Raw genomic sequence first — 264,374 nt, forward strand, 5'->3', positions numbered from 1 at the left:
CAACCAACGCAATGAGGTCCTCACACTGATGAAGAGATGTCTTCCCTGGGAGTCACTGTCCATCACCCTGGCTGTTCAGTTCAATTCTCCTTTCTTCTGACAGTCTGACTTCCCTCCTGGGAAGATCCTCTAACTCATGCGCCTACAATTTCTATTGCTCTCTCCAACTTCCATTTGTAAACTTTGAGATTTAAGTTTTGATCCATGTTTACATGCCTCAAAATTGTTTTCATGCTGATTTGTTTCCCTTCTTCTCCCCAAATCCTTCTTTTTCTGTTAAATCCAGAACCCGAAGAACAATGTGGTTGGTATACAAATCCCTTGGGGCTCCCGAAGAACACCTGTGGTTTCTCTAGCAAATTGCACCCCTCCCTCTGCTCCCCATATACACTGCCTGAGACCTTTAATCTCCCGGGTAAATCAAGCCTTTCTGGGCTGTTAATTGAATATACCTGTTCACACTCCTCATCTTGACTTTTAAAAGCTGCTATTCTTAGAGTTAGCAATTAGCACTAATTAGTGCCTATAGGATAGTGGCAGAGCAATAGCTCAGAGTTTAGGAGGTTAAGATTTTGAGCCCCACCACTCCTATTAAACGGGATTACATTGAGAAAACCATTCCAGTATGTCTGTGCCTTAGTCTATGTATCTGTGAAATGGGGGGAGGGAGTTTGGACTAGCCTAGGTTTTCCAGTTTTTGTGTGTTGTTTTTTTTTTTTAAATCTGCAGGACTCTTTGCATAAAGTCTTATTGAAGATCTTGAAGTATAAAAGAGAAAATCAGAGGAACTGAGGTTGCAGTAGAGGTGAGCCTCAAGGTTGCTGGTGCTGACCTCCCCATCCCACTCCATCTTTCTGCTGCTCAGTGCCATCAAAGAACTCCAACTGCACACAGAACAGTTTAAAATAAAGCAGAGGTTCTCAAAATAGTGTGTGCAGGAATCTCCTGGGAACTTGCTAAAATAGCAAATTATTGTGCAGGCCCCTTACAAAAATAAAAAGCCGAGGAATTTGCCATTTACCTTTTTTATTGAAGATTAGAGATTCAGAGCAGTACAATGATCACATCCTGAGAAATACCAAACTGAGTGCACTCTGAAGTCTCTTCAGCTACCTTCTGTTACAGGTCAAGTAAAGACAGCCCATACCCTGGTCCTCCCCTGAGTACCTGTCCCGGGGGGGGGGGGGGGGGGGGGCTGGGCCAGTTATCTAGCTTTTTCTCTTATTTTCTGCAAAGGAGGGCATCCATCATAATGCCCACCTCAAAGAATCATCACCAAGACTGAGGGATCTAATTTATGTTGATACTTAGAACAATGCCTAGAACAAGTGCAGAACTCAACAAATACCAGTGCTTATTGTTTTTTAAGCAAAGCATGACACAACTGCCTACACACAGTGACATCCAGTCTGACAAATATTCCATGGGTCCTCTAACTACTTCCTCTCCTGCTACATGTTCTCTGGCCTGCTCTTGCCTTGTTTTATTTGTGAGCCTTAGTTTCCCCATCTGTAAGATAGGACTGGTTCTATTTGATTCAATACCAAACAGGACAATCAAGGCAGGAAAAATAAATTTGAATAGGGCCTGAAGACCTTTAGAAGGAAGATCCTTTGTGACAACCCTACAACATTATTTCGATATTTAGTATGTTAATATAATTTCCATCAGCATCTTGGAAGGCCAGTTTATTTATGTACACAACTAGTGGAACAGAATGTGGAAAATGGTGGGCAGTGGTAACACACAGGCCATTGCCCCGAATGAAAAGAAGCCCAGAAGTCACAAGAGACAGACTGAGATGTGAAGGTCACTCACTCATTCACAGGAATAGATTGTATTATGCCATCAAGTAAGTTTCTTCAGCCAGTCATAAAGAAGAATACGGCTAAGTAATTTATTCACAAATGATGGCTATAAACCACTCACACTCTAACAAATCAAATCACACCACACACCCCACCTCATCGTGCTCACAGGGTTACCGAAGTAGGTGGTGGGAGCAGAGACTCCACCACCTGATTGGCTTCTCAGCTCATGGAAATGACCACGCCCATTCATGGCTGAAGATCACCACGGAGCAGTTAAATTGCTCTTCAGGCCGAAACCACTCCACTCGGATTCCCTCTTTGAATATCAAGAATCACACCTCTGAAGCTGAACGCATGGAGGGAGCTGCAAGTCCTGTGCCCAGGCTCTGTGGAATTGCCCCAACATCTGATGCTCTGCTCAATGCAGTCCACTTTGCCACACTAGCCAGCATGGAGAAACAGATGTGGGCAGATGTAAGCATCTTCATTTTGGGGAGCTGGGGGGAGGGGCAGGTCTTCACAGGCACACAACAATAAGAAATAAAGAATCATAAGTAAATTAGGATACATTTTTTTCACCATTCGTTCTCAGATTGAAATTATATAATCCTGGACGTGTAAAAATCTTAGAGGAAATTATAGCTATGATTGACTGCATGCTGACTATGGTCCAGATCAGGGGTAGGTCTATTGTCCCAATTTTATAGATGAAAGAACTAAATTCAGAGAGAATCATTCATTTGCTCAATATTACGCATTGCAGTTAGTAGCAGTGCAGGATTTTAAGTCAAGTTTGACTCTGTCGAAGGCCCACGGCTGCAAGGAGGCTCCCAGGCCCTCTAACAGTCCATGATGCCTCTGCAGGTAATTCATGATGACAAATCCCTTTTCTCCTGGGTGCCAGCTCTGGTTGGCAGTAGATCGGTTATAGGATTCCAGGGCAGGAGGAATAGGGAAACTGAGACAGGAAACTGTCAGTGAGCGGTGCTTCTAAGAGATCTGGTCTCAGCAGAAAGCAGCCGTGATGGGTTAAAAAATGCCTACCAAGCCGAAACCGGTTTGGCTCCGTGGATAGAGTGTCAGCCTGCGGACTGAAAGGTCCCAGGTTCGATTCCGGTCAAGGGCATGTACCTGGGTTGCGGGCACATCCCCAGTAGGGGGTGTGCAGGAGGCAGCTGATCCATGTTTCTCTCTCATCGATGTTTCTAACTCTCTATCTCTCTCCCTTCCTCTCTGTAAAAAATCAACAAAATATATTTTTTTAAAAAAATGCCTACCAAGAGTGAGGGATAGGAGAATAAGGGCCAAATGCCAATTGCCTGGCATTCCTGATTTAACCTAACCCCGTAATGTTATAGATAAAGAACTACGGACCTGAAGGATAAGTCGACTGGCCCAAATCCTGTGCTATCAAACGATAAGAGGAAAAGTTAGAATCGATGTCACCTGCTTGAGCGTAGTCCTTTTCCCACTACCCTGGGTTGCTGATAATAAGGAATGATTCAATCACTTGAATACCTCCTCTGACCTTACTAATGTACAAACATTCAAACAATACAGAGAAATAAAGGATATAAATTAATCCCCTGTTACTAACTCCCATTCTTCTCTCCTCCCCAATATGATCACTCTGAACACTTTGGAGTCCCCCTTAATTTATTTTCTATGCAGTTATAGACATTATAGATATTTGCATACAAATACAGAACTTTAGGTCTTCATATAAATGTGTCCATATTACAGAAACTTCATGGTAACTTTCACTTTTTAACTTTATAACCTCATCACCTTCTTCTTCATCAGGTAGTGAGTGCCTTTTAGAGGTGCTACATTGTAAAACCACCTTTTGAGAGGATGTGATATAATTTGCAAAACTTTAGATGCTTGTCCCCTAAAGTTATCTTTAGTCAGAAAGAATACACCTAACAATCTAACCATTCTTTGGGAAAATATTTTTAAAAATCATTCTTGACTGCTTCAGAGATTCTCAAGCCCAAATCCTAAGATTAACTTCTGGTTTGCCCCCCTCCCCATAGACCTCTCCCTAGTCATCATCAATTTCCTTCCATTTTCTCTCCCAAAAGCTCCCGAAGCTTTCCACGCATCTCATTCTCCACCACCACCATCCTAGACCAGCCTGTGGTCTCCCTTTGCTGGACTGCTCAGTGACTCCCAGAGGCCCTCTTCTTTCTCCCGGGACCTCTTCTCCTTCATTCTCCATCCTGAGCTAGTACCAGTGTAATCTTTTGTAGCATTATCAGTTTATTGTATTCTTTCAATAATAAGAGCTCTTTTCTTTTGAAATATTTCACAATTTTCAACTTTCGATCTGCTCTTGCCCCCATATTTCCAAACAAATTCCTGGATGTTTTCATTTGTAACCAAATCAAGACTTAGGAAAAGTACCTCATTTTGTTTCAAGCTCTTTGTTCATGTGAAATTTGGGGGTGTTCATTTTATGAGGAATATTAACTCAGGCAACTGACTCTCTACCATTTGTAGACCTTTTCTCTAGACCTTTAAAATGTTACTGATCTTCAAGAATTATCCATTTACCTCATAACATTTTTACATAACACCGTGAATTTTATTCTCTTTCTGAAGCATTAAAATTAAATCCATTGTTCAAGATGGCTAAGAAGAAAGTATATGTATGTATCTGTATAAGCATTTGTACCAATTATTGTTGAGATGTCATTTATTGTTGATTTTCTTCTCAGCAAGTATCCATGATGTTTCATTTGTTTTACAGATTGACTTGACAGGATGTTGAGTAGCAGGTTGATATTGCTTTTTGTTTTCAGTGGAAATATCTGGAAAGTTACATTTTCTAGTTCACAGTGCCTGCCTATTTGACCCTCAAAAGTGGTATTATTGTGATTGATAAATAGAGCAAGGCTGTCACTCTAACACTAAAAGTGGCAACAGAAAACCAGCAACTAACAACCCATAACAAGAAAGAACCAACTGGATAAACCTGTATTTAGAAAGCAAGCAATTTACTACCTCCTGCTAAAATGACCAAAAGTTGAACACTAATCCATGTCCTCCAAACTCATTGATGAATTATTCCCTCAAATTCTTTGATATAGGCTCAGATCAGCTATGGACCCCCTCAAACATTTCATGATAGGAACTTTCTTTTGTTGTTGTTTTTTTGTTTGGTTGATTGGTTTTTTAATCAATTTCAGGGAGGAAGGGATAGGGAGAGAAAGATAGAACCGTCAATGATGAGGGACAATCATTGATTCGCTGCTTCCTGCACACCCACAACTGGGGATCAAGCCTGCAACCCAAGCATGTGCCCTGACCAGGAATCAAACCGTGACCTCCTGGTTCATAGGTTGACACTCAACCACTGAGCCACCCAGGTGGGTTCCATTTCTTTGCATGACTACTATGTACATTTCCAAGGTCCTTGTACTGCTCTTTATTGCATGTTGATAGAACTGATGGAAGGATTTGAATGCTTTAATTTCTCACACCTTCTAAATAAGGTTCTATGTGTACTGAGAAAATGAATTTTCATGATCTTAAGACTCACTGTGAAAAATACCGTGTGAAGAAAAATTACTGCTCTTAAGGATGTGTTGTATACAAAATCAAATAAGTGGAAGATAAAATGATCAATAAACAATGAACAAAAAGCAGCTCTTCTGTCTTAAGTCTGCATATTCTGTGTAATTATTTGCTTTAAAACACTTTATAGCTTAATAGTGCTGTATGTTTTAATTATAGCACTAGTTAATTTTAATAGTGTTCAGGTAAATTTCTATTATCTCACTTTAAATGTGTTTATTTTTTATATATATTCTTTATTCCCATTCTATCCACCTCATAAGCCTCCACTGTCTTTTTATTTTATTTTATAAAAGTCCTTAGAAATGTATCCAGCCTTGCATAATATGTAGGTCCTGGTTCATGGGCTGATGCTCAACCACTGAGCCATACTGGCCTGGCAGAACTTTCTTTTGTTTTATCATGTTACTGCAATATATTAGTAGAGCCAATAAATGAGTTCAATACCAAGCAGAAACTATCTTTTAGAACAGAGGTTTTCAAACATTTTGTTCTACTATTGCCAAATAAATTTTGTTTAATTCTGCACACCCTGGAACATTTTTATATATAATATTTTTTCATATGATTAATTAATTGCAAAAGATGTCATTCCGGGCATATTATAAATATTGATATTTTAAAAATAAAATGTTCCATCACTCCTTTAGATGTTTTTAATGAAACACAAATACTATAATAATTTCAGACCCATAATTTTCATTAAAAAAAATAAACAGTTGGAAATTTTATGTTATACTTTTCTCCCTCCTGAAATAGTAGTTTTATTCCACTTCCCCTATAGAATGTCACCTAAAATAATATATTTTATGCTTGAAAGTCTCTTTTTGGTTGCCCTATTATAATTCTCTGCAAATATATAGTACACTTGTAAGAATATATAATTTACTTTTTAAAAAATATGTTTTTACTGATTTTTAGAGAGGGAGAGAAACATTAATGAAAGAGAAAAATCCATTGGCTGCCTCCTACACACCTCTTACTGGGGATCAAGCCTGCAACCCTGCCTGGACATGTGCCCTGATTGGGAATCAAACTGGCTACTTTTTGTGAATGGGATGATACCACACTGAGCCACACTGGCCAAAACTATCTATCATTAATTTTAAAACATTTTCTGTGACCATATGCTCTTGTTAAAGCAACAATCCTATATAATAAAGAGGTAATATGCAAATTGACTGTCACACCCCCCCACATAAGATGGTCGCCCCCATGTGGGCACAAGATGGCCACCACAAGATGGCTGGCAGTGGAGGGCAGTTGTGGGTAATCAGGCCAGCAAGGGAGGGAAGTTGGGGGCAACCGGGCCTGCAGGGGAAGGAGGGCAGTTGGGGGGAATGAGGCCTGCAGGGGAGGGCAGTTAGGGGTGACCGGGCCAGCAGGGGAGGGCAGTTGGGGGCAACTGGACCAGCAGGGGAAGGCAGGTGGGGGTGATTGGGCTGGCAGGGGAGCAGTTAGGCCTCGATCAGGCTGGCAGGGGAGTGGTTGGGGGGAAATCAGGCTGGCAGGCAGAAGTGGTTAGGGGGCAATCAGGCAGGCAGACAGGCCAGTGGTTGGGAGCCAGCAGAGCCGGATTGTGAGAGGCATGTCTGACTGCCTGCAGGATTGGGCCTAAATAGGCAGTCAGACATCTCCCAAGGGGTCCCAGATTGGAAAGGGTGCAGGCTGGGCTGAGGGACAACCCCCCCCCCCCCCCGCAGTGCATAAATTTCGTGAACCGGGCCTCTAGTGTTATTATAATGCACATAATGAATAAAGTTAAAATATTTCTTCCGGATTTAGTTGCCACTTCATTTATTGTTTTTGTTTTGTTTTGTTTGTTTTGTTTTTAAATTAAATCTTTATTGTTCAGATTATTACAGTTGTTCCTCTTTTTCCCCCCATAGCTCCCCTCCACCCAGTTCCCACCCACCCTCCACCCCCCCGCCCCACTGTCCTCATCCATAGGTGCACAATTTTTGTCCAGTCTCTTCCTGCATCCCCCACCCCTTTCCCACCCAAGAATAGTCAGTCCACTCCCTTTCTATGCCCCTGATCTTATTATAATCACCAGTTTATTCTATTCATCAGATTATTTATTAACTTGATTTTTAGATTCACTTGTTGATAGATGTGTATTTGTTGTTCATGATTTGTATACTTACCTTTTTCTTCTTCTTCCTCTTCTTAAAGGATACCTTTCAGCATTTCATAAAATACTGGTTTGATGGTGATGAACTCCTTTAGCTTTTCCTTATCTGTGAAGCTCTTTATCTGACCTTCAATTCTGAATGATAGCTTTGCTGGATAAAGTAATCTTGGTTGTAGGTTCTTGGCATTCATCACTTTGAATATTTCTTGCCACTCCCTTCTGGCCTGCATGGTTTCTGTTGAGAAATCAGCTGACAGTCATATGGGTACTCCCTTGTAGGTAACTGAGTTTCTTTCTCTTGCTGCTTTTAAGATTCTCTCTTTGTCTTTTGCTCTTGGCATTTTAATTATGATGTGTTTTGGTGTGGTCCTCTTTGGATTTCTTTTGTTTGGGGTTCTCTGCACTTCCTGGACTTGTAAGTCTATTTCTTTCACCAGGTAGGGGAAGTTTTCTGTCATTATTTCTTCAAATAGGTTTTCAATATCTTGCTCTCTCTCTTCTTCTGGCACCCCTATAATTCTGATGTTGGTATGCTTGAAGTTGTCCCAGAGGCTCCTTACACTATCTTCGTATTTTCGGATTCTTTTTTCCTTTTGCTTTTCCAGCTGGGTGTTTTTTGCTTCTTTGTATTTCAAATCTTTGACTTGATTCTTGCGATCCTCTAGTCTGCTGTTGGAACTCTGCATAATATCCTTTATTTCAGTCAGTGTATGCTTAATTTCTAGTTGGTCCTTTTTCATAACCTCGAGGGTCTCACTCGATTTCTTGAGGGTCTCACTACATTTATCAGCGGTCTCACCAGACTTTTTGAGGGTCTTACTAAATTTATCGGTGGTTTCTAGAAAGTTCTTGAAAAACCTTAAAAGTGTGATTTTGAACTCTATATCCAGTATTTTGCTTTCCTCCATTTCTGTCATTTGTGACCTGTTTCTTTGTCTCCGCATTTTTTATGCTTCCCTGTGTTGATAGAGTGGCTTTGTGTGCTAGTTGTCCTATAGAGCCCAGTGGGTCAGCCTCCCCAATTACCTGAGGTAGACACTCTTGGTGCACCCCTTTGTGGGCTTTGTTCACAGTCTTGTTGTAGTTAAGCCTTGATTGTTGTAGGTATCACTGGGAGGAATTGACCTCCAGGCCAACGTGCTGTGAGAATCAGCTGTGTTTACGGTGGGAGAACTTCTGTGCTGAAGACACCCTTCTGGGGCAAGACTTGCTTCAGTGGGGCTTTGGTGCTCACTGAGTCTGCCCCCTGAGTGTGTCCCTTATGGATCTGAGGAGTTGTAATCTGGATGGTCCCACTCTGACCACTGGGCACACTGGCTCTTGGATCTAAGGAAGTGCTAATTTAGCCTGTTCCTGAGGCTACCCAGCAGGAGCTACGAAGAGATCTTCAGATTCCCCTTCCTTGTTTGGGGTTTGGAGGTGCCCAAATGAGGCCCAGCTGTGAAGCAATGCAAGCTGCTGTGGGGCCTTGGGCCTTCTCTTGGAAGTTCTGGATCTGTCTGGCCCAGCTGCAAGCTTGTTGGGTAATTTTCAGATTGCAAAGGGCCAGGGCATTCATATGCAAAAGCCTCTGCCGCAGCTTGGGTGGGGCGGGGTCTCAGGGAATCAACAGGGCAGAGCAAGCAGCTATGGCTGATCCTCAGTGTCCTGGTAATCGCTGCAAGCACCTCAGAGAAAGCCGCCCTCGAGTTCCGAGTTCTGCCCGCTGCCAGACAGTCCAGTTTTTCCCAGTATGAGTCTGGGTCCCCAGAGACTCACCCGGAACTGGAGTTCAGAGCAGTCGGGGGCTTGTGACTCCCTGCCAATTCGAAAAGACAGCCGTGTCCTCAGTTGCCAGCCCTTGCCGTGTGCGCCTCCGTACCTCTGCACTTTACTTCTGCACCTCCTCTGAGTCTCAGTGTGCTTTTCTCTTTCCTTCTAGTTGTAGAATTTCCACTCAGACAGTCTTCCTGTGGTTCTGGATGATGTCCGTTTTGTCTTTTAGTTGTATTTTTTAATTTGTTGTGGGAGGCAGCAATTTCTGGTGTTTACCTATGCCACCATCTTGGTTTCTCTCTCATTTATTGTTGATAAAGAATTTATCAAAAACTCATAAATATATTATAAATTTTACAAATAGTAATCCTAAGAAGTAAAATTTTATTATTAACCCACTTCTGAATAAATTAATGTGAGTTGTTTATGAGACCTTGGCTAAAGGAACTGTCCAGTCAACCTTTGTTTGGTACCAGGGGGTTTGCACTGTGGCAGTCCACCAATGTAAAAGTCCAAAAAGGTTTTAGGATTTTCTCTTGGGAAATATGAGAAGGAAAAGAGGGAAGTGGGTAAGGACAAACCAGACCATTGGTAATTTCTCAGGCAGTTTGAGAAAAGAGAGCATAGAATAGATTCCCTTAAACTTATTTATAAGCATGTACCCCTTTGTGCATGCTGGTTTGAAAACCACTGCTTTATTTTATATATATATATATATTTCATTGATTTCAGGGAGGAATGGAGAGGGAGAGATAGAAACATCAATGATGAGAGAGAATCATTGATTGCCTGCCTCCTGAATATCCCCACTGGGGATCAAGCCCATAACCCAGGCATGTGCCTGGCCCAGAATCGAACTGTACCTCCTGGTTTATAGGTCGATGCTCAACCATGCCAGCAGGCTGAAGATACTGCTTTAAAATATTGATAGTTCTTCTCCTCTAATAAGCCTCCGAAATCAGGCAAAGATGACCAGAATGTGATGTGAGCAGAGTTTACCTTTCTGACTGTGTGTATCTATTTGGATAAGATTGAACATGCTCTCCAAGAAACGTATCTCCTCTTCATTGTTATGATTCTTCCATACTATTAATACAAGACCATGTACCTTGTGAATATGGAATAACAATTCATTAATAATTATTTCTGTGATAATCTCATTATTTAAAACTTTAGCTTCATGAAAATCTATACAGATAAATAGAATAAGGAAGAATCCTTGGATTATGACAATGTACAAGCAAAAATAGATTGATATTTAATACATTTAAAATTACTTGTCTGCTCCATGTTATGTACGTCACACACACACACACACACACACACACACACACACACACACATACACATTCTTGTTATATTCTGAGTACAGCTCAGTGCTAAGCAAAGTGAAGGAGTCAGAAAATAACAGGGCAGAGATTACAACAAGGTTACAGTGGGGGCAGGGGGAAAAGCTGTTCCTACAGAATAATAGGTTTTAAATTGGAGATCTTTACTTAAAACCCTCAGGAAATAAAAAGGGTCAAAAAAAGAGAGAAAATTGCACAGAGGTTATATTATTTTAAAAGACAATCTCGTTTCTCTTTCAAAAATTGCTGTATTTTTGGAAGATACCTTTGACAATGGATGTCATCACTTAAGGACCATTCCTCAATAAAAGGGTGGTCAAGAATTCTGAATTTCATAGCACTTAAATGTTTCTACCAGTTTATAGAAAATGGTGCAGTTTCTACCAATTGGATTTAAAGAACTGAAAACTCAGAAATGTAGGTGAATAAATTAAACTAATTCTTAGTTTTTTTATTATTTTTAATCAGGAATATATATCTGTAGAACATTGTTTTGAAGATATAATCCATTTAAAACTTTATTGAGTCTAACACCCTAAGTGAAATCATGTGATGACTTTAAAAGGTAAGGAGTCTACTGTCTTCAATGGCAGGAAAAACAAACAACGTTGTAATCAAGGATAACCTCTCAATATCGTTTTATTTTTACACATTTACTAATGAGAATGTTCTTAAAATTGGTAGCATTAAATTGATACTAAAGTTTTCTAATGTCAATCAGAAAAGAGGAATGTGTTTTTATTTCTTATGTATGTCTGAATTAAAAAGTATTGCATTAATAAACAGGAACTCAAGCTCAGTCAATATATTCCATTCATGATAATTGTAATAAAGACATGGGATTAATAGGAGCTCTTGCATTGTTTACTAAACAGCTATATAAATGGAACCTTATTTCATAAATCTGTTACTTAGGATTCACAGGCCTAATGCATGGTATTCTCTCAATTTCAAAAAAATTAATCATTTTTGTGACAGTCGTTAGCCTATTTAGTCTATAGCTGTCATGTGCGCATCAAAACGGAGGGGCAAAATTCAATAGACACTAAAGGCACAGTTTCAAGTGAACTCATGCTATAGGATTTTATGAAACAAAAACAAAAGTTGGAGTAAAGGAAGAGAAGTCAGAATGGCAACCATAATCTTATGATGGATGTCACCCATGCTTCAACCAGTTTCGTGGTGCTTCATACTGCTGCAAAAGTGAAAATTATGTAAATTTAACAATTAAGTCAAAAGTAAAACTACTTAGGCAAAATTGGATTGGGTGAAAGATAATATGAGACCAGAGGAAGACAAGAGGCTGAGTCCAAGAAAAATAATACAGGGGATGCTGGAAGAATTAGGCAAAGGTCACAGATGAAGCACAAAGAGAATGGCAGAGAATGTGAGTTATTTCTAGTGAATATTCAAAGTAAGAGAGAAGTTAAACAATTCAAACTGCTTTTCTTCTGTTTGTATTTCACCAAACTTATTATTTAGGGGAAAGCCTATGATCTACATTGAAATTTTGGTGGTTGGTTCTTCTAGACTGGACTAATAGCTGACATTTAAGGGAAGTTTACTATGAACCAGGCAGCATCATAATTTTACACACATCATGTCATTTAATCCTCACAACAACTCTAAGAGATGGGCAATAGTATTATCTCTATTTTATGGGGCTTAGAGCTGTTACTTAACTTGGTACATGGTAAGGTCATGTAGCTAGTTTAAGTGTCTGAGGTATGACTTTAAACTCATTTTTCTTTAAATCCAAAGCTCTTAAACCTCTAGGCTACTGAGACTGCAAGATTAGTGAAATTCAAATATGCCTTTAAAATCCAAGTGCAAATTTTATTTACTAATAATCACCAACTGATTCCATTAGAGCACAGAGTCTTAATTAAACCAATAGTTAAATGTGTATGGTGTGAGCAAAAAGATATTTTGTAGTCTTTATCCCACATTCATTTTCCCTGATGAAGATATTTAGCTGGGATTTTAGCCTTGACAAATGTCATATGATCATATAAATATCTCAACACGTGTGTACATATGTTTTAAAATGTAAATAAAGTACATAAATATATGCACACACGTTTAGATAAATACATGTAGATCAATGTATGTAAAGATACACTTACAGATAAATACATACATTTATATGTGAAAAGGGTTTTACATCTTTATATCTGTCAATCCCCTAATCAAAAAATAGATTTACTTCAAACCAAGATTTAAAATTCCAACATGATTTTGAGAGAAATCATCAAAATAATTTAACAGTTTAAATAAATAAACAAAAAGAAAGATAATTTGCTTTATTAGACATAAAAATACTATAAAGTTTAGATAATTAGAACACTGTGATGAGATAGATCAATGGAAGAACATAGTAAGGCAGCAGACACTGCTGTGCATAGACTATAGGATAAAAAATACCATAAAAACCTATCCTCCTCAGACTATTCCAAAAAATTCAAGAGGAAGGAACACTTCCCAGCTCATTCTATAAAGCCAGTATCACCCCAATACCAAAACCAGATAAAGACAACACAATGAAAGAGAATTACAGGCCAATATTCCTCATGAACATAGATGCCAAAATCCTCAACAAAATTCTAGCAAATCGGATCCAGCAGTGCATCAGAAAGATCATACACCATGACCAAGTAGATTTATTCCGGGGATGCAAGAATGGTACAATATCTGCAAATCAATCAACGTGATACATCACATAAACAAATTGAGGAGAACCAAGATGGCGGCATAGGTTAACGCCGGAGTTTGCTGCTTTGAACAACTACTTCAAAAGTAAAACTAAAAGACGGAAGGGACATTACCCAGAACCACAGGAACGTTGGCTGAGTGGAAGTCCTACAACTAGGAGGAAAGAGAAACGCATACGGACACTCAGAGGAGGCGCAGTGCTGAAGTCAAATTCTGAGGTGCGGAGTGCACGGAGCGGGCTGGCGGCGGAGGGCACGGTTGTTGTTTTCAATCGGGAGGGAGTCGCAGACTCTGAGCTCCAGATACAGGCGAGTCTTTAGGGACCCAGACTCAAACTGGAGAAGCTGGACTGTCTGGCTTCGGTCAGAGCGAGTGCAGCTTTCTCTCCGAGCTTTGCAGCGGGTGCTGGGACTCAGAGAGGCAGAGCCCCTGGGGACAGGACTGAGAGCCGCCATAACTGCTCTCTCCGGCCCACCCTGTTGATCCTGTGCGACCCGCCCTGCCCACGCCCTGCACAGAGGCATTTGCCGGTTAGCCTCAGGCAAAGGCTAGATTAGCACCTCCCTAGAGGACAGAAGTTCTCTCACTGCTGACACAGCTGATTCTCATAGCCACTTGGCCTGGAGGTCAAACCCTCCCTGGGATTAGCTACAACAATCAAGGTTTAACTATAAGACTGCGAACAAAGACCACTAGGGGGTGCACCAAGGAAGCATAACAAAATGCGGAGACAAAGAAACAAATTGAGAGATAAAAATCACATAGTCATATCAATTTGCGCAGAAAAAGCATTTGACAAAATCCAACACCCTTTCTTGATAAAAACTCTCAGCAAGGTGGGAATAGAAGGATCATACCTCAACATAATAAAAGCCATATTTGACAAACCCACAGCCAACATCATACTCAATGGGCAAAAACTAAAACCATATCCCCTAAGAACAGGAACAAGACAGGGATGCCAACTCTCACCACTCCTGTTCAATATAGTACTGGAGGTACTAGCCGTTGCGATCAGACAAGAAGAAGAAATAAAAGGCATCCAGACTGGAAAAGAAGAAGTAAAACTGTCCTTATTCACAGATGACATGATACTGTACATAGAAAACCCTAAAGACCCCATCAAAAAATTATTAGACTTAATAAATGAATTTGGCAATGAGCAGGATACAAAATTAACTCCAAGAAATCTATGGCATTTCTATACACCAGTGATGGTGAACCTTTTGAGCTTGGCGTGTCAGCATTTTGAAAAACCCTAACTTAACCCTGGTGCCGTGTCACATATAGAAATTTTTTGATATTTGCAACCATAGTAAAACAAAGACTTATATTTTTTATATTTATTTTACATATTTAAATGCCATTTAACAAAGAAAAATCAACCAAAAAAATGAGTTCGTGTGTCACCTCTGACACACGTGTCATAGGTTCGCCATCAATGCTATACACCAATAATGAACTTATAGAAAGAAAGACTAAAAAACCAATCCCATTTACCATCGCACCAAAAAAATTAAGATACCTAGGAATAAACTTAACTGAGGAGGTAAAAGACCTATATGCGGAAAACTACAGGACATTGAAAAAAGAGATAGAGGGAGACATAAACAGATGGAAGAAGATACCATGTTCACGGATTGGTAGAATCAAGATGCCCATACTACCCAAAACAATCTATAGATTCAATGCGCTCCCCATTATAATACCAACAGCATATTTCACAGACCTAGAACAAACTTTCCAAAAATTCATCTGGAATAAAAAAAAAGACCCTGAATAGCTGCAGCGATCCTGAGAAAGAAGAACAAAGTAGGTGGGATCTCAATACCAGATATCAAGATGTATTACAAAGCCACTGTTCTCAAAACAGCCTGGTACTGGCACAAGAACAGACATATAGATCAATGGAATAGAATAGAGGACCCAGAAATTGACCCAAACCACTATGCTCAATTAATATTTGACAAAGGAGGCATGAACACACAATGGAGTCAAGACAGTCTCTTCAATAAATGATGTTGGGAAAATTGGACAGATACATGTAAAAAAAATGAAACTAGACCACCAACTTACACCATACACAAAAATAAACTCAAAATGGATAAAGGACTTAAGCATAAGATGGGGAAACTACAAAAATACTAGAGGAATCCACAGGCAGCAAAATCTCAGACGTATGCCGAAACAATTTCTTCACTGATACTGCTCCTAGAGCAATGGAAACTAAAGAGAAAATAAACAAATGGGTCTACATTAAAATAAAAAGCTTCTGCACAGACAAGGAAACCATCAACAAAACAAGAAAGCCCACTGCATGGGAGAACATATTTGCCAATGTTATCACTGATAATGGTTTAATCTCCAACATTTACAGGGAACTCATACAACTTAACAAAAAGTTGATAAACAACCCAATCAAAAAATAGGCAAGGGACCTAATGTATGTAATTTAATCCTCACAACAACTCTAAGAGATGGGCAATAGTATTATCTCTATTTTATGGGGTTTTTGAAAGAAGACAGAAGGAAGGCCAAGAGACATATGAAAACATGCTCAGTCACTAATCATCCAAGAGATGCAAATCCAAACGACAATGCGGTACCATCTCACACCTGTCAGATTGGCTATCATCAACAAATGACAAGTGCTGGCGAGGATATGGAGAAAAAGGAACCTTCGTACACTGCTGGTGGGAATGCAGACTGGTGCATCCACTGTGGAGAACAGTATTGAGTTTCCTCAAAAAACTAAAAATGGAACTCCCATTTTGCCCCGACCCGCGGGACAACAACGGGGGAATGAAGAGACACCCTAGGAGAATGAGACAAACAAGGGACACAAAAGAATGGAGGCAAGACAAGTTCTGATCAAGCCTCAAATTTTATTCTTACAACGGCAGGATATATACTGTTTTGGGGACGGGGGATGGGTAAAGGGGTCTATGGGCAGTAACCTATTACTAGAGATTTATTAGGCTCCGGATGGCTGTGCTTATCAGCGGAGATGTGTGATTTAGCAGGCTCCGGATGGCTGTGTGCTTATCAGTGGAGATGTGTGATTTAGTGGCTGTGTGAGGGTAGTTTATCTTTTAACTGCTGGCCAAATTGCAAGACACAGGTGGTTTATGGTAATTAGGAGTTTCTGGAGGAACCAGAAACTTATAGTTCTTAAGATGGCTTTGTCTAAGCCAATATCTTTAATGGCTCCCAACACCATTTGACCCAGTGATCCCACTTCTAGGAATATATACCAAGAAACACCAATCAGAAGGGATATATGCAGCCCCATGTTCACAGCAGCACAATTCATCATAGCTAAGATTTGGAAACAGACTAAGTGCCCATCAGCAGATGAGTGGATTAAAAAACTGTGGTACATCTACACTATAGAATACTATGCTGCGGTAAAAAAAGGAATTCTTACCATTTGCAACAGCATGGATGGAACTGGAGAGCATTATACTAAGTGAAATAAACCAGTCAGAGAAAGATAAATATCACATGATCTCACTCATTTATGGAATATAATAAACAACATAAACTGATGAACAAAAACAGATCTAGAGACAGAGAATCATCGATCAGAACATCAAACCTCAGAGGGAAGGTAGGGGACGATGGGGGTCAGGGGGAGAAATCAACCAAAGGACTTGTATGCATATAAGCCTAACCAATGGACACAGACAAGAGGGTGTTGAGGGCATGAGTAGGGGGGTAATGGGGGGATAAGGACACATATGTAATACCTTAATCAATAAAGAAATGTTTTAAAAAATACCCTAGAGTCCAGCCAGTGTGGCTCAGTGGTTGAGCATAGACTTATGAACCTGTACGTCATGGTTTGATTCCCAGTCAGGGCACATGCTTGGGGTTGTGGGCATGATCCCCAGAGTGGGACATGCAGGAGGCAGCCAATCAATGATTATTTCCTATCATTGATATTTCTATCTCTCTTTTCCTCTCCCTTCCTCTCTGAAATTAATAAATATATTTTAAGAAAATACCATAGACCAATGGAAAAGACCTAAATTATTTATTAAGTAATACAAAGGAAATAGAATACTAGTACTTGTGAAAAAAATAAAGTTAGATTGTTGCATTTGTAAAGATATAAAGAGGTTAAAAAATTCAGAAAATACTAATAAAATAGCTCTGAAATATGGTCAAAACATTTTTAATAATTACAGTTGATTACATTTTTAATCAAAGACTACAACTTTGTATTTTCCTTTGTAAATAAATTCCCTTAGTGCACTTAATCTAGTATTCTGCATAAATCTTGGACCATTAAACAATGTTGTTTATATAAGAATTATGGAGCATTTTTAAAGAATGTGTTATAATCTTTTTCACTTGCCATAGTCTTTAAATTATACATATTGAAATATACATATAGTTATATGTAAGTATATATTAAAATATACATATTACCTGATGTCCTCATTCTTTATGATACTTTATTAGAGCAAGGGGCTACTTTTGCTATTTTCATAGAGAAAGGCTGTTCAAAATTTAGATGTTGGTAAAAAGTGTCAAATTTATGACAGCCCTTGGCCAAACACTTTGTAAGGTCCTAGACTTCTGGCTGTGTTTCTCATTCCTGCTGCAGATACACACAAAACAGGGGCAAAAGAAAGCAGTTCCTGGATTTGGTATCATCATCTTATAAGATGGGTATGTCTTTGAAATATCATGCCTGTATTTGTCGTTCCCTGCAGAAACTTTTTTACATGATTGCAATTGGAAATAGATATTTTCTTGATTTACTGGATTAGGAAGGAAATTGGTTTTGCACAAGCTTTTATTCCTCCTTCCTTCACTGAAGAAACTTTCCAGAATGCATGTGGTTTCTGAATATCAAGAGGACGTTTTATAAAAGTGTATCTCTTTAACCCAACTAGCGATCTTAACAGGTTTATTGTCCGCTTATTGGCATTTTTTTAAATTGTGAAAATCTTCTAACAGATAAAAATATGAGCAAATTATACAAAGAGCACCCATATATCCATAATCTAATGTATTCTAGATTTTAAAATTATTGATATTCTGCTTTTCTTGTTGCTGATATATTTCATACGATTCCTTTCAAATTTCTTAGCTGGTTCTGTTTTGTAAGGAAAAACATTCCCTCATTATCTATAGCTACTAGAAAAGGAAGATAAAATGCATTTCCTATTTCCCTTAAGTTACCACATTTTAGAGTAAGGAGTTGGTGTTAAAGTCATTTCTAATGGTAGTAATAAGGGGATTTTTGTTTGCTTTTTAAAGCACAATTATAGGCTCATGGATGTGTATATATTAAATTGTGTGAATCAATTACAGTTATTATTTTTAATGCTTGAATTGTTCAACGTTGGGCAGTAGTAGCCCACCAATTTTCTTTTAGCTTGATTAACTGTTTCTCATGGGGAGGCAGGCAGGATTTGCTGGGAAGGGCTGCATTCACAGGGAGTAGGAAATTGGGCCTGTAGTGAAGGCTTAGAGGTTGAGTGATATCAAACACAGTCACATTTACCAAACAGATGGCAAGGAGAGAAAGCTGAGATTAAACCAGAAGGGAAATATGCAGCTTTATTTTGACATGTTACTTTCTTTTCTAGATGCTAAGTATGATTTTTAATGGATACCTATAATTATTTTTTCTGTCACCCATTAAGTTAGGAAGAGCTTCCTGGAGCTCAACTCTTTCATTAACATTTCTATCTGGATTGAAGGGAGAAGTGAGTGTAAGCAATCTTAGAGGCTTTTCGGTTTCTCAAAGTAAGATGCTTTGCAATGGAAAAATATCTCAAGACAGTATTAATATTTTCTAATAAATTCCAAAGTGTTTTGTAAATTTATTGCCAAATAAGTGTTAATAAAAACATAACTACAATATTTTGCTTCTCACTAAAAATTTTATTTAGTTTGGTTTCAAACCCTCTACCATGAATGATTAATTTTCAATACTTAGGAGGAAATCAAACTATTTGTGTCATCTTATCAGTATTAAAGGGGTGAACATTTTCAGTGCAGAGAAATGTAACTCATCTGCACAATTCAGTTAAATAATAAGACAAACTAAAATATGCTCATTAAATTTTCTTTACTTACGTATCTCTTTTATCAAGCATAGGGGGTGCCACTACTATTGTAACTTGCCACAACAAAAAAAATAGCAATTTTCCAACTCACCAATATAAGAACGGGATGAAGGAAATCTAAGACGGAAAGCCCCCAGAGGTATAATTAAAGAGGGAAAGATTTGGTCCCTTACATTGACCATCAGTGGATTAATTCTCCCCAGTGAAGTTTCAGGAGATGTATGTTTGAGTCTTGGAAGAGGCGGCTTGCATTCATTATTAGCAGCAATAGTAATAAAATAAAAAAAGTGTCAACACATTATATCACCACATTCTGTTCCTAACATTTATAAATACAGTCTCTAAGCTGCAAATAATTTGCCCTACATCAAATGAAATTAAACCAAACAAATAAAAGCAGACAATTATTTATATTTTATTCCTTGCCTGTTAAAATATTTCCACTTTTAGAAAATCTGTGAGTATCGAAGGATTGATTGAATAAGATATCTTAAAGACTCATGTAATTAATATGCTTCTTTTGCCAGAAACGGGAAGAGAAAAATAAAGAGGAAACAACAACCTGTCCAAGGTCAAGGGGTTGTACTGTATTACTTAATTCAGTAATACCACAATTAAGTTAGCCATTACCTCTTTATTATAGCATGTCGGTACTTCTAAGAGCACTAACAGTGAGAAATAAATGAACATGGCTTCAGATGCTGCAGAGGACAGTGGGAGGCCAGGTTTAATTCACCCTTATGAAGTCTTTTTGAATTGTGTCACTGGTAGAATTTGTACTTGACTTCTGGGAACATAAAATGATCTTGCCACTGAGAACTAATTAAGAAATTTGGCCCTCTGTGACTGAGCTCATTTTGTTCAGGTTGACTGCATGTTCAGGTTTGGCTCAAGATGCTCATTTAATGTATACTGTGACCAACTATTTTAGTTGAATTAAGATAATTGCCTAGCTCGATACTGTCCTGATACACTCCAGAAGAATGACATTCAAAACCCTTAGCTGAGATTGTTATCAAATCACCACTCCAGGTGTTGAAGAAGCTTGACGTGCAAAGTTAAAGTTGTGTTTTGGAATGAACCCAAAGTAATCCCTGGCTCCCATTAGCAGGCATAGAGGAGAGTGTGTCTTGAGTAAGTAACAAATGGATGGATCTCAGACATGAGGTTAAGTGAAAGACAGGCACAAACAGTAGGTACTTATGATTCTACTTATATAAAGTTAAAGGACAGACAAATTTAATTTATGCTGATGGAATCCAGACTGGGAAATGGTTATTGATAGAGGAGGGGCATGAGAGAAACTTGTAGGGTGATGAAATTTTTCTATATCTTGATCTAGAATGGTGACTTGGGATATACTAGTATATTTATAAAAATTCATTGAACCATACACTTTGTACAATTTACTGCATGAAAGTTAAACCTCAATGAAAGGCAAAAGAATTCTTCACACATATCTAATTAAATAATAAAGTGATTAAAAATTTAAAAGTCCAGATTTTTTGTCAAGGACCCCAAATATTTTCATCTTCACAATGCTACCATTCAGCTATTATATGAGCTACGAGCTCTAGATTCTGGATCTAACTTGCCTTCTCCTCTGTACAAATTCAGCAAGGGCATCCAGGCCTAGATCACCTGAGCAAATGTGGCACATTCAAGCCCCTGTGTCTGATCGTGTCAAGTGCATTTTGAGCAGAGAAGTAGGGGAGTTTGCTTTTCTGTGAGGCCAGAGCCACTAGCCTGGCCTCAGGAATTCATTTATGAAATAAGTTATCTATTGATTAGGTGCTTTCTGTAAGCCCAACGCTATTCAGGCACAGGAGATACCTGGGTGAACAACTAAGATCCCTGTTACCATAGGCCTTACATTCAAGATCAGGGATGAGAAGGAGACAAGCAACTTGATCAGAAACACACAAAACACTCTCAGCTCGTGGTAAGTGCTACCTAGGAGGGCCCGTTGCAGATGGGGTGGTCAGAGAAGGCCTCTCAAGACATGACGTTTGATCAGTGACCTCGGGGATGAGGCAGAGCCAGCCTTTCAGAAACAGGAAAACTCTGAACCAGGTAGGGAGAGCAGCAAGTCAAAGCCCCGGAGGGGAGAAGAAGGTTAACATGTGTGATGAGTACAAAGAAGTCCAGGGAACTAGTGGGGAAATTGCATACGAAAAAACAATAGAGAGTTTGGGGAATCATTTTAAATAGTTTAAATTTAGTTCTAAATACAATGGCGAACTATTGCAGGGTGTTCAGGGAAGGGATAGTACAGATGGAAGAAGTTAAATAGTGGGAGGTGGAACTGATCCAGCATGCATGGGTTAAATGGTGAAGAAGAGAGAAAATGAGGAATGAAAAGTAACTGTTTGCTTTAGAGCAGAGCACCTGATGGCGGTGATGATGCTGCCTTTCACCAAGATGAAGGAAATTGAGCAAATTAACAAATTTGAGGGAAACATGAGTTCATTTTGGACAGATTGAATTAGAGTTACATTTTAGCCATCTCACAAATGAATGAACGTATTTGACTTCAACAGATGAAATAGTACAACTTGAAGTAGCTCAGAATCATCATTAACATGAAAAAAACAACTTCAAGTTTATGCCTGAAAAGGGTGGGCCAATTGTATTTTCTTTGAATAATGAGGATAGAATTTTAGGAATCTAGGATATTTCCAATCTCATCCTGCTGAATTTCTAAGATTATACATACTAGAAGAGATCAAAAAGGGAATGACAATACTCCTTGTTCTGTCATGTAGCAAAAGATTTCCAACTTTTTGGATGATTGTTGAATAAAAGGTTCTGGAATTTTTCAAAACATAGCACTAATAATGGTGCTATAAAACAGTACTCTAAACCACTATTGGTAGAGATGCCTGTCAAATGTACTACAAATTAATTAAATTAAAATTAAATGTGTCAGCACTTTGGCAAAACTTAATCAGTTCCATTAATTTATCTAAAATTTATTTGCACAATTGCATAAAGATATTTAATTTTTTTAAAATATATTTTATTGATTTTTTACAGAGAGGAAGGGAGAGAGATAGAGAGAGTTAGAAACATCGATGAGAGAGAAACATCGATCAGCTGCCTCCTGCACATCTCCTATTGGGGATGTGTCCGCAACCCAGGTACATGCCCTTGACCGGAATCGAACCTGGGACCTTTCAGTCCGCAGGCCGACGCTCTATCCACTGAGCCAAACCGGTTTCGGCAAGATATTTAATATTGATTTAAAAACAATTCCAATCTACATAACTAGAAGATTGATGAAATAAACTATGGTTTCTGGCCTAGCTGGTTTGGCTCAGTGGATAGAGCATTGGACTACAGACCAAAGGGTCCTGGGATCAATTCCAGTCAAGGAATTGCAGGCTCCTCCCTGGCCTGGGCCCTTGTCAGGGCTCATGCAGGAGGCAACCCATCGATGTGTTCTCTCACATTGATGTTTCCCCCTGTCTTTCCCTCTCTCTTCCACTCTCTCTAAATATCAATGGAAAAATATCCTTGGGTGAGGATTAAAAAATAATAATAATAATTAATAAACTATGGCTTCTTACACACAATGGAGCAGTATTTAGCCATTAAAAAGATGAAAGATTTATATGCAATTGACATAAAAATATATAATGTATAGGTAAGTGAAAATGCAAGTTATAACAAATACAGTCTAATCTCATCTACTTATATAAAAACCCTGGGTGTAACATCACGGCCAGAACCACAACCAACTGGAAAGAAGTCAGTCTTGCAGGGGTTGTTTTGGAAATGGCTGTGCCCTCCCACAGCTGTTTCCTGGAGGGAGAGGTTTCAGGCAGGAACCCGCCCCCGGAGCGGAGTGTGGAAGTGAAAAGTGAAATGATTTGTAATGGATCTATTATTGAAGCTACCTTTGGAAATACTATATCTATAGATCAGGGGTTCTCAACCTTGGCTGCACATTAGAATCACCTGGGAATCTTTTTAAAATCCTGGTTTCTGGGCCTCATCCTCCGGAAATTCTGTTTCTTTGTTACTAATGTTGTGGCCCCACCCCATAACAAAGAAACAATTTCTGGAGGATGAGGCCCAGGAATCAGGATTTTGAAAATATTCCCAGGTGATTCTAATGTGCAGCCAAGGTTGAAAACCACTGCTATAGATAATATTAAAAATATATCTAAACATGCAATTCCTTGTCCAAAAAAATGAGCATGTTCAAAAATTAAATGAAGAAAATTTGGATATACTCGATGGAGATTTTCACACATATTTGAGTGATGATTCTATTGATTACACAGATGATGCTGAAAAGGAAAATTTTCCCATCGAATTTCTTAATAGTATTACTCCTTCGGGAATGCCGTGTCATAAATTAAAATCAAAAGTGGTTGCAATCATCATGCTATTGAGAAATCTCAATAGTAAATGGGGTCTTTGTAGTGGTACCAGATTTATTATCAAAAGATTACGACCTAATATTATCAAAGCTGAAGTATTAACAGGATCTGCAGAGGGAGAGGTTGTTCTGATTCCAAGAATTAATTTGTCCCCATCTGACACTGGCCTCCCATTTAAATTGATTCGACGACAGTTTCCAGTGATGCCAGCATTTGTGATGACTATTAATAAATCACAAGGACAAACTCTAGACAAAGTAGGCATATTCCTACCTGAACCCATTTTCGCACATGGTCAGTTATATGTTGCTTTCTCTCGAGTTTGAAGAGCATGTGATGTTACAGTTAAATTTCTAAATACTTCATCACAAGGAAAATTAGTCAAGCACTCTGAAAGTGTTTTCACTCTTAATGTGGTGTACAGGGAGATATTAGAATAAGTTTAATCACTTTATCAGTCATTGTTTGCATCACTATTGTTTTTATATCATGCTTTTGTTGTTTTCATATCATGTTTTTGCTGTTTTCATATCATGTTTTTGTCGTTTTTATACTATGCCTCTGTTGTTGTTATATCCTTTTGTTACTGTTTATTTACTAATAAATTTATATATTATTTTCATATACATTTTACTAATTTCCTTTCATCTCTCACACTTTTATTATAAAGGGCTAATAGCAATATTAAAATATCTCCACTAATTAATTCACCTTTTTAAAAAATATATTTTATTAATTTTTTACAGAGAGGAAGGGAGAGCAATAGAGAGTTAGAAACATCGATGAGAGAGAAACATTGATCAGCTGCCTCCTGCACACTCCCCGCTGGGGATGTGCCCGCAACCAAGGCACATGCCCTTGACTGGAATTGAATCTGGGACCCTTGAGTCTGTAGGCCAATGCTCTATCCACTGAGCCAAACTGGTTAGGGCAATTAATTCCCTTTTAATGTGCATGAATTTCGTGCACCGGGCTACTAGTTTTGAATAAAAGACATTAGAGAAAAGATGAACTTTGGTTAATTTTTTTTCTATGACTAGGATATTTCCCTGTTGAGATTTTTAAATTAAACATATATTACTTTTGTAATAGAAAAGAACCATACAAATATTTTTCAAAGTCATCCAATGTAGAATTCATATGAAGCAGAGTGTATGAAACTTAGCCTTTCAGTGTTAGGAATGCTGAAATAAATGTCACAAGACCCAATATAGTTTTGAGGGACTGTGGCTTTTGCTAAAAATATTAAGATTTTTAGTATAAGCTTGAAGCTAGACTTACAAGAGATGTAGACAAGATCTGCGCTTAACATCTGAGTAACCCCTCTTTCTCCTCATTCTGGTATAATTTCCCCTGACCAGACTGTTGTCCTAGCTGAGATGTCACAGAGGTCAGAGATGTTCTCAAGTATTCAATGACTGTGGGAAGGCGACCACTTGGTTTTCTGGTTTTAATTATTTTATGAAAGATTATAAATATAGGCCATAAAAAATATTATATAACTTCACAAGAAGGACTTATATTATCAAAATTATTTTGAAGGGAAAAAAAAGTACCACAGAAATGTCAACTCTCCCAAAGTTAATTTATACATTTCATGCAATTTCAGTTAGAATATCAAAAGAGCTTCTCTTAACTAAATTCCTTTCAGAAGAGCAGTTGTCTGAGAATATTAGAGTTCATTATGAAAAAGTAGAATAGGGAAAGGAGGGCCTGCTTTTCCAGAAATAAAACATACTGTAAAGCCATTGTATTCAAGAGTATTTTCTTGACTTGAGAAGAAAGAAAAAAGAATAGACCACTTGGATTGAGTAAGAGAAAAGAAATAAATACAATATACTTGACATGTATTTCATTTCAATGTGAAAAATGTATTACAAGTAGTACTGCCAAAAGTGGCTGCTCATCAGAAAAGTATTAAGGTAGATCTCTACCTCACCACATGTACAAAAATAACTCCAAATATATTCAAGACTTGAATGTAAATCATAAAACAATAACAAGCTTGCAGAGCCCTAGCCAGTTTTGCTCAGTAGATAGAGCATTGGCACAAGGACTGAAGGGTCCTGGGTTTGATTCCAGGTCAAGGGCATGTACCTTGGTTGCAGGCTTGATCCCTGGCCCTGGTCGAGGTGCATGCAAGAAGCAACCAATCGATGTGTCTCTCTCACATTGATGTTTCTCTCTCTATCTCTCCCCCTCCCTAACCTGGCATTGAAGAGGATTAATGGAAAATCAATGGAAAAATATCCTCAGGTGAGGATCTATAATAATAAAAGTGTAATATGCTAATTAGACCGGACATCCTTCCAGATGACCTTCTGGACAAAGCTGGGGCTGCGAGGGAAACCTGGGTCCCAGGTGTCAGAGGGAAGCTGGTGCCAGCAGCCAGGGGAAGGAAGGCCTACTCTTGCATGAATTTCATGCATCGGGCCTCTATTTAAAAAATAAAACAAAAACAAAAAAGTTTGTAGAAATTTAGTATATTTATTAACTAAGGGTTGGAGAGCTATATAGCAAAAACAGGATATCTGTAAACTATAAAAAACATATTTGGCTTCATAAAATTAAAATATACTTCAATTGCCAAAAAATATAAAAAAATACTTAAATGCATATAAAAATAATCTGTCACAAGTCATTATTTTTAAAAATCAACCAATTCCAATTTAAAAATGGGAAGAATATAAATAGGCAACTTAAATAGGCGTTAATCCAAATGACCAATAAGCATATCAAAGATGCTTAGCATTCAACATAAAGAACCAATAAGCTATTAATTGGCCAATACTAAAGAGTGAGAACAAGTATTTCTTGAGAAATATCTTGTAATAAGTAGCCTCATACACTGTAGTTGACTTATAAGGCATAGAGTCAGTGAAAAATCCTAAAGCAAATTCCGAGTACCTGTGAAAAGATCAGCATGTGTAATATACCATAAATATAGATGCATATATGGAAAAGTGATATAGTGAAAGGATGGTCACCAAAATATTAATTGCAGTTATCTCCAAATGTTGAAATTTCAGGTGAATTTAGAGTTATTTTTATATCTGTTCAATTTTTTTTCCAATTTGTATAATGATAAATCATCAATAAAAATTTGTTACAAAATAAATTCTTATGAAACTCAAAAACCATTTAAATATACACATCTTTAAATGTTCCTTCCCTAATTTCCTGTCTAATTCAAGTTTGGTTGGATTGGTTTTATTTTAATGGGGTTGAGGGAGTGTGGAGGGGGATTAGAAATGAGTGGACGTGTTCACCAAGAAACAAGGGCCGATTGGGTATCCCTGAATGAGATTCGGACAGAATGACATAATACTCACTAAAAGTTTCCATTTCATCCCTTCTCATTCCTATTTTAGTAACCTTTGACATTTGGAGAAACAAAAGCTTACAGTCATTTTTGCTCTTCTCTCTCCCCAGGGCCTTATACAATTATCAGAGAATATTTGCACCATTGAAAGCAATAACTTCCTCTAACCTGCCTTCTCTTTTCACACCTGGAGTCCAAAAGAAGACCCCAGAATGCAGTGACAAGTGAGTCTTCTCTTTGAGATTTTATTTAAGATTCATCCTCCTTGTTGCAGTTTAAATTTATGGGTCCCCCCACCCCACCCCAGTATCATCCCAAGCTGAAATCTGGTCTGACACCATCTACCCGGCTTGCTTATAAAGACTAGTTGTAATGAGGCACAACGTGGGCTACAATATAAGCCTGTGTTACTAATAACAAGTGGGATGTACAGCACTGAAGGACAAGAAATGCCCTTTATTCCCATTTACGTTACCGGAAAAATAGACATACATAGAACCAGTGCCATGTTAGGTTTTGTAAGGCAATAAAAGTGTTTTGAATTCCTAGGCATCCTACGAATCTCAGTTTTATAAAATGTGGCATCTATCTTCTTTTCCCTCCCTCAAATCTTTGAGCCTCGCACATTTAGCCTTGTCCAGAGGCCAGGGAGGGTTCCCAGCATATGCTTACGCAGGAAGAGGGATGCTTGCCTTCTTTCCAACCTTGCCCCCGCACTCTCGTCACCCAAAGCTGAGAAGCAGAAACACTATACAGATCCTCCGGACCTCCTGTGTGCAAATTCCACAGGAGTTCAGAGTTGTGAGGAGGGTTCGAAGTACACAGAGAATCAGGAAGCATGCCCTTTCTCCAGCCGACTGTTCCCAAGATCCAATCCCTCTGGTCTCCATGGATACCTTTAACTATGCCCAGAATGCGACCCATCGGCCTCTGCCCCCATTGTTGGATGGAAAAGCGGTCCAGGCACACAACAGCCAGCACTCTGTTCAGTCATACTTACTGTTGAACAGACGGGTGATCGGAGGCTACCAGAATTTGTCTTAGTTTAGTACATGTTTATTGTGTGTCCACTGCTTGCAAGGTTCTTGACTGGTTATAAAGAGGTGAGTAAGCCAAAGTCCCTGACCAGGACCGGATGGTTTTCTATCAGCATAGTCAGATAAACAGTAAAATAATGAGACATGATAATTACTATAAGAGACGCGCAATCAAAGCTTGATGGAGATTAGGGAAGGGGCAATTTAGTTATTCTTTCTGAAACAGGAAGTTGGGAAACAGAAGTGGAGAAGAACTTTTGAGATAGGTAACTTTAGAACCATGATTAAAATACAGGAATTGCCCTGGCCTGTTTGGCTCAGTGGATAGAGTGTCGGCTGAGGAATGAAGGATCCTGGGTTCAGTTCCAGTCAAGGACAGGTACTTCGGTTGCAGGCTCGATCCCCAATCTTGATTGGGACACATGCGGGAGGCAACCAATATGTCTCTCTCACATTGATGTTTCTCTCTGTGTGTCTCTCCCCCTCCTTTCCACTTTCTCTAAAAGAAATCAATGGAAAAATATCCTCAGGTGAGGATTAACAAAAAATAAATAAAATAAAATACAGAAATATTTGAAGCATAGAAGTGGAGCCCAAAGGAGGGCTGTTTCAGCTGCAAGAACATCACATGCAGAGAGATACACAGCTTACAAGGGCATGGGCAGTGGTGAGAAGTTTTGTGTCAGGAATGTGTAGGGCAAACATGGGAAAAGCCTGGGATTGTAAACAGCTCCAGTTTGCGAGTGGCCCTTTCATCTTGTTAAAGAGCCACTATGGGCTTTTTAGGAAGGGACAGACATAAACAAATTTTTAGAAATAAAGGATTGTCACAATGGGGAGACCCAATCAGAGTAACAGTGGGGTGGGGGGTTGAGTGATTGGTGCTATTTTGAGTTAGAGAATGTGGTTGAGGAGCTAGAATTCCATCAGGTGGAGATGATGGCAGCCTGAATCAGCCCTGGGTGGAGATAATGGGACAGGTAGGGAAATATTTGTAAATAGAAGAGGTTTAACTTGCCAGCTAAGGGTGGAAAGGGAGTGGAGGAAGAAAGCAGCTTTATTGTTTTTGTTGGATTGCAATGTTTGAAAGATACTGTTAACGTCTTCAGCTCATGAGACAGCAAGATTTATGTTGTAGAAATCTTAGGAAACTGGGAGACTGTTTAACTGAGTTAGAGTAATTTTGATGATTCAGTCATGACCCCCAACACACTCTTTGGTTGATGTAGATGATATTTATAACTTTTGGCATTTTGCATTACAATGAATGAGACAGTTTTATGGAAAACTGTACCCTAGTATGAAATGGCATGTCCAATTGGCAAAACTATAGAATTCCCGAGTAAGGTATCTCCAAGCAGTAGCATACATCTTCAGGACTGCTTGAGATACCGTGACAAGATGCCAATACCTCATACAGAAATAAGTCAGACATGTCAGGATAAACACAATAGGTATAGAACCACAACAACAATACCAAAATACACATAGAGACATAGAGCGCTGGCATCTAAAATCCTTCATGTAACAGCAACATATTGAAAGGGGAGAGGACTAATGAACCCCCAAACCAAACATAAACCTTGTCTTCTTTCTTGATTCCTTTGTACCTTCAGAGTCAAAACAGGCATCTAAATGGGACTATATACAATTACAAATAATGACTAGAGATTCCTAACCGAAGAACGGCGATTGCTCATTAGTACTTACATTCCTGGGAAAGTCACATATGTCCTTTTGGAAGAGGCTTACATTCTTAAATGTCACAATAGTTCTACTTTCATTTTGATCTGATACCCTTTATACTAACTGTCATTTTTATTATTTGGAGGTTTTCTTGAGTACGTTTTTGTGAGTCTCTTCCTATGTAACCCTTTAGAATAAACCAGAATGTTTTTGCCTTGGATCAAGCAGGCTTTGGACCACTACCCCATGTCTTCATCTCTCTATGCCAGGAAGAACAAGAAACAATTCCAGCTCTCCACTACACACAATCCCAGCTCTTCCACTTACCACATTGGTAACCCTGAGCAAAGCCACCCACTCTCTTTGCACCTCAGTTTCTTCATCTATAAATAGGGATAGTCACGGTACCTAATTGTGGAGTTTTTTGTGAAGAGTTAAAAAGTTATTATATCAACAACGAATCAACAAACGACAAGTGCTGGCAAGGATGCGGAGAAAAAAGAACCTTCTTGCACTGCTGGTGGGAACGCAGACTAGTACAGCCACTGTGGAAAACAGTATGAATATTCCTCAAAAAATTAAAAATGGAACTTCCATTCAACCCAGTAATCCCACTTCTGGGACATTTCTTGGAAATATATCCCAAGAAATCAGAAACACCATTCAGAAAGGACATATGTACCCCTGTGTTCATAGCAACACAATTTACAATAGCTAAGATCTGGAAACAGCCTAAGTACCCATCAGCAGATGAGTGGATTAGAAAACTGTGATACATCTACACAATGGAATACTATGCTGCTATAAAAAAAAGAAGGAACGTTTACCATTTACAACAGCATGGATAGAATTGGAGAGCATTATGCTAAGAGAGATAAACCAGTCAGAGAAAGATAAATATCACATGATCTCACTCATATGTGGGATATAATGAACAACATAAACTGATGAACAAAAATAGGTCCAGAGACAGAGAAATACTGAACAGACTGTCCAACCTCAGAGAGAAGGCGGGGGGTTGGGGGAGGGAGAGGTAAGAGATCAACTAAAGGATTTGCATGCATGCATATAAGCATAACCAATGGACACAGAAACTGGGCAGTGGGGGCTTGTCCTGGGGTGTGGGGGTGGGGGGGGTCAATTGGGGAAAAAGGAGACATATGTAATACTTTAAACACTAAAAAAAGTAATTTACTTTTATGACTAAAAAAAAGTTAATATATATATATAAGTTATATATATATATATATATATAAAGTACTTCGGCCAGTATTTGACATATATTAAGCCACAAAATAATAGTTGTTGTTATTGTGACCTTTATTGGGGTTGCTTCTTTATTCTGTAATTTTCTCCCCCATGTGGGCAATAGAGCAGTTGCATTGAAATGCATAATTTAAGTGCATAATTTAAAATAATTGAAGAATAGATTATTAGCAATTTTTTAAAAAGATACCTCCTCCCAATTTTTACTTTATCCATTGCTGCCTGGTTTCTATCTGCATACACCTGGGCTCTGCCCTTGGAGGAGACAAAAACTCAAACTACAGGGAAGCACTTTAAAGCGGCCTAAATAAAGGAAACAGCCAAGTTCCGATGGGCATAAAGGCTGTGGGAATCCGCAGGGCTAGATGGTTCCTGGGAAGCTGAGTGCCTGGAAGAGTTTTCGGGTGGGAGTTTACAGTGAGAGAGGGCAGAGCAGAACTAGAGGAGGCTGAGATAGCGCTACACGGTAGCCCATAGGGTAAGAGTGTCTTTCAAACTATATTTCCTCAAACCTCTTCTTCCACTTCAGTTTCTCTCAATTTCCTATTAACTTCATTATTTAACATTGCATTTAAAATGTTTATAGAAAGGAAACATCCTTAACACACTAAAAAGGTATGTTAGACTTTGTAACTAAGGAAAAGTGTCCTTCCCTGCCTGTTTAAAAAGAACTATCTTTCTAAAATGAAAATTCAGAAACGAGAAAGAGTTATACCTGCTATGTTGGCATATCACGATGGCAGTGAGGAATCATTATTCGCTGGGTGTAAACTTCACGTTTTTGCTTTACAGTTCCAAAACTCTGCATATAAAAAGTACAATAATGGAAACTTTTTGTAAGTCAAGTCGAATTTGCATTGCCATTGGTCGACTGTGTGCAAGTTATATTTTTTTCACCCAGAGCTCCCTGGAGTTTTATGACAGGAAAATGAAGATGTCTTTGGCCCTCAGAAGAATTACAAATATTTGAGGCAGCAGGAGCCGGGCCTGAGCTCATGCCTGAGATGCAGGTGTCCGGAGTTCCAATTCCAGCCTTCGCCAGGCTTGCTGAGTGCCCTTGGGCAAGTCACTTAACCTCCCTTGGCCTCTCCTCCCTCACTGCTAAGGTGAGGCTATTAATGTTCAGTTCCCTTATGGGGTGGTAAGTGCATTAAGTAATTAGAAAATGAGAGTTTCTTCTTATGTAATCCTTTAGAAGATGAGAGTTTTTCCAAATAATTCTGAAGTGTGTTAGAAAACAAAACAAGAAAGAAAACAGAGTGAAAGCCACACAGAGCAGAAATGCAGTTATCAGCACAAAGGATTGGGGGAGACTACCTCTTCATTTTACCTAAGCAGAAAAAAAATTATTTCAGGACACATGATTTTCTCAATATATTTTTATTGATTTCAGAGAGGAAGGGAGAGGGAGAGAAAGATAAAAACATCAATGATGAGAGAGACTCATTGATCAGCTGCCTCCTGCAGGCCCCACACTGGGGATCAAGCCCGCAACCTGGGCATGTGCCCTTGACTGGAAACAAACCTGGGACCCTTCAGTCCGCAGACAGATGCTCTATTCACTGAACCAAACCCCAGCTAGGGCTCAGGACACATTATTTTCAAATAAAATTCCCACTCTCCTCCTCCTCTCTCTTCCACCCCCCCCTCCCCCTCTCTCTCTCTCTCTCACACACACACACACACACACACACACACACACACACACACGATACCCATTACTAGTTCCCTCATTCATTTCTATTTTAAACTACTTCACATGTGGTCTCAAAATAAGAACCTTCCAAATAAAATCATCAGCCTTAAAACAATGTTTGAAATAATTAGGTCACACATTCGGGAGCCCTTTAATGCGGCTGCAATTCCATCACTATCTGTGCATTCCACGTATGGCCCTATTAAATGTACCAGGCACCAATGTTGCCAGCTGTCAAGAAGCAAAATGAAAAATAGTTTTAATAGCTGCTCTTTGACCTGTTTTATATTTTATGTCAATTATAACAGCACACAACCATGCATAATTATGAAGCATAGATGCATTAAAATGTACACATAATTTGTGTTCTTATGGCAACCATTGCATTAGGCTCTAGAAAACAAACCTATTGTTATAAGTCATTTGCACATTAATATATTAGTATTAAATATCGAAGACAGATTTGCCTATCCATCTGTTTTGAATCGTTGTAAGTAAATATATCTTTTTGGAGGGGTGGACAAAATCTCTACATAAATGCACTGTAGGTGCCATCTGCAACATATATTATAATACAGAGTTTAACGCCATCGTACATAGCAACTCCAGCAAAGACAGTGCCATGTGATTGTCATTTGAATGTCATTTTTTTTTAAATGATCTGGTATATGGACAGAAGGAGGAAATTTTTTTCTGGCACTGCCATAAAAATTCCTTCATTTGACTATCCCGTGGTTTTTGGATTTCTTTCTTAAAAGCTTGCATTCTTCCAAGGATAAGAGGAAAATAACTATTTTAATGCTGGGTAAATGAAACCCCCCTCCCCCCCCCAAAAAAAGTATATTTTCTCTATAGCAAAATTATTAAAATACCAGGGGAAATTTGCTTTAAAACCTCTGATGAATCATTAACAGTGACTTTGAGAAGCAGGTGACCCAACTAGAAAATAACACTTCCATGCTATGGATAAAGAACCAGGGGCTTTTTCAAGAACAATGATGTATCGCCAATTCTAACTTTTCAGCAGTCTCATGACTTTATGGCTCTATGATGTGGCTGCTGGAGTGAAGGGCACAGGAAAATCAGATTTCCCAACTCCAAGTTGTCCATTTAATACCTTGATGCTCATAAATTTGGAGGAAGTGCGACCCCTTAATCCCATCAGTTTTAACCCTACGTCCCAACCTCTGAGCAATTGCTGTAGATATCCACCCTACCTTAGGTCCTCTCAAAGTTAGGTCTGGAGAAGGAAAAATCAAAGAATGGGGTGCAAGGATGGGTGGTGGAGATCGCAGGGGACTGTTCCCCCCAGGCCCTGATTAAAACCCGCAACAGCTTAAACTACTATTGAATTCATTTTAAGTGATCACATTGTTTCCATTTGGGTGGCCAGGGAGAAGTAGAAAGATTTGAACAGGCATCCTGGAGCTTCATCAGAGGTGTTTCACTCTTCTGTTCTTTGTGTTCTTGTTAGGTGTCTGTAAGTATAGATGTTAAGAATTTGTCTTCCATTTTCACATAACTGGGCTTTAAATTCAAAGGCATGTCGAAAATGACTTCCATCTGTAGTGACTACTTCACCCACATGTTGAGCAGTTCACAGGAGTTACATCCACTGCCAAGGTATCACCCAGATTTTTTTTTTTTTAAATCTTTGTTTCAATTAAAAGGTATACTATGTTTCTTTAGGATCTTAAAGATATTTGTCTTAAATATATCACTTTACATAATTATGTAAAGTTTAAAATGTTTGGAAGAGAGGACTGGAAATATCTGCCTTTTGTGCACTTTTTTAACTTGTGACACTATGGAAAGAAAAATTGCTCTGTACCAATATAGCTGGTTCCTATTAAGATTAGCCAGATAAACAGAATAACTTTCTGGGGAGATGGTGGTACTGATAAAAGAAAAAGAAAACAAAAGGAGGAGGAGACAGCTGAAGACAAAAAAAAAAAAAAAAAAAAGATGGAACCTAGCGATTGAAGAGAAGGAAAGGGTGAAAATTCCAATAGTGAATTCCAATCCTAGATTTCCAGAAATAGCTGGCAAAAGTCAGACAGTGGGTATACACACAGTTGGAGTTCATGCCTCTCTAACTCAACACAGAAAAACTCTGAACAGGTCTAGAGTATATCATAGGGTTGCCCTTGAGGGTATAAGTGTTTTATGGGACAAGATTTTGAGTCCTATGAATGAACTGGAAGAAATAAAGATCACAGAACTACCCCAGAGAGAAAGATATGCTCACATTTTTGAGTTTTAAGGTACACTTAGTTTAGAATTATATGCTTTTCTAATTCTAAATGTTAACAGGACACCAATTTATGAGAAATGACAAAATGGTTAGTTATTCACAGAGCAAATTTCTCACTATTGCATTCAGGGTGAAAATAACATAGTCAATCCTAGATTACTTGTTTTTAGCACTATTTCCTCAAATCCATGTCTATAGCACATTGTAATTCATATTTGTTTAACCCACAAACATTTGACAACATCTGTAATTTGCTCAGTCCCATCTCCTAAGATTGAATTTTTAAAGTTTTAAAGTTTTTAAAAATTACTATTAGTTATTCATTTTAACCATTTAAAATCTTACAAGAATGCATTTCTTGACTTCTATTATATCTTGCTGGTTTGACAACACAATTTAACTGACTTCCAAGACTGCTTCATTTTTCTACACTTAATTATCCAATCCAACTAAAATTAACTTTTCAAAATAGCATTCTTTCACCATACCAGTCACAAAACTAACTACAAAAAAGTCCTATACGTTTTGGTGGATAATATTTCAGACCAAACCTCTTGAATTGATGGAACATCTTTAACATTATGTTTAAGAATCTGAGTGTGTGTTTTTTCCCAATTTGTCATTTTATCTTGACTTCTTTATCCTCAGTGAAATCTGTTTGTGTTTTTCCTATTATAATCTCTACCCTTGTTTGGTTCAAAGCAATTTAAATTGAAGAAGAAACCCCTTGTTTGTCACAAGTGCCTATCTGAATCTTGCTTTGTTAATCTCTGCTTGATTCCCTTTGCATTCCAAGAAATTTCTTTAGTGAAGAAACTTTATTTAGAAGGTTATTGCCATATCTATAGAGAAATCACCAATTTGACTTATTCATTTAACATTATCAGACCAGGGCTAACAAGCAATATTTATACATTTGGCAGAGGTTACCAACTCTGGAGCGTGGCTTTTCTTTGCTGTGATAAAGAGGCCAGCATTAATGGCAATGGCCCTGGTTCCATGCTTAGGAAGCACAGCTCAGCAGCTGCCTATTTAGGTTGAGACCATCAGAAGGTCAGGGCCAATCTTTAAGCATAGAGCACAAGGTAGCATTTCTCAGTACTGAACGCTTGGGGTGGGAGACTGGTGCAACATTATATAATGCATACCCTAATTTAAGTAAAGAATAATTGTCATACAGCTTCAGACCAGAACAAAAGTGATAACAAATGAGATTCGGGCAAAATATCACCCTATCTTTAAATATTATTTAAAATTTACATAAAGTTCCCACATAATTTTTCATTTGGCAAAGAAAAAAATGTTTGTAGAAAAATATGCAATTTGACCTTTGAATTATTTTAATCTTTAGAATAGAAACAATATATGCATTACCATATAGATTGCAAATTGTATAACTGATTTTTCTACGCATATAAAAATTTACTTAATGGCAGCCTGGGTGCCCATATACTAGTGAACTCTGCAGGTAGATCTGATGGTATTTTCAATGGTACTACTTCCTTGTCCTAAAGATCTAAAGATTGAAATTATTATTTGGGGGAAATCTATTTAGTCTTCAAGTAGAAACATCTTGGAGTTTGTAGGAGTTTCAGTTTTTAAAGATATCACAACCAAAAAGATTTATTGAGTGCCACTATGCTCGAAACTGTTTAGAATCAAAATATTAACCCACAAAAAAAGCTTTATATTGGCAAAGTGATCCATTTAGTTGCCTATCTTGAAGAAGAAAAAAAGAAGATCAAATTGACTTAAGAAACAGCTCTCTGGTTATGAGCTTTGGTGAACTTATAAAGGTTGAACTTCCCAGGATGGATGTAAGACTAATATGACTCTGATTAAACTGTGATATGCAGAAAAGGCAAAGAAAACTACAGCAAACCTCTGTATCTCTGAACCACCAAATGATAAGGAAAACAGGGCCAGCCTCATCTAATACATGTGCAAAATATCAGGTTACTCAAACCACACGTGGTGATAACATCCAATGGGTATAGTATAAGTAAATATTTGTTTAGGGGCCCATTGTAGAAGAATGAAAAGTATTTCAACAGAAAATTGGACTAATAAAAGCTCAACATTTGGTCCTAGACCAGCAGACTGCTCACAGAGAAAGGCACTAGCTATTGTAAAGCCAGACCCTGAGAGCCAAGAGATGGCAGAGGAGGGTGATCTTCCAAGCATTGCTGGCCTGTGGGGGTGTCCATGACAGGCTACAGGAAGAGATTCCATCCTTCTTTAACTTGGTGGACGGCCTGCAAGGTACTAGGGGAGTCCCTTCCCCCTCATCCATACTGTTCAATTGTCACTAAAGCTTGTAAACAGGAGCCTCCATCAGTTACCTCCGAGTGGTTTGAACAAACTAACATCATAACAAGAGTGTTTATGGAAAAATGCTTAAGCACTGGAGCAGAAAGGGCTTAGCACTGATCAGACCTCTCTTCCACCTTTATTCTTCACTGTTCACATTGAAATGCAAATATCAGCGCAGGGTTTCCACTGGCGTGCCACTCACAAATTGAAAAGCAGTTTTTATCTATGCAAATGTAAGCATGGTAATTGAAGTTAATCAATCAATGCTAGCTTTCACTAAAACCTTGAACATGATTGAATAAAGTAATTATCATTCAGCAGAAAATGATGAAGTTGTAGACAGCATGAACCTTATTAAAGGAGGATTTTGAGTCACAATGGCTTAATTTAGCTAACAGCCCAGCCTTAGCTTAAGCAACATACTACTCTAGAATTGTTTTATGATTAAAAAACAACAACAACAATAATGAGGGTGGGGAAAGTGGAGGTAAGGGTAAAAACAGGGATTTTTTATTATTATTTTCACAGTACTAGATTCATAAAAAAAAATACTGGTTACACTACAAAGGAGAAGTCATAATTGACATCTTAAAAAAAAAACCCTCTAGATCAGTGAACAAAGATTGTTTTGACATTTTTGTTAGAGCCAACAGCACCAACAGGCTCTTAATGCTATTGTTTTATTTTTAACATGAATGGATGAAATAGAGTGAGCATCTCAGAAGTCTTTGTAAAGTAAAACCAAAATTAGAAAAATGTTTTCATGTAAAAAGTAACATATTAAGATACAAATTGAATGCTAAACTCTTAAAAGTATGACTTCAAACATAATTTGTATTTTTTTTTTTTTTTTTTGCTGATTTACAGCAGTTTCAGTAACAGAGCATATGCTGCATTTAGCACAGCCTTTCAAATAGTTCATTTTTCTGGAGTGGCATCTATTCAATGACTCGCCTTGATTTATTAAAAAAAAAAGTCTATCAGAAAGTGTTTTAATATTCCTTCTAGGGTACTTTTTCCAGTTTTTTCTATACTCTTATCTATTTTCACTTATGATTTAAATGTTTTTGAGGCATTAAAAACAAAATTATTTTATTTAAGCCAGAATTGAATACTATTGCTGAAAAAACATCACTTCAGGTAGCATAAGGGAAATAATTCATCTCTGGGAAATGTAATCAGCAGTTAGTGTGTAACATAATGTAAACTGATTATGGAAAGAGGCTCCATTTAGCTTTTTCCAATGTATTTTTGAAAAACAAGGTTAACTAGCAATATTTAGATTAGAGTAGCCCAGCAGGATATGGTGACTCTTAAGAACCTACAGTAATTCTATTGGATTCAATTAGATTGAAAAAATTAAAGGTCTGTAATCCTGCTAATATTATTGTACACCCTTAGGGAAATCATTCCCGCCCCCAACTCCAGTTTGGTTGGTGCATTTTGCATTTAGCTTATTTTAAATAACAATTTGTTGGGTTAAACCTACATTCCCAATTGGAGAGCAAAAAAATACCGTTTAAAAACATTTGTTATCTTGGAATATATAGTGCTAGGTATTTTCCTCTAAACATACATCTCCATGTAACCAAATTTCTTCAAGCTTCAGTATCACCAGCACCTCTATCCTTAATAAGTAAGGAGGTGGCATAAAAATAAATTCCTAAGCTTAAACAAGTATTGAATGGATTGTAGTAAAAACAGTTACCGGATTTTGCCTACGTGTGTTTCCTCTGAATGTAACTATCCTATCTCCTACTGCTTAGGTAAAAGCCATCCCCTTATCTGTCTATTCCATCAGCAAAGCATTTAAGTATCAGAGCTACTATAGCAAAGTAACTTTGGAGTGCTACATACAAATAGTTCCATTGAATTAGGATGTCATTTTTATTCCGATAATAATGTGCATTAAAAGTATGATATTGATTGTTTACCTTAAATGCCCTAACAGCAGCAAAGGAGTCATTCCTGACCTTTTATGGCTATTTCCCACTGCAGGACCAGCCCAAGACACAAATTAATACATCTCATTTTCTTATTTCTGTGAAACTAACAGTAGCAAGGAAAACCACAGCATAGGGGTAAGATTGTCTATTTCCGACCCTTCCTTCTAACAGCCAGTTTATATATTTGGGATTGGGGGGGAAACACACAAAGAAACTCCTAAGTGACCATGCAAATCAATTGCCAATATATTCACAAAAGGTCTAACATATTCAGAATATTTATTTTATGTTGTTTTAGGTGTTTTTTTTTTTAATCCCTAGCACTAACATAGAGTAATAAAAGCTTCTATGTGGCAACAGTAAATACTCTACCATCGTAGAATATATTTCAGCGAAGTCTGAACTCTGCTAAAATGATTTCTTCTGGGGAGAGAGGATGTTTTAAGTGGGGACATTCTAAACAGTTTTATTTGTATGTGTGCATATGTGTGGGTTTTTTGCCCTTTTTTGCTGACCAAGGCTGTGTTTGGGTCCTGGTTTGACTAACTGCACCTTTGCTGAACTGGAGAGAGCCAAGTACTTGGATGGCCTGAGCTACCAGTTGTAACTGCTACTGTTCTAGCTGCTGAAAGCACTGAGAGAATACAAAGTTCTCCTAAGAAACAGTTTACTCCTGGCTACCTTTCAAACTCAAAGGAAGCCCTGAAAGCCCAAATGCCTATCAAATGAAATCTATTAGAAGCAAGACAACTTTATATTTTTGTTCCAAGATCTGTTGCTCTCCAAGCTTGCCGAGCTGAAGGTTCTATTAATTGAGCTCTCAGTCCAATGGTGGGCCCTCTGCCTCCGGCCTTCCCCGTCTACCATAGCTGTGATGGTTAAAAGCTTCTCCGGTTTGTCACAGAGTTTAATATGCACCCTACATAATTATGCAGGATTCACTGTGCTATCAAACTGCAATTCAAATTAGTTCAGGATTAAAGGCACAGAACAGTACTGCTTCCTTAATTGCATTGTACTGTGCTGATCACATTCAAATACCCATTACTCATTCCCTCTGTGGAGCAATAAGTCAGGGGGATTAATATTCAGGCAGGTGACAGGGCCAAGCCATTAAAAGGCAGTTATGCAGAAAGCATGGCTGGTTTTATTCACGTTAATGAAATCAGTGAAATGAAACTGTAATAGATTTATCAAAGCTCAGATGGATTTGCTGTAAATCAGTTTGATTCAAGCAATCAAACTGGACAATAGAGATAGTTTTCAGCTCTAGCAATGGGTGTCAGAACGCAGCATGTGAAAAGTGCTGATATTCTTCATGTACGGCTTTCATATCCACCCCGTGCACAGGCCTATTCCCAAACCACTGCTGCTAATTTTCTTGTCTTTTGAACTAGGTGCCAGTGGCTGATAAAACATACAGCATATCATCTTCATACAGCACTTACACTGTTTTTATTCCTCATTTTTAAGTCCTCCAGAACATCAGTTCTTTCCAGTTGCTGGCTGAGAAAAGAGGAAAGTTCGATAGAGCACAGACTAGCCTCCTTGCCCCTGTACTGCCCAGGTGGGGAATGCGAGTTTGGTCAGGCGATCCCACACAATTAACATGTCTCCTAGGCCAACACGTGTACAGAGGGAAAAAGGATCAGGTCACAGTTTCAAAGAGTGATGGGCTGGGGCAGGAGGAGCTCTAAGAAGCTGAAAATTTACTTTTGTTCCTGGTCTAATGAAATAATTTGGTATCCATTAGAGGGCAGCATTAGAACAAAAACTAAGCACAGCCAGGGAGGTAACCCCTGCAGAGAGACAAGCACCTTGGCCGAGGTAAACTTTTTTGAGGCAGTAATATTTTCCAAGGGTAAAGTCGATGGATGGAGAAAGCTAAGTAATGGAGAAGATGGGAGTGAATCCTACTGTTAGAGCAAAAGGACACAGGAGCAGCTTCTTGCCACTTCAGCTTTCGGGAGGTCTCCATCCCTACGTTAACTTCCTCTACACATCACCTGTTTTAGGGCTGAAGTAGAAATAGTTCTGTTTGAACTTAATGACCTTGTGTTCTGCAGACGGCGCTTCTGATGGAATCGCAATGAATTGTGAGATAGTGATCAGGTTTCTGTTTTCTTAAAAAGTTCCTCGTCATGTATTGTGGGTTCTGCTAAAATTACTCTAATTGGTCTAATTTTTATTTATTAGAAACAAATTGTTCTAGAACTAAAGCCAGTTTTTAATGATCCAAAACAGAACTGTTCTAGTCTATTAGCATCTATATGGAATAAATCAATATTAAAGCTAATTAACCCTTTTCAAAAGCATTTTGTCCCAGGTTTTTATTTAATGGTTCAGTGCTGCTTAAAGCATGGATCAAGCTGGATAAGCTCCATTTAAAAAAATGGCCCATTTTTGAAAACAGTTTAGCAGCTCACTATGACGAAAGTATTTATCGGGATAAACTTGACTTTTTTCCAACTGTATAAATAACGAACCGGGTTTCTTAAAAGATCTGATAATAAAATAGAGATTAAGGGCAACAGACAAATTTGTCCACTTAGCAGTATTATAACATTATAGTAACTGACCTAATTGATTGCTTTTAAAAATATTTATCCATCCATAGGCATATTTTCAATTTTTACTTATGAGGATATTCCTAAGGGAGAGGGAATCTCCATATTAGATATTCATTCTAGGTCAGATGTGAAATGTGAACCTATGATTTGTCCTTTTTGGAAGAAGCCATGATTTTTTAATACTGTTCAAACACATAGTGCAAAGCATACACCTTTGAGATATAAATGACTAATTTGACATATGAAACCCATTGAAAATTATATATATTATTTAAGGAACTCGACACTCTTCCCCTTTTGTTATACTAGCAAATCACAGAATATACTTTAATATCAAGCTATTTTTGAGTTATAAAATAGATGATCTATTTGTACATGAATTAAATTCCTCATGGTTCCAGAGGAATTCATTTGTGATGTTATGAAATTTTGATTAGCCTGCTGTAAAATCAGAATTGTTTACCACAAGTGTCTGGATTCTGACTCTTGAAGTCTTTCCAAACAAATAATGCAATGAACTGGGGTGGGGGGTGGGACAGGGTAATTTATGAAAACATGGTACACCATAATTTTGCCATTTTTTCTACAATAAGGATGGCAAGTGATTCATGGGATAAAATGAAATATTTCTGTCATTTCAATGGATCTAAGATTTACAGCTTCTTAACTTAGATAGGAAAGACTCTGTATGCATAAGAATGAATTGCAAACCAATTAATGAGGGAGATGAAAAACAAAACAATTGATTTTAAGTAGAGAAAATCTAACAAGCAACAAATTAGAAAGGAGAAGAAGCAACTATTTACTCTAAGACCTTTGAAAGAAGGAGGTTGTGAGAGGGAACTGCTCACTTAGCAGAGGGCATTAAAGGTCAGGTTAAAGAAAAGTGATATGTTGATCCGATCTCATTACATTTAGATTGCTTAGGCCGACACAGGAAGGTAGCTTTTAAAGCAAAATCAGATATACCTACATTGGATTTTTTTAAATCACAAAAAAGTTAGAACCAGTTTTACAGTATAAGTTTAAAACAAATAAAATTTTAAAAAATCCTGTGACTATGAAAACACAGCCTCCAATTCAAGATTCTCCCTAACCCAAACTATTTTTTTGTTGTTGTTAAGTATCAGGACCAAAAAGAAAAGAAAAAAAAAATGTTGACACCTCCTAACTCCTTGAGACACCACACTGAAGCAAAGCTAGCAGCCGCCACTGAAGAAGTGAACTTGAACTCTATGGGAGTCACTATACCTGGAAAATGAGAGCAGATACTCTGCTTAAGACACAAAAGAGTGGGCTTGAATGGCTCAGAAGCTGGTGGAACCAGTTGTACCGTGTGCCATGCCCTAGCATCCCAGGTGGGTACTCTGAGACTCGATCCTCCCGTCTCTTCCACTGAAATGTGATATGCCATCTACGACTATAAGACACATACCTCAGCTTACAGTTTCCAGCAACTCCAATGTGAATGCAGATAACTAACAGGGGACTGGTGGTAGGGTGTGCTAAGCAATGCAATTTAATGCCAAATGTGACAAACAAAGATGGCCTTGGTCATGTTGCTAAAGCAGTTTTGCTTAGATCATGTAAATTTTATTATTCTGGGTCAAATATTTAACAAAATGCAAAGATAATTACTGCTTTTGGCAAAGGGCCCACAACCTTCTTTGTGCAGGATCTAAAGGACTATCCTGGTGTCAGCATGGCTCACATATATCATGTTATGTGCATGTATTTCACAAGTTTGGTAGCTAATTAAAGGCCTAAAATACAAAGTGCAGGCACAAAAGGCTCATCAACTCCATCTCCTATACAGAAATCCTCTCATTGGAAGGATGCCGTATCAATTTAAAACTTCTGTTGTGCCTCCTTCATAAGTCACATGTCATCAGGTGGAATCTAACACTAATGATAATGTGGTGTTGACAAAGATTTGTAAATATCGATGTTAGTATCCATTTTCCTTTGATTATCAGAAATTGTATATACATTCCAAAAACTGAAGCAATCCACTTTGACAAATTTTAAGTTGACAAATTTTAAAGTGCTATAAAATTTGATAAGCTAGATCAATGAACAATGTTTTCGAGCTGCTATATATTTTTTTCCAGGCACTGAACAAACAGTTCATTGTTACCAGTCTGGGGGGGGGGGGGGGAGGCGGGCGGGAAAGGGGGGCATGGCTTTGGGTATTCTAGGCAATGCCAAAGAAACTTCAGAAGCTCACACATGCTTTGAGCACCAAAAACCAGGAGGCAGTGCATCTAAACCACAAATGGAGTGTATGGTATGCTCCACACACGTGTGTAAATTAAAACCTATAAAATAACATGGGCATTGTAAAACTTGTGTTAAAACTGATAACAGCTTTACTGATTTACTGACAATGAAAATATATAGCATTTTTTCTGTCAGAGCATTTATCAACACTTGGCAACCCTGTACTAACTTGACATGTGAGATGATCAAAATGGATTATGTAATCTTTCCCATTCATTTCTATTGATTTTAGTTATGATAAAATTCATCAGTGTGCCTGGGAACCCTCAGGCTGAAAGGCTCTTGGAGACAAAAAAAAAAAAAAAAAAGGAAGGAAAAAAAAGAATTCAGCTGAGTTAGTTGTAATAGGATGAATGTAATTTTAGAATAGGATTGCACAAATCCAGAAGTCATGCCCTAAAGGCTGCAGCAACAAATTAATACAAATAATCCTGGCAGTCTCAAAAAATTACATCTGTCTATGCAGAGATTTACTTTTGAGATCAAATTATGAAATTTCAAGCTAAAAGAATTAATGTGTAAGTGCCATTAAAAACATAGTTTGAAACATATTTTCAAACTTTTTTTAAAAAACTTCAACAGTAATCAAAGTTATTTCTCTGACTGCAAGTAACATCAAAATGCCAGCAAATGGACCATTTTAATCAGTTTTATTGATTCATGCTTTCAGTTCTTATTCCGTTAAAAACAAGGCACATTAAATACATCCTCTTATTGCTCTATAAATGCATGCAGCTCATTCCGTATATCAAAAGTAATAAATAATGGCGATAAAACACCAAGACAGTTATAAAAATGACAACCCAGCCTCAAACATAGTATTTAACAGTCCAATCTAGAACAATAACCCACCACAATACATAAAAGAGCCATGAAAACATGCAGTGTGTTTCTCTACTTCACTACTGGGCTTATACTTGATCTTCTTTAAAAACACAGTAGGGCTTTTTTACTCCCTAAAAAAGGGCTGACATAATGCAAAACAGTGCAAGTTATAGCGTCACCGACATCAGTATTATTACATTCATAGGCCAAAATACAAATACATAAAAAAGGGAATAAGATCAATGATCATTCTGACAGTATGTTTAGTAAAAGTCAGAGTGAAATTTTCATTGTACAAAAGAGAAATCTACATAATTTGAAAAAGACAAAACAGGCTAGAAAATAAAGCAGAATAGGGAGCATGCATTTAATTGTAGAAACCCTAAAGTTACACTCAGTATAAATTGATTAAAAGCACGAATTTTGCAAACAGCATGATGGATATGAGGCAGGCAACCCTGGCTTAACAAATAATCCAGCACGATCACTCCCGTATGACTGTGGTCGAGCTGTTTAAAGGAACATCCAGGTCTCCACCACAGATGGGGTTTCCTTCACCTGAACCCCCTTAAAGGCTCTTGAAAGAAATCACTTGATTGATAAAAGACAATCCCTGCACACCCCATCCCCACCCCCACCCCCACCCCCACAGCATCATCTACATCACATTTATAGGAAAAGGGCAAAACATTCTTTTGCACTCGGAGTAGGTTTTGCAGGGGCTTATTCCCCTATTTCTTGCTTCGTTTCTGAAATCAGGTGAAGAAGTTGTGCAGGTTTAATTAAGAGCTTACACCCAAATGTGGGGGTGCTTTATTCACAGTAAAGACTTGGAGCCAGCTCGTTTCCAAGATGAGTCTCTGGGATCGATGAAGGAGCGTATGTTTTAGAATTAGCAGATTTTAAGCAAAAGCAAATATGCTCAAAAGAAGAAAAGTGTGCTTTTCTTTGTCCTTAAAGGAACTTCACTCATAGCAAAGTGTGCACTAACAAGGCCTGTGTTACAAACACAGCTTTGCCCAGGCTAGTCAGGTCTTAAGCTGGGTCCCTACTGTAATGGATTCAGGGAGGATACAAGTCATCCTTATCATCTCTAACTAGAAAAAGAGAAAGACAGAGAACACAAGTGTACAGTATTGTGGTACATCATCTGTAATGGTTGAAAGGACAGCTCTTCTGTCTGTTAAGTGTCACTGGATTCCAAACAGTGAAATGTATCGTCTTGATAGAAAAATACTAAATTACAAAGCCACAAGCTTCCATTATTTAAAAAAATAAAATAGCCAGTATAAAAAAAAATCACACCTTGAAAGAAAAACTTCACAGTGGTACCTCGGAGCATCCCTTGCTCTGTTTTAGGTTTTCCTTTCGAAGTGGCAAGTCTAAAACATCCTTTAAAAGCAAAAGGAGTGACGATGCTACCTTAACTGTTTCAGAAGTAAGGATGGGTGCTTACGTGAGTGAATTTCCAGTGTTTATACTATAACATCCAGGCTCATGCCCCACTCGAATGAGGCATAAAGATAGGCTACAATATTGACATAAACAGAAATAACAGCACAAAAATGTTTCATGTACCAGTTTAAAAAACGAAGACTTTAAGAGTGTGCAGTGAAAACCTGACATTAAATAAAGGGTTAGATTTCACATACACAACCTGATCTGGAGACACAAAAAATAGGTAGTTAACTTCACAAGAAGAAGCACAAAAAATAAATATTCAGGTGACTGGCTAAAATGCCAACAAAATATTGCAAAAGCATAGCAAAATAGACCTTTAAATTCAATTCATTATTTGTGAAATGAAATACAGATTGGATTTTTGTTTGTTTTGTGTCTCTCTGTGTGTGTATGTGTGCTGGGGGAATGTGTGTGAGTGTATGTTTGTGTGGTTTTATATTTTTCTGTTTCTTTTTGGTTGATTAAGAACTTTTCCACTGAGTACAGAATGAGAGAGGCTTTAGGTAACCTAAAGGACCTTGAGTGCTGTGCCTTCTTACAGATGATTATAAAGCTACTGAAGGGTTATTTCTATCCTCATTGCAGTCTGTTTACAAATACTCCCCCAAAAGGATGCAGTAAACCAAGCAAAACAGGTCAGCTCTGACAATATCACATGCTCTAACATTTAGGATTTGGGAATTAAAAATTGTGCTATCATATGTGGATCCTTAATAAACACAGGTTTTTAACCCTTAAATGTATTAATTACTCCTGTAAAGATTTGAGAAATTCAGTCTCATCCCATTACATCTAACTTACCACTGAAATGCCGGTTTTAAAGTTAAAACAGCAAGAATCTTCCTGGCAACTATAATAGTCAAAGAAAAACCAGCAGTGACTGAGGGAGGAGAAAAAAACCACAACGAATTGCTGAGATGAAACTATCACTGTAACTCCCAGAAATGTCAGTGCTATCCTTATCTTATACCTGTGATTCTGGAAGCTTTCGGAGTTTCTCTTTCAGACTTGCTCCTGTAACCAGATCTCAATGTTTCCTTCCCTCTCCAGCTTTGCCAGTCATGCTCTACATAGAAAACTGTGCGACGGTTTGGAGAGGGAAGGCAGACAAGGTGGAGGAAGGAGTGGCTGAGAGGTCTTCTCTGAATAGGCCACACTCAGCTCCATTTCTTTTAAGAACAAATACTATCTACAAGCTTAACGTCCAGAGCTTTGGGTATGTTACAAAACTCGTCCAGCTCCTTTTTTCGATTTCAGCCAAAGCATTCTGCCTCTAGAATTGAATTAGAATAAATGAACAAATACACAAAAAGAGAGCATGTCCAGTCTAATCGGTCACAAAATGGATACAAAACATTAAGGCAGGGTGCATCGAAAATGAGGAAAAGGGATAAAATACACTTTTTAGAAGCGAGAGTGAATGGCAAATACAAAGAGGGGGTATACATCAACATCCTAAAGTTTTGGAATGTTTCCCAGTGTTTAAATAAAAAAAGCAGCTATCCATATCCACTATTTTGGAGTGTTGTATTTCGTAACTGTTGTTACATGATGATTTGTTGTTCCTATGTGCGTTGGCCGAGGAGTCACTGCTCACACTCACAATCCTCCACAACTTCTGTCCACCGGAATGGGAACCCTTCCTTCCAGGTTCTCTTCCGCCGTTTTCAGTAGGATCGCCAGCCGGCTTCCAGACACCCTTCCTTTCTGAATAGCACTCATCAGCTTAAAGAGAAAACAGGCAACAGATTCAGAAGGCAGGCTGGCTCACTCCCTCCCTCACCGCGGCGTTTGAATGGTCACCTTTGCTGTAGGCAGAGGTCATTAAGTGCTCCATCAAAAGCCATGGCAGGTCCTCTAGTTCAAATCGGAAGAGGACAATTTGACTATTTCAGAAATGGGGGCACGGGCAGATATTTTTTCAGTTCTGTAAAAACTACACCCATCTAGCAAAATTGGCCTGCCTTCAAATGCAAATACAATACGTCACTTTTTTGTCCTTTAATGTGCTCAGGGCGCATTTTTTTTTTTTTTTGAGCAACTCAAATATTGGATCATGAGTTCCATTTTAAAATCTTAGAAACGAATCTCAGGGATTGAACAAAGACAAACCATGATCTATATTTAACTACTCTTTTTTAATGTTACTGTACTTGACAACTCCAATTCCCCTAAATCCAAATTCTTAAAGACTGGATAAAGTAATTTACATTTGAGTACTTGAAAATGGACCCAGAGATCTACCTTAAGAATTAAAAGCACTCAGCAGCCCAGATTTTAGCTAATTCATTTTTATCCAATGGATAAAATCAGAATTATTCTTGAAATTACATGCAGTCAGTGGGCAAAGGCCTTTAATCTTGAAGGCACTTTGCCAATATGAGCGTGGGGATATTTTTTCCCCCCTTTTCAAGTTTATGTGATTTTAACTCTTTGCTTTTCTTAGTATCACTTCCTCAATCTTTTATTTATTTGTTTGTTTGTTTATTTAAAAGAGCACTGAGCTAGCCATTCGCTGGAATACTCTGTAGGGTGATAGCTTTCAGCTTACAGAGACACATTTCTTTAAATGGCTCTGAAGAAGAGTCAGAGGCGTGTGCCAAGGCGGGGTCAGGATTGTCTGACCTTATTAAAAGCTGCTTCACAAACTACTGCCTATTAGAGACTGACTCCTACATGCACAAGTGGCATCAGAGCCCAAACCTAAAAATAAAGTCACGCAACCACGTGATGCCTGCAGGGATCCTTCCAGTGGGGATTATTGAGAAACCAAATCTATACTGACAAGGGTGTTTAATGAGGTAAACATGGACTCAATCCCGAGGGGGGAAAAAAATTGTATAAAAAAAACAACCCTGACAACATACTTTACATATGACAAATGACGTAACATAAAGAATGCTGACATCTAAATACAGAAAAATTTATTGTCTATTGTTTTGTCTCTGAGTGCATGAAGGCCTTCAAAGTTTATCAGAGCTAACATCTGATAGAACTGGAGCTTTTCATTTATCCATAAACATTATATGATGTACCAGCCTTTAAAAATTCAAAGTTTCTTTAAACATTATATGTATCTTGAAACCATATTACAAGGAGGGAAAAAAAACACATTTGGGTGTGAATATATTTTATGAGAAATATGATCAGCAATTTAAAGGAATCTAACCCTTTATTTTAAGTTGAAAATTAGACTCTGTATTTGTACTTAGTAGAGGCATGAATAGTCTCTTTCATTAAGAATTAGACAAAAAAAAATAAGGAATACTCAATTATTAAAAACTGTACAAGAAAACCCACAGATGGTTTAAATTACTTTGTATGTGTTTAACTCTATTGCATTCAAAAAATTACTGAACACTCAAATCAGAGAGCATATCCATAAAATTAGATTCTTATTGCTTCTAAAACCCTAGGTTAGTGGTTCTCAACCTTCCTAGTGCCAAGACCCTTTAATACAGTTCCTCATGTTGTGGAGACCCCCAATTTCATTGTTACAAATTGAGCATAATTAAAGCATAGTGATTAATCACAAAAACAATATGTAATTATATATGTGTTTTCCGATGGTCTTAGGCGACCCCTGTGAAAGGGTCGTTCGACCCCCAAAGGGGTCGCGACCCACAGGTTGAGAACTGCTGCCAACCTTAAGTACTATTGCTTACTTACAGCACATAAAATGAAACATAAACTACTTCTTTAAAGTTTTCTAAAATACTGAGACAAACCATAAAATATTCTAAAAACAAACGACAAAAATGTATTAAATGATTTCTAATTGCCAAGCACAGATTTTAACCTCAATTCAAAAGGTGAACTTAGTTAGCCGGTAAGCTAAAGAACTAAACATCCTTTTTTGTAATGCTGGACACAATCTGTGAAAATTTTCTGCATTTAGATTCAACAATGCTCTTATCTGCAGCTCATCTCCAGAGAGACAATTACCATTTCCTTTGCCTTGATCTTGTTTGTTTAACTTGACACAGTGAAGAAAAGGCTGACATTGACCAAAATCCCCAGCATTAATTTATTTCATGTTCAGCATTCATCATTGCCATGGTGCAAGCAAGACCTGGCATTCATTTGAAATACCTGCCCAAGAAGCACTACAGAAAAAAGCCTGGCTGCTTGGAAACCAATACATACTTCATATTATCAGAGTCCTATGGACAGCCACAGTAATGTATGGGTTTGTTGAATTTCTCTATTTTAAGGAATGATGTGCAGCATCCAACTGGAAGTTAAAGTAGCAAAATGTATTTCCTTCATGGTTATGATTAAAGAATTGAGCCGTGAGTAAAAATAGAAATGCTTGAATTATATGGTCTTGACCCCAGAATGCATGTTCCCTTTTCTTTTGTTTTTCATGTTCTTTATAATGTAAGAATATAATAATTACATTTCAGGATCTCAAGTGAATATGATTCTCAAATGAATGCGACAATGATTTTTAAAACTTTTCTTTAAAAAATGACTTTCCACATTAGAAACGTTGTGTTATAGCTCCTTGAAGCAGGTAAAGAATGGTCTGGCAGTGGTATTCCATGGCACACTTCTTTAAAAAGCATACTTCTTACTCACCCTCTTTAGGCCATAATTAACTTAAATTTTATCTAAATTGCCCAATATAACAGAATGTGTCTTATAAAAAGGAAAAATGTGTACCACAGAGAGCCTTATCCTTGAAGGCAGACATATCAACTTTTGCTGGCTTCAAGCTCTCTTCTTTTTCAGAATGAAGTGACAATTGTGTGGACATCAAACTCTATCCTGGAGCAACCATTGGCAACCAAAAGATAAAAATCAAATATATGTGTTTCCTTTCAGTACAACTCACCTGCAAAAATTCATCGAGTTCAACTTGTCCATTTTTGTTCAAATCTACTTCATTCAGAATTTCATGTAGTGTGTTTTCATCCATTTGGATATTGATACTCTATATTAAACCACAAAATAAAGATTAACTAAAAATTATGCAAAACCTTTTAATAATGTTATCAACTTTTCAAAAATTAAAAGAGAAATATTACCCATAGAAATACCTACTTAAGGAAAAAATATCTAATATAATCTACATTCTTTTGCTATCCAACATATTGAGTCAAAAAAAATTACCTCTAATACACGCTGAACATCAACAGTGGTAATAAAGCCCTTTTGGTCTGTATCAAACTTATGAAATCTCTTCTTGTACCTGGAATACAATGTTGAATAATGGAATAATATACTTATGTAGGGAGAGAGAGAGAGAGAGAGAGAGAGAGAGAGAGAGAGAGAGAGAGAAACTTATTAGAAGTACCTGTCAACGTCTGAAGGCAGCAGGGTAATTTCAGAGTGATCTGTTAACTGTTCTGATCGAGATTTATAACCCATTTCGAAATACAGAAACTTCTTAGCAGTTTCAAGTTCTTCCTAAAACACAGACACACACAAATTTCAAAGATTTATAGTAAAATGTATTGATTTTTTTTCTTTTGATGTTCTAAAAAGAAGCCAGCTTATCCTCACTTATCTGACCAGCACATTTTTATTTCTTCCAGACTTATTAAAGTATAATTTATATTCAACAAAATCCACCTATTTTAGGTACATAGTTTGATGTATAGTCTACCATGATCAGGACATAGAACACTTCTATCACCCTAAAAAGCTTCCTTCCGCCCATTTGCAGTTCATCTCTTCCCCAGGCAACCACTGATCTGTGTGTTTGTTGTTGTTGTTTGTCACAAGTTTTTCCTTTTCTAGAATTTCATATAAAAGGGCTCATATAGCAGGCAGTCTTTTGCATTTGCTTCCACAGCATAATGATTCCAAGATTCATTCATGTTGTTGCATATTTTATTATTTTGTTTGCTTTTAATGCAGAATACTCTTCCACTAGCAAAATCTACAGGACCAAAATCTGTGGTTTTGGTTAAAAAAAAAAAAGGCAATTAGAAGTGAAGAAGATATATAGGACTTGAACAACTACTTAGAATGTAGTATGCAGTATACCCAGACAAACAACATGAGATTAGCTATTCTGAAATTCTGTCACTAGGATTCTGATAGTTGGGTGGAAGTTACTGAGTAATGAGAAGAAACAAGCTATCCTGACTAGTTCTACCTGTTTTCTCAAATGTTCCAGACTCAATTGATACTATTGCTGAGAACATTGTCATTCTTTAAAAAAAAAAAAAAAATCACGCGTGCGCACACACACACACACACACACACACACAGAATTGATTTCAGAGAGGAAGGAAAAGGGAGAGATAGAAACATCAATGTTAAGAGAGAATCATTGATCAGCTGCTTCCTGCATGCCTCCTACTGGGGATCGAGCCTGCACCACAGGCCTGTGCCCTGACTGGGAACTGAACCATGATCTCTTGGTTCATAGGTTCATGCTCAACCGCTGAGCCATACCGGCCAGGCAGTCATTATTAGTGTTCATCAAGTCTGTCTCTCATCAAAGAACTTTCAAAATGACTCTATTGTGCTGTATACTGTTCACAAATATCTCTTTCCTTCCTTTTACCTATTTATATTATCTATACACACCAACCTCCCTCCTCTTGCCATGAGTATACTTCTCAACCCATTGATGTGAGCTTGGACAGATGATTAACTTTGGCCAACAGAACATGAATAGGTATGACATAGGCTACTTTTGAGTAAAACTTAAAAGCATCAGAACAACTTTGCCTCTCTGGTTTCTCTTGCCATGACAAGGGTATAAATCAGAGAAACCTGAAGATAATCTAGAATATAGAAAAGAGCCACAGCAGCTAACATGCAGCCTTCATGTAACATGAGTGAAAAGTAAATGCTTGCCATTGTAAGCTAATAAGATTTTGAAGTTGTTTAGTTGTTTGTTATAGAGCACACAATCTAGAGAAAGCTTACTAATGCAAGTCTTAAGTTCCCCAGACTTCCCATCAAAGGATCTTATGTATATGACAAGTGCCTCTGCTCCTTTTTCTTGGAGAGGGGAAGACAAACTACTTTTCTGAGATTATTCCCTTCCTACATTATTTTCTCTTAAGAGAAATATATTTTTTTTTCTCTTAGGAAATTATATATATGTACATATATAATATAAATAAGTAAAATAAATACATACTATATATTATAGAAAAAGCAAAATAACTATAGTATATATAAAATTAGAAATGCTAAAATATTCTCAGCTAATATATATATATACACATAAACTATACATATACTATATATTATCAAAATATGCTATATATCATCTATCTGATATCGCACACACACACGACATATAAGATATATATAGGACTTGTCTGTGAAGTTACAAAAGACATTCTTCACTGGCAGATTACTCTCTTCATACAAGAAAACCCACCAGTTATTTAAAAAACAAACAAACAAACAAACAAACAAAAAAACATATTTCCATTGCACTGATTTTACCAGGTCACATTCTATAAAACTCATTCAAGATTCATTTCCCTGGAAGTAGCTTCTCTGATGCTTCCCTCCAAGAACAAGCTCTTCTTTGATACATCTCCCTTCATCGCCCATGTGAGTTATTCATACACCATCAAGCAAGGAACCATGGAATTTCAAAGTTGGAAGTGATTTTTCCCTAGAATTCACCCAATGCATCTCCCTAACCTCACATTTTCTTTACAATATTCCAAAAATGGAAGCAGGAGTTCTTCATCTAAAAAATTCTCACAATAGGGTGATAACTCAATACCACTGAAAGTAGCCCATATAGGGATGGCTCCAATTGCTTAAAATTTTTATGTTGAGATTAAACCCATCTCTTTGTAATTCCTCCAATTTGTTTGGGATTAACTAGTACCTAGGAAGGAGTAACTACTAGCTTCATCAATCTAGAGATATGATTCCTATTAATGCGACTTCAGATTACAACTGCATTTGGGGGCAGCCATGATTTACTGTTAACTGCTAGGCATTCATAGATAACAGAAACCATATTTCATTTTTGCATGTGTTGCTGGTAAGCCTTATCAAATCTATCATGAACGAATGGAATCGTGTTTCTACGTATTGCAAGGTTTACCATGTATCGCTAATTATACCTAATGAAATTTCACCTCTTGCTTCCATTTGTCATTAAACATTCACTCTCCCTCCAATTCCTATTATTGGTGTGCCAAAGATGCATGCCATCACCATTGTAATCTCAGCACTTGAAGCAAGGTAGATTAGGTCAAACAAAGGACAAAATCCTCAGAGACCTCTTCTGAGACAAACAGTGATCATTTGATTACAAATCCACCAATTTAAAAAAAGATATCACATGGGGCTTTGAAGAATGCTTTAAGGAACTTAAATACACCATTTCTATAACATTTCCTTGATCTAACAATCTTGCTAATCTTTATGAAAAGAAAATGAGATATCTGAAATGATTTTTTCCTAAATAATTCCTTACTAGCTTCCAATGATCACTACACGTCTTGCTAAATCAATAAAATAAACTTAAAATGCCATAATCTAGAAAACTTTCCAAGAGCAATGCTAAGATCACCAGTTTATAAGCTACAAACTATGTTTTTCTCTCTTCTCCTTTTTTGGAATTTGGTGTTCCATTTGCCCATCTTTTGTCTTCTGGTTCTGGTTCTGTTTGCTACAATATTTTAAATCTCAACAGTGGTTAAATAAATTCCATCTGCAAATTCTCTGAGTAGCCTGAGGTATAATCTTTCTGGGTTGGCATACAAACTCATTTAGAGCAACCTTCTATTTAAATATCTATTTCCTCTTGCCAATATTTATTTTTCTCTTTGCACACTGAAAATCATTCTTCTTGACCAAAAAGAAAAAAAGAAAAACAATTTGGTATTAAACTATAAGTTGAAAAGTTCTCCCTTTTCTCCAGCATTGAAGGCTATGGTGCCAGTCTCATCAAACAGTAATCCAGGTTAGGCCTCACTGGCATTCCTTTCCATTTGTAAAAGTTGTTTCTTGTGTGTGTGTGTGTGTGTGTTTTGTCCTTAGCATTCTTTTTCCCAGCAGTCAGCCAATCCCTGACACTATTTATATGCATCCATATCATTCCTAGATACCCTTTCATTGTTGAGGACTTGTCTTCCATCTGTTTTAAATTTGCTGCTTAGCAGCTTGCTTTTTTTCAGTCACTTCATTTCTTCACTGGCTTCTTCCCCATTGAAATCAATTTTGAAAGAATTTCTTTTTGTGAGACTCCCTCAATCTACTTAAGTGGTCTTCTCTTTAAAGTCTCTCAGTGAAATGCATGCTTTGTCTGAAAGTTATAAAACCTCCTTACCAAGTCCTATGGGGGCATTTCCCAAAATACTTCCTCGTCTCCTTTTCGCCCAGCCCTTCCAAAATGTGAGAGTCGAGTCTGTCTCTGAATAAGTTCCTTTTTGGAGACTGACAGTGCACATAAGCATTTTAAAGGCACCAAATCACCTACATTGAAGAAAATGATTTCATTTGTTTAACTCATAATTTTCCACTCTTTTGGCCATGTAGTCATCTTTTGACTTATATTATTTGTACCCTGTGGGACACGATTTGACAGCGTTCTATTTCTTAAATATGCCCAGCAACTCCAGTCTCGAACCCCACTGCCCTTAGATACTGCCTTTCTCCCTAATTGGTTCTTCCAAGTTGGTTGAATTTGATCTTAAATGACAGTTCTCTAAATATTTCTCTACATTTTGGAAAACATACACACATTTCTGAGGTATACATGTGCTATAGCTACTCAATTGGGTTTCAAGGTCCTTGAAACTATGAGCTCTTTATTATTCTCCTAAAATATTTGGTATAATGCTCAGCATACAAGTCACTCATTAAGTATTGACTGGTAAAAAACAAGCACAATTCATCTACAGAGGGTTATTTATCACCTTGCTCCTCTTTCACTTTTGCAGGTTAAATAATCCCAATGCTTTTAACCTTTTCTCAGAAGTCCAGCTTTCTAACCTTTAAATCTTTTTTTCCCCTTCTCCTTTGTTCTCTCCAGACTGTCCACAGACCTCATTAACACTCCAATGTCTCGGATACTGAGTAATAACTTCAGGTCTTTTATTTCTGTTCCTTTGTTGAGGGGGATGGGAGAATATTCCTGAGTACATAAATCTGCTCATAAAATTTGAACTGAAGTTAAATCTAGTTTCCTCGGGAGGGCCGAACACACCAGTTTACAGAATTCTCTTCCTCCTTTCTACCTCCTACAGCCTGAAATCCTGGCACAAAATATCTTCCTGCATATTCAAATCATTCCAACCATAATTTTTACAGGAACACATTCTCCTCAGTCCTTCTATATGCTAAAAATGATTGGCAGTAGCACAGGAGTGAGTTTCATTCTGTGTAGCCTCCATATATAGCTTTAGTTGATCAAATCAAAACTCCAAACAGGAAGAGCTATAAACCAGTCCCACCAAAGCAGAGGCAAGAGGGCAGGTGGGAAAAGCTTATGTTCTAGGATCAGAATACTGCTTTCAATTCCAGTTGCACAACTTACTACTGTTGTATGAACTCTGACCGGGACTTACTCCCTCTAAGACTATTTCCTCAACTATAAAATGGGGGTAAAGGTTTATGCCTGATAGAGTTGTGGTCAGATTTAAGGAGCTCTTTCAACTGGTGAATTCCACCAGCAGCATACTACATACAATGCATTCAAACTACAAGAGAAGTTTTAAATGGAGGGCCCTGGTTTCACCCCAGAAGACTCTGACTCTGATGGTCTAAAGACAACCCTTGAATTCTGCCCTTTCTCCTACATTCCCAGGTGACTCTGATAGGTAACCATCTTTGGGAATCTACACCAGAATGAGAAAAATTTAAGGGCAGGATCTATACCCAATCCTTCCTTACACAGATGGCATGGATGCTCAATAATGTTTATTCACTGATTCAATAGATATTTATTTAGGGCCCCCTATATATGCTGGGCACTAAGTGTACAGAAACAAAACAGATTATGTCTTCTCCTTTGGAGCTTATTTCTTGGAGGAAAGGCAGACAACAAATAAACAACTAAATACATCCTGTGTCAAATGGGAACAGATGCTAAAGAAAAATAAAGTAGGAAATGGAGTAGAAAACATCATTCAAATGGGAGAAGGAGCTCTTTTATTCTGCCCAGTTAAGGAAGTTCTCTGGAGTAGAGACCAGTAGGAAGTGAGGGAGGGGGCTGTGAGGATATCCAGGGAAGAGCATTCCAAGCAGAGGCATCAGCAGGATGCGAATGAAGAAAAGCAACTTGACCTGTGGGTTGATGGGGAGTGAATAATTGAAAGACAGACCAGGGATCAGAAAGGTGGTGGCCAGATCACAAAGGCCTTGTAAACCACTGTCATGACTTTGGCTTTACTGTGAGGAAAAGAAAGATGTTTTAGTAAATGAATTGTTAACTGTCAGTCCTCATCTTACTAAACCTATCAACGGCACTTGATGCAGCAGATTCCTTCCCTCTTCTTTTTTTTTTTAAATTAAATCTTTATTGTTCAGATTATTACATTTGTTCCTCTTTTTCCCCCACCATAACTCCCCTCCTCCCAGTTCCCACCCCACCCTCCGCCCTCACTCCCCACCCACTGTCCTCATCCATAGGTGCACGATTTTTGTCCAGTCTCTTTCCGCATCTCCCACACCCCTTTCCCCCCCCAAGAATAATCAGTCCATTCCCTTTCTATGTCCCTGATTCTATTATAATCACCAGTTCATTCTGTTCATCAGATTATTTATTCACTTGATTCTTAGATTCACTTGTTGATAGATGCGTATTTGTTGTTCATAATTTGTATCTTTACCTTTTTCTTCTTCTTCCTCTTCTTAAAGGATATCTTTCAGCATTTCATATAATACTGGCTTGGTGGTGATGAACTCCTTTAGCTTTTCCTTATCTGTGAAGCTCTTTATCTGACCTTCAGTTCTGAATGATAGCTTTGCTGGATAAAGCAATCTTGGTTGTAGGTTCTTGTTATTCATCACTTTGAATATTTCTTGCCACTCCCTTCTGGCCTGCAAAGTTTCTGTTGAGAAATCAGCTGACAGTCGTATGGGTATTCCCTTGTAGGTAACTGAGTTTCTTTCTCTTGCTGCTTTTAAGATTCTTTGTCTTTTGCTCTTGGCATTTTAATTATGATGTGTCTTGGTGTGGTCCTCTCTGGATTCCTTTTGTTTGGGGTTCTCTGCGCTTCCTGGACCTGTAAGTCTATTTCTTTCACCAGGTGGGGGAAGTTTTCTGTCATTATTTTTTCAAATAGGTTTTCAATATCTTGCTTTCTCTCATCTTCTGGCACCCCTATAATTCTGATGTTGGTACGCTTGAAGCTGTCCCAGAGGCTCCTTACATTATCTTCGTATTTTCGGATTCTTTTTTCATTTTGCTTTTCTGGTTGGGTGTTTTTTGCTTCTTCGCATTTCAAATCTTTGCCTTGATTCTTGCGCTCCTCTGGTCTGCTGTTGGGAGTCTGTATAGTATTCGTTATTTCAGTCCATGTATGCTTAATTTCTAGTTGGTTCTTTATCATAACATCGAGGGTCTCATTAGATTTCTTGAGGATCTCACTACATTTATCGACGGCTTCTAGACAGTTCTTAAGAGACCTTAAAAGTGTGGTTCTGAATTGAATATCCTCCATTGACAGTTTTGTCCTGTTTCTTTGTCTCCGCATTTTTTATGCTTTCTTGGTGCACTCCCTAGTGGTCTTTGTGCCCAGTCTTGTTGTAGTTAAGCCTTGATTGTTGTCGGCAATACCGGGGGTGATTTGACCTCCAGGCTAACTAACTGGCTATGAGAGTCCCTTCCCTCTTCTTGAAATACTTCCTTCCCTTCTGGTCACAGCTCTCTCTTGAGGCTTCTCACACCTTCTCCAAACTCACTAGCTATAACTTACTTTTTTTTCTCCCAGATTCTTCCTTTTCTCTCCAACTTCTAAATTGTGGAGTGCCTTGGGCTGTCTTTGGACTACTTGCCATTATTTAACCACATGAACTCCCTGGATCTCGTTCAGTCTGATGACTAAAATACCAACTCAACTGTTCCCTCTCAACTTCAGACTGACATAGCCAATGATCTGGCTTATGTTTTAATAGAATCATTGAAGTTGTTAAAGCAGGGACCTTGGTTAAGGGGAGAGAAACTATTACAACAATCCACGTAAGAGGTGCTGAATCAGGGTGAACAGTTAAATGTGTTAAGAAAGGGTTGACAGGGATAGGCTAGATGTGGTCAATAGAGAAAAAAGGGGGATATAACATAATACTTTCAACAATAAAGATCAAAATAAATAGATAGATAGATGATAGATAGATAGATAGATAGATAGATAGGTGAGTTCAAGCCATGATTTTAAGATAAATATGATGAGATTTGCTAATGGATTTAGATCAGGTTATGATGTCAAGCTTTAGGCCTAATCAACCAAATTTGCTTGCTGAAGCCCTAACACTCAGTGTGATAGTATTCAGAGATGGAGCTTTTGGGGAGGTGATTAGGTTTAAATGCATCTTGAGAGAAGGGTCCCCTCTCCCTCTCTCTCTCCTCCATGTGAGGACACAGCAAGAAGGCAGCTGTTTGAAAGCCAGGAAGAGGGTTCTCACCAGAACCCAACCAGGCTAGCACCCTGATCTCAGAGTTCTAGCCTCCAGACTTGAGAGAAATAAATGCCTGTTGTTGAAGCCACCCAGTCTGTAGTATTCTAGTATCACAGCCTGAGTAGACTAAGATAGGTGGTGTTCCAAACAGTAGCTCAAGGAGGAATCAAGTGTGTCAATGCCACTATTTAGTTGAGTAAAAGGAGGATGGAACATTGACAAGTATATTGAGCAAGATAGAGGTTATTGGTGAGTGTGACTGGAGTTACTACAACAAAGTGGCAGCAAAATTGCCTAAATGAAATGGGTTCTAGAAAGACTAGGAGGGAAAGAAGTAAACCAGTGAGTACAGAAAGTATTTTTTGAATAAATACATGAAAGTGATTTTGCATATTATAATAGTTTGGTTAAAAAAAATGAAGATCTTCTGTTTATCACAACAAGCCCAGGGCTATATATGTGGGCATCTGAGTATTACTGGCTTTCTTTTTCTAATTTGGGTGTAAATATAAAATTTCAAATGACACAAATCAATATGCATTTGATGGTCAAGCAGGAAAACTGATGGTAATAGGTTTCCTACCAAAGGCAAATTCTCAGGAGTATGAATTTCACTGCAAATTACATTCTAAGAGTGTTTTCAGTGAAAACCAGAAAAAGGTCTACCCACAATCATTATGTTATGTTTTTTTCAGGAATTATGACCATGAATTTGATAGCATTTTTCTACAAGGGTTTTTCCAGAAACAACCAACACATTTTGGTACAAGAACATCTTTCCGGTTTCCTAAGACTTGGCAATATAAAACACACACACACACACACACACACACACACACACTCATAGGAACTGGCAGGAAATCTAAAGTCACCACAAAAACTATTCTAGCCTCTACTAACAGATCACAACATTACATTTTTATAATGGTTACTGTAATTTTAAAGACTTCTATATAATACCTGTTTTTTAGCATCGTTCCAATTCAGTTCTCTGCCCATCAGCTCAACAATCCTGGGTAGGGCTTCCTCCGCTGCCTGGACATTTAGAAAAGCCAGGCGAGTGCGACGTGAAATCATATCCACTGCGGTGCAGGCATACTCCTTAATCCCATATTTCACCTGATTTTGAATTAAAGTAAAATTAGTAGTTTAGGCTTTTTTTAAAAGAGAAAATAAAATTTTACTGAAAACAACTGTTCTTAGGAAAAGTGACAGTTTTTCTTTATAAACCCCAGTTCTGTGGCAGGCATGGGGCAATCAGTGACATCATACAAGTTGCCCATCAGCCTGCCAAAGGAGTTTTGGAAACTGGGACAAATTAGTTAAGAGTTAATGCCTTCTTTCTGAATAGAACCTGCCACAAACTTGCAAACTGCCTCACTTCTCATTTACCGTCCACAGTAATCGCGTACCTCTTTGCTTATACTTAATATGGATGTTAATTTACATAGATGAGTAGGCAAAGAACAAGTATCAAAAAGTTATGGTCTCATCTCTTTTTTTTTTTTTTATTAGTTAAGGTATTACAAATGTGTCCTCATCCCCCCCCCATTAACCCCCAACCTCCCCCCCACACACAAACTCATGCTCCCATCCCCCTGTTGTCCATGTCCATTGGTTTGGCTTATATACATGCATACAAGTCCTTCAGTTGATCTCTTCCCCCTCATCTCTTTAAGCTGTCCCAAAATTTCAGTCTGAGTAACCAAAAGACAGAAGCCCTGCCTTCCATCACTAAGCACATGCTTACTGGATACCCAGGTTTTAAGGGGCAGTGAATTATAAGTAAATATAAAGTATGGTCTCTGTTTCATAAAATGTGAAACCTTAATGAGAAACAAAGCATAAATCTTTGAAAAGTTGAGTGTCAAATCAAGATATGTCATCAGGTAGTACATGAGTGGTACAAGAGTTGCAAATTCACAAAAAGGCAAACAACTGTGAATTAACAAGACTTGGGATAGCTCTTGGACAGAAAGAAATCCTTTATTTTCTACTATCATGGTTACCATTATCAATACCAATTTAGAGTTAAGATAAAAATGTATAAATGAAAAATATCTAGGCTGAGCAGACATTTTACTTCAGGTTTTAGCTCACATATGTGCATTAAAACTTAGCCCACATTTTAATTATTTTAAAAGATGAAAAACAAACAGATGAATGGCACCCCGTGCAGACAAGAGATTCCCATTTGGCCATTCACATACCTCTGCTTCAATGTATGGAAATTCTGACACCAGACGCACTCCAACAATGGGCCACCTTTTTCCAGTCACACTTGCCATTTTGGCGACCTCAAAGGCCTTGTCCCCATAGGTGGAGGCAAGATGCTGTGCCACCTAGGGACACAAAACTGCATTAGGACTTTGAATATCAATACTTTTAGGTGCAAAGCAAAAAAACAAAACAACCCAAAAAACAAAACAAACCTACAAGCTTATCTTGTCAGCTTTCTACAGCCTGTAACTAATAGTTCTGGGAGAGTATTAGATTTTGATTTTGTGGGAGGAAACCACTTGGGCCCCAAGTGCTTAGGCCAGCATGAACTCTACTACACATGTATCACTGTATCAGTGACTGATGGAGCTTCAGCTTCATTCTGCTCCCAATATCACTTCTAAAGAACAGCTCCCCAGATGTTCACGACAGAGAGAATTTAGGATGTCCTGTCTGCTAAGAAAAAAGCAAACAAACCCTAGATTTTAAAAGAGAAACTAAAAATGTGCATTTTTTTTTTTAGGCCACTGAAGCAAATAAGCCATTCTTTTTTTTTCTTTTCTCCATTAGTTCTCGTACACAGTACACAGACGGAAATGAACCCCCCAAGAGGAAATTCTAATTAAGGGAGGCCACACGGTTGCTGCTTCTGCTACTGGCAATGGTGAGATTAGGCAGGTAAAGATAAGATAATAGGGCAATGCACACCCACCTCACTTTCAAGTCCATAATCCTGGACAAGCCTGATGTACAGTGTGGGGCTCCAATCTTTGCCCCCTTGAAGAAAAAGCCCAACTGTTCTACTTGGTCCTGCTTTCAAATTATGAGCCTTGATAGCAGCATTTATGGTATCTTCTGCCATAGAGCGATAGGTTGTCCACTTTCCCCCTACAAACAAGTTGGTAAATAATTCATTAGGATACTACCCCTTATTGTTTTACACTTAATCATTTATCAACATATGAGTAACAAACCCACCTGTTGTTTGTAAAAAAAAAAAAAAATATGGCAAAGTGATGTTACACTTTACTCAGAATCATAAAAAAAAAAAAAAAAAAGCCTGTTGATTAGAGTTCAAAGAGGTGCCAGTGTGACTACTGAACACAAGGTCCGCTCTAAAGCTTTCCCAAGTAACAAGGTAATGCCCGTACCTGCTATCGTGATGAGGCCGCTCTCGCTGATATCCACAACATGATTCCGGGAGATGGACTGAGTGTTTGCAGACTTAGGATCTGTCACAAGGGGACGAATACCACTCCACGCTGCCAGGACATCCCCTCTCCTCACTGGGAAGGATCAATGACAAGGAGTAAGAGGATTACTCAGAGATATCTCAACAAAACTATGAAATAGTTAATAAGCAGAAAAGAGTACAGCAAAAGGAACACATGATTATGCACTTCAAAAGGGAGAGAGAGCCCTTAACTGGTTTGGCTCGGTGCATAGAGCATCAGCCTGCGGACTGAAGAGTCCGGGGTTTGATTCCGGTCAAGGGCATATGCCTGGTCTTGGGCTCAATCCCCAGTAGGGGCTGCAGGAGGCAGCGGATCAATGAACCCATTATGTATGTTTCTATCTCTCACTCTCCCTTCTTCTCTGAAATCAATAAAAGGGTATTTAAAAATGGGGATGGGGCAGTTAGGGGGGAGTCCTTAAATATAAGAACTGAGTAGATAAGTACAAGAAAAAATCAATTTATTTTATTACAAAGATAATCTTCATGGGGAAAAAAATTGAAAAGAGAAAACAAAAGAAACAAATGCTAGCAAGCTTCAGCTGGAACAATTTGAAGTAGTTAAAAAGAACAACAAAAAAGGCAGAAACAAAATAAAAACAACCTAATAGACATGGCTTGTTGTATTTCTCCTAGAATACTATCTCTTCTCAGGGAAGACACAGATCCTTAATTGAGCATTTACAGCCGGCCTAGCCTTGTCAAAGCACTTGGCATACACATTTCATCTCACTTAACCTCACAAAGCCCCATAGCATTAGGTATTATTCTCACTGTACAGATGGGAAAAAAAAGATTGGAAAAGTTAAACCAACTTGCCCAAAGCAAACATCTTATAAATGATAGAGCAGCACATTCTTACCCATTGAATCACGGTCTCTCAACTGCTGACAATTTCCATGCTCTACTTTTTTTTTTTCTTTTTTCATTCCATTATCTTTATAACTGCCACAAAAATAGATAGGTCTCCTCCCAATATAAGTACACAGTACTTGTGTTATAGTGTTTGGAAACTCTTTGAAAAGTCAAGATACTATGAAATTTTTCTTACTATCTCTGCCAAAACATAATTACCCCTCAATACCAAACATTGATGATATAAAAACAAAATTGGACAGCATTTGCATAGCACTCATTACTGACGTAAAAATGCTAAAAAAGAGTAGCCTAATTGTGGTGCTGGAGCACCATCAGAGGAAGGGCAAAACCTAAAGGCAGAGCTTTCAGAATCTACTCTTCTTTATCCAGATCAGCTTCAGGGTTGGCTTAGCTTCTTTCCTCTCCATTCTCCACATCAAGGAACTAACCATGTGCACAAATGCAATAGCTGCCTAATGATGCAGACTCTGGGGAGGTGATTGCTTACCTGGTTCTGTTGCACCTACTTTGGTTAAACTAGTTAATCCATTCCTGGATAATAAAGAAATACAATTTTGCTTCAACCATGACTCAGGTCATTCTTTATCTTACTCCCAGCCATTACCCATAGTAATAAAAATTGTCTGTATATAGTCTTAAAAACATCAAGAAAATGGGAAAACTGAATATCCACATACAAAAAAAAAATAAAAAAAGTTGTGCCCTTACTTTCCACTGTATATAAAAATTAACTCAAAATGGGTCAAAGACCTATTTACGGAGCTAAAACTATAAAACATTTAGAAGAAAATACATGGGAAAGATTCATGACATTGGATTTGGCAACGATTTCTTGCATATGAAACCAAAGGCACTTGCTACACAAGAAAAAATAGATAAAATGGGCTTCATCAAAAGACATTATCTGGTGGGAGTCAATGGGGGAAAAATGGGGCATATGTAATACTTTCAACAATAAAGAATTATTTTAAAAATTAAAATAATACATTAAAAAAGATATCAACAGAATAAAAAACAAGCCATGGGAGAAAATTTTTTCAAATTATATATCTGAAAAAGGGTTAATATCTAGGATATATATACAAGAACTCCTAAAACTCAGTAACTAAAAAACAAATAACTCGTTTGAATGATGGGAAAAAGATTTGAATAAGTATTTATCCAAAGAAGGTGTACAAATGGCCAATAAGCACATAAAAAGGTGCTCAATATCACTAATCATTAGGAAAATATAAATGAAAACCATAATGATACACAACTTCATACCCATTAGGATGGCTATTATAAAAATTTTATTTAAAAAAATACACAAAATAACAAATGTTGGGAAGGATGTGGAGAAATTGGGCTATCTTGTGTATTTTAGATGGGAAGGCAAAATGATGCAGCTACTATGGGTAAAAGCATGGCAGTTCCTCAAAAAATTTAGAATTACCAGGTGACCTGGCAATTACGCTTCTGGGTTCATAACGAAAAGAATAGAAAGCAGAGAAAATTCAATTCACAGAAACATCATTTGTAATGGCCAAAATGTGGAAACAACCCAAGTGTCCACAAACAGATCAATGGATAAATAAAATATATTATATATATGCAATGGATTATTATTCAGCTTTGAAAAGGAAATTCTGAAACACTCTATAGCATGGATGAACATTGAAGACATAATGCTAAGTAAACCAGGCACAAAAGGATAAATATTATGATTCCATTTATATAATGTACCTAGAGTAGTCAAATTCATAGAAACAGAAAGTAAAATAGTGGTCACCAGAGGGAGGAGAAGGGAAGAATGGGGAGTTAGTGCACTCTCTAAAAATCAATAAAAACATGTTTTTATAAAAAGTTATATTGGAACTTAGTTAAATCTAGCATATTTTAAAATGGCTCTTTAAGGGCCACACTCTTAACATGATTGTATGCTGAAAGAAGAGGTACCCATATACCTCTACAGGGGTGGCTAATCAAACCCATATCCAAACACTGTATCTGAAACATAACCTGGTGAGGAAAGCCTCGGGCATCCAGGCTTCTCAACTGGAGCCCACAAGAGAGTCTCGATGCTGGGATCCCAGTCCTCGACCTGCCCCTCTGATGTGTGCATTCTCTTTCATAGGTTTAAGCCTAATGGCTCATATGGAATAGGGGTTAATTCTTACTTCACAGGATTCCACAAAAGTCTTTTAAAATATCAACATAAAGTATGTAATGTTTTAATCTTTACAAAAAGCCCAACTAGGAAATTACCACTATTTTCCATTAGAGTTCAAATCATCCTGAGTTAAAAATAAAACTTAGCCAACCACTTAGAACGTCACTGTGGTCACCACAAAGTCTGCAGAGTGTGTCTGTGAAATTCCTTAGGTAGCCACGCTGACCAGGAATTTGGTTTCAACTCTTAAAGCCCTCTGACTGATACTAAAATTATTTCATGGAAAATTAGACTTTCTAGAGTAAATCTGAAGCATATGCAAATAATCTTGGTAGCGAATGCTTTCCCTTTTCTGGTATAACAGGAAGAAAAATACTTCTATGAAATTGTGTTTATCTGAAAGAAAAAAACAGAACTAAAACACTTTTTTTCATTCACAGAGGAACATTAACTGAAGCATTAGGTATACTGATACCATTCTTAATCCTACTCTTGAAATTGACACTCAATAAAGGAAAACACTACCAGGAACAATTCACAATGTATTAGGAACTTTTCTTTATCTTGCTTGATATCTTAACATTCCACTCTTAGCCTAAGAATTATATCAGATAAATTTTGCCATTAAATTTATTTTAAAAGGATAATCAAATTTTAAGTCACATTTAAAATATGAATCAGTCTTCATAGCCTGTAGAATTTTAATATTATTCAACCAGAGGGTGCTTGGATCAGGCTATCTCCCTACCAGTTTTCTCTCAGCCTTGAGACTAAATGATTTTTATGGATTATTCTTCAGCTATTTACTGCTGAAGAATAAAGTGCTTGTATCTCTTCACCACCGAAATTTAAGTAATGAACAGTCAGGCCTCGGGTGTAACCTACATCCATGGGACAGAGCATTACTAAACACATGAAACATAAATTCTAACCACTTGTACAAAAGACAGCAACTAACTGAACTAACAGCTTTCTCTCGTTATCACCACAGTAATATTTTCCCACAGTATTCACCCACAGTGGAAACCGTGGACGCTGTTAAACAATCACTAACTAAAGTTCTCTGAAGAAAAGAAATTCCAATACAGTAGACAGACCGTGTAGAGAATCTTTTACTATTGCCTGGAACTGCTGCAGCTGTGTTGAACCATGAGGGAAACAACCCCAGGATGAACCCAACTTGGAGAATGGCAGCGTGACGAGAAATAAGAGACATGCACTTTAGATACTGCGGAGTCACTAAATTAACCACCTCTTGAGCATTCTTATATCGAGTTCTTCTTTTACAAGGTAATACACTATTTTATAGAATATATAGATTCCATGACTCTGTAAAAAACTGGCTATTTCCTTCTCTAAAGGTGTACATACATCCTTCCAGATTCTGCAGTGGCACTGTCCCACATGCTTTTCTGCAGTGATGATAGTGCTCCATGCCTGTACTGTCCAGTTCACCAGCCACCTATGCATGCGGCTATTAAGCACTTGAAATGTGGTTCATGTGAACTGAATTTCAAATTGTATTTAATTTTAACTAACTTTAATTTAACTAGCCACACGTGGCTATGATATTGCACAGCTCTAGAGTAAAAGCTGCCAAGTAGTAGATCTCAGATTTGTCCTCATCAAGCTGGTGACTGCCACCACGGCCCCCTCACCTACACATCTCCAATGGAGCATCTTTTCCGTGAGATTTGACTGTACCTCCTTCGCTCATGAGACTACAACTTGCTGTAATTGCTCTCTTTTCACCCAAATAATTTTACAATCATAACATGTCCCATATTTACCATTTCAGACTATCCTCCTCTCCTACTAATCTCACAAGTTCAAAAAAATAAAAAATAATTTTACTCAGTTTAGTACTCCTACCCTCAAGTTCTTACCTGGATATCAGTTCCATCACTCAGATTATAGCCAAGAGTAGGTAGTGAACATCACCTACTTTAACTCTCAACGATACAATGTGTGAAGCAAATAACTCAGCTCAAGGTGGTGATGCTTCAGAGCTCAAAGATTCATCTTGATTTTTCTGGTTCTCATACTTGCAGGATCACTGCCTCCTGCACACCACACTGGGGATTGAGTCCACAATCCAGACATGTGCCCTGACTGGGAATTGAACTGTAACCTCCCAGTTCATAGGCCGATGCTCAACCACTGAGCCAAGCCGGCTGGGCTATATTTAAATAATTGTATATTCCCTTTCAAAATAAATGAACACTTTAAACAAGATGACAGGAAATAACACTACTATTAACATTGAGAAAAAGCCTCATTAAACACCACTTTTTTAGAGTGGCTTACCCAGATGGCACCTAGTTGATTTTTAAGTGTCAACTGCCCAGATGTAAAAAACAAACAAACAAACAAAACAAAAAAACACAAGTACTTTCAGAGTGTATGTAAGTCCTTGGCAATATTTTCTAAAGGGCAGTTAGAAAATAAAATTGTCCTACCATCATGTCTAAGAAGTATTATACAATGCTGATAAACAACTATTTCAGGTTTTAGTATATATAACATATAAGGAATAAAATACCACAGAAATAGTAAAGTTTGCACAGACATTGTTCACAGCTGGTTGAAAAGACTAAATACTTATGTGATTTTTCAAATTATAATTAATATTTTTACTCTTAAAAACTTGGCAAGACAAGTGTTTGTTTTAACATTAATAGGAAATGAAGCCCCTGGGAAGTGACAATTAAGAGCTAAATGTGTGTTTTCGTTTCACATCAGTAATTTAGCCATACGTTTGGGGGTGTCCTTTCTCATGTGTGCCACTTTCGAAAAATCAATAAAAAGCATGTGAAATATCTAAATGAACACAGGGGAAATAGTGTCAGAAATCAATACTTCTCTACCAGCATGTTTAACCTGCTGAAATGAAGTGTTAAGCACAGAAATAAGATACCATATTACATTTATATACTAATGAAACGAGAAAAAGCAAAACATGTGACACTATAATTAAACAGCTGGAAGACATCCAAGCCTGTGTAAGTTGATAACCTTGGTACAATCTCTGGCAGTGAAAAGGCAGGTCTGCAGTGAGTTGATATGGCCAGTGCAGTTGTTAATTGAATAGCAGGCAATCTATAAACACTACTAATTGCATATGTGAAAACCTGTGCACAACTAGAAAAGCTGCCTAGAGAAGCACTCCAGAAAAACTACGTGGATAAAGCACTTGGCAAATCTTCTGTCTCTCTCAATCCCTGTGAGTCGGAGCTTAGTTTCGCCACTGCATCCTTCTGATTAACCTGCACACAGCAGACTTAATGGTACATTTTTCAAAGGATCATTTTTCTTCCTAACCAGATATGCACCGCACAACTATCAATTACCCACTCGTTTCAGAAAAGAACAAACAAGCAATCTAGAAAATTCAGCTTGTGAATGGAAAGCTTTCTACATCGTAAAAGAAGACATGGTCTTATTCCCAACAGGCAAAATGCTTTGCGGAATTGTTCCGGCGCATTTTGCAGAAGTGTGGCAGCTGCTGCGAACAGCATGGAGTGTTAAGATTTGACACTTTTTTTTTTTCTTCCTTAAGGATATAGCCATTTGGGGAGGCTCAGAAACTGTTGTCAGAATTTTACTATTCATCCATTTAATAAATCCTTTTAAAATGATTATTGCTCTAGGATCTAAATCAAACTTTTTAAAGTTTTGAATCTGTAAAGAAGATGGCTTAGCCCAAGGTTTTAGTTAGGAAACACGGGATCTCCTCCAGTTTAATATACAAATTCAAATAAGGCCAGTTAGGAGGAAAGGTTGTTATCATTCGGAGAGTGTCGAGCAGCTCCCATAAACTGAATTGAGACTTAATCCACTCCGTAGTAAATATAATACCACATCATGAAACCTGAAACTACCAATCAGAGTATTGTACCATTTTCAGAAGCACAAGTATTGAGGCCAGACTGACTTGTACTCAACTCACACCATGTCCCCAACACAAAAGAGTTATTGGCAAGAAACTTCAGACTGCTGGGGCTCAGTTTGTTCATCTATGAAGTGGGAATTAAAATATACCTCATAAGGCTGCTCTGAGGAATCAAAGAGATAATATAGGCAATATGGTTAGCAGAGTGTGTAGCATAAAAAGTGCTCAATAAGGTAGACTTTATAAAAAACAAAGCATGTGTTAACCATTATAAACAAATGGAAAGATTAAAATAGGTGTAGCAACAGCATGTCATCAAATAACTCAATGGTTCCTGATGCTGAGTTTTCTCCCGTATTTCCTCAGGATAGAAGAGAAATTCCTTGGAAAAAATACAAATTTGAATGTCTCACTTTAAGATATAGACATCCTTCAGCTAACACTCTCCCAAGACTAAGGGTAATTCCTCAAGGCTCTCGTTCACTTAGAAATAAAAATGAAAAGCAACTATAAAGAATCATTCATTGTAACAAAGGGTAAGTTTATAAGTAGGAAGCTATGACAGGTGGGGTGCAAAGGAAAATTAATGAAGTATGTGAAAGAGCGGGGATCTCTGCTTCTATCCCAGGTATTTGCTATCTGGAGAACTCCTCTCAAAAGTCCCCAGACCAACAGAGAAAGGCTGGATTTACTGTTGAGATGTTCATTTCCATCTACCACTTTGACCAGAAATCAGAATTGACAAAAACTATTTGTTAGTTTCACCAATTCCCTGATTACCAAAGGGCATGTGAACTGAAACAAGCTTTACAGATCAACCAGTTCCCAGCAGGTATTGCAAACGTCTTCCATTTGTTAATAGGCAGAATGAAAGAGCAGGGAGCAGGGTCCAGTCTCTGCTACAGCCCAGAGCTATGTCACTGTGGAAATCCCCACCTACGGGGATAGGCATGACGGCCTCTTGGAACCAGATCTGGTTTCCCGCACATCCAGCCTCCCAGCACATGTAAGCAGTTAGATTTCTCGTCATTACTGCATTTGAACTTTAAGAATTTGGAAACTGTCAACATAGAGCTCTCTGCTCCTGAATTAATTTTATTTCTTGCTCCAACAATCAAACTTCCTGCTTGTAAAGCCGAGATATAAACCTCCTTTTTACATAAATTTGAAATGAAGCGTAGTTCAGTAACAATAATCAATGTATTAAAATGTAATCATACTCAGAGGAAGCTCCTCCCTTGCAAAAGGTATCAAGGTAAAATTGCAAAGCACGTTGATTATTTAAATATGGATATTAAACAAATCATAATTATATCCCTAATAACTGTGTGTGGGCCTAAGTATTAGCGAGATAGATTTCGATTACATATATTCAATATATTTATACTATTACTATAGATATCCAAGGAGACTCTACTCAAAAAAACCCATTACTTGAAATTAGAAGAAACTAAAATTGTAAAATATGGATCAATCAATTAAACTAGGAGAGTGACCTGAACCATTTTTTAAAGTGGTTTGTTTATAAATATGTGATCACACAATGAACAAAATTCTCTAGGAAAAAAGGATCCACAGATGCCAATGAGTCACATCAAGACAAAAATTGTCTTTGCATGTCTTCCATGGAAGCCCTCATTATAGAAGATTCCTGATATAAATGAAGACTATTTTTCAAAAATCTTAAACCTTCTACCTTCATACAGAATGATGTCCAAGCTGCTAATGCATCAAAAACCTTGACAACACCTATTACTAATTTATTTTAATTCAAAACAATCATGAGTGGCATACCAGAGAGACAGGAAGCTTTGTACCTGAGTAAAAAACCCTTACCCTCAAGGAGCTCCAAGTGAAAATACATCTCCGAGTGCTGCCTATAATACAATGTGATATACTAGGCCAGCATTTTATGGGAATCGAGGTAAAAAGCCAAGATGAAAAGTCGGGAGGAAGGCATCCCGAGTGAGCCTTCAGTCTAAACCAGGAGGAGATATAAAGTGCATGACCTGATGATATATATGGTAATACAAGGATTAGACCACAGAATGCACAGAGGTAGTACAGTTGAATATAAACCTGCAAAGACTAATTGTGAAAAGCCTTGGGCCCCATGGGAGATAGTTTAGAACTTTTCCAATGGGGAAACAGCCAAGGGATATTTTAGTGCAGGGAAGTGACGATCGGAATTGTGTTTTGGAAAGACAGTTCTGGTGGAAAGATCAGACTGGGTGGGGCAGAGACCTGACAAATAGAAGCGAGCTAGGGGGCCAACGTAACTGTTCAAGTGAGAAATGATGGGGGCGAACCAGGGCAATAAAGTGAAAGGGGGTGTAAGGAGTGAGCACTGATAGAACCGGAATGGATATGGAAGAGAAGGATCACCAAAGACAAGCAGGCCATTTCCAGCTTGAGTGACTAGATGGATGGTGAGGCTGTTAACTGACAGAGGAAATTTCAGAGGATAACATTCTGAAATTAGCCAGAATTTTTAAAACATCACTATCCTATATATGTTCATTGGAGAAAATGTTATGACATCCAAGTTAAATAAAAGTATGCCTAGGTTAGCATTGGAATTAAGTAAACTTTGACATTTTCAATTCAAGCAAACATACCCTTCTTAGCTAAATCCACAGTCAAAACTCTACTTTCTACATGGTAACAGCTCACGAAGTTTCTTAAGATATACCTTTATGCTCTCTTTTCTCTAATTATTTCCTATGAATATCCTGTGTTTGTAAATCAGACCTTCCCAAGCCCTAGAATTTAAATAGCAGTACAAATATGTTATACTGTTCTCAAAGAACATGTATGTTTAGAGCTCATGTGCAGCACTCCAACTGTGCCACTAAAAATTACCAGAAAAGGACTGTGTAAATGCATGTGGATGCAGAAAATAGAAGGAAAAGAAATGCAACCTCTTCCCACAGTGTTATAATTTGGCCCTCATAAATTTCCTGGAAGAAGAAGGAATTGGAGCAGGCAGGTGTAAAGATGAGTCAGGCTGCAGACATGGCAGTTACCTGAGAGCTGGAGTGGTTTGGGAGACGTTTATAAAAGAGAGAAGACAAGCTTAAGGGAATGGATACATTACCTTCAACATCATGACTCAGGTAATTACGCACTTCGTTCAAAATGAAGTTGATGTCTTCTTCCGAAGGAATAGGATGGTGTGTAATATCGGTTGGAGTGTCGGTAGTGCCAGCTATAGTCATCTTTTGCCACGGTAAGAAGAAAATAACTCGCCCATCACTGGTCGCTGGGTCAAGAAGTCCCATGCTCTCTGGGCTGAGATAAAAGGAACATTTTTTTATTTTTGAAATTAGTAAAAATTTAATCTTAATCTACAACCTATTTTATTCATCACATCTCATATAAACAAACAAGAACAACATGAGCTATTATTTTTACTGCCACTAAATTAACCTAAAAATTCCTTTAAAAACAAAATTGGCCCAGGCTGTGTGTCAGTTCTGTGGAGCATCATCCTATACACTAAAAGGTTGCAGGTTAAATTCCCATCCAGGGCACACACCTAGGTTGCGGGTTCAATCCCCAGTCAGTACATATATGGAGAGCAACCAATCAATTTCTCTCTCTCTCTCTTTCTCTGGGTTCAATCCCTAGTCAGTACATATATGGAGAGCAACCAATCAATCTCTCTCTCTCTCTCTCTCTCTCTCTCTCTCTCTCTCTCTCTCTCTCTTTCCCTCTCCCCCCACCCCTCCCCCTTTCTCTGTAAAAATCAATTAAAAACATATTCTCTAGTGAGGATAAAAAATAAATTAAAAAAAAAAAACACTTTGGTAACAAAAAGTAATGGAGCAAGTGTGATAATGCTAACATTCCACAGTAGAACCAACCCTTCCCATCTCAGAAATGCAAGGTTAATTATGAAAATGGACTTCAAGTTACAATTGTTTGGGATTTTATATTCCTTGGACAATTCACATGAGATAATGTCAGCGAGATAAATGTCTATAATTTCTTTTATGATGGTCAATTAAAGATAGCTCTTCAACCTTTTTTAAAGTCTATGAAAAGTATTTTCCTGGGACATTTGACATTTGGCACATCTTTTAGTAGAAGGTCTCAGAAGCACATGAGAAAAGTGAAGGGTCCACTTTCTAGAAACTAAAATGTAATCAAAAAGTTCTTTACTTATTTTTACCTAGATCAGTGGTTCTCAACCTTTCTAATGCCGCGACCCTTTAATACAGTTCCTCATGTTGTGGTGACCCCCAATTTCATTGTTACAAATTGAACATAATTAAAGCATAGTGATTAATCACAAAAACAATGTGTAATTATATATGTGTTTTGCGATGGTCTTAGGCGACCCCTGTGAAAGGGTCGTTTGACCCCCCCCCCCAAGGGGTCGCGACCCACAGGTTGAGAACCGCTGACCTAGATGACCTTGTACCACTTGACCAAATATGAGATTTCTTACTTTATTTCAATTTTACAGAAATCTCAAGCAGTACAGCCATAAGAAAGGGGCTCAGTTTTCTACTACTAAAATAATAATGTACTAGGATAAGGCCAAAAAGGAGAACGTGATGAAAATCTTTACACGGAGAGAAGGCACTAGTGCATCATGCTATGAAATCGAAGTTCAAGGATGCCTCTTCTGACAGATTACATAAAATCTTCCAAAGTATTAATCAAGAATTTTCACTAACATGTGCTTATATTCTAAAACCAAATTAGAAAACACACTTGAAAGGAGAGGCAACTATAAAAAAATTTAACAAAACCCCATCCAATAGTGTTATTAAATCACTAGAAACTATTATTTGAATGTATTCATTAACCATTCAAAGACATTTGGAGAAGTTGTTAAAGGAGTGGAAGGAATCTGAAAGTATCTTATTCAAATAGGACACGACAAATCTTCAGAAGGCTGTTTCTATTTGACTGAATTCTCAAAGCAAGCCAGGGTTAACAGTATTTACCGGGAGCTATTTTCAGCTTCTATTAATGCAACTTCTGAAATAGGAAACACAATTCTATTTGGTTTAAATAAATTTTTAAGATATCTCTCTTATACCCACAAACTTAAAAGGGCATATAGTCAACCTTTTATGTTTATCATTCCCTTTAAAATTTTTTTAATCCCAATTGATTCACATACATAAAGATTAGACAATAACAACTCCTAAAATAAAAAATATTGTTTTGCCCTGGTCAGTGTTGTTCAGTTGGTTAGCACATCGTCCTGTACACTAAAAGGTGGTGGGTTCTATTCCCAGTCAGTGCATACACCCAGGTTTTGGGTTTGATCCCCAGTCAAGGCTCATGCGGGAAGCAACTGATCAATGTTTCTCACATGTCATATCTCTCTCTCTCTCTCTCTCTCTCTCTCTCTCTCTCTCTCTCTCTTCCTCTTCCTCTTTCTGTCTCTCTCCCTTTCTCTTGTTCTCTCTAAAATCATTTAAAAAAAAAAAGTCTTATGAAAAGGAAATCCACAGTAAGCTTAGCTAATGCACTTTCTTTAAACCACAAGGAATACTAATCTTTCTTTGCAAAACCCATCAGCCTCATGATATGCCTGCTATGTCTATACAGCCTTTGGAGAAAGAAATCACTGTCTACAACCTACTTGAAAGACACAGAGGAGAGAGGGCCACAGTCCCCACTTAGCACATGCAAAAAGCACCACAGAAGTATGTCAGTCATTTAAAACTTCAACTAAGATTTCATCTTTACTCAGGGTTACTTAAAGAAGATATTTTTACTTTCATTTTTATATATTGAAAACTATAAGTCTGGAGTATTTTCAGCCTCTGTATGACTATTTTTTTCTTTATATTTATTATAAGATTCTCTTAAAATCTTAAAAGAAATTAGTTAAGTCTGTGTTTTGTAAGCACCTAATTTGATCCTGGGTTAATATGCCCTTACATTAAATCAGTCACTTTGGGATTGGAAATTTAACTCATTCAGAGTTCAAGGTTTCAATTTTGTAAGTAGTACTATATTGAAACAAAAAAATAAATTCCATATTCCAACAAATTATATCTTGGCATATATTATACATTATCTTGGCATATCTTATACATGGTCATCTTTATAGACTAGATATCATGTAATACGCCTATATAACTCAATAAACCTCATCAACTTCAGCATAAAATTATAATATACAGCAACCTAGACATGAAATGCTGTTAGAAAAGCATAACTACTGAATCCTTTAAAACCTTCCAATGCAATAAAAGCAGTTTAAAGGGTGAAGGTGATGGTTACCAACACACGTAACTGGAACCTGTAGAGAATCAACTGCTTAAGTGAAGACATATGTGTCAAACATAAAATTAACAAGCACAGAGGGAAGACAAAGCTATTAATGTCTGGTATAAAAATTTAAGAATCCATTTGGAAATAGCTTTCATCAGTTCTAAATTACCTAATTCATGCTCTCCCTTAGGGAAAAGTTTGTTTTCTTATAAAGAATTAATTCTGCACCGTTACACTAAAGTTTGAAAATGGATATCAACTATGGATATCAACTATAACTGAGTGAGGCATAGGTCTTTTTCAATATGTATGATTCACTTGACATCAGGAGCAAAAAAGCTTCCTGCTAATTTGTGTGTGTGTGTGTGTGTGCATAGGATTAAATGTAACGAACAATTTTCTCATGCAGACTATTGCCTTCCTGAAGTACTAGTACCTATATTTAAACTGAAATCAATTTATTAATTACGTAGCAATCAGTGGTAGAGCTAACAGCATGCAGACACTTATAGGGAAAAAAAACTGACCTCTTGTCAGTGGTAAAAAAACCTTTAGGCTATAAGGAGGAGATGCTTTTCATGCATTTCAGCCATTTGGTGTATTGTTGCTGCTTTCATAAGAGCATAGCCACAACTCTGACGAAAATTCCAGATTTCTTAAGTGAACTAAAAAGTACCTTTAAAAAGAAATGATTTCTGTGTGTTGGGTTTTCTGGCATTAAAATAATTTTTAAAAAGCTGTTACCATGGCCCAAGAGAATTCCACACATGGAATGTTAGGGTCATGACAAGCTTAATAAATGCCATAAAGATACTCTGAAAACAACCCAACAAGATAGACTTATGCATAGTCCTTGCTCCTCATTTAGTAGCCTACACACAAGGAGTCAGTGGCTAATGAGCTCACTGCATTTGCAAACTGAGCAGGTTCTAGTTGAAATGTTAAGTCTTCAGTTATGATCAGGCTGTTTATAGGGCAGCCCCCATCCGTGGTCGGTAAACCACGGCTCACGAGTCACATGCGGCTCTTTGGCCCCTTGAGTGTGGCTCTTCCACAAAATACCATGTGCAGGTGCACACGTACAGTGTGATTGAAACTTCATGGCCCATGTGCAGAAGTCGGTATTTTGTGGAAGAGCCGGTATTTTGTGGAAGAGCCACACTCAAGGGGCCAAAGACCCGCGTGTGGCTCGCGAGCCGCAGTTTGCCAACCACTGGATCCCTAAGGACCTAGTTAAAGCCTTGAGTTATATAATTGCTGAATGTGATTGGTTGATGAACCCAGGGAGATGTTTCCATCTGATATCTCTTCACCCCACCCAAGAGAATGACTTGATATGGAGAGCAAAACTTTCTTCTGGATTGCCAGTATTACAGCTGCTCAAGGTCTGTGCCTTAAGAGGGAATAAACTCTTAATCCAACTTGCATTCCCAAGCAAGAGGCTCATCTGCAATGGAGCTGGAAGGGAACTGGGCTGTCGACCATGCCGCCAAGGTTTCCAGCAGGTTGTGTAGTAGTTGCAGGTCAAAGTGATAACTAAATATGGGGATATTTATTTCTCCCAAAGTAGAATGAAAATGATTTTTTTTATCCTCACCTGAGGATATTTTTTTCCATTGATTTTAGAAAGAATAGAAGAGAGGGAGGGGGTTGGAGGGAAAGAGAGAAAGAGAGATGCGAGGCATTATCAATTGGTTGTTTCCTGAACAACCAGAGTTGGGATCAAACCTACAACCCAGGTACGTGCCCTTAACTGGGAATTAAGCCTGAAACCTCTCAGTATGTGAATGGACACTCTAACCAGCCAGGGCAATAGATGTTTTTATTTCATCTCTATCCCTAACCATTTCTCTGTTTCTGACTATCTATGTTATTATGATGAATTAGAAATTATATCTGATTTTTACTTGCTATAATATTTTTCAAAATAATTTCAGAAGTTTTAAACATAAAAATACCTAAGTGGTTCTTATTTTCAAATTCTTCCTAAGTAAATTTGGGTGTTTTATAAAATTAACTTTTTAATTAAAAAGTCCTTTATGAGCCCTAGCTGGTTTGGGTCAATGCATAGAGCGTCGGCCTGTGAACTGAAAGGGCCCAGGTTCGATTCCAGTCAAGGGCACATGCCCGGGTTGTGGGCTCGATCCCCAGTGGGGGACTTGCAAGAGGCAGCCGATCAATGATTCTCTCTCATCATGGATGTTTCTATCTCTCTCTCCCTCTTCCTTCCTCTCTGAAATATATATATATATATATATATATATATATATATATATATATATATATTAAAGTCCTTTATGAAAATTTTTGCAAAATTAAATTTTAATGTTTTAATGAAAATTCTGAAACACTAAGGCTTAATCTCTGAAGATGACTACACTAAAGAAAGTACACAAATGGTTCCCAAATCATTAACTCGTAGAAAGGAGTATTGCCATTAAAGCTAAGAAATTGTATTTTGTCTTATGGATGAGTTCCTTTACTTATTTCTCCTCTTTTTTTTTTTTTTTTTTTTTTTTTTAGTTGACATACAATATTACATTAGTTTCTGGTGTACAACATAGAGATTAGACATATTTCTCCGCATCGGTTATTAAGAAAGGTGAGCTAAAAGACTAAACACAGGCAATGCCTGTGCCCTTCACTCTTTGGCGACAATCAGAGCTGGAATGCAGTACCTGTAGTAACCAGGCATCACGATGTGGACCCCAGCACTCGGCTGGCAGATAGTTGCGGCGTCCTTATCATCCATTTGGCGCACAGCGTCTGTGAAAGGTCCCGTGGCATTGATAACACATTTGGCTCTCACGTCAAATTCCTGTCCTGTGGAAGAAAGCAGCATCAATCACACACCCCATTTGTTTCTCTGCTCACGGGTGCTTTGGGTTATTAATTCATCTATTAACTCCATCTATGGCAAAGTATATCGTATACCGCACTAAGTGACATGAGCAGCCAGAGTTATTGAAAAGCCACACAAAAGGCTCGCACCTGAGTAAATGTTCCAAAACCAAGTCCAAACTGAGGGACTGGGGGGAGAGCATGCCGCTTTTTCATTTCAGCTCTCAGTTATTTTGCAAAATGCCTCGCATCCAAGTGCCAAATATGAAGAAAATGAGATGAGTAAATAAGCTGCTTTCTCTTTAAAACTCAAATGTGTAAGCAGTGTTGCCGCGAGACAATATGTTTCCCATTGCTGGTTTTGTGTAAAGAAAGAATGCAGTTTTGAAAGGGCGCCTACATGGCCTTAGACTCAGGACAAGAATGAAAGTCTAACCAAAGCGAAGTGATTGACTCTAACGTGCAAATGCACTGTTTATGTCATGGAAAATGATACTTTGAAACTTGCACGTTTATTTTGTTTTAACATGTTTCTGTAAAGAAAACCAAATGCATTCATAGCTGTGGGGGTTTTGTGGGCATTTATTATTTTCGCATTTTATTATCATCACCATCAGCATCATTATTTGGGTAAACTGCCAGGTCCCACAAGGGAAAATTTTCACGTGAAACCAGTCACTGTTGACAATAAGGATATAATTAAGATGACTCTGAAATCTGCTTAAGTCAAATCAAAGTGACAGAAAAATTATAATTCAGTCATTACACAGGCAAGGCAAGAGGCGAAGAAGAGCTCCCTGCCAGAGCCTTGGCATACCTGTGAGTATGTCCTTGCACCGCGCGCCGCTCACGCGCTCTTTCCCTGTTTGGGGGTCTGTCTTCTTCAGCAGGCTCAGGACCTCCATGTAATTGGCTGTGGCAGCCCCATACCTGGCAGCAGTGAGAGCAATGGCAAGGTTCATCCGTGCGTCGTTGTGCTGTCCTGCAGCAGGAAAAGAGGAGGGACAGGAGTCACCTCGAGCCACAGGCTGGTGGCTCAGAAGTGTGTCACAGCAGATATGTCACATCTGACCCTGTCACCCAGGATATAAATGATGGCTGGTCAGCTCTAGAGGGCAGGATTTAAAAATACACAGTCATTCTCGGTCAGGCATTTACCTGCCCCTTCAGCAAGCGCACTTTTGCGCGGCGGAAAGGGAGAAAAATACCCTTTCCTGCAGAGCTCAGACCGATTATCTGAAAGTTAAGCAATAAGTAATTATTCTCTCAGTTTGGGGAACATATGTATATGTCAGACTTTTCCTAATACAGACAACCCTTATGCACGAAAGAGAAGCAATTCAAAACTTCAGAATATTTGACACCCCAACTGGTGTTGATTAACAATTTTTATGAGTATGTGCGCTATCTAATATTCAAAATCAAGAGCTTATTCTTCCATACAGAATCTCTGAGTATTCTATAAAAGGATTTTTTTTCTGGGTCTGAATTTTGATCAGAGCTCCTTAACATGTAACTTTTTTTTTTTTAATCGCACACATAAAAGGTAAGAAATTAAGCAGGGCAAAATTTAATTACAGAACAATTCCTACCTGTATTGTTAAAGATTTATTGCTGAAAAAATCCTAGTTAAAGAAAACTAAGGGGGAGGAGAAGGGGGGGAAAGATGATTAATCACTTTAAAATACTGGCATCACTAGAGACTTTTTCTATTTATTATTGCCAGTGGAGTTAACGCTGACCAGGAAGAATTACTCTACATTGCAGGGGCCAGGTTCTCTGTGCCCTGAATAATTAATTACCCAGGGCTAGATGTATTGAAGCAGGGTTCAAATTCCCACACACTGGGATCAGTTCTATCAAGATAATACTGATAAAGGGATGAATTTGTAATGAATATTGTTGTTGATTTATGTTGCCAGCATACCAAACATTTAGTATAAATGGTTTATGTAAAGTTTCTTCCTTGTGATTCAGTCTGTGCAGAGCCAGAAGCACAACACAGGTAATCTGTTCCAGCTAAAAGGGCAAAGTTATAAAGAGAGAATCGATGACTGAGATGCCGCCGCCCCTCCCCACAAACATCTTATTCTAAGACCGCTGGACTAATACAACCCGCCAAGAACCTTTCCTTCAAAATGAAATCCTCTTATCAAGTGAAGAGCACATATTAAACCTCAACATGCAGAATGAAAAGTTATTTTATAAAAAAAATTAGTAGAAGGAAAGTAGGAGAAAGAAAACAACAGCGGCCTTGGGACCTGAGCTAGAAGTAGGAAGAAGGGTAGCATGTCTATCAATTTCAACTTAGCGTGACCCCGAAGCTGCTATTAGAACAGTCAGTAGGTGTATTTCATGTTTAAGAAACCAACTTTTATTAATGTAGGGCTCCTTACTTAAAATTGGAATATATTCCACAAAGTTAAATGCATACAGAATCCAAAGCAACAAAATAAAAAATCCACTAGAGCCCAGCAGGCATAGCTCAGTGGTTGAGGATCGGGCGACCTAGGAACCAGGAGGTCATGGTTGGTTTCCAGGTCAGGGCACAAGCACGGGTTGCGGACTCGATCCCCAGTGTGGGGCAGGCAAGAGGCAGCCGATCAATCTCTCTTCCTTTCTCTCTGAAATCAATAAAATAAAATAAAAAACTTTAAAAAAATTCTACTATAGATCTTCTCTTTAAAGAAATTATACATCTAAAGAGGGTGAGTACCCATCCCATCCAATCTTTCTAGTAGATGTATTCACATAACAGTGAAACACATCGCGGGCAATTCAAAAAGCCCAGGGCCTGTTAGTGCAGTGGGAAACCCTCACCCACCCAGATGCGCCTTGATGTACACACATGGCAGGTCTCCGGAAAGCCATGTGTGACTCGGCTATTTTGAATCCTGCATGAAGTCACTATTCAAAGGAACCAGACAGAAATCCCATTTATTAAATGACAGATGCCCTTGTAAAATGGTATCTCTATTACACAATCATCTGGTAATAAAACTCTCTAAGTTCTGAAAATACAAAATCTTTCTTTTAATGCCTTTTAAAATATAAAATCTCACTGGATCCGTACTCGTATAGTTCATCATGCTCTGCGGCTTCTATACTAAGAAAAGCCTCCCTAATTAGCTTTCGAATCCCAATACTTTTTTAAAAATCTTTATTATTGAAAGCATTACTTATGTCACCTTGTTTCCCCCAATGTGAGATTTTCTTTTCTAGTGGACCTATCTGATCAGACCGCATGAGGGTTAAGTTCACACTAAGTCCCAATACTTTTGAAGGTAAACAAGATCAAGCTCAGTTAAAGTGTGAGGGGGAAACCAGTTCCTTTCCTCCTTCTTTTCCACACCTGCCCTGATACCCAGCAGCACCTGCTTTGACTCGAATCAGGTACGTCACTTATTTATGAAGGGCTTCATCGTATAGCCCTCATCTGCCACATTTCCACTCCCATTATTCTCACTGCCTAGGACTATGAAATCATTTGCAAATTCCTAAACATCTGTGTTATTTCACAACTTCTTGCCTTCACCCACATTCATTCTTCTGGCTGCAGTACCATGGTGGAAGCTCTGGGCAATTCCTATTCATCTCTCATGATCTGGTTCAAGCATCTCCCCATGAAGTCTCCTTTTCTCTGCAGCCCTCCAAGGCAACGTTGCTTATTCCTTCTTCTGAGTCAACATTATAGCGTGTGCATACCTTTTTTATAATCTTTATGATACTACATTCATCCATATGTCCATCAGCTTAAAAAACAATAAGCTTTGGCAAATGCAGGGACAAATGCAGGGAACACCCAAGTGGTGAGAGAGATACAGGTGTCTCTAGTCTCACAGAACTTACATCACATTGCAATTACTGTATGATTTGCCATGTTCCCTCATTCCAGTTGTGGGAAGTCAGGAAGCTTTACTTGTTCATCTTTCTTTTTTCTTGTTAGTACCCAACACAGAACAGGTATCCAAGAGGTTTTAAGTGTAGACAAAATCCATAAATAAATAAGATTAATTTATAGCCTTAGATATATAGTCTTAATTTTTTCATAATTATATACAAATTTTATAAAATTGTCTCGTCTATATAGATTTACAGTTTTATCTCTAACTATGAATGCTTTGTCTGGTGTTAAAGAATTTCAGACCTCAATGAGTTGGTTGCAAGAAGTTTTAAGGGGAGCAGGGAAACCTAGAAATGTGTAAAATCTGAACTTAAACCCAAAGTGGGATGAAAGGAGAAATGGTTATGTATGATTCCCTCAAGACTTATCCCACAAGTTTCTCCTTACTCTGCAGGGGAAAAGCAAATCCAGTTATTATAAGCTTCTAGAAATTGATGAATACGTTGAGTTTCCTCTGGGCCCAGGAGCTCACACCTCCACCCAGAAGTTCCCTTCTTTGCAGACATTCAGCTTAATTCATTTCCCTCCTTGGATTCAGGGTAGATCTCCTCCCCTACCCACATTCAAGTCAGCCTGTACCCTGAGATACCCAGATGCTTGCAGTGTGTGCTTCCTGGGATAAGTGGGATGTCTTCACCCTTCTTAACTAAATTCCTCCTAGCCCCCCATTCCTGACATTTTGCAAGGTATCTGCATGCCTCCTGTAATTTCGTTTCTGGAGAAAAAAGTTTTTGACAAACAGTGCATGTCATTGGAATGCGCTACAACAATCTCACCTCCCCCACCCAATTGATCTGCTTATTAAGTTTGGATTTTCCAATCTGTTTCCTCAGAGCCAGGCAACATACTATTCACTAATCAGCGAATAGCTTTACGTTGGCACTTACACAAGGGCCCAGACGGGGACTGTGAAAATCTGTTTCCTACTCTTCTCCTTTTGCACTTGAAATCTTACATATGTGCACATTCTGAACTTGCAGTGCTTCTGAGAGGAAGCACAGAAGAGGTGGAACTATAACTGTTTTCCCTTGTTTAGAAAAACAAAATGTTCAATCAACCCACTGAACAGAATGTAGGTCAGCGGTGGTAGAGAAGGATTTTTGCCTTCATCCTCAATGGCCTCGCACACAGGTTAGTGGGAGATATTTGGGGTGGAAAATATTTTAGGATGCAATCATAGGATAGACCTCAAGTATAAATATTTTGGAGACATAGCAATATTGCTCTACTCAGAGGGTTTCAAAGTTTGGCAGCTAAGTTATCATGTAAAACAGTTGGAAAAAGAGAAGTAGTCATTGAAAGTGTAAACGGTATGAAGAATGAGTAAATATGAAAATCCCTAGGTAACAAATTACCTGGCATTTTCCTGGTCCTTTGGATCTAAAATTCTACAGTGCTGTGAAATTCTACATACAATCTTATTTTAATACAGCATACTTTAAAATGGGCATGCACAGTGCACAGACCTATCCATATGGACCCAGGAATTTGTACAGAAAGTCTAATTGTTAGAAAAAAACAGTCCTTGATTAAAATAACACCTGTCGAAAATTCATAGGCAGTTAAAATTGCCACAAGAAATGTTGAGAACATTCCCTTCCATCTCCCTGTGGCCTGACCCTGCTTCTGGAAGGGGGAAAAAAGGATGCATGAAAGAAAGAATACTTCCTCAAAGATTTCATCCCATTTCCAACAAAACCCACAGGGCACGCTTAATTGTCTCAGACTGACAGTGTCACAGTGACCTCTCGGGCAGCTTCTCTTAAGCAGTTAGACAAAGACGATTCAAAGGCTAACAACCCACCAAACTCAAGCTGATTTCATATAATCATTATATTTAAAATGTCCCTGTCTAATGGGAAGAGTGCCGATAGAGGCAGAGTAAAAAGGTGTGTGTGTGTAAGGAGATGACTAAATTCTGGTTTAAGTACATATGATGAATACACGTGAAGAGGAAAACAACATGAGAACCTATTTCAGAGTAAATTATGACAACAATGCATTTCCATAAGTAAATTACGGCTAGTGGCAGGGGTGAGGGAAACAGTTCAGCACCTCACAAGACATATTGGTGAGTGGCTCTGGACTTGGAATGACTGGGTCACACGTTTTGGTACTTCTCTGGGCTTCGGTGTCCTATAAAAGGAGAGGAGTTGGGTGGCCCCTCTGAAAATATACAAAAATAGCTGATCTTCAATAGCTAGCTACTCTTTTCAATACTTCAAATTTTTTCATTTCTGGTGTCTCTGACTTTGCCCCCAATATGTCTAAAAAGAGAATGGGCATTAATAAAGACCAAAAACAGGTGCTTTATAAAGTAAATCAGAAAAATAAAATCAGAAGTCATGTTCTTACATTAGATATGGAGTTACAATGCAATCGTGATTTGATTGGTCTTTATGGGCTATGTAGTACTAGTCTATTGCAAAAGTGCCCCAATTCTTCACCCCTCCTTGCAGCCATGCCCTTTGCCACGTGTCTTCACAGCGTCTTCTCCCACTCTGACTCTGGACTCAGCCATGTGAAATGGTTTGGGTCAATGGAATGTCAGTGGATGTGAGGAAAAAAAAGAAAAGGGAAGCTCTTCAAATGCTATGAAAAGGACATCCCCAGGCTGACCTGCTGGTACCAGGAGGACAATGAGAGGCATGTGGCAAGTTGCTGCAGTCATTCATTCCAGCCACGGCCATCCTATACCAGCTAGTAGACCTGAGTGCAAGTTGAGCCGAGAGCAGAAAAATCTCTGAACCAACCTAAGACAAGATCAGAAGAACCTGACTGCTCCAGTGCATTAGCAGTAACTCCTAATTGTTTTTGTGCTACTGAGGACTAAGGGTTGTTTGTTGTGTGGAATTGTGGCAACAGGTAACTTATACAAGCAATGTAACCATTTCTCTTATATACTCCCAACTGAACGATGGGTTATAGCCTCAAACTGCATTATAAGATGGCTATTTAGAACACAATTCAGCCCTAGCCAGTTTTGCTTGGTAGTTAGAGTGCTGGCCATCAAACCGAAGAGTTGTGGGTTCGATTCCCATACCTCAGTTGTAGGCTCAATCCCCAGCCCCAGTCTAGCAATGTTTCTCTCTCTGTGTCTCTCCCCTCCCCCCCCCTCTCTCTCTCTCAAAAAAAAAGGGGGGGAGGGGGCGGGGGACACACAAAAACGTACACTCAGGTGAGGATTAACAACAACCCAAAAAAAGGACACAATTCATTTTCCTGTAAAAATGCCATAAATAAAACATGGTGAGTTGATTAGTTTGTGCCACAAGAGCTATTTAGTGCATATGGTGTTTGAATAAGGGAATCGGTCATTATTCCAAAGCCTCAATGCCGACCACTCCCTCTCACTGACCCTCAATCTCCAGGCTGACCCCAGTGCCCATCCTCAAACACAACTCTGCTCTTTCACACCTCTGGCTTGTTGCTCATGTTGTCCCTACTCCACGGAACTTCTTGCCCTACCTTTACACTATCCAACTTTTCATCTTTCCTTCACCAAACCTTCCCAGACTCCAATCAGTCACAAGAGCCTTGTCTCCTCTGTGCTTCCATGGCACTTTATAAGCACATTTATTACAGCACAAACTATTTTCTCAACATTTGCATTGAACACTCATTAATTGGGCAAACATGTACTCAATGCTTTTAATGTACCACGGATTATCCTAGGAACCGGGTTTACAACAGGCACACAAATAGTCACTGCAGACTATTGGAGGTTCCTAAAAGAACAGAGAGCACCTTATTAATTTTGTTTTCACAGCACCTACCGTAGCATTTGCTACCTAGTAGATATTCAAATATTTGTTGAACAAATGAATGAATGAGTTAATGGACATGAATATGGAACATAATCACTGGTCAAATAAAGGAAATGTGCTCACGGCTGAGATATTCTAGGAACAGTCCCCAACCCCTCAGTACTACCCCCGCTAAAGACTGTGTTCTCCACGAAACCAAGGGGCTGTTGTCTGTCTACCTAGCTCCCAGACAATGGAAGCAGCATGTCTCCTATCACAAAATCTCTGGTGAAAACAGAAGCAAAAAGAGAAGGCCAGTGACAGAGTTAAGGCAAGCGTGTGGTGTATAATTAGGACAGCAAGTGGCAGATCCCTTTAACAAATATTGACCTAGTACATATTGTGAGCCAGGCACGATGCTAGGCACTAGGGCAGCCGTGGGCAAACTACGTCCCGCGGGCCGGATTTGGCCCGTTTTAAATGAATAAAACTAAAAAAAAAAATAAAAAAAAAGACCGTACCCTTTTATGTAATGATGTTTACTTTGAATTTATATTAGTTCACACAAACACTCCATCCATGCTTTTGTTCCGGCCCTCCGGTCCAGTTTAAGAACCCATTGTGGCCCTCGAGTCAAAAAGTTTGCCCACCTCTGCACTAGGGAATCCACCAAGGAGGGAGAATAGGACTACCCTGGTCTCTGAGCTATGAAACCACATGGAGAAGACATAAAAATCAACCAAAATAAAGCAGTAAGATTATTAAAAATGGCAATAATGGCAGTAAAGGAGGAATAGGTGGCAGGGGGAGCAACTCCCTGGGCCGGGGCTATATTTTAGGCAGGGCTGTTAGGGAAAGTGGTCAAGATGAGCAAGAAGTAGAGAAAATGCAAAGAAGAGAAGTCCTAACAGCAAGACCACTTTCTATCAACTGTAATCACTGCTAATTTTCAATTATATCCAAAGCTTACATGAAGCATAAACTACCAGAAATGTGACTATGGTATTAACACAACTCCAAAGTGCTGGGAAAGTGATTTTTTTTTTACTCATACTTTACTCGCCTATATTTTAAATATACTTATCAGGAATTAAATTTTTTAAATCTTCCTGGGTTAATGTACACTATTCCAGCAAATGTCTTCTAGTATAGACTGGTAAAACTCAAAACAAAAGCATAATACTCAAAGTTTATGAATTGGAGTAATTTGCTGTCACTTATCCACACTACAGTTCTCAGGAAGGGGCACGTGTTAGCACTAAGCATGTAATCATTTTTATTATTAAATACAAAGGTACAATTAAATACAGGTACAGGATGTGACCTGCATCATAATTCTGCCCCGCCTTTCTCTTTGCAATATCCTTTTCATTATCCTGGGCCTTTTGTTCCTTCATGCTTCTTTTGTTTCTCCCTAAGTTCTTGGATAAGCTATTTACAATCTAAATAATTAGCAATCAGCGTGGATCTGTGGTCTTTGACCCCATGCAAACGAAACATTGTGAAGTGCCTTCACGTGACATATTTAAGCACATAAAGCTTCTCTTCCCTCACGACTTCCCTTTCTTGAAAAGTTTTAAATGAATCTAATAAAGAGTAAGTTTTCTACTTTTCAGATACTTAGAAATCAGCTAGAGCTGAACAAATAAAAGCCACATGTAAACTGCAAACAACAGAATGTTTGGGTTTTCATCAGCTATATCTGTGCAAATGTGTTCTATGTCAGTTTACAATGGCTACCAGGACAATTCATTCTCTCTCTAGCGCAAACCAAAAGTAGGCTTTTATACTTTTAAGGACAAGGGGAAAGGAGCAATGTGACCAAAGCAATTAACTGAAATGAGGTGAAAAGTCAGAACGCATGACCCACTAGGGAGACTCTTGCAGACCATTCAGCCATGTGGCCTGAAGCCACAGGTCACCGGCCTTGGTTGTTGGTGAAATGCACAAAAGTCCCTGAGAAGCCACCTTAGCATGTCTGGCTTTGGGGGCAAAGGTCTCGCTTTACTGAAAGCTGCAGTCTGGAACATACGGCATCTGAACCCCAGGTGTTCTGCAAATGCTTGCGTTTTGTCTCTTTTACAAATATGTATTGAACGGGCTGGCTCAGTGCTCTAGGGCTCTGCGCTACAAGAGCAAGTGTATCGTCTGACTTGGAAAAGTCACGCGTTCCAAAAAGTCTCTCCACTGCCTAGCACGCGTCCTTTCTCTTGCCTCTGCAGTTTTCCTAAAACATCACCAAAGACAGTGCTCCGGCCATATCTCTGTCTCCTTCCCTCGTGTTATAGGAAGATTTGCAAGCTTCTTTCAAAGGACTGTGTACATAAGTTCAAGTCCCTTCCTCATCCCCTGGGAAACCTCACGCTAGTTGCTTTCTCTAAGGTTCTTTCCATTCATCTCTGCAGGGGGAGTAGTAATGGGATTGACATAGGTTAACATAAGGAATAAGTGAGACAGGCGATGTATGTTACAACATAACAGTTCTCAGCAAATATTAACTATCATTATTAAAATATTTAAAAATTTACTAGCAAGTCAAGACCACTTTACGCCGTAATGAAAAGATATAGTTGCCTAAAATATTTTTAAAATGTAACGAACTTTTCCTGAAAAATGTCACAATGATCTCTAATCTGTGCACTTCAGGAACACTGCTTGCTCTTTTCGTTTCTTTTTCTCTCTCTTCACTTTTCACCACTGACAAGCAAGGTATTCCTTTGCGTGCGTCACAAAGGTTAGGAAGACCGGAGAATGCTTTTCCATCCAGAGGAAAACAGCGTTGATGGGATAACAGTGTTTCAAAATATTATCATTACCAAATCTTAATCGAGGGGACTTCAGTTTTTACAAAGGAAATCAACACTTGCTATAAATTAGGAAAAGACTCACATCCTAACCCTTCAAACAGTCACTAACTGGATGTTTTTGTAATAGATAATTGTCTGGGTTTGGTTTGTTTGGTATTGCTTTCCAGCATCTGACACCCCCCTCCCCCACTTCTCTCTCTCATGCAAGCCTTGAAGATGGCAGTCTACCCCACCTGCAGGAGAAGGAAGGCGCACGGGAAAACTCAGGCCTCTAACCTGGCACCAGCAACTGGATGCTCTCAATACAGACACCAACCTAGAGACAGTGACCCAGAGCATGGGATGCAGGGAATCCAGTCTGAAGGTGGAGGCAGAGCAGCAGCAGCAACAGAAATGTCAGCAGTGGTGTTAGAACAAGCCTCGATGTACGGTCATCAGCACTAAAGTCTTCAATGGTGTTCCGTTTCTGGAACAGGATTTTGCCTGTGGCTTTAGTTGCTGCGAAACACTTTTGGTCCCTTATTTTTCATTTGTCTTCAGCGTTCCCGTATTTCTGCCTGTTGTTCAACGTCCTCTTAAAAAAAACACTTTTCTCCTTACGTCAGCCAGATTTATTTTTTTGCCTAAGACGGAAAATCTGGGCAAGCCCGGACCTCTGTGCCTCAGTTTCCTCCTTGCTTAAGCCACCGAGTGGAACTTTATCATCACTCGGGATCCTTCGGGCTCTCCCAATTTTATAAGCTGCAATCACAAAATTCCAAATAAACCAACTGAAAACTTAAGAATCTACTTCAAAGTAAACGAAGCCTTTCTGAAAGTAATACACCTTGCATAGAAGGACTGGCGAAAGCGAGTTCTTTCACTTACAAAAGACCCCTTCCAGCCCTCCTCTCCTCATTTGTGTGTGAGTGCATGCACACAACTTTTTACAAACCTGCTGGAATGGCTCAACCTGCCCCAGGGGTGATTCCGAGTGTGAGCTACATAATAAATACATGGAAGTGTGTGCTAAGGACCGGCCGGGGAATTCTAAGTGGGAGCCGCCTTTTGAGAACCTTTATCTGTTGCAGGGCCAGTCCTGTATCTTATCAAATTTCTCTCCCTAATCACGGAAAGATTCCACGCCTTATCAAACTGTTATCGAATCAGCCTGACCAGAGTCCGATGTCCTGATTGTCTGACAGAAATGTGTACGATCACGCTGACATGAACACCCGGCTAACTCCCCGCAGCCCAGGGAGAGCGCGGGCCTGGAGACTCAGCATACCCGAGATGGGGACGCAGCTACCACAGGCTGACACGCGCTTTACCCTTCAGAGCCTGCTCTTCATCCGCACGGGAGGGTTTACACCAGCTCCTCGGCCAACCTTCTAGAGCCACTGAACTAATCCAAGTACCGCATATGGGGAAGCACTTGTAAACTGGAACCATTGTAAGAATGAAGCTATTATTGCCCGACTGGCATGGCTCCATGGTTGTGCATCAGCCTATGAACCAGATCACACTTCGATTCCCAGGCCGGGCACACCCCCCGATTCCCGGGTGGGGCATGCAGGAGGCAGCCAATCAGTGATTCTCTCTCATCATTGATGTTTCTATCTCTCTGTCCTTCCTCTCTGAAATCAATTTAAAAAAACATTTTTTTAAAAGAATGAAGCTATTATGGTACATGAAAATTTCCTTCTATTAATTTACCTTCCCTCTCCCTTTGAGACAGACTTTAATCTGTTATCCAAGTCATTAACATTTCTCAGTATCAGAATAATCTCTTAGCCATCCAGATTCAATGTTTACTACGAAACATTTTGGGGGGCTTCAAACTTTAAAAGAGGCAGAAAAGTATGAATTTAATACTTTTTTCAATGCAAAACAAACCTTCAGGCTCACTTCACAAATATATTTTAACTGGTATTGTTTGAAACTACAATAACATCCAATTGCTTCTGCTCAAACTTGATATTTACTAAGCAGAATCCTGAACATAATTTGGTGATTCAAGTATGTTTGCCCTAACGGAATTTTTAAACAGCAATCGTGAGTCAACTGATCCACATGATGTTTTGTTTTTCATAAAAATTAATAAATCATTTGCAGATGACATGATACTCTACATAGAGAACCCTAAAGATTCCACCAAAAACTAATAGAACTAATAAATGAACAGCAAAGTAGCAGGATACAAAATGAATATCCAGAAATGGTTGCATTCTTTTTAAACTATACATGTATTGATTTCAGAGAGAAGAAGGGAGAGATAGAGATAGAAACATCAATGATGAGAGAGAATCATTGATTGGCTGCCTCCTGCGTGCCTGTTACTTGGGACTGAGCCCACAACCCGGGGCATGTGCCCTGACTGAGAATCAAATGGTGACCTCCTGGTTCATAGGTCAACACTCAACCACTGAGCCACAACCAGCCAGGCTGCTTAAGATTTTTATATATGTTCATAGCTCTCCTAAGAGTGTAAGTTTCCCTCTGGGCAGAGATTGCGATGGCACATTTTAAGTTATTATCTGAATAATAATTTTTAGTTCTAAGAGTTTTGGAGCCTAAAACATGGCATACCTATAAACATAATACAATGGACTTGTATTGAGTTATTGCTATGTGAATAAAAGACCCAGACCATAACAGTCTATTTGCCTTAAAAAGAGAGCAAAATTATAATATGTTACGCCATTAAAATATAACTTTAAATACAGCATATTAATCTTCAGCTTCACACATGTCTCCAACTTCCGAGGAGCCCTGCACAAACACGCTTTTGTAAAACAACCTCACAGCACTTTGATGTGACCGTATGTTCATTAAAAGGAAGTATTACTACATACATACATAAGGTACATAATGAATTCAGTATGTGTCTAGAGTTGGCTAATGCCATTAAAGTACATGCCAAAAGCACAGACTATAAATCAAAATGCGATTTGTCAAAGTAAGGTCTTAATATGATACAGGTTAGAAATAAATAAATAAACCAATAACGTTCTGAGATGGGATTAGTGAGGAGAGAGCTAAGCCCAAACTGAGACCAGGTTGCAACTGACATCCCTTTGTTCTATCTATAGCTTTGGCTACTCCTCTCTCTCTTGCACCTGGATAAGTACAAAATTAGCATGCACCAGGCATCCTTCACTCCCCCAAGGATTTATATCTCTAATGCCATTTTAAAGACTGATATTCTTTCCAAAATGTTGACATAAACCAGTTGGGCAATTACAGATTTTTTAAAAGCCCACATTACTAAAGTTTATAAAAATCTAGATTATTCTTTTTAAAAAAAAAAAGTGTGGAAAACACTTAACATTAACTTATTAATTCACTTCCAAATTGAGGAAGATTTCACAGCAGACAGAAAAATAAAAAGGCTAAGCTAACTATCAAAAAATAAGAATATCTAGTCAGTGGACACTGGAGTTGTCCAGGAAACGTGAGCAATGAGAGGATACTGCTCCGTGTCATACCTTCCTTTTTCCGGTGCCGTTACCTCTCTTTCAGGCTGGGCTCTTTCAAATTAGCATTAAATCTCATCCAAAACACTTCCTACTAGTCACCCAAATATGTTCCCTAGGTTCTGAGTTCCCTGTATTAAATGCTGTTTTCATTCACTGGATGCCCACTGCCTACAGAGTTCAAAATAAACTCTTTATAGTGTGGCATGGCTGACCCTCAATAATCCGGGTCCTGTTTGCTATTCCCACCTCTCCACCCCCTCTGCTCAAGGTCTATCTATAACTGCTTCTATGTTCCATGTGCTTGCTTGCCTCTGGCCACAATGTTCCCTTCCACACTCTCTCCAATGACTCCACCTGGCTGTCCTATTCATTCTTACAATTCAGCAAAGTATTACATACTTAGGAAGCTTTTCTAGGTGTGTGCCTCTCACAGAACTCCCACCGTTACTGAAAGTCATTGGTCTGCTTTATGACTCAAATAACTTTTTGAGGAAAGGTAACATTATATTAGTCTGTGCATCTCCAAGACAGATCACATGAACTGTATGCACGGTGCTAACATATGGTACTGAAGAGATAAATAAATAAATAAAATTGCTAGTTATATTTTTTTGAAAACTAAGAATATTATCCCATCTAGAAAGATATGAAACTACAAATTAATTCATCTTGCTATGCAAAGTGTTGCTTCCTTTATAATCATTCCAAACTTCCCAAGACTAATACATAAAGGTCAATTTGAAAAAGAATTGAGCACAGAGCTATAGAAAATAAACCCTTAGGAAGTATTAACATTCATAATTAGAGTCTACACAATCGAGGCAATATATAACCTATGCCTAGACCTCTATTAGGTACACTTCAATGCAGAAGTAATGCATATCAACGTTTAGTCAACTTCCTCCCGAGAATCATACAACAGGAAGTTCAGCAGTGTTTACATCCCGGGACTTTTCACAAGCTTTGGGAGGGTAGATTTAACAAAACCAACACCGGGGTTAAGATCCACACTTGAGTTCCTGCTGACAGAATCAGCCTCTTTAATGGACTAAAAGACTGGAAGGTGAAACACCGGCCGGGAGAGAAGCCCTATAGTTTGGGGAGCAGCAACTTCGGCAAAAATATGAAACTAAAATGCAATTCCTGCTTTCAAACCATTCTCCAGCCTTCCTTCAGATCCCACACCTCCTGAGCTGATGAGGAAAAAATAAGACTGCTCAGCCTTTCCCTACTTCCTTTTCAGAGATTAAGCAAATCTATGCAGGCAGAGACCATCGGGATCTAGCCAAGGCCTCCTCAATGCTACAATGGCTGCTGCTTCTTCAACCCTGGGAAACATCCCTTCCAGTAGAGGGAGAGGATCCATTTAAGCATCAGAGGTGGCAATCCCCGCCCCCCCACCCCACCCCTAGGCTGACTGTAGGTGTCCCACACTGAAGGAGCAGCTCTAGCACACAGACTCCAAACTGACAAAGATGCTACAGCTCCTTCTCATCGTGATTGAGCGTGGAAAACTTTATGGCAACTTGCTTTAATGTGGATCTGTCCAATACTAGAAAAGGCAAGATTTGTATATCAAATACAGGTGGTAGAGTGGAAATCAGAGATTGTTTTCCCCAATCTGTCTATTACTCACTAGCCTTCTAATTCCTGTTGTTTTGTTGGTTATGATCAACTAGTAACTGCTGTTGCAGCCAGCAGAATCCTATATAATAAAGATGTAATATGCAAATGGTTGTTATGCCAAGAAGCGAAATGACCAACCGCATAAGGACTGGATCACAGATCAGCAGGAGGGTGGGGCGGAGAGCTACAGGAGCTGAGCGGGCAGGGCAGCAGGGCAGCAAGCTATAGGGGAGGTGGGGAGGGGGGGAGAGGGGAAGGGGGAGCTACAGGAGGGCAGGGCGGCGGGTGGAGAGCTACTGGAGGGCGGGCAGCAAGCTACAGGCGCACAGATTCCTGCTTAGGGCTACTAGTAACAAGAGAGTTGATAGGGTCAGGCCCTCTGGTGTCTCTAGAATTTCAAGTTCAGTATCTGTGGAAAATGGCTAAAATGCCAAAATTCGAAGAGAATTAAGAAAGGAAAATAGTCTGCAGTTTGTAGCTCAAATAATACTTGAATTGAGGGAAGGGTACTTACTCCAAATCCGATCTAGAGGGGCAGAGGCAGGGGAGGGGGAGGTTCGGTCATAGACAACCACCCAGCACACAGAAGGCCCTCAACAACAATTAGAGGCAGTCAAGGGCTTGCAGAATAGAGATACTTACTAGTAATAACCAATAGGGGAGAAGCTAAGTTTCAGACAAATGTTGTCTAATTCAAATGTATGGGGTGAGTTACTTCTATTCAGATTTGAGGTGGAGTGAGGAAAAGAGATGGTCAGATGTAACAAATTTAAAAAATTAATCTTTAGTGGATGAGGTATTTAATTGTTTCTAGGTATTTATATACTTCAAATATTTAATATTGTATGTTTGTTTCATTATGTTTATGTTAATCACGTTTATGCTTACCTTCTTTTAAATAGGGTTTTTTGCTACCTAAATAAAAAAATATATATATACTTGAATGGAGAAATATGTTTTTCTCTCTATTCATACTTAGGATCATGAAGGTGATTCATAAAGATCATGAAGACACCAGTTTTACCCAAAAATGTGACAAGTAGAAGACAGAGGAAAAATGTAAAAATATATATTAATCTTACTTTACACAATACTTTTTTCTTGTTACTAGCATATACTATTGTGTGTGTGTTTTTAATGCTGCTTGAAGAGACAACTGCTAAAAAAGAAAATCTGAATTTATTTCATTCCCTTAAGGGGGTGATAGTGAATTTATCCAATTTGTAAATCCTTGTAATGATCATGTATTTGTACCCCTTATTCTACCAAAACAGCTTGAGGTAGCTACTGAGGCAAAGGCGTTGCACAGAGAAATTATCGAAAGAGCAAGAGCAGCCCTGGGAGCCTGGTCTCAGCGCGCTTTCAGCCAGGCTTTGTCCTGTGAGGGGAAGTGATACTGCATGAACCGCATGTCCATTCACTGCTGCATCCATCAGGTTAAAGTTAGAAGGATCTAAAACTCGCGGGAATATGGAGCTTCTGGTTTACTGAGAGCCTTTGATGCTACCTATCCCTAGTTAATTCGGAGTAATATATTAATCATTACTGACATAAAGTACAAGTTATTTGATTTTGTTCTTAATCTGATGGTTGTTCATCTAATTCTTATGTGTGTGTTTTTTTATCATGCTCTGCTCAAAAGACGTGTTCTTCTTAATAGGTAGCAAATTACAGATTGGTAGCAGTTTTTCCAGAATGCAAGAATACCTATTTGGTTTTGGATAGTAAAGGAGCAGCAGCTATATAAGTTGTGTGGGAAGTCAGTTAGGATGTGTGTGTTTTTAACAGGCAGAACTGAGTTGCTGTTTTTTAAAGTAGGTGTTGTGTGGTTCACATTTTCTGTGGGCAGATATGATGGTCTAAGCCTGTGGTTGGCAAACTGCGGCTCGCGAGCCACATGCGGCTCTTTGGCCCCTTGAGTGTGGCTCTTCCACAAAATACCACGTGCAGGTGCGCATGTACAGTGCAGTTGCCTATTTGTGGCCCATGCGCAGAAGTTGGTATTTTGTGGAAGAGCCACACTCAAGGGGCCAAAGAGCCGCATGTGGCTCGTGAGCCGCAGTTTGCCGACCACTGGTCTAAGCAGTGTTTTCTTAATATGACGTGTGATATGAGTAAATATTAATAGTCATAATGAAACCATTTTGAAATTCACAGTCTAAAATAGTGGCCTATTTGGTTCCAGAGGATAGAAGCTACCAAGGTGTTAGGTCTATTTATAAGAACTATGAACCAACACCTTTTCTTCACTGTTTTTCCATGTAACATTACCAAGGTTTGGTTGTGGAACAGATATTGAAACCACAGTGTGGCGCTTTTTTATCCAAGAGATGTTTGTATTACTACTATTTCCTGTGAGGTGAGACACCAGCCTGGAATTCCATACCACTAAGAAAGCTGCTGCGTGGTGTACACAAAACTCCAAATGGATTTGACGACTGTTGTTGTTTTTCTCTGTTTCTTCCTTTTCAAAAAATTTTATCTGAGCACAGACTCTCAATCCCTCAAAAGGATGTGAGAAAACACACTAGATTGGATAAGATCAGTGGGCACCTAGAGAGTCTGCCAACAGATACATGAGGCATTATATTGTCACTCAATCAAGTAGCAAGAGAATCGGTTCCTAAAGAAAGCCTTCTAGCTTTTTATTTCCTATTTCCCACATTCCAGTGGCAAATATTTCCCACTCCCTTCTTTTCCAAATGTGACCCATGGGATCAAATTTCCGAAGAAAAGCTACTTTGAGACAAACACGTTGAATAGTTCTACCTTAAGCGTCAGTGTGCACCACATTTAGATATGGCTTATAGTTCTTGGGCATGTGTTTTCCTAATGTCTCTGAAACAAAAGCTTAAAATCCCTCAACATTTTAAACCCTGGCTGTTAGCTATAATTAATTAGTTTCATGTCTAATATGTTTAAATGTACCATTAATATAAAAATAAAATTTTACTAAGTATATAATTGTATGCATTAATGTAAAACAGACCCATCTTTTTTAAAAATCATTATAATTAACATGAGCATTTAGTTTGACTAGGCAGATTGCCGTTCAACACAAGCAGATGATATGAACTAGGTTTCAGCAAATTTAAACAAATCAGAACATGTTTTATATAATGATAAAATTATGGATTTGCAACTCACAGCCTAATTTTAAAGTCTATATAATAAAAGTAGTGGCCCTAGCCAGTTTGGCTCAGTGGATAGAGCGTCAGCCTGCGGACTGAAAGGTCCTGGGTTCAATTCCGGTCAAGGGCTCATGCCTGGGTTGCAGGCTCGAACCCCAGTAGCGTGCGTGCAGGAGGCAGCTGATCAATGATTCTCCATCATCATTAATATTTCTATCCCTCTATCCCTCTCCCTATTTCTCTAAAATCAATAACAATATGTTTTAAAATAAAAAAACAAATAAAAATAAATAAATATAGTGGATGTGCCATTGTTTTGTAGTGTCCAAAGAAAGAAAGATTGTATTTTCATTTATAAGAAGAAAAATAACTTGAAAATATGGTTTATTGATGGCTAAGGCTGTACTAATGGATATATATTGATCCATGCAGCTAACAGCAATAAAATTTAATCCTGTAGAATTTGGGTCTTGTATGCTTTTTAAATTCACCTTTTTAAAACTTTGTGGTTCCTTATACTACTATGGAATAAAATACCCACCATTAGCTGGGGGGGAAAACCAAGGCACTAATATTATCTAAGAAATGGTAAAGGGAGCAAACATAATTATACATATAATATACAGATATGCATACATATACATACATACAATGAAAAGATATACCAAAATTCTTAAAAAACAAAAACCTTACATTTAAGAAGAAGGGAATATGGTGGAGGGCATAGGGAGAGAAGCTAACCTTATTTGAATAGTGTTTATATTTATTTTTACCTTGAAACTCTGTACTTTACATAATTATTATGCAAGAGCACAGCTTAAAAAAAATAAATTCCTTCCTGACCAGCATGGCTCAGTGGTTGAGCATCAAGCTATGAACCAGGAAGTCTCAGTTTGATCCCAGTCAGGGCACATGCCCGGGTTGTGGGCTCAATCCCATGTGGGGCATGCAGGAGGCAGCCAATCAATGATTCTGTCTCATCATTGATGTTTCTATCTCTCTCTCTCTCTCCCTTCTCCCTTTCTCTCTGAAATTAAAAAAAAAGTAATAAATAAATTCTTAATGATCTAAAGCAAAATTAAACTGATTTATTATACTGAGTTAGTGACATAAAAACACTAATAGGAACTATGTCAAGTAGCTTTAAAATACAGTAATCTGTCTACATATCCTCATTGGCAGGCATATACTCTAAGAACAACAACAAAAATCTTAAACTGCTTTCAGTGATTTTTTTAGAGATAATGACTGATGAGGTTAAATAAAAGGCATCTACTCCTGAATTTAAAGTGGAATTATGTCTAAGAATTCATCATGTTTTCTTTTACTTCTTTTTTTTTAAATCCTCACCCAAGGATATGTACTAGAAAGAGGAAGAGCGAAAGAAGAGAGAAGCATCACTGTGAGAGAGAAACATCAATCAGGTGCCCTGACTGGGATTGAATCCAAAACATGGGTATGTGCTCTGGCCAGGAATCAGACCGGTACCTTTAATGGTGTAGGGAGCAATGCTCCAACCAACCGAGCCGCCCCTCCAGGGGATGTTTTTCTTCTTTAAACAAAACATTTTTCTTATTTTTTTCTACTCTAAGGCCTAGAAATAATGACCAATGAGTAGCAATGAACATCCATAGCAAAGAGATTATGGTCTCTGATTAGCATCTCGCACAGGAAGGAATCACAGCTTGTTGAAGAAACGGTTGCTTCTAAGTCTAGGGCAGGAAAGTTTCAAGAAGAGCCTGAATATAACTTGTGATACCAGATAACACAGAAGTCATCATCCACCACTGACAGCGTATTAAAAGGGCCAACCTGAGGAGGTGCCCAGAGGCCAGAGATAGGACAGTTTGAACATCAATATGTAAGGAATTGACACACATCAAATATGTTTGATATCATGAGTGTAGTTGGTAGTCAAAAAAATTTCTCATAACGTTTGGAGAATACAGGAACACCAACTCTTTATTTTTAAAAACTAGCAATTAATGGAAAAACTCAAGCATTTATCCAGACATGTTATACAAAATGTAACAAGGTAGGCAAAGAATTGATGCAGGAACATTATAACAAATACAACATATAAATAAAGAAGGAAAGAGAGTTAGGAAAATACCATGTTGTAGCCTCTTAACCTCTAATGAAATACTATTAATTGATGTAGGCAATGATTATAATGACTGATTTTTTTTTATAGATTTTATTGATTTTTCACAGAGAGGAAGGGAGAGGAATAGAGAGTTAGAAACATCGATGAGAGAGAAACATCGATCAGCTGCCTCCTGCACATCCCCCACTGGGGATGTGCCCGCAACCAAGGTACATGCCCTTGACCGGAATCAAACCTGGGACCTTTCAGTCCACAGGCTGACGCTCTATCCACTGAGCCAAATCGGTTACGGCTGATTTTTTTTTTTTTTAAAAAAAAGACAGAAAGTCACACCAATACCTATAAAGCGTTTTTGATAAAACAATTTGAGATCCAGCCTCCTTGTAGTTAGCCACCAAAGATGTCTCCCATCTCTCCCCAATAAACTATGCCTTGTGGTAGAAGTGACACTATAACTCCCAAGGCCAGAAGAAGACTTGCATTTAAGCCTTGGTCTCTTGGTACACTCATCGGGGTAAGCCAGCTACGACATAAAGTCTGACTACGTACAAGTCCAGCCTGGCCATGTAGAAAAGCCCCAGTGAGAAAGATGCGGAGCTAGCCCCAAGCTGTTCCAGCCTTCTCAGCCCAGGAGCTAGACATTTAAGAAAAACTCTGGCCTCAGCTGCCAGCTTACTGCAACCATAGAAGGATCTGAGTGAGAAACCACTGGCGTTTGAAGCCACTAAGTTTGAATTGACATATATGAACCTTAAATAAGATTTTGGTTTTTTTATAGCTTGATTTTTATTTTATTTTATTTAGTCAGGAGCTGATTAAGGTTATAAGACTACAGGGAGACATATGTACATGACCTGATATTAAGAAATTATTGTAGCCGAAACCGGTTTGGCTCAGTGGATAGAGCGTCAGCCTGCGGACTGAGAGGTCCCGGGTTCAATTCCGGTCAAGGGCATGTGACTGGGTTGCGGGCACATCCCCGGTGGGGGATGTGCAGGAGGCAGCTGATCGATATCTCTCTCATCGATGTTTCTAACTCTCTCTATCTCTCTCCCTTCCTCTCTGTGAAAAATCAATAAAATATATTTAAAAAAAAAAAAAGAAAGAAATTATTGTAAAAAAAAAACAACACGAAATTATTGTCAAACATCTTAGATGTGGTTGTATTTTAAAGAACAAATGTCCTTTAAAGATACAAAGTAAAATATTCATGGATGAAATATCTGGGGGCAGTAGGAAGTAGCTAGGAGTATAGATGAAGGTAAGCCATGAGATTTTGTGTTGAAATGAAAAGTTCATTTTATTAATCTCATTACATTTGCAGTTTTTTGTTAAAGTACATAACAGACTTCAAGAAGCCATGATGTTATAATCCATACTTTGTAAAAACTCTTTCTTTCTAGCCAAGAAAAAAATCACTTTTACATCCTCACATGTCCAAAATACTGATCCAAATATTCAGCTATGATACCCTTCTCCTTTAAAACAGGGATCATAATATCCTGTCCCAGCATACATTCTGAGCAGGGTCAACTAACATAATTTATGGAAGAAAAATGGCTTGAAAACTACACTTTGCTCCACAAATGTAAAACATTGTTGGTAGTGGGGTATACGTGTTTGGCATAAGATTTGGCATCCATGCAGTGAACTCTCTCAGAATTCGAAAGCTCAGAACTCTGTCCTAACTGCATTTGGCCCTAATGCCAGGCACAATGTCTGAAAAATAGTAGGAGCTCCATAAATACATATTTTGGATGAATGAGTAAACTGGGGAGAAGGGGTGATGCAAGAGCAATTGCCTTTGATCCTACATCTTTTCAAAAAGGGTCAACTAGCAACAGTGAGAAGTAGATAACTTACATAAATACACCAGAACTACATGCTCAAACAACTTCTATGCATAAAAAGCCTACTATTGGTGAATTTAGCACTGTTTTTTAAGCTTTTATATACAGAGCATAATATGGATGACTACTATCTCAGTATCCTACACCTGATCAAATCTACCTTTTAGTGCTTTTCATTTTCTTTAATAAAACTAATTATAAGAGAATGAAAGCCTGGTATTTAATACATACTGGTCAAATGAGCAATAAACAATTGTAAACTTTCCTAGGGCCTATTTTGCTCTGTCTCATCCTCAGGAAGCTAAAGCATATGTTAGATGTTAGCCTGGGTGGACACAAATGTGTCCTATTTATTCAAGGTTTCCTTTGAAGCCACAATTTATAAGTTTTGTTTCTTAGGGGTACATGTCAAATTTCATTTAGCATTAGTTGGTATCCAGAGAGATTGAATAGCAAAAAGGCAACATTCGGGGGCAAAATATATATATATATGCCTGCTATATGAGCAATAATGTCAGTTTCATTTATGTAACTCATAGAGAACAAGAGAAGAAATACAATGGAAAACTGATAGTAGGAACTCAAGATAAAAATTGTACAGTTAATGTATGTGCAGATGGGCAAGGAGAACTATTAAAACAAATGTGTTTTAAATTAGTGTCTAAGAGGTGGAAAAATTTTAAAATAAGTTCTTTTAGAATGTGTGTTTTCTAACTCTTAAATTTCAAAAATTATATACTTACGTGGAACATGTTTATCTGCACAACATGTTCCTTTTTCCTAAGAATGTTTTACAAACTTACCTGGGGAAAGCTGCAAATTTTAAATTTATAAAGGGACATTAGTGGAACTGATGCTTCCCTTTGGAACGTTTTCATGAAAAGAAGAATTTGATATACTGTAGATTACCCATGAAGTTGGCCCCACTAAAACAATTAATATTTGAATAATGTTCTATAATGTTATTTTACACTTATAAATCATCTAAACCTTAAAACACCCTGTGAGTTAGGTATTATAAAAACCTAAAGTCATAAAGGTAAAATGTGGGGCTGAAAACTCAACAAAGTTTGTAAACTTAAGGTGTCTATTTCCATATTATTGTTTCAATTGCACTACAATACTGTGGAAAGCAATTCTCAAGTATGATTATGATACTTAAATTGTGAGACAAATTATTGTGGCATTTTCAACATTCTTTTTCTAAGACTCATCTGTTTTGTTCAGCTTCATTCATTCACTTTCAATGCCGTGTTTTACTCCATAATATGACTACACTATAGGTTATTTATTCTTTGGCTCTTCGTAGATGTTTTCATTATTCCTCTTTTGAAATTATACCCAGTGCTACAATGAACTTTTCTGTACTTATCTCCTGGTGGACCCTTTGTAAGCTTTCCTGGGCATAAACTGAGTAGGAGAATTACTGAATCACAAGGTATAATATGCATGCTCAACTTTATTACGAGGGTCTTCTAATTGTTTTCCAAAGTGTTCATATCAACTTATATAACTAAACACATTATACTTTTACAAAGTTTAAAAATAACACTAAACAACAGACTATTTTTAAATATTTACATAATATAAAAAAGAAGACTGTGTGTATGTGTGTGTGTTATAGTTTTTTGTATGTATCAATATCTATGCAATTTTAAACCTCAGTATGTACAATAATAAGGATCTGAAAAGGAGCCTGGAAAACTGTTGGCAAATAGAACTTTACATTTTAAAATAAATTTATTATATCTTTACTTTAAGATGGAAATAAAAACAATAAATAGGTCTTAATCTATCATGTCAAATTTTGATAATTTTGAGATTCTCAAGATAGTAAACCCTCTTAGTCAATACATTTTGGGTTTGTTTTTTCCTAGACCCCTCCATCAAAGTTCCTAGAAATTGAACCTTGAGAAATAAAGGAAGGGATTTGGTAATGTTTACTCTTCTAGAGGAATTTTTCCTCTCACTGAATACATCTATCTTGATAAGAGTAAAATTAGTCAGTTACCAAAACATAACATGATGACAAATTACCAACCCAGTGATTCAAAAAAGAAAAATTAAGTCAAGTGTTACAAAAGTATAGCAAACATCAACATATAACCTCAATATGGATGTTTATTTACAAATACATATCTGAATTATTGTGTGTGTGTTACTGTACTTATATATTCTAGACATTTGAACCATATATAACAGGTTTTATATTTATTTTTAATATATATATATGTTATTTCAGAGAGGAAGGGAGAGGGAAAGAGAGATAGAAACATAAATGATGAGAATCATTGATCGGCTACCCCCTGCACACCCCCTACTGGGTATTGGGCCACAACCCCGGCATGTGCCCTGACCAGGAATCAAACCATGACTGCCTGAACTACCGAGTCATGCAGGCCAGGCTATAAAAGGACATTTATATGAAATTTGATAGAAATAGATCTATGGAGGGATTGTAATATTGATAGAAGGAGATCTAAGTAGGAATTTTAATATCTCCTTCCTACAAGCAGTGGATGGTTTTGTGCACCCATGAGGCTCACTCATACCACGTTAGAGGTCATGATACACTTATAAGAACTGCAATAAGAAGCAGGTAACTGCCAAAACCAGTTTGGCTCAGTGGATAGAGCGTCGGCCTGTGGACTGAAAGGTCCCAGGTTCGATTCCGGTCAAGGGCATGTACCTGGGTTGCGGGCACATCCCCAGTAGGAGATGTGCAGGAGGCGGCTGATTGATGTTTCTCTCTCATCGATGTTTCTAACTCTCTATCTCTCTCCCTTCCTCTCTGTAAAAAATCAATAAAATATATTATTTTAAAAAAATAAATAAAAAAGAAGCAGGTAACTAAACTTGCATAATAGCACTGCTATTTTGTTTGTAAATCCACATCATTCAGTTACTTTTTCAACCTATTTCTATTCCTCTGAAGAAATTGATGTGTCTGTCATATGCAAAGTAGATAACATCCAATTAGTTCAACAATGCTGTTTGCATATAATGTAAATGAGGATTAAAGGCGCCATCTTTGGATTTTACTTAAGTTCCAGGATTTCAACAAAAAACAAAACAAAAAAAAAAAAAACAGTAAGACCAAAAAATATCACCTTTCTGTTATTGGGTAATTGATTTTTTTAAGCTTTCAAGGCAGATAAAATCAATACTTTAAAAGACTTGTCTTTAGCCCAGGCTTTCTTTATTTGAGTGTACAATTGCAGGTGCATGCCTAGAGGAGCAATAGTTTGTTCCTAACAAAAGAGTCTGGATGCCACAATATGCCTCTTGCCAGAGGCATCGTTCCCCAAAGCACAGAGCTAACTACATCTCCTGCTGTACCTGTAACAATTTAATTGTATGAGTCAGCCTAGTCAAGCATCTCCAGCCCATGACTGGGAGACATGAAATTCATTGTCATTATTGTCCCTGTCATTTTGGATCATTATATCCTGCTGCAGAATTTTCCTCACTCCAGTGCATTCCTACCTCCAGGACCCAGGGATTATAGCTGAGGTTGGGGCGGGGGCAGGACCATGAACTACATTTACCTCAGGGGAGCCAGAGATTAAATTAGCTTTGCTCTCTCGCCAGCGGAATTCATCTATTAGTATGCTGTGAGTTTTGCGTTGGAATAAAAATGAATATTCTAAGAAAACCTGGGTTGTAATTCCCCCTTTGAAACACGGATATAACTAATTTTTATTTACATTAGGAAAGCTAATGTAATTTCTTGTAGGTTGCTGTTTTCATATGTGCACAAGGAATACTTGAGGGCATTATCAGGTAGGAAATAACAGACAACTCTCTGTGTCCATGACTGGACTCGCAAAAGAAAGAATTTAAAGCTGTAATTTTGTTCTCCAGTTGTATCTTAGAGAAGCTTAATGGAGGAATTTAATGGTTTTAAATATTTAATGATTTTTAGTTATATCTCACTTTTTGTGCACTGAATCGGATGACTGCAGTCCAAGAGAAATGGCATCAAAGATCTCCTCTGGGAACAGAAAGACAGAAGTCGACGGAGGAAGACAAAATAAGGTCCAGAGGAGACTCGCTTCCTCTCCCCAGCTGGTTCGCTTAATCTCACAGCTGGACAAGTCACCCGGGCCTGTCAGGCCTCCAACACTTCTCGCTGACTTGGGAGAGTTGGATCAGTCACACACTCTATCTGGTGAACCCCTGATCAGTGGTCATGGCCATGGTCGGGGTCAGCTAATGGCGCTCTGGTAGGAGATGGCAAGGAGCAGATAGGAAACACTCGGACATGTCTCAGTCAGAAAACCAGTAAGCTGACTGTATGTTTTCTCTAGCAGAATATAAAAAGAAAATATAAGCTTGTATGTCACTTCCTAGTCCAACTTTCATTTCATATGGATTTTACTGAGAAATCTGACATTTACTTTGTCTGCATTGAAAAAAAAAAAAAAGGAAAAGGTAGCTAGCTATTCCTCTATATGTGTGAGTTTGTTTTCAGCAGTTAACAACAAAACATGGCAATGGATCATGCCTTTGCTGAGCACAGCCACTATAATTACTACATTTTAAAAAATATGGAATTACTTTTATGACCCTTTGGACTTGTGTGGAGGGAATATATTTTGCCTTAATCGTATGCAATGGCCATCTCTATTTATTTAGGATGAAATGTCCTTATGAGTAATTAAGAAAAATTTTTTTACCTTTGTACATTTCATACTTTAGAGGGAACATCTTCAGCTAGCTCAACATCTCAGTATGGAAGGAACCTTAGACTGTCTCAGCCATTAGTCCAAGTGAATGGCAATGTTTTCTAGTCCATCTCACTATATTTCCACACGCCTACATTTCACTTTTCATTGGTGCTGATGTAACTGTCTAATGCAGTGATGGCGAACCTATGACACCTCTGACACGCGAACTCATTTTTTTGGTTGATTTTTCTTTGTTAAATGGCATTTAAATATATAAAATAAATATCAAAAATATAAGTCTTTGTTTTACTATGGTTTCAAATATCAAAAAATTTCTATATGTGACACGGCACCAGAGTTAAGTTAGAGTTTTTCAAAATGATGACATGCCGAGCTCAAAAGGTTCGCCATCACTGGTCTAACGTATCACTAATAAGAGGTTTTCATTCACAAAACTTCTGGTAGCATTTAAAAGTTCTTTCAATTACTTTTGCCACTTTCTTTTTTTTTTTATCAAAATCAAGATTTTCCCCAAGATGAGAGGTATAAATATTACTTCTGTTCACTTTAAAATGGTAATTTTGTTATGTGAATTTCACCTCAATAAAATATTTTTTAAATTAAAAAAAAGGTTATTTCAAGAAGCTCAAATACATTTGAAACCATCTGGGTGACTGTTACTACAGTCTCATAATGGTTAGTTATGGAGAAATTTTTTTTTCTTGTTAAGAAAGGTTTATGTTATGCATTACAATTTTAGACCTTGTTTGCAAAAGTAAATGTTCAGGAAGTTATTTTCCTCTGAAATACTTCGGTAACAGGATGCTGATGTTATTTTTTGATCAGGGGTAAGGCATTCCTTCCTTTCTCTGAGTATATATTTACGGCATTTAATTCCTTTACCTATATGCTCCCTATTGTATCTATTTCCATGTTGCTATTTAATTTGCTCATCACCAGGAGTTGTCCTATCTGTGAGCACAGCTGGGAAATCACAGAACTACACTTTAGTTCACATTCTTGTTTTAACTTACCTCAAGAGTGACACAGTTGGGCCTGTATCATTTCTGAACAAGGATTAAAAGAAAATTATTTCAAAGGACTAGAATATAATTACTTTTACCCTTTCTATTCAAGACTTTAAGATTTTAAAATAAATTTCCAAATGTCAACATGAAATTATTTTCATAATGATTTTTAAATTTTTTGGTAATCTTTGCTAAACTCAATTTTGCAACCTATAACAAGCTGTAAGAGCCAATTCGGAATTAAAGAAATTTTTGATCCCCTTGATTCTAATAGGGCCATGTGTTTGTTTGTTTTTTGCGTGTGTGACATAGATTTCCCTTTAAGAATCTATAATTCATTCGCCTGGCCAGTGTGGCTCAATGGTTGAACCCATGGACCAGGAAGGAGGTCACGTTTCAATTCCCAGTCCTGGCACATGCCTAGGTTTCGGGCTGAATCCTTGGGGGGGGAGGAGGACTGCAGGAGGCAACCAACAATGATTCTCTGATGTTTCTATCTCTCTCTCCTTCTTTCTGAAATCAATAAAAACATTTAAAAAAAGAACTTATAATTCATAACAATATTAAAGTCAACATAAGACAAGATGCCACAAAATCAGATATGATATCCACTAAGAATCCTCTTAAGGAGATTCAGATATGCACACCTTAAAAACAAAACCAAGCAAACAGTAAAAGTAGTTAGCATCCTCACGTGGACAAGTCTAGAGGGACTGTGCAGGAGGGCTTAGCAGTAAGAGGCAAAGAATACAACACTTCCACGTCAGGATGAGTAGCATGCCTTCTTCCTCCTCCTGGACCAAACCCTCTTCAATGTAATCACCCAGTAAACTACAATGGACTAGCATTAGGGTCCGATGCTGAGAAAGCAAATTCACAGTTAAGGTTGTCCTTAACATATATCCTATCAAGGGTACCAAAAGTGTAGATAAGTGCCCCCCGCCCTCCGTCATGTTCAGATACTGATGGGCACTGTGAATTTTCTAGCTTTTAATGTTTGTCTAAGACCCTTAACATTTCCCTAATGTTGCTCCTAGGACATTTTCTTGAGTTTGTCCCCATTGCACATACACTTTCTGTATTCCCACACGAAAGCCTAACAGACAGCTAACTACTTAGCTGTGTAACACTTGGGGGAGATAGGATGGTCTTGAGGATATACTATAATATGGAGTAATATAAATATCAAAGCCTCCTAAATATAGATATATTTCACACCAAGAGTTTAGATACCTAACATGAAATACAAACATCACATAATGGAAATTTAAAAAACTCACTGAGCTATAGAACCAATTGTGTCACAAAATTTCTAAGACTTTTTGAACATATACAATATCTATATCCAGTTATTTCCTTGTAAATAAACATCTTTGGACTATTTGCTAATTCCACACACCTTTAAAACTATAAAAATTTTCACAAATGGCTTTTCCTGTTTTACTTTATGCTGTATTGTGGTCCATCTGGAAATATAAGTGGTGAGTTCCTTCAAATAAAAGTATACAAAATTATATTGCTCACACACAAAATGAACATTGAACACATGGCAAATGGATACTAAATAATGTCACTATTAGAAAACATCCAACAACAATAAAATAAGCAATAAAAACAGAGGGGTTGGTTTAATAAATGCAATGTTCATCCACCTTCATCATAAATTATATGTTCAAGAATTGTGCCCTGTGCAAACTACAAACTTGTTCATTTCAGCCCAGGGGGCATTTTTCTCTGGGTTTCTAACCCCTTGAAAATAGAGGTTTCATCTAGAAAACCTAACAGATCCTTAGCTCCTTTCAACATTGTAATATATTCATTTCATGTAATATAGTCACTGGCAAACGTATAACCAATTAAATGACATGAAGGTGGGGTCCAAATTCATAATGAGGGAAAATGGACCAAACCAGCCATAAGATACAAAGTAGAAACCCAAGCAGAAAAGAAATATGCAAAATTACACATATGAAAAGCAAAACACAATGTGGAGGTTTTTAGCTAGTATCGGAGAAAATGGTGAGTGGGTGTGTCTATTTGTGTGTTGTGTAAGAGTCACATTAAAATTAAGAATGCAAAACTGTCTCATTAACAATACACTGTAAGGGTCATGAGTGGGAGTAAAGTATCTTGTAAAACAAAACAAAAAAAAACACATACCATCATAGTAGACAATTGCTCCTACCAGCCTGTCCTTCTGAAGCATTGGGAAATGCTCCAGGGCTCTCGATTTGCTGAGGATGTAACTGCTTTTCAGGCAGTTACTTCCTGCCACCAGGTCGTACATTTTGATTCCTACCCAGTAGTAAGGTAACTGCCACCACCTACAGCACAAACAGGGGGAAAGGTTTCTTTAGAGGCAGTGTATCACATTACAGAATGTTGCTTTAAGTTCTTAGATATGTTTAAGAAAAGCAAAATATGGCTAGAAGTGTACTGTGAAAGAAACAGAACCGCAGCGCTGTTGTTGACAAAAGCCCAGCTGAACTATGTAAGTGAATGAATCCGTGAGCCTTCCAACGAATCACCTGGAAGACAATGGTTCTTGACCTCGCTGCATTTTAGAATTCTCTGGAGAGCATCAGAAATAAACACAGATGCCTAGGCTTCACATGTCTGGAGATTGAGTTAGCTAAACTAGGAAGGGGCCTGGGGGACGCTAATGGATCCCCAGGGTGGGGAATCACTGGCTTAAGGTGTCCTAAGCAATCTATGACAAAATATGGACAATTGTAAAATCTGTTTCTAGGTCCCCCACAACACTCATGGCTAACAAAGTTAGAGAATCCACTTCTTCATATTACTGTACTCTAATTTAAGGCAACTTCATGAACAGCTTTAACAATATCAGGAAAATGGGTCTTATAATTTATAATCTGACACTTTTTAAAAAAAATGTTTTGTTTATTGATTTCAGAGATGAAGGGAGAGGAAAAGACAGAAACATCAATGATGAGAGAGAATCATTGATAGGCTGCCTCCTGCACGCCCCACAGTGGGGACTGAGCCTGCAACCCGGGCATGTGCCCTGACCAGGAGTTGAAACAAGACCTCCTGGTGCAGAGGTCAATGCTCAGGCAATGAGCCATGCCTGCCAGCAATATCTGACACTTCTAAACAAAGTTTGGGTTAATGCACATATTGAAAATGACCCAGAATGATTTAGGTTTGGAGTTGGTACATACTAGGCTCAGATTTTGCAGCAGGATACTTTGGAGCTCTGCATTTTAGTCTTCAAATGGGCCTCTTACGTTCCTCAAAGCAGATCTATATTCTGCCAGAAACTGCCGTGAGAAATTACTAATTATAAATACAGAACACAGCTCCCTTTGCCTTCAAGATGTAGCCTTTGGAGGTTGGTCAGTAGGGAGTGATTTAGGAAAAGCCACACTTTTAATACAACAAAGGAAAGTATTTGAGCATGATTAAAGATTGCGACTAATTAAAACCACATTAAGAAATACAAACTGAGGGAATATTTCCACTAAAACTGTGTTGTTCTCTATTAACCTCAGATAAGCAAATGTGTATAGATGCTACCAAAATGCTTACTTGTAAACTGGAAGCATTATAGGCAATGGAGCTGATAAATGGGGAGCAATTTCTAGTAGGTTGGCGCGCTCGTGAAGGGCTTCTTTTACCATCCTATACTGAAAAGCAAAACAGAGAAAATTAGTTTGGCAGTAACAGATCATAATATTTTCAAATGGCAAATAGACACCCCGCCAACTGATTGATACACAGAAACCTCTCTACCTCTGAGAGAGGGTAGCTCCCTCCTAATCAGATTTCTAATAATACATCATGCTGTCAACCGGGGAGATTTTTTAGAAGCCTTAACTGTATTTGCATAGGAGAAAAACATGCTGTCAGAGCTCCCAGGTGTAAGATATTTTCCTGACTGGAGTTACAAGATTATTATAACAATTTATCTTGCATTCTCTATATTGTCCCTTTTCTCAGTCCCCTGTAATATTTCCCCGTGTAAGAGACAACAGATTGTTCAAATGCATGCTACACTTCCCCTTCAGGCCTCCACGACCCCAAGCAGAGATGGTGCTTAGGAGTTGCACAGTATTTTATAGATTATTACCAAAAAGCTTATCTCTTAACTCCTTTGGTCCTTAGAATACCCCTCTGAAGAACCAGCATTACAAGTATGACACTAATTTTACAAATGAGAATACCGAGGCTCCTAAAAATTGAGTAAGGAAACTGGAACACATGCCAAGCCATCTGATTCTAAACCCTATGCTCTTTTCCTTGCAGCCATCACGATGTCGCAGAGACACCGAAGAAAAGGGACAGATTCACAAGTGACAATGTCAAGTTAGTGCTGCTGTGTTTTTCCCGTACGGAAGACAGATACCGAGTTCAGCTGATTTTTTTTTTTTTTTTTTTTTAGCCCTCTGGGAAATGTCATCTTCCACACTGCCTTGGCAGTTTTCAAGTGGTGGCAGACTGGACACAATAATGTGTGACATAAGAAAAGCATGACTCAGATCATCTTTCCTTCAGAATGTCAGCGACAAGATTAACGTATGGCTGCAGTTTCAGTTAAGAGGATCAATTTAATATCCCCCCCTCCCCCCCCCCGTATTACAGCACAGTAATACAGAGTAATACTTCCCCTGTATTACTCTGGGGAAGTAGCAATTTGGTGGCTATTGGCAAACAAAAACAAAAAAAGAAAGAAGAAAAAAAAACAATCACCGTTGTTAAAAGGCAACACCCCCAAAAGTGATTTTGTAAATCTGCTACTTTGACATGCCTGTGCAGAAAAAGCCCCCGATCGCCCATAAACATAATACCACAGGAAAGAACCGGCACGCCTCTCCTGAAAGATATTCCAGCAGACTACACTAAATAGGTATTTCCAACAGGAAGAAATGTTAGGAGCCATTAAAAAAAAACAAACTGATTTAATTGGGTAGAAAAAAGCATAGTCGCAATTTTTGTTTAACAACCAGCATACACAATTACCTGCTCAATATCCAACTTCATGATAGCCTTCTGAAGATATCTCACACCACCATGGATCAATTTAGTGCTTCTGCTGCTGGTCCCCGATGAGAAATCATCTCTTTCTACAAGGGCTGTTTTTAGTCCTGTGTAACCAGAAAACCAAATTAACTTCTTAAATTACACAATTTGTATGTAATTCATTAAAGGCGCTTCTCCAGGGTAGAGACAATCACAAGAAAAATTACTCTGAACATGGATAAATTTGTATTCCAAGTGCGGTACACTGTCTATATTATAATGAAGAGATTTTAGTCTCTTCCTGGGGGAAAAGTCAAAGCAGAACTAGAAGCATATTAAACGGTGAATGAATCACAACTAGGAAATATCACAGTACAATTTCAGGGCAGTCACAAACTCTGGTGCTTTTAGAGGGTCCAAGGAGAGCCTGCACCCATCTTTACCCAGGAGGCTAACTCAGTCATTTTCACAAGCCCTTCTGGAACTCCCATTCACCCCTCACTACAGGAGTCCAGGCGTGTTCCAGCCCCACATCTCCAATCTACTCTAACGCATCATCAATGAGTCTAGACTAGCCCTCGTATGTGCTGGCTCCTATTTCTAGAACGGTGTTTTAGAGGTTATAAAATGGGAAAAAGAGTTCAAAGCTATCACAACAGAAGAGGAAGAAAATTAACCCCTGATATTGAGGAGTTCCTGGTCTAATGTAAGACATCCAAGCATAATATTGTGGACTTACAAAGAAAAATACAAGCCGGAACAAATTAACCCAAGGAAGGACAATATTCGTGGTAAAGGTGAGGCTGGGCAAAGAAAGGTCAGTTCCAGAAGCCGTCCCCCTCACCCCTTTCTGTGAGGGCTGCAACAAATCTCTTAGAGATTAAATTAGTTTGGTTTGGTTTGGTTTTCTTGCAGAGACACCCCTATCTCTCCAGGATTGGGTAGGAGCAGCAGTACTGTGAGGCCCAGACGCTAGTTAGAGATGAAATTCAAAACTTCAAAAGGCCCAAAGTATATATCAACACCAAGCCATGAGGAATTTTCATGGCCTGGCATACTCCTGGGGATGAGAGAATGTCATGGAATCCAATTACAATGAGAATATGTAACTGGAGCAGTTTGGGCTCACAAAGCTCATATAAGAGAACTTGTGCGTGTATTCAATTCAGAGCCATTCATTACATTTAATACCAAAGGGTCGTTTTTATAACTTTTAACAGTTTAAATATCGTACCCAAATGTCATCATAAAATCAGGCCAATTCCCTTGACTCAAAAGGACAAAATATTTGGAAGCCGTGGAGAGGAAAGAAGAGAACTTTGATTCCAAGGGCAAAAAGTGCTAATGCTCTAGCTAAGGAGCTAAATAACACAGAAATTAGAGGTATCATAGGCCCAGGTCCCTCTTTTAAGCATTTATGCCAGAGAAAGATCTGTAAAATTCTCAAGTATGAATACCCTATCAGAGTTTAGTAAATGTAGTACTGGGTGTATTATAAAAAAATAAAAAATAAACTATATCAAATTAGTACTTAAGAATATTGAGAGCTTAGTGCCAACTTAGAGCTAAGGGATGATGCCGGAAATGAATTAGGCATGGACTGAGGCGTCAAGTAGCTCCCAGGCCAAAGAGAGGCACAGAAAGTGCCTCCGGATTTCATAGGTACTACATTTGAAAATACAGAGGACTCTTACCTTACTCTGGCTTAGCAGGTAAATTCAGGACATAAGCCTCAAAGTAGTGTAATCAAGATTACATTTGTATTCTCTTACAAATGCACTGTCTTGGTGAGCTGTATCACCTTGCCTTAGTAAGTCCAACACAGAGTTTTTCCAGCTCTAAAATAGACTGTTTCTCTCCAGTTGTGATCAGATTGGGGGTGAGGTGGGGGGTGGGGGGGTGTGACTTTCAAATGACATTTAAGAGCCAGATTGTATAATATAGACCTCTCTTTCAACCTCGGAACCACAGTCTTGGCACCGACACGCCCGTACCATGAGAGGCAGGGACATCAGACTGAGAACCGTCAAGCAGCCTCCAAGCCAGCCCCTGGCTCCCCGCGTGGGCCTGCCCAAAGGCGTCCTGCTGGCCGTGGTAGAGGGCATCATAGTGCCCCATAATGCCCACTTTCTAGTGTCTAATCCCCCACCCTGGTGTGTGGGCTGGACCTCGTGCCTTGCTTCTAATGAGGGGGGCACAGCAAGAACGATGGCACATGGCTTCTGTTAAGTTACAAAAGTTTCCTTGTCCTTTTTATTCGCTCAGAAGAAGCAAGTGCCCATGTTGAGTCAAGGAACCGCAGGACGCCCCAGTCAGCAGGTCATGAGGAATGGAGGCTCGGGCCAACAACCTGTGAGGCCCTGGCCTGCCAACAAGCATGTGACTGGCTCGGAAGCACTGCATCCTGTGAGAGGCTCTGAGCCAGAGGCAGGCCAGGGCACACACAGACGTCTGGCCCCCTGAAACTGGGATAATAAATGTGGTTTCAAGCCACTGCGTTTTAGGGTAGTTTATTGACGGCGCAATTCCCTCTAAGAACAAGAACGACAGCCAAGGCAGGAGTTTTTAAATACGTAGGATGGGTGTTCAAGAAAGGCTGAGTCTACAGAGGAGTGTGTTGCAGAGAGATGGAGGGAAAGTGGATCACTGGCCAAGATCAGCTTAAGCAACAAAAAGGCAAATGCTTGAAATGGCTCAACTTTTGTAGGAGCCACTTGTCCCTCCTCAGGGGCTGGAGTGCAGGGTTCAAGGGGTGATGGAAAGGACTGGGGGAGGGGGGGGGCCTGGGGGGGGGGGGGTAAAAGGCCTATCACAAATAAAGACATAATAGCATCATAAATGTTCTAGTTCATCTCAGCAGTGATAGAGCTTATTGATTTCCATAAAGAAGTAAACGTCTGAAAAGAAAAGAAAGAAACAAAAACTATTTCTCATAAAATCTTGGACTAGTTGAATGAATTACCTAAATGGAGGGAGGCCAGCCCTTCATTGCCAGCCATGTGGGGAGGCATTCTCTCTGCTCTGAAGGAAGGCCTTTGCGAGCTCCTCAAATACAGCCGGGAGTAGAGGCTTTCGTCTCCTTCGGGTCAGGATCCTGTCCTGTGGGCCACTGTCTCACAAGTGAAGTAATACCCATTCTCCTCAAAAGGAAATGCCTCTGTGAACATGGCTGAAAGGCATGGATCAGTTTGAGAAGCAAATGCTTCCTTCGAAAGTACAGGATCTGGCATCAGCCCAGCTGGTGTGGCTCAATGGTTGAGCATCGACCTATGGACCAGGAGGTCACAATTCGAATCCTGGTCAGGGCACATGCCAGGGTTGCCGGCTCAACCCCCAGTAGGGGGCGTGCAGGAGGCAGACAATCAGTGATTCTCTCACATGAGCATGAACTTGAATCCTGTTCTCAGTCACCAGGTATCTGTTTGGATGAATAAGGGTGTGCTTGCTGATTTTTTTTTTTTTTATCATTACAAAAAGAGGAATAAAACTGAAAATCTTCCAGAGGTTCTCAGATATTGTTTTTGAGAAATGCTACTGTGCTGCCTATCAGGAGAACCACCAAAGTGCTTTAAGCTGAGAAATCAGATGAATGTTCTAGAAAGATTTCTCTAAGAGTGGGCCTGGAGGGCAGGGCTGGAGGAAGAGAAGAGCTGGAGGCAGGAGGGCATTTAGGGGGACCCGCCAGAGCAGGAGCAGGGCAGTGATGATGCCAGCCTTACAGGGCTAAAGATGATATTGGAGCGGGATAGGAAGAGAGAATTTTATGGACCTGTGTTAACAGAATACTTTTTTTTTTTTCCTTTCCCAAACTGACAGTGTGAGGCAGGGAACTACTCTAGGAATTAGCAAGCCATCTCAGGAAGATATTTCAGGATAGATAAGTGAGACCTAACACTTTAAAGCCTCAAAACTGCTTTTGCAAGTATTGGACATTTTAAAAAGTTATTCACATGTACGTATGTGAGAAACCCTAGAGAATACCAACAAAAGTTAAAATGGGCTTCTCTGTCAAACCACGTTGTTTTTCTTGTCCCATTATTTCCAATGTCATATCATCAAGCTACCCACCAGGATTCCTGATGAGAAATGGTACTGCTCCTTCCAGAGCAAAAAACATAAAAATCAAATTGTAGCTACATTGATATATTAATGTAATGTAAAAGCATTACCAAAAGTTTTTTGGAACCACAAAAAAACTAAATAGTCTAGAAAAAGAAATATTTTAAAAATTTAAACTGATGCTATATGCTAAATGTTCTGAATTTCTTATTTTTGTTGACAAGAATGATAGGGGTGAGGGGCAATGTAAAGTCAAGACATTACTAGAAGTTATAACCGTTTCTCAAAATACATTCCTTAGCTGATTAACCATTATCTAACACTAGAGGCCCAGTGCACGAATTCGTGCACCAGTGGGGTCCCTCAGCCTGGCCTGTGAGATCTGGCCGAAACTGGCTCTCCGACATCCCCCGAGGAGTCCCAGATTGGGAGAGGGCACAGGCCAGGTTAAGGGACACCACCAGTGCACGACTGGGGCCGGGGGAGGGACGCAGGAGGTTGGCCAGCCAGGGAGGGACCACAGGAGGGCTCCAGGGCACATCCAGCCCATCTTGCTCAGTCCCGATCAGACAGATCCCAGCAGCAAGCTAACCTACTGGTCGGAGTGTCTGCCCCCTGGTGGTCATAGCAAGTGGTTGAACAGCCTTAGCATATCATTAGCATATTACACTTTGATTGGTTTAACGGACGACTGGACGATCAGACACTTAGCATACTAAGCTTTTATTATATAGGATGTTCCTTTCTGTTCCACCTCTCAAAATGCACAGTTTTTCTCCCCTCAAAAATTATTGACCCAAAGAAAAACAAAATACTGATCTAAAATTAAGAGTTTCGTTTTCTGATACATTAAGCATAAGGCAAGGAAGTAAAAAGAGGGTGCTGTTTTATCTTCTCAAAAAGAATGAACAGTATTTTTAAGTGACAATCAATGCTAACTTTTTGTATTCTTAAGGAAAACAAATTTGAAGGACATCAGAAATAACGTCCCCAGGCTTCAAGCCTCTACTCCTGGCTGTATTTGAGGAGCTCGCAAAGGTCTTCCTTCAGAGCAGAGAGAATGCCGCCCCACATGGCTGGCAATGAAGGGCTGGCCTCCCTCCATTTAGGTAATTCATTCAACTAGTTCAAGATTTTATAAGAAATGGTTTTTGTTTCTTTTCTTTTCAGACGTTACTTCTTTATGGAAATCAATAAGCTCACTGTTGAGAGGAACCAGAACATTTAGGATGCTATTATTGCCTTATTTGTTTTTATTATTGATTGCTTTTAGTAGGTATTTTCAGGAATTTCATGACAGTGGTGAAGTATTAATAATGGAATAAAATTACTCTAAAATTCTTAGGTGAAACAATAAAAGGATTAGCTCTAGTAGAAGAACAAAGCCACCTTGAACTCTACCTTTCAGCCCATCTCTTAGCAAGTTAAAATTGTATCTTCTGTGTGGGGCAGGGGTGTGAACTAAATACAGCTCTTTATAGCTTTGCCTATAGACTTCAATGAGAAGGTCTAGCTACCGAGTACTTCCAAGTAAACCAATTCATGGATCAGCTACACTGGGTGGCCGCTGGTGTAGCTCAGTGGTTGAGCATTGACCTATGAAACCAGGAGGTCATGGTTCAATTCCCGGTCAGGGCACCTGTCCAGATTGCGGACACAATCCACAGTTTGGGGCATGCAGGAGGCAACTGATCAATGATTCTCTCTCATCATTGATGTTTCTATCTCTCTCTGTCTCTCCCTTCCTCTCTGAAATCAATAAAAATATATTAAAAATTAAAAATAAGACAGCTAGATGAAGTGATCAACCCAATAAGTCTAGTTATATAGATCACTTCATAAGTTATATAAATGTCTAATAAGGGTTATACACCTAAAACTAGTATAATATTGTATGTCAACTGTAATTGAAATTTTAAAAAGTTTTTTAATTTAAAATAAGAGAGTTGGATGAATATAGATGGATAATTACCATCTAAGGGGAGGAATGATACGACATTTAACTTTCACAGCATAAAATGGAACAGAAGTATATTTTAATGCCTTTTACTGATTATCTTATTATGCATAAAAACATGCTCAATATAATAAATGCAAAAAAGTAAGGAGAACAAAATAAAACTCTCCTGTAATCACACCACTCAGAGACAACCACAGTTGACATTTGAGTGTTTAAATGTTCACATTTTCTATGCATGTATATGATCACATACATACATTTTCCCAAATTAGGATCATGTGATGTATTCCTTTTTTTTGTTTTCCATTTAACAATATTTAGTGTAAACAACTCTCCATGTCAATAAATATTTTCCTATTATTTCATGTTAATGTGTGGATAATATTACACTATATGTTTACAATGATTTACTTATTCAATTTTGGGTTATTTCCTGCCTCATGTCACAGATAGAACTGCAAGATTATATTTTCATTTAAACTCTACATCTTTAATTAATTCACTAGAATAAATTTTAGACATGGCATACTTTAGCTATTTTTCAATAGAAAGGAAAGAGTAATCCCTATGAAATAACCATCACAGGCATCAAGGTAATAACACACAAATCTAAAAATTGAGACATTCTGTACATTGGTACTATAGAACGGGTATTAATGCCACATATCCCATGAAAGAAAAATGATATTATTTAAGGAAAGGGGAGTTTATCTATCTTCAGAAAAGCTTTAGGCACTTACCCTTGTATTTCAAAAAGTCATTGCCATTAATAAGAAAAAGGACTAACCCAAAGGCTAAACATTTTAAATGAAGGATCAGTTTCTCTAAAATATAACACTCCTGTAAAGCTGCAAAGTAATCCTGGCTTTTTAATCCTCCTGATCAGAATCCTGTGCTTTGGACTAGCATTTTCTAACAGTGAATGTTAGCATTTTATAGAATTGTATCATATTGTATTATTTAGTACCTATTTCTATTTTTATATTAGAAAACAGATAAACCGCCAAAACCGGTTTGGCTCAGTGGATAGAGCGTGCGGACTGAAGGGTCCCGGGTTCGATTCCGGTCAAGGGCATGTACCTGGGTTGCGGGCACATCCCCGGTGGGAGATGTGCAGGAGGCAGCTGATCGATGTGTCTCTCTCATCGATGTTTCTAACTATCTCTCTCCCTTCCTTTCTGTAAAAAATCAATAAAATATATTTTAAAAAAAAACAGATAAACCATTAATGGAGATACTTCCTGAAGTTAGAACATATCATTAGCAAACTCTGTTTTCCTTAAAAACACAGCAGCTCAAAAATGTATTAAGCCATAGCATTAATTGTAATAATATAATTTCATGAAAATAAGGGAGTTGCTATTGCTGCTTTTACTTTTTGCTTTCCTATATAATAAAAGGCTAATATACAAATTGTCCCCTCAGGAGTTTGACCAACCGGGAGTTCGACCGCTCACTATGATGTGAGCTGACCACCAGGGAGTGGACGAAGGAAGGCCCTGGCCGGCAGCTAACAGTCAAGGGAAGGAAGGCCCCAATTGCCAGCCAGGTCTACGGACCCCATCTGTACATGAATTTCGTGCACCGGGCCTCTAGTTTTATTATAAAAACAGCCAATGTTCAATGAGAGGAAGAATATCCAAACAATACAGAAGCATGCAAAGAGAGAATAATACACCGCGGGCTTCCTAGTTATAAAACCCAGAGGTAACCAACGTTAACTATAAAAATGCCCCCTGTATCTTACTAGAAACTTTCCAAGCTTATGAAAGTATACAACTTGTATTCTGCTTAGCTTTAAACACAAATACAATTAACAAACTCACTCTTCATAACATGTTTTTTGGTGTGTGTTTTTCACAACTTGTTTTTCAACTTACAATATAGTTTAGCCATTTTCCCTGTAAGTATTTATAAATTGCTTTTTAATAACTGAATGTACCTAATTTATTAATCCAGGCACCCATTTTTTGCTATTATAAATATTGGTATAAATAGAAATTTGATCAATATTGCATTGTTAAGTCCAGCTTTGAACTCCTCTAAACACAAAGAAAATTATATGTATAAACACTCCATGGACCAGAAACGTAGCGGTAGCAGAGACCCAGAGCCGAGTAGTCAAGCCCCCACAGCCTCTGTCTTGCTGGCTCTGGGGCTAGAAACAGGCAAAGGAAACCAAGATTTCTGTTCCTAAAGGGCAAGAGGAATAGAAGTCTCCCAGGAAGGAAAGGTAAAGATGCCAGATTAGCACTTGAATGCACGGATTGAAGAAAGGCTCCCGGCTTTTGTGAAAGGCTCCTCCTAACCACTGTGGGCTGTGCACTATCAGCTGGGATGTGCCCAGGAGGCAGGAAGACAGACAGCCGGAGAGCAGCGCCTGTGCCGCCAGCTGGTCTGCAGGGTGCCCGAGAGCAACACAGGAGCAGGAGCCTCACTTCGGTTCTGGGAGCGTCTCTGATGGGACTGGGTGGTGGTAGCAGCTCTGTCTATTGAGGTGAAGGTCTGGAAACAGAAAGCGATACTCATTGTTTTAATACAAAAGAGGGAAAGGATGAGGAAAAAGTAAAGTAAAAAACAAGATACAAAATAAATGCATGTGGAATCAAATAAAGGGAAATGGATCAAATTCACCTTTCAAAGGTAGATTCTCTCTATTTGGCATAAAAATCCAGGTATATGCAGTGTACCTTAACATACTAAAACAGTAGATGTAGAAAAGTTGAAAATAATTATGGCACAAACCCTGTTTGATGTTACAAATATTTCTCGGTATCACATGTTTATTATAATTCTGCTATAGATAAAGTTTTATATTTATGAAATTAAATTTAGCAGGATTTTCCAAAAGAAAAATGGCTTTATTGGTGTTTTGCTTAAAAGCATCTTTCCTACTCCATTTTTTAAAAAATTGCATATACTTGCTTATAGTAGTTTTATAGTATTTTGTTAAATCCTTGATCCACATGGATTATGATAAACATAATCTTGGATTATGATAAAAAAAATCTTGGATTCCTTTGACTGTTTCTAGCCCCCAGAGCCCAGCAAAACAGAGGCTGTGGGGGCTTGACTACTCGGCTCTGGGTCTCCGCTACCACTACATTTCTGGTGTGTGTGTGTGTGTGTGTGTGTGTGTGTGTGTGTGTGTGTTTGGGGAAGTGGATACTCCAGCATCACTTATTAATAACTAGTAATGACAGACCTGAAATGTTGTCTTTACCATATTCTAAATTATATGTATTTAGATTGATTTTAGAATCTTACTTTTGTTCACTGATCCCTCTATTCCTTTAAAAAACAATTTTAATTAAACTAGCTTTAGAAGAACTTTAATATCTGACCGATCTCTATCTTCTTTATCATTATTCTTCTTCAAAATTAATCTAGTAAGTCTCATAGGCTTATTTTTCCAGATAAACTTTAGCACAAGTTTCTCTACTCCTGCCAAAAAAAATCACTATATTAATTAAAATTACATTAAATCTCCACATTAACTTTAGTAGAAACTTGCAATCTAGTCTAATTAGCAGTGTCCAGAAAACTTTCACCTGCTGCAATTCTGCTGTCCTGAAATAGGAATTTCTCTTCCCCGTGGTGGGAGAAGGTAGAAGTGGGGGAAGGGGTAGAAACCTGTATGCACTATTTTCCAAAGCTCTCCCTTTCCTGCTTTTGTCTGCAATGCACACACCTTCTGTTTTTCGTAAACCTTTACTTATGCAAAAGAGTGTTATTACATTCCTTCATTTGTGTCTGAGAAACCCGAGTTCTCTGTACAGTTAGGAGACCAGCAGGCGTGGCTCATAGATTTGAGCATGGACCTATGAACCAGGAGGTCACGGTTCGATTCCAGGTCAGGGCACATGCCCAGGATTGCGGGCTCGATCCCCAGCCTAGGGCATGCAAGGAGGCAGCCGATCAATGATTATCTCTTATCATTGATGATTCTCCCTCTTTCCCTGACCCTTCCTCTCCAAAATCAATTAAAAAAATTTTTTTTAAAAGACACCTGTGGAAAGTCATGGTGCTAGTAAAGGATGAAGCCAAAATTTTATCCCAATTCATTCTAAGTTTACAACCTGAGCCCCTAATCACTGTGCTGTACTGCCTAAAACTTGAAGAAACTGTAGTGAGAATTCCAGAATTGCTAGCTAGACCCACTCATAAACTAAAAGTATACATACATTTGTAAACAAGAGACCGATATTTAATATTTTCCTCCAGTGAAAAGCAGTCTTCTCTGGAATGTGAATAGAAACCATAAAGGTTACATTTATAAATCAGGTTTTAAACCAAAACCATACCAGGTGATTCCTGATACATAAGTAAAGTCACATAAAAGAACATGAAGAACTGAATAAAAACAACTTGAAGAATGCTGGGAGTGTGAATATATTTGTCAGCGTCCCCTCATTCCAGCTCTCTTTGGGGACAAAGTGCCCACAACTGGGCTTCGAGGCTGTGCTCCTGCCCAGGAACTGGACACAGAGGTGTTAAACAGTGAAACAATTTCTAATGAGCCCTAGAGACCTGTAGGAGAACGTGAGGACTGCGAAAATTACGTTTATAACATAATTTTCCAAATGAAAACTAATTCCCAAAAAAATGCAGATGGTAAGAATGCAAATAAATGTTCATTATGAAGACTTCATAACTTTTTCCTCTTCCTTGTACTCTTTGTTTATCCATTACCTAAATTGCACTGGGGCATGGTATTTTATCAAAAAGCTTGTGCAAACATTTTTATACAAGCCCTTAGATATCTAGTGTTCCCCCAAAACTTTGATGTCCTGAAAAATCTAATTATTACTGGTAACTTTAAAAGATCACAGTAATTTATTTTTGTCACATGTGACTAAAGATTAATGGATACAATCAGGAATAATTTGGTAAAAACATATCAAATGCAGAGAAAGCAAAATTTGTTGTTAAGTGAAGCATCAAATATAATAAAAGAGCAAATTCCATGAATGAACAGCAACAATGCACAATTCATTAACCAAATGCCCATGACTATTTCACACTTCAGAGGGCCACTGATATGATCAGGAATGGTAGTAAAAGGATAAATATAGATTAAGTTCAACATCTCTATACATTTTAATTATAAAGGCTACCTCCAGAGAGCTACCAGCATAAAAAAAAAGAAATACAAACTAAGGTTCATCCATCACCTTTATAAATCACAATTCCACATATATCAAAAGCACATTAAGTCAATTATTGAAAAAAAAAAAAAAAAGGCAGTCAATATACCAAGAGATATTAAAAAGTACAGCACTTTCTTGGCTGTTACTAACTGTAAAAATTAAAAGTCTGGTCAACATTCAGACTCTGGAAACCCTTATCTCTCCAGAATTATCACTATCCACAATCACCTACTCCAGTGGTTCTCAACCTTCTGGCCCTTTAAATACAGTTCCTCATGCTGTGACCCAACCATAAAATTATTTTCGTTGCTACTTCATAACTGTAATGTTGCTACTGTTGTGAATCATAATGTAAATATCTGATATGCAGGGTGGTTTTAGGCGACCCCTGTGAAAGGGTCGTTCGACCGCCAAAGGGGTCGCGACCCACAGGTTGAGAACCGCTGACCTATTCATTAACTGGTTAATGTCCTGACCACTACTGACTGTCCTTCGCTGCTCAAAGGGAAAAAAGTATTTGTTCAGCAAATATTAATAGATTATAAGCTTCTTGAGGGCAAGGCCACATCTTCTTATTCTGTATTCTCATAGCTGATTTAGTACTTGGCTCACATCAAAAATAATGTGTATTGTATATATGTAAAGACTGCAAGAGGGCACAGGCCGGGCTGAGGGGATCCCCCGCCCCCGAGTGCACTGTTTTCAAGTCATTTTCATGACTACACATTTAATCCTCTCAACATCATCGATAGAGGTATTCTTCCTTACTTGAAAGCTGAGGAACCTGAGATAAATTAACTAATTTGCCCCAAGTGTGTGTGTGTGTGTGTGTGTGTGTGTGTGTGTGTGTGTGAGAGAGAGAGAGAGAGAGAGAGAAAGTGACTCCACATTAATAACCAGAGGAAAGAAATTATTCTATTGAATATATCTTAAGTAACGGCATTGGTGTTCCATACTAAAATGCCTTTCTTTCCATGTCATGTTTCCTTTTTTTTTAATTGATTTCAGAGAGAAAGGGAGAGGGAGAGATAAAAACATCAATGATGAGAGAGAATCACTGATTGGCTGCCTTCTGCACACCCCCTACTGGGGATCAAGCCTGCAACTTGGGCACATGCCCTTGGCCAGAATCAAACCTGGGACCCTTCAGTCCGCAGGCCAAAGCTCTATCCACTGAGTCAAACCGGCTAGGGTCATGTTTCCATTTTTAATGAACTTTTCTAATATCTTTCCTAATGTTAACTAATAGAGTGACTGAGAGAGAATAGATTAGCAACAGTTAATTCACATACACTGGAGTTTCCAAACTGCAGTCCATATTTCACTAGAAGAAATTATTTTAAAAGATACAGGAACAAAAAGAGTTATTTTAATAGAATAATTCACTTTAATAAATCTTTTCTACTCTTAACTGACATAAATGTGATTTCAGATCATATACAAATATTTCTTACTAGAGGCCCAGTGCATGAAATTCGTGCACTCGGAGGCAGGGGATCCCCTCAGCCAGGCCTGTGCCCTCTCGCAGTCCAGGAGCCCTCAGGGGATGTGGGGAACGGGCCTAAGCCAGCAGTTGGACATCCTTAGCACTGCTGTGGAGGCTCCCACCACCATCGTTTGCCAGCCATGATCCCAGCTTGTGGCTGGGCAGTGCTCCCCCTGTGGGAGCACACTGACCGCCAGGGGACACCTCCTGTGTTGAGAGTCTGCCCCCTGACGGTCAGTGCACGTCATAGCGATGGGTTGTTCTGCCATTCAGTCAATTCGCATATTAGCCTTTTATTATATAGGAGGATTTCATAGAGATGTATTTACTTTACTATGTATTAAAAAATTATAAGAACATCAGCTCATAAAATCACAGGAATACAAACTTTCCTTTTTAAATTCATTTCAGTGTCAAACAGTACTAATCAATCTTAAAACTGTGCAACTGCCTACATCAAAAAAATATATGAAGGGGCTTCACAAAGGATGGAAAATTAGTAAATGCAACAGAAATGTGACAGCCAGCATAGAGGCCGACTGTGTGTGTGTACTGGGGAAGAAAGGTGGAAACTTTCTTTATCTGTGTCACGTCCATCCACACCAGACTTACCTCTGGTGACAGCATCTAGTGCACAGCCACACCCTGTCGCTCCTCCTCCAATGACAAGGACATCGAATTCAGGCGTGTTTCTCAAAGTCAGTATCTGAGCTTCTCGGGAAGGAGGATCCTTGTTCACTGGCTCTGAAATGTTCTCGGCTGCTTTAACATAGGCCAGGCTCATCTGATGTAAAAGGAGACCATTTTCAGTTGTTCGTCTGGAATGCTCACTTAATAAATTTTACAACATGCTAAAAGAGAGTTGCAAGGAGATAAGGAATCCCAGAGCTAGACCTCAGTCCACAGGCCACATGGAGTTATACCACCAACTGTCTTGGGAAGAAAAAAGTCCTTAAAATCTAGGTGTGTTTTTTCCCCATGAGTCACAACTACTGAGCCATAGAACACTTGGTTTCAGATTCCACCTCTCAACTACTTGATTTGGTTTCATATACAGACAAGTTTAATTATTCCCCACACCGTACAGCAATTCCCAAACACCTTGTCTAAGACAATATATAGGGAACATAAGGATATGTTTTTATCCAGTAGCAGCAATTTGGTCAAATAACATTAACAAGTTTTGAGAGGAGGAGGTTTTAAAAAGAACTTTATGACTTTCTGCAATTTCTTAAAAGTATGTGCTCTTCATTCCTTAATTCCCCTGATGAAAATATATTCTAGAGTTTGAGGGTCTATAAGTTTAAAAAGAATCTGTTTAACACAAGTTTAAATCATCAGCTAAGGCCAACGGGAATGATATTTTTCAAAGATTGTAGTCAGAGCTTTGCCCATTAAGTGTTTTACTATAAAATTACAAATTTTACACATTTAATATACACTGTTTTGATTTTTGAGAGTTCTAACAATAATATAATTAAATCCAGCCGTAGTCCCCCTAAGGAATAATGACCTTCTCTCATTAGAATGTAACTTATCATCCTAAATCCAAAATGATACTGGCCTTTAAGAAAAACAAAACAAAAAAATAGCTGTCAGAAGTCAGAGTCAAAGGCCTAGAAAAATAGGTATCTGTTTTTCCCCCAAAATGCTAACATGAGGTTCATTCACTATAATGAACAATGCTGGCTAGTGTTGCTCTGGGAGATCATTACCCACAGATATATCGCTTCTGTATTCTTTTCTTTAGATCACAGCATCTGGACAAGCCATAATGCCGTGTTTTCCCAAAACCACAGGCCACAGCTTGCTCAAGAAAAAGGTGATCTATGGCTGACCAAGAGATTGTTCTAAGTGATTTTTGTTCATTTAAATAGAGTAAACCAAACTCCTCCTTGTGGTCATATTTAATTATAATCAGGCCAATTGGATTTCTATAAAAATAAATCTAGAAGCCATACAGTATGCTGAAAGAAATCTAGAGTTGGGTCAGCAGGTCCTAGTTTAGATCTTAGCACTCTTGTTTACTAGTAATGTGACTTTTGACCCATGATCTCTCTGGTCCTTGGTTTCTTCCCCTGTAGAATGGGATAATGTCCTATGATGTCTCTCTCTCTTCCTCTCTGAGCTACCCTCCACCTGAATGTACAGTAACATGAAAGTAATTGGTCAACTATAAAGTACCACCACCAAAGAATTGTTGTTTGATTCCTTAGTGGTATATAAAAGGGAACTTTCAAAACATATTTTACTAAGAATCATAAAAATAAAAGCTTATAATCAGGTACCATAATTTTCAAGCTATTAATTCTGGTTCCAAGCCACAAAATCATATTCTCCTTTACTAGTATATAACTTATCCTAATTACCTGCTAAAAACCATTTCCCTGTGTTCACATTTACATACATTTAAGGCAACAAACTAAATAAATGTAACTGCTAGGTGCTGTGGAGACATAAAATAACTTTTAGTCATGGTCTATACCTTCCATCATTTAATGAGCAAAAATAATTTATACACACACACACAACACTGAGCCATGGCCATTCTGATGAGGGAGTCTTTCATCTGAGGATTTCAAATGGGCCATGAGACTGACAAGTGACTAAACTGTCAGTGAGTTTTCACACAGCGAAAGAATTTTCCTGACATTTTCTGTTTAAGTTTTCTAGAAATACTTGAAAGAAAAAAAAAGAAATACTTGAAAAATAAATTCAAGTTCTAATGCAATATATCTTGATACTAGGGGCCCGGTGCACGAAATTCGTGCACTGGGTGTGTGGGGGGGAGGGGAGTGACCCTCAGCCCAGCCTGCCCCCTCTCACATACTGGGAGCCCTCAGGCGTTGACCCCCATCACCCTCCAATCGCAGGATCGGCCCCTTGCCCAGGCCTGACGCCTCTGGCCTAGGCGTCCGGCCCGGGCAGCGGGGACCCGCAGCTGCAGCAGCCCCGCGATCGTGGGCTCCGCTTTAGGCCCAGGCAAGGGACCCCTAGCTCCCGGGACTGCCAGCTTCGGCCGTGCCCAGCTCCCATCGCTGGCTCCACCCCTACTTCCTGCTATCACTGGCCAGGGCGGAAAAGGCACCTCATTCTCCGATCATGGCTGGGGGGCAGGGCAAAGGTGGCCCCAGGGCCGCCTTTGCCCTGCCCCCCAGCTCTTAGCTCCCCCCTGGGTTTCCGATCACTGTCAGTGGCAGGGGGCTTCTTCCTGCTTTCCCTTTTGCCTCCCTGCATTGTGCCTACATATGCAAATTAACCGCCATCTTGTTGGCAGTTAACTGCCAATCTTAGTTGGCAATTAACTGCCAATCTTAGTTGGCAGTTAACTGCCAATCTTAGTTGGCAGTTAATTTGCATATAGCCCTGATTAGCCAATGAAAAGGGTAGCTCGTACGCCAATTACCATTTTTCTCTTTTATTAGTGTTGATACTTCATTAGAATTTGGTAATGCTAAAAGCCCCATATTTTTCTCTGTTCACAGGTGATAACTATGAATATTAAACTCAACTGAACTTCTGCAAGATTACTAGATCTGATTGATGGGTATCTCTCATGCCTTGTGGGTATGTCATTCCATTGACTACACTGATTTTTCTGTCATCATCCCCTGCTCATCCTTCTCACCAGCATGCTCTAATTTGTCTCATCTTAACAATCAAAAACATCTTTTAACACATGTTTCTCATAATCAATCTAAAAGTTCTTAAAAGCCCTGTATGCCCTTGCTTTTTCTACTGCCTCGCATCCTACCCACTCCTCAATTCATTCTAATGTCGATTTTCACATACATACGAGCACCACCACCATTACCAGCAAAACTGGCTAATGTCCACGATAGTTCTACTAGTAAATTTTATGAGCACATTCTATCCCTGATTTACTTGTCATCTCAGCACACACATAACTGTTCATGCACCTTGCCATCTGGGAGGCAATCTTATGAGTTGAAAATTCTTTCTTTCTCTCTCTCTCTCTCTCTCTCTCTCTCTCTCTCTCTCTCTCTCTCTCTTTTTAACAACTCTCTCCTACTTTCCTTTGGACATCCCTCTACCTAACATTGAACACTGAGGTTCCTCTTGGATCTGCTCTTGTCACTATTCTCAGATCACTAAAAACTCTCTTTAGAGAATCTCTTCAACCTCCATACTGTCAGATATCTTTTATACCACACTGATTTCCAATTTTGTTCCCTTATTTCAGAGCCAGATATCAAACTACCTACTTGGTACCTCCATTTAGACATCTCGCATATATTTCAAAATTGAACTGATGACTTTATCTCCCCATACATTTTTTCCCTGTCAATGTTCCTCAACTCATGAAGGTACCATTATACATGTAGTTGGGTGTACCACTCTCTCAAGTCCCATATCTGATGAATCACTGAGTTCTACCAACTCCACCTCCTAAAAAAATTCTCACATCTAATCACTTAATCTTCACTGCCACCTTTCCAGTCAAGGTGTCTTCCCTTTCCCCTATAGTATAGGGGCCTATACGAATATGATATCCTCCTTCAGATCTTCATACATTTGCTGTGTCTCCTTCCAAGTCATTATCTACACTGCAGCTAAGGTAATAATTTTTAAACCCAACTAACATTGTTTCCAAGTGTAAAACCTTTCAAAAGTTTCCAACTCAATTTAAGTTAAAGGTAAATATCTTTACTCTAGTTTCCAAGATTCTTCACAGTCTTTTAGAGTAGACAATACCAGTGCTGGTGAGGATACAACACAGTTGGAACCCTCTTACATTGCTGGAAGAAACACAAAGTGATACAGCTATTTTGGAAAACAGTTTGGGAGTTTTGGATACTATAATGGGAAACATACATGTACCATACAACCTAGCAATTCTCCTAGATAATTACTCAAGAGAAATGAAAACCTACATTAATACAAAAACCTGTAGGAACATGTTTACAGTGGCTTTATTTATAATTGCCAAAAATCAGGAAAATCTCAAACATCCTTCAACTGACTAAACAAACTGTCATATATCTATGCAATGGAGTAATAACCAACAATCTAAAGAACAAACTACTGATAGATACATGATATGAATAAATCTCATATTCATTATGCTAAGTCATATCACCAAATTATGGTTTTCCACCCAAATCTGGCTGCCACCTGCATTTTTTGTTTTAGGTTTGTTTGGGTTTGTTGTTTTTTTTATGTGTTTTTACTGATTTTAGAGAGAGAAGAAGGGAGAGGGGAAGAGAAAGAAACATCAGTGTGAGAAACATCAATCTGTTGCCTCCCATACACACTCTGATCAAAAGCCTAATCCACAACCTGGGTACGTGCCCTGACTGGGAATCAAACCTGCAACCTTTTGGTTCATGGAACGATGTTCAAGGAACTGAGACATTGGCCAGGGCAACTACCACCTGTTTTAATAAATAAACTTTTATTCAAACACGACCACACACCATCATTCATGTATCAGCCATTACTGCAATAGCAGAACGAGTATCAACAGAGACTATATGGCCTGCAAGCCTAAAACATTTACCACCTAGCTCTTTACTGAAAAGTTTGCCAATCCCTGTGCCAAGCGAAAGAAGCTAGACTCAGAAGTGTATATATGATATGATTCCACTTATATGCTGTTCTGTAAAGCAAAAATGTATAGGGTCAGAAAACAGATCACCAGTGATTGCCAGGGTTTGGGTGTTAGGGGCAGGGAAGATTGACTACAAAAAGGATAAGAGAGAACTTTTAAGGATGATAGAAATGTTCTATATCTTGATTGTGATGGTGGTTATATGGTTTATGTACTTGTCAAAACTCCCAGAAGAGTATATTATAAAGGGTGAATTTTACTGCATAAAAAATGCACCTCAAATTATACATTAATAAACTTTACTTAAAAAAAATAGGTAAATACATATACTATAGCCATTCTGTATCAGGCGCTATTATAAAGATTTTTTTTCCCTACTCATTTAATCCTCACAATAACCCTATGAGCTAGGCCAGGGGTGGGCAAACTTTTTGACTAGAGGGCCCACAGTGGATTCTTAAACTGGACCGGAGGGCCGGAACAAAAGCACGGATGGAGTGTTTGTGTGAACTAATATAAATTCAAAGTAAACATCATTACATAAAAGGGTACGGTTTTTTTTTTTTTTTTTTTTTTTTTTTTTTTTTTTTTTTTTTTTTTTTTAGTTTTATTCATTTCCTGCGGGCCGTAGTTTGCCCACGGCTGAGCTAGGCACTACTTTGGTCTCCATTTCACAGAAGTAACAGAGAAGGTAAGCACTCTATATGGTAGAGCTGGGAATTGAACCCACACAGCCTGGCAATGAATACTAAGTTTTATATTGCTATACCATACCGACTCTACATATAATCTGAGGGAAAAAATAAGGAAACAGACTAAATAGTTATAATAGGATGAGTTATCACCGGTTGCCAAATGCGGAAAGTTTTTTGGGTTTTTTTGGTATGGTTTTGTTGTGAAGGTTTTGCTGAACAGTCCTCCCAAAACAATTATTTTTTTAACTATACGTTCCTATTGAGGATAATTTATTTAATTTCTGCCACTACATTTAAAATAAGATTTTATTTTTGTTTACTTTTTTCATAAAAGCTGGAAAGTGTTGCAACTGAGAAGCTAAGCACCACGTTTATTTTAGAGTCAGTAAACAGCCTAAGGCCCTACTTCTAATTATGACAAGAGAAAGACTCATTTTGGCTTCATATGGCTTTGAGTCACAAAAACACATCTGCACTCTACCTTCCCGAGAATATGTTGATGGAGGGGAAATAAAGAAGAGAAGCAGCAGGAAGGAAACAGCAGTGGCAAGTCACAGCGGGCTCTGAGAATAGAGGCCTTTGTGCTCCAAATCTCCCCAGCCCTCTTCTCACCCTCCTTCTTCCCAAGGCAGTTTTAGTAAATGGGAGTCTGAGAGGCAGGCTCCATTGCAGGACTGATGCAGAGATTCTGGGAGAAGCCTTGGACAGGCCACCCGTTCTAAACCACCTGAGAGACCAATCTCTCTCCTGTGTCCTGAGAAGACATCTCACCCACTGTCACTCAATCAATATGCACTGCAGGCCCTCAAGGAATCTACACACTGGAGGACAAAACAAAAAGATAAAAAGGAAATTATGATATCACTGAACGGATGGATTTAAGACAGAGAAGAGGCTACCAGAGCAACAAGTGGCACCTCTAGTCCAGACCCGAGAAAGTTTCCTGGAAATTACAGCTGAATCGGGTCAAGATAGACTAATACATTAGCTGGGTGAAAATAACAGGGAAGGAAGTCGTATTCAATAGCATGTGCCAGAAGTCATACTAGTGAATTAGTCAGCACAATACTTTCTCAAAAGCATGAGCTACACTTCCAATATTTAATATTTTTACGTGCTGTGTTCCACGTAAAAATTAGAAAATGTCCATCTGAGATCAATCTGCTGAAAGGGAACAGCAGTTCTCCCTTAGGCAGGACCTGTGCTCTTGTTAGCCCAGCATTCCCATTCACTGGCTTCATGGGACCAGCAGTTTGCCAACCCTGACCTAAGACAGGCCCAGTACTTACAGATTCAGAATCTATTTCCTAACTCAGCCATTGATGCCAGAAGAAAGGAGACACACACAAAGCAAACTGCCTTTTGCTTAGCACAGTTCCAACTACAGCTCCCCAACAAAAAAATTCTTATCTTACAAGAATTGGAAGATCTAATATAGAATATTACTTTCATGTTGTTATTTCTGACTGTATTTAATTATTATGGACTATGAGGAAGTAGCTGTTTTATTAATGTGTAAGCAGATTTTTATATACATTTGAAAAAGATAAAATTCTTCCAGCGTTCTGATAGAAAGCATACAGCTTTTGTCAAGAGACAGACTGGCACACTGAACACCGACATGGAATTGAAAGCCAAGCTCATAGTCTTTGAGAGTTTACACCCCAGAGAACAGAATGGGAGTCAGAATGAGATCTGTTTCACTATGCCTGTGCACCATTAGCCTTGCAAATTTAAAAAAAAAAAAAAGCCTAGACACTTGCAACTTCGGGTGAGACCGAAAACAAGATCTAATAATTAGTGTCTATTTCTGAAAGAACTGCATATTTAAAGACCACAGGCAATTAACAACCAGGTTGTCCTGTAATCATGTAGAGTAATAATTGGAGTATAAAGTAGGGTTTCATGCAAATCACTTCATGCTGCAACTATCATTCTCTCCCATATTATGTGATTCAATCACACATTGATAATGGAACCGTTAAATTTAAGGGAAATTGCTTCGTGTTTTGTTGTCACTGAAACAGGCTAACTATATCTGTATATTCCTGGAAAGTAAAATGCAACAAGCACCTCCTAACAGTGAACCTTAAGATGTTTTAATGACCTTCACCTCCTGAGTCACTTTGTGATCCTAAACTGATGGTTTTCCTGTAACTACATGACAGTAAGCAACATTTCTCAGTGTAAACATACTTGGTGATGGATTCATGATTACTCTGTAAGAACATTTGCAAATGGGTAGACTGTCATCTCCACTGGGGACCAGATAAGAGAAAACAAGACAAGTCCATCCTTCCAGGGTGGCTGAGAAAGGAGTTCTAGTTCACCTTGAAGGTGCTATACAATCGTTAAGTGGCTGGGCTCCTTTGAGAAGTCACAGAGAAACGTTAATAGCAATTGTACTATATCATTATAAAAGCTCTTATAGCTGAAAAATAGGGAAAACCCTTTGGCTCTGTCCACCTTCAAAGAAGCTCACATCATAATAGACTACATGAGCTGAGGTTTAAGAAATATGTTTCATTGGTTTTCAAATAAACATTTTTAAAACATAGAATATGTGTTTGGGGGTGTCTAAACTTGACATTGTTCTTCAATTCCCATAGGGCGCTGAGGATAAGAAAATCTGGAGAGGAAGCCTGAGATCTGAGAGGCAGAGAGGGAAGCGATAAGAGTTGTCACTGCCTCGCTGTTGTTGGACCACACACTCTAACATGCTAGCTCCTTTAGGTGTCATGGCTACCACAGAAGGGAGGCATCCTTTGACCAGAGAGAAAACTGGGTTTTGTGATTCCTTAGGAAAGTCACTGAGTCACTGAATCACACTTTGATCCCAGGTTTGACTCTAAATCACATGTCCTCACCTCTGCTAGGTTATCTTTGCCTATATGTTTGGGTTACCTGGACCTCAAAACCCACCAGCTTCTCTGACACCAGCAATGCAGGAAAGTATTGATGACAGTGTAATCAGAAGATGCATGGACTCTGCTCAGCTTGTAGCCAGCCACCCAGGGCAATGAAGATGACAACCAGGTTCCAAGAAACAGCACTTTTCCTTAAAAGCTTCCCCAATGGAAAGTGGATACAGAACTAAAAGAAGGCTCACTCTTTTCCCATCCCTCCCAGGTGAATAAGATGTTGATCCAGCCCAGCAGGCATGGCTCAGTGGTTGAATGTCGACCTATGAACCAGGAGGTCACCATTCAATTCCCAGTCAGGCACATGCCTGGTATATGGACTCAGTCCCCAGGGTGGGGCATGCAGGAGGCAGCCAATCAATGATTCTCTCTCATCACTGATGTCTCTCTTTCTTTCTTTCTCTCTCTCTCTCTCTCTCTCTCTCTCTCTCTCTCTCTCTCTCTCTGAAATCAATAAAAATATATATTTTTTAAAGATGCTGACCCAATGAATCAAATGACCAAGCAATCCAGATGACCATCGGCTACTTTTTAACCTTATGTTCAAAACCATTTTGGGTCAAATTTGTGATGCACACGTTCCATTTCCCTGTGAATTATTTCATCAAATATACACATATTTATAACTTCTCCAGTTTGTACTCACAAGCTTATCATTAGATCTCAAAACTTCATTGTTGAAAAATCACAAATTTCAAAATAAGCAGGTAAAATTAATGTTGCCTAAATTATCTTAAAGCATCTATTTTCTTATTAATTTGCAAAACTCTACCTAGAGGAAACTTGCCTAACATAAACACAACTTAACTATTTTTTTAATATATTTTATTGATTTTTTTTTTACAGAGAGGAAGGGAGAGGGATAGAGAGTTAGAAACATCGATGAGAGAGAAACATCGATCAGCTGCCTCCTACACACTCCCCACTGGGGATGTGCCTGCAACCAAGGTACATGCCCTTGACTGGAATCGAACCCGGGACCCTTGAGTCTGCAAGCATCGGCCAAACCGGTTAGGGCAACACAACTTAACTATTAAGCAGGAAGATGGGGAGGGAAAAGCTAAAGGACTCTCCCCAAAAGCATTTATGGAAAGTTTCCCCAGTCCCACAATATCCCCAAAAAGTTTCTTAAAGAGACCTTAAAATGAATAAATAGTTGAAAATGAAATGCAAAGTCAAATCAAAATGAATGTCAGTGTTGCTCAGTTTGCAACAGCCTAGAAGCTCACCAGCTGTCAACGCTAATCATAGCTCAGCCGTTGACTCAACTGTGTGACCTATAGCAGTACAGTTAACCTCGCTGATTTTGTATGCCAGCAGTAAAATAGCATCACAAACTCCTCGAAAGCCTGGCGTGAGTTAGAACTCAAAGATATTGCCATGGCCCCACTTTGGGAGCTAAGTGTTAAATAAAAACCAAAATTATAAGGAAGATGATAGGATGCTCTTCAAAGAACATTTCCAACTCTGTCTGCATAATTTTAGTGCTTTGATGAAACATGCCTCTGAAGAAACAGTGAACCATACAGAGTAGTTAAGAATAGTTTCAACTGGCCTTATCGAAAATACAGTGCATTCAGAATCTTCATCAAGCTTTAGATATCAGACACAGCCTCAATATATTTAGTTGTGTTTCTAGGAGAAAAAAACAGTCCTTCCAGGAATCTATGCACAGGGTTCTCTAAGCAAGTGAAGTAAATGAATGATAGAATCTTTGGCATAAACTTATAATAAAATTCTGATCAAAAGAAATATAGCTCATTAGTCAATAACATCAGAAACTAGTTGCCGGGGTCCAACCCCAGCAGGTCCAGGGGTTCCCAAAGGCATAGACGGAGTCGGCGAAGAAGGAATGACACGGAGACAGCGTTCAGTTGATCAGCAGCCTAGCCAGGATCTCCAGCCAAGTTCTGGTCTCGATCTCCAGAGAGGTTCTGCTGTTTATTGTCTTGTTACATCCGTATTTATACCAGTTGATTTTAATCCTGTCAATTTCTATTACAAAGGTTAGGGCGTTTCTCATCTCCATTCCAGGGAGTAAAGATTATGTAGCTTAAGCATGATTGTTTGTAGTGATTAACTACCCGCCTGGCACTTAGTTAAGGAGTTTCATCCCCTCCCTGACTTCAGGGAAAAATTCCTACCTGGGGAAACAACCTTTCTAGGAGAGGCATCCCATCCCTGACTTCAGGGAAAAATCCCTACCTGGGGAAACAACCTTTCTCGGAGAGGTGACCTTGGTTAAAACACACAGGGCTAAGGGGAGCAAACATATTAAGAACAGTAGGCTATATACGCCAGGTCCCTTGAAACATATGCTGTGCAGATGTTTCTTTCCTGCAGCGACTGTGTCAAGCAGCAAGGATGGACCGGCTTCCGGCAACTAGTCAGGACACAGATGTAATGGCGGGATGGGTGTGTAACCAAACCTTTTCTCTTCTTCCAGAGAACACTACTGGATCACATTTTCCACCTTCCCTTACGACTGGCTAAAAATGATCCAGTTGGTCAAAAAGCCCTATAATGGCTCTAGCCTGTTTGGCTCAGTGGATAGAGCATTGGCCTGCAGACCAAAGGGTCCTGGGTTTGATTCCAGTCAAGGGCTCAATCCCCTGAGGGGGCATGCAGGAGGCAGCCGATTAATGATTCTCTCTCATCATTGATGTTTCTATCTGTCTCTTCCTCTTCCTTCCTCTCTGAAATCAATAAAAGTATATATATATATTTTTTAAAGCCATATAATGTGTAACAGCCACTAGAATAAAGGGACAGAGGTTCCTGAATAATTTCAAGAAACAAGCCCCCAACCTATCCACCCTGGACTGTAATGTGGCAAGAAATAAACCTTCACTGTAATGGGATTTGGACATAGTTTATTACACCAAATAGCTTACTCCACTAAATACACCAAACATGAGATATGTATAGCACTCAAACCCAAGATGCACAACTTGCCTACTTTGTATGTAGTCTGTACATGGTCAGAATCTTCCTGGGACAGATGGGGCCTCATCATTTACAGGAAAATAAATCCATAGAAGCTCCAAAAGGACAGATAGATCATTAAATGCAAGCCCCTCCGAACCATGGTGCAGAGATGTTTCTTCCTTCATATTTCACAGAAGTGATGCTGACAGCACTGTAAGCAGGCAAGGAGGACCAAGACCCCTATCATTCAATCTCCAGTCCTTTCTTCTCCTAAACATACATTCTCACATGGCATCTAACCATGTAGTTTCCACCTAAACATTAAATTCAACAAAAATGAAGACTGTTTAAGAACAGCTGCTATTACAGTACTTGGTAAGTTTTGTGTGTTGTTTTGGGTTTTTTTTTGTTTTTTTTTTTCAGAGAAAGGCTGTTTATGAAACTATGAAAAATGCCTCTGGAGATGGAAGATTATTTACTCAGAGAGAACAAACAAGTCTGCTAGCCTGAATTGACTCACGAAGTTAAAAGCAATCTGGTAAGCAAATGTGTCACATAATTTCAGCTACATCAGTGCTCAAGAAAAGTTATACTCATCTCAAACCCACAGATATGCTTTAGCTTAGGAACCAGAAAATATTTACAACTGAGGTTAAATTCTTAAAATTATTAAATGTGTTGCCCTAGCCAGTCTGGCTCAGTGGATAGAGCGTTGGCCTGCAGACCAAAGGGCCCCGGGTTCGATTCCAGTTAAGGGCACGAACCTTGGTTGCAGCCCCAGCCCCTGTGGGAGGCAACCAATCAATGTGTTTCTCTCACATCAATGGTTCTCTCAGTCTTTCCTTTTCTCTTCCACTCTCCCTAAAAATCAATTGAAAAATATCCTTGGGTAAGGATTTTTTAAAAAGATATTAAATGTGTCATATATATATATATAGTTATATTCAATCAAGATACTACTGGAAAGTAATGAAGTGAATTTTTATGATTTTTATTTTCTTAATTGACATGTTCCAGAGACATGCTTAAGATTTTAAGTATATTTTTAAAGGCTTTATTTTTTTCTTTTAGAGCAGTTTTAGGTTTACAATAAAATTGAGAGGAAAAATCAAAGGATTTCCCATATAACTCTTACCCCCACATATGCATAGCATAATGGCACATTTTTTACCAAGGATGAACCTACACTGACACATCATAATCACCCAAAGTCCATAGTTTCCTTAAGGGTTCACTCTTGGTAGTGTACAGTCTGTGGGTTTGGGCAAATATGTAATCACACATATTCATCATTATGATATCACACAGAGCAGTTTCCCTGCCCGAAAACTCCTCTGTGCTCTGCTTGGTCATCTGTCGCCACACACCCCTGGCAACCACTGGTTTTGTGGGGTTTTTTCCAGTCTCCAAAGTTTTGCCTTTTCCAGACATCATATAGTTATAACCATATAGTGTGTAGCTTCTTCATAGTGACGTTTTACAGTTAGTAATATGTATTTCAAGTTCCTCCATGTCTTTTCATGGCTTGATAACATTTCTTTCTAGCACTGGATAATATTCCACTGGCTGGATGTACCATAGTTTATTTTCCCATTCACCTAGTGAAGGACCTCTTGGTTGCTTCCAAGTTTTGGCAATTGTAAATAAAGCTGCTGTAAACATCCATGTGCAGGTTTTTGTGTGGACATGAATTTTCAGCTCCTTTGAGTAAAGATCAATGAATGTGATATTGCTGAATCATATGGTAAGAATGTATTTGTAGTTTTGTAAGAAACCACCAAACATTGTACATCCTCACCAGCAGTAAACGAGACTTCCTATTGCTCCACATCCTCTCCAGCATTTGGAGTCAGGCTCAGGATTTTGGTTTCTCTTCTATCATTAGTCATCTGGACTGCAAGTTTCTCTGACGTCTACCAGTTTCTCTGACCAGCAGTTAATATAAGCAATATAATATCAACCAAGTGCTCAGCTATTTAAAGAAGTCTGGTGTCGCCCTGGCTGGTTTGGCTCAGTGGATAGAGCGTCAGCCTGCGGACTCAAGGGTTCCCAGGTTCAATTCCCGTCAAGAGCATGTACCTTGGTTGCAGGCACATCCCCAGTAGGGAGTGTGCAGGAGGCAACTGATCGATGTTTCTCTCTCATTGATGTGTCTAACTCTCTATCCCTCTCCCTTCCTTTCTGTTAAAAAAAAAAAAAAAAAAAAAAAAAAAAAAAAACACCAATAAAATATATTTTAAAAAAAAGAAGAAGAAGAAAGGAGATACCTGTTAAAAAAAAAAAAAAAAGAAAGAAAGAAATCTGGTGTCATAGCTTTTTTATTATGCCTAACAAGGCTAGGTCTGTTCCAAATATCCATATCCTCTATCACAGAAAGGGAAATAAGTACAATAGATACAAAAGACCTGCTATGTGTCAGGTACTGTGATCACTGGCTTCTATATACTGACTGACTTCCTGCTTGGCAGGGGAAAGAGCCTGGGAGTAAATGACATTATCCTCACCTTACAAAGAAACTAGAGTTCTAAAAACTTTCATAGCCTGTGCGTAATAACAAGTTCACCAAAACCCAGCCGCACTTGTATAAAAGACACATTCAGGAAGCTAAACATCTTTTCATCTAACTATCCATTAAAATTAACTGCAAAGTATGTCTTTCTTTGATTAGATATGATCATCCTATTCTTTGTTGTTTGTCAACCTTTTGAAATTTGAGGCATTGGCACTACCAGTCAAAAGGCCCTGGTTTATTAGACTCCCTTACAGATAATGTATTGAGGGGGAAAGATTAAAATTAAAACAATGTCCTCAAAATCCCCATAGATTTTAATAATTCATGTATCACTTTGCCTCTCGTTGGCATAATTTTTTTTTTCCTCATAGGTTCTGATGATATTAACAACAGAGGTAGCATAAGCTTGCCTATATTTCAACCCACCTAACACATTGTCACTAGGACTTTTTCCAGGTTCCCTTAAGTAATACACAAAGCACAAGGTACTACAGTATTTAGGAAGCCACTAAGAGTATGTGAATTGCTGTCTCTTACAAAGTGAAACTGTTTTTGCAAAGCAGAAAGATCCTGTCATTAACAACTATTACTATATCATTGATTTTAGGAAAGAATAAGTTGAATTGCATTGTACTTCAAGCTAAAATGATATATGAAAATTCTGATTTACCAAAAAAATGCCGAGTTTTTTTTTTTTAATTTTTCATTGATTTTTAAAGAGAAAGGAAGGGAAAGGAAAAGAGAGAGAGAAACATCGATGAAACAAAGAAATCAAATCTGCCATAACTCATATAAGCCTACAAAGTTTAAAAAAAAAGAGAGAGAGTGGAAACTTTATGAAATTTATTACTTACAACTTTCGGAAAAGAGTTTAAGTCAATAATTGGGATTGTCCACCTTGTTACTGGCTTATCTTCAGATCAGAAAGCAAGAAGAAGAAAAAACAAGAGGGTGTTTGTATAACTGTTTTCTAGCCATTCTCCAACCACCTCAGATGAAAGGCATACCGATTGCTACTAACCTCAAATTCTTAAAAAGGTGCAAGAATCCACAGTGACAAGAATGACTTTCTTGCCAACTACAAGCACACTTCATATTCATGTCACCTGGGAATCTAATCGTATCTAATGTTTTTGAAAGCTTATTATGTTCCAGAAACTCTCCCAGGCTTTACTACTCTTCCACAATCCTATGAGGGAAGTACAGCAGTCCCCAAATAACACAATTTTGTTATGACGTTGATGAGATGCCATAGGAAATTAATTCTTTTGTTAAAAAATTAAATTTATTGCCCTGACCGGTTTGGCTCAGTGGATAGAGCGTCGGCCTGCGGACTCAAGGGTCCCAGGTTCGATTCCTGTCAAGGACATGTACCTTGGTTGTGGGCACATCCCTAATAGGGGGTGTGCAGGAGGCAGCTGATCGATGTTTTTCTCTCTCATCGATGTTTCTAACTATCCCTATTCCTTCCTCTCTATAAAAAATCAATAAAATATATTTTTTTAAAAATTAAATTCATTGGTGTGACATTGATTAATAACGTTTCAAGTGTACGATTCTATAATACATTATTGTATATTGCATTGTGTGCTCACCTCCCAAAGTCTAGCTCCTTTCATCACTATATATTTGACCCCCTTTCCCTCTTCCACCTCCCCCCACCCTTCGTTCCTTCTGGTAACCTTCATGCTGTTGTCTACATATCTATGAGTTTGTTTGTTTTGTTCATTTGTTGCTTTCTATTCTATATCCCATATATGATTCTTGTCCTTTTCCATATGACTTATTTCACTTAGCCTGAAACTCTCAAGGTCCATTCATAGGAATTTAACTCTTATTTATATCAATTAGCCTATGATAACATTGGTTTTCTTATACATCATTTCACTAAAAGTCACAGAACCTAGCAAAGACTTACTGTACCATTCTTCTCCTCATTTTACAGGGGGGAGAGGATAGGGGGATGAGGCTGAGAGAATTTAATAATTTTTTCCCATAGTCACTTAGTTTTTAAGAAGCAGTGAAGATACAGGCAGCCTGCAAAAACTGCATCAAAGATCATGCTCTTGTCCTCTGTTATGTTGCTCAGGAATAACACATCAATCACTGGAATCTCTCAATTCCTTGATCTTAATACCTCCCCTTACATGGATAAAAGACCTTAATTTCCATACTTTTAAGCCCACTCCCTGGCCTATGTCTGGTGCAAAAAAGCAAAGACTTTCACATCCGGGCTTTGAGAAAGCTCTTAGTGGTTCTCAGGTTCCACCTCGGTGTTGGTTCACAAAGCCCACCACACCTCCAGAGTGGGTAATGGAAGGAACAAGCCCAGTACGTGTTACGTGAGAGGGCCCACCCTCAGACCTAAATAGGTCTTGGTTACATCAGCCATACCACTGGGGTTGAAAAGAAACCCACACTATCACACCAATGTTTCCAGTTAGGACCTAGAAGGTATGAAATAAATGTTCAGCTTTTTAAAAAAGTTTTTCGAAAAGTGCCTTTGTCTATTATGAAAAGTCAAGAGCCTAGGGGGCACCTCATTAAATCTTTGCACTCCCACCCTATCTTTGCCTCCATTCTCTTCCCGGCTAACTCCATTCTTCCCATCCCCCTGAGAACCCTCAGGCAGCCCTGGCTTTTACACTCTCCACTCTGCCCCTCTGCCACTCACTCCTAATATAAACCCTCCTACTCATCAGCTCCATTCTCCTATCAGCTTGGAATTAGAAGAAGAAAGAAAAAAAAAAGTTCTCCCATGAAGTATGAAGTAACCCTTCTCTTTCACTAGATATTAAAGAATCACCAGCAGAACGTTCTGTACTGAGAGGAAGATTGGATGTCTTCTAAGTCCCTTCCCATTAACAGTTTATTATTAAACAGACGTATACTAAATAGGAAGTGACAAATGCCTTGCTCCTGAAAATCTGCACACCACTGCAGAAGTAGTTTGCTTGCTGCATCCCTGGTGGGACTTAAGACAGAGCTGGGATGTGTATACCCTACTACTCAGCCTCCTGACCCTTGACATATGGCTGGTCTGGGGAGAGGAAAAATCAAGAAGTTTTTGTGGAAACTTAGTCACCTACTTATGGGTGAAGAAATAAAAGAAGCGGGGAAATGAACAGAAAGCCTCTTCAAGACCACTCAACCACTGCATGCGTAACGGAGCGGGGCCAGGAATGGGGATGCAGTGTGGCCACAAACCTCCTCCCCTGCAGGTGGTCACAGTCAAAAGTCAGCCACCATTCATCTCCTTTTCTCTATCAGCTTCCTCACCGGAATTGAAGATTTAGTTTGCTTAGTTCCCAAAGAAAATATAATAATGATAATAATAGCTCTCTCCTAACATTGCGATCTCCATCCCTTCTAAATCTGACTTCATTTATCTCAAAAGAAAAAAGAAAAACATCTCTAGGCCTCACCTGAGTCAACAGTATACACTATTCACCATTGAAAAACATAACAGAAATGTAATCAATGTGCTTGTAAGAAGGAAAGCCATACTACAAAGTAAAGTGAGACCAAAATATCATTGTTATCACCTCTAACCCCCAACCTGCCCCCAGGATTGCCAGCATCTGCACAAATGTCTCTCTTTTCTCACCTATTCAAGCAACTGGGTACAAGGTAAGTGAACCACCTCTTACTCAATTTCATTGTGTTTTCTGTTCAATTAAACAAAGAAAATTAGTATACGTCATAGTTTCCCTTCTAAAAATTCTTTCCCTTGCAAATATAAGCTAATTTAACCGACTTGGCACCTGAACACTTACGGAAGTATGCCATCACCAAACCAAGTGTGCTTTAACTATTGGTAAGCTTTTAGAATCTCCCATTTGTATTTTGAATACAAACCCTGACTGCATTTTAGGAAGGAAGCTTTGTACTGGGAATATCAAATGACCACAAGCTAGGGGGCAAGGGAGACAAAAATGTGGGTACAGAAATGCCAGCAAAATGTGCCTGAACTTAAAGTCAAGAGACAGCTTTCTCAGGCATCAGCATCTTGGGCTTTCAACACCAACTTATTCTTAAAGGAGGAGAATTTTTTGTCAGTTGGAATCATCTTAGAAAACTGAAATATATATATAAAATGGATATCAAGGGGGAGGTTTTTATTGACTATTAAAGTCAGGAAAATGTTCCTGCCCAGGATGGCTCTGATTGGCAGATATTTTCTGAGAAAGGACAGCTGAGGCCTGTGGTCATTTTATGTCAATGGCTCAAATGAGTTGGTCTCCTTTTCCCCCTTGCTCCCTCCCCATCATTCTCTCTCCCTTTTTTGCCATCCCTATGGCTACATCTCAACCTGCTACCCAAAATATGCTCACGGCAGTGGCTTAAAGGGACAGGAATCACCACAGAAGAATGCACACACTTGGATGCATATCATATGCAACTCATTGACTGAATATGCCTACGGTGATTTTTCTCAAAAACACTTGTCAGCTTAAAATTATAAATGACTTGAACTGCTGATATCTGTTTCATTTTGGCTATTAGGTAGTCAGGATGTCTAATGTAGGAAGGAGAAAATGATCAAATGTCCCAGAAATCAACAGACCCTTGTTTGCCTTTTATTTTAATGATTAAAATTCACTTCTAATTGAAGACAGTACCAACTGTTTGCTCTATCCTTTGAAATTAAAAAGAAATCAAACATTTAAAAAAAAAAACAACATATTACCCCGGTACAAAGTTAAGTTATAAGCTCTGAGGTAGAACATGCTTACTGTGCTTAAGTAATAAACCATGTACAAATTTAGCAACAACTCATCATATTAAATGTCGTTACCTTTGACACTGGCATTTTCCAGTATCATTACAGATAGCACTGGTTAAGGATGGCCGAAGTAATCAAATCCATGAAAGCCCAAGTCTCAAACAAAACCACACTTCTGAAATAGCCTCCACAGCCTGCTCTGTACCTACTACAGTGCTCTCTCTCCTGGCTCCTAGCTCCCAGCTTGTGCTCATTTGATATTCCCAGCACAAAACTTCCCTCCTAAAATGCAGACAGGAATTGTATTCTAAATACAAACAGGTTGATTCTCAGAGCTGACCAATGGTTAAAGCACATTTGGTGACTGAAGAGTTCTGTAAGGGTTCCGGTACCAAGTCGGTTACATTAGCTCATATTTACAAGGGAAAGAATAGAAGGAAAACTATCACATATAATTTTTTTTTTGTCTTTTCACATTCACTTTTAAGGAACCAAGACAACATTTTAAAAGAAAGCGTGTGCATCAAAAATTATCAATGGGTAAAGTTAAGTTTCAGTAAAAAGTTAAGCAATTAATAATACCTGTAACATGTACTCCTGGGGGAACCTTAAGGTAATGTGCTCAAAGTTAAGAATGAAAAAGCCTAACTGATCTGTTGAACATGGTCCATCTTTAGGAGGAAGCACTAAAAATAAGCCTTAAAAATAACTAGCTGTGGCTCAGTGGTTGAGTGTTGACCTCGGAAGCAGGAAATCATGATTCCATCCCAGGGCATGTGGCCAGGATGCAGGCTTGATCCCCAGTAGGGGGCGTGCGGGAGGCAGCCGATCAATGATTCTCTATCATCATTGGTGTTTCCATCTCTCCCTCTCCCTTCCTCTCAGAAATCAATAAAAATATATATTTTTTTAAAAACTATAAGCCAGCAAATTGATTTTTCTTAATATGTGCTTTTAAAGTGCTATTACCCATTCAGGACATAGGACTCCAAGCCGAGGCTGGCTCCTCCGCCTTATAGCCGAAAGCAACCAAAACAACAAATGTAAGACAACCAGGGCTTAAAGGTTATCACAAAAGTGTAAAAAATAGTAGTTCATAGATAACCCAGCCACAAATAGCTTCCCACATTCCTGCATCTCCATCTTTGCTTAGAGAATGCACCACCCAAAAACAAAAGAAAGAGAACGCACCACCCAGCTGGTATCACAAAGTATCCTTAGGTCCTGATACTGACTACTGAGGTGGCTACCAGCATTTCAACCCAGAAAAAAAAGCAAAACCATTCACCAAAATTATTTCTTAGCATTAATATAAACTATAGGAAGGCATAGTTGTGGTGCCTTTTTTCTCCAAAGGGGAAAAAATAAAATAAAAATCAACTGAACACTTTAAATTATTTGGAAACTTCATACTGTGGACGAAAGGGGCCACATGCTGACCTGACAAGCTCAGGGGAGGCCTGCATGGCAGTCTTGCAAACTCAGACCTAAAGTCACCACAAAGGATGGTCTGAAATTAACTAAAAGCAGTTATGGTGGGCAGTTACGTCCTAGGCCAGTATCTTCACTGACAAGGTCCACCTTTACATTAACTGAGCCTATCTGTCTTTTTGCATCTATGATAACATACCCTTGAAATGTCTGGGTAACTTGTGACTTCCCTGTATCTGGAGCCCCTGGGGCACAACCAAATGTGCTGGGTCCCAGGCAGATACCACAAATTCCTTCATCATCATGTTAATTGTTCCTGCACCCACCTAAGTATGTGTCCATCATTTTACTTCTTATCCAATCCCAGGGGTTTCCCTGCTTTGCTTATCCCTCCTCCTTAATCTATCACCAATGAATTTCATGTAACCCACCTATGTTCCTCCTTGGATTGCAATGTATAAATGTATAAATGCAGATGTAACCCCACAATTCATTGAGGTTCTGCTTCCCAGCATATGTCGACAGTTTGGCTCAAATAAACTCACAAAAATTCTTTACAGGTTTCAATGGTTTTTTTACGTTAACAATACCAATCACATTTTCATGTCTTTCCCCCATAAAAATTTTACCAAATATAAAGTAGTTCTATATAAACTAAACCAATAAGAAACAAAACCAACATTCAAATTTGGGCCTTTAATACAGGCTCTTTCTTTTCCATTTCCTTTCTCAGCTGCCTGCCTTCTAACAAGACAAACTTTTGGCAGGAACAGAGAAGGTATCCAGACATTTGGAAGAATGAAATAAGGAAAAGTCTAAATGAACAAACGCTGGCACTTGGAAATGAAGCAGTCTTTTAAAACCAAAGCACAAACAGGGGCTAAGTTATATAATACTTTCTGATAAAGAAATTTACTTTTTTTAAATCAGATACATGCAGTTCTCAAGGATCCTTAAGGCAGTTTCTAAATTAGTGTCTTTCAGATCAAACTGAGACAGTAATGTCTAAACAAAACCATCAGCATACACATACCCCACACACAATTCTTTCACACATTTAAGTTTCATGCTATAATCAATACGTGTGCCGTTACTTACTTGCTTCCTTCTGTAATGGGCAAACTGAGAGAGGCCTAGAATAGTTGCAAGAGCACCTCCTCCAGCAAGAATTGTCCCTTTTACTGCCTTCTTAAATGCCATTTCTTAGCCTACAAAAAAAAAAAAAAGGAAACAAAAAAATTAATTAGGATTTTCATTACATGAACAGTCCAAATAATAAAGAGACTGTGTATTTATGAAACTATGTTAACCTAGAAAAGAAAATATAAAATAAGTCAGTTACTAACATACCATTTTGAGTATTTCCATTCAAAAACAATAAACAAAAAAAACACAAATAAACATGGGAATTGACTATTCAAAAGCTCCCTTCCAACAGGAATTAAAGAAAGAAAAGCAAATTAAGGGACAACCGAAGATATTTAAACAGTATAAAGTCAAGAGAGCTGTGAAAAGAAATGTCATTGTGCATCTGACAAAACTGCACACCGTCCTCCCAGATTTGTTCCACTGCTAATCCCCTCCGCAAGGAGAACTAGGAGAAGTCCTCTGTCACTCAACATGACAATGAACTCCATGCCTGCTTTGGGTTCTTTGTCAAGTGCTTAATTCACATTGTGGTACAACTCCCTGAGTTTTCCCCTTCCTAATGAAGTTCTCAGTAGAGCCCAAAGCCCACACACTTACATTTCTATCCCTAAAAGAGTCTACACTTTACAGACAAAAAGGCCCAGGAAACCATGCCTTGATCCTTTCACAAAGTGACAGTTTGAACACTGCTGTAGCTCCTTCCACTAAGGAAACTTTAAAAAGTTACCTCTAGCCGAGTTTGCCTGACACCCCTATTTCAAGGGAAAACCCTCCAGACCAAGTACTCTTTTGTGCCCACTGTTTTTCTAAAGTCTTACATCGTGTTAGCTTTTGACTGTCTTTCTTCTCACCTTTTGTAAAAATATTTCTGCTATTAGACTCATGGTATTTTTTTTAAGTTTTTTTAAAGACAAATATTCTTTACTTTTCAGAAAGCAAAAAAATAAAATAAAAATAAATAAAAAGCATAAAAATAAAAATTCCACTGGGGGGGGGGGGGGACCTCTTGCCAGTTTTTATTCTGTTAAACAAAAAAAGATAATACTGTGTGATCACCTAAGAAGAATTCGAACCTACAGTCCATAGTACCTGCCTGAGACTTATTCACAAAAGGAGCTGGCGCACCCACATATTTCAGGGAAGTCACTACCCTATTTTCCTGAATGGGCGGAGGTCTGACCTGTCTAGACGACACACCTTATACTCTACAGATATTTCTTGCCTCAAGAAAGTAGTTGATATAAAGTCAGTTTTAACCGAGGATAATAAGGAATATATATCATCTCAATGTAAATTATGGCAGCTAAAATGTTTGGGTCCTAAAGCAAAGAACCACAGTGCAGTTGGTAACTATGATTCCACAGAAAATTTATTTTGGAATACTATAAGTTATCTACTAAAATAAAAGTTGGCATTTCTTAAAACTTTATTTTTACTCTGATCTCATTCCTTCTGACAAACTCCTGAAGTCTAAGATTCGTCTTTATTATTAAGATTCTCACCAAAAAAACTATTTCACAGGCATACATACGTTCTCTGCTACTGGAGGCATCTTCTTGACTGTCCCGTCTCTCCATCAACCATCCCCTCTCTCCCAAGTTGTGCACAACAGTTGGTATATGCTGGCTAGGCGCCTCCCTTCATCATTCAGTCAACCATAAACAAAACCTAATGTCCCAGGTTTCTCTGATGTAGAAACCATAATTTAGCCAATTTGGAAAGCATCCATTTGTTACAGCTCACCAGCACCGTTCCTACTACTGCTGTAAATGCTCACAGGGGTGCCAATCGCACAACAGAAACCCTAGCAGCCCAGACAAGATAACATACGATATCCAGACTAACTGGGTCCCCTTGACAGGCAGGGACAGAAAATAGAGACCTAGTTTTATTTACCTAAACAATGTATGTATCTGCCTTCCCCATACCAACAGCAGCCTGGTGGTTCCTTGGATGTGTTTTATAGCTGATTGACTTTAGCTCAGTTTCATTGCTTCTGTCTTGTTGATAATGTCATTTATGACCTCAGAAAGGAGACCACACATCAACACAGCCAACTGAGGGATGTCATATAATACAGTCAATGAAAATACTTCAGCAAAGGTGACCACTCAGCCAGTTAATTTTGGAGACAATTTTTCCAGTTGTCTAGGTTCCTATATTCCTTGTTCACCTCATTATGCGGCTTAAATTTCATTTGTCTGAAGCCAAACCTTGCTAAGGGGCATATTTTCATGGGATTTTTCAATGAGCCACTAATACTAACAACAAAAAAAACTGCATTAATACATTATTTTGCAAAGTTAATAATAATATTGACTATAATCAATACTTTCTTTTTTCAGTAATTTCATAAGATAATCTATACTTAGGGAATCATTATTTCTATTGTGATCAAATTCATCCATAAGATCATCTAGCTAGTTGTAATGAGTAAATCACTCTTACAGGTAATTCAAAAACAAAAGTACACACGCATGTACACACACACACACACACACACACACACACACACACACACAGCACAGAATCAGTCAATTTGACCTGGCTCTCCTAAGATGATGATGATGATGATGAGACAATGATGATGATTAATATTTACCATTTATTATCTGCTAATCTAGTAAGTACTATGCTTTTAATTCTTTATATATATCAGCTCACATCAACCTTACAACAACCTAATTTCATAAAAGAGGAAATAGGGGACTTGCCCAAGGCCACTCCCTACTAAGTGACAAAACCACAGCTTAGTCTATGCTCTTAAGCATGGGTGGGTCTGCCCTGCCTTTGTTCTCAAAGAGACACCCCAGGTTTTTCTGTTACTCCCAAAGGAAAGTCTTATTGTCAAAACTCCCTCAAAGTGTACAGTCCCTTGACTAAGGCAGTGAAGAGCCCTCTGATAAAATATCTACTGGTAACCTTCTGCCAGATAATGTAAGGACTTTATTTCAATGCTGAAAGAAATGTAAAACCAGATAAATATAAACCACATGCTCCGGAGTACTTATACCCATTTACATTCCATTATAAGGAGAAAAGTTTGCACACTTATTATAAAAAGATGCTTCCTTCTAAGTAAAAGCTGCAACCAGTAACTTAGCAAAGGGGAACAAGAATATCAATAAATTTTTACATTTTGCAACTAAAATTGTGAGAAAATCAAGATAGAAAAATCATCCAAAAAATTAGCTTAGGCCCCCCGCTGAGTGCTCAGTGGTTAGAATGCCCGTCGACCTGAGGACTAAAGGGTCTCGGATTCGATTCTGGTCAAGGGCACGTACCTCGGTTGCAGGTTCGATTACTGCCCTGGTTCGGGAGCATGCGGGAGGCAACCAATTGATATGTCTCTCACACCAATGTTTCTGTTTGTACCCCTCCCTTCCACTCTCTAAAAATTGTGGATGAAAGGGGCCACATGCTGACCTGACAAGCTCAGGGGAGGCCTGCATGGCAGTCTTGCAAACTCAGACCTAAAGTCACCACAAAGGATGGTCTGAAATTAAACTTTAACTAAAAGCAGTTATGGTGGGCAGTTACGTCCTAGGCCAGTATTTCACTGACAAGGTCAACTTTTACCTTAACTGAGCCTATCTGTCTTTTTGCATCTATGATAACAAACCCTTGAAATGTCTGGGTAACTTGTGACTTCTCTTTATCTAGAGCCCCTGGGGCACAACCAAATGTGCTGGAACCCAGGACAGATACCACAAATTCCTTCATCATGTTAATTGTTCCTGCACCCACCTACGTATGTGTCCATCATTTTACTTCTTATCCAATCCCAGGGGTTTCCCTGCTTTGCTTATCCCTCCTCCTTAATCTATCACCAATGAATTTCATGTAACCCACCTATGTTCCTCCTTTGATTGCAATGTATAAATAGAAATGTAACCCCGCCATTCTCCGGAGCATTATCTCAATTCGTTGAGGTTCTCCTTCCTGGCATATGTCGACAGTTTGGCTCAAATAAACTCACAAAAATTCTTTACAGGTTTCAATGGTTTTTTTACGTTAACAAAATCAATGGGAAAAAAATATACCCTTGGGTGAGGATTAACAACAACAAAATTAGCTTAGTCAGCATAGCCTGATGTCCTTATTTAATAGCCCATGAATTAAATCACAAATACACTGACTCAGGAGTGATTCCTGCATTTGCACAGACCAGTGCCAGCCCTCTAACTCTTGCAAGGAGAACACCAGCCCAACTAAACAAAACCCTAAATGAAAGATACTCATTTAAATATATATATGGGTGTATCAACTACCCTGAAGAGGATCACAATCAATTTGGAGGATTAAATATCAAAGTCTGTCTTGCAACTTTGTCTTATAACTAATTGTGCTATATATTGAGTGCTGTTAATGCTCTGATAGACAAAAGATCCTCAATAGCCAAATCAATCTTGAGAAAGAACAAAGCTGAAGGTAACACAATTCCTGATTTCAAACTATATTACATAGCTATAGTAATCAAAACAGTATGGCATTGGCATGAAACCACACAGAGATCAATGAAACAAAATAAAGAGCTCAAGCCGAAACCGGTTTGGCTCGGTGGATAGAGCGTCGGCCTGCGGACTGAAAGGTCCCAGGTTCGATTCCGGTCAAGGGCATGTACCTGGGTTGCGGGCACATCCCCAGTAGGGGGTGTGCAGGAGGCAGCTGATCGATGTTTCTCTCTCATAGATGTTTCTAACTTTCTATCTCTCTCCCTTCCTCTCTGTGAAAAATCAATAAAATATATTTAAAAAAATAAAAAAATAAAGAGCTCAAAAAATAAATGCACAAATATACTGTCAATTAATTTTTGACACAGGAGTCAAGAATATTCCATTAGGAAAAAGATACTCTCTTCAATAAATTGTGGTAGGAAAACTGGACAACCACACGCAAAAGATTGAAACTGGATCTCTATCTTACATCACACACAGAAATCAACTCAATATAGATTAAAGACTTAAAAACAGCCCTAACCAGTTTGGCTCAGTACATAGAACGTCAGCCTGAGGATGGAAGGGTCCTGGGTTCGATTCCAGTCAAGGGCACATAAATAGGTTGCAGGCTCCTCCCCAGCCCAGACCCTGGTGGGGGCTCATGCAGGAGGCAACCAATCGATGTGTTTCTCTCACATCAATATTTCTCGGTCTTTTCCTCTCCCTTCCACTCTAAAATCAATGGAAAATATCCTCGAGTGAGGATTAACAAAAAAATAAAAAATAAATAAAAATGTGAGAGTTCCCTTTACACAACAACGACAAAAAAGTTCCCTTTACACAACAACAACAACAAAAAAGACTTAAACATAAGACTTGAAACCATAAAATTCTTAGAAGGAAACAAAGAGTGAGCTTCTAACACAGGGGGACCAATGGCAGGCAATGAAATAGTCCCCATGTGAGAGAATGAGAGCCTGGCTTAAGATCATTTCAAAAGTTCAAAATGCAGAGATTGATGCTTTGCAGAAATCTAATGACAGCACCAAATTAGAAACCAGGGCAGGACCTGACAACCGATTACAAAGGAAGCAGGAAGAGACTTAACACCACAAGGGGTTTTACCCTGGTAACTGGGGGCTGCCCTCAACATTACACTATTGCGCTTTAGAAAGAGAAGTAGGTTTAAGGGAAAAGAGCTTAGTTTGGAATTAAAGAAATTTGAGATCTTGATAGAACACCAACTTAGAGAAAACAGTAAAAAAAAAAAAAAAAAATGAACAGGTGGGTCTCAAACTCACAAGAGTAGTCACAGGTAAAGTTATGGTTTGAGGAATCTTCTCCCAGAACTACAGATATCACATTGTATGCAGGAAACGTATTTATACATTTTACGTATTTATACGTTCTACCAGTGTAGTAGAGCGCGGGACACGTATTAATACGTTTTTTATAGACTAGCGGTAGAATGCGGGTAACGTATAAATACGTAAACTAGAGTTATCGTAATTTTACTGAACATTGCCATTTGCGCAAAAAATTAGCAAAAATGGCCCGCGCCACCTGTTAGCGCGCGATAAAAACTACCCGCAAACAATGTGATATAACTACACAATGCCCGTACTTGGGCAAACAAAAACTGGGTTTGCCACTCCTCAAAGTCTGTTAACCCCTGCTTTTTTTTTTTCCCAATATATTTTATTGATTTTTTACAGAGAGGAAGGGAGAGAGATAGAGAGGTAGAAACATCGATGAGAGAGAAACATTGATGAGAGAGAAACATCGATCAGCTGCCTCCTGCACATCTCCCATTGGGGATGTGCCCGCAACCCAGGTACATGCCCTTGACCGGAATCGAACCTGGGACCTTCCCGTCCGCAAGCCGACGCTCTATCCACTGAGCCAAACCGGTTTCGGCAACCCCTGCTTTTATATAAACCTGCCATTTACCTGGCTCAACCTAATTCTTAGCTGTCCTTTAGGAGTCCCATTAAAAATACAGTGACTCCACCCTGCCGAGGTGGCTCAGTGGTTCAGCATCGACCTATGAACCAGGCGGTCATGGTTGGATCCCCAGTCAGGGCACATGCTGGAGTTGTGGGCTCCATCCCCAGTGTGGGGTATGCAGGAGGCAGCTGATCAATGATTCTCATCATGGATGTTTCTATCTCTCTCTCCCCCTCCCTTCCTCTCTGAAATCAATAAAAATATTTTTTAAAAAAAGTGACGCCAACAAGAATAACTACTCAGATCCTATTTCAAATACTCCTTGAATGCTCAACCTTTCTGCCTCCTATTCAGACAGAAGGCTACTCTCCCAGCTAAATCATATATTTGAATAATTAAACCACACATTTTAAACTTAAAAACAAGAAATAACCACCCACTAAAAAAAGGCTGAGGGTCCCTTCAGCAACCACGCACCAGCAAATTTATTCCAGAACAAGAGCACAATTCCTGGCCCCTGAATTCTTGAAATAGCATTCACAAACTCCTCTCCCTATCTAGCAGCCCTAGCTTCTCTCTTAATTTAGCATAAATGAAAATCCATCCATATGGATTTATCACTCTTCCTTGGATATCCACCCAGGGCCTTCACCTTTACAAAAATTCTCCTATCCTTGGACCTCTGGTGTAGAAATAGCAATTTCCTTTCCAATCTTCATGCTCTCATTAACTTAAGAGAAACTGGGACTTCTCAGAGTTTTGAGTCTTTTGCCAGCATAGATGTAAGCATATTTCTTCTCATATTTTACAAGAGTAGTCAGTGTTTGCTTGGGGAGGGGAGAGGGGAGGAGGAGGTATAGCTCAAAGACCATTTTCAGAAGAGTCGTTTCAATCATAAGCCTTGCAGTCCTTGGGGCCTATGTTCTCTAGTAAGATATAAAGGATTCCATGCCACTCTGATCACATTCACTGAGAAATCCAGGTGAGTGAGGAATTTAAAATATAAAATGAACTGCTCAGTGGTTCAGTGTTGAGCTATGAATCAGGAAATCATGGTCCAAATCCTGTTTGAGGCACACGTCTGGGTTGTGGGCTCGATCCCCAGTGGGGGGCATGCAGGAGGCAACCGATCAATGATCCTCTCACATCATTGATGTTTCTATCTCTCTCTCACTCTCCCTTCCTCTCTGAAATCAATAAACAATATTTTTAAAAATAACTAAAATAAAAAACATAAAATGAAAACACCAGGATGTAATCTACAAGTATGAAGCCCTTTACATAGCATGTGCAGTTTCAAAGTAGCAAGAAGCTCTTTATACTTCAATTGTGCAGGCACTTACCTTATAGCTGTGCAGGAAAAACGCCCCCTCATCCACTTTGAGTCATAACACTCTATCTAACCCACAGAAGGTACAACTGAAAGGGCCAGGCCTCAAGGTCCACCTGTATACAAAATCAGTGTCTTACAGGAGATGGTCATAGGAATCTTACAAAATAAGGGTGCGGGACCTCAACAGAGGAAGTCCTATGCAACCAAGGAACTTGCAGCAAGTCCCCAGCAAAATGGAACAAAAGGGAGTGAGCTCTAAAGTACCTTCCCACCCAGCAGCCTCATTTTAACTATAAAAGCCAAGGTTTCTGGGTGTTTTGAACTAAACATGCTTCAACAAAGCAAACCCTTTATCATTCCAACTGGTGTGACAGCAAATGTTGTGAACACTTCTCTACAAGAAAGAACATCCTGGTTTAGGCATACCCAGCACATGCTGATAAAGTGCTTAACACAGTATCAAAGCACACCATGTACTACCTTCTCTTTCCCCAGGGCTGACACTACACTGTCAAAACCGCAAAGGAATTCTCCCCAGCGAAGCAGAGAGGCACTTCTACACACATACTAGTACATCTCACGTGGCAGCATGTGGTCCTGCAGAAACACACATGCTTTTTGAAAGCTGTCAGACATAAATGAACAAAATAGTCAACATCAGAGGCCCCCAACCTCTTCTTTGGAAAAAGAGCGAAGTCCTAATCCATAAACTGAAAACTTACTTGTCCTTTTTTGGGTTGTTTGAAACACTGTAAGAAAGAACTTAGGCCAAATCTCGATAGGAAATTGACCCAAGGGTTATCCTCAAAAGATTATCCCAATAGAAATAAGTGAATATACTAAGTCACGAGGAAATAGTAGCCACGTTTATCTTTTAATCACCTTCTACTCACCTTTCCCTTATTATAAATAAATAAATTATTTAATTAATTAATTTTTAAAGCCACAAACATAACAATGACAACCTCTTCTGAAGCTATTGAGAAAAATATTTTCCTGATAAAACAAGATAAATGAAAGAACCCAGTAAAAGTCAGCAGAAAAGTTAGAAATACAATGGGTCCTCAGATTCTAGATGGCCAAAATTTTGGACTGTGGCTCATTCGGAAGCTACAGCTACATAATCACACATTCCTGGCTCAGCATCCAAACCCTAGCTTTGTCCTTGCCTTTCACACCCTATCAGAAAGACAGACTGCTTTAGGAAAGGCATGTTCTATTCCAATCAATTTCCCCCAGGAAATCCCAAGCCAGAAGGGTCCAACCCAAAGATTGGGGGGGGGGGGGGGGGGGGAGAGTATATAATCAAAGAAAAAGGATTCCATAAAGACAAAAAAGGTAACAAAAATCAGGAAACAAAGAGAAAATGAAAGAGGACAAACATTACATATGTAATATGTATCGGTTCTAGCTTCTAGCAAGAAAGTACTTTGGAAAAGCTTCCTCCTAATCTCCCTGAGCACTGTTAGGTCAGGTATATTCTTTCAGGGTCAAACACACAGCTACAGAGGACTGAGAAGAGGTTAGCCCAGGACCATTCCTCAGCTCAAAGCAGGGCAGGAGCCTAGAAACTTGAGAGAAGGAGGAGTTGGCACAGAGAAGGGTTGAGCTGGTTCCAGAGGTTCAAATCAGTTTAATAAAAGCCACCAAAAAAAGAGAGAGAGAGAACAAGGTCAACAACCATTGAAAATAAGTCAGTTAATACAGGGTGTTGAAAAAAAAAGAGATAGAAGAAGATATAAACAAGTGGAAGAATATTCTTGCTTTGTTCATGGATTTGCAGAATTAACATCATTAAAATGTCCATACTACCCAAGGCAATCTGTAGGTTCAATGTAATCCCTATTAAAATAACAATGGCATATTTCACAATTCTAGGGCAAACACTCCAAAAATGTATATGGAATCAAAAAAGACCCCAAATAGCTGCAGCAATCAGAAAGATGAACAAAGTTGCAGGAATCACAATACCAGATATCAAGTTATACTACAAAGCCACCGTAATCAAAACAGCCTGGTACTGGCACAAGAACAGGCATATAGATCAATCGAACAGAACAGAGAACCAGAAATCAACCCAACTCATTACACTCAATTAATATTTGACAAAGGAGGCAAGAGTATACAATGGAGTCAAGACAGTCTCTTCAATAAATGGTGTTGGGAAAATTGGACAGATACATGCAAAAAAAATTAAACTAGACCACTAATTTACATTATACACAAGAATAAACTCAAAATGGATGAAAGACCTAAATGTTAGCTGGGAAACCATAAAAATCCTAGAAGAAACCATTAGGCAGCAAAACCTCAGACATCTCTCATAGCAATATGTTTAAGGATACATCTTCTAGGGAAAAGGAAACTAAGGCGAAAATAAACAAATGGGACTACATCAAAATAAAAAGCTTCTGCACAGCAAAAGAAACTATCAACAAAATGAGTAGGGAGGCCACTGTATGGGAAAAAGAAGTGCTTTAGATAATTAAGTTTCTATTGGCCTGGATCTTAATTACAGATGTCTTTTATTATTTTTGTTTTGTTTTGTTTTTGTTAATCCTCACCTGAGGATATTTTGCCACTGATATTTAGAGAAAGTGGAAGGGAAAGGAAGAGATAGAGAGAGAAAAACATCTATGTAAGAAAGACACATCAATTGGTTGTCTCCCGCAGGAGCCCTGACTGAGGCAAGGATGGAGCCTGCAACCAAGGCAGGTGTCCTTGACCTGAATCAAACCCAAGACCCTTCAGTCCTCAGACCAACACTCTAACCACTAACCCAAAAAAAAAAAAAAAAACTATTTCTAAATGTAGTCATCCTTCTTTGAAGTCTCAAAAAATCTTAAAGGCCCTACCTGGTTTTGCTCAGTGGATAGAGCATCGGCCTGTGGACTCAAGGGTCCCAGGTTCGATTCCCAGTCAAGGCACATGCCTGGATTGTGGGCTCAATCCCCAGTGTGGGGTGTGCAGGGGGCAGCCAATCAATGATTCTCTCTCATCATTGATGTTTCTATCCCTCTCCCTCTCCCTTCCTCTCTGAAATCAAAAAATATATATTTTTTAAAAAGCATCCGCCCATGGACTGAAGGATCCCAGGTTCAATTCCAGTCAAGGGCACATGCAGGCTCAATCCCAGGACCCACTCAGGGCTCAGGGCTCAGGGCTCAGGGCTCATGCAGGAGGCAACCAATGGATGTGTCTCTCTCACATTGCTGTTTCTCTCTCTCCCCCACCCCCTTCCCTTCCACTCTCTCTAAAAACCAATGGGCTGAAACCGGTTTGGCTCAGTGGATAGAGCGTCAGCCTGCGGACTGAAGGGTCCCAGGTTCGATTCCGGTCAAGGGCATGTACCTGGGTTGCGGGCACTTCCCCGGTGGGGGATGTGCAGGAGGCAGCTGATCGATGTTTCTCTCTCATCGATGTTTCTAACTCTCTATCTCTCTCCCTTCCTCTCTGTAAAATCAATAAAATATATATATTTAAAAAAAAAAAAACCAATGGGAAAATATACTCAGGTGAGGATTAGCAAAAATAAAATAAAATTCACTCCCCTACACATCTAACTAATAACCTGCTGCAAGTATAGATGTAACTCTCAACAAAGGTCCAAATTACACACATAAAGCATCATGCAAAATAAATCTAAAATGTACTAGAGTTAAAATAATCATGGATTGTATTTTTAGCTTAGCAATTATACTCCCTGAAAAATGACGGGACCCTTAAGGAAATAAGGATCAGGCAACAGAAGAGCCAGAGTCTAACAACAATTTCATTCCGAAGTATGAAATACAAATCATACAGCATCTTATAAATGCTCCATTCCCTCATCCTCCAAAATGGGAAAGAAAAAATAATAGTTTTTCCTTCACCTATGCAAAAATACTACGCAAAGCTATAGCTCCACTTCCTAAGTCATCTTGGCTAAAACAAACTTGGTCATAAGATCTTATTTGCCCCACTTGAATAGGCATCCTCTTCAGACCTCTCCTTTTAGATTTTCCTTTTCTTCTTGAAAAGGACTGGCACACACCCTAAGTAGAAAGCATTCAAGTCCTAGACTCCTAGACTATTAACAAGTCTAGTCACTGTGCATGAGACAGCTGTGTACCAACATTACACAGCTAATACCCTGGCATTTGACATTCTAAAATTTAAACAGCGTACCCGGGTGGCTCAGTTGGTTGGGGTGTTGTCCCATACACGAAAAGATTGCAGGTTCAATTCCCAGTCAGGGCACATCCTTGGTTGCGGGTTCAATCCCAGGTTGAGATGCATATAGGAGGCAACCAATTGATGTTTTTCACTCACATCAATATTTTCCCTAGCCCTCTCTTTCTCTCTCTCTCTACCTCTCTCTTCCCCTCTCTCTCTCTCACATTTGCTCTCTCTCTCCCCCTCTCTAAAAACAATAAGAAAAAATTTTTAAATAGCATGAACATAAGAAGATAAAAGGATTCTACTCAATATTTTCTCTAGAGCCGCTATTGCTACAGAAGGTAAAAAGGAAGGAAAAAAAGAAGAAGAAAAAAAACAAAAAACGACTCTATGTTATTCTTATTCTCAAAACAAGATTTTTAAAAAGCACCAGCAAGGTGAGATTAAGGAAACTTGCCTTGTAACGCTGTTTCTACCACCAGCTTGCTTTGTGATTTCAGGCAAATCATTTGAAAGTGTGGTTCCTCGGTGCCACCTATAAATAAAGCATCTCTGAAAATGTCCAGAGCTATTTTAACTTTAAATTCATATTATTTCATTATTTTCTTCATTCAATAGGTACAAGAAAAAAAACACACAATAAAGACAAAACAAAAAAAAACCTTACCCATTAAAGGTGATACTATCTTAATGTCCTATTTATTTAGCTGTATTGGGTAATAAGGCTTGAATTCATTCTTTCATTCATTAATTATTGACAGACCATCCAACATGTGCTAGGCACTGAACATACAACTAAGAACAAATATACAAAACTCTTGCCCTGCAAGAGTTTACATTTGAGTGAAGTTTACAGGTGTGTGTTTTTATGTCTAAACTACTTTGAATTAAAATATCTCAAAAATACAAGTCATAGTCTTCTTCTTAAATAAAGGATATTGCCCATGAAGTCAATATTGATGACTCAGAGCCATCCAAATGAACATCAAACTATGTCATCAAAGGGCGGTGCCCTCAGGAAAGCACAGGGACAACAGTATCAGCCCCTTTACTGAGTGGCCCCAACCAACAGCCTGTTCCATTTGAATTCTTCTCCTGTCTGCTTCACAAAGCTTTCCTGTTTCTTCCAAACTGTCAGGCTGCTGGTAATTTTCCCTTTTGATCTTGGAGCTCTCCAGCTCACTTCTAACTTGTTACCACTGTGGTCAGAAGAATGAGAGCCACATTAGCTAAAACTGTGTTTAAAATACAAATAAATAATTCTGAGCAAGGCAGGAGGAACAACTTATCAGCATTTTAGCATTTGGATTTCAACAGTCTGGCTCTATCTACTCAAAGGTCTTTGCTCCCTTCCTTCCTGAGTTCTAGGTCAGAAGAGTTCACCTAGAAGTTTGCTGTACACAATATGGATGAAACAAACACTACCAACTTCATAAGAGTATGAAGATTAAGAACTTCAAACCAGACACAAGCACAAGTTCAAGATTAGAAAAAGGAAATTCTTATTCCAATTCCATCTCATCTGAACAGAACCCAAATTCTCTTGGGAGGAAAAAAACGCGGCAAAGCTGTCTGCTTCTGATCAAGAAATAATTAGAACCATTTTTCTGTGCTATCATGGATTTAAAGAAGACTTTACAGATAAATTGGCCAAAAAATAATCTATCTGCCACTCCTAAAAAACTTCAAAATTCCTTGTCAAAAGTTGGCTTACAAAAAACACACTTATAGTTGGTGAGGGAAAGATAACAATGGTGAACTCTAAGAAAATAGCCAAAGCAAGAGTTTAATCGTGTACTCAGGAAAGTTTCACTGAAGGACCTACCCAAGTAAGGAAAATGAAAGGAGAAACGTTCAGTCCTGCAACATACATTCACCTGGGATTTACTGAACGCTTGCTATGTCCTCAGCACTGCTCTAGGGACTGGCGATTTCTCTGCTCTCATAGATTGGAGAAAACAAAAATTAAACATGTAGACAAATTTTAAAATTGAGTGCTCTGAAACTGACAAGTGCTATGAAGAAAACAAGGTGGAATATTAGGTTAGAGATTGGCTGGGATTAGCAGGGGATCCACTTTAGATAGAATGTTCATGAAGGTGATTTGGCAAAAATGTAATGAGGAGGAAGAGCCAGCCACCCAGAGATCTGAGAGAAGGGCCTTCCACAAGGAGGAAACAGGTGTGCAAACTTGGCCGCTATGGACACTGAAAGCCACTCTGGCTGCAGCCCAATGAATGATAGGAGTAACGGGTTACAGGAGAGGTCAGAGAGCAAGACAGGTGCTGAGTCACATATGACTTCTTCCTTGTAAGGCACTTATTCTGAAAAGACAGAGATATAAAATCAATGGATGGTCTTAATCAGTGCAATGATAAGGTGAAATTTGTAGGAAGGAAAAAAAAGGAAGGAAGGGAGGAAGAGAAAGAGGGAGATGGGGAGGGAGGATCATCCCTTAATACCCCTTAAGGTATTAAGAGTAAAAACAGTCATTTTTTACTTAAGAACACCACTAGCCATGTTCATAGCAAGTAGATGAAAGCAAGAAAAAAGGACATACCAAGGAGAGTTAACAAATCGCATGAGAAAATAGTCAAAATATAAACCACAATCAAAAACAGGATTCTATAATAGAAAAACAAATACCTCAGGATAATTTTGAGTATAATATCTACTGAACTTACACACTTGAAAGACTGTTTTATCTTATTCGGCCTAACAAGCTGGGAGCAAAGAAGAGTAAGTGTCAACTGAGAGAGCCTCTCAAATGCCAACAGCAGAAGTCTTTTTTCTATTTCTGTTCCCCCTTGGGCTGGGGTTGTTTGCAAGTGACCCCCCCCCCCCAACTCATTATAGCTTGAACTGATTTTGGACTCATCTTGGAAAAGAACCCTGGGTCACATCTCAACAAGCTGTCGCTCCCAGAACATCCCCCACCAACCACAGGCTGAGAACTAAAGAGCTGTGTGCAACTTACTGACCCACTGAGTATAGATTTAATAGACAAGAGAGACTGCAAATGATTAATTGCAGTTATTTATATTTATGGGTTTGGATCTTCAGTATGCCTGGCCTCTCCCCATTTTATTTCATAATTTTCCCCCTGTTGGAGACTGAAGAGCAAAAGTCAATTGCCTGAGTGTTGGCATCACACTGGAAACTAAAGGGCCATGCATTTCAATTCCAGCTCAAGAAACACTCTGGCTGAGCAGATGTAATTCACCAGACCCCAGTGGGCTAGGCTCACACTGTTGTCAGTCAAATCACATCGCTGATGGAAATCAGCAGAGCACGTTAGCAATTTATACTCAACAGCCTCTCCTCAACCATAAATTTCAAGATAATGTTTAATGAAACCCAAAGTTAACCCAAGAAATTGAACCCATACAGTCTGTGTTCTTACCATGAGACACTGTGTTCTTACCATGAGGCACTCAGGAGGCAAGTGACTCACAAAATGAAATTTCTAATAGAACTCCTGCCAAAACTCCAGACTCCAATATCAATCCAGTGACCTTCAGGCCAGACCTCACCCAGTGCACTTATACCTACTTCCTGGGTCATTAGTTTGGCAGCTGCCAGCAGCATGGTTTTTTTCAGACTGTATTTGATACTCCACCCTATCTAAGGCAATCTCGGCCTGCACAAAGCCAGACTTCTCTGGACTTCAGTCTCCTCTATAAAAGACTGAGATCATCAGTACTTTTGCTTTGTCATACCACTTCCACTAGTAGATCCCATCGCCCTGGCCTTTTGCTCTCCAGGGCCTCTGGCCATTGTTCCTGTTTTCCAAACTAACCACCAAAATGTTTGCCATCAGCATCTCTTATCCCACTCTGACTTGAAAAAGCAACAGTTGTAAACTGGTAATAATTATAATAAAGTGAAGGAAGAGCTACAAGTAAGCAGACAGCCTTAAGTAAGTTAGACATTCTAGAATGTCTTTATAGCTTAGAAATTAATTCATTCCGCATTAATTACACTCTGGATATAGATAAGATGATGGGCAAGTAGAAAATTAACTATGAAGAGAACAAAAGTACATAAATCAGTATCTGTGTGTGTGTGTATTTCTTTTAAGTATATGTGCATACACACACACACATACACACATACATACACATGAAAGCTAGAAGGTTATACCCCAAATGTTTAAAACCCATTTCGTCTTTGAATGGTAGGGTTGTAAGTCATTTTTATTTTCTTCCCTGTGTGAACCCTTTCTTAAAATTTCTAAAGTGAGCATGAATTATTCTTGTAATAAAAACAAGTCCAGTGTGGTGGCTGGGGGGTGGGGGGAAGGGGCAGGGAGAAGTGAAAATGTAATAATTCTCAAGAGCACCCTGCAGAGAGCTGACATCTGACTAAATCCCATATCATCTGACCATTACTTGAGTGATCTTCCTGTTATACAACTTTTCTCATCTTTAATGAACTAAAGTAAAAGATCCATACAGAGAAAAGAAAAGAATCATTTGCCTTTACAATTTATTAGGAATCTTGGAGCAAGAACTGGAAAATGTCATAAAATTATCTACCATATTCTGAAGAACAGTCTCTACACTAACTAAAATGAATTTGCCTTGAGCACCAACCCAATAACTATTTAAACCCAAGTTAAACTACATCTAAACTAGTCTTGAAATGTTATTTTATATTACATCCAGTGAGGGGTTTAAAGTTTAACACAACATCAAAAACCCCAACATCTAGTAAAATCAGTGACTGCAAAGCTGATGGAACTTACTAGAAGAATTTGGTGTTCCCCAAGGTTAACTCTTCAACCAACAACACAGCTGGGGGGGGACCCATCCACTGTGCCAGGAAGTCCACCAATACGGAAAGGACAGGCCATCCTAGATGGGGCCAACATTCCTTCTGTCTCCCCACCTTGTGACAATTCAGTGCTCTCATGCAGGAACACAGCTACAGAACATTCTCTGCAGGAGGCACAGCTAGAGCACATTCTCGGCCAGAGGCAGTCAGTGTAGGGGCCATCAAAGACAGGCAGCCCTGGGTTGAATTCCAACTTAGCCACTTACTATCTGTGTGACTATGAGCTTTAGTCTTCTCATCCATAAAATCTCATCTATTTCACAAGTTATACTGAGAATTTGAGATCATATACTAAGGTGCAAAATGCACCTGCCATCAACAACTCCCATTACTGAGCACGTACAACGGGCTCCCACATTTGCATTGCTGAATTGGGGTGATAGAGAAAACTGGGGTCAGAGGAGAGAACAAAAACAGCTAATCTACACAGGGCATAACCCTGCTTTAGCTTACATGGAGCTTGTCTCAGACCAAGCAAAGGCACTAAAGACTCACAGGTTGGGAAATAAATCCTATCACTTCCCTGAAAAAAACAGTAGGCAGACCTCTTCCGTCATTTCTCTAGCATCGCTCCCCAAAATAAACAGCCTCTCAAACAGAACGGATACTGTTATTTGTTCTAAAAAAAAAAAAACAACAAACAAAAGAAAAACTGTAAAGCCCAACATCTAACACAGATCTAAGTCCAGGCCACAGGTTACCTGTCACAGAGGTGAGGAGGCAGCAGGCGCTCTCTCACCTGAGGTCCGGCGCTAACCACAGGGAGCCCAGCGTTGACGCGTCTTTCTTGTCTGTCCTGAGCAGTTCAGTTGAGGGGTTTAAAACATTCCCCAGAAGAGGCTTGAGCAAAGGTTTCTGGCCTCAGTTAACCCAAGTCACTGGGACAACTTTGACCCACAAGAGTGTGTTTTTTTCCCCTCTATTCAGAATATTTCTTGGAATTTATTTTTAGTTCAAAGAAGGTGAGGAATTGCTTTCTGGCTCAGTCATAAACCCTGAACACCATTTACCATAAAGAACATACTAATGTAAAACGAAAATGTCAAGACAAGCTCTGACTTGATATTTTTAAACAAATCAAGATACTTCTTTAAATGTGTCCTTTATATTATAATATCTAGATGTCAGATGTAAAAAACATATAACATGACTTTGGTTAACCTGTTAGCAAGAACTTGGGAACCAGAGTCAGAAACCCCATCTGAAGTGTCAAAATGGGTGTTGTCTGGTCACTCATTCAGTGCATGTCAACCTCTACCAAATAGTGTACTGTGTTCCCCAAACCACCTTTACCCATACCCACAGAATCCTTTCCATTTCCCACCCTCAACATACCCTTGCTATCCCCTTAATAGCCATCACTCCCCATCCATCTGCACTAAGAAGTTACTCCTGCTACTTCATTTCACGTGTGCCCTTTCCATTCTTCTCTTACTAGGTTCTTATTGCTGATGTCTGATTTACATGATCTCAATTCTTTGTTATATATAATTAACCAGTTCATGTAGGATCAAGAAACCCAAGATATGAAGAAAGCTAAAAGAAATTGGATATTTTAACCAAGGTTCCAAAAGGGTCCCCACAATAATCCAGCAATTGTAAGAAGGCACTGGAAACTGCCTGGTCATCATACTTAAACACCATGAGAAAACTATATTTGTTTGATGTAGGGTGTGAAACTTAGAAAGCTAATTATTACAGGAAGTAAAAAACCTATACTGTAAAAAGTATAACATATTGGCAGAAGGAACTGAAGAGGACACAAATACATGGAAGGAAATACCATGTCCATGGGTTGGGCAGCTTAATATCATTAAAATGTCCATACTACCTAAAGCAATCTCCATATTCAGGCAATCCCTACCAAAATACCAATGGCATTATTCTAAAAACTAGCATAAATAATCCTAAGATGTACTAGGTGTACCAGTTAATAATGCGGATTTTTTTCAATAGATGGAGTAACACATATGTTGATATATATGCAATTTGATATGTATGCTATTTTGTTGTATTGACAGCAAGCTTCAAAACTTCATATGTCAAATTTGCTGAAGGTGTTAACATCATAGATATTTTTACACTTAAAAATGTCAAATTTCGTGCCAAAAAAAGAGCATTTGTGGGAAGTTTTAATTCATTACTTTATTTTAAAGAAAAGTGCTGCTGAAAAGTTATTGTATACTTTGGGAAGCTTATGGTGAACATGCTCCATCTCAAGATACTTGTGAACGCTGGTTTAAATGCTTTAAAAGTGATGATTTCAATGTGAAAGACAAAGAACATCCAGGTCAACCGAAAACGTTTGAAGACCAACAATTACAAGCATTATTGGGTGAAGATGCGTGTCAAACTCAAAAACAACTTGCAGGAAGATTAAAGGTTGTTCAGCAAACAATTTCCCATCGTTTACAAGCAATGGGGAAGATTTTAAAGGAAGGAAAATGGGTGCTATAGCAACTGAACGAAAGACAAATGGAAAACCGAAAAGTCATCAGTAAAATGTTGTTTCAACGGCACAAAAGAAAATCTTTTTTGCGTCGAATTGTGACTGGCGATGAAAAGTGGATTTACTTTGAGAATCCCAAATGCACAGAATCATGGGCTGATCCAGGTCAACCATCAACATCGACTGCAAGGCCAAATCGCTTCGGAAAGAAGACAATGCTCTGCATTTTGGGGGATCAGGAAGGAGTGATGTATTATGAGCTTCTAAAACCAGGTGAAAACTTGAATCCTGATTGCTACGGACAACAAATAACCTTTTTGAACCATGCTTTGATCGTGAAACGACCAGAATGTGCCAGAAGACACGGCAAAATAATTTTGCTTCATGATAATGCACCATCACACACTTCAAAACCAGTTAAAGACACGTTAAAAGATCTTGCCTGGGAAGTATTAACCCACCCACCGTATTCACCAGACCTTGCTCCTTCAGATTACCACTTGTTCTGATGATGGCACACACACTTTCTGAGCAGCACTTCAAAACATACGAAGAAGTGGAAAATTGGGTCTCTGAATGGTCTGCCTCAAAACAAGAAAAGTTCTATTGGGACGGTATCCACAAATTACCTAAAGATAGGGGAAATGTGTAGCTAGGGATGGAAGTTACTTTGAATAAAGCACTGTTGATGTTTCTCTTGAAATTATCGTGTTTTCTTTGATTACAAAATCCGCCATTATTAACCGGTACACCTAGTATATGGAACCACAAAAGACTCTGAATAGCCAAAGCAATCTTGAGAAAGAAGAACAAAGTTGAAGTTAGCACACTCCCTGATGTCAAACTATATTACAAAGCTATAGTAATCAAAACAGTATGGTACTGGCACAAAAACAGACTCATAGATCAATGGAACAGAACAGAGAGCCCAAAAATAAACCTTTGCTTATTTGGTCAAGTACTCTATGACAAAGGAGGCAAGAACATACTCTTTAATAAGTGGTGTTGGAGAAACTGGTCAGATAAATGCAAAATAATTAAACTGGGCTACTCTCTTCCACATATCAAATACATACTCAAAATGGATCAAAGACATAAATGTAACACCTGAAACCACTTAATTCCTAGAAGACAAATCAGCAATAAACTCTTTAGCAGGGATCTTAGCAGTATCTTTTTGGATATGACTCCTCGGGCAAGAAAAATAAAAGCAAAATAAACATATAGGAATACATCAAACTAAAAAACTTCTAGAAGCACAGAAAAGAAAACCATCAACAAAATGGAAATATTTGCAAATGGCATATCCGATTATGGCTTAGTGTCTAAAATATACAAGGAAATCATACAACTCAACATCAAAAAGCAAACAATCTGATTTTAAAATAGGCAGAGGACCTGAATAAACCATTTCTCCAAAAATATACAGATGACCAACAAGAATTGAAAAGATGCTCAACATCACTAATCACTAGGGAAATACAAATCAAAAACCACAAAGAGATACTGCCTCACACTAGTCAGAAGGGCTACTATGAAAAAGTCAACCAATAACAAGTGTTGGCAAGGATGTGAAGAAACAGGAGCCCTCATGACTATTCGTGGAATTATAAATTGGTGCAGCCACAATGGAAAGCAGCAAAATGGATGGACCTAAAGGGTATTATGCTTAGTGAACTAAAAGTCAGGCAGAAAAAGAAAATATATCATATGATTTACTAGTACCTTATATTTGGAATCTTCTCGGGTGAAGAGAAATCAGTGGTATAAAGTTCCAGTTATAAAATAAATAACTGGTTACCAGACTTAATATGGTGACCACATCACAAGATATATAAATGTCAAATCACTGTTGTAAACCTGAAACTAATATAATATTGTATGCCAATTATGTTTTAATGTAAAAATTTTTTTAAGTTCATGATTCCAATTCAGAATAAAACAATAACACTGTGAGCAAAACCACTATATAACTCAAGTAAATAACAGTCATCAGTAAAAGAAAAATAACAGGACAGTACACCTCCTGTCCTAACTCATGGCCACTAATTTTCTTCTGCATTCATCTTCTCTTTTATCAGAAAATTTACCTCCACTGTTGAAGTAACAACAACAAAAAAAAAGAATAAACAAAATATAATTTGTAAAGTCAAATATGTATTGAATTTTCATTTATTCAACAAATATTCATTGGGCACCTGGTGTGGTAGCCTGTGAGTAAACAAAGATGAATAATTCATAATTTCTGGCTTTAAGAAATTCATAGGTTAGAGAAGATTCTAAAACAAATACAAGAGATACAAATAAGGTTTGGAGAAGGGGCTAAGGGAGTAATTACCCCTGAGGGGAAAGGGAGATAGGAAACATCATCACAACAGGTTTGTAGAGAAAGCATTAGCTCAAATGTTGAAGGTTGACCAGGTGCAGGGTGAACATGAGCAAAGGCATGACAGCATGAATGAATATTTCATTTTCCAGAACAAGAGGGTGTGATATGCCTGGAGCACAGGAGGCTATGCAATAGTCATACGTGAGGAAGGAGGGGAGGAGACTGACCAGGCAGCAAGGCCACATCTCCGGAGATCTTATATGCCATTCAGAGGACGTTGGCCTTTGTCCAGTAGGCAATGAATTGGCAGGGAAGGCTTTTAGGTATATTTGCTGGTTGCATACTGTGTTATAAGGACTGTGCTAGTTGGCTTATACCCATTATCTTACTCCTTACAACATTCCTTGTAGGATCAGACAGAATCACATTTGAATTTAAAAGACCATTCTCCCATTCCCAGTTCCTTGAAGCAGTGCTGGGAGATACACTGAAAGGACATGAGTCTGGGAGCAGGGAAATCAGGAGACTGGGTGCAAACATCTACACATAAACTCCTACGGACATATACTTAAGCCCATGACAGTGACAGTGGAGTGGAGAGCACAATAGTCTAAAGGGAAGATTGCTATGATCATTGCCTCCAGAAGCAGCACTCCTTAGTTTCTGCCAAATAGGAGAAAGCACCTCCCCCAGGGATCACACCACCATCTTGGCTAGGAAGAGGCCCTTAGAGAATGTGGTCTCCTGCCACTTGAGAGTGGTGCCCAAGGAGGCCTTTATTCTCCAATTGGCCATTAGGCCATCAGGAGATGCCTAAGGCTATGGAAACTCAGGAGCCTTTTGCTCATCGTTGGCTACCAAGTCAAAAGGAGCTGCCACAAGGTCTTCACCCAGCTTCCTCCAAGATATCTCAGGACCAATTCCAGCATGCCTCATAATCCGCGTTACCTCAGTCTTCACCAGAAACTACCTGCCCATTACTTACCTTCTCAGCCATCCCCCTGCCCCTTCTGTCATCTGAAACTCACTGTCTACCCTCCACAAACTCCATAATACTCTCTTCTCTGAATGTTCCTTCTACCAGGCAAAACCCAGAAACATGGAGAAAGCAAGGTTTAACCTGAATTTTAAGGCTAAAGCTTATTAACACCGTTTTTCCAGTATTCCATCAAGGGGAGGTTGATTATACACTCAGATTTAAGCCTAGTGTTCAGCCAGTATAAATAGGGATGGCTGTACCAGTTGCTAAAATATCAGAACATCTATGAACCATATGGTAAGTAGATCCTTGCCTGGGACGTTCCTATGATAAAGTGATTAAAGAGTTAATGCTTGGCTGCCAAAACCGGTTTGGCTCAGTGGAAAGAGCGTGGGCCTGCGGACTGAAAGGTCCCAGGCTCGATTCCGGTCAAGGGCATGTACCTGGGTTGCGGGCACATCCTCAGTAGGAGATGTGCGGGAGGCAGCTGATCGATGTTTCTCTCTCATCGATGTTTCTAACTTTCTATCTCTCTCCCTTCCTCTCTGTAAAAAATCAATAAAAATATATTTAAAAAAAAAAAAAAGAGTTAATGCTTAGCTTCCCAAAAGATACCCAGGATCCTACTACAAACCAAAAGCTTGCTTCTGTGATTCCCATTCCACTTGAGTTGTAAATACTTTGAGTAACACTCCAGCTCCTATCCTAAAAATACCCCAGCCTGGAAATGAATTGTCTCTTTCACCTTCCAATTTCTCCTCTATCCTCTTTCAAAAATCATACCTGTTTTGAAGTTCATGTCACTAGACTTTACCACCCATTATCCCTTCTTGCTGTCATCGACTCATGTACTACTGTTTGCCCTCATTCACTGATGACGAGCGCCCGGCTGTTTCCCTTTCCAAACTGTCCTTGTAGGATCAGACAGAATCACATTTCACTTCACTCTAGCTATCTTCTACATGTCCATGGAGCCTCCAGCTCCTAAACCATCTCACCTCTGATGATCTTCTCTTCGACCCAGTTTCAGTCACCCACTCTCATTCTTACAACCTCTGATTTGGCATCTTGATTACTTGCATGAGTTCTGAGACTTCAAGCATCCCACAATGTGAGCACCACTTTTTCTTTTTCCAGCTCATCTATTCTGCTATTTCTTTCTATTGCAGCATCTTCTTGGCAGTATCTGGCTTTCCAATCCATTGACCCTACAATTTCTTCCACTATTAGTTACACCCTCACTTTCATGTCTTCCAAGTTTAGAGTCAAGGTCCATCATTGTAACCTCTCCTTTGCAAGCACGAGTAAGTCCCTTAGACCTCTCTTCCTGCTTCTCAATCACCTGGCTCATCCTCCAATTGCACCCAACCATTGGCCTGTTCCAAGCCTCCGCCTACAAAGCTGAAGAAATGCCTGGAGGAAAACACACAACCACAACTAGCCTCAATTTAAATTCATGGCTGCAAATCTATAATGGGCACTTCCTGGAGATGTTTCCAAACAGCTATTGCAAATCTTTTTCCCCAAACCTGTTTCACTCCTCCCCACCCCAATATTCTCACACTTCCTTGGGAAAGAAGAAGCAATCAGGTAAGAACTCCACTTTCCCACAACCCAAACCATGACCTTTCAGCTTCTACCCATTGTCTCTGCAATCCTTTTTTCTTTTTTTAATATATTTTTATTGATTTCAGAGAGGAAGGAAATGAGAGAGAGAGATGGAAACACCAATGATGAGAGAGAATCTTCTATCGGCTGCCTCCAGCACGCCCCCAAATGGGGATCAAGTCTGCACCTGGGCATGTGCCCTAACCGAAAACAAACTGTGACCTCCTGGTCAACACTCAACCACTGAGCCATACCGGCTGGGCTCTGCAGTCCTTTTTACTATGACTGAACTGTTCCTATTCCTAGTAACCTCTTCATTTGTACCCTAGATCTCCTCACTTCCTGGCCCTTTAGGAATTATACTCCAACATTTACCCATCACTCTTTCCTGTCTTCATTAGTTTTTCCTTGCTCCTTAATCATTCTATCATTTCTTCTCTACTTAAGCTCACTCTATTACTCTCTGGTTCCTAAAAATACCCTCTCTTAACCAATATCTTCTTCCAAGAATTTTCCCATTTCTCTGATTCTCTTCACAGCAAAATTTATATAAGTTGTTTGTAAGCACTGCTTACACAACTCAATCCAATAACCTTTCATCCCAGCTTCTACTTAAACTGTATGTCAGACTGTCAAAATCACAAATGGCCTCATTTCACCAAATGCAATAACTACAACTGACACATCTCCTTTTAAAAATATTTGAACTCGCCCTGACTTGTTTGGCTCAGTGGATAGAGCGTTGGCCTGCGGACTGAAAGGTTCCAGGTTCGATTCCAGTCAAGGGCATGTACCTTGGTTGCGGGCACATCCCCAGCGGGGAGTGTGTGGGAGGCAGCTGATCAATGTTTCTTTCTCATCAATGTTTCTACCTCTCTATCCCTCTCCCTTCCTCTCTGTAAAAAAAAAAAAAAAAAAAAAATCAATAAAATATATTAAAAAAAAATATCTGAACTCAACTTGAGGGATACCACACTCCTGATTTCCTTCCTATCCCACTGGCAACTCCTCCTTCTCTTCTAAACAATTCAGTGTTCCTAATGGCCCCAGTCTCTATATATACATTCTCAATGGGTAATTCCATCCAGTATCAAATACAACCTTCAGCAAATTATTTCTAACTCTGTATCTTCAGCCAAAATGCCACTTAGAATCTCCAAACGCCATTTATCCAATTGTCTCCAAAGAAATATCTAATAAGTGCCTCAACCTCAACATAGCCCAAAACAGAATTTTATGCCTTCTGTCAAGCTTGCTTCTCTCCCAGTTCTCCCTTTCTCAGTTTATGGTCCAGTTCCTCAAGTAACAAATGTAAGCCTCTTTCTAGTTTCTTGTTTCCTCTCTATATATAATTAATCTATCAGCAAGATCAGTCAGCTAACTCTATCTCAAAAACATATCCTAAATCCATTCACTTCTTTCCATCTTTAACACAATGCTTGTCCATACAACTGTGATTTCTCAGTTGGGCAATTAAAATAGACTCAACTGAAATCCTGTTTCCAATCTTCCTTCCCTCACCTACCCTAATCCAGTCCACTTTTAGCAACCAGAGCAGTCTTTGATAGCATGCATTCTGAATGGGGGCAGTAATACCCACAAGGGGGAAAAACTGGTTGGGGAAGGGGGGGATATTTTATATAACAATGATTTGTTGTTCTTCAAAGCTCAACTCTACCCAACAAAACCATATTCCTTAATATTTAATTAATACTCTCTTGCTAGGGCAAAATTAATTTAAATTTTTAATTAATTTCCATTTAATTTTTCTTTTTAGAGAGACATGAGAAAAGAAGTTAAGAGGGACACTGTTTTTTTTTTTAATATATTTTATTGATTTTTTACAGAGAGGAAGGGAAAGGGATAGAGAGTTGGAAACATCGATGAGAGAGAAACATCGATCAGCTGCCTCCTGCACACCTCCCACTGGGGATGTGCCCGCAACCAAGGTACATGCCCTTGACTGGAATCGAACTAGGGACCCTTCAGTCCACAGGCTGACATTCTATCCACTGAGCCAAACCGGTCAGGGCAGAGGGACACTTTTTTATAGCAAAACCACAGCATTTCATTTACTGGCACATAATCATCCAATGGCTTACGTAACTGTGGAACAAAATCTAAGTGCCTTAATCTGCCTTATAAAGCTCTATAGGATTGGCCGCCGGGACTGTAATCCTCCCTGCCTTCCACCCCTACACCAAGCACGTGGCCATAATCCACAAGATCACACCCTACAACTACCCAGTGCCCCTCCGAGATGATGGGAACATGCCCCACGTGCCCAAACCATTCCCAGGGCCCACGGGCCCAAGCTTGGAGTGGCTGAATAAACTGTGAATACCTCCACTAACAGGGAGGAGGTATCCTTCCCTGTGGCCCCAATAAGAATGTGAAAATAGGAGAAAAAAAAAAGCTCTTCTGGCCCTTGCCTACTTTTTAAAGATTCTCTTGTACATTGTGGAAGACTGAAAGATATCCACTCAAAAGATATCCACATCCTAAACCCTAGAACTTGTGAATGTTATATAACCAAAAATAAAAATAAAAAGCCCTTCGCAAATGTGATTAAACAAAGGATCTTGAGATGGAGAAATTATCCTAAATTTCCAAGATGGAAACCGAATGTAATCACACACATCATTATAAAAGGAGGCAAAGGGAGATTTGACACACACAGAAGAGAAGGCATTGTGACCACAGAGGCAGAGATTGCAATAATTAACCATAGCTAATAAGTGCTGGTAGGCACCAGCAGCTGGAAGAAGCAAGGAACAGATTGTTCCCTAGAGCCTAAGAAGAGAGTACAGACTTGCAACACCTTGATTTTGGCCAGTGACCCTGATTTTGAAACTCTGGCCTCCTGAACTATGAGGGAATAAATGTCTGTCTGTTTTAAGCCACCAAGGTTAGATAATTTGTTACAGCAGCCACAGGAAACTAGTACAGACAGCTCTCACTCTCACTCACTAAGTTCCAGGTTTATTCACCTTCTTCTGCCATCGGATTCACCAGGAATACAAGTAGGGTTTTGGTACCAACCATGTCCACTGCCTGAAATGCTCTTCTCATCTTTGTACAGCTAGCTCCTTCTGGTCACTTAGGAAACAGCTCAAATGTCAGCTCTTTGGACAGTCCTTCCCAAACCAACCAAATCCAAAATAATCCCATAGCTATCACCATCTCATAAGTCATTTCTTAATTTAATCATGATTACTTCTCCCCCGATGCCCAGAAAGTAAACTCTACAAAAGCAGAGATCAGCCCAGCGCGTGTGGCTCAGTGGCTGAGTCGCCCTATGAACCAGGAGGTCAGGGTTCGATTCCTGGTCATGGCACATGCCCGGGTTGTGGGCTCGATCACCAGTGGGGGGCATGCAGGAGGCAACCGATCGATGATTGATTCTCTGTCATTGATCTTTCTCTCTTTCTCTCCCTCTCCCTTCCTCTCTGAAATCAATAAGAATATATATATTTTTAAAAGCAGAGATCATATCTGTTTTGTATATCACTATAATCTTAATTTGTAGGAAAATGTCTGGCACATAATTAGGTGACTGATAAACTTCACAAATGAATAGATGCCATAGGTGGGAGAAAACATGGTGGTGCTCTTCAATTATAGAGAAGAGACAGTATTTAGAGAGCGGGAGAGATGGTGAGTCCTGTCTTGACTGTGGGACATCCAAGTAGAAATGTCCACTGAGTCTGAACTCAAGGAAGAGCTCTAGTTGGAGATGTTGACTTCGGAATCATTGAATGGGATTTGGCAGATAAATCTGATGGTGCAGAGAGCATCTACAATGAGAAGACAGTAAATTGAGGAAGAGACCCTGGAAACTCCCATATCAAGGAGAAGAACCTTCAGAAATATCCTCAAGGAGCAGTCCAAATGAAGAACAAAGAATCATAGTAGCCTAGTGAAGTTCAATTTCATGAGGGAATGAGCAGCACCAGGCATTCCAACTAATAAGGTCTCATTGCTTGCCAGTCAGGAGAACACCAGAAATCATAACAAGAACAGATTAATCTAAGGTAGAAGCCAAATTGCTAACAGCTGTAAAGTAAATGGAAGGGGAAGAAGTAAAAAAACAACATATAAAATATGCTTTCAGGAAGCATAGCTTGAAAGAAAGGAGGAAGTGAGCATGGAGCAAGAGGAGAGTGCAGGGTGGAGGAATAGTTCTGGTTTTCAGTCTGGTTTGTTTTGTAATGGGAGAATCTTGAACATTCTTATAAATATTTAAAATCAGGTGAACATGGAGAAATCATGGAGTAAGCTATCTGAGGGGATGAGAAGTATTGAGGAAAGCATCAAGTTTGGATAACTCTACCTCAGTGTTGGTAGTGATTGATGGAGTTGGTGGGCTCAGATATGTAGATGTGGAAAGGAGAGTAAAATCTTGAAAGTTGACCTATCTGTGTTTTCTCAGTATAAGAGGATGCAAGAACACTATGAGGGGTATAGCTAACTCTTCACTAAAAGCCAATATTCTCTTCTTCCTGGGCCCAGCTAGACTACATTTGCCAATCTCCCTTTGCTAATAAGTGTGTCTGTGCACCTGACTTCGGGCCAATGGTATGTGAGTGGAATTGGTACATTTATTTTAAGACTAAGCATTTAGAAAGTAGATATGCTTCTCTTTCTCTTTCACTAGTTGAAAATAGAGTGATTTTCAACCAATGGGCCACAAGAACTTTTTAAAAATGCAATGCCTGACTATCTAGTAGGGGCACTGACCTATTTTCCCTTAAGTTGTCAAATTTTAAAAAATGACAACAGCCAACACAACAATAGCCATCTGGTGTGAATGAATCAAAATTATACCTATTTTTTGTCAGATTGGCAAAATACATATTTTTCAGTGTGCCGCAGAATTTTAGTAATTAGCTTATGTGTGCCATGAAATGAAAAAGGTTGAAAAATGTTGCCCTAAGGGGTGTCAGAGTAATAAAATGAAAAGTTCCAGAATGCCTGAATCACCCAGTGGAGGAAAGCCACTCACCAACCAAGCCATGATCTGTTGTATTGTGCTTTTATCTATTTTCAGATCTTTCTGTTATGATAGTTTAGTCTGCTCTAACTGCTGTCAATCATCTTCTGATTTTAAAAAATGCACAGGTGGGGTAAAAGGCTCAAAGAAAATGCTGAAGATCCCGAAAAGCTATGGCAAGAAATGGGAAAAGGTGCCGTCTAGAAACAGGTGCAAGAACTGTGGCTGAAGAACATAAATTTGCATGTACTGCCAATGAGCATAATAGTGTTCAGTTCTCCAATATCATCCATAAACCCAGGTGTAGAAGTGCAAAAAGCAGACTAATTTCAAGTTGTAGGTTGTTTCCACATCCATTAAGACTAAAGAGGATTTTAACAATGTCATGGGTCCCTAGAAGTCAAATCAAAAGAATATCATGGATGCTAAAGAGTCAAGTATTAGAAAGTGGAAGTGCTAAGCCCAGCCTGCATGGCTGAGTGGTTGAGCGTCGACCTATGAACCAGGAGGTCACAGTTCAATTCCCAGTCAGGGCACACGCCCAACTTGTGAGCTAGATACCCAGTGTGGTGTGTGCAGGAGGCAGCCGGTCAATGATTCTCGCTCATCATTGATGTTTCTATCTCTCTCTCCCTCTCCCTTTCTCTCTGAAATCCATAAAAAATATTTTTTTTAAAAAAAATGGAAGTGTTAAAGTCAAAGTTCAATAAGTACAGCAATAGAATCCAAAGTAGCAAATAGCAGGAAATGCATGACAGATCTGTGAGTACAATTATATTTTTATTCTATTTCTGTATAGTTTTCAAGGAAGTTTCTGTCATACCAGAAAATAACTATGTGGCTTTGAGTGACTCACTTAAGTTCTCTGGAACTGTTTCCTCAATGATGTGACAGAATTCATTATTGATATGAAAAGATGTGCCCAAAGTGCTTAGCACAGTGCTTGGAATATGATGATTGCTCAATAAATGATACTTATTACTATTTATTATAAATAGTAAAAAGACAGAGTTAGATTAGCTCTCTAACCCCCTTCCTACTTTAAAATCCTGTGAATCTATATTTTTTTAGAAATATACCAGCTACTTAATGGTCGGTTAGGGTGAGGGAAAGGGGTTAATACTAGCAAATGTTATGAAAGAAATCAATAAAAATATACTTGTATGACAGAGCCTATTAGCATAAACCAGGAGGGAGATCAAGGAACACAGCATCTCCCAGATGTAAATGCTACATCTAGAAAGGCTGAAGAAAAAAAAAAAAAACTCAAGGAAGTAAGAGAAGTTAGGGCAGGGTCCAGCAGTGAACAGAACCCACTGGCCAAGACTGTCTATCCCTTAGGCAGGACAAGAGCAATAAAACACTCCATACTTTTTTATGGGCTTTAAATTCCATGCAGCCCAGCCAGCTCATTTAACAGAGGGAGAAAATGAAATTTTCAGAGACTGACCAAAGCCACACTTAAGTGGCTATGATGTGACTTTGGGGATGCATAGAAGTAAACACAGCTCCCCAAATACTCCTTCTATTATCTAGCCTACATAAATGGTCCCCAAGACGTTTGTCCCCTTAGAACCCAGAAACCTTTGAGAAGGTGACAAGTTAACTTTATCAATTGTACTGTTATGAATTCATTTTCTGAATTCTTTAAGAGGCTGGATTAAGTGGGCAGGTGGAGGAGAAGGGTTAAATGAGTGCAGAGAAAAGAGTCCTAAGAGCTCTGGCAAAGGTGGCTGAGCCCTCAGCGGATATCAAATGACCTCCTCAATTGTATATCCCTCCACTGATTTTCAGGGACTGTTTTTATAAATTTGGTTCAAATGCAGTTTTCCATCCCTCCTCCTAAATATACTTTATATGTCAAAACTGCCAAATGTGTAGGGAGAAAGGGGAGGCCTGAAAGACAAAATATCCAGTTTAAATGACTATCTGAGATGCACCTGCCCGAGTGTTACCTGCTGTCTACTCACACCCAACCCATTTCTACCACTTATTTCTTGAGCAATTAAGTGATGAGTAAATTGTGATGCAATCATTCATTCAGCAACTATTTACTAGGTGTCCTCTACATGCAAAACGTGGGTTGGGCACGTCAGGTCTACAAAATTGTGTAAGATCCAGCCTCTGTTCTGCACGATCTCCTGCAGGAGAGGAAATGATGCACTTTTAATTATCATACACAGGTATAAATAAGAGACTGAGAATGTCATAAAAAGAGTAGTTGAAGTGTTTAGAAAATGTACAGTATTCACTACAACATTATTTACAATAGCCAAGATATGGAAGCATCCTAAGTGTCCATTGATAGATAAATGGATAAAGATGTGGTACATACTTACAATGGAATACTCTTCAACCATAATAAAGAATAAAATCTTGCCATTTTAACAACATAGATGGACATAATATTATGCTAAGTGAAATAAGTTGGACAGAGAAAGCCAAATACTATATGATTTTACTTATATGTGAAATCTAAAAAAACAAAGTTCAACAATAAATATTTTTAAAAAATTAAAAAACAAATAAAGAAAACAAAACAAACAGACTCATAAAATCAGAGATGAAGCTAATGGTGGCCAGAGAAAAGGGGTTGTGGGGGGATGGGTGGAAAGGTATACGGGAATACAGTCAGTAATACCATGATAAATGCACGGTGACAGATGATTACTAGACTTAGTGTGGTGCTTACACATGTGTCACATCATTATATTGTAAACCTAAAAATAATATGCCAATTATACTTAATTTAAAAAACAAACAGAATTTAAGACAAAAAAAATATAGAAAATGTGCATAACATTTCTGACTGGGCTGTGAGGGAAAGCATCATGAAACTGGCAGCTAGTGGTCAGGATACTCAAGGACAGATAGGATTTCAATTGGTGAAGCAGGAGGAAGATCATTAGTATCGGGTGAGCAGTAAGAATAACACAGATTAAAGGGATGCCAAGTAATCCAATTTGGCTAATTCACAAGATAGATAAGGCAAGAAACTGAGGTGGAGGGATTGAACAAAAAAAAAAAGAGAGAGAGAGAGAAAGAACTCATGGACACAGACAACAGTGTGGTGATCGCGGTGGGGGTAGGGGGTTGGGGGGTGGAGTGTGGAGGTGGGAGAGGGTATAGGGGGGATAAATGGTGATGGGAAAAATAATAAAATAAAATAAAATAAAGGGAAAAAAAGATGAGAAGAGTCATAAATTCCACGACAAATATTTAGAACTTTATCCAACAGGACTGAATGAGCCTCGGAAGGGTGGAACAGAGAGTGATATGATCAAAGCAGTTTTGATGTTACCACAATGAAACCAAACATCCTTTCTTTATTCCACTTAAATAAGGAAAATGACTTTTGAGAACCTAATACTCTGAACTGCACTATTTTTACCACTTTGCAAATAAACATGTTTATTATGTTTTAGTGAAATAATAACAGCATAAAATCTTAACCAAAATTTTTCTTAAATGCTTCCCATGAACATACACTTTTGTTCCTATTGTATAACCAACTGGCCTTAGTGGTCATTGTTGGATATAAAGTAAGTAATAAAGCTTTCTCAGCTTGTGTCAATAAGTCACACTCAGAGGCTATCTCATTTGACAGTAGCAGCTTGTAGAAATCTCATTTTCAGGAAACAGACTCTCTGTTAGTTTATGGGGTTTCTTTTCTCCTCTATCTTACAGCATTTTACAGAAGAATATAGGCAGGTGATCAAATATGAGATATCAAAGAGGACATATCACTATTTTAAAAATATGAGGCTAAAAAAAAATCTAAATTAGATAGTAATTGTTCAAAAAAATACCCACACATTGCCCTAGCCCAGCGGTTCTCAACCTGTGGGTCGCGACCCCTTTGGGGGTCGAACGACCCTTTCACAGGGGTCGCCTAAGACCATCGGAAAACACATTTATAATTACGTATTGTTTTTGTGATTAATCACTATGCTTTAATTATGTTCAATTTGTAACAATGAAAATATATCCTGCATATCAGATATTTACATTACGATTCATAACAGTTGCAACATTACAGTTATGAAGTAGCAACAAAATAATTTTATGGTTGGGGGTCACCATAACAGGAGGAACTGTATTAAAGGGTCGGCGGCATTGGGAAGGTTGAGAACCACTGCCCTAGCCGGTTTGGCTCAGTGGATAGAGCGTCAGCCTGGGAACCTAAGGGTCCAGGGTTCGATTCCAGTGAAGGGCACATGCCTCGATTTGCAGGCTTTTCCCCAGCCTGGGCCCTGGTCGGGGCTCATGCAGGAGGCAACCAATCGATGTGTTTCTCTCACATCGATGTTTCTCTCTGTCTTTCCCTCTCTCTCCCACTCTCCCTAAAAAGCAATGGAAAAATATCTTCGGGTGAAGATTAACAAGAACAAAAAAAAATACCCACACATTAACAGTATCTATTAAAAAAGAAAGTATCACAATCAGTAATAATTTCAATTTGCCTGAAAAATTAATGGACATCCCCAAATAATGTTTTAAAATTTTGTTAATACATATGTCACAAAAAATATTAGTTAGGTGGGAAACATTTCCCACTAATTAACTAGCTTTCCCCACTAATTTTAGTGAACTAATAAGACAAAAGCTTGACCTAATTAAATTCAAAAACCATGTTTTGTCTGCTGCATAAATCAGAACTCTGATTTTGAAAGAACCAACGTAAAATTCTCAACTGAAAAATGGGAAACAAGAGCACAGACATGCCGAAACCGGTTTGGCTCAGTGGATAGAGCATCGGCCTGCGGACTGAAAGGTCCCAGGTTCGATTCCGGTCAAGGGCATGTACCTGGGTTGCGGGCACATCCCCAGTAGGAGATGTGCAGGAGGCAGCTGATTGATGTTTCTCTCTCATCGATGTTTCTGACTCTCTATCTCTCTCCCTTCCTCTCTGTAAAAACTCAATAAAATACATATAAAAAAATTTAAAAAAAAAAAAAAGAGCACAGACACGATGTAGGGAGAAATATTTAAACCAAGGTACCAGTAAGACCCTCCAACAAAAAAATCAGGACACAAAATTAGATTTCTGGACAAACTTTGACTACAAATATCATCTGAACATCCTCAGGTATTTAAACCATTAGCTCCCCGAGTTTCTTTTTCCATAAATGTCCCTGAGATCAATCCCATCATTCTACATTTCTTTCCCCCATCTTGTCAACAATTCTAAACAAAGAAATATACAACATGCTCTTTATTTGTTTCTTCTTCCAAGTTTTCCTCTTATCTCAGAGGTAGTAAGTCCTAATGGAATTATCTAAGTATTTTTATAAACATTGAAAAACACTTCGATAATTCCTTCTTGGTTTACTTACATTCAGTCCTTCCCTATCTCCCAAAATAACAATCCTGAAGTTAGCCAGTTGTGGAGGGCCCAAGCCTAATGACTAGTAATTTTCCCTGACACTTCAGATAAAAACTATATACTCCATTGTACCCAACTGGATAGAGCAACAGGCCATCTAACACATGTGTATTAAAAGTGGCAATTCCAAACCTGGGCTTTAAAATTTCAAAGACATAGTGAAAAGCACTATTTAGTACACATACAAAGTTTTGCTATAGGTTTCTAATATACTTTTCCATAGATAGTTCATTTTGAAAGCAGATGATGGTGCTGGCATTTTGATACACTGAAGTACAAAATAGCAAACATTCTTGAAACAAAGATGATCTGCTGTAATCTTTTTTTTTTCCTGCTATAATCTTTAGGAAACTTTAAGTCTCTCTGTTGCTAATATGAGATTCTCTTCACCATTAAATTGTCTCAAGCACTTGAACTCACATTAACATCTCCCTTCCACAACCACAAGAGTTACAAGCTAAGCCAGACCGGGCTTGGCTCAGTAGTTGAGCGTCAACCTATGAACCAGGAGGTCCTGGTTTGGTTCGGGGCAGGGAGCATGACCGGGCTGTGGGCTCCATCCCCAGTGTGGGAAGTGCAGGAGGCACCTGATCAATGATTCTCTCTAATCACTGATGTTTCTATCTCTCTCTCTCCTTTTCTCTCTGAAATTAATTAAAATATATATTTTTAAATAGTTTTAAGTTGACATTTTACCACTGGGTATATGATTATGCAAGGTCTTTCGTTGGCCTCTAGTTGTTTTACATGTATATATTTTACCTTGTAAAACAAACTGAACTTCTCAAAAGCAGGATAACCATACTTTTTCTTTACCTAGCGCTTGGTACTATATAATGCTGCACAAGCCCACAGAAAACTTCATTTAAGAAGCCAAGTGTTACATACATTTGATTTCTAATGCTCTTTCTGAAGTGTGAACCTTTTGAGCTCGGCGTGTCAGCATTTTGAAAAACCCTAACTTAACTCTGGTGCCGTGTCACATATAGAAATTTTCTGATATTTGCAACCATAGTAAAACAAAGACTTATATTTTTGATATTTATTTTATATATTTAAATGCCATTTAACAAAGAAAAATCAACCAAAAAAATGAGTTCGCGTGTCACCTCTGACACGCGTGTCATAGGTTCGCCATCACTGACTTAGGACAACCTAGAGAGTCTGGTTGACAAGCAGGAAGAAACAAGTTTTGAAAACATCATCATATTTAAAAAAAAAAACACAGGAGAAGTTAGATAATGATCTGGAAATTACTTCCCTTCTCTAACAACCCTAGCTGCCACTAACCACCTTCCCTCCCCTCACCCCCCAATCAGACACACCAAATTAAAGAGGAGAGAGCCTGGATAATTCATGCATGACATGCTACAGCTAAATTATCTAGCTAACTGTGTTCTTTGCCCAAATCTTCCCTTTATGAATGTAAAAAGAAAACATATAAGGAAGAAAGCTAATATTTTAAGTCTACTTCCTGACAGGTCCGTCTCTAGCATGTATTATCTCATAAGTTATTATGCACAGTTCGCCAAGGAGATAATTGAGGCTCAGTGAGTTTAAGTAGATTAATGCCAAAGTCTTTGGTTTTCTTCCCCAGCTACACTCAGCTAGAGTTTGTCCCACAGTGTAGTCACTCATTGAGGAAACATCCACTGAGGGCTTATTACATGCTAGTCACCACTCTAGGCATTAGAAATACAAAACCGTGTGAGGCTGATCAAGTCCTCTCACAGAACTGACAAGCTGGTGATGACAGAAAACAAATAACCAACCAGAGGTTTAAAATTCACCAAAATGATTTTTGTACAATGATAGTTATTTTTTTTAATATCTATAATGAGATTAAATAGCTGCAAAAACTAAATGGAGAGGTGGGATGTAAGACCCACTGATGAGTAGTAGCATTGTGGCCCTGCTGTCAATTACTGGGCCAGGACACTGCACCTTTTAATAATTCAGAGGAAGAGAAAAGGAAGCACAGCTTTAATGCTGTTCAGAATTTCTTTATAGAATCAAGTGACTGATACCAGAATGGGCAGCTCGGTCAGTGTCAGTCCTTAAACCCCAAATTCCACCTTTCATCTATTATTCACTAAGGAACTGGGTCATTACTTGAAGAGCTGATTTGTAAAGTCAAGGGAATGTTAAACTTGACATATGCCCCTTTGAGAAACACATCATAAGGTGCCCCAGGCTACACATGGTATCCATTGGGCAATGGCATCCAGCAAATGGCCAGCAAAAACTGTAGGACTCCGGACCCTAGATTGCTTAGTAGCTACCAGGAAGTGTTTGGCACCAGTTGCCATTTAGCCTCCACACTCCAAAAAGAAACTTCACATCTCTTCAACTTGGAACATAGGCAGAATTCTAAGCAATAAAGATACGATTAAACTTACCCTTCCTTCCCTCACCGAGTTATACAAAATATAAGTTGACTAAGTTAGCTGCTAGCTATTCCTATAGCTGCCTCTTCTCGTGGTATTTATGATGTGCTTGTAGTTTGGGTGGGAAGACTGGGAGAATTTGTTTGCAAACGACGTTGGGACTCGTATGGAAGGAGGGAGCGAGTGGCCCTCCGCATACACGGTGGGAGGCAGTCCAGAGCAGCACCTCATTCAGAGCTACCCCTTGCTGCCAGCGCATTCTGTGCACGTCTCTTCTCGCTCCGTAGAAGTTACTCCTCGGGGAGTGGAGGCTGCTGTAAGTTCATCTGAGCCCCCACGCCTTCCACTTCTCCCCAGAACTGCCAGCCTCCAGCAGGGAAGGTCCTCAAAGAAGCCTCAGCGCCCTTCCAGAACCCTCCCCTCTTCTGCTTCAGAAGGGAGCAACAGTCCTCACCAGGGAGCGGCATCCACGCGCCGAAAGTTTGCGGAGAACTTTCAGGGAGAGGGAATACCAACCCTCCCCGCGAAATCTCGCCACTTAACTAAGGAAGCGAATGTATTACCACCACCATCCCCCACCCCCCAAAGTAAACAGCTAAGCCCCAGATAAGAATGGGTCCACCTTCAGTTGTTGGGGAGACGGTACAACTCTGTCCCCGGATTCCCGCCACCGCCCACCCCGACACAGGAGCTGCAGCGCGCGGGCCGGGTCCGGAGGGAGCCCTGCCAGCGGGGGGCGCGGGCGGGGGGCTCCCAGCAAGCACACACCTGAGACCGGTCCTGCGGCGCGAGGGGAGACAGGGCGGGAGCGCGGGTTCGTCGGGCCGGGGCGGAGTCGGTCTCGCTCGGAATCAGCGCCGGGGCCGGGCGCGCGCGGATGTCACTCCGGGGCGGGGCGGGGCGGGCCGAGCCGGTGTAACCCGACGCGCCCCGCCCGCCGCGCTTCCTCCTCCCTCCCCGCTCCGGCTCGGGCTCCCGCTCCTGCTCCCGCCCCGGGGGTGGCCTGGGGGCGCGGCCGCTCCTCCGGCCCCGACCCTTAGGGCCTGGCTCCCGGGGCCCTGGCTCCTCCGGCCCCGCGAGGAGGCGCGGAAGTGGAGGCGTGCGCTGGTTCGCGGGCGGCGAGTTGGCGAGGTCTCCGCGGCCCAATGAGCGCGATCGGACGGGGACCCGGGGCTCCGGGCCCGCCGGGTGGGGTCACGGCGCGGCGGCTGCCATGGGCCCTGTCCCAGGCGCCGGTTCCTGCCTTGAGCCCTCGCCCTGCCCCACTCCAGACCCTCCGCCCCGCCTTGCCAGGTGGCTGCCAGACAGGAAAGCCTGGCTGGACTAGGCCGGGGAAGATGGTGGAGGCGTCCGATGGCCTCTGTCCACCAGGCGAGCCGCCCTGCCACCTGCCCGGGAGGGGAGACGCTCGCCCGCTGGCCCGCCCGCTCGCCCGCCCGCGGGGTTGGCTTACCTGATTTCTCGCCACCCGCCCACGAATCTGGCTTCCCCTGCTCTGCGGGCAGGCTTCCCTGGGCCTAGAAACGCGTCTGGGAGGCGGGCGAACCCCTGGGAACCTCCCCACCCCCCGGTCAGAGCCCAGCGCCCTGGCCCGGCTCCCCCCGCGCGCTCTGGAGGCGCGCCCGGCCTCCTGACTCCCCGCCTGAATGTCAGCGCGGGGACCCGCCGGGACCGAGCCCAGGCCCCGGGGGGAGGATGCTGAGCACAGGCTCCTCAGGCCCAGCTTCGAACAGGTGGGGGAGGCGCAGAGCCCGCAGTCGAGCAGCAGGCTTCCCAGTTGCACCCCCCAACACTGACCCTGCCCACTGAGCATGCCCAGCTCCCGTGGAACTACAAGTGTTAGGCCAGGCCAGGGGGAGCCCAGACGGGTGCTGATGGGATTCAAATAAATGGAGCCCATTTCTTTCTTGAGGACCTTTCCTCCGAAGACCTCTGGCCCTTTACAGATATTTCCAACGTGTTGTTGGAAAATATCCAGGGGCGGTTTGGGAAGGCCTTCCAAGGGAAGGCGGCCAAATTTGTTCCAACCCAAATCAAAGTGGTGGGTTTTTTCCAATTATTTTATATTAAGTCACATACTAATTTCTTTAAATACCGCATAATTATTAAAATTAACCCCGAGGCATGTGTAGGTTCATTGCGTCCCAACTTCAGTAACTTCAGGAAACCAGCCTCCCCAGTGGATAGGGGATCTGGTGGAAGAGTGGTTGTCAGCCTTGGCTACTAGAGGGGTTCAGAACAGGCCCCACCAAGATGTGCTATTTTGGCAAATGGATTATTTTAAGTTGAGGCAGTGGAGACCCTATGGGGGGCTGATGGAGAAACGTTTATCTCTCCCTTAAAGGATCTACATTGGGAGCCTTGCAGATAATGAGTTATTACAAGAACTAACGTTTTAAGACTTATCTATAGGGCAGGGCAAACATCTAATTAGCAAACATTTGTGCTTATCTTGCTGCGAATGACCTTCCTCCCTCTGAAGCCCCAAGGGCCTGGTGTCATTTTAGCTCAGAACACCATGTGTACCTCGTTTTCCCTTTCTGACTCTGAACCGCTCATGTATGTGGTGTTCCCATAGACACAGATATGTATGTCATTACGTTTGGTTATTTTTCTCTTGTTAATCTTTCTCGTCCATTTGATTATTAGACCAGCCAGAAGAACGTAGAAGGGTAGAGGAAAGTTTGTTCCTCCCCCAAAATACACATTGGAATAGGAGTGGGGTGTAAAATGACCTATGCCAAGTTCCCATGCCCACATCCATTGAATCAGTCTGTGGATGGAACCTGGAAGTCCTTATATTTTAAAGCTGTGGTTCTCCCTTGGGAGCCAGCAGCCAGCAGCATCAGCTGAGAACTTCATAGCAATGCAAATATGGCTTCATTCCAGATAAACTGATTCCTGAACTCTAGGCAGGGCCTTTCTATCTGATTTAACAAATCTTCCCAGTGATTCTGAGGCACACTAAAGCTTGAGAAACAGTTTAAAAGCTTCCCCAGGTGACTCTAATGAGCAGCCAGTGTTGAGAACCAATGCAAAAGACTATTGAATAGACCAATGCTTTTATATTTATTCCAATCCCAAACCTTTAGAAGAACAACATGTTACACAGAATGATAACCTAGTTGAATTGAGGTGCCAGTTCTGGATTTCTTTCCCCCTAATACACCCAAAACAGTTCAGTGCTTGGAAAATGGAGACCATCTGTTACTCACTTTCATACTCTGGCACCTAGCACACTGCCTATAACATAATAGATGTTCAATACATGTTTATTGATTTGAAATTAATGCTTAGGTGAACAATTTGCTCCAGGGCCTGTTATGTCGACTTTGTATTTTCCCCAGAAGTCTTAGTCACCTTGCCAGCTAACAAGCCAGCACGGATTCAGTTCTTATCAATAATGGTCTAACCCAGTGGTTCTCAACCTGTGGGTCACAACCCCTTTGGCAGTCGAACGACCCTTTCACAAGGGTCGCCTAAGATCATCCTGCATATCAGATATTTACATTACGATTCATAACAGTAGCAACATTACAGTTATGAAGTAGCAACGAAAATAATTGTATAGTTGGGTCACAACATGAAGAACTGTATTTAAAGGGCCGGAAGTTTGAGAACCACTGCCCTAATGAAATAGGACATGGGAGGAGGTAGAGAATTTAAAGGAGGTGAAAAAAAAGTCAGAAGCATTGGATGATTTCTCTTGCCAAAGTTAGAGCCCAAAACAACCAAAGGAAAGCATAAGGACACTAGACATCCAGTGGAATTCAGGAAAAGCACTGAAAGAAAAAGGTGTGTATGGGAGAGGCTGGGAAGGAGAGATAAGGAAGCTTAAGGTGATCAGCCTACAGTTTACTCTGGACCTTGGCTTTCTAAACAACCCCACCTCCACCCTCCACTCCCCCACGCTCTGTACACACACTTAATCTCAACTACAACCTTGAAAAAAAACCACTTTTTAATAGGACAGTGCTGTAAAATATTGCAAGAAAACATAGCTGACTTGTAATTAACCAGCAGAAATTAGGCATTCATTTTTGTTTAAGGCAAAATGGTTTTTAAAAAGTTGTTAATTTTTTAAGATAAATCCTAGATAATTTCAAAACAGAGGCTTATGATAACTCTACTTTAAAACTCACAGAAACTTATGAAATCAAAATGATTTCCTATTTACTTCACCAGTGTTTTCTAGGGGGAATAAAATATGAAAATAAATTTTTCCTTTTAGCCTTATACACAGTGCTTCCAAGTTTAGGATGCTATTTATGAGTACCTAAAGTCGCCTCTGCCTCTCCATCTCTGCCCCTACATCTTGCATATTATGACAAGAATTCCACTGAGTTTGGTTATGGAGCGGGGTATCTAACAGGATCATAATTTCCCACATGACTAAGCAATTTCTTGTTATTATTAAGATAATTTTGAGGGGAATAATTATTAATTTTGGAACCAAAATGCAGAATTAAGTATGCTAGATCCACAAATCTTTTTATTTAAAAAAAAAAACTTATTCAGGGTAGATGGGGGTGGGAGAGGTCAATGGGGGAGAAAGAGGACATATGTAATACTTTCAATAATAAAGGTTTTTTTAAAAACTTATACACACATACACTCACTGCAGCTTCTTCTTGCTCATGGAATTAAAATAAAACCAAACAAGTAAATAGGGTGAGGGCTAAGAACATGGAAGACTGAGTGAAGGGGTAAGAGGGAAGCACTTACTATAACATAATTTAAAACATGAAGTAATTACTTCAGCAGAAGTAATCTACTGATACCTAGGAAGTTAACGCCTTCAGTGTTTCTCCTTGTCATCATAGGCATGACTCAGCATTTGGAATGAAACTATGTTTACTGTCTTTCAAATTGAGGGTGTCAAATAACTTTGGTGCCACCTAAGTCTTTTCTCCTGTGCTTAAGAAAACTTCAGCACAGTCATGGGTTTTCAGCCTCACATGGGCACCCAAATCTAAAAGGTTTCTTCTTTCCATTTGTTCCTGTCTTACCAAAGCTTTGCCCACAATTAATCTATCTTGCTTTTGTAGTGTTGTCAGGTGAATTTAGCTTATCTTCCATATTATAGTGTAACAAAACTAGCAAGAATTCCTTCCTTTCCTGAGGCTACCTGCTGCTAAGATGTCTGAAACCCAAATGCTGGGGTGAACCTTCCCCAGCATGGGGGAACCTTCCACTGGTGATTCTACCAAGTACCTTAACGACCATCTATTAGGGGCAAAAATAGAATATTGGGGACTAGCTATAGTTCTAAGAAATATTAATCATGCTCAATCTACTGTGATTGCCTTGTTCTGATTAAAGAAAGAACATTCTAACCTGGCTGGGAGTTGTATGTCCCCAGGACCTGGGACTCAACCTTGGACTTGGCAGTCAACTTTCGACCTGGGAGTCAACCATTTTCATTCAAGAACTGCCTAATATCATGGAAAGATTAACAACCTTGTTGCCTAAACAATGGAGTCCTGCCCCAGATCACAATGCCTACTTCCCCATGCCTATCATTCCTACTTCCCCATGTAAACTTTGTCCTACCCCATCTAAGCAGCTGGCTTATGGGAGGTTACAGAGCAGATTTTTGTGGATGACCTGCTGCTCTCCCATACTGCTGGCATTATTGGAATAAACACTAATATATGATTCTACCCTGTCTCTGCTTAATTGGCTCCAGTAATGACAGGCAGCTTGGGCCCATTGATTGTCCAGTTACACATCCACCACATGCCAAGGGCCAGCTGTTTTAGCCCCTGCCCATTTCTAGAGTGTCAACATTAAGAACATCCAAACTTGGAAAGAATTTTTATAAAAATGGATTTGAACCAAACAGGGGATACACCTGGAAGCAAGATCTCAATAGACTGAGAAAATGCTTCTTGGAAAGGCATTTCACAGCTTCTTTATGCAGTTGAAATTAAGGAGGGAACATAAGAAAGAAGACAGGAAGGTGGAAGAAAGCAAGGCGGGGTTGGATTACAGGACAAGATTATGTGCTCTCTTCAGGGTGGTTTTACTTGAGGGGTCTGAAAAAGGCATTTCAAATGTGTTAACTAAAATGTACAGAAACAATGGACAGGGCTTTCTTAGACAAAGATAAACCTTTTACTAAAAAGGTATATGCCTGGGTGTGGCTACCCACCATGAATTTTTTTTTTCATTTAATTTTTTTTTTAATTACAGTTGACATTAAGAATTTATCATCAGACCACTCAATGAGGTTATTTTCCATAGAACCCCTTTGGGGTCCACAAGAGAAAAACAAATTTTTCCCAAATATTCATTAGTCACCAAAACTCATTGTAAAATTTATGTAATAAAAGGATTGAAAGGGGCCATTAATGTAATTTATATTTTTTAAAAAACATATTTTATTGATTTTTTACAGAGAGAAAGGGAGAGGGATAGAGAGTTAGAAACATTGATGAGAGAGAAACATCAATTCAGCTGCCTCCTGCACACTCCCTACTGGGGATGTGCCCACCACCAAGGTATATGCCCTTTTTTAAAAAAATATATATTTTATTGATTTTTTACAGAAAGGAAGGAAGAGAGAGAGAGAGTTAGAAACATCCATGAGAGAAACATCGATCAGCTGCCTCCTGCACACTCCCTACTGAAGTTGTGCCCGCAACCAAGGTACATGCCCTTGACCAGAATCAAACCTGGGACCCTTCAGTCCACAGGCCGACTCTCTATCCACTGAGCCAAACCAGTTAGGGCTATGCCCACATTTTTTTGTTTTACAAGTGATGAAATTAAGGCAAGGAAGTCTGAAGTTATTGAATTAGCTAAACCTAAAACCAAGACTAAAATGAGAAACTACTTGATAGAGAGAACAGTTTGTAGACTTCAAATCTGTGGACGAAAGGGGCCACATGCTGACCTGACTAGCTCAGGGAAGGCCTGCGTGGCAGTCTGGCAAACTCAAAGACCAAAAGTAACCACAAAGGATGGCCTAAATTTAGACTTTAACTAAAAGCAGTTATGGTGGAGAGTCACCTCCTAGCCCAGTATCTTCACTGATAAGGTCAACCTTTACCTTAACTGAGCCTATCTGTCTTTTTGCATCTGTAATATCCTTGAAATGTCTGGGTAACTTGTAACTTCCCTTTTTCTGGACTCCAAGGCGCACAACCTAACGTGCCTGGACACCAGGACAGATACCACAAATTCTGTCATTGTTATTGTTATCATGTTAATTGTTTACTGTTACTATCCTGTACCCACCTAAGTATGTGTCTGTCATTTTACCTTTTATCCAATCCCAGAGGGTCCCCCCACCCCGCTTTGCTTTCTCCCGCCTCTCTAATCTATCACCAATGGATGTAACCAACCTACATTCCCTCCTTTGATTGCAATCTATAAAAATAGATGAGAAACCGCCATTCTCTGGAGCATTATCCCAACCTGTAGAGATACTGCTTCCCAACAATTATCCACAGTTTGGTTCGAATAAACTCACAAAAATTCTTTACATGTTTGAATGTTTTTACGTTAACAAATCCATCCTTATCTAAGTTCTTTAACCTGGACCTGATTCTCTAGCCTCCCTAACCTCAATTTCCTCATCAGTGAGGGTGTTAATAGTGAATATTAACACAGTGTTTACTCTGACAAACATTAGTTTTAACAAGATATATACATACCTGTAATCTTTAATCCTCAAAGTAACTCTATGAGGTGTGTGTTTTTGTTTTTAGCCGGGGGTTGTTTTATATTTACAAATGGGTAAATTGAGATTCAAAATTGTTAAGTAAGGTGCCTAAAAAATAACACAACTCATAACTGACCAAACTAGGATTGAATGGGATAATTCCTGTGAAATGCCTAGCATATCCATTGTTAATAATAGTATACCAATGTCAGTTTTCTTCTCTAAACTCCAGACATTCTGACTCTTGGTCCAACATTGAGCCAAGACACCATTGCTCCAAGCGCCAATGACTCTGTATGTTCAAAATATATATATATTACTCTGGTGCATTTTAGTAGTTTACATAATTTAAGCACTATGTATACCTATAATCTTATTCAATAGTTGAGAATGCTAAGAAGATAACCAAAAGTGTGTAAACAAAGACTACAGCTTTCTACTTACAAAGAAAAAAGTTAATATAAAATTTCTAAAAGATTGATGATACTATCCAGGAAAACCTTAAAACAAATCTTTGAACAAGACCTGACCAGGGACACTGGGGCTTTGAAATGAGAACAGCTCATTTAGTAGGCTTCCATCTACTTACTACTTCTTAAAAGCAGCATTATAGACGTCTAAAAATAGCCAATGGAAAATCTTCCCACATCAGTGATTCTCAGAGTTAGGATCAAGAATGAGGTGAAAATATATGATCCTTGAAAAAATGAAATAAAAATACTAAATGTATATTTAATGGGTACTTCAAATTTTATTTCTGCTTTATGAAAATCTGGGAAAGTATATTTAAAGTAAATATTTAAAGCATCAATATAAAGTGGCACCAAGAAACTCCCTTGGATTGAAAGGTCTCGAGGGTAAAGGAAATGTGAACTTCTCTAGGCAGCATCCACTCCGTTCCTCAAATAGGGCAGCACTGAAAACAAGCACTTGCTGATGATGTCAACTGGATAATGTTGTCTCTGGAATGGAACCTCTTATCTAACAGCAGCAGGAAGATTGTGGGTAAGCAGAAATGTCCTAAGAAACTCTTACAGAGATCATGAATAAGTATTAGGTTCTAAGGGGGACTTGAAATAAAATGGAGAATTGGGTTCTTCAGGGTAAACCTGGTTATGATTCTGTCAAAGAGGCAAGTAAGTCAAGGTAAACAGCCCAAGAAACTGGAAATTTGTTCAGTTCTACATCTGAATACCTGTTATATAACCTGAAAATGGCTTGAATCTCAGCAGTAAATGCGTAACATAAATTCGACCCCTGTTTGTAATAGTCTAATTTGAATTTTTTAAAATAAGTGAATCGGATTAGCAAAAATAAGTCAACAATAGTAATGGACAGGGTTTGTGTCTGTGCATGATTAGCTTTAAAATGACAATGTTGTGTCTTAATTCAGCCGCCTTGAAACATGTAGGCATTGACCTAATTTCTGCCTCGCCAAGAGGAAGACACTTTACACGCAGAGCACATAGGCCAGAGTTACCAGTGCTGTTCCCTCAGCAAATAACTTGGCCTCAGAAGCAAATCTTCTTCATTTCTCCTCTATCAGCAAAAAAAAAAAAAAAAAAAAAAAAAAAAAAAAAAAATGGACAACAGAAAAGTAGAGAATCTTTTTTCTATTAGCTTTAAGTTGCATATTGAAGAATACTTTTAAAATAGCTTTTTTGGCAGGTATAAAAGAGAAGGAGAGAATGGTTCAATGAAAACTTCATCTAGGAGAAATTTGACAATTTAATGGAGTGTGTCTATATTTTTAAATTCTCTAGACCACACTGTAAATAATCTCCTTTCCTTCTGCCTAACTCTTCACCCTGGCCAAGTTTCTGAGAACTGAGACAACTTGATATGCGATAAGAAGCCAGAAACTTGTGTCAGGGCATCTAAAAATATTTTTTTCGGGTAAGTGTAATATGTGTTCTAAAAATATAGTTCAATAGGCAAACATGGAGGAAGGCAATGTCTCCTGAGCATGTGCTCCTGGCTATCAACCTGGCTGTCCTCTGGTTTTGCCATAAGAGCAGCGTCCTATAGTCACAAAGATGGCCTTCCTAAAGTGGGTCCCAGAGTACTGAGGCTGAAATTCTAGCTTTTCTGTCATTATGCTTACCCTAGACACAACTTATATTCCTGCTCTGGGCTAAGTAAAAGGTAAATTGTCCCCAGGCTTACTAGTACACGGCTAAAGCAAAGACCTAAAAGCTACCCTGTGGTAGTCTGAATGGCCTCCCTGGAACCCATGAATGCTACCTTATATGGGAGGAGGGTGTTACTTTGCAGATATGATTTGATTAAATATCTTGAGATGATAGTGTAGACCAGTGATGGCGAACCTTTTGAGCTCGGCGTGTCAGCATTTTGAAAAACCCTAACTTAACTCTGGTTCCGTGTCACATATAGAAATTTTTTGATATTTGCAACCATAGTAAAACAAAGACTTATATTTTTGATATTTATATACTTAAATGCCATTTAACAAAGAAAAATCAACCAAAAAAATGAGTTCGCGTATCACCTCTGACACGCGTGTCATAGGTTCGCCATCACTGGTGTAGACCCTAACTGCAATCACACTGATCCTTCTAAGAAAGAATAGGGTGAGAATAGGAAGATTTCACACAGACAGTAGAGACAACGAATGTTACCACCAAGAGTCATTGGAATAATGCAGATACAAGTCAAGCAATGCCAGCAGCCACCATAAGCTGGAAGAAACGAGGAATGGATTCTCCCCAAATGCTCTAGGAGTGAGGCCCTGCTTACCCCTGATTTTGGCCCAGTGATTCTGATTTTGGACATCTGGACTCCAGAACTCTGGAAGAATATAGTTCTGTTGTTTGAGTCACCAACTTTGTAGTAATTTGTTACAGTAGCAATAGGAAACTGATATAGCTTTTTATTTATTAATGCCAACCTGTCTTTGTAGAGCTGGTCCATCAGTACATTATTAGCATTTACATCCATGTAAAGCAATATACATCAATGTAACTGGTCTCAATTTTCTACCGTGTGAGAGAGTTAAGTAATGTGAGTTACATGACCCACGTGTGCTTTTCTATGGATTTCTCTGTACATTTTATGTACAGAGCCTCATAAAATTTGAGAGCTTCTGGATTATTTTATTTTGTATTTTTTCAGCTTTTTTTTTTTTTTAAATATATTTTATTGATTTTTTACAGAGAGGAAGTGAGAGAGATAGAGAGTTAGAAACATCGATCAGCTGCCTCCTGCACGCCCCCTACTGGGGATGTGCCCGCAACCCAGGTACATGCCCTTGACCGGAATCGAACCTGGGACCTTTCAGTCCGCAGGCAGACGCTCTATCCACTGAGCCAAACCGGTTTCGGCTTTTTTCAGCTTTTAAATAAGTAAATAAATGCCAAAACGAGGCTGAAAAAAATCAGACCATAGTTTGTAAAGTGGACAACAAATGCATCTGGGCTGCCTGTCAATACTTTAACCAATTAAGCAGAGGCAGGGTTAAAATGTATATGAGTGTTTTATTTTCCAGCATTGCCAGCAGGTCATCCAAAAAAGTCTTCTTTACTCCACCCTCCCCCCACCCCACATAAGCCAGCTGGTAGAAGGACAAAGATCACATGGGGAAGTAGGCAAAAGGAATAAGAATGGGTATAATTGTTATAAGTTACAGGTAAGGCAGGCTGGGGGTTGCAAAGAGTAGGTGCCTCAGGGACTCCATAGTTTCAGCAACTCCATAGTGATAGGCAATTCTCAGATGCAGAGAATGGAACACATTTCAAGGTTAACTCCCAGGTCCCAGGGCAGACAACTCCCAGCCAGGTAAGAATGTCTTCCCTTTCTTTTCTTTTCTTTTCTTTTCTTTTCTTTTCTTTTCTTTTCTTTTCTTTTCTTTTCTTTTCTTTTCTTTCTTTCTTTCTTTCCTCTTTCTTTCTTTCTTTCTTTCTTTCTTTTCTTCCTTCCTTCCCTTCTTTCTCCTTTCTTTCTTTCTTTCTTTCTTTCTTTCTTTCTTTCTTTCTTTCTTTCTTTCTTTCTTCCTTTCTTCCTTTCTCTCTCTCTCTCTCTCTCTCTCTCTCTCTCTCTCTCTCTCTCTCTCTTCCTCTCTTTTCTTTTAAAATATGTTTTTATTCATCTTTTTTTAAGAGAGATAGAGGAAAGTGAGGGGGATAGAGAGATAGAAACATCAATGAGAGAGAAACATCATCAATCGATGGCTGCCTCCTGCATGCCCCCAACTAGGGATCAAGTCCTGCAACCCAGGCATGTGCTCTGACCTGCAGTTGAACTGTGACCTCCTGGTTCCCAGGTTGACACTCAACCACTGGCCAGGCAGCATGTGCTTTCTTTAATCAGAACAAAACAATCACCATTAACAGAGCATGATTAATATTTCTTCTAACTCTAGCTAGTTCCCACAATTCTATTTCTCCTTTCTGCCCCTAACAGTTTAAATGTTATAATTAGCTGGCTAATGGTTAGCAGAAGGAATACTGTCCATATAGCTTCATTTAGAGATAAGAGCAAATGTTTAAATATGGGGACTGTGGTAGACAGAATGCTGCAACCCCCAGACCCTCTTTAAGCAGAACTTGTTTCTGGAAGCTGCTGGAACCAGCAAGTGGTGTCCAGCTGCCAACTCCTTCAGAATTTGCCTCTACTGCAAAGAGCTACCTCATTCAAGGTCATTCCTTTCCTGGGCAAGTCCTTACCTTGTTCTTGTGTTAAGCAGGGGTAAGTAAGGCTTGACTGGATCATTGGGAAATAACTGATGGGCTGTGTATCTGTGTATGCTCCAACAGTCCCTCAGGTGGTGACTGAGGTTTTGATAGGCCTGCACCACAGTTCTATTTCTCCCTCAGCCCAATCCTGCTTCTGTGCTCTTCTTTTCACAGGCATCCATAAGAATAATCTGCATGTCGTGCTCTGTCTGCTTCTGAAAAGCCCACCCTGTGACAGGACCCTTCATGAATGTGAGGCCCAGATCACCAACATCCTTGAGTTCCACAATTTCCTGAAATCATTCTTTCTCCTTGTGATTTCTGCACTGGGATTGCACATTTCTGTCCAGTTCAAATCAAGAATGATTCCCGAGAGCCAGGAGCCTCTGCCATCTGTTCTACATATTCTGGACTTATCTGAACCACTGTTCAGGAGCAAGGATGTCAAAATTTTCCCCACACCCTACTTTCTTTCGTGTTTATCTAACTGAGTGATAAATTAAAGTTTCTAACTTGAACACCAACAATGCACTTGGCACTGATCTATTGTTCCAGGGAAACAGTGGTATATGCTGTAATAACACAGCCCAAATTGTAGCATGTGATGTACTTCAGGTCAACATTTACATACACCTTCTGGGAAAGGTAAAATGAGTTGATTAGGCTTGATGTAAAGCAAATAAGGAGTGGTGGGGTCTGTGGCATCTTATAGAGAGCATACCAATCCAAGGAGATTAGCCCACTACCTTAACCTGGTGATCAAACTATGTGTTACCAATTAGGGCAACAGATATCATGTGCCTCCACATGTACTGTAACATAAAGTCTGCCTCATAACCTCTGAATTATTTTTGCCCCAAATATTTAATCAAGTCTTTAAACCAATGTGAGAGGATGGCAGCGTAGGTAAACATGGTACTTGCCACCTCTCAAAACCACATCAAAATTTACAGTTAAAATACAGAACAATCATCATTCAGAACCACCTAAAATCTAGAACAGAAGTCCTACAGCAGCCCGACCTGGTTCATAGTTTAGCCTCACCTGGGCACCTCTAAGCTCATAAGTAGCAGCCATCGAAGATTGCTTTGTAGCTCATGCTGGGTGGCCCCGGGGCAGGGCACAGGCAGAGGCTGACTTTGCACCTCCCAGGAGGCCCCAGAACTAGTGTATCCGGTGTTCAACTTCAGCCATGCCAGATTACAACCCTACCACCTCCACAAGTGACACACTTAAGGGATAAACCTGGTTAGCACCAAAGCCCCACTGAAGCAAGTCCTGCTCCATAGGGTCAACTCCTGCACAGCAGCTCTTCCATTGTCATTGCAGCCAATGCTCACAACCAATTCCTCCCAGTGATGCCAACATCAATCAAGGCTCAGCTACAATAGGCAGTGCACACAGCTCACTCAGGGGCACACCTGGAGTGTCCAAGCTCAGGTGACTGGGAGGCTGAGCCACTGGTCCCTATAGGACACCTACGATACAAGATGACTACCAAGTCTGGGAGACATAGCAGATCTACCTAATATACAGAGACAAACACAGGGAAGCAGCCAAAATGTGGAGACAAAGAAACATGTCACAAATGAAAGAACAGGAGAAATATCCAGAAAAAAAAACTAAATAAAATGGAAATAAGAAAACTCCAAGAGTTTTGATACAAAGTTCAATACAATGATTATAAGGATGCTCAAGGACCTTACTGAGAACTTCAAGGAACTTAGTGAGAATATTAACAACATAAAAAAGAACCAGTCAAAAATGAAGGATACATAACTGAAATTAAGAATAACTTACAGGCAATCAACAGTAGAGTAGATGATGCTGAGAATCAAATCGGTGATTTGGAATATAAGGAAGCAAAAAATACCCAATCAGAAGAGCAAAAAGAAAAAATAATTCCAAAAATATGAAGATAGTGTAAGGAACCTCTGGGACAACTTTAAGTGTAACAACATTCACATTATTGATATGCCAGAAGAAGAAGAAGGTAAGCAAGAAATTGAAAACAATAATAACAGAAAACCTCCTTACCTGGTGAAAGAAATAGACATACAAGTCCAGGAAGCATAGAAAGTCCCAAACAAGATGAACCCAAAAAGGCCCACACCAAGACACATCATAATTAAAATGCCAAAGGTTAAAGACAAAGAGAGAATCTTAAAAGAAGGAAGAGAAAAGCAGTTAGTTACCTACAAGGGAATACCTGTAGGATTGTCAGCTGATTTCTCAACAGAAACTTTGCAGGCCAGAAGGAAGTGGCAAGAAATATTCAAAATTATGAAAAGCAAGGACCTACAACCAAGCAAAGCTATCATTCAGAATTAAAGGTCAGATAAAGAGCTTCCCAAACAAGGAAAAACTAAAAGAGTTCATCACCACCAAACCAGTATTACATGAAATGTTAAAGAATCTTCTTTAAGAAGAAAAAAAAAGTTCAAAATATGAGCCATAAAATGGCAATAAATATTTATCTATCAACAATTGAATCTAAAAATCAAAATGAACCAAAAAGCAGAACAGAAACAGACTCATAGATACACAGAGGACATATTGATGGTTGCCAGATGGCAGGGAAGGTGGGGAATGGGTAAAAAAGGTGAAGGGACTTAGAAGTACAAATTAGTAGTTATAGTGTAGCCATGGCAGTGTACTTTATTGTATAAAGTACAATATAGGGAATATAGTCAGTAATATTCTAATAACTATGTAAAATGTCAGATGGGTATGAGATTTTTTGGGAGGATCATTTAATAAGTTTTATAATGTCTAATCACTAGGATATACACCTGAAATTAATATAATATTGTATGTCAACTGTCATTGAAAAAATGAAAAGTAATGACACACACAAAAAATGAAGCACCAACATGAGAGACTCATTGATTGGTTGCCTCCCACATGCTGGGGATGAACCTGCAACCCAGGTACGTGCCCTTGACTGGGAATCCAACCCAGGACCCTTTGGTGTGCAGGCTGATGATCCAATCTCTGAGCCACACCTGCCATGGCAGGAAAATCTTGTGTAAATTGTCAAAGATTGACGATATCCAGATTCCAAAATATTCAAGTGGAAAAATATTGGCAACCCCTTAAGGGCCCTGGAAGCTAGCATTTGTGCATTATTTTTCCAACTAACTAGGGGCTATCAAAGCCAAGTAAATGGTTTACAGGGGAGATGCCTTAAAATAACAGTAAGATGAATTCATTTCAAAATATTTGGATGTGAAAATATGCTGTGGGGCAGTCAAGGCCCAACGTCATTATTGATAGAACCTAAGCATCAGAAAGTAAAGGTCTGTTCTGTGTTAGACTACATGAAATGACTGGCTCAGGAACCTTAGGAAGCAAACATTTCTACATCTCCTCTCTCCATCCTCCCTCTGTACAGATGGAAAGACTTAACACCAACACCAGCAGCTTCCAGCCTCCTCCCTCACTTTTAATAGCTCCTGCATCCTGAAGCCTAAAGCTTACACTTTCTAAGAAAATCCATATTCCCTCAGTTCAGAAGAGAAAAGCAGTGAGCAAATAAAGTCACTTTGTTTCTTCAAAAGCTTTCAAAAAAGAATAATAAGCACAAAGAATAATAAACACATAAATTTAATTGGTGAGCATACAATGCAATAGTATACAGATGATGTATTATAGAATTGTATGCCTGAAACATACATAATGTTATTAACCAATGCCGTCCCAATAAATTTAATTGCATTATTAAAAATTTTAAAAAAATCAAGCCTTTAGATTTGAATTCCAGTCCACAAAACAACTGACCATCTCAACAAGATAGTGTCATAGAAGAAAAGGGAAGATGGGGGAGCCTGAGTAAAAGTAAAAGTAGAGTAAAAGTGACTAATGTGACATAACCAAATGCAACCCCGGTGTTTTTATTGGATCTTGGCTTGAAAAGAAAGTGAATGTAGAAAACGTTTCGGGGACACTGTGGAAACTTGAATGTGGACCAAGAAAAGAGGACATTAGGAAATTACAACTGAAATTGTTTTCAGTGTGATAATAATGTTGCAGTTATGTAGGAAACTGTCCTTATTTTTTAAAAAATGTATGCTAACGTATTCAGAGAAAAGGTAATATATCCACTTTAAGATGGTTCAGCAAAAATTTAAATGCATAGATATAAGTACTTACTTATATAATAAACTAGGGGTCCGGTGCACGAAATTCGTGCACTGGGTGTGGGGGGGAGGTGGGGGGAGTGTCCCTCAGCCCAGCCTGCCCCCTCTCACATACTGGGAGCCCTCAGGCGTTGACCCCCATCACCCTCCAATCGCAGGATCGGCCCCTTGCCCAGGCCTGACGCCTCTGGCCTAGGCGTCCGGCCCGGGCAGCGGGGACCCACAGTTGCAGCGGCCCCGCGATCGTGGGCTCTGCTTTAGGCCCAAGCAAGGGACCCCTAGCTCCCGGGACTGCCAACTTCGACCGTGCCCAGCTCCCATCGCTGGCTCCACCCCTACTTCCTGCTATCACTGGCCAGGGCGGCAAAGGCACCTGATTCTCTGATCATGGCTGGGGGGCAGGGCAAAGGCGGCCCCAGGGCCGCCTTTGCCCTGCCCCCCAGCTCTTAGCTCCCCCCTGGGTTTCCGATCACTGTCAGTGGCAGGGGGCTTCTTCCTGCTTTCCCTTTCGCCTCCCTGCATTGTGCCTACATATGCAAATTAACTGCCATCTTGTTGACAGTTAACTGCCAATCTTAGTTGGCAGTTAACTGCCAATCTTAGTTGGCAGTTAACTGCCAATCTTAGTTGGCAGTTAATTTGCATATAGCCCTGATTAGCCAATGAAAAGGGTATCGTCGTACGCCAATTACCATTTTTCTCTTTTATTAGTGTTGATATAGCAAAATATTAATATTTGTTGGATGGGGAGTAAGTGAATAGATGCTTTTGTCTATTTTTCCATAAGCCTTAAGATTTTCATATTCAAAATCTTTAGAAAAAATAAAAGGGAAGTCTTTATGCTGCTTTTGTCCATTATTGTCATGAGTGAATTAGGCTTACTGTTACTAGATACTCTGAATTTTAAAATAAAATTTTATTTATTAAAATTTTTAAAATGGCAATCTGAACTTTGTATATAAAATACCTTTTCAACTTAAGAAAATATTAACACTCAAATTTAAAAACAAATAAAACCAGCAACAACAAAAAAACACCTCTGCCGGCCTGTTATAATGCATTGGGATGCTGACGCTGACCCATAGGCCTCTAATTTCCTGTCTCTGATTTAGATCATTTGCACCTTAACCCTTTTCTTTTACACCTTGGGTCTCTCCCTCTCCCCTTGATTTTCTTCTTTTTGAAAGTGATATCTAGCTAAGTTGGTCCTTGCTCGCTCTTGCTTTTCTTTTTTCCCAACTGGCCTCTGCCACTTTGCAGTTTCACTGAGCAGTTGGTGGATAATGTGAGAATTAATCAGGCAATGGATTTCTCTGGAGTATCCGATGAATTAGCAAACTGAGAATTGTTTAATAATTATCCTAGGGCACTAAACATTATCCTAATGATCTAAAATAGTTATTAAACCTCCCCACTTCAGATTATTAAATTGCAACATCTGTCTTCAGGAAGCATGTCTATCGCATGTAATATTTGCCAAACATTTACAACTGCTTTTAGTTATATCTCAGACCCTATGATAGGGTTATAGTTTTTCCTCATTTAATGGCTGAAAACAGTAGGCCAGGAGTCTTAAAGGTAACTTCAGTCCTCCGTATGAGGAGGTATTAGACCTAGGCAAGCTTCCTGGATGACAGGCTGCTGCTTATCCAACTGTGCCACGTTCTCTCTAGCTCTTGTTTGCTTTATTAGCTAATTACCAGGCTGCATATTCAACCCAGGTTCCAACTATATTAAGGGCTATTTACTAGCTAAAATCAATACCCTTTCGATTAGACACCTGGTGTGGCTTTTGGTAACTAAGCATTATTTGGGCTTCACTGCTTTTACTCCTTCAGGGAGATGGGAAAGGGCTTTGTTTTGATTTTTTACACTTAGTGGCTACTGTTCTTAGCGGTAGGAGATAAAGGGCAGTGGAGGCTCGCTCTGCCATGGCAGAGACTACGGACAAACACATAATAGTTACTGCACAAGGAAAGGGACAAAGGAAAATAGCATGACCAATAGTGATTTTACTAGTTTAAAGATCTTTTTCAATGAAAGAAATCTCTGTGAATATTTTTCTGGTGTGCCTGGCACTACTAGTATATTAGCCCTAAAAATGAAAAGATGAATGAAATACATATTCCAACGTTGTCAAGTTGAGAGGAACAACTTTGAAACAATTTCTGTAAAAGAATGGAAAGAACAAAAAGTAGATGCAGAACTGGGTTTACATAGCGTGGTAAAGGGAATGATTCATTCTTTTTGGAAAGACAAATGCCAAGGAGGCTTTTTTATTCTTGATGGTGGTGAAACCAACCCAAAAAGCCCTTGGTGATGTAGGTATCTCATTACAGAAATAATCCATATTCATTTTGGAAGCATGAAAACATATAGACAAAAAAGAGAAAAATATCTCTGTCATCCCACCACTCAGATCACAATTAACCACTGTTAATAACTTGCTACAAACATTATAAGAATGTTTTATACTATATAGTCACAACTTTTTAAAGTATTAAAAGCCAGAAGAATATGTGAAGACATTGGGCTTTGAATCACATTGTTCAAAACAGGTCTTACCACTTACTATCTTCCTGACCAGGCAATCTGCTTAATCTCTCTGAGCATCTGTTTTTTCATCTATAATATATGGGTATTGGTAGTTACCTTAGTGGAGTGTTGTAAAGATAAATGATTTAATAGAAGTACAATTCTTAGTGAACAACCCTGGGCAGTAGAAATCACTTAACAGCTTCATTTATCCAACAAATGTTTATTAAGAGCCCTTTGTACTAAGAATTTAGCCAACATCAGTGAACTAAATATATTTATTTTAAATATTATAATTACTAATATAATGTTCTGCAAGTCTTTTCATTTAACATAATATCAAGAATACCTTTCCATGACAATAAACATAGATTGGCATCCTCATTTTTACTGATTGCACAGCATTTCAAGGAGGAGATATACCATAGTTTATTCAACCAATTGCCTATACAAAGGACCTACAAAGATGGCTTCCAATTTGTATTATAGATAACATTGCTTTAAATATCTTTGTATTTCTTGTTCAATTGATTTTTTAAAAATATATTTTATTGATTTTTTACAGAGAGGAAGGGAGAGAGATAGAGAGTTAGAAACATCGATGAGAGAGAAACATCGATCAGCTGCCTCCTGCACACCTCCCACTGGGGATGTGCCCGCAACCCAGGTACATGCCCTTGACCGGAATCGAACCTGGGACCTTTCAGTCCGCAGGCCAACGCTCTATCCACTGAGCCAAACCGGTTTCGGCTCAATTGATTTTTTAGGATATATTTTTTAGTGGAATTATTGAATCAAAGATGATGAACATTAAAAAAAAAAATTAACACCTGTTACTAGCTTGCCCAAGGAAAGCTTTCAGTGGAAGGTGTAGCAGAGCTGGGTGTTGCAGAATAAGAGGTTTAGGGAAGAGAGTAAAGAAATAAAATGGAGTCACTCTGGTCAAGCTGCTAAATTATTAAAAACAAGCAGGTGGAGGCATAAGGAAACAATTCTATTCTTGCTTTAACTAGTCTGGAACTTAAACTTTTTATTTTTTAAGCAATATTTTGGGTTTTTTTAAAATATGTTTTTATTTATTTTAGAGAGAAATGGAGAGAAAGGGAGAGAGAGAAACATTGATTGGTTGCCTCCCATACCATTCCAACTGGAGATCAAACCCACAACCTTGGTATGTACCCTGACTGGGAATCGAACTTGTGACCTTTCGGTTCACAGGATGACTGGAACTTAAACTTTTGAACATTCAGTTGTGCACCAGTGCTAGAATGTACCTAAATTCTATAGACAAACCTCTGAAGGACTTAAGAAAGAATGTTCATGTGTTGGAGATGTATATGAGAGTGGTCAAAACTTGGTTTACAGTTGTATGTAAAACAGATTATTCTTATATTATTATTTATTAATTACTGTATTTTCCATACAAACAACTGTAAACCTGCTCTTGCTCACCCTGTATAACTCTTACAGATAACCACTTGTCATGCTTAAGAAAGAATATTTCATTATCCAAGCCACCTGGCATCCATTATCCAGACCACCTGGCATCTGGGAGATTACCATCCTGAGCCAATCTGTGGGCTAAGAACTGACTTTTTCAAATGCGTGCTTTTCACTGTAAAACCTCTCAAACTTTTCTTTCTCCTTTGTAACACTGGGTATTGCCCACCTGTGTTTGTGATTTGCAAATCCTAAGACCCTTGAATAAATCTTTGTCATTTACTTTTAGCCAAAGCCTCCTGACTCTTTTGAGCTCAGTATGAGGTTGGGGGAGGAAAACATGAACAGGAAAGAGTTCCTTATCCTCAGGTTGCTCAGAGGTGAGGTCATACTCTAAAGCAGCAATTTTCAACCATTTTCATCTCATGGCACACAGAAACTAATTACTAAAATGCAGCGGTACACCAAAAATAGGTTTTTTACTGATCTGACAAAAAAAAGGTATAATTTTGATTCAATCACACTGGACGGCTATTGTTGGGTTGGCTATTGGACATTTTTTTATTTGACAATCTAAGGGAAAAAAAGGTCAGTGCCCCCGACTAAATAGTCAGGCATTGCATGTTCTAAAAATTATTACACCACACAGGTGTGCCTCTTGTGGTACACCCGTGTACCATGCCACACTGGCTGAAAATCACTGTTCTAAAGCAAGGCATCTTTGGCTTGGGGCTAATAAGATTTTAAGGACCAATGATTTTAAAAGATAACTTGTCTGGTAATCTATGCTATAGGGTATAAAGAATAAGAGTTGGGTTTTTTTTCCCCTTTCAACTCTCAAGAATACTGTAAGTAGTTGGAGCACTTTTGAAATGCTAGCATGCACATTTCCATGACCCACATCATCAGACAGAATTTTCAAGAAAGGCAAACCACTGTTACCTCCTAGCCCACTCTGCCAATACCTACTCAAGAACCTCTTTCTGCTCTCATGAAAAGTACAGATGACAGGCTGCTTGATGCAAAGTTGTTGTTGTTGTTTTATATTAAATGTATGTAAAAATAACCTAGAGCACTTGTTTTAAAATGTTTGAGTCTAGCCCAGCCAGTGTGGCTCAGTGGTTGAGCATTGACCTATGAACCAGGAGGTCATGGTTAGATTCCCAGTCAGAGCACATGCCCTGTGGCAAGCTGGATCCCCAGTGTGGGGTGCAGGAGGCAACTGATCAATGATATTCTCTCATCATTGATGGTTCCATCTCTTTTCCCCTCTCCCTTCCCCTCTAAAATCAATAAAAATCTATTTTTAAAAAGTGCTTGAGTCTAGGAGTAAAGGGTACCTACACAGATTTTGCCTCTGTAAAAACAGGTTGGGGATGAAGGATCTGCATTCTAATGAGCATCCTCAGCTAATTGGTATGTAGGTAGTCCTCAGGCGACACCATGCTGAACAGGCTGCACAGTGTTGAACAACTCTGCTATAGACCTTTGCTACTCAAAGAGCTGTTCCTGTGTAAGCAGCAAAAGCATCACATGTATGCTGATTAGAAATGCAGAATCTCAGACCTTACCTTAGACCTGCTATACAGAATTGGCACATTAACAAGTTTCCTGGATGATTTATATGTAGATTAAAATGTGATAAACCCTGGTCTATAGGACAGCTGTCAGTAAATAATCTGGGAGTAGATCCAACACACAAAAAAATTCCCATGAAAAGTAGAAATCCCATCCATTTGGTTTTGGGGGACCTAGAATTCAGATAATACTGGACACTGGGAAGATGCAGCAAGAAGCCTTGTATCTCAAAATTGTTTCCAGTTTCAATTGAGTAACTTGGGTGAAAGAAGAAAAAAATCCCAGAAGGGTAAACCTGTGGTATATATAAATATTCTAGGAAAAGTAATGGGAAAACATGAGGTCCAAATGGTCTATTAATAGTCCCCTAGTTATCCCCTTCTGCTTATATATCAATTTCTAACTCTTTTCTAGGTATAAATGACTTTATGGGTAGTTGTAGCAAAAAAGACGGAAATAGCTTGAAGTATGATCAATAAATACTTAATGAAATAACATTGGTTTTGGTTTTATTTTTCTTGTCAGTTTCTATTGACCAACCTTTTAAATTGTAAAATTATGCAGCTGGAACTAAAAGTAAATAGTGGCAATGATGGAGTTTTTATTTAGCATGACTAGTTGATATTTTAAAAGGTGCAAACTTGGGCCCTACCTGGTTTGGCTCAGTGGATAGAGCATCAGCCTGTGGACTAAAGAGTCCGGGTTCGATTCAGGTCAAGGGCATATGCCCAGGTTTCAGGCTCCATCCCCAGTGGGGGGCATGCAGGAGGCAGCCAATCAATGATTCCCTCTCATCATTGATGTTTCTATCTCTCTCTCTCCCTCTCCCTTCCTCTCTGAAATCAATAAAAATATATAGTTAAAAATAAATAAAATGTGCAAACTTCATAGAATACATCCTATTGAGTGACAAATTTTATTGCATTAGTCTTTTTAGAAATCTGGCTAAGGATTTCTAAATCTGGCTAAAGATTTCCATCTTGTAATCAAATGTGAACATTTGTTAGGATGTCAAAAGTTTCATTAAATAGTTCAGTAATTATTTCAGATCATTATAGTGGAATTTACAATAAACCCAAAGGGAAAATTTATGTTGGATCAAGTAACAATTTTGTGTCCCACAATTCCTTATGTTTCAAATACACTTACAGAAATTTTTCAAAGTTTGTTAGAACTTAAAAAAATGCAATGTAAATTTAGTTGTCCTTATTCTCTATATTTTATTTTAGATAAGCAGTGGTTGGTTTTTATTAACAAAAGCAAAAAAGACACAGAAATAGCCATAGAGCACTTACAAGTTTTTGATTGGTATTCATCAATGTTTATTTCACTATAAGAATACTTAGGTATATGCATAACTCGTGGACACAGACAATGGGGTGGTGAGGGCCTGTGGGGAGGGGAGGAGCAGGCTGGAAGAGGTCAATGGGAAAAAAGAGGGGACTTATGTAATAATCTCAACAATAAAGATAAAAATAAATAAAATTATGTCAAGTGGGTAATGGGGAAATGCTGGGGTCCAACCCCAGCAGGTCCAGGGGTCCCCAAAGGTGTAGACAGAGTCAGCGAAGAAGGAAGGACACAGAGACAGTGTTCAGTTGATCAGCAGCCTAGCCAGGATCTCCAGCCAAGTTCTGGTCTGGATCTTCAGAGAGGTTCTGCTTAGGATCTCCAGCCAGGTTCTGTGTCCATATTCTCTTGCTAGGTTCTCCAGCCAGGTTCTGTCCAGGTTCTCCAGCCAGGTTCAGTCACCAGGTTCTAGTCAGGTTCTCTTGCCATATTTCTGTAGTCAGGTTCAGTACAGGATCTTTTGCCATGTTCTCTCCAGCGAAGTTCTTCTGTCTGTAGGTTCTGTGTAGGTTCTGTCTTCTGAGTTCTGACTTCTAAGTTATGTCTCTTGCTGTCTTGTTACATCTGTATTTATACCAGTTGATTCAATCCTATCAATCTCTATTACAAAGGTTAGGGCGTTTCTTATCTCCATTCCAGGGAGTAAAGATTATGCAGCTTAAGCATGATTGTTTGTAGTTAAAGTGATTAATTACCCGCCTGGCACTTAGTTAAGGGGTTTTATTCCCTCCCTAACTTCAGGGGAAAATCCCTACCTGGGGATTCAGCCTTTCTAGGAGAGGTGACCTTGGTTAAAACACAGCGCCAAGAAGGTGAGCAAACATATTAAGAACCGTATGCCATATATGCCAGGTCCCTTGAAACAGCAAGGATTGACCGGCTCCCGGCAGGAAAAATAACTTAGGCAAAATCTAAGAAGATGATAGGGGACCGATCTCCCTTTCTGGTAATGCAAATTCAACAACATTCTGTTTCTTCAAACTTGTTCTTGTTGATGATAAGTCAGATAATGAAGATAAAAGACAAAAGAGGGGGGCCTGGCATGGTGAATCCATCGGTTGAAGCGTTGTCCCATAAGTTTTCAGATTCTATCCTGGGTCAAGGCAAGTATATGAAAGAACCAATCGATGTTTCTCTCTCTCTTTCCCTTTTTTTCTCTCTCACATCAATAAAAAGCATATCCTTGGGTGAGGATTTTAAAAAAAGACAAAAGAGATCAAGAAAAAGAGAAAACCAAAAGGGAATTTCTGAGGAGTTTTAGGTCCCTTAGATATATAAATTTAACGCCAACAATAACAACAAGAAAAAAAATTGGAATGCTGATTCTTTTTTTTTTTTAAATGAAAAGAAATGCTATCTCTTTATGAAACTAAGCTCCATGACCTGCCATAATACTTCACAGTCCATTTGACTGGTCAGAGAAAAAGGGCTTTGTAGGAATCTTGTTTGCCATTTTATGGTTCATGGTATAATATTTCTCAAACTTTTAATATTTTTAGATGTTTTGTACTGGCCTCAACCTGGTACCACTGTAATTAGCTAGTTATCTATACTAATAATAGAGGAATATGCAGATTGTCCAGGACTCTGTCACAGAAACGACAGGCTGCGTGGGGTGACAAGGCTGGGAAGGGGGTTAGTGAGAGACGACCAAACTATTGAACAGCGGGCTATGTGGGGAGACCATACTGGCAGGGGGAGCAGTTGGGGTAACCAGGTCGGCAGGGGGTGGGCAGTGAGGGGCGACCAGGCTGGTGGGGGGGGCAGTTAGGGGCGACCAGATGGGGGGGGGGGCAGTTAGGGGCAGCCAGGCCAGCAGGCAGGTAAGCTGTTAGGAGCCAGCAGTCCCGGATTATGAGAGGGATGTCCTGGATTGGAGAGGTTGGAGGCTGGGCTGAGGGCACCCCCCCCCCCTCATGCACAAATTTTGTGCACCAGGCTTCTAGTTGATAATAGGAAAAAAGCAAAGGGAAGGCCAGACATTATAAGCATGGTCACCTGGGCAGCTTCACCAGGAAATTGCAATTTCATACTCCCTCAGGGAACCACCAGTCTATTCCCTGCAGATCACTAGGGGAAGAGACGGGACAAAGGGTAAGATGGGCATATGTGCAATAAATTGGGGTGACATAAAGAAAATACTGCCTGTCAGTGTAGCCTGGGGAATCATGGGTTGGCCAGAGTAGATGGAGCAACTGCAAGTGTATGAAATCTTAGAAGGTCAAAATTCACAAAGGAATTCTCTCTCTCTTGTTGCTCTTGCTTCGCTCCTGCTTTTTTGCATTTGCTGGTTCCTTGACAAATGTGGCCCTAGAAGCTGCATGGCCATGGCCATGTGGACCCTACGCCATGGACTGCAGCTGGGAACACAAGCTAACCTAGCCAGATGCTGGCCTGGACTGTGCAAGAATGAAGCAGAAACTCTGAGAATGGCTTTAACCCTCGCGCTGCTGAAGACAAAAGTGATATGAGATTTTGGGACTGGAACATGTGGTTCCAGTCGGAGTCAAAGAATGAAACCACAGATGGAAGATGGTATAGCAAAGGTGGGAATTTATTGAGGAACAGGCACAGACTCCCACATGGGGAGGGGGAAAGAGTCCCACCCAGTCCCTTCTTCCACAGTTTATAAAGGCTGCAAGTCCCTGTATCCTGATATCCCCTCTGATTAGCCACTATCCCCCTTTTGATTTGGTCACTATAGCAACTCCTGAGCTCAAAGGTCAAACCTCATAGGGGACATGTGAGGCCCTCCTTCTTAGTTTGTAAGTATAGGCCTTTTGCTACTCCTGGTTTCCTTGTCTTATGGAAACGTAACCTTTGTAGCTCTGTAGCCCTGTGTTTCTTCCATGGACCTCCTTAATTTTTCTAAACCTGCTTTTTTTCACCCCTAAAAATTCCTATTTCAAAAGGGGACTTTTTCCTTGGCTTGATGGAGGGAAATGGAACCTTGGAAACTCGGGGGGTTAATTCCAATCAAGTAAATACCACTAATTCTCCTGAGCAGGTCTCAGAAAATTCCTTTTCTTGTGACATCACAATAAGTTCACTTTCACCAGCAACAGTTGGGGACACGGGAGAGCACCCCACCTATCACAAACCCATCAGCCCCAGATGTTACTCCAGACCAGATCTCTGGACTGCCATTACAATCCCTTGGATGATGAAAATGAAAAAAGACTCAAGCTGCTGAACACCCTACTCCCTAGCTTTGAATCTTCTATTGAATCCTCAAGGCTGAAAATCAGCTTGCGGATCAAGGTAGAGGAAGTGATGGGGAAAATAAGACAATTTGGGGGGGGGGGGGGGCTAGCAATCTGAATCTGTGCCAGTAACCTAATGTACATTCTTTTTTTTTTTTTTTTTAAATATATTTTATTGATTTTTTACAGAGAGGAAAGGAGAGAGACAGAGAGTCAGAAACATCGATCAGCTGCCTCCTGCACACCCCCCACTGGGGATGTGCCCGCAACCAGGGCACATGCCCCTGACCAGAATCGAACCTGGGACCCTTCAGTCCGCAGGCCAACGCTCCATCCGCTGAGCCAAACCGGTCCCGGCAATGTACATTCTTGATAGCCTATAATTAAGTCACTCCCCCTTTCTCCACAATCTGGTCTTGCAAGACCCGTTTACCTAAGGCAGTGGTTCTCAACCTTCCTAATGCCGTGACCCTTTAATACAGTTCCTCATGTTGTGGTGACCCCCAATTTCATTATTACAAGTTGAACATAATTAAAGCATAGTGATTAATCATAAAAACAATATGTAATTATATATGTGTGTTCCGATGGTCTTAAGAGACCCCTGTGAAAGGGTCGTTCGACCCCCAAAGGGGTCGCGACCCACAGGTTGAGAACCGCTGGACTAGAAGGTGGGATCCTGAGGTTTCCTGGGCTCACTCTTTGTTGATGAATTTAGCACATAGCAGGAATTTAAAGCACAGGAAGAGAATACAAAGAGCCCACAGGGTCAGTTCTTGAAATCAACCAAGATCTCTGATACAAAGGAGCCTCAGTTGGGGAAGGTGACCTGGCTCTTTATCTAGTCAATGGCTAGCAATGAGTTTATTCCAGATAACCATCTTTGAAGGATGCCTCTTTGAAAGGACAATCAAAAGCTTAAGTCAAATTTGCATTACAAAAGGAAAAACAAACAAATGTCAGGGGTTTACAGAACTCTCTCACTATTTTTGCTTCCTTTGTTATTAACATTTTTCTTCAAACCAATTTACTTTTTAATGTAACTTACTTTTTTAAGTAATTTACTTTTAATCTAACATTTTCCTAAGAAATAAGTCCCACAAGTTAAACATTAATATAAACAAATTACAATAAATTAAAACTTTTAAAGTGTGCACATGCCACCTAAAAGCATCTCATCAACTTACAGTGTTTGGCAAACCCTGACATAATAGGTGCTCAATAAATATTTGGTAAGATGAGGAATAAATCCTAACTTATTTTTAGCATCTTATGTAGGAACTTGAATACACAAGATACAAATGGGAAATCGTTGTCTACTTATAAGATTTTGGCCTAACTCATTAAATCAACCATAATTTTATTGTAAGGCATATGTTTAATTTTATGCAGTCTCACAGTGTACCTAAGTACTTATTAATAAAATAATATTTTGTAACTTTTCAGTGATCCTTTTTTATTGCTCTTTCATCTTGCAAGGAATTAGATCAAAGAGAAAACAGGAAGTGGTCCAAAGCCAGATTCTACTGAGTAAATTTGATTAATTCACCCTCCAATGAATACTTACTGGGTATGAGGCATTATGCTAGTTTCTGAAAATGCAAAGAAAAATAAGACTTAATCCTTCAATGTGCTTCAAATATTATGAGGAAACCAGGCAGTTATACAGATAAATATAACTCAGGGTGAGAGCCATTTCAAGAGATGTGTATCAGTGACACAGCAGTGAGTGACGGACAGTGACTGAGGACAGCCAAGTTGAGGTTTCAGTGGAGTCAGGTTGTAGCTAAGCTCCAGGACCTGGCACCTTTATAGACACTCAAGAATCATTTTTAGCCCTGGCTGGTGTGACTCGGTTGGGAGTCCTCCAATGCACCAAAATGTTGCCGGTTTGATTTCAAGTCAAGGCACATGCCCAGGTAGGGGGTGTGCAGGAGGCGGCTGATGTCCTGCTCTCACATTGTTGTTTCGCTCTCTAAAATTCAATTTAAAATCTGCAAAAAAAAAAAAAAAGAGAATAACTTTTAAAATAATGCATAAGTGAAGGAATAGAGTCAGATGTTAATTACTTGGATAAACAGAAAAAAATCAGTCCAGAGCTAACCTGTCCAGTATGTCAGGCAAATGAGTTTAGGATAAAATGATATGAAGCATGGCAAGATATAGAAATATTTTCATTTAATTTTGAACCATGAATTCTGACACATTTGTTTAAGTAATATATATATATAAATTTTTTCCAGTGTGATTTCAAAGGTTGATTTATTTCAATTCTTATACAAGTGAGGTTTTGGGAGAAAATGTAAGGTGAGGTAGAAGACCTGTGTCCTACGCCAACTGTGTTAGTAACAGGCCACTTGTTCTTAGTCAAACAACAGCCTATCTGAGACTGATTTTTTTTTTTAGCTTTGGTGGCATCCAACTCCTGATTCTGGTTGCAAAATATATTCAGAGTTCAACAACTTCTCAGCATCATCACTACTACCATCTTGGTTTCAGCCTCCATCATCTTTTGCATGGGTTATTAAACTTTTAATTTGACTCATTGCTTTCTTTCTTGCCCCTGCCTTTCCTCTAATTAAAATATTTGAATGGCTTCCCTTATCATTCAGAGCCAAAGCCCTGGTCCTAACCAAGGCCATCACCTACCCACCTATCTCCCTTATCTTATCAACTATCACATTTCCCTCCTTCATTCCACTGCTGTTTTTTAAAAAAACAATACCTTCCAGCCTGGCTGGTGTGTTCAGTGGTTGAGCAATGACCCATGCACCAAGAGGTCAGTGGTTTGATTCCCAGTCAAGACACATGCCCGGGTTTTGGGCTCGGTTCCCATGAGGGGGCGTGCAGAGGGAGGAGGCTATCACTTTGTCCCTTCCTCTCTCTCTAAAATCAATAACTAGCCGTAACCAGTTTGGCTCAGTGGATAGAGCATCAGCCTGCAGACTGAAAGGTCCCAGGTTTGATTCCGGTCAAGGGCATGTACCTTGGTTGAGGGCACATCTTCAGTAGGGAGTGTGCAGGAGGCAGCTGATCGATGTTTCTTTCTCATCGATGTTTCTAACTTATCTCTCTCCCTTCCGTAAAAAATCAATAAAATATATTAAAAAAATAAATTTAAAAAAATGAATAACTACATCTATATGTATAAAAGCCTAAGCAACCAAACAACGGAACAACCAAATGACCGAATGACCTGTCGACCAGTTGCTATGATGTACACGGACTACCAGGGGGCAGATGCTCAATGCAGGAGCTGCTGCCTCTTGGTGGTCAGTGCACTCCCACAGCCAACCTCCCACAGCTGGCTAGCCAACCTTCCATGGTCCCTCCCCCAGCTGGCCAACCTCCTGTGGCCCCTCCCCCAGGCCAGCTGGTCCCCCCAATCGGCCCTGATCACCCACCAGGCCGAGCGACCCCACCCATGTATGAATTCATGCACCAGGCCTCTAGTTAACAATAAAACACAAATAGCTCTAGCTTGTTTGGCTCCGTCTGTAGAGTGTCGGCCTGTGGACTGAAGGGCCCCAGGTTCGACTCATGTCAAGGGCACATCCCCAGGTTGCAGGCTGGATCCCCATTAGGGGGCTTGCAGGAGACAGCTGATTTATGATTCTCTCTCATCACTGATGCTTCAATCTCTCTCTCTCCTTTCCTCTCTGAAATCAGTAAAAATATATTATTTAAAAAAATAAAACACAAACAAACAACACCTCCCACCTTTTCTGTGGTAATTTTCCTCTGCAGCACTGTTCACTGTAAACATTTTGTCTTATTTTTGTGTGTCTTGTTGATCTGCCCACATTAGACTGTTAGTGCCACAGGACAGGATTTCTGTCTGTTTTGTTCATGTGACTCAAAGAGTGCCTGGCATATACAAATACTCCAAAACTATTTAATGAGCAACTAAAATAATTAATGAAAAGCAAAAAGTTTGGATTAGACTTCCTTCTTATTCTACACTAGAGGCCCAGTGCACAGATTCGTGCAGCAGTGGGGTCCCTCAGCCTGGCCTGCAGGGATTGGGCCAAAACCGACTCTCTGACATCCCCCAAGGGGTCCTGGATTGTGAGAGGGCACAGGCCAGGCCGAGGGACCCCACTGGTGCATGATCGGGGCTGGGAGGGACCGTGGTTGGGCTTCAGGGCATGTCTGGCCCGTCTCACTGAGTCCCAATTGGCCGGACCCCAGCAGCAAGCTAAACTACCAGTCAGAGCATCTTCCCCCTGGTGGTCAATGCATGTCATAGTGACTGGTCGAATGGTCAAACTGTCAGACACTTATCATATTAGGCTTTTATTATATAGGATGTGTCATTATAGTGTCTAAAAGATGGAGGAAATAGGAGCATGAATTATAACAATATAATAGCTGAGTCAGTTAGATATTATAATAACTATATTTTTCTAACCCTCAGTAATACCTTTAGTCCTTATGTAACAACATATTGATCTCTTCTGGGACTGTCACTGGTATTTAGAATATATATGGAGAAACTGGTGACATTCCCCATTTTTAATGCAAGTGTCATTGGAATCACAATAATTCAAAAAGTAAGTAGTCATTAAAGTCATGCTAATACTAAACAATATAATTACCTTTGAAAAATTTTTCAGATCTCATTCACTTTGAATGTTAAGAGTTGATTCCTTTTTTAAAAAATATATATTTTTATTGATTTCAGAGAGGAAAAGAGAGATAGAAACGTCAGTAATGAGAGAGAATCATTGATCAGCTGCCTTCTGCACACCCCCTACTGGGGATCGAGCCCACAACCCAGGCATGTGCCCTTGACCAGAATCGAACCTGGGACCCTTCAGTCTACAGGCCAACACTCTATCCACTGAGCCAAACCAGCTAGGGCTTGATTCCTTTTTTAAATAAAGTTCACCAATAATATGATGCTACTAAAGCCATTAAAATGTCACAGAACTGCAGAGCTAGAAAATACCTTGAGATAATTTGGTTCACATCTTTTCCATAAAGCATGTGAATATCTAAGCTATTTCTTAGGATAGAAACACATTTATATACTAGCATATCTGTAAGAAGCATTATGAATACTTTCAGACAATAGAGCTGTGCTTTAAATTTTAATATGAATGCTTGACCTCACATTGATTTTCTCTCCTGCCTCAGCACTGTTATTACAGAAATGTTGGGTTTAACTTTCAGTTTCTGTAAAATCTGAAGAATAAAAAAAAAAAGGTAAGTAGTAAACTGTTGGTCTTTTATGTTAAAAAAAACAATTAGTGTGCTTTAAAACATCAGTTCTAAAAGCAGTTTTATTTAGAACACTAAGAGGAAAATAGATCAATATGTTCTCTGTAATTGTATTACAAATTTTTAATATAAGTGACAGCAAGAATGACATAAAGATCCTGTCCTTCAATTATAAGGATAATCAAACTTTGTCTCCAAGTGATTTGGGCATCTGAATCAAAACTTTTAAATTTAACATTGCAAATTATTTAAGCAGACGAGACTGGATTTTTGGAACAAACTCAATCCAATTGAATACTTTCCGCTGATTCACTAATTGTGTTAAGTATATAAATCTACATTCTCCATACTCCCATTGAAGAACTTAGAATTAAAACACACACACACACACACACACACACACACACACACAAACCTGTGTTAGTTCTGCCTCTTTAAAATAATAGCTATTTTTTTCTAATCCTCAGTTTGCACACTATTAAAACAAGGAAATATTACTATCAGGCAGAGTTTTTGCAAAGCAAAATGCCTATGACAGTACTTTGTAACCATAAGTATACTATAATATAAAGGACCATCATGATTATTAATTTTGACATTACTTCTACCAAAATAGCCCCAAACAGTCTAAGAAAAGATTATGAAATATTGATAAAATAAAGAACTGCTATTTTTGCTAACTTAGTAAAAATATATTTTGGCTACTACAGGGGTTGGCAAAAGTAGGTCTCCAGTTGTGAGTACACAAAGCACAATTTATTCTTGTATTTTAATTTATTAACTAGAGGCCCGGTGCACAAAATTTGTGCATGGAGGGGGGTTCCCTCAACCCAGCCTGCACCCTCTCCAATCCAACATCTCTTTTTCAATCTGGGACCACTGGCTCCTAACCGCTCACTTGCCTGCCTGCCTGATCACCCCTAACTGCCTCTGCCTCCTGCCTGATCATCCCTAACTGCTCCCCTGCAAGCCCCACACTGGCGATTGAGCTGGATTGAGCTGGATTGAGCCAGATTGAGCCTGCAACCAAGTCATGTGTCCTGACGGGGAATCAAACTGTGACCTCCTGGTTCATAGGTTGATGCTCAACCACTAAGTCACACTGACTGGGCACTGCATATAGTATTTTTAAGAAACCAGTCTTTGTTCATCTTGAATTAAGAACAAAGTAATTACTACCCAAAACCAGAACACTTCTACTTAACAGATGAAAATAGTAGGGTTTAAGTGACTTGCTTAAGATCCTTCAAAAAGGCTGAGACCGGTTTGGCTCACTGGATAGAGCGTTGGCCTGCGGACTGAAAGGTCCCGGGTTCGATTCCGGTCAAGGGCATGTACCTGGGTTGCGGGCACATCCCCAGTGGGAGATGTGCAGGAGGCAGCTGATTGATGTTTCTCTCTCATCGATGTTTCTAGCTCTCTATCTCTCTCCCTTCCTCTCTGTAAAAAATCAATAAAATATATTAAAAAAAAAAAAAAAAAAAAGATCCTTCAAAAAGTAAGTAGAAGGTTGGTGTTCTGACTCCAGAGTTTATACATTTGACAACTGGCCTATACATCATAACAAATTTACTCTGATTTGCGCAACTTTCCAGTCATATTAAGTTCTGTATATTAAATAATGTAGCAGTGAACATTTCTAGCAGTTTTTCCTTTAGCACCAAGTAGCTAGAAGACATCAAGTTAGTAAGATGTCTTCTACTCTGACCTTAAGAATCATCAAAACTGAAGTTGTTCCTCAGAAAGGTAAGAAATTCTAAATATAATTGCCATATTCTGACTCCATGACCCTAAAGTATAGAATCAAGACATCTACACTAATAAAAGAGAAACATGGTAATTGGTGTACGACCGCTACCCTTTTCATTGGCTAATCAGCGAGATATGCAAATTAACTGTCAGCCAAGATGGCGGCCGGCAGCCAGGCAGCTTGAAACTAACAGGAGGCTTGCTTGCCTCAGTGACGGAGGAAACCAACGTTCCCCGCCTGCCTTGCTGGCCTCTGAGCCAGCAGTTTAAGAAACATTGTAACAAATACCTCCGGACTTCAGCCAGCAGATTGGCAACATTGTAAGCAAAGGCCAGAAACCTACTTTCAGCCGGAGGCCTAAGAGCTGGAGCCAAGCCTCAAGGTAAAGCTGGCCCAGAATAAATTTAAAAAAAAAGAAAAAAAGGAGCGGTTGGGAACTTCAGTCACTCCCAGCCTGATAACAGCCCTCAGCCCCTCACCCAGACTGGCCAGGCACCCCAGTGGGGACCCCCACGCTGATCCAGGACACCCTTCAGAGCAAACCAGCCGGCCCCACCCATGCACCAGGCCTCTATCCTATATAGTAAAAGGGTAATATGCCTCCTGGCACCGTGATCAGCGTGACTGGGGGCAGCGCCCAAACCCCCTGATTGCCCTGCGGCTCTGTGTGTGACAGGGTGCGGCGCCCCAACCCCCCCCCCCCCACAGGCCCTGCTCTGTGTGTGATGGGGTAGAGCCATAACCTCCCCATCGGCCCTGCCCCGAGTGTGAGAGTGGCGGCGCCCCAACCCCCTGATCGGCGCTGCTCTGTGGGTGATAGAGGGCAGTGCCCCAACCCCCTGATGGGCCCTGCTCTGTGTGTGACAGGGGGTGGAGCCACAACCTCCCCATTGACCCTGCCTTGAGTGTGACAGGGGACGGTGCCCCAACCCCCCAATTGGCCCTACCCTGAGCGTGACTGAGGGTGGCATCACAACCTCCCAATCTGCCCTGTTCTGTGCATGACGGGGCGGTGCCCCAACTCCCCAATCGGCCCTGCTCTGAGCCCGACCAGGGGCTGCACCGAGGGATTGGGCCTGCCCTCTGCCACCCAGGAGCAGGCCTAAGCCAGCAGGTCGTTATCTCCCGAGGGGTCCCAGACTGTGAGAGGGCACAGGCCAGGCTGAGGGACCCCCCTGAGTGCACAAATTTTTGTGCACCGGGCCTCTAGTATAAAAATAACATTTAAAATTTAAATCATTGATAAGAATTCTTCTTATGGAATTCTTCATAAGCTTCAAGAAATATGCCTGGCCAGAAAAATATGTTGGGTGAAAAGCCAACCACACTCAGATATTAAGTAGTTTCATTGACTCAGTGTAGCATCCTGAGTGAAAGTGCTTGCTCAAGTCAGTTGAGAACACTGGTAACCACCCAAAGATTCCGCTAGCAGTGTTGAGTAGCAAAGACGTAGGCTTTATCAGTCCACCTTAGGAAGTACTGCAGACAGTTGTGTGAAACCACTGTGGCATGGTATAATGATTAAGAGTACAGGATCTAGTCAATGCTACCAAGGTTTAAATCCCATCCCCATCTCTAGCTCTGTGAGCTTAGGCAAGCCATTTACCTGGCTCAGTTTTTTCCTTGGTAAAATGGACAGACAACTGTACTTACCTCATAGGGTTGCTGTGAGAAGTAAATGGGCTAATGCATATAAAGTTCTTCCATAGTGTCTGAAACATAATCAGCTTAGCTCAATAAATGTTAGCTATTAATAATAATAAATGAGAATCAATATTGTAAAATCTGCTTATAATCAGTATAAAAATGAGTAACATGGTTATAAGGACAAAGATATATAGAACTGAGAGAAGAAACTACATTCAGGGGTGGGCAAAAGTAAGTTTACAGTTGTTTGTATGGAAAATGATACAATAATCTAGACTAATAAAAGAGTAATATGCTAATTAGACCAGGTCGACTGGCCATCTTCCGGATGTCTGACTTCCTTCTGGACAAAGCCATGGTGGTGGGGGCTGAGGCAGAGGCAGTTAGGGGCAATCAAGCCAGCAGGAGAGGGCAGTTGGGGGCGAGATCAATTTGCTCTCTCATAGTGATGTTTCTCTCTCTCTTGTTCTCTCTCTCTGCCCCCACTTCCTCTTTGAAATCAATACAAATATATTAAAAAATACTATATGTAGTTTTCTTTATTTTCACCAACTCTGTTGTTTTTCTTCTACTACATAGATTCCATCTTAGAAGTGAGAAAAATCATATTAAATTGGAAATAATTAGCTTGTGTTAGACATCCGGTTAATTGACCAAATGGAATATTCCTTTCACCAGCACAATATCTTTTTTGGGTAAATATTGTACACGTATTATAGAGGAAAGAGGAAGAGTGAAGAGGTCTCTAAGTAACTAATAGCAGTATTAACCTTTTAAGCATAAACTGAAGATAAGATGGTCATGAGTGCTAAGGAGCAAAATAGACAAACAGTATATGACTTTGCAGTATAGCCCCTTGCAATAAAGGAGTGTAAATAAAAAATAAAACACATGTGTTAATGGTTCTTAGTGTTCAATCAAAACTAAATCTATAACTTTCTTTTTTTTTTAATTAAATCTTTATTGTTCAGATTATTACATTTGTTCCTCTTTTTTCCCCCCCCATAACTCCCCTCCTCCCAGTTCCCGCCCCATCCTCCGCCCTCACTCCCCACCCACTGTCCTCATCCATAGGTGCACGATTTTTGTCCAGTCTCTTCCCACATCTCCCACACCCCTTTCCCCCCCAAGAATAGTCAGTCCATTCCCTTTCTATGTCCCTGATTCTATTATAATCAACAGTTCATTCTGTTCATCAGATTATTTATTCACTTGATTCTTAGATTCACTTGTTGATAGATGCATATTTGTTGTTCATAATTTGTATCTTTACCTTTTTCTTCCTCTTCCTCTTCTTAAAGGATACCTTTCAGCATTTCATATAATCCTGGTTTGGTGGTGATGAACTCCTTTAGCTTTTCCTTATCTGTGAAGCTCTTTATCTGACCTTCAATTCTGAATGATAGCTTTGCTGGATAAAGTAATCTTGGTTGTAGGTTCTTGGTATTCATCACTTTGAATATTTCTTGCCACTCCCTTCTGGCCTGCAAAGTTTCTGTTGAGAAATCAGCTGACAGTCGTATGGGTATTCCCTTGTAGGTAACTGAGTTTCTTTCTCTTGCTGTTTTTAAGATTCTCTCTTTATCTTTTGCTCTTGGCATTTTAATGATGATGTGTCTTGGTGTGGTCCTCTTTGGATTCCTTTTGTTTGGGGTTCTCCGCGCTTCTTGGACCTGTAAGTCCATTTCTTTCACCAGGTGGGGGAAGTTTTCTGTCATTATTTCTTCAAATAGGTTTTCAATATCTTGCTCTCTCTCATCTTCTGGCAACCCTATAATTCTGATGTTGTTACGCTTGAAGCTGTCCCAGAGGCTCCTTACACTATCCTTGCATTTTTGGATTCTTTTTTCATTTTGCTTTTCCGGTTGGATGTTTTTTGCTTCCTCGCATTTCAAATCATTGACTTGATTCTTGCGCTCCTCTGGTCTGCTGTCGGGCATCTGTATAATATTCGTTATTTCATTCCGTGTATGCTTAATTTCTAGTTGGTTCCCCAATATAAGATCGAGGGTCTTATTAGTTTTCGTGTAGATCTCCTTAAGTTTATCGGCAGCTTCTAAACAGTTCTTGAGAGACCTTAAAAGTGTGGTTCTGAACTCTATATCTTCCATTGACAATTTTGTCCTGTTTCTTTGTCTCCGCATTTTGTTATGCTTCCTTGGTGCACCCCCTAGTGGTCTTTGTTCGCAGTCTTATAGTTAAATCTTGATTGTTGTAGCTAATTCCAGGGAGGGTTTGACCTCCAGGCCAAGTGGCTATGAGAATCAGCTGTGTCAGCAGTGAGAGAACTTCTGTCCTCTAGGGAGGTGCTAATCTAGCCTTTGCCTGAGGCTATCCGGCAAATGCCTCTGTGCAGGGCTTGGGCGGGGGGCGCGTCGCACAGGATCAACAGGGTGGGCCGGAGAGAGCAGTTATGGCGGCTCTCAGTCCTCTCCCCAGGGGCTCTGCCTCTCTGAGTCCCAGCACCCGCTGCAAAGCTCGGAGAGAAAGCTGCACTCGCTCTGACCGAAGCCAGACAGTCCCGCTTCTCCCGTTTGAGTCTGGATCCCTAGAGACTCGCCCGGATCTGGAGTTCAGAGTCTGCGACTCCCTCCCGATTGAAAACGCCAACCGCGCCCTCCACCGCCAGCCCGCTCCATGCACTCCGCACCTCAGAATTTGACTTCAGCACTGCGCCTCCTCTGAGTGTCCGTGTGCGTTTCTCTTTCCTCCTAGTTGTAGGACTTCCACTCAGCCAGCGTTCCTGTGGTTCTGGGTGATGTCCCTTCCGTTTTTTGGTTTCACTTTTGAAGTAGTTGTTCAAAGCAGCAAACTCTGGCGTTAACCTATGCCGCCATCTTGGTTCTCCCAGCTGTGTCTATAACTTTCTATTGAGATATCTTCCTTTCACAACTTCATTGCCAGGATAACTCAATCCTGGAAGGAAAAAGTTTAAGGCATTTACTAACAACTCAAAAGATGGATTTGTCCATTATGTTAGCATAGACAGAAAACCAAATTTGTGCAAAATGCTAAGGGGGCAGACAGTTGTAAAAAGCATTGCCCAGTGGCAACCAATGGGGATCCTCACGAGTGAGCTGAATTGAACCTACAGAGCTTTGGGTTAAAGGAGATAAATGCCCAGAAGAGGGAGTACCAAGAAGCAAGAAAGTTGGCAGTCATTTCCAAGAGCAAGTCCAGGGCCATAGGGAAGAGGAAACCACAGAATTCACACCCCTAAAAAGCCAAGATTTGGAAGAGGAAATGCTCTGGCTTGTCAGCGCCAGCAGAGTGGGCTCTGGGTGGGCAGGTTTGAACTCAGGGAAATGAGCCCGTTCTATGACCTACTACACTATAATGTTTCATGAGGACTCTGTAGTTGCAAATAGAAGATGTTTGGAAGAGAATTCACCTCTGGTCAAGGAGGCTTTGCTTGTTGCTTCACCATACATGGCACATTCCCAATGTTACCTAGAAACAATAGTCTGACCATCCAACAGATTTTAACATGTTAGAGGCAGCAAAAATGATCTCCTAAGCAAGGAGCAGAGGTGCTAGAACCAATTGTAATTTTATCAATGCTATTAACATATCAATGTGTTTCTGGGAAGGGTTAGGGATCCTTGGCTTAAAATTGAGAGGTACACTTTAGGGATGTGCAGCTCATCCAAGGCTGCGAAGGGGCTGGTCTGTGGACCTTATTCAATTTCTATGACAGGGATATATATACCCATTGTGAAGATGAAAACATTAAGTATTTTATAAACTGATGCCATTAAGCATTTGAATTTACAATAATTTCCCATATTGTAACTCCATGTTTACCAATTTCCACCAAATTACAGCCTCACTTCCTTTATACTTTGATGATAAAAAAAAAATGCTCTGGTCATGTATAAATGATAATGCTGATCAAGGAGAACAAAATAGTTTGAATTGGAAACCAAATAATTGCCATCTGGTTTGGCTCATTAACTAGAGTATCAGCCTGCAGACTGAAGGGTCCCAGGTTTGATTTCAGTCAAGAGCATGTACCTTGCTTGCAGGCTACTCCCTAGTCCCGGGCATGGTCCGGACTCATGCAGGAGGCAATCAATCAGTGTGTTTCTCTCACACTGATGTTTCTCTCTGTCTTTCCCTCTCTCTTTCACGCTCTCTAAAATTCGATGGATACCTTGGGTGAGGATTTTAAAAAAAGTAAATGCAATATTTGCATCTACATAGGGTATCTGTGGAGGGAAATACAAGAAACTGATGACAACCCCTGTCTTTAAGAAAGGGAACCCAGGAACAGGGTGGATGGGAACAAGACACACCTTTTACTGCATAGTCTTTAAAAAATTTTTTTTAATTTTCAATTACACTTGACATACAATATTATATTACTTCCAGGTGTACAAAATAGTGATTAGACATTTATATAATTTACGAAGTTATTCCCCCAATAATTCTAGTACCCACCTGACACTCTGCATAGTTATTACAGTATTATTTACTATATTAACTCTGTTGTAATTTACATTCCCATGACTATTTTATAACTACCAATTTGTACTTCTTAATCCTTTCCCCTTTTTCATCCATCTCCCAACTCCCCTCCTATCTCGTAACCATCAAAATTTTAACACATTTTCTTATACCTTTTGAATTTTGCTCCATATGCATGGGTTATTTGCAAAAACAAGCAAATATTAAAAGACCACATGACTTGTAAGGAAGAGGAGAGAGCCCTTGGAAAGGAGAGGATGGCCATTTCTGCAGTTAGGTGGTGGGTAGCCAAGGGGCACAGCTCAAGTGTTTAAATACATGCTGTGCCCAGTGATGGGTATCAAGAAAAGGAGAAAAGAAATTCACACCCACATTTCCTCCACCCTGAGGACTTTGTATGGGTTTAAAATTAAACCAATGCTTGAACCAGCAATAAAGGAATGATTGAATTTTCAAAAATTAAGGAACTAAGAAACAGAGAGAGAAAGGGAGAAGTGGGAAGGAGTAGGAGAGGGAGGAAGAATATTCAATTGGTAGCAGCATGCAGGATGGCAAAGGACATAAATCCGAGGTTTCCCAGGTAGCCTTGGGAGTGAGCAGGTAGGAGGGATGGGCATGTGGAGGACCAGTGAGCTTCAGTGCCGTTTTAATAGGGGAAACCAGCCTTGTCGTCTAGTTGAGACGTGCTGGAGAGCTAGGAAAGAGCAGTTCAGGAGCAGGATGAGTTTGCAGTGACAGCTTTCCAGGGAAAATGCTGCCTTCTCAACATCTACATGCATCCGAGCATTACACCTGGATTCTTCATTTCCAGGCCTTGGTCTGATCCTTAGGAAAGTAGGCCTTGGGGTACTACTTGTGATTCTAAAACAGAATAAGTAATGATTTAATTCCCAGCCAGTAAAGGGCAATCCAAATGACTGGCTCCACCATTTCCCCAGGGCTAGTTTGTAACCTGGGACAGAAATAAGCTGTGTGTATTAAATCAATACAATCGCTCACAAGTTAAAAAAAAAAAAAGTCATTGCTTTGGTGGCTGTGTATTATATGAACTATTTCTGTTTCTTCGTGGGTTGCTTTCTTCAGATGATATAAATCTGGCCACATTTGCACAGTGAGCCAGCAGCAATCAGGGACGAGTTGCCTTGACTGATATGACGCAACTTACAATTCCCTGCCTGCCCATTGGGCTGTCACAATGACCAGGTTTCCTAAATGAGACAATTGTGTGACATGTCATGGGACTCCCTGCTTTCTTCCTTTCCACCCACCTCACTGGGGCCGCTCCACAGAGCATGGGGTCACAGGAGACTAGGGAAGGTGTTAGTGTGTGCCACCCAGAGACACTGTTGGCCATCTTGTGGCCTTCCCTGCTTGACCATACCGATGACAAAACCACTGTTTGCCATAGCATCTAAGATGCGAAACAGAATTAATATAGAGAATATCTGTGAAATATAATAATACATGTACCTGTCATAATGTGTTTCTGAGATTTAGGAAAGGGGAGCAGGCTGTGCTGGCCTGAAGAAGCCATGACGCCGCACTCCTCTGTTTCTCTACCTCTGGCTCCTCCGCTCCTTCCACTCCCTAAAACAGATCTTCCCAAGGCTCTGTCCTCAGCTCTCTTCCTTTTCTGTGATTCCCTCCACCTCTGCATTCTTACCTTTCACTTCTGTGCAGTTTACTCCCAACTCCACCTCTGCAGCCTTATTTCTCCAGATCTTGATGTCAACTGCCCAGTAGGCATCTCCACCTACTCGGGTAGTATTTCCAAGAGTAAACACTTGACTCCGCCCGGTTCCTTCTAGTCCTTTCTCCTCCTGACTTCCTGACATTAAACCACTGTTCTCCCAGTCGCTTAGGCTAGATCCCTACATTCATTTTTCTTCCTCATTCTGCTTTGCCATAAACCTCATGCTAGAGTTCTCACCCTGGTTCAGGACCTCATTGCCTCTCCACTGCCCTTGAACTGCCTCCTGGGTGAATTTCTCTATTTTAAACTTTCACTTCTCTAACACGCTGATGGCCGTGTCACCTCTTCAAATGCTCCGATCCTTCTGTTGAGAAAATGTTCACTGGCTTCCCTCGCTACAGAATTAACATTATTTCAACAAATTTTTTTCAAGGGTTTTATTGTCCCTTTGTAATTCTACCATTGATGAATTTCTCTAAGATTTTCTTATACTTTCACATTTTCAGCTTTTGTCATTTTCAGCTTTTGTCACATTCTGGGGTAATGGGTGCTCTAAATTTACTGTTTGTGGTAAAATAGTTTCTCAATTTATGTTGTTCAGATGCAAGCAATATAAATGCTACTTAAACTAACTTTAAAAAATAAAGACAACTTACCAATATTATCTAAAGACAACCTACTGATTCACATAAAACAAAATCTAGAATTTGTTCCAGCCAGGCACGGCTGCTTAGGGGCTCAATGTCATATTAGAGATGGTTGCCATCTCAGCTACAAATTAAACCTGTTTGTTCACTCAGGTGAAAGAGAGTCTTTGCTTATAGCACTGGCAAGAAACTTTTGATAAAGATTTGATTGTCCCTGGTATGGTCACATATCCATTTCTAAATACAGTGGGGAGGGAAATATTTGGCTAGACCTATTTCACATTTCTACCATTGTGACAGAGAAAAACAGATTTGGGGGAAAGTTAGCCTTACCCAAATCTCAAGGTATTTATTCTCTACAGAATAGATTTGTCTAAGGCTTGTATAAGAAAGTGTGTGAACTGATGGACACACACACACACACACACACACACACACACACACACCCCTTGAATGATTTTGGCTACATGGAACAAAATGCCCAACTCCATGGGCTTGGACAATAAAGAGCTTTCATTATCTTACTTAATCAAAAGTCTGAAAAGAGAACATCCCAGGATAGTAACCTGGGACAGAAATAAGCTGTGTGTATGAAATCAATACAATTGCAGGGTCTCTTTCCATCTTTCTGTTGGGTCATCCCCAGTCAGTCAGTCTTCAAGTCACAAGATGTCTGGAGAGCTCCAAGCATACCTCATATGGCAGTGTTTCTAGCAGGAAAATAAGGCAGAAGAGATTTCCCATCCCTTCTCAGAAGCTCCTACTACCAGTAGCTGACTACACATCCCTCTCATTGACAGGAACTGTCAGAAACAATTGTTCCTGGGGTTAGGTAGAATGGTCCCAACTTTTAGTAAGAAAGAAAGAAAAATGACTTTTGGTAGGCAATTAATAATGTTTGCCATTACATCATATTTCTTATTTGATTCCTTCCACCTGTTTTAAAATTTTTTTTAATGTTTTATTTTATTTTTTTAATATATATATATATATATTATTGATTTTTTTTTTTACAGAGAGGAAGGGAGAGGGATAGAGAGTTAGAAAACGTCAATGAGAGAGAAACATCGACCAGCTGCCTCCTGCACACCCAGTACTGGGAATGTGCCCGCAACCAAGGTACATGCCCTTGACTGGAATTGAACCTGGGACCTTTCAGTCCACAGGCTGATGCTCTATGCACTGAGCCAAACCGGTCAGAGATGTTTTAAAATTTTGGTAGTGTTTCTCACATGGAGGGTTTTCTCTCATTTTTTTTTTACATTGTTATTTTATTTCCCATCATAATATTCTGGAGTTCAAAGGAACTTAGGTCATTTAGTTCAGGGCTTTTCAATTTTATTTATTTGTTTTTTTACTTCAGACGTGTAACCCATCAAACAAATGCAAATAAATGGGAGAGTATCAACATGAGCTGGTGGAGGCCTTGCCAGCCAAAGGCCCTGAGGCCCTTCTGGAAAGCTAGAGTCCTTCAGAATGCAATTCAAAAACCACAGTTCTCCTCCAGTTCTCTCATTTTAAAGAACTGAGGCTCGGAGAGGTAAAATGATTTGACCTTATTTTTTAACAGGTTATTTAGAATTATAGTCTAGATTTTCTGCTTTCCTAATCTCTTCATATCTCCTATGTTTTATAATCCTGTAATGTATTTGTCTTCAATATTTTTCTGTGTCCATATGCTAAAAAGTCCTTAAAAATAACTTTTAATAGAAGTTCTTACATTATTTCAGTAGCCTTTAATGATCTTTTCCTAACTCTACTATTCTTCATATATAATATCCCGAGTTAAATACAGTATTTCTGGTGCAAGTACTCAGTGATTTAGTCTGTGGTAGGCCAAACAGGGTGGTGGCTAAGCACCTAGATGTTAAATATGATACTACATGTGTTCCAATCTTTCCATGAGTCTCAGTTTCCTCATTTATTAAGTTGAAGTAATTATAATACTTACCTCGATGGATTAATGTCCATGGGTAATATACTTACATAGCCTAACCCATAGACACTGCTATATGGTTACTATTAATTTCTAATACTTTCCTCTCAAATCCTCCTTGGTCTTCAGTGATCTTGAAAATTGTTGGAAATTTTCTTCCCAGAGTTAAAGAGCTAATGATGCCTAAATCCAGAGCTTTCTATCTTATATTTAGCTTCATTTCCATAAATGCATTTTTTCACTTTACCTTCTCCTCCTCATCTATCTTCATTGTATGGTTTTCAATTTTTACTTTTCATGGGAACTAAGGTTAAAAGATCAGATTCATACGTTAATGTTGAAAAGTCATTTATAATGAAAGAAAGGGCAGTTTAAAGAATTAGGTTACTTGGCTAGAATCACCAATGCTTCAAAGTTCCCTGTTCACATCACAATTTATCCTTATAATTTGGTTCAGGATCCCAGTTCCCCTTCACTGTTTCCTTGTCCCTACACCAAATCCCTGACAAAGTTGGGGGGGGGGGGGCGAGTTATTTTAAATTATCTAAATATCTGGAAATAGAGATAGATAGTTGTGTAATTCTGTATATACATAACAACGTTTTAATTTGTCTCCTTCACCAAGAATAGCTTCAGAAGTATCTCCTCATAAAGTTCAACACAAATTAATGAGATTTTTTTTGTAAATGTTAATGTGTTCTCAATATTTTTGATAATTATTTAATTAAGCATTACATTGCTTTCTCTAACACTGAATATATAAATACTATATAATTACAGAAGAGGCTTTACTCATTTGGAAACATCTCTTTTAGGTGAATGTGGAAGTCATTAGCACCTGTGAGCATTGGTGGTTCAGTGGTAGAATTCTCGCCTGCCACGCGGGAGGCCCGGGTTCGATTCCCGGCCAATGCAACGTGTGCTTTTACTTTCATTTTCGCTTGCATGTCTTTAGGTGTTCAAAACACGTTCAGTAACGATACAAAACGTTTACCTTATGCAAATAAAGAAGTGAATCACGGCAAATTTCCAGTTTCACTTTTACTTTGAGAACCGAAACTGCTGTTTTACTAAGCTGCACTGGTATTCTGCCTCCCTTTTAGATTTTTACGTGGGGACGTCCTAAACCATGTGAGCAAAAGTTATGTATTGTGTCCTTGTAGGATATGAATAGGAGGGGAAAAGAAAAAAAAAAAAAAGACAATGGCTGTTTGGAGATGCCGGGGATTGAACCCGGGACCTCACACATGCGAAGCGCGCGCTCTACCACTGAGCTACATCCCCCAGCCCGCAGCTCCCCTTCTGGAATACACTTTCATTCATTCTCTTTCTTACTAGTCAAATTTCTGCACTAATTTCGCAAGTCTTCATTCTGGTGAGTGCTTCTGTAGCACATTTCTACCCTTTCCTGCTCCCGCGTTTAGCAGTTTTCCGTGATGTATCTGGACCCCGCGCAGCCAGCAGCGTGGGACGCAGCGAGGACCTCCCCCGCCTCTGTGCACTCTTGCCGGGCGCTGGGGTTTGGGTAAAGGGCAATCGGGCACCTGGCCCGCCACAGAACCCGCGGTCCACGCGGGAGGGTCGGAAGTCGGGGTGCCTCCAGGGACCCAGCATCCGGGTTGGCAGTGCCTCCTTGGTGCCTCAGGAGACCCGTTTCCGAAGCAGAGCGGTGGGGGACTTTCTGTGCGAACCCGAAAACCTGATGGCTTTATCTGTACAACCCCCGAAATAAGCCCTCATCCCCGGGAAAGGACGTGGTCACGCCACATCTCTACAAATTGGTGGCACGTGGGCGTTCCAGACAACTCTTGGAGATGAAAATGATTTCGCAACATGCTCTTCTTTTTCATGGGGCCTAAACGGAAAGAAAGAAAATGACACCGCTACCCTCTTTGTAGTTTAACTATATATAAATGATGATAGAGTCAGGGCGGGTGACTTGCTCAAAGTGGCTTTTTCTCTGTTTGATATTTACATCTTGGGCCCACCTGACTGGTTGATGTGATAGTAATGTAAGTCACTGAACACCTTTGAATTCCTCTGAAACTTCCCTAACCACCAATCGCACTCCCAGCCCCAAAGGAAGAAATTGCTCCTCTCCAGCTGATGGCCTGCTAGGTAAATAGCGTGAGCTGTTTACAGTTAGACGGCATGTGTTTGGCCCCTCCGGAAGCAGTTGGAATTGCTACCAGCCCCCACAAGAGAAGGATGGGTAGCAGAAGCCTCTGACACTCTCATGGGAAGGAGCTGGGTCAAGGAAACTTCAACCAGGGCTAAGATTGACCACAACAGGTAGCACCCTGGGGGCCTAGAATGTCCACTCCCTTAGTGGCAGCAGTCACCCCTTAGAAATGAAATGGTCACCAGGCCCAAAGCCAGAGCGGAAAAGCAGACGTTTCAAAAATCTGGGTAAACCACAAGCTTCATAATCAACTCCTAGATTCAAAATAAATGTTGCTGTGTTTGCTTATGGTCATTTAAACAAATAGTGGCTCCTAATCAGATTTTGTTTTTAACTAGAACAAACCACATGCTGAGCTAATAATACAATAATACAGAATGCTAAAAAAAAGAAGAAGAAGAAAGCCAGGTCATGGGACAGTCATTAAGGAGCTCCACTCCAAGCCAGAACATTTCCAAAGCAACCCCTGCATTCCATCGTGAGGCCCTAGGCTAGAACATGAACCTCAGTTGATTCTGGGGCAGAGCCATTTCTCCATCCCAAGGATTTCACCAGTGCAAATTACCACTGTAGTATTCAGTTAGTTGGAAAAGAAGCATGTTGCTCTGGTGACCTCACCTTGACGTCCTCTTTAGGATCCTTTCCTCATGTTGCGGCTAATTTGTCCATTAGTGAGGCCCTCCTCCCTTTCTGGGACTTCTTTCTCACAAAATTCGGAAATTTCAGAGCTGAAGCCAGAAAAGGCCCCCGTTAAATGCCCACGCCTCCTCTTCTACCAGTCCAAGGCCTATCTAGATGCATCTGATAAAGAAAATGAAGCCAAGTTCTAAAGCCAGCAGAGGATGTGAAGTTGGTTTACGGGACTGGCTTAATCGAAAAGAAAGACTCGGTGGGTTTTTTCAGCCTCGGTGGTTGATGGGAAAGATAAAACAGGAAGCCCAGTTTTGAATTAGGTGGTCTTTTCAGGAAAACTTGTTGGATTGCAGCTATTCAGTATGTGCATAAAACTGTCCCAGCTCTGCTCACAGGTGAAGAGAGGCTGACCAAATGTCCAACTTAACAGAATATTAAAAATTCCAGTTCTGATCATTGCTGGGGGAGTGAAGAGAGGGGAAAGGGGATTAAGAGGTACAGACTTCCAGTTATAAAATAACTGGGAAGGAGCAGGGGAGAGATTTGGTGTTAGGGGAGCTGGGTCAAGGTCACAGCATGGCGTTGTAAGGTCCAGCATAGGGAATAAAAACATCAAAATAACTATGTATGCTAACAGATGGTTACTAGACTTGTGATCACTTTGCAAGATATATAAATGTTGCATCAGTGTGTTGTACACCTGAAACTAATGTAATGCTAAGTCAATTATAATTAAAAATAAATTAATTTAAAAGTCCAGTTCTAGTTCTACCCTCCTCACATCTCTCTTGATTGGGGACAAATTTCCCCCATCGTCACTCTCTCTCTCTTTCTCACACACATTACGCACACACACTATTCACAACGATTGACCTTAGGCCCTCACTTTGAGGCAGGTAGCGTTTCTCTCTGGCACTGTTTCCACAGTACCTTCCCCATTCTTGCTTCGGCTCTTGGCACTCTTCGTCCAGCAGGCGTAGAGGATCTTTACATCAGAGCTGGCTCTGAGCTGGCATGCCTACTCGCAGTCCACGCAGTAGTTCCTACTCCGCACAGCACATTGGAATTACTGGCAGAGCCTTTAAAAATGCTGGTGCTTGTGTGAGCCCAACCCCAACCAATTAAGTCAGAAGCTCTAGGAGTGGGTCCAGGCATCAGTATCCATTTAAACGCCCTGTTTATTCCAAAGTGCCGCTAAGCTTGAGAGCCTCTGCTTGAAGACTATTTGCATGTCAACAAGAGATGGTTAGTGGTGGTTGCTAACTTACTGTGTTAATCATTTCGCAATATCTGCAGACATTAAATCATTATGCTGTACACCTCACCAATACAATGTTATATGTCAGTTATATCTCAGTTCAACCATTCATTAGAGACTCTACAAGGCACTAGGAAGGGGATAGGAGTGTAATCTGCACTTGGTGCCCTTGACGGGAATAAAGCCTGGAACTCTTCAGTCCCCCCGGCGGACGCTTTATCCACTGAGCCAAACCAGCTAGGGCAATTTGCAACACATTATTTTACTCTTTGGGTAATAACTACTAAGAATTCTTCATCACCACAGTTAATTATCATTAATATTAACCTGGGGGCCCCAAAAAAACTACTGGTTACATTTAATTCAGAGAAAATTAATAAACATTCCTCTTTTCAATAAGTACCCCAATGTGAAAAATTATAGTGATCATACTTTGCATTTAGAATTAGAAGTATTTATTGAACAGTAAGTTAGATCCTACTTGGAAAGATGAAAATTCTATAACATAGATTTTGCTTACAAATACGTGGAAACAGAAGGAGGTGCATATTTAAGATGGCATTTAAGGGAGATGTTACAAAAGCCCAAACTACTGGAAACTATCAATGACCAGTCAGTTTAAGAAAGGGTGTTTTAAGGCTGGAATGAACCAACTGTTAAATTAAAAAAAATAAATTAAAAAAAGGCTGGAAGGAGAAAAAATATCCATGTATATGGGGTATGTAAGATTTTTCCAAATTTAGACAACCTGTTCAACTATAGGAGTTTCTGTAGCCTTGTAGTACTGGCCCATTCACAAAAGCTACAAATATACACACTTTCTCATGGTGGTCTCTGACTGAGGTCTTATTTTGCAGCTAGCTGACCCCCTTGAGATTCGGTATTGTATTTTATTCTATATGAATTCCCATAGCACCAAGCACCCACTGAATTCTCAATAGACATACAATTAACACATCCTGACTTACATTTCAAGTGGGAAATTGGTAAAAATGTCTTTAAAGATAAATAGGCATAAGGGATTCTATTGGGGTGATGAAGATATTCTAAAATTGGATTATGGTGATGTTTTCACATCTCAGTAAAATTACCAAAAATTACTTAATTGTGCAGTTAAAATGGTTGAATTTTATATGTAAGTTATACCCCAATAAAGTCTTAAAGGGGGTATGTAAGGGAACAAAATGTGTTAATAATGAAATGGGATTAATGAGACAGTAAAATGTTACACATGCAAACTGCATAACTGATCTGGAAAAGAAAAAAGATGATACACGAAAGGAAAATTGGAAGATGAAAGACAATGATTTGTGAATGTAGAAGGAAAGAAGAAAATGGCTGTTAGGGAAACTACAGTTTCCAATAACTATTACAAGGGTAGAGAGAGCAAAGTATGCGTTGGGTGCTTAACTAAACACAGAGGAACACAGAGATAAATTGGAATCCAACCCGGTGAATTTTATAATGGAATTTTGCATGAAGTACCAAAGGAAGAAACAAACACCCAAGAACTTTTAACTTGCCCAAGTTCCTATAGATGAGATGTTGAAAGCAGAAGTCAAACCAAGTTTATCTCAGCCTTAAATCTGTACCCCTAGGCTGTATAATTAGCGTAAGTCTAAAGAAATCCTTTTTAAGAGGAGAAATAACAACAGACCCCACAGAAATAAAAAGGATTGTAAAAAAAAAAAAAATACTATGAACAACTCAACTCCAACAAACTAAACAACCTAGAGAAAATGGATATATTCCTAGAAAAATAAGACCTTCTAAAACTCAATCAAGAAGAATAAAAAAATCTCAAAAGGCTGATATCTAAGGAGGAAATTGAAGCAGTGATCAAAAAACTCCCAGCAAACAAAAGCTGGGAGCCAGATGGCTTCACAGGGGAGTTTTACCAAACATTCAAAGATGAGCTAAAACCTATCCTTCTCAGACTATTCCAAAAAATTCAAGAGGAAGGCGCACTTCCAAACTCTTTCTATGAAGCCAGCCTTACCCTAATCCCAAAACCAGATAAAGACACTACAAAGAAAGAGAATTACAGGCCAATATCCCTGATGAACATAGATGCTAAAATCCTCAACAATATTCTACCAAATCGGATTCAGCATTACATTAGAAAGATCATACACCATGACCAAGTGGGATTTATTCCAGGGATGCAAGGCTGGTACAATATCTGCAAAACAATAAATGTGACACATCACATAAACAGAGACAAAAATCACATAATCATATCAATTGATTCAGAAAAGATATTTGACAAAATTCAACACCCTTTCCTGATAACAACTCTCAGAAAAGTGGGAATAGATGGATCATACCTCAACACAATAAAAGCCTTAATGACAAACCTACAGACAACATCATGCTCAATGGGCAAAAACTAAAACCATTTCCCCTAAGAACAGGAACAAGACAGGGATGCCCACTTTCACTACTCCTGTTTGACATAGTACTGGAAGTGCTAACCATAGCAATCAGACAAGAAGAAGAAATAAAAGGCATCCAAATAGGAAAAGAAGAAGTAAAATTATCCTTATTCACAGATGATATGATATTGTACATAGAAAACCCTAAAGACTCCATTAAAAAAAACTACTAGAACTAATAAATGAATTTGTAAATGTACCAGGATACAAAATTAACACCCAGAAATCTATGGCTTTTTTAATACACCAATAATGAGCTCACAGAAAGATAAACTAAAAAAAAGAGAAAAAAATCCCATTTACCATTGTAACAAAAAAATAAGATACCTAGGAATAAATTTAACCAATGAGGTAAAGGACCTGTATTCAGAAAATTACAAGACATTGAAAAAATAGATAGAGGAAGACATAAACAAATGGAAGAATATACCATGTTCATGGATTGGCAGAATCAGCATCATTAAAATGTCCATACTACCCAAAGCAATCTATACAGATAGATTCAATGCAATCCCCATAAAATACCAATGGCTTAGACTTAGAACAAACTCTCCAAAAATTCATCTGGAATAAAAAGAGATCCTGATAGCCACACTATCTTGAGAACGAAGAACAAAGTTGGAGAGATCATAATACCAGATATCAAGCTATATTACCAAGCCACTGTTCTCAAAACTGCCTGGTACTGGCATAAGAACAGACATATAGACCAATGGCACAGAACAGAGAACCCAGAAATCTACCAAAGCCATTATGCTCAATTAATATTTGACAAAGGAGACAAGAGCATACAATGGAGTTAAGACAGTCTCTTCAGTAAATGGTGTTGGGAAAACTGGACAGATATATGCAAAAAAAAAAATGAAATTAGAACACCAACTTACACCATTCACAAAAATAAACTCAAAATGGATAAAGAACCATAAGACGGGAAACCATAAAAATCTTAGAAGAAACCATGGGCAGCAAAATAGCAGACATTTGTTGTAGCAATATCTTTACTAATACAGCTCCTAGGGCAATGGAAACTAAGGAGAAAATAAACAAATGTGACTACATCAAAATAAAAAGCTTGTGCACAGCAAAAGAAACAATCAACAGAACAATAAGAACGCCCACTGCATGGGAGAGCATATTTGCCAATGTTATCTCCGATAAGGGTTTAATCTCCAACATTTACAGGGAACTCATACAACTTAACAAAAGGAAGATAAACAATCCCATCAAAAATAGGCAAAGGACCTAAATAGACACTTTTCGAAAGAGGACATACAGAAGGCCAAGAGACATATGAAAACATGCTCACAGTCACTAATCATCTGAGAGATGCAAATCAAAACAACAATGAGGTATCATCTCACACCTGTCAGAATGGCTATCATCAACAAATCAACAAACGACAAGTGCTGGTGAGGATGCAGAGAAAAAGGAACACTCATGCACTGCTGGTGGGAATGCAGACTGGTGCAGCCACTGTGGATAACAGTATGGAGTTTCCTCAAAAAACTAAAAATGGAACTTCCATTTGACCCAGTGATACCACTTCTAAGAATATATCTCAAGAAAACAGAAACACCAAACAAAAAGGATATATGTACCCCTGTGTTCATAGCAGCACAATTTACAATAGCGAAGATCTGGAAACAGCCTAAGTGCCCATCAGGAAGATGAGTGGGTTAGAAACCTTCTACATCTACACATGGAATACAATGTTGTGGTAAAAAATAAGGAACTCTTACCATTTGCTACAGCATGGATGGACCTGGAGAGCATTATGCTAAGCGAAATAAACCAGTCAGAGAAAGATAAATATCACATGATCTCACTCATTAGTGGAACATAATGAAAAACATAAACTGATGAGCAAAAATAGAACCAGAGTCATAGAAGCAGCAAACAGACTGTCCAACCTTTGAGGGAAGGCGTGGGGTGAGGGGGTAAGAGATCAACTAAAAGGACTTGCATGCATGCATATGAGCATAACCAGTGGACACAGACTGGAGGGAGGGGGGAGGAGAGCATGTGCTGGGGTTTGGGGATGGCTGGGGAGAGGTCAGTGAGGGAAAAAGGAGACCTATGTAATACTTTTAACAATAAAGAATTTCAAAAAAAGAAAAAGAAATCCTTTTTAAACTTGTGCCAAAGGCTGCTGTTTGTCTCCATATCTGGTCTCCCTTCCATGATAATAGATCTTCTGACTTTCAGCTGCACACAGGCCACCAGAACAATGGCATTTCCAACCCTGCCAAGCAGGAGTGTGGAGAAAGAGGCACATCTCCTTCCTTTAGGACATATTCCCCCTCACATCCCATTGGCCAGACTTGCTCTTGTGACTAAATCTAGCTATGAAGTGAGGGTTGGAGAAAAGTGTGGGTTGGAAGTTAAAGAGGGAGGGCACACCTGGGTAGGTGGGCACAGCTTGGGTTCCAAGCAGCTGTGGAGCCACCAGCCCTAAGCTATCTGCATCTGGATTTTATGAGAAAGAAAGAAACTTTCTTCATGTTTCAGCCACTTTATTTAGAACCTCTCTTTTCCACAATAGAACCTAACTTCAATTGATAAAAAGAATTATTCTCTCATGGACAGAGTAAACACATAGACATATGTTACCTATTGGCCCAGCCATACTTTGATGAGCAGTATTGTCCATTTTACAACACCGGGCTAAGCTCTCTCGGCCCCGCCAGTGAAGTTGGGCTCAGACAGGCTGGATGGCAGCCAGTGATTTTCCTCTTCACCAACTCTAGGTAAAGAAAGGATAGAGAACTTTCTTGCTTAGTGATCACCAAAAGGGAAAGGGAGGAAAGGCAATTACAGCCTAAGGAGATACTCTTTCTCAATAGCTCCTCTGTGCTTTAACTATCCCTAACTGATTAGAAGCAAATTAAGAGGAAAAAGCAGCCATAACTTTTCCTTTGGATTCAGAGGGTTAGCTCCCAAAGATTGTACTTCATGCTGCTCCCCTCCAATTCTAAGCTTTTGTTATTATGTTACAAACTCCTTAAAAAGTGAGAAATAGATATAAATGTTAACTCGTATCCCAAATGCTCATATTTCTTGTCCATCTTGACTAACAAAGATGATGCCAACTATGATATTACCCTTATCCTCACTCAGGAAACTAGAGTTTCCCACTGATATACAAAAAGGGAAAAAGGATAATAACACCATTTATAGAAATATTGTGTGGAACCGCCAGAAAAAATGTTCATAGCTCCTAAAATATATTTGTGTATATTTGCATCTGTATAATGAAAATGTATAATACATATATGTTTTAAGAACTCTATACATTTTTATTAATATTAAAATTTCTAATATTGATTGACTAAATATTCACTAAATATTGATTAGAAATAGAGAATAAGAAGGAGTGTATAAGATGATTTCCAGTATTCTGACTTGAATAATTACATGCATGGTGGTATCATTCAATGCAACAGAAAACACTGGAGAGAGAGTGAGCTTTATAGGTGGCTATTATTTCTACCTTTATTTTATTCAGTTTGGGATGCATTTATCTCTACGAAGGGAGATCTTCAGTAGATACTCAGATGATAGATTTGGAGACAAGACTAGAGGTTTGGCATTGAAATGTGTATCTGAGAAACACGGGTGTAGAGAAAATAAAGTCATGGACTGGATGGGACTATTTAGGGAGAGAGCAGTGAATGAGACATGAAAAAACTAAAGGTCTAGCTTTGAGGAGCTCAAACATTTAAAGGCTGAGAGAGGAGAACGAAAAGAAACAGCCAGGGAGACAGGAGAAAAACCAGAAGAATAAGGTTTTAGGGATCCCAGTGGGAAAATAATGTTTCAAAGGGGAGGTGAGTTAAAATACTGGCACCTTGAGAAATCAAGTCACAGATCCAAGATGTAAAATGTCCATTAGTTTTAGCAACATGGAGGTTGCTAAAACCTTAATAAGTTATTTCACTACAAAATCAAATGTTGATTCTTCTAACACATGCTATGCAATTTTTAGTTATTCTCTATGAGAAGTTTTCCTATCTTCTAGTGAAAGAGCTATTTCATGCTCTCTACCTTTTAAAACCTACCTTAAAGAAATTATTTATTTGGAAACAAATTCATCTGAAAATTAGTGAGATCCAAGGAATCAAGAAAGCACACATACAAAAAAACAACAAAAAAGGCATTTTAAATCACAGGAGAATTTGCAAATAGAAAAGTTTTGTGTTGCTTTTTTCTGGTACTAAAAAAGATGACATTTATTCACTTACTTAGTGAATATCGATCAATCATCTACCAGATGCTAGGTGGAGTTGGGGACCAAAAAGTGACACAGGTAGTGCTGTCCCTGTTCTGACTGTCACCAGGGGAAGGCAGCGAAATATAAAGAAAGTATCAATTGTGCAATAAAGGATATGGTAGAGGAAATGAAAGATTTTCATATGAGCACACAGGGTGGACACATAATCCAGACCTAAGGGAAGGTTTCTGGGGAGACTTAAAGTATGAGCAGCAGTTAACCTATTGAGGATGAATGGGGACAAGGAGGATGAAGAAGAGCTTTCTAAGTAGAAGGAGCAGAATATGCAGTGATCTAGAATCCAAGAAGATCAAAGTAGCTTTAAGGGCCAAAAATAAATTTAGTGTGTGTGTGGAGGGGGGAGGGTGGGGAGAGGGGAGGTAGGGAGGTATGTGCTATATTATGGACTCTGAAAAGGAAGAGCTGAAGCTGGAAAGTAGGTGAGATCTAGTTGAAGCAGAGCCTTGTAAATATCATAAAAGCTTATAGATGCGAGAAACCATGCAGAGTCCTACGGAGGAAAACAACATGAAATTTTATTTTTAGAAAATCATTCTGGCTGTGGTATATAGAACATATGGGAGGGGGCCCCAACAGGAAACAACTGGAAGCGTTCTCCTGGCATTCGGCAAAGAATTAATGGGATTGGGCAAGAGACGGTGCTCTGTGGCTGCACTGTCCAATGTGGTAGCCGCTAGCCACACGTCTATTTAGATGTGGTTAATCTAAATTGAGAAGGCGAATGTCCCATTAATAACTTTTTAGCATGACTGCATATTGAAATAACATTTTTGAATACATTGGCTTAAATAAAGTAGATTGTTAAAATGAATTCCATTGTTTCTTCTTATTTTTTGTGTGGCGACTAGCAAATTTTAAAATGTCCACAGAGGGCTCACATTACTTTTCTGTTGGACAACACTGACTTACAGCCTTTGCATTTGAAATAGAGAGACCGGGATGCGTAAAGAAACGCCGAGGAAATGGACTTGGCAGAACTTGCATGTCAATCGGGTATAGGGGATACGAAGAAAGAAGGAATAAAAGATGCTTCTGATGAGGAACTAAGTGAACAACTGGTAGATTGAAGAGCTCCTACAGGTAATAAAGGCTTTTTTTGGGTTCTGCTTTTATTTTAAGATGGGAGATTCAGTATGTCTGAATGAAGATATAAAGGAGTCAGAAGAGAGGGAGGCATTAAAGACATGTGAAAAGTTCCTTAAGTGACTTCCTTGGGTACAAGGGAGATACACCTGCTTTATTGCTTCAAAAGAAAAGCAGGAAGGGATGAGTTGTGGATACTTGGTGATAGTAAATTCAAGATTTTCCCATGATGAAACCTTCTATGTTCTCTGCGAAGAAGAGAGTGCATCTATTTGGTCTCGTGGCCAAGCCATTATGTTTAAAGATTCGATAAAAGTGGAAAAACTAGAAAGAAGTTGGAAGAATTTCCAGGCAGCGTTGAGACCCAGATGAGGCTGGAAAAAGGAATGTAGAGAGCCCCCAGTCCAGCAGTGGAGCCCAAGGAAGGGGGTCCTATGATGAAAGGAAAACAAGGCCAGAAAATTTGGGAATGGACAAAGGTATGACTAAAGAGGCAAGCAGGAACTCTAAGATTTTCCTGAAAGGAAGTAGTGAGGAAAGGGTTGAACAGATGCTTGAAGAATTTTTTGAGGTCAAATGAGAATGAATTTTTTGAGATGTGATCAGTGGGATCTTTGGAATAAATATTTCAAAGACAGGAAAGATCAGAGTAATGACATAGCCCTGGAAGTGACTATCTAAAGTAGAATGGAGGCAATGGTTAATAAAGATGAGATGATCAAGGAATTGATAGGCTTGAGGTGTTCAAGGGAATATTAATTCACCTTAGAGGGATAGTGGGGTCTGGATAGAGCAGCCAGATGCATGTCTTTAAGGAATGGGGGTAGGGGAAGGTTGATGACTGGAGGGAGGTAGGTTTATAGCATGGTAAATATCCAATAAATGTTAGTTTCTTTGAACAGTTCACATACAAATTAGTAAATGATTCTGTTTTACAATTTCACATTAGAATAATGTTCTATTCTTTCCACAAACACATGGAGACACATTCTACACACACACACACACACACACACACACACACACACACACACTCACATATCCACATTGCGATATACATTAATGCAGTTTTTTAGACAAAAACTGTTACAGAGCATTGGGGGAAATGTGTTAAATTGTGCATTTTCTTTTCGTGGTACAGGTAGAAAAAAGATGTACAGGTTCTTAGCATCATTAACAATAGAAACTTCATAAATGTGCTCAAACAATAGCTTCTAAAGGTTAGGGGCAAGCCATGCTGGTACATGCTGAAGAAGCATTTTTTAAAGACAGGTATTTATGGTGAAAAGAGTGCTGAACTAGGAGTCGGAAAACCTAGTATCCAAGCAGATTGGTGAGTTATCAGCTAGGTGTTTTAGGCACGACCTTTAACCCTGCTGAATCTCCACCTTCCCATCTGCAGAAGCCAGGTGACTGTTACAGCTCCTGTCACTCAAAAGGGTCTCAGTGAGGAGCCAGTAAGAAAATATACAGTAAGAAAAATTCCTCTGTGGCTCATTCAATGTTCATATAAGTTATCTGAGGGGACTCCTGACCTAGTTCTAGTAAAAATTTATCATGGTTCCTAAAATACTGATAATATTCACATTCATAATAGAGAATTAAAAATTGGATCAAATTTGTCTGAAAGATGGGTACTCCTTTAATTATTATTGATTTGTCTGAACTTTTGGGGGATTTTTTTCTTTTTTAGTGGAAGTAGCAATCTCCTTTAGATTTCCAACCTTGAGTCATTTCATTGGAGTCACTTGAGATGTTTAAAATACAGTTGTCTGGACTTAGCATTTAGGGGTTCAGCCCTTTGGGGTGAGACTCAGGAAGATGTATCCTATTTTATGCCACACACTAAAAATGTTTATAACAACTTTGTTGAGATATGTTACATACTATAAAATTCATCCATTTAAAGTATACAGTTCATTGGTTGTTGGTATATTCCCACATTTATGCAGCCATCACCATAAGATCTGAGATCTACTGGGTTAGGTAAAAGTTTTATAGAAGCTGAGGCTGCTCTGTGGTCAATGTACTGGTCTACAGACTCTCATCCCAACCCCAAGTATAAAAACAGATAAAAGACAAAATCATCATATGCCATCAGGCTAGTCTGCTTCTGAGCACTGGGGGCTTCCTGATGAAGACATTTCCTCCATTTTACAAAAGGATTAGGAGATGTTATAGACAGAACACAATTGTTGCATATCCAACGGAGTGTGGGATTTTCTCCCTCCTTGAAACTTTGCAGGCCTTGGCCTTGTTTTCCCTGCCTCTGGGTCAGAAAGAATTTGAAAGAGAAAGAATCATTAGGCTAAGATTTCCAAGCTACTCTTAGTCCTGCTTTCTGATCTAAAGGTCTTTTTTCTCTTCTTAAGAATTCAGGATCAATGCAACTTCCAAGTATCTTTAGAGAGATATTTAGAGAGAGCATGTCTTTAATAGCTTATTGACATTTCCAGTTTGTCTGCTTCCAGAACTCCATTGTTGACTCAGCTCCATCTCTGTTTAATTAGAGGGGAAAGACTTAAACAAAAACACTTCATTGTTTCCACAAACTGAAGCTAAATGGTAAGGTGTGAGCCTGAAACACCCAAGGCTTTAGAAGGAGTCACAACTCCATTTAGACTAATGTTTTAGGTAATTTGCAAAGTGCTTTTCTTACTGGGGGGGGGGGGGGGGGGGGGAGAATTGTTCTGGAGAAGTATACTAGGGAAGCTTTCTGGTATTCACAGAGGGTTTCTTATTTAGTTTATAGCGTGATAAATTTCCTGAACATCATATTCACTGATGAGTATTATATGTATTATATATACATATATATTTACCTCTGTATGTGTGTGTCTGACACACACACACACACACACAGGCTTCTCTTCTGTTGGAGCTAATAGTCACTCTAGAAACGTCATATCAACAACATCCGAGTTTGTTTATGAGGATAACAATAACCAATAAGTCCCACAAACTAAAAAAAGTTTTTTTTATTGATTTTAGAGAGAGGGGGAGAGAGAAACATTGATTTGTTGTTCCACTTATTTATGCATTCAGAGGTTGAGTCCTCTATGTGCCCTGACTGGGGATTGAACCCTTATTCCCACAACCTTGGCATATCAGAACAACAATCTAACCAACCTAGCTACCCAGCCAGAGCCCCACAAACTCTTATAAAGGGGACCAATCTTTCTTTTTTATAGCTGAGAAAATTAAGACTTACAGAGATTTGGAAACTTTGAACTAGAACACACTTTCCTGCTTTCCTTAGAGCAGGCAATCTTGAATTAAAGTTAAGGACTCAATTAAATATGATTTTCGGGGTGAAACCCTAAAAGCTGTAATGAAGTAAGTCCTAGTCTCTGTCAATAGCCAAGTACTACATTTTTCAGGACCATGACATTAAAATGAAAGCAGAGTGCAAGTTTATGTTCCAAAATTGGTTATTTTCCATGATGTCACAATAAAAGCAGAGAGCAAGTTGTATTTTAAAGTTGGTTATTTTCTTCGGCTGTATACAAAGGTTGTTAATTCAGTATAAAGCTCAGCTCAAACTGTCTATGAATGGTTTCCAAGTCCCAGAGCCCTCTGCCTGGGAACGTTGTTTATGCCGCTGGTAATGCTGCCACATATAGATCCCACCTTGGTTTAAAGCACAGGCCCCTACAACATTACCCTTGTTTATATGTCTTGCAGCAGCCCCTCATTCCAGGAAATACTTTGTCATCATGCACTTGACAAGTTTTGGTTGCCATCAACCGCGTCACAAACTTAACACTCAGCTTTCCCAGTCAGTCGTTCCAGGGACCCAACTCACCTCTTTCTGTTTGGGTTTCCATGCTGACATTTAGAAAAACAACAGTCACTTGACTCATAACCCCCTTTCTCTATGTTCGTACTAATTTTATTATGGACTTTCTCCTAAAAGCTCCAAAATATTTTAAGGTATTTTTTTTTCTCTTTTGCAAGTTGAGCTTCCAACTTGTATTTTTTAAGTGCTTCCAAATTTTTTTCTTAACATATGTTGCACGAAGTCTGTCCTATTAGCAGAACCACTCCTCTTCCAAACAGTACAAAAATCCAAAGATTTAGCCTTTCAGTGAGCATTTCTAGGTGGTGCCATTAACTTGAGCTTTGTGTTTAGGTCAAATCAATCTGTTTAGATTAGGTTCTCCCATGCCGCTAATCTATAATCACCAAAGATTCTGAGTTCATATCCATTTCTGTAATACTCAGTTTGGTGTTGTATCTGGATGGGGACACATTCCTTTGTACTCATTAGGGCAGTGATGAAAGATTTTTTAAAAAATGAACACAGCAGTGTAACGTTTGGTCCTAACATTTTTAAACAGTTATCTTTGCTTCTTTCTTTCACTCAGGAAACTCTATTTAAAATCCTAGCACTTGATAAATATGTGTAGCAAATTAAGAATTTTAGAGAGGCATTATTGTGTGTGATTAAGCTCCCTGATGCTCAAGTCTGATTACCTAGGATTGAATTCTAGTTCTGCTACTTCTTGTGCAACCTTGAGAAAGTTACTTTCCTTTGTGTGCTCAGTTTCTAAATAGAAATAACAAAAGCTAAATGGAGATTGAGTAAATATATGAAAAGCACTTAGAACAGTACCACATAGAAATAATAAATGTTAGCTCTTTCTATTGAATTAATGGAATAGAATATATAGATCAGTTACCTAGAATACAGATACTATAGAGTTTGGAGGCATAGTTTTTTTATCCCCAAGACACATAAATAGAGTAATTCTGGGAAGAATTTGAAAAGTTTCTTATTGCTTTGAATTATTACACACACACACACACACACACACACACACACACGTGTGTGTGTGTGTGTAATTTTCTTTACTGCCTTAAAAAATTTTATTTATTGCCTTGAATTTCAAATTGCATGATAAAGAAATATCCTATAATATGAGGTATTTAAGGACTTTCCTAAGATTATTATTTGTGATTTTATTTAGTTTTGATTTCCATTTTGTGAGGGGGCTAGGACTTGAATGAAACTTTTTCTAAGGATTTTGACTAATCTGAGCCATCATGGTTCTAGACAAGGGTTCCAGAGACTAGAGAAGTTTGCAGAGGAGCAATTCTAGGGAGGGTAGGAGTTTGCTTGCTCCTACCTATCAGGAAGACCATTCATAACCTAACCAGATCTCTCACAGACTCATGGCAAGTCCATAAGCTGAAACAAGCATTGTGAGTATAATTTTTGATGTTTAATTAATTTTTTATTTTATTGTATTTTTCCCATCACCATTTATCCCCTCTGTGCCCTGTTCCACTCTCCTCCCTGCCTGAAATTATCACACTATTGTCCATGCCCATGAGTTCTTTTTTTCTTTTATGCTCAATCCCTTCACTCCCCCCATTCCCTTAGACCCCCACCACCAGAGCTGTCTGCCTGTTCTCTACCTATGAGTATCACTCTATTTTGCTTGTTTTAATTCTTTTTTAATTTTTTTAAATTTTTAATTAAATCTTTATTGTTCAGATTATTACAGTTGTTCCTCTTTTTCCCCCCATAGCTCCCCTCCACCTGGTTCCCACCCCAACCTCTGCCCTTACCACCCCCAACCCCCCCGCTGTCCTCATCCAGAGGTGTATGATTTTTGTCCAGTCTCTTCCCACACCCCCCACACCCTTTTCCCCCTGAGAATAGTCAGTCCATTCCCTTTCTATGCCCCTGATTCTATTCTATTCACCAGTTTATTCTGTTTATCAGATTATTCACTTGATTTTTAGATTCACTTGTTGATTGATGTGAATTTGTTGTTCATAATTTGTATACTTACCTTTTTCTTCTTCTTCCTCTTCTAAAAGGATAACTTTCAGCATTTCATATGACACTCGTTTGGTGGTGATGAACTCCTTTAGCTTTTTCTTATCTGCAAAGCTCTTTATCTGACCTTCAATTCTGAATGATAGCTTTGCTGGGTAAAGTAATCTTGGTTGTAGGTTCTTACTATTCATCACTTTGAATATTTCTTGCCACTCCCTTCTGGCTTGCATAGTTTCTGTTGAGAAATCAGCTGACAGTCCTATGGGTACTCCCTTGTAGGTAACTGACTTTTTTTCTCTTGCTGCTTTTAAGATTCTCTCTTTGTCTTTTACTCTTGGCATTTTAATTATGATGTGTCTTGGTGTGGTCCTCTTTGGATTCCTTTTTGTTTGGGGTTCTCTGTGCTTCCTGGACTTGTAAGTCTATTTCTTTCACCATGTAGGGGAAGTTTTCTGTCATTATTTCTTCAAATAGGTTTTCAATATCTTGCTCTCTCTCTTCTTCTGGCACCCCTATAATTCAGATGTTGATACGCTTGAAGTTGTACCAGAGGCTCCTTACACTATGTTCATATTTTTGGATTCTTTTTTCTTTTTGTTTTTCCGGTTGGGTGTTTTTTGCTTCTTCATATTTCAAATCTTTGATTTGATTCTTGCGACCCTCTAGTCTACTATTGGAACTCTGTATAATATTGTTTATTTTAGTCAGTGTATGCTTAATTTCTACTTGGTCCTTTTTCATAACCTCGAGGGTCTCACTAGATTTCTTGAGGGTCTCACAAAATTTATCAGCAGTTTCTAGAAAATTCTTGCAAAACCTTATAGGTGTGGCTTTGAACTCTATATCCAGTCATTTGCTTTCCTCCATTTCTGTCATTTGTGACCTGTTTCTTTGTCTCTGCATTTTTTATGCTTCCCTGTGTTGATAGAGTGGTTTTTCTGTGCTAGGTGTCCTATAGGGCCCAGTGGCTCAGCCTCCCCAATTACCTGAGGTAGACACTCTTGGTGCACCCCTTTGTGGGCTTTGTGCACAGTCTTGTTGTAGTTAAGCCTTGATTGTTGTAAGTATCACTGGGAGGAATTGACCTCCAGGCTGTGAGAATCAGCTGTGTCTGCAGTGGGAGAACTTCTGTGATGGAGACACCCTTATGGGGCAAGACTTGCTTCAGTGGGGCTTTGGTGCTCACTGAGTCTGCCCCCTGAGTATGTCCCTTATGGATCTGAGGAGTTGTAATCTGAATGGTCCCACTCTGACCACTGGGTACACTGGCACTTGGATCTCTAAGGAGGTGCTAATTTAGCCTCTGCCTGAGGCTACCCAGCAGGAGCTATAGAGAGATCTGCAGATTCCTCTTCTTTGTTTGGGGTTTGGAGGTGCCCAGATGAGGCCCAGCTGTGAAGCAATGCAAGCTGCTGTGGGGCCTTGGGCCTACTTTTGGAAGTTCTGGGTCTCTCTGACCCAGCTGCAGTTTGTTAGGTAATTTTCAGATTGCAAAGGGCCAGGCCTTTCATATGCAAAAGCCTCTGCACACAGCTTGGGTGGGGCGGGGTCTCAGGGGATCAATGGGGCAGAGCAAGCAGCTATGGATGATCCTCAGTTCTACCCTAAGAGGCCCGGCATTTCAGTGTCCCGGTAATTGCTGCAAGCACCTCTGAGAGAAAGCCGCCCTCGAGTTCCGCCCAGTGCCAGACAGTCCAGTTTCTCCCTGTATGACTCTGGGTCCCCAGAGACTCGCCTGGAACTGGAATTTAGAGCAGTCTGGAGCTTGAGACTCCCTCTCAATTGAAAAAGACAGCTGCGTCCTCAGTTGCCAGCCCTTGCCGCGTGCGCCTCTGTACCTCTGCACTTTACTTCCGCACCTCCTCTGAGTCTCAGTGTGCTTTTCTCTTTCCTTCTAGTTGTAGAATTTCCACTCAGCCAGCTTTCCTGTGGTTCTGGATGATGTCCGTTTTGTCTTTTAGTTGTGTTTTTGAAGTGGTTGTGCGAGGCAGTAATTTCCGGTGTTTACCTATGCCACCATCTTGGTTTCCTTTCTCTCTTGCTTGTTTTAATTCTTGAGTTACCTTGTTTTGATTGGGTAAATGCAATAGCCCAGCCATTATACTAGTAGTTTCTGCGTACAAGTCTGGTCGACAGTTGTTGAAATACCCAAGCTACACAGGACTTCACTTGCTCATCAAAGGAATGGTCAGAGAACATGATTTAAAAATTCTCTGTTGGAAAATGGAGATTAAATGGATTATACTGTTCAATGGGAATAAAATATAGTGCGATTTACTATAGAGGTTATGTGCCCTGAGGATAATAAAGAAATAGTGATGTTCCTAAAACTTCAGTGCCTACATCGGACACTGTAGGAATTCCAATTCCTTATGCTTTTTGTCAAGGAATTTGATAATTCCTTGTTTGTTATAGTTCTGCCATCTAGATAAATGTCATCGTCCTGAGCAGGTTTCAAGACTTGCATTTCCTTTAGCATATATTCAACTAGACTACAGCTTCACAACAAGTGCCTTAGCCCTGACCTCAAATCTCAACGTGTTGTCCAATATGCTGTTGGCAGTGCCCTGGGTGGGATGGACAATGAGCCTCCCAAAGACAAATATCCTGTGCTTCCAGATGAAAGATTCACAACGAAAGCCAGAAGTCAAACCCTCTGATGTGGGAGGCCCGGAGGAGCGTGCATTGGTGAGAAGGCCCCTGAGACTCCTCGCTTAAAAGTGCTCTGGTATAAATTCACACAAGCCACAGTGCACCCACACTACGCCAACTGCTTGTCTAGGCTCTGCAAATATAGCAGTGGGTTACCTTTAAGATTGGAGGAGCCCAGCCGGCATGGGTCAGTGGTTGAGTGTCGACCTATGAACCAGAAGGTCAGGGTTTGATTCCTGGTCAAGGCACATGCTTGGGTTGTGGGCTTGATCCCCAGTGGGAGAGTGTGCAGAAGGCAGCCATGATTCTCTCTCATCATTGATGTTTTTATCTCTCTCTCTCCCTTCCTTTCTGAAATAAATACTATATATATATATATATATATATATATATATATATATATATATATATATATAATAGGGGGAGTTGCAGACTTGCTACTGGCAAGAGTGAAGCAAGCAGGTGAGTAAAACTATCCTGATATGGGAACATATTTCTGTGGGACTTTAATCTTGATAAATGTGTCAACACAGGAATCAGACTCCTGGGGGGGGGGGGGGGGGGCTGTTCCAGGTTTCCTGACAGGACTGCCAACCATTCCTGAGCAATAATGTTGGTGTTCTCTGAGGTGGTGGGCTGGGATGCCTGCCTTCTGATGTGTTTGGGTGAGTTGCTGAACAAGCGAAGGAGAAGTTGAATGATTACACGAGAAATAAGGGATTCTTGGTTAAACTGAAGACTTCATTTGGGAACCAAAAATCTTAACAAATCTCTTGGACCTTAAGCCACATATTTTCCCTGAAAAGTATGCATTTTTTTTCCAGCAACATTTTGTTGAGGCTTATGTTACTAAGGAATGAACTGGATGGGTATGTGGAACTTATTTAATGGCTTCCTGTACCAGAAAACTGAAGACCTGCAGGAGATTTAAAACCAACTCTTGTTATAACTTTTAAAAGACTGTGAAATTGACAAAATGCACATGAATCAAGTTTTAATATGCTGTATGATGGGTGGAGAGGCTGTCCATTGTACCATTTCTTTCTTTGAATTCTCAGGCATGGTTTGGCAGTACAAGAACTCTTGTAACATGAACAAAGTCAATAAAAAGTGACTAAGGGGAAAAAAAGATTAGGAGGAAACAAAACAGCACTTTTAGTTTGAATAGAAAATTTCTCCAATTAAAAAAAAGTAAAACATTGAAATGATAATAAAATCAGCTGAAATAGTTTTCTTTCTTTCTTTTGCCCATGAAAGTAGGATTGTAACAACGTCCACTTTATGTAATAAAAGCGAAAGTTCCATGTCAGCTTCTATAAAAAGCGTAAACACTAGCCTTCATGGCTTTGACATTCTGAATAAGGAGGGTGAAAGTAGTAACATAGATTTACACAGATTTTAAAGTAAGAAATTTCCAGATAATTAAGTGATTCAGCTTTTTACAGGCCTTTAATTTATAACCTCACTTGTGACTCCATAGAAATGCTGATTTAAAAATTAAGACATCTTTTAATTAGGATAGATCATTAAGCAAGACCATCTGTATTTGATTCATTGTTCCATATTTTACCCTAATCCCAGAAATATGTATGTTATAGTATGTCAATATGTGTGTTAAAGTAACTATTTATTAATTTTTCACTGTCAATAGTATATAACCCAAATTTGTCTACATTTATGATTTCAAGACCTAAAAAAAAAAGTCTCAGAAGCAACGAGGTAGGCTGTATGGAAAGGAACAAAGAGCCTTTTTCCCATTCCTGCACAAGAGCACCTTTCCAAGACAACGAAGAAACAAACATCCAAAGAGATTTAAATTAAAAAAAAATTACAAACATTTATACTTAAACAAGCTGTCTTTCAAGCACAAAGGCAAAGAAAGCGATCCTTTGATATGCATTGTCTCAGAAAGTATCATGCCCCGAGTTCTAGTCTGGGAAACTCTGAGATGATTTAGAATTAAGAAATCAAAAATATTGAAGCGGTAATGGAAAAGAACTTGCACAGTTTTTCTTACTTCACCTGGATTCCCTTCATTAATCCAATTGAAAATGTGATATCAGGTGAATTCTGCAATTTTGGAAAAGTCTTAATCCATAATGATTCCCTAATCTTTCTTCCTTTTCCTTTTTTACATTAGCTGAGCATGAATGTTTATTTGCAAATCTGTACCTGTCGATTTACATAGAACCATGTTTAGTGATAACATAAAATAATATCAGTTGTTCTCTAGTTATCACTTGTTTAAAAAGGATGAACAACTTCTGGTTAATGATTATATTTGTTTCTCTCTGAACCTTGCACAAATTTTACTAAAATAAAAGTAAAGGAACCCACCAGAAGAAAATAATGTGAAAAGAAATTATTGATGAGGGGAGGTCAAAACATTTGGAAGAAGGAAAACAGATGGATGAATCCTGGGAAGGCTCAGGAATACACCAGGTATCTAAAAAGATGTAACAGGAGGAAAGATGGGGTGAGAAGCTAGCACACACAAAACAAGCAAGGAAGCAAAGAGGAACTTGATATGTTTGACTCTATTGCTGTTTTTTACTTCAGTGGGACAGTTTAATTTTTTAAAAATATATTTTATTGATTTTTTACAGAGAGGAAGGGAGAGGGATAGAGAGTTTAAAACATCGATAAGGGAGAAACATCCATCAGTTGCCTCCTGCACACCCCCTACTGGGGATGTGCCCGCAACCAAGGTACATGCCCTTGACCGGAGTAGAACCTGGGACCCTTGAGTCCGCAGGCCGATGCTCTATCCACTGAGCCAAACCGGTTAGGGCTGACAGTTTAATTTTTAATATTAAAATTTTGGGAGGTAAATAATGTAAGATATACAGAAAGTAAAGAAAACATAACAACAACAAAACCAGACAATAATTAACCCTGGAAAGCAAAGTTATAGAAGAAAGGAAATGCAAACACAATAAATTATATATTTATCTATAAACAACATTTATATAGCCATAGCAATATAAGTATTTTATGTTGATTTCACCAAAAATTGTGATATAATAATATTTGGAGGGTGGGAGGGGGCTTGGAGAGTGCTAAGTACTCATCATCTAGAGTTGGGAGGTAATAAATATTGTCTTAAGTCAATAATGATGACCAGCTGGTATGGTGCAATGGTTGAGCTTCAACCTATGAACTAGGAGGTCAGGATTCCATTCCTGGTCAGGGCACATGCCCAGGTTGTGGACTCAATTCCCAGAGTGGGGTGTGCAGGAGGCAGCTGATCGATGATTCTTTTTCATCATTGATGTTTCTATCTCTCCCACCCTCTCCCTTCCTCTCTGAAATCAATAAAAAATATTTTTTAAAAATCAATAATGATGAATGGCACTAAAAGCATTAAGAAACATGACAGGAGAGTCTAGAAGACAAAGCTAAAAGAGCTGAAAGTGCTCATCTCTGGGAAGATGGACCAGGACAATTGGATCCACTAAGGAGAGGTAGAGCAGAGGACTCCTGTGTTTCTATCTGTCTTTTAAAATTATATGCATATCTACTTTGATTAAAAAATAAGATAAAAATGGCTAACTTATTTACTAAGTTGTGAGCCACACTAAAAGAATTATTATATGCAAGCCCCTTTTCTCTCTTCCATAAAATAGAGCCATGTATAGCAATAGTGGTCATTTTTTATTGCTAGGAAGCTTGAGTTATGATTTTCCACATCTTTAAAACTCATATTGATTTCCTGAGTCGTTTTTTTTTAATTGGGAAAAACGAATAAACCATCCAGTGGTAAATATTATCTGTCATCTAAGACAAATGAGCATTTCTTTGTTTTTTTTTTTTTTTTTTTTTTTTTTTTTTTTTTTTTATATTTTATTGATTTTTTACAGAGAGGAAGGGAAAGAGATAGAGAGTTAGAAACATCAATGAGAGAGAAACATCAATCAGCTGCCTCCTGCACACCTCCCACTAGGGATGTGCCCGCAACCAAGGTACATGCCCTTGACCGGAATCGAACCTGGGACCTTTCAGTCCGCAGGCCGACGCTCTATCCACTGAGCCAAACCGGTTTCGGCGAGCATTTCTTTGTTAATCATGCTTAAAACACAAATATAAATAGCTTTACCTCAACAACATAAAACAAATATTTGATGCATACTGAAAAATAGAAATAGTATCACAATGAGATTTTCATTTTTTCCTTCCTTCTCTTTCCTTTTTATTTTATACTTCTTTATTTTTCCATTTTAAAAATGATCATTCCTCTTATAATGAAAAGCACATGTATGTTTAAAGTTCAATTTAAAATAAAATGTAAAAATACATTATACACATAATGTCTTATACAAAGTTTTATTTATCTATATCTATCTATCTCTATCTATATCTCTATCTTCATCCATAAAATATGCACACATAAGAGAAAGACAATGATAATACTTTAAATTTTAATGATGGTTATCTTCCCTGGTAAGATAAGAACCTTTCTTCTCCCTTCTAATTTTATATATTTTCACACTTCAGTAACATTTCAGTTTTTCTAAGTTTTCAGTGAAGTAAATAATCTTTTCCCTGGAGTACAATATTAGTAGCTTCTTTCATTGTAACCCAAACTACTTGAAGCAGGCAGTGAAGGTCTGTGAAGGGGGCTACTGCAAGTAGCCAATAGCAAATATATTTGGGAATAAAGCTATGAGGGGAATTGTGCTAATTCCCACAACTTTAATTCTCCTCTTGCCCTTGTGTGGCATGCTTTCAGTTTTGATGGATTTATAGCATCTCCAGCTTCAGGGACTGGCCCTGCTGTGTTAAACTGACCAGGTAATCCCATCTCCTTTAGCACTGCATTGGTTCAGGAACACAGGACCTCAGGGCTAAGCCAGTCAATGATTGGCATTCCCTGCTCATAGTCATTAGCTCCCGGGTGGTCAAATCTCCTTAGGGATGGAATTTTGTTTCTAGTTTCAGGAACAGCATTCCCTCTCACTATGTGGATCCTGGCAGCCACTTTGAGAAACTAGCCCAGAGGCCAAACCAAAACTCAGAGGGTAGAACAGAAAGAATCATAGAGTCAGAGTCCTGCCTCAGCAATAGCTGATGCCCACCACTGATCTAGACTTTTCGCTTACCTGAAACAACAGGTCATCTTTATTTTTAACACAGAGGTGTCAAACTTTGCAAACCAAAGTATCTTACTTAGGAAGAGAGATTTTTAAGTGTTTCTTATGTCAGACATATTATACATGTTATCTCATTTAATATACACAAAACAATGCTGTTATATTTTATTATTTAAAAATCAGAAAACTATTGATAGTGATGTTGATAAATTACCCCAAGTCAAAACGTAGCAATAGTTTTACTAATTTATATTTTATTAAGAACATTTTTTAAAGCCTGATGTTTTGTTACAACAGTTTCATAAAAGGAATACCATGCTAGTAAAAAAACTTCAGAGAGCCATCATCTGAGAACAAAAGACAGTCTCTCTCAAGAAAGACCTGATGCCATCATTACATGGGCATTTTTCATGTGTACAGGTGAAAGCTCCATCAATGCTGGGCCAGCTACACAAACGTTATGTTCTGATTCGGCAAGACTTGAGTAAGGTCTGCAAATTTTTTTCCCCCAAAAATACTTCAGGTAATTCTGAGTAGTCACGATGTGGAACTAAACCACCCTTCTGGGAGACATAGGTATGCTTCAACTGGAACAGATTCTGCTTCTATTTTCCCTTCAGACTATACTCCTCAGCCTGGCAGATCCATGAATCATGGATCTTCTGGCCCTCAGTTCCTAATCACTATTGAGGATATTTTTCCATTGATTTTTAGAGAGAGTGGAAAGGAGAGACACACAGATGACAGAGAGAAACATCAATTGGCTGCCTCCCACACACCGACAATCTAGGTACATGCCCTTACATACATGCCCTTGACAGGGATCGAACCTGTGACCCTGCAGTCCCCAGGCTGACGCTGTATCCATTCAGCAAAACTGGCAAGGGCAACTACTGCTTTCTTAGAACTACCCAGAGAAGAAAGAAAGACATCTCTATGATCCATTAACTACAAATTCACACAAAGGAAACATTGACATGACTTCCCAAAGACCTCACTCCTCAGATACCCTAGAAAGTGAGCAGTAATTTAACCTGATTCAAAATAATTTATAATTGCAACCCTCATTAATAATTTTATCTGACTATATTATATTCTTTGGAGGTGGGGATAAGATTAAATCACATTTTGAAAATAAATTAGATGATTCCTGTGGTCTGATGAGAATGGTGATGATAATATGATCCAGGCCACTAAAGAACTGATCAATATTTGACACTCTCTATGTTTTTCCCCCCCAGTTTCCAAGATCAAAGACTTATGTTCATTGCTAGAGCTCAGTTATTGTTCAATTTCCCTCTTTCTCTTATTTTTTCTCTCTGCTCTTTCCTCCCTCCTTTGTACCTTGTTACTACTATGGACATTTTGGGCACCGACCCATCCCTGCCTCTGCTAACCTTCTCAAAGTAAACTCTGGTTATGATGGTCTGTGAATACCCAATAAGGTACATTCCTGTTGGGCAACTTTTGGCTCAGGTACTCATCATTTGGTCTAATCTCTATATATAAAAGCCTAAGTAACCAAATAACTGAACAACTGGCCAACCGGTCACTATGATGCACACTGACCACCAGGGGACAGATGCTCAATGCACAGGACCAGGCTCCCTCCTGTCTGGATCAGGCCTGCAGGGATCCGGCCAAAACCGGCTACCTAGCATCCCCCGAGGGGTTCTGGATTGCTAAAGGGCACAGGCCAGGCCCAGGTACCCCACCAGTGCACAAATCTGTGCACCAGGCCTCTAGTAAATAATGATCAAGGTAGCAGGTCTGACTTCACTCCAAGCACTCAAGCTTCTTTTCTGTAAAGGTTTTAGCAGAGAAAGTATAGTTGGCAAGTCCTCTAAGGCGCCATGAGTAAGATCTAGTTTAGCAAACAAGTGAGAGACCCCCAAGCAAGCTTTAGCAAGGGAGAGAGTGAGAAAAAAAATATCCTAAGTAATGACTGCTCTCACCTTTCTTCTTTAAAATAGAGAAATGACAGCATTGTCCTTGAAATGTTTAGATTTTCTCAATCACTATGGAGGGAAAGCCCAATCTGGTATTTATTTTCAACTTTAATCATCTCAGAATGCATGCCTGAAGGTATGAGAACTTGAGTTCCTGCTTCCTCCACACTGCCTTCATGACATGGCTCCTGTCAACCTTTGCAGTGATTTCCCTCACTACTCTACAAATGTCTATTGCATTTCTCTCATTGTTCCATATACATGTAGAGTGACTTTCAGTGCCTTTCAGCCTTTCCAGACACTATCTCCAGGCAACTTCTACTTGAATTCAAGATTCAACATAAGCATGATCTCCTCCATGAAGCCTCATGAATGTTCGTGGCAGCCTTCTGTGGGAGGCACTATTCCTTGCCAACGCAAAGCCATTCCCCTTTTTTTTCTCTCAAATGAAGGCCCTAATTTGTTCAGAAATCAAACAACAATCTCTGGTTTTCAGGAAAGGTGGCTCCAATAACTGGTCTAAGTATTGTCATGGGACAAACTTGTAGCTAGTAAGCTGTAATGAGAAGTCTGTTGAAGGGTTTCAAGGTAGAATTTTCTCTCCTTGATAAGAGGATAGGGTACAAGGAGAAACTCACTTACCTGTACCATCTCCTTCTCGCTGCACTTGAACACTGTTTTTGCTAGGACAAGTGTGCTAGAACATTTTTGTGCTGCAGTCATCATTTGACTTTGAGGGGAAGGCCAGCAGAATTTCAGAGATGGCAGCCTAAATGTCACTGACCACTGAACCCCACTTTGTTGAAACCACTGTTAGTTGGTTCTCTTGTTGCTTGCAGCTGAAAGCACTTCTAACTGTTACTTCCTCTGTGAATAAACACAGTCACAGAAGTGTCCCTGTCATCTCATAATCAATCCCACCTGAGAATGAAAACATCTTCACTCTTAAGCAGTACTATATCATTGACAGCAGGAAAGCAACTGCAATTAATTGGGTATATTTGGATACATACTGATAAAAATAAGGCAGCTACCCTGGCAAAAAATATATCATGCTATCACTGGGTGGCAAAGTTTAATATAAATCCATCTTGACCAGGCAAACTGTCTTCACAGTGTGCTTGAATATAAAAACATAAGAAGGAAATTTTTCAGCTGAGTAGAAATAAGAATAATTCCTGGTCTAATGATTTTCAAAATCTCCCAATAAGAAGACCAAACCTCACATTATAGGAGCCAAAAATCATCTATCATCAGTTATATATGTTTCTTGGTCTATATTATTTCTGTCCCAGACACTGGAAGTCTGGATTTCTCCCAGAGAAGAGAACTGTCATCCCGTCACATGATTGCATTTGGCAAGTCTTACCAAGAAACTTTGGCAGATTCTTAGAACAGGGCTAACATATGTTTTATATATGTGTGGGTAGGTGTATATATAGCCATCCATCTACATACATATATGTATACTTATTTATTTATAAGCCTTAGTTAAAGTTAGAAAAATTAATTTAGATGAATATGTATGTCACAGAAATTAGTACTAGTTTTAGAAAAATTAGTATAACCCTAAAAGAAATCATTCTGATTTTTTTTTTAAAGTAAAAATGCCAATGCAAATTTTAAAAGTAGAACATCATGCTAGTTAATAACTTTCATCTTTAGGTTATTGCTCATTTATGTCAATGATTCATTCACTCATTCAACAAGTCTTTATGGAACCAACTACAGAGACAGATAAGACACAAAAATGAAGTCCTTTCCCTTGAGAATCCTATGGTCTGGTAGTAGACAGAAAATAGTTCATTCAATTATTTAAAAATCACATTAAGGGCCTTTTATATATGTCATATGTGAGAGGTGAAAAGACAAAGAAGTTGCCTGCTTTCATAGAGCTAATGTAATATTGAGGGGAGAAAGACAGTACACATTCACAATCAACAAATATGCATATAACTAAGTGATAAATGCAATATGGAGACTTCAAATAGAATGATATGATAATGAGTAACTATGAAATTTTTAAAATGGGTGGCCGGAAAGACTCCTCTGAGAAAACATTTTAGTGGAGACCCAAAAGGCCATTGGGAGAGGGTATTTTGCTACTGTGTGTTGCTATTGTTGCAGTTGTAATTGTGGTGTGTGTGTGTGTGTGTGTGTGTGTGTGTGTGCGCGCGTGTGTGTAAGAAAGGAGTTACTAGAGGTGGTTTATGATAATGAGAGTAATTGAGTAGGCAAATGATGATTTAGGAGAGGATGAGGAGATAATTGAGAAACCACGCCCATGAGAGATGAGGAAGAATGGAATCCAGAGTGAGAATAGAGGGGCAACAGAGACACTTGTTCTATAATAAAACAAGGCAGTCAGAGAACAGGTATAGAGTGAGGGGACGGGGGTGGACAATTTTAGGTTGGAAAGGTGAGGAAATTCTTATTGAATTACTTCCATTTTCTCAATGAATTATGAAACAATGTCATAAGCAGAGAGTAAAAGGGGTTAGGAGATACAAAGAGCAAAGACAAGCTGTGAAGTGTCATTTTGGAAAGTGGGAATGCAAAAGTCCTATAGAAGTAATAAGCTTGCTCTTGACTTCTGTGATGATTAATTTTATGTCAACTTGACTGGGCCATGAGGTGCCCAACTATTTAGTTAAACGTTATGCTAGATGTGTCTGTGAGGCTGTTTCTGGCTGAGATTAACACTTGGCCCAGGGCAGGGGGCCAGGGTAGGCTAGAAGAGGCCAATGGGGGGAAAGGGAGACATATGTAATACTTTCAATAATAAAGGTTTTAAAAAAACACACCAAAAACATTTGAATCTGTAGGTTGAATGAAGCAGACTGTCCTCCCCAATGTGGGCGGGCTTCATCCAATCCATCGAATGCCTGCATAGAACTAAGGCTGAGGAAGGGAAAATTCCCGCTCTCTGCCTGACTCTCTTGGAGCTGTGACATGCATCTTTTCCTGCCTTCAGACTTGGTCTTGTACTGGACCTTACACCATTGGTTTTCTTGGTTCCGCCGACTGAACACAGACTGGAACTATATCCTCCACTCTTCTGGGTCTCCAGCTTGGTGATTGCAGATCTTAAGACTTCTCAGACTCCATAATTGCATGAACTAATTCTTTATAATACTTCTATCTATCTATCTATCTATCTATCTATCTATCTATCTATCTATCTATCATTTATCTCCTATTGGTCTGTTTCTCTGAAAAACCTGACTACTGCAACTATCCAATTGAGATGTATAGTCAGAATTTGAAGTGCTCTTGGCCAGCATAATTAGTGTGTCCTCATCAATATTTGTTTGTTTTGATGCATGGGAACTATTGATTGTAACCAGGGTTGCAGCTCAGCAGGTGAAAGAGGGTAGCAGAAGAAAGGAGCAAAGGGTGTTGTCAAAGGGTGTCTTAATAATGTATCATAGCTGAAACCGGTTTGGCTCAGTGGATAGAGCTTCGGCCTGCGGACTGAAAGGCCCCAGGTTCGATTCCGGTCAAGGGCATGTACCTGGGTTGCAGGCACATCCCCAGTGGGAGATGTGCAGGAGGCAGCTGATCGATGTTTCTCTCTCATCGATGTTTCTAACTCTCTATCTCTCTCCCTTCCTCTCTGTAAAAAAGCAATAAAATATATTAAAAAAAAATAATGTATCATAGAATCCAAGCTGGGTATAGAGGGAAGAGAAGATCTGAGGAGGGCAGACTAACAATGATACAGTCACAAACTCAACAAGTTTGAAAGTCTTAATAAAATCAAAATGTTGCTTGTGTACTAGTATATGTACCTCATTTAATGAGCTGTGAGGTGACAGGAGTCCGAGAGTGGAATGCTTGAACTTGAGATTTGGAGATGATGAATTCATTGATGATCCCAAAGTCAAAAGTATGACCCTATAAGAAAGTGGCTGCTGGTGGGTGAAGAAAAACATTATTCTATTGTAAGGTGGGAAGGTCCAGAAACGGAGAGTCTAAGGTACGAGGTGTATCATCCATACAGGCATTTAAAGCAGCAAGAAGGAAGTCTGTGAGAATAATGGCAGAATAACAAAAAGACAATAAGGTGGGTGCTAACGTTATCAAAAAAGAAGGCAACTGAGTTCTCTAGATGACAACAACAGGAAAATAATAGATGGAAAAGTCTGACGACACAAGTTTCAAAGAGCTGGGATTTTGGGAGGATGAGGGAAGAGAATAGATTTGGAAGTGGCACTGAAGAGCAAGGTGAACACCCACTCCAGGATCAGGCCTGTCATGTTAGGTAGGATGTTAAAGAAAAATGGCCTACACTGACTATGATGCAACAGAAGTGATTTCAAGAGGGCACATTCAGGTTTTACTCAGAGTAAGAGAACAAAGGGAACATTCAGAGATGGAGTTAAGGATGCAGACACATTTGCTGATGATGAACTGTTAGCTTCAAGTGGCAGGGTGCAAGGGCTTGGGTGGGCAGCAGAAGCGAAAGAGCAGGTCACGCCATAGCGGGTTTGGCTCAGTGGATAGAGCGTTGGCCTGCGGACTCAAGGGTCCCGGGTTTGATTCCAGTCAAGGGCATGTACCTTGGTTTCGGGCACATACCCAGTGGGGAGTGTTCAGGAGGCAGCTGATTGATGTGTCTCTCTCATCGATGTTTCTAGCTCTCTATCCCTCTCCCTTCCTCTCTGTAAAAAATCAATTAAAAAATATATATTTGCCGGGAGCCGGTCCATGCTTGCTGTTTCAAGGCAAGGGACCTGGCATATATGGCATACTGTTCTTGGCACTATGTGTTTTAACCAAGGTCTCTGAGAAAGGTGGTTTCCCCAGGTAGGGATTTTCCCCTGAAGTTAGGGAGGGAATAAAACCCCTCAACTAAGTGCCAGGCGGGTAATTAATCCCTTTAACTACGAACAGTCATGCTTAAACTACATAATCTTTTCTCCCTGGAATGGAGATAAGAAACGCCCTAACCTTTGTAATAGAGATTGATAGGATTGAATCAACTGGTATAAATACAGTTGTAACAAGACAGAAACACTCAGAACTCAGAACACAGAACTCATAAGACAGAAAGACACAGAACTTAGAACAGAATCAAGAAGACAGAATCTACTCGGAGCCTAGGGACAGAGCCTAGCGGGAGAACATGGCAGGGGATCCTGGACTGAACCTGACTGCGGAGATTGGCAGGAGAGCCTGACTAGAACCTGGTGACTGAACCTGACTGGAGAACCTGGACAGAACCTGGCTGGAGATCCTAACCAGAACTTCGCTGGAGATCCTGGCTAGAGATCCTGGCTAGGCTGCTAACAACTGAACGCTGTCTCCCTGTCATTCCTTCTTCGCCGACTCCGTCTACGCCTTTGGGAACCCCTGGACCCGCTGGGGCTGGACCCCGGCATATGGCGCCCGAACAGGGACACCTAGATAAGCGCCCCACACTCGGGACGGATCGGAATCCACCGTAGGAAGAGGGTGGATAGTCTTCACCGACTCCGTCCACACCTTTGGGAACCCCTGGAACAGGATTCCCTTAGGTAAGCCGCCCCATTGAGAACCTCCACACTCGGGACAGATCAGACTCCACCGGAGGATCCTGGACAGGGACTGGCCTCGGAGCCTGGAGGCAGAGCCTGGCGAGAGAGCATGGCAGGGGATCCTGGACTGAACCTGACTGTGGAGATTGGCAAGAGAACCTGACTAGAACCTGGTGACTGAACCTGGCTGGAGATCCGAAGCAGAGCCTCTCTGGAGATCCAGACCAGAACTTGGCTGGAGATCCGGGCTAGAGATCCTGGCTAGGCTGCTGATCAACTGAACGCTGTCTCCGTGTCCTTCCTTCTTCGCCGACTCCGTCCACACCTTTGGGGACCCCTGGACCTGCTGGGGTTGGACCCCGCATCTGGCGCCCGAACAGGGACCCCTAGGTAAGCGCCCCACACTCGGGACGGATAGGACTCCACCATAGGAAAAGGGTGGATAGTCTTCGCCGACTCCGTCCACACCTTTGGGAACCCCTGGAAAAGGATTCCCCTAGGTAAGCCCCCCCCCATTGAAAACCCCCACACTCGGGACGGATAGGACTCCACCAGGGTGCTACAGACCCCCCTATAGAGGATAAGTAGGGTAAGAAGGTGGATAGTACAGAACTTAGATTGAGAAGATGTGCCATACTGAGTCCAAAGAAAGAAGACTCTGTATTGATCCTTAGATTGAGAAGATGTGCCATACTGAGTCCAAAGAAAGAAGACTCTGTATTGATCTTTAGATTAAGAAGATGTGCCATACTGAGTCTAAAGAAAAAAGACTCTGTATTGATCTTTTAACATATGTGCTTGCTAGCAGAGGAATTAAGGTTACTCCCAGTCAGACAGAACGTTTTATACAAGAAGTATGTCCATGCTTTTTTGAGGAAGGAAAGGTAAATGTAATGGCATGGGAGGAGGTAGGCCCAAGGAGCCTTATCCTTAACCCCACTGCAGCCTTTCTACCCTGGGAAAGTGCAGGATTGGCAAGCTCTCCCTGGGATGATAGATCAGGACTCAGGTAGTAGCGGAAAGCGCCAATCCTACTCTTAAAATGGATACAAGAGAGCATTTGAGGTTTTTCTTTTTAATGCCTGCTTTTAAAAAATAAAAAAGGGGGAATTTGCCGGGAGCCGGTCCATCCTTGCTGTTTCAAGGAACCTGGCATATATGGCATACGGTTCTTAATATGTTTGCTCACCTTCTTGGCGCTGTGTTTTAACCAAGGTCACCTCTCCAAGAAAGGTTGAATCCCCAGGTAGGGATTTTCCCCTGAAGTTAGGGAGGGAATAAAACCCCTCAAGTAAGTGCCAGGCGGGTAATTAATCCCTTTAACTACGAACAATCATGCTTAAACTACATAATCTTTTCTCCCTGGAATGGAGATAAGAAACGCCCTAACCTTTGTAATAGAGATTGATAGGATTGAATCAACTGGTATAAATACAGATGTAACCAGACAGAGAGACAGAACTCAGAACACAGAACTGAGAACACAGGGCTTGGAAGACAGGACCAAGAGAGACAGAGCCTAGGCACAGAACCTACACAGAACGTTCTCTAGGGACAGAAGAACTTCGCTGGCGTGAGCATGCCGGAGGATCCTGGACAGGGACTGGCCTCGGAGCCTGGCGAGAGAGCATGGCAGGGGATCCTGGACTGAACCTGACTGCGGAGATTGGCAGGAGAGCCTGACTAGAACCTGGTGACTGAACCTGACTGGAGAACCTGGACAGAACCTGGCTGGAGATCCTAACCAGAACTTCGCTGGAGATCCTGGCTAGAGATCCTGGCTAGGCTGCTAACAACTGAACGCTGTCTCCCTGTCATTCCTTCTTCGCCGACTCCGTCTACGCCTTTGGGAACCCCTGGACCCGCTGGGGCTGGACCCCGGCATATGGCGCCCGAACAGGGACCCCTAGGTAGGCGCCCTGCACTCGGGACGGATCGGACTCCACCATAGGAAGAAGGTGGATAGTCTTCACCGACTCCGTCCACACCTTTGGGAACCCCTGGAACAGGATTCCCCTAGGTAAGCCCCCCTCCCCCATTGAGAACCCCCACACTTGGGACGGATAGGACTCCACCAGGGTGCTACAGACCCCCCTATAGAGGATAAATAGGGTAAGAAGGTGGATAGTACAGAACTTAGATTGAGAAGATGTGCCATACTGAGTCCAAAGAAAGAAGACTCTGTATTGATCTTTAGATTAAGAAGATGTGCCATACTGAGTCTAAAGAAAAAAGACTCTGTATTGATCTTTTAACATATGTGCTTGCTAGCAGAGGAATTAAGGTTACTCCCAGTCAGACAGAACGTTTTATACAAGAAGTATGTCCATGCTTTTCTGAGGAAGGAAAGGTAAATGTAATGGCATGGGAGGAGGTAGGCCCAAGGAGCCTTATCCTTAACCCCACTGCAGCCTTTCTACCCTGGGAAAGTGCAGGATTGGCAAGCTCTCCCTGGGATGATAGATCAGGACTCAGGTAATAGCAGAAAGCGCCAATCCTACTCTTAAAATGGATACAAGAGAGCATTTCAGGTTTTTCTTTTTAATGCCTGCTTTTAAAAAATAAAAAAGGGGGAATTTGCCGGGAGCCGGTCCATGCTTGCTGTTTCAAGGCAAGGGACCTGGCATATATGGCATACTGTTCTTGGCACTATGTGTTTTAACCAAGGTCTCTGAGAAAGGTGGTTTCCCCAGGTAGGGATTTTCCCCTGAAGTTAGGGAGGGAATAAAACCCCTCAACTAAGTGCCAGGCGGGTAATTAATCCCTTTAACTACGAACAGTCATGCTTAAACTACATAATCTTTTCTCCCTGGAATGGAGATAAGAAACGCCCTAACCTTTGTAATAGAGATTGATAGGATTGAATCAACTGGTATAAATACAGTTGTAACAAGACAGAAACACTCAGAACTCAGAACACAGAACTCATAAGACAGAAAGACACAGAACTTAGAACAGAATCAAGAAGACAGAATCTACTCAGAGCCTAGAGACAGAGCCTAGCGGGAGAACATGGCAAGGGATCCTGGACTGAACCTGACTACAGAGATTGGCAGGAGAACCTGACTGGAACCTGGACACTGAACCTGACTGGAGAGCCTGGACAGAACCTGGCTGGAGAACCTAGCGAGGGAACATGGCTACAGAACCTCGCTGGAGATCCGAAGCAGAACCTCTCTGGAGATCCGGGCTAGAGATCCTGGCTAGGTTGCTGATCAACTGAACGCTGTCTCCGTGTCCTTCCTTCTTCGCCGACTCCGTCTACGCCTTTGGGAACCCCTGGACCCGCTGG

General features: G+C 39.5%; 1 protein-coding gene and 2 non-coding genes across 6 annotated transcripts; 1 reads left to right on the forward strand and 2 right to left on the reverse strand.

The window, feature by feature from the left end:
* Positions 1 to 44,817: 44,817 nt before the first annotated feature.
* GPD2 (glycerol-3-phosphate dehydrogenase 2) lies at positions 44,818 to 185,842 on the reverse strand. 4 transcript variants are annotated; one of them, XM_059704404.1, is made up of 17 exons: positions 185,688 to 185,842; positions 147,340 to 147,449; positions 126,069 to 126,240; positions 112,802 to 112,926; positions 111,371 to 111,468; positions 109,979 to 110,142; positions 80,309 to 80,473; positions 79,329 to 79,473; positions 73,505 to 73,698; positions 63,402 to 63,536; positions 62,963 to 63,138; positions 62,241 to 62,372; positions 60,991 to 61,149; positions 51,770 to 51,882; positions 51,586 to 51,664; positions 51,308 to 51,406; positions 44,818 to 48,195 (listed from the first exon to the last, which is right to left on the reverse strand). In XM_059704404.1, the coding sequence occupies exons 2-17, from the start codon at positions 147,439 to 147,441 to the stop codon at positions 48,070 to 48,072; spliced, it is 2,184 nt and encodes a 727-aa protein (XP_059560387.1). In that variant the 5' UTR covers positions 147,442 to 147,449; positions 185,688 to 185,842; the 3' UTR covers positions 44,818 to 48,069. The 4 variants fall into 4 exon arrangements, with proteins under 4 accessions (XP_059560387.1, XP_059560386.1, XP_059560388.1 ...); XM_059704403.1 differs by lacking the exon at positions 185,688 to 185,842 and adding an exon at positions 185,003 to 185,155; XM_059704405.1 differs by lacking the exon at positions 185,688 to 185,842 and adding an exon at positions 180,683 to 180,799.
* A 43,204-nt stretch (positions 185,843 to 229,046) lies between these two features.
* Positions 229,047 to 229,117, forward strand: TRNAG-GCC (transfer RNA glycine (anticodon GCC)). Its single transcript has one exon. It is a non-coding gene; the product is annotated as a tRNA-Gly (tRNA).
* Positions 229,118 to 229,414: 297 nt separating this feature from the next.
* TRNAA-CGC (transfer RNA alanine (anticodon CGC)) lies at positions 229,415 to 229,486 on the reverse strand. The gene has a single exon. It is a non-coding gene; the product is annotated as a tRNA-Ala (tRNA).
* Between the last annotated feature and the right edge of the window lie 34,888 nt (positions 229,487 to 264,374).

Source organism: Myotis daubentonii, chromosome 7, assembly GCF_963259705.1.
Source record: "Myotis daubentonii chromosome 7, mMyoDau2.1, whole genome shotgun sequence".
Classification (NCBI taxonomy): Eukaryota; Metazoa; Chordata; class Mammalia; order Chiroptera; family Vespertilionidae; genus Myotis; species Myotis daubentonii.

Coding starts and splice junctions, on each gene's coding strand:
- GPD2 (XM_059704404.1), bottom strand. CDS start 147,441: ATGGCATTTAAGAAGGCAGTAAAAGGGACAATTCTTGCTGGAGGAGGT. Junction 126,241..147,339: donor CCCATTACAGAAGGAAGCAA/GTAAGTAACGGC, acceptor CTTTTACATCAG/ATGAGCCTGGCCTATGTTAA. Junction 110,143..111,370: donor ATAATGCTTCCAGTTTACAA/GTAAGCATTTTG, acceptor TTTGTGCTGTAG/GTGGTGGCAGTTACCTTACT.